This window comes from Pezoporus occidentalis, unplaced genomic scaffold (genome assembly GCF_034315485.1).
Source record: "Pezoporus occidentalis ecotype Australia unplaced genomic scaffold, CSIRO_AGI_Poc_V1 ctg70, whole genome shotgun sequence".
Taxonomy (NCBI): Eukaryota; Metazoa; Chordata; class Aves; order Psittaciformes; family Psittacidae; genus Pezoporus; species Pezoporus occidentalis.
In genome coordinates, this window is record NW_026916053.1 from 1,723,123 (window position 1) to 1,947,406 (window position 224,284).

Sequence of the window (224,284 nt, forward strand, 5' to 3'; positions counted from 1 at the left end):
GGGGAGATAAACGATGCATTTCAGGAGCGCCCCAGCCCGCAGACAGCCGCCTGAGGGGCAGCTGCTCCGCTGAGGTGGATGCAGGGTAAAGGGTTTTTAGGCGCCTGCAGGATGACACAGATGGAGGGAGCATAGAGTGGTTTGGGTCGGAAAGGACCTTAAAATAGTCCAGTCCCACAGGCAGGGACACCTTCCACTAGAGCAGCTTGCTCCAAGCCCGTGTCCAACCTGGCCTTGAACACTGCCAAGGATGGGCCAGCCACAGCTTCTCTGGGCACCCTGTGCCAGCGCCTCAGCACCCTCACAGGGAGATCCTTCCCTCACCTCTGAAGGGGCGTTTCAGTCATCGCCCGTATCCAAAGGCCCTCTGTGTCCCCAGAAGAGGCTATGCCCACCCAGGCCACAATAGCATTTAATTCTGTGCATTGAACTTTTTCCCCTTCCCTCCATCCACATCCCAAGAGCTGTTGTCGTCACTGCCCACCAGCAGAGGAGTCTTCTTTCTCCAGTACCTCTCTTCAGGCACCAAAAAACCTGCCAAAACCAACCAACCCCTCAGAACACTACAGACCCTGGAAGCATACAGGATCCCAGGCAAAAGCACGTAAACCGAGTGGTCTTCCTCAGTGATTGTCAGGAAGGCTGCTGCCGGCTTGGCTGAGCATTTAAACCGGTTCTGCAGCGCACCGTTAGGTAGGTGCTGGTGGGAAGTTGTTCTGTGAAGGAAGAGAGCAAATTTTAGATCCCAAAGGCCAGCTCCATGTATGTCTTCTCTGACAAGCCTTATGGAGAGCTACTGGCTCAAAAGCACCAGCTGTCTGCAGGTGCTGAGTATAGACATCACAGTATCACCCGTTTCCACTTTGGGAAAGGAAACCAACATATCCTCATTTATTCAGTGCAACAAATCCTGGGATGGGATCAGACAGAACATGTTTTCTGACAGCAACCTGATCTCCCCAGCATGCCTACTGTCCTCTCAGAGCACAAAGGAACATGTTTGTCATGCACTTGGTCTGTTGACCCATCACGATTCCCAAATGCCATCCCATTGAACGCATGAAGTGACAGGTCTGTTTGTGCTATTCCAAGAATGCAGATTAGAGCCCAGCATCTCTCTAAGGAGAATTATGGCTAAAACTACTGTACACCGAGTGCTGCAGTGCAACAGCCTGAAGTGAAAAAGTGTTTTCCTCCTGCAGCAGTGGAGCCCAGCTGGAGACAACTGGGAGATGACTGGACTGGGCATCCCAGAGTCAGTCAATCCCAGCACTCGGCTCATCCCCACTAGAGGTCTAATATAGCTCGAGACCTCATACTTACAAATACTGCTTTTGGGTTTATTTCACAGCAAGCAGCATAAGAATTAGAGCCCATAAGATTATCTGTACTCATCTCTCAAACACTTAATGAAACAATCCAGTAAGAGTTTTCTGTCTACTGAAAAACCTACCAGAGCTGTAGTGTGTTTCTGGCTGCCAGTGTGAGGAAGCGGTGAGAGCAGGGCTGCTCTCACAGAAGGGGAGCCAGGAGCAGCCCTACAGCACAGAACATGACTAGGGTGGTGGTGGCAACAGGTCCTGTCAACACACCAGCTCCAAGGTCAACCAGGAAAAGCCCAATGCCAGTTCAGGAGCAGGGCTGAGACAGGCTCACTTACAACATGACCCGGGCAAGAACTGAAGGTCCCTGGGGTTGGAGGTTAAATAGAGCTCCTGGCAGAGGGAGTGAATGTGAGTCCCACATGAGACTTGTCAGGGCAATTAAAGCTGATTAGTGCACTCCCAGCCTTGACATCTAGAGTCTTCATTATTGGTGATGCATCCAGAGGTCATTTGAATATCAGATGCCAGGCTGAGCTTGCAAGGCTTCCTAATAGAAAATACATTTTTTAATTCAAAAACTAATCAAAATTTGCTCTGGAGTTAGTGAGTTACATGAATTCCTCATCAGAGCCAGACTGGGGAGGCAGTAAAGCAGAAGGAACAGAATGAAATTACTACAGACAATGATGGCTCCAGGTCTGAGTTTTGAAAGGCAGGGATATCAGTGAGGAATGTATTACCATATGTTTAAAAAGAGATTTCAATAGCACCAATCAAGGCATTAGCAGCCAGGGACAAATCCAAGTGCACTAAAGCTGTTAAGACAGCTCCTGTCTAGCAGTCCTGGCAGCACATTTGATCCAAGGAGCAAGAGGCATCTGTGAATCAAAATCTGCTTCCAGGTTCCTAGGCAGAGGAGGTACCTAGAAGTGCTGAGAGCTGCTTTCCGTTCATTTAAAGCATGCAAGGAAAAATTTAAATGGGGAATAGAAATTTAATCTCAATTTTATGCTGTGGTCATCTAAACATAGAATCACAGACATCTCTTGTTTCACTACATCTTGAAAGCATAGTGATGGCAGAGGTACCAGTGCCTAATGGACAACACAGGCCTGTGGTTTGGATATCTGATCTCTACCCTATCTTTTCTGTACTTCAGTTTCTTCGCTAGTGCGCTGGGACCCTTCTGCTCTGAGCGCTTCGAGATCTGCCTATGAGGTGCTGAGGGGGACCATCACCATGACCCACTGTGCACCTTTATCTGCCAGCTTCCTCTCCCTCTGCAGGCACACCTTCTCAGCACCACTTGGCCACATCTTCTCAATCCTCCTGTTGTGCATTTTTAACCAGGCTGTCTCACACCTCCCTCTTTACCATACCTGTGGGACTGCCCATGCTTAGGTCCTTTCCTGCACCTTTCTGTTTCAGGGGGCCTTGGGCTGAGTGCTCTCAGCCTCATCCCTTAGCTTTGGTGTCATCTGCCTCTCATTTGCCTGCTACATTTTGCTCCTCAGGACAGGGACCTGCCTAACTCATGTACTGCAGGGCTCTTTGACTACTGGTTGGGCCAAAACATCCTAAACCAAAACCATCTGCCTTGAAGTGAGACAAAATGCATTGACAGCTGGAAATCAGATGGACAGTTAAAGGCGTAATGCCCTCCAGATGCCTGGAGGAAACAATTTGTTTTGGCTGCCTCTTTAAGGGAAATAAGGATTTGCAGTGAAGCTGGAAACTGTTAGTCCACAAGCGTTCCTCTTCACTGATCATCATGGATAGAAAGATCCTTGGGAGAGACCTAGAGAAGTGAGGATAAACAAGGCGGAAGATTCCTGTGATGTTGTAAATAAGCTGAGAGTGCAACTGAGAACAAATAAACTCAAAGATTTACTGCCTCCAGAATAGCATGTTTGTGGCTGCTCTAGTGGAAGTGGTTAATTGATTGTTTCCCCAGTGAAGCAGGCTCTGACTGATTGAACCATGGAAAGCTCTGATAGATTTTTCCTGCTGGCTCTTTCTCTTCCCGCTAGTCATGTAGCTTATATTTTTGCCTTCAGTCTTAGGTGCCTGGGTCAGCCTAGGAAGTTAGGTTTTATAGAGTGGAGTGAGAGGATATACTGCCCTCTCCCTCTTGTACTCCCCTACAGTTCTGTGTGTGCCTGTTTGGAAATAAACCCAAACTCCCTGGTTTGTGTGTGTTGCTCTCTCAGTCCCGCCTGCCCACTGCTTGCTCAAAAAAAGAGTCCATGTGCTAGGAGCAAAAATGCAGCAGAGAAACAAACTCTGCTAGTGAAAACACATCTCATGCATAAATCTACTCAGAGTAAATACAGCATCCCTAAGGGTAAGGAGAGTTGAGCTCCTCCTGTCTCACACCACCTCTCCTTTCCCAGGGCAAAGCTGATGCCAGAGCCAGGCAGTTCATAGCTGGTAGTACATGATGTTCTCCACCTTAAATGCAAACCTCATCATCCCTGCTCTCCAGGGCTGTAATTGATTCCCTTACCTAACTCAAGTTCTTCTTGGTCTTTCTGGGCAGACTGGAGGGCAGGAGGTGAGATGTGCTGACCATGGATACAGATAACCACTGAATAAACACCACAGAATGGCCTGGCATTGCCACCTCCAGTCTTGCAGCATTGCAGCAATGTAAGATGGTCCTGAGAGATAATGACCCAATGTGCCCAACTACACCGAGTACCAGTTTCACTGGGCTTCGTTGTATAACTTGTATAACAATATGTATTTTAATTTATTATTTCTTGTTATTTATGTTGAGGGAATATTGCAAACTGATGCTAAACACAGAGTGAAAGCCTCTCTCTTCCCCAAGTGCTCACTAAGTAGTCAAGACAAAGAGCAGAAAGCAATTTAATTCTTCTCATACAAGTTCAGGCTACAAAGCATGGGAGTTTTGCTTGGCTTGCCCAAGACCACATAAGGAAAGTCTTTGTTGGAGCTAAGAATTGAATGCAGATTTCCTGCCTTAATCTCAAGACTACTGTCTGTTTTTCACTAATGCAAGCAATGTTCTAACCTTAGCAAAATTGCGTTGTAAGCCAGACAGGCTTTTATAGCATCCTTTGCTGGCTGGGATCCAGGCAAGCCAGGAGTGCTCTGGTTTGTTCATAGCCCAACCACATACATGTCCTGCTGCAGCATAGCAAATGCTGTCCTAAAGAGCCAGACCACTACGCTGTGCACATGGTGGCATTCAAAATACACTGCACTTATTTAAACCTAAATCCCATCTAGAAGCAGATTTGTGTTCAGTCTTGCAGTTCTTCCACTCTTTTTCTCCTAATATCCTGTTGACTTAAAGTCACATCTCTCTTGCTATCAAAACCAAGCCCACAAAGGTGCTAAACCACTAGTGAGACAGAGCCAAGAGGATGAGTAATGTGATGCCGTCATTGTTAGGTCCCTTGCTAGCCTTGCTTCTCACATTTGTCTAGCCTGCCTTTTCCCAAGGGTTAAGAAAACTTGAGGCTACGCAGTACATGCTGTACGCTGTTTTTATTGCTGGTACCTACTAAATCTGGACAGGTTCAGCCCATCCAGTGGCTTCCAACCCCTGGGAGCAGGAGTGTGGGAATGGCTTGGGCACTGCCATGAGGTATAACTCAGCAGACTATCCTCTTCTTCACTGTGCCTTCCCAAATGTTGGGGCTTTGTGTTGCTTGGTGGGTTTTTTTCCAGTTCAGTCAGACAAGATGGTAAATGGATGTTAAATCAGGCTGATTCTTTTCCAGTGACTAAAATGTGGACCCAGACTGATGAAGTGCAGGGTAGTGGTAATTTGCAGGCACATGTCCCAGTATTCAGCTACAAGCAAGAAGGAAGAGGAGACACCTGCATGTAGAAAATGCTGTTAAGAGCAGGTTCTTGCTTATCCACTTCCCTGATTTATCATAAACACATCACCTCCCTAGGGGCCGTGATATTCTCCAGACTTTGAAATGTTAGACACACTGAGGAAGAGTTTGAAACAGCTGGGAAAAAGAGGATAGAAGAGCAACAGCAAGAAAAGCCAAAACTGCTGAACTTTGGAAGGCACAAGAAGAGAAGGAAAGGACTGGAGACTTCAACCAGTCCAAAGAAGTTTTGCAGCCACAGGGAACTTCAAGACAGCCAGAGAAGTGGACTTAGGGCAGGAACAAAAGTGAGACACTAAGGAGGAGCTCATCTAGCTCCTCTATAAAGCTTAATGAGAGAAAAGCCCACCTGGAAACTCAATCAATAAGCATCTGGATATTAAAGCAGCAGGTTGATTGGCCACAAGTGGTACAGTGCTGCAGCTCAGGTGGTTGTCTGTCCTGCCTGGGTGTGAAAACAAAGAGGCTGCTTTTGAAAACCTGGACCACAGTGTCTTCATTCTACACAGCATTCTGTGGAGTGGAGATTTTGTGGAAAATATCCTGAAGGTTTGAGTGAAAAGCGTTAGCAGATTGTGGCAGAATGAAAGCATGGAATTGTGCAGACAACCCACTTCCTTCAGTCCTTTCATTCATACCCGCTTATGGTGTTGGCATTGTCACAAGTGGAGGCGATGCTGGGAATGACAGGTAGAATTTAGTGCATTTGAATTTAATCAGCAATTATTGTAAAACACAATAATGCTTCAACTAGTGAGTAATTTAACTCCAATTCCAAAAATATAGACGCATCCACTCTAGCTGTAAATTTCCAGCCTCTTTCCTCCAAGCAAACTAGCATATAGAAATGTATGAATGATAACCAAGCAAAGTAATGATGGCTGGAGAATTAAGATGTCTTAGAACTATCCAGCCAAATTACATAGCAATAGTGTGGCACCTGTCCCAAGCCATACTTAGAAAGATTCAGGCTTACTTCTCTCATTGACATTAAAGGGACTATGTGTCCACCTGATTCCCCCTGCATACACACAGTGTGCGTGAAATGAGAGTAAATGTTTAAATACTGTTGTAACGTTAACATTCAGTGCCAGGACTGGCAAGTTCTGCTTACCTGTGCGACTAGATCGTTTCCTGGAAGGAATACAGAAAATAGACATCTCATCTTTCTGATACTAACTAATGAGTTTAAAAATACGAATCTAGCTTTTTAAGTAAGGATGTGTTTGTGAGCTGCCTCAACGTGCTGTAGTTCAGCAGCCCTCAGTGCAGAACACCTCCAGCCATCCCTGGGAAGCATCCCATAGCAGGGATCACCCCATGCCCTGGGCAGCCCCAATGCCCCAGGCCAGCTCTGTGGGGCTTGAGTAGCTCAGCTCCTTATCAGGAGGTCAAGAAACCCAGAAAATCATAGAATCCCAGACTGGTTTGGGTTGAAGGGACCTTAAAGCTCATCCAATTCCAACCCCTGCCACAGGTATGGACACCTTCCACTAGAGAAGGTTGCTCCAAGCCCCTGTGTCCAACCTGGCCTTGAACACTGCCAGGGATGGGCAGCCAAAGCTTCTCTGGGCACCCTGTGCCAGCACCTCACCAGCCTCATAGTAAAGAATTTCTTCCTAATATCTAATCTCAATCTTCTCTCTGTCAGGTTAAAGCCATTCCCCCTTGTCCTGTCCCTACAGGCCCTTGTCCAAAGCTCCTCTCCAGCTTTCTCCTAGCCCCTTTAGGCACTGGGAGCTGCTCTAAGGTTTCCCAGAGCCTTGTCTTCTCCAGGCAGAACAAGGGCATGTAAAATCTGTGCTGCAGCAACTAGCGTGCTGCTGGTGCTGGAGCTAACTGTGAGCTGATTTCGTTCAGGTTTTGCTGCAGTCTGTGACATAAACCCTCCCTTAGAGCAGATACTCTCAGCACCTCAGTGAATGGTAATTTAATTTAGATTTAAAGTTAGGATTTAGGTCTTTTAGTTGCCAGAATAAATACTCATGTGGATGAAATGTTCCTCACGGTAGCTTTCCTCATCTCGACATTTCTGCTCCCTCCACAGGAGTAGCACATTGGGATCATCCATGCTGCTGAAGTCCGTGGTTTTGGGACTGCCGTCCCCTTTGCACACATGCTCTCGGCCTGGGAGGCAACAGGTTTGTGAAATATCTTTTTTAAATGAGTCTGCTGAGTCTGTAATAAGAACAGGACAGAAATAATCCTGTGCACAGCTTCCTGCAGATGGGCATTAGTACTTGTAAAAGTTGTAACAAATGGATTTGCTCTGGGCTTGGATAGACATTGACAGATTTGTAGATTGAGATGCAACATAGTGGCTGCAGCAAAATTGCTTCTTGGAGGGAGAAGTCACTGCAAGCACTTGAGGATACTCCAGATGTGTTGCCATCTTGGACCTGCGCTGAGGCTGGTCTCAGCCAAAAGAGCTTTTGCGTCCTACAGTGTGGGGCAAGACCCTAGAAACCAGTGGAGAAAGGGGAAAACGTTTTTTTTTTCATCTCAAAAGCCAGCAACAGTTTGGTAAAACACATTTGTATTTTTACAGTTCTGTCCCAAAGGCTGCGTTTACCCTTTTCCTTGTTTTTTTTTGCTCTGCCTTTTCTCTCCGTCTTTCCTCCAGGCTGCAATAACCACGTTCCAAAATGAGAGGAAGATTCTCTTGCCTGCAGTTACCAGGGGGGCTAAATTTGTTATACATTATGCACATTTTTCACGATGCAGCATTTTTTGCTGAACTTGAGAGGAATAATGTTACATAAGGAGCCCCAACAGATTGTTTATAGAAGACTATACAAGACAAATAATTTGAAGCTGTGACTCAAACTGTGTAACTACAAACTGAAGGCAAGACCAGTTATGATCAACCAAGTGATAGCACAAGTTTTACCATAATACCCTAAAACACTGCATCAACTTGAAAATAAACAGACATCTCAATAACCTGCTGTGTTCTTCACAGCAAGCTCACATTTAGCTTTCCAACTCTCGTCTGTCTGCTGACGTAACCTATCTTAAAGCCAAAAATAATGCTCATTACCTTTCAAAATGCCTTTATCTATATATGCCATCAACGGACTGCCCTTTCAAGTGTTGTAACTCCTCTCTTAATTCTATAAATATAGAAAACTCTAGGAGGAAATGTAAGGGATTTTGTACTGGGAAGAATATATATCTTCTGAAACTTTAAATTAAAGGAGAACATGATAAAATTCACTACATGCATATCTTGGAAATATATTTTTACATGGATTGCTTTAGTAGTCTCAGAGCCATTATATTTCTTATCATCTGTCTATAAAGATAGATTGGCTCTGGTACTACCAGTAAAAACACAGATAATGTTTTCATGTTTTTACAGACACTATATTTAACACTAAATGCCTGGATATATCACTGCATTTCTTATCTCACCAGTCTTATTTTTATTCCCCTCTTCACATTTAATTTCAACTTTTTTTTACATTTGCAAACTCATCAAATCCTTCATCTTTGTCAGTCTTTTTGAGGGCATCGTTGTCAACATTCCCAATGCAATTCAGGCTGGATTCCACACTTTTTGCCACAGAGAACTATTCAGATTGCTTCCAATCTTTAAAATTTAGTCCCACTCATTCAAATACCCAGTGAAAGTGCTGTAAAAACAGTTTATCATATTTTTTCTTGCTGCCAAAAAGACTCACTCACTTTCCAGTTCAACTACTAAAGTGTTTGTTATTATTGCCTGAAAACGTGCCCTTTTTGTACTTCAGTTTTTACCGTTAAAGGCTTGGTGTTCCCTGTTTCACAAAGGTTCAGTGTTCAGTTTCCTTGACTCAGTAGAAAACAACCCATCTTCAGTTGGCTTTTGACAAAATGGAGTTGCAGCAGGGATTCAGGACTGCTGAAAAACTGCTTTAATAAAACAGGACTCTTGTCATATGAAAAAAAATATGGTTTGAATGTGTCTTAGAGGTCAATAAATCTGTTGCTGGCTGGCTCTAGAGATAACTACCTTGTCTTACAAGGTCCAAGACTTGCTTGTAGTTTATTTCAATAAAATTGTGAAGGATGTAGAAATATGGGAAGGAGGTGTTCACAACTGACTATGCACCAGCACATGTTGTACCAGCTTTTCTCTGGATCCCTTTGGGGGAAGGGGGGGGGGGCAGATAATCCCCATCCTGGAGGCTGAGGTTTAGGGTTTTTTTAGTTTTGTAAACACCATGTTTGCTTTTCTTCCTCCTGCCTGTCTAAAATTGATGTCAATAAAGGAGGCAGGAATTTTATTTCTCCAGAAGTGTCTGCCCAAGGTCCTAGTAGACTCCTCAGCATCAGTACTGTGGGGATCCAGTGGCTCCAGTCCATTTTCAGTTTTTTCTTGTTTTTGCTCTTCAGGACAAAATATACTCAATGCTGGAGCCCCGGATGGACACTGGAGGAGATGCTGCCCCTGGACACACTTCCCTCAGTTCCTAGCTTATTGTTCTGCAGGCATCAGCCCAGCTTCCCTGTGCCAGGAGCTCTACTCCCTATCAAGGCCAAGAGTTACAGTGGCCATACACATCCAAGTATTTGAAGGAAATGTGAAATACTGAGATATGAATAGATTAGATGTCTGGGCAGCTGAAGCCCTGGCTTAAGCTCAGAGCCCTGAATTCCCTGAAAATTCTCCTATAATGAACTTTGCCACAGAAACCAGTGCACCCAGGTTTGGGGTGTGAAGTGTGAAGTGTGAGGTGTACCCCAGCCCCATGGGGTTTGCTCCCACTGCCTGGCTGTTGGGGGAGCTGCAGGATGCTCAGTTGCAGCACTCAGCTCTGTGGTCCCCACCTTGCCGGGATGGGGCCTTGGCACGGGCAGTGCAGGAGCAGTCCTGTCCCAGGTACATGCTGTGGGTGTTACATGTACTGATGGAAGAGCCCACCTGGTTCTTCCTCACACAGGAGACAGAGGCAGGGAACACCTCTTAAGACATCTGCTCTCATCATATCACGAGTCCCCTTTGTCCCTCTTCAGTGCACAACTTTATTGTGGGGGGTTAGTCCTTGAGGAGAGGAAGAGCATCTCCTTATGGATAGCAGGGTTTCTCTGGTACTGATTGGTTTTCCCAGCTTTTAGCTAGACCTGCACCACCTCCCTACTCTTCTGTGGCCCCCCAGGCATGCACAGGGAGCCAGAGGCAAGCAGTGCTGTACCAGCACTGTACTGGGTGGGATGCCTGGCATGGCACTGTCCCTCCTTAGCTGCCCATCAGAGAAAAATACGGAAACTGCATCTGTCTCCTAAAGACTTTGATATTTAGCTTTCTTTCCACTTGATTTAGCTATTTTCTGAAACAATCTCAGCAGTGAAAAGCCTTTTCAGAGTAAAACAGGAGGTTTTCTTTCTCCTGAAAACGCTGAAACAAGATGTTTTGATGCTGCCAGATCTTTTTGTTTGTTTGTTTCATTTCAAAACAACATTCCAGTGAAATGCAGTCAATTTTGTGAAGTCCTTTGATGGGCTTGTGTATGATGGCTTAAATATTTTCCTGGCTACCTCCACTTAGGAGAAGTGGGAAGGAAGGCAGACCAGATGTCACACAGTGCATTGAAAAACTGGCACCAATCTCACAAACAGCCTGAGGAAGTGAGGGAACATGGTGTGGGTGCATGTGGGGCTCAGGAAAGGACATGCTAAAGGAAGAGGGAGTCATGGAAACCTGTCTGATGGCGGGTCCTTGGAACCACTGGTGGCCTGGTTCTGATACCAGCCTCTGTTGCTGAGTTTCCAAGTGACCTCAAGCAAAGTGACGTGTAAGAAGGAAATAATAGAGTGCCCCCTCAGATCACTGCATCTGCTGAGAATTTAGGCTTTTTAGGGTTGTGATACCCTTTTGCATTGTCATTTTGACCAGCAGCTTGAACAATACAGCCCTCGTCTAGGTTTTGGGCTCTTTGCTTTGTGCAAAGCAAGCAAGAAGATTAATTGCCTGGACCTGTGAGTTTTTGTTAAGACAGGCTGTGGCAGAAGTATTTAAATGCATCCTGCAGACACAAAAAGAAATCCAGGCTTTGCAAAGTCAAAGAGAAGCAGTTTTGCCCTCCTGGGAACTACAAAATAGGTTGGGATGCCAAAAATAACCTGCTACTAGTTATAGATGCTCCAGCTCTTTTACCGAGACATGAAAACCTGAGCTCAGTTTAATACAAGACACTTCTTTAGTGTCACTGTGACCTTCTGCAGATTTCCCACCCCAGCTCTAACTAAATTACAGCTGAATCCATTCTGTCACTTCATTGCTTTATTCTGGCTCTTGCGCTGAGCTGGGCTCATGAATCTCAGATTCAACAGCTCCGTTTCATTTACATGAAAACCTGGTTCCCAAGTGGCTGGTCCATGTTGTCAGGGAAGAGAGTGGAATTTGGGTTCCTATTCTCAGAAACACCCAGATGAAATGGGAGCTTCTCAGTGGTGCTTTTGGGACCGTGGTTGCTGCTTCTATTGGTTTAGAGGTTAAACCAGCTGGCTTAGGAGGTTTAACACTTTCACACTTGCATCGACAGCAGCAACCAACACCAAATTTCAGAGGGAAAGTATTTGGCCCTTTTAAGAGAGTTACAACCCAAGGATTTTCCTGAGGGAGATTGTCTAAACCACAAATCAAGCTGGTGAATTCCTCCTCTAGAGACCACTGGACACAGGGAAAACAGAGAAGATCATCTGAATAGGGCCATAGAAGAGGGGGATGAGCACACACAGACCTTCCTGTTAAAGCACAGAGAGCAGCCTCATGTGCACTCCATGGAAGTGGAGGAAATTAGAGGCAGAAGGTGATAGCAGGGAGGGGTTGAGATGTGGAGGTTGGTCCTTCTCCTCACCACCTTTCTTATTACAGCTATTATATATTTCTTATGCTCTTTTCTAGTCTCAGGAGAGCCAGACCCTGCTCTGTGTTTTGGAGAAGCCATGAGCTGGACAGGGACAGGATTTCAACTGGGGACAGGTGTCTTGGAGGAAAGATCAACAGTCAGATATTAAGGGCTGGGATGCTCATGCCTCCTGCTCCCTCTGGCCATTCTGCTGCAGTGCCTGAGCAGAGGTGTGAAGAAGGGCAGCCAAGGGGGTCACTGGAACAAAGAGAGATAAACAAAGGATAATCTTTCAGGCAATAATTCATCATTTAAAGCCAAAGCAGAGAAACAATTTCCCAGCTAGCACAGCATTAAACAGATGGACTAAACCACTTTGGCAGCAAGCAGGTGTACTGGGGCTCAGAAAACCCATCCAGCCACAGCCACAAGGCAGTTGTCCCACTACTCAGGTGTTTCCAAGCCTGGATGACTAAATCCCTCACTGTAGCCGTTGCTTTTATTGATTTATTTATTTTCAGGAAGGGCCAGTGATGTCTCTGGAGGATGCCTGCAGTGGTACAGCCCATGCCTGAGGAACAGATGCTCTTCTGACAAATCATTTCCATTTGCAAGACTTCACATCAAGAGAGCAAACATGATCCATTTGCGTTGCCCTCACCCCAGCCTCCTCCTCTATCCTCAGTTCTGTCCTGGCCTTACCACTGCCAGAGGTATGATATTGTTTCAGTGTCAAAGCATGAAATAACAGGTTTAGTCTCCTGCTGATTTGCCTGGTTTGCTTCTGGCAGAGCCCTTAGTTCATTCAGGTCATGTCAGAGGTGGCACAGAAGCCAGCAAGAAAAGGGGGAATTCCCAGGAGGAGGTTGGTTAATGCTGGATTCTGGCACTTAACACATTCATGAATTTTCTGAAGGCAGAGAAGGGGCTGTGTCTCCATTACTGGGGTAGAGCAACTCCATAGCCATGTGGCATGAATGCTTCTTTCCTTTCCTCCTCCATCACCCAGGAGTGACCCACGCAGAGGGCAGGTCAGTGCTGGGGCAGGCACTCATCTGCTCTGAAACCTGGCAAGGAGGAGGAGGAGAAGAGCTCGGAGCTACCCAGAGGCAGCTGATGCTGCTGTTGCTGTTGGCAAGCTGTCACTCTGACACCTCGCTGCTCAGAGCTCTGACGTCAGATGCCTCTGACAAACTTTGCTGTCAGTCAAAAGCCTTTTCACAAACAGAGGCAGTGACAGTTTGCAATGAAAACACCAGTCCTCGCCCGGCTTCTTTCCCTTCTTTGCTGTTCTTAAGCACACAGATTTAAATTTTAAATCTCTGGTTCATTAACAGCCTCCTGAGCAAATGAACCTTCCCATGGTCTCTAGTGTTGTGTCCTCTCCTCTGCCTGGCTCCTGCCTATTGCCAGAGCCCTCAAGCTAGCCCTGGCCCTAGGGAGCCTCCCTGCAGCAAACCAAGAGCCCAAAGCCTTGGCTCCACCAAAACCACATCCCTCAGGAGCCAGGAGTATGGGAAATGGTGATCAGAACAAACGCCTCATCTCCTGGGGCTGACTATGCTTAGCAGGTGGCTGAGATCCTGCAAAGGCTCAGTCATTCCACCTTCCCCTCCCATTCATTTTTTCTTTTTCTCCCTTTCCTCCTTGCTGGACGAAGCAATGCTGGCCCTTCTTTGGAGATCCTTGATCCTGTGCTCTGAGGCTCTGGGGAAAGGCAGAGATGATGCAATGAGGCAGCGCAGATGGGCGAGGCAGCCAGGCTGGTTCCCTTTTCTCCTCCATCCTGAGTTGTATTGGATCCCAGGAAGTGTAATATTTGCTTGAATATGTCAGTAAATCCCCCCTGCACTACAGGAGGTCACCTTCCCTAATCTACGATGTCCAATTGCATAACTGAGATACTGAACAAATAGCTTAAATTTAATCTTTGTTTGCTTCCATCTCAAGCATGGCAAATCAATTCCTGGGCAAGCAGAGCTTCAGTGCAGGGCTGGGAACACACACCAGTCATGTCAACCTCCAAAAGCAGAAAATATAAGATAAATAAACCCAGTGAGGTTTTACTGCCTGTTAAAGCACCTCTCTTTGTCAAACATCACGTCAGACCTGGGATTTCAGTGCCTGCAGCAGCAGATTTGCAAGGCAAGGTCTGGGGCCAAGGCAGGAGACCTTACTCTGGATGTCAGATGGGTGTCAGTGTCATGTGGCACCAGCTCTCTGAAACTCTCCCACTCCATCCACTGCCAGCAGGAGCGTGGCTCCCCCAGTAGACTAAAGACAGCAGGGAAAGGGACAGGACACAGGGCAGCAGGACTGCAGCAGGGTTTGGAAGGTGTCCTGATGGCAGTGCAAGTGATGGGAAGCAGAAAGTGATTCGATCCTCTTGTTTCCCTCCCTGCTCATTTTTCTTTGGTTCATTAATGACCTTTCATACAACAGCAGGGATATTAATAGGATGCTTCAGTTCCAAATGTCCCCATCTCCCCTCCCTGCTCTGCCTCTCTCACCACTTTCTGGCACTCTGACTTCTTTCACATTAATTAAAACAAATAACAAGCTTATACATCTCATCAGGGGAATTAACCTGAACACACCAGCCATCTATTGCCCCAGTCACTGCAGATGGAGCAGAGTAAAAACAGCTCTTTTCTCCCTGTCATAGTTTCTCCCTTTTCCTGTTACAATAGGGGTGTGTTTTAAATATCCATCCCCAGCCATTTCCACGGTGGGTAGGAAATGCTGTACTTCCAAGGAGTCCTGCCTGCTCTGCTTCCCTGTCCTGAGCTGCTCTGGCTGGTGTCAAGCACATGTCATGAGCTGTCACTCTCCTCTGCATGGCACGGATGTCCCAGGCCCTTTGAAGCCTGGTTCACTCTGCCCCACTCCCTTCAGTACAGCTCAAGGCTGCATCTACCCCAACTCTGCAGCAGGATCTCATTTACTGCCTCTTGTATCCATTGCCCAGGGCGCGGGATGGATAAATAGTACCCGGCATGCTGCAGTTTGCAGCTTGCCCTTTAAATGCAGACTTCTGCAAAGACCCTCTGCATCTGGGGCTGCAGTTCAGCCCTTTGGAAGGCAAACACACTGCAAGTCTTATTGCTGCTTCTGGCTTATTTCAGAGACCAAAAGTTAGGAGTAAATTTATGTTGCCTGATCCCTTAGTAAAGTCTTAGTGTGGGCACCCATCAGACAGTGGGGGCAGGGCCAGGTTGGAGTTATCTGAGGGCTCAGACCACTTTCAGAGATGGAAAATAATTCTGCAAATGCATCCCAAGCAGCTGGGGTTTGCCTGGGAAGGTGTGTGGCAGCAAAGTACCTCCATGGCTCCAAAACTGGCGCTGCCAGGAGGCAAGAAGAGCAGCAGCATGGGTTTCTGAGGGAAAACCAGCAGAAATTGGATGAGGAGGAGCACAAACTCCTCTCTCTAGGGCTGCAAGGAAGCCCTAAATCTGCCCCTGCAGGCAGCCAGAGAGCAGGAGACTGCTCCCCACCCCGCAGAGCATCTTCTGCTCAGGAATTGAAAGCGGTAGCCTCAAATCTCCTAATTTACCCTGAGTTTTTCTCTTTAATAGTATTCATAGTAGGAGCCATCTGGACCAGGTACTTTATTAGCTTAGAATAATTCAGCTGCTTGGTTAATCTCATCCCATTTCATAGGGTTTGCTCCAGTTTCCTCCTGGTGCAGCAAGGGACAGGGCAGTGCTGCTGCCCTCACTCTCCTGACTGACATCTGTCCATCAGCCCTGACTCTAGTGGGTCCCTAGAGTCCCTCACAAAGCCTCCCTAACCCCTGGCAGAGGCAGAGCTTGGCAGTCCCCAGTGGCCCAGCCATCCAGTGCCACGTTCCACAGCAGGGGCCTTCCCCACCCTCCTGGGAGCCCAGCAAGCGAGGCTGCTCCTTGGTCACGGCTGCTGCTTGCTGTCACAAACATTGGCCTTATTACAAAGCCATAATTGAGCCCTTATCAGCCTAAATGATTAAATTTCCCTCTATTGAGAGAAACCAATTTGCCAGCAAGTTTCCTTCTGCTCTGCCTGTAGCAATAAGTGGTCTGCAGCTGGTGCCAGTCTTTCTGAGCATGCATGGAGGGGATGTCTATAATGGACATCATGTTCCTGTCCACTCCTCTCTTTTCCCCCTTCCCTCTGCTCTGCCGGAGAAATAGCAGGAACCACGTGAATGAGATCATCTGCTCCAAAATTACTCACACTGAATTAATCACCCAGAACGGCAGCAACCGCAGTGGGAGTGAGCCAGGGTCACTGGGGAAGGTGCTGGTGCCTTGGGGATGGGAAGCAGCCCTGTGCAGGGACAGTGTTTCCTGGGCAAAGGTGCTGGAGGCAGAGGCCCTTGCTATTCCCTGTCTGCTGCTGACCCAGGGCTTGTGCAAGGCACGTAGGAGGACTTGTGTGCAAAGCCCAGAGGGCACAGTACTGTGCACAGCTCTTTTATCCCCCCAGGAGGACATGGGGAGCAGGGGGTGTCAGCAAGGTGTGTGATGTGGTCCAGTCCTGCATCCCTGCAGATGCTGTATTGTAGTGCCAGGGAAACAGCACCTGAGGACATGGGAGAGAGCACCAAGTCTCCGTCCTGATGGCCCCGGCGTGGCAATTTCCCAACAGTGTGCCACCTCCCAGCGCTCTGCACAACAGGGACTAAGTTATAGAAGACTGATAGAAAACCATGGCTGCCAGGAAACATCAAATTCCTTCCCTCTGTCACCATAAATCAGAAGTGTTTGTAATGATGAGAGAATCAGGCTTCTCTCTAATAAGAAGCCAGCCTTGAGCTAGGTGAATATTTATCTCTTGTTGCCTTCCTGCTGCCCGGAGCAGTGGGCAGGGAGGATGGTACTGGACCTAGAAGGATGCTGCACCCGAGCATGGCTGGCCCAGGAGTAGCAGCCAGCTTTTGTGAAGCTGTGTGACAGGAAGGGGATTTGGCCTGCGTCAGCCTGTAGTGGCAGGTGACCACAGCCATGGTGACAAGGAGAGCATTTTCATGGCAGTAGATTACCACTCTGCTCCTTGAATGTTTAATACATCCCGGTGCCCATGATGCTCTCAACGGGTGCAGCATCAGGTACCCACACCAGCGTGCTGCTCCAGCTTTCCCTTGTCCTCTCCCTGTGGAAAATGCAAAGGGGATAATGTCTTTGGGACATGGCACAAGCTGGTATTGCCCAGACTGACCCAATTTGGGAAACAGTGTGAGTCTTAGCAGGAATAAAGCAATTGCACTGGGATGGAAAGGGCAAAGCAGCAAACGGAGCCGAGGAGAGTGACCCAATGTAGAGCAGCTGGTGAGCCAGCAGCACAAGTGAGAAGTGACAGGGAACAGACCATTTATCCTGCTGCTGTGTCAGCTGTGACAGTTCCCCAGTGGGGTCTCTGCAGCCTGCATGGAAGCTGTGCCCACAGAGACATGTCATGGCTCGGCAGAGGGACACAGCCTCCTGCTGCCACACCAAGCACCAGACGCCACCAGAGCTCTGGAGCAGCTTTGATCCTCAGCGAGCAACTGATGAAGCAGGGAGCCTGAACAGCAGCAAATGCATTTCTTCACAGCTGAGGCTGAAGTGATCCTGGTGCCATGGATCTGACCCACAAACATCTCAGTGTGTACTTAGTATTTTACTCCCTGTCCCAGACTGCTCCTTCCTGCACCCAGCTCCTGGCCTCTGTGGTTCATTTAATCACTTGTGATTATATCCTTGTTCATCTGGCAAAGACCTGCACTCCTGCCAGATAAAATGATGGTCAATGCTCAGGTCTGGCAACAGGAGTGAGTTATTTCCCACAGAGGATCTCAAAGCATTTTGCATTTATCACCCCACTTGCAGAGGTGCAGGGACGTCAACAGGTTTGTTAAACATTATCTAGCAAGATGAGCACTCGTGCCCAAGTGACTGGCACTAAGGATGAGCTGCAGGGAGCTGCGACATGGGGACACAGGGGCCAGCACTGCCTGCATCAAGCCACAGACACTCAGTTTTACTTCCCCACGTATTTTTGCAGGCAGTGTTGTTCTAATAACATGACAATATCCGTCACACAGCCGGAGAGGGATGCTGCTCTGTTGCTGGGGCAGCCACCTCCATTCAGCTCCAAGCTTGGCTCTCAGTCCCAGAGTCAGTTATGGAATCAGCTGCATAAAGCCACCTAAATCTGAGACATCAAGAGAGAAAAGCATTTGTCCAAGCTCCTGCTCACTTCCCTATGGCAATGATGCTAACTCTAAATCAGACGTTTGCCTTGCACACCTATGGCCTTGCACACCAAGACATGCTGTTGGTGTGTTTGGATTAATTTATCAGATGGAAGATACTCACCTGCGGACCCAGCCCCAGGCGTGAGCCCCCGGCAGCCCCCAGTCCCTGCTCCCCACCTCCCCTGGCTGCTGCAAAAACACTGCATGTATCTAGCCGGGGCTGTGGAGCCCAGCAAAGCCCATTAACACCCACCCAGCATCTCACAGGAGGAGCTGGGCTTCAGTCCCTTGAGCTCTAAGGTGACACGGAGGTTGTGTCCCTGTAGTATGTTAATACTGAGATCAGTTCAAAACAGGGATGCTCAGACACGCACTTCCCAGTGTGAGTGCAGGCAGGAAGGGAGGGCTGTGTGTACGTGCTCAGGGCTTCTTTGGGGTTTTAGGAATGCCAAGGAAATTAAGTGGTTTTTGCCTCCTTTTGGTGCTTTCTGGAAGATCACATGCAGTAATGAAATGCTGGTGTGTGAACTCTAAGCAGTCAGTAGCCTAGATAATGTCCAAATGCACTTTGTGTTTTGCCTGCTTCAAAGAATCCAAACTATTTTTTGGATTTATGCCCATCATAAACCCAAGCTCCTGTCCCACAACAGATATAATAAGGTATGGCTGAAAACATAAAGATTTAATAAAAACTTGGCAGTAATTTGGCTCTTAATCCCAAACACAATCTCTCCCCTCAAATAACTGCAGTCCCTGCAAGATTAAATTCTCCCTACGTATTGTTTGTAAGTCTGATACCTTCTATCAAGCTCAGCTGGGTTTTAAGTTCTTAAATCATGGCTCTGTAATTGCACATCTTATTCAGTCTGTGATGCAAAGAGCTCCCAGGGAAGCTTCTATAAAGACTACTTCATATTTGACAGTAGTGTGACACTTGCATGTATTCTGGAGGCTACACAGGGTGGGGAACGCAAGGGGCCAATGCCTTCTAAAAGTAAGGGGAGGCTGTGGCTCATGTGGTCTTTTACCACTGAGCAGCAGGTCCCAGAAAAATCAGGACATCTGCAAACTGTTCTTGAACTGGCTGCTTCCTAAGTGATGGGGAATCTGTTCCTCAGGCAGAAAGGGCTTGGGAAAAGGTGGCAATAGTCATCCCCCCTTGTCCTGGCCCTCATTTTCTTCCAGTAATTAGCAAAATCCCAATTCACAGTGGATAACTGAATAGTGTTTTAAGTGTGGGCTATGAGGAGAAACAGGCAGTGGTGAAAAGAGGTCTGAAACTCAGGAGACCTGGTACAGCACCAGACCCTTCCAGATGACCTCGGGCAAGTCCTTTGATCCTTATATCCCCCTGGAAATACCAATAAGGAGCCTTCCCTCTCCCCTTCTCTCGTCAGCTTGGACTGCAGCCCTGCAGGGTAATGCAGGGCTGAGCTCCTGGCTGGCAGGACAATGATCCACATCCACCTGGAGCTGTGGTGTGAAGGGGACAGGGCCTGGGGGGGGTGGTGCATTCTCACACTCTTGTTTTTAACAGCCTTCCTCAGGCCAGGAATGTGCAGTGCTCCCTTCTCAGTGTTTGGATTGCCTTGTGCAGTGAGGGCAACTGGCAGGAGAGGCCAGCTGCAGTCAGGGGTCAGCCTCCCTCATCTCCTGCTACTTTATCCCAGTCCTCCCCCTCCCAGGGTCTCAAACAGGAGCCTTTTTCTTCCTCTGAGGAATGTTTCAGGATCTAGAAGCACATTGCTGAGGCTACAGGCAGAGGCACAGGGAGGGGAGATTACTGGAGGAGAAGACTTATGCATGAAGGTCAATCCCGATTCCCTGTTTGGAGCAGGAGGTCTTGTCCACATCAGCAAGAAGGTCCCTGTGATGTGGGTTCTTCTCAAAGCAGCTGCTGGGGAACAGTGGAAAACACAGCTTCAGCACAGGGAAAATGTCCCTCAGATTTACTGCACTTTACCTGGGCAAAAGCAGGATCCCGCAAAGGAACAGTCACTGCGAAGGACCCACTGTGTTGGTTTTGTCTGTGCAAAGCCCTCCAAAACCCCTGTTTCCCTGGAGTTTGATGAAGAAACGCCCTGCAAACTGTGCTGCTGCAATAGGCAGGTCCTTTCTGCATCTTGCTCACTCAGCAAAACGTCACGGCCTGGTTATATTTAAGTTTTCAGCCTGAATTTCACTGTAACCTCCCATGCGATCTGCCTGGGCAGTGCCATAATTAATAGTGCCCTTGCTCAGAGTACAAGTGGAACATGTGATGGCTCAGCTAGCTATAAATCACGACAGAGTTTCCATCTGGTCCGGCATCTATTTATACCTCACCAGCCCCAATTAACTTTGAAACTTGGGACTTGTGGTTAAGGAGAAAAATTGTTCTTGAAAAGTGTGATGGGAAATGCAGTGATATGGATGGAAGGAGGAGATGGTGGCAGCTGCTCATTTCTCCGCAATGGGAACTGCATAGCCCAGTGCTCCAGAGGACACCAAAACATAGCTCCAGAGACTTGAGATGGCTTTGAATCAATTCAACACCAGCTGTAAAATCCCGTGGGAGACAGAGAAGTTCAGGGTTCATAAGTCCTGGATCCTAACACACATTCCCTAAAGCCAGCCAGTTGCCCACCTGCCCTGGGCACTGCCAGCCATGGCTCTGGTCCCATGTCTCAGCCAAAGCCAGCAGCTCCACCAGGCCAAAAGAATTGTAAATAGGTCTGGCAGCACCAAGCAGAATGAGCTCTTTGGAAAACCATCTATGGGTGGTGGGACCAGGGTGAAGGTCTCCTCCATGAAGAGGCCTGGTCTGCAAGGCTGCTCTCAGTAGAGATTTGGGGCACTGAAGCCTGGCATGAGCCAGCCAAAAGAACACAGCAAAGTCCTGAGAAGATGGCACATCGTAATCCTGTGTTCATCCAGATTCCTTCAATACAGGCACAAAACTGAGCCAGGATGGTTTGGCCCAATTTGAGAAAGCTCCTCAGCAGAGACTCCAGCACTGCCTCCCTTAGAAAGCATGAAGGCTTTCATCCTGGTTTAGAGACCTGCAGGGCCACTTTCCTGATGCACACATGAGCTTTACCTGCAGCTAGACAGCTCTGAAGTACCTGGAGAAGTCTGAATTCAGCAGGTTTCATCCAGCTCTGAGGCAGGTCACAGATGTAAGGCTGAAACCACTTTGGGTCTGTCTCTGCAAGCACAGCTCCTGCCACTGTTTTCCCAATGCTCCTCCTGTGACAGCAGGTTCTTGTCACCAGCTGAAGGCTACAGCTCCCTACTCTGCCCTCGAAGTATATTGTGGTGCATTGATGCAATCCAGCTACATCTTCCTTACCAGGTTCTGGGGCTGGTTTGTGTGCCGTTCCAGCAGTGTTCAGGTGTGGCTGCAAAAACTTACCTCAGGACCAGAATGGGTATAGAATGACGCAGTGCAGAGGCCAGCAGAGCTCCTGTGGACTCCAGTGTGAGAGGCTATGGTTGGGTCGCACTCGTGAGGGATGGTACAAGGAGTACCTGGGCCATAGCATCCCTGCACAGATCCCAGCTCCACAGGGCAGTGGAGTGGCTGGGGAAGACAGGATATGGAAGGCATTCCGGGGACCACATCTCTCTCTCCATCCATGCTGGATCAAAACCTTAGTGAGGGGCACAGTGCAGTGATGCTGTGCTATTGCTTTCCTAAAAAGAGTCAAATTCTGCATCTGGTTCTTTGGTACCACCCTCCTCCATGCTTCTCCCTCCTTTTTTCCCTCCCACTTTTCAGCTCTTTTGCTCTTGCAGTAGTGTTACTCCCAGAGCTGTGGCTGGCTCCCAGCTCAGGTAATTGCACGCTGTCCTCTAGTATTTGAACAGGATATTTGTTCCCCTTGATTTCCTGTCCTACATGCCTGTGCAGTGCTACAGGCAGCCTGCCACCCTGCGTGAGTGTATTTCCCTGGCAAAGGCAGTCATCCCAGTGTGTCCTGCTCCAGCACTAAGTGGGCATTTTGTATACATGGGATTATGGAGCTGCCTTCCTCAGGGAGCACAATGGGCTGCAGGACTGGACAAAGTGCCCTGTGCCAGTGTGGGGCTGCAGTGCTACCTCCATCCCCAGCAGGACGCCACTGAGCCTGGATTATTAGCTGAGAAAGCTCCCATGTCCCTGTTTAAAAGTCTGTGGCTCACACCATGTCATCTCTTCTTTCCTTTCTGTTTACAGGATCAATCTCCAGCACTTACAGCACATACCTGGTAGGAAAGTAAGAGAAACGGAGTTAAGATGTCTGCCCTGCTTTAAAACTCCCCAGGAGATCATGAACAGAGCAGCCATCAAGCCCTTTGCCTGCACTCCAGGAACTCTGTCACCACTGAGTGAGAGCTGAGGATCTTCCACTTGCCTCTGGGCTTGTTTCCACCATGCTCCTGGGCGCGGGTGGATCACCATGCTGCAGCTTGCTCTACGGCAATAAGAACAAGCTCTAGGGATGAAGAAGTCCTACTTTCTAGCAAATCAGCTCTATTCTTGTGCTTTATTGGACTCCCTGGAAAGGAACCTTGCAGAAAATTGGCAGCAGTTTGCTTTTTGCCTCCAAGTTTCTAGAGCGGAGCTGTCTCATTAGCTGAAGGCTCACAGCACTGCAGGGAGAAAGATGTAGTTCTTAGAGAAAAGTGGAGCATGGTCCTGTTTCCTGAGCGTGGAGGAGAAACGCCCTGGGTGGTGGAACTCAATGCTATGCTGCAAGAAGCCACCTTTGCCTGTGCTACCTGATTGTCAAGCTCACTCTGCACTCTGGCAGGAAGGCCAGACTGGACTTGACACAGGAATCATTTTGGAGCTTGATGCCTTCTGCTTTGTGGTGTGCACACAAAGCAATGCAATGTTATCAGCCTCATGCAGCTGCATGTGAGTCGCAGTTTAGAGGGTCAGGCAGAGGGCAATGCTACACTTACAGCTCCTTCTGCCCTGCTCCTGCTGGCTGCAGCACGGCTCTGGGCTTTGCTGAAGTTGGTACCATGCTGCTGGGCTGCAGCTGATTAGTGTGAAACACTAGAGAGGAAGAACTGAATTATAAAGCCACGTTGTCCTCCCTGTAAGTATTCCAGAAGATTGGCATCCATCCTTTGCAAAGTCTCTGGGTTTTAGCTGGGTGGTAGAGAGGTGCCAAGCAGCCTGGGAATCAAGCAAGCTGCCTGGTGCAGGTTTGCTCCATGTGCAACAGTGATAACCCGGAGCAGCCTCTTTCTGCCACTGGTCTCAGCTTCCCAAGTGATGGGAACACTCCAAGAGGATGATTAGGCTGGGCCTGCTATTTTCTCACTCAGTTCCCATGAGGCTTCCTCATCCTGGTGCTTGCAGACTGCTGGCTCACAGCTTCCTTGTGCTTGGGACAGCTTGGAGATACTATTATTGCAAGGGCTGAGACCTGGGGCAGGCAGAGCAGATGGCTGTCTCCAACAGCAAGAAAACTGGGAGAGGAAAGGGAGAGGGTGGGGGAGAGTAAAATCTGTGACACCCTTAGTGCTCATCAGTAATTGTTTCTTCTTAAAACAGCAAATTCCTCTAGCTCCAGGGGAGTTGTTCTGGGCAGTAAAGAAGGCAATAGAACATATGTGTGAGACTGGCCCTGTAGAAAACAAAACACCAATTCCAAGTTTTCTTGTGCGCCCGTGGGAGGGACCAGTGTTGTGACTGGAAGGCAGACTCAGACCTGCGGCATCTCATGCAGCAGCCAAGGGTGTCTGGGCTGCAGAAGATGAGCAAGGCCCGCTGAGGAATCAGCAGTTTGATAGACCCCTTGCTGGCAGTGAGAAAGCCACAGAAGATGGAACCGTTTTGCCCCAGGGAGATGGTGGTGTGTGAGTGCTGGGTGCTGGGTGCTCAGCAGCCCTTGGTTTGACTGTGGGAGCCACTCGTGGCCCAGTGCTCGCAGGATGCTGTGCAGCTCACCTGCCACATCTCCCAGAGCACGCTCGCTCTCCCTGCGTGGGGTTAGATTTGTTACCGGCCTCCTTCTCATCGAGCTAATTTGCAGCCTTGCTTTGCAGAGCAGCTCTGCGTTCAGGCTGCGCTTGGGGACGGCTGGCGGCAGATGGTGGCGAGGCAGTGCCACGTCACCAGCTCGCTGAGACATTTGGCCAGGCTTCCTGACAGCCGCGTCCCACCACGCAGGAGCTCAGCTTTCTGGCAAAGCCAGCTCTCCCCTTCCGAGCACTCTGCTCCCCGTCACCACACAGAGCCAGCATCAAACACTTTATCTCTGCTTCCTTGCAGGCGAGAGGCTCGTTGGTCAATGGGGTTTCTGCCCAGGACCAGAGGAGCCTGCCACCACGCAACCAAACAGAGAGCGATGGGTCCCTACCAGTCTGGGGGACTGCTGCATCACAGTGTGTTCCCTCTGGTGAGGAGTATCTTATTTCCATGTTTTGGGGTAAAACCCAGAGCAAGCAGGCCGTAACTGATGGTAGATATGACAGCTAATGATGGTTATGGGAATGGTAGTCATTAAATTAAGATTTCATGAGACCCCACACTGTTATAAATGTTGCTGAGCTCATTTCCCTCACTGGGCCATGATTTATCTCACAGGCTTGATGAAATGACTAAGCTAAAAATGTTGCTGAGTTGTAAGTAAAGTAGAAGGAATAGAAGGACATGATGGATTTTTCTACCAAGGCAAGACCATTAATAGATGTTTTTTTCCTGACATTCTCATTAGGCCTTTCTCATTCATCCTCAGGACCTGCTGAGCAAAAATGACACCACCCAATCTGCACCAGAATGGAGAGCAGATGCCCCCATACAACCTTCTTGCCTCCAAACTCCCTTTAGAGACCCATTTCTATCTCACTCTGTTTAGTAGCTGATGTATTCAAGGTGAAGGAAACGAGATCAAAGTACTTCAAGAGCCTTGTATTCTCACATCCAACCTTGTCTCCTGACATATTTAATGTCTTCCAGCAGGAATGGTTTGGAGGAGGCAAGTGGCAGTACCAGTTTGCAGGACATGATCCTTTCTCCCTCTCCATCCATCAGTGCAGTGGGTTACATACACAAATGGTGTCCTGGATTAATTTGCCTTCCTTTCTGTCTGTGAGTAGGTTGCAGACTCTTCTACTTCCTTCAAATCTAATCAAGAATATGTTGTTTTTTTTACCTTGAGTCCTTACTCGAGGAATGGATGCCAAAAAATTAGCTCTGTTGCTTAGTTGTGACTGATCATGAATGACATTAAAGTGCTTCTGTTCCCTTATTGGACATGCTGGCTGGTTCCTGGTACATGTTATTGAATTACTGCTCTGACAGAGAAGAAATAGCAACTGAACAGCAAGCGAGCCTGGAAGATCCAGGGAAGAGGCAGATTTGGGTACGTCACAGGACCACAGATCTCCTGGTTTTTGGAACACAAAACTCCCTTAATAAAGTGTGGTAAAGAAATGATGAATAGAAACCAGCAGAAGAGGGCTCTCAAAGCTGGGGGAGTCTGAGCTGCAAAGGGATAACAAACGTCTTTTTAATAATAATCTATTTTTTAATTTTTTAATCTTTTTTATTTTTTAATCTTTTTAATCTTTTAAATAACCTATTATATGGGTAGGAGTGCACTTAGACCAGGGAGGGGAGCAGGGGGTTCTTGAGGCTTTTCTCTGAGCCTCCCAAAATCCCAACCATGTGTTAGGGGTACGTCCAGAGCAGTCCCTGGGTCCAGCAGACCCCAGAAAGGAAGGACCTGCTGTGCCCACTCAGTACTGACTCACGCTGCGTGTCCAGCAAAGCTGTTTTGCTTGGGTTGTATCAGATGTATCACGCAAGAGTACAGCCCATGTGCATGAAAAAAACAGAGAAAAGAAATTATGGGAGCCCTAACACAATAGTCCAGCATAGCAGAAGGCTTCATATAAGCCAAGATATTGTTGATCATCATAAAAGTTGTTCAGAGAAGAGCTAGCCAAGAATGGGAGATGCGAGGAGGTTAAACGTGGGCTGCGGGAGGCCCTGTGAGTATCAGAATGCTAGAAAGGTGTTTGTTTCTAAAACACTTCCTGGTGGAAGGATCACAAACTGCACTTGAGCCATTTCCTGTTTCTTTCCTCTTAGTGAGCTAGTCACATCCTTCTCCTGGCTTGCATGCAGAATCACAAAACCCTGCTGAATATTATGGCAAAGCAATCAAATGAAGGGAGAAACACTGTGTGTGTATGGGAACTTGCATCACTGCAGCTTGCTGAGCAACGCCACTACACCACAAATGAGGAACAGGAAAAGAAAAGCAATGTGACATTGCACCTTTCTGTGCCACACCACACACAGATCACATGACTACACCAGCTTGACAAGCACAGAAATACTTGTCTTTATTCTGCTTTTCCATATTGTTATTCTGAGGAGCTTATTAATGCTGAAATGTTGGCTTACCCATCTCACTTTGCTTTCCTGTTGGGGTAGCAGTGTTCCTGAATAAAGCAAGAGCAACTTTGGGATGTAGAAGTTCTTCAGATCCATCTGTCCAGATTCCTTATTTCCTTGCACCATCACAGCTACAAGGCCTAGAGAAGCTCCTCTCTGTTTTCCAGCCAAACCAGTTAGTTTGATAACAGATACTCTGCCTCCTGCACCACCGGCGCTCTGCCTTTCCTCTGTCTGCAGCTGGTGGGTTGCAGGTTTGAGTGCAGCTCTGGGACATCTAGTGGCTGGTAGCACTCGTAGTTCCAGGGCTCATGCAGATTTGCAAAGCTTCCTACAAGAAATCTGGCAGAGAACGGATTTGAAACAGTAAGACACACTGTCTCAGCTCCCAGGACCACAACTGCAGATGACTTCATTCTCTGATACATTTATGTTTGCAAAATATTTAGGTATGAATTTATGATGCATTTGTTGTCCCTTTGCAGCTCAGAATCCCCCAGCTTGGGGAGCCATCTTCTGCTGGTTTCAGTTCATCATTTCTTTACCACACTTTATTAAGGGGTTTTTGTGTTCCAAAGCAGCTGGCATTAACATGGATAATTAGATGATGTTTTGGCAATCTGAGGGTAAATGCATTAACACGTTCCGATGTCCTGGCCTTTGGCTGAACTCTGGATATTTGATAAATGAATCAGGCCTGAAACAAAGATGTTTTGCAGAAGCAGCCAGATCTTTAATATGAATAGGGAAGTATCAGTTGGGATTTTCAAGAAAGCCTCAGGCTGTTATGGACCCCAATCCTTATTCCTGTAGGATTCACCTTAGACAAGAACCTGAAGGAGTCAAAAAAGCAACACTCCTGGTGTATTCTGAATGTGGATAGTCTCAGATGACCTGTAGCATCCTGGCCAGAGAGCTGGTGACAATTAGTGACTTCCTGGGAATTTGAGCAAAAATCCAGCTGTATCTTCTCTTCAGCCTTCAATGCAGCCTGTGCCTTCTCATCCCGATGACACCTACTAACCGTGGGCAGAGGGAAGAGTATATCTCAGGTGAGGGGAATGCCAGGCTGCCAGGAGAAGTGCTAAAAGGTGGGTGTCAGAGATGGCTGATCTGGGGAGCTTTGCCTGGAGTCAAAGGGCAGTTTAAATCGTTTCTTAAAAAGCACAAGTGAATCTGCAAAAAGCCGGCTTGCACAGAGGACAAACCTCAGGCCATCATGAAGAAACTTCTTGGGCACAGTGTTCTTCACTTGTGCCTGGGATAAAAACATGGTCTGTGCCTGGAAATCATAGCCTGGTTTCCAAGTCCTAGTCACTAAATAAGCATCAAAGCTAAAGTGAATCTTGCTTTCGGATTCTCTTTTTGTTTTGCCAGATCAGACTCCCTTACAGTTCGGCAGGGAGATGGCATTTTGTTTTCTAAATACCCACAGACAGAACTTGAGATTTTCCTGAGGGGCTTTACAGCTTTGTGGAAAAGTAGATCATATCTAGTAACATATTGAATTTGGTTACTGAGATTTCAGGAAGATCAGTGTGATGGAATGTCCTTAGTTTGCCCTTGGGAGAAATGGTACTTTCATTGTAACAAAACAGCTCTTTCATATGGAAATAGCAGGTGGCAGGAGTAAAAACAGACTTTCATTTTCAGGAAACAGACGGAAGGATTCCAAGAAAAGTGGAATAGCAGGGCTAGGTTGGAATTGTTCACAGCTTTATTCTGCAAAAATATTCCACTTTTGCCATGATAGAAGTGAGAGCAGGTGTCACCCCATACCCCCTGTGTGCATCAGTTCAATCAGGTAATCTGGTTGACTCAGTATACAAGAGCCTGCTGTAAAGACCTGCATTGAAATGTAAATCAAGAAGAAATCTAGTTCAGTTTGTGCCTATCCCAGAGCTACACAAGGGGGAGAAAAAGCAATTAAGAGCACTAAATATACAAAACAATCCTTAGTGACAGTGTCAGCTGAATTCCCAGCTCCCAGTGTGGTGATTTATTAATCCTTTCATCAAGCATGTGCCATCCTCTGAATTCTTTTCCAGCTCTGAATGCTGGTAAGCATTTCCTTGGAAGCTGTGGATTGTTAAACCGTTAATGGTTTAGTGGTTGGTGCTTATTAAGAAAAAGACACGTTGAGCCACAAACAGGACTAAGGAAGAGATATCCAGTGATATCTACAGTGATATCCAGTAGATATCCAGAGATATCTACTTAAGAGTTCTCACCATGACTTCTTGGAGAAAAATAAGGGTTTTGAGAGTCGTTTGCATGTGGAGACAGAGGAATGGTCATCTCTTCCACACTGATTTGTCATACACTGGAGCTATAAAGAAACTCTTCAGAGCTCTAGGCAGCTTGTACAGCTCTTTAAGCTTCAGAGTTTTAGGCTTTCAGATAGCTCCTATTTAAAAGGAACAAAGCAAACACCAAAAACCCAGGTTGGACTTTGAAGTATGGCCTGAAATTGATACATATTGCTGTGAGAGAAGCTGCCTTTCCCCAGAGACATTCAGAGAAAACATCATGCCAGGCTCCCCTATGCTTTATACCAAAGAAAGAGCTTCACCACTCTGGGTATTTCAGAGAGAGGTTTCTCCCACGTTTGCCATAATGGGCCTAGACTTGTCTGAGTTGATCTCACCAAACCCCAAAGGGATCCATCCTCCTGCCTAATGGAGGTTTCTCCTTTGGCTACATCTCCCCACAAAGAAGCCCAACTGACCTGCCACTGCTGAGGAGTGAAACATTATCGAAACATTACCAGACCTAACTCAGATTAGAACATGAAGGTATATTTCTTCTGTAGCTAGTCTTTTAGCAGAAATCATCCTTAAAGGCACCTAGAAGATAGCTGGTAGTGAGAAAGCTGGAGCTCTGTGAGCCCCAGGCAGCCGAGACTTGGAACTGACGCTGGCTTGGAAGAGCTTTGCAGCAGACTGGTATGAAATACCAAGAGAGAAAAAGAATGAGAAATCAGGAAATGGAACAGTATTGGTATTTCCTAAAGATCAGAGTTTCCTATAAAATGAACACTTGCCATGCAATTTCAAAATATCAAGAAGTTTGCCTTTCTTTCAGGCTTGTAAGAAACAGCTAATAAATAAAGATCAGAGTCTGAGAAGTTACCTTGTCAAACCTCTCTTAACATGCTGTTTGAAACTGGATTTCCTTAAGGTCTTTGAGTTGGCAGCTTTGAAGGGCTTGCTATGTGTTCCTTGGCTTGAATTTGTTTTAGGCATTACCTGGCATCAGATGCACACAACAACTCCACAAGTCTGAATGGCTACAGAATTTACAGCAATATATTCTGTTCCATTTCTGCTTGGATTTTGTACTGCCACTGTTTATGAGCCAAACATAAATTACCTGAGTTTAATTCACGACCCAGAGTTCAGAGCATTTCACCAGAAATAGCATACTCTGTTTGTGACACTACTGCCAAAATTGCATTCCTGGAGCTGAATTCCTATCCCATCCAAGACATTCGCTCTACCCATATTTCCCATCATACTATTTTATACTATTTAGGTCATTTAGAATTTCATGCTCCCACACTTACTTCTTATATGCTTCTCTGGAATTTTGCTCTTAATTGTGTTCTCTAAAGTCACCTTCAGACCTTTAAATACCTTCAAATTAAAATAGCCATTTGACTTCAGTCCAAATTGCATTTACTAGGAAAGCTGTACTAAACCACTTGCATTCCTTGGACAGAAGGAAGAACTGAAAGATGCCCAAACAAAGTCTTATTTAGTCTAGCATTTAACTGACCGGGCCCATGAGGAAAACCTGCTGCTCTTTGTTTTAAATGTTGCTTTAATTAGAGCTAATAATAATGCTAATATTAATTCTATCCTATGCAAGATGTTTAGCCCTGATCCCAGTTTGGTTGTAAATTTAATTCTAACTAATGCAATTCTAGTTTTAATTTCATTACAGCTGTCTGCCTCGTCACAAGCACATTATGTACAGAGAAAACACAGACATGAAATGTAGAAATTTTTCCCTTGGGGATTTTTTTTTTATTTCCTATTAAAGAAATATTCAAGAAACCATGAGCTGTTGTAAACCACTATGCTAATTCCATTTAGGATCCATCACTTAATGTGTTATCACAGAATCAAGGAATGGTTTGGATTGGAAGGGACCTTAAAGCTCACCCAGTTCCAACCCCTGCCACAGGCAGGGACACCTTCCACTAGAGCAGGATGCTTCAAGCCCCTGTGTGCAACCTGGCCTTGAGCACTGCCAGGGATGGGGCAGCCACAGCTTCTCTGGGCACCCTGTGCCAGCGCCTCACCACCAATCTACCCTGTCAGGTTAAAGCCATTCCCCATTGTCCTGTCATTACATGCCCTTGTCAAAAACCCCTCTCCAGCTTTCTTGTCAGCCTCTTTAGCTGCTTTAAGGTCTCCCTGGAGCCTTCTCCAGGCTGAACAACCCCAACTCTCTGTGATACTGTTATTTAGTGACCTGTGAGATCCAGCTCTACAAGAACTTTCATACATAGAGCAGAAGACAGAGAAAATGAGTAACAGAGGAGTCAAGAAATGAAATATACTTAATCAGTAATGATTACACTTTTTGAGTGTTTATCCTACATCATGAAAGTGTAACACCTTCCCTTTTCATTCAGAGGAAGACTGCTGGAAATCCAGGAAGACATAAGTTGCAGGGACAGCAATCACGCAGTGCCATCAACTGTTTGCTTCTGGTATGCACATCATCTGAGATCTACTGATTTCAACAAAAATGACCGAAAAAAATACCAGAATTGAGCAACTCATCAACATTTTATTTCTGAAACAAATTTTATCCATTTAAATACAATATTTTGCTACAAATCTCATGATCACTTCTCTTGCACAAGAAGGCAGACACCTCAGGGCTGCTACCTTGCTGCTGAAATCAGTAGTTTAAGCTGCTCAACCACTTGTGCCATCTGCTGGAAGCAACGTATTTTAGCTGCTTGCACAGGGAAGACAGAGCCAGCAGCCCTCTTTGCTTGCCACAGGCCTTTGACAATGAGGTTGTTCCACTTCTTTTGACTATTTTCGATGCTAAGTATATTTAATGCTAGAGAAGCATTTCTGAAGATTGAAATTCTCTCTCTGGTGTGAAAACAGTTGCAAAAGACAGGAACAAACTGTCCCTGCATGCCTCACCCGCAGGCTAAGAGGCTTCTTTTAAAGGTGAAGTCTATTATATAGCTGGGGAAGAGCACGGTTCGCAAAGTTCTGGCAATGAACTGCTCCTCTAACAAGGGGTCTCCATCTCAGCCATGGGCCATTTCCTTTGTCAGAGCAGAATCCTGTGATTTCCCTCCTTGTGGTTTTACGCCTCAGGTGCCTGCAGCTCACCATGAGCACACCAGTAAGCATCCTGCAACCACAGCCACTCTGCCCTCCATAGAGCAAGGACAGGGTTAACACTGACTAGTACAAATACCATTTGTACTTCTTCAGCCTTCTTCACCTGAAATGTGCTTCTGGGAACACACAGAGCATGATTTCTACTGGAGAAACTGTGTTGGACTTGGCTTTATTCATGGATTGAGCCTCTTCCTGAGATAAAGGTTGCGCTTTCACCAGGTTTTGGATCTCCTGTATCAGATGCTTTGAGCTGCACTTCCTCCTCTGGAAGGTGACACTGTGAAAGATTTGCTGCTGTTGCAATGTGTTTCAGAGCTGAGTTCCAGCCTTTACCCTTCTGTGACTGGAGAAACTGCAGGTCCATTTCTTATCGCTTCCCCCAGACCTGGCACACAGGGCTAGGAGGACCCCAGGTTAAGAAGAGTTCATGGAGGAAAGAACTGCTGAGTGGCAGCATGCTCTGCGAAAGCAGAGGATGGTATTTTCCCCTCTGTCACTACACAGTGCTGAATTGCTCTACCTGAATATTGAGATGGAGGATACACGGTCCAAAACTACCAGCTAAGAAGGATTGCAAGCATTTCAGAGGTGATGATTAGAATCTGATCTGGACAGATTGGAGGAGCAGTATGAAGGGAGCTGGGTGCACCTTGCTAGAAGCAAGAGGAGTGAGCTGTGACAGCTCAGGCAGGGCAAGGACGAGCTGGAGCAGGCAGCAAAGTGAGAAGGTTGAGGGAGGTACAGCAGGTGACTGACCGAATGGGTGTTGACAGTACACTTATACAAACCACGTGTTGTACGCAGATATGAAAGGGGTGCTGAATGCGAGTAATTCTGCCACAAACCAGCACTTCCAATGCCTCAGCAAGAACAGTGGGAACGGCCCAGACAGAAACCAGGAAAATGAGGGCTATGGAGAAGAGACAAGAAAACAAGAGAGAGATGACAATAACTGATCTCCCTGAATCAGTGTCTGCAGCTTAAGATAACTCACAAGTGCCAAGTCATTTTCTTCCTGACTTTCCAAAGTAATTAACCTTTGAACCGAGACAAAGCAGGAAACGAATGAAATCCTTCCATCACCGAAAAAGAATCTGACAGCGACTCTGGTGGGACCATGATTGTATCTGAAAGTGTAAGAGAAAATTGGGCTCCAGGATACTGTAATTGAACAGAGCGCCTCTCAGCCCCAAAAATAACGCTTAGACAAGTGGTGCTGCTGTAAACTTGAGACTTGGGAGCGGGGAAGGTTGTGCGTTCAGTCCCTTCTTATCCAAAAGGATTACATGCATTATAAAATTGAACTCTTTTCCTTGGATTCCTTCTTGAAGACCAAACTAGACTTTTCCTCATCCCCCAAAAATGCTCTCTGTTGCCATTTCTCTGATAAATTCTCTCTCATTTTATTACAGACGCATAAAACTTACCTAGCTGAAAAGGATCTTGGGGTTTTTTACAGTGAAATCATGCAATATGAATTGTGGGGAGGATACACTACTAGAAGTGCGTAAAGGTGACCTTGCAATTCAAAGTATTCATGAACTTGCATGACCACATGTCACGCATTGCCTGTGCTCTGCGGAGATGTCCCTTACTGCAGTGTTCAGCCAGAGAACAGTACTGAGAAATGACAGTAACACCAAACCCTCTGCCTTCTTGTGGCTCGGGAAGCCGCTGCGCTTCCCAGCCGGGTCAGCTCTCCTTTGCCCTGGATTGAGCTGGCCTCGCCCAGGGGCGCGCCAGGGATGGCCCCACGCGTGTGACTCGAGCTGGAGCAGCACAGAGCGCTCGCAGCCTGCAGGGCGCCGAGGCGTGACCGCACGAGCACGGCTCCACCCGGCAGCTCCGCGGCCTCCCCGCGCTGAGGAGCGGAGCCCGCCCCGCTGCCTGCCAGGGGCCTCTCCCCCGGTGGGCGACGGTGGGGCCGGGCCGGCGGCAGCCGAGGGGCCGCAGGGGGCCTGAGGCCCTCCTGTCGCTATGGCAACCGAGCACCGACTGGCGCCCGCCGCCCGCCGGGCCAATGGGGAGGCGGGAGGGGCGGTGGTGCCCCTGGCGGCGGAAGGGGCGTGTCGGCGGCGCCGGAAGCGGGCCCGCTCGCCGCAGGGTGTGTGTGCGTGCGCCGAGCGGCCGCCGCGCTCCAGTCGCCTCGCCCGCCGGGATCCAGGCCGCGGTGCCGCCGCCCCCCGCCAGGTGAGGGTCCCGGGTCCGCCGCTGCCTGGGCTCCATTCCCTTCGCCCTCCCCCGCCGCCGGGGTTGGGCCTCGCCGCTGCGGCTCCGCGGGAGCGTGCGGGGGAGGCCTCCGCGGCCTGCCCCCACCTCCGTCTCCCCGCAGGCCGGACCCGTTTTCTCCCCGCTGGCCGGCCCGGCGAGGGGCTCCCGAGGCCGCAGCGGGCCGCGGGGTCTGCCCCTGGCGCGCCGCGGGAGGGTCCCCCGTGAGGGGCGTGGGGGGGCGGTGGCGGGTCCTGCCTCCCCCTTCGAGTAACGGAGTGACCCTCCCTCGGCTGCCGCTGCGGGGCCCGGGCGGGCGGTGCCACCTCCTCCTCCTCCCCCCCCTCCCCAGCTCCGGGCCCTGCCCCGCCCTGGGTGAGTCACTCGCTCCCCGAGGGCGAGGCCGGCCGCGCACACCTGTACCGAGCGCCCTGGGCAGTGCCGCTCACAGCCCTGCCCTTTCCGAAGGCTCCCGCTTTCACCGCCCTAAACCCAGGAGAAGGGATTGGGGCAGCCTCGCGGGGTCCCCAGACCGGGAGCTCCGGCCCTGCCGGAATGCTGGGCTCGGGGAGGTGCCATTTCTGTGCCGGTTGCTGTGAGCCAGCTCACGTAAGACCCAAGGCGATCACGGAAATGGCCTGAACGCTTTAGAAAAAAAAGAAATGATTTTATTATTATTTTCGAATTTGGGTCGTTTGTGTCTATTTGCGAATAGAGATGTGCTTAGGGAGGGTGCCAGAGGGAAAGCAGGTTGCTTCAAGCCAGTCCCAGCCTACAGAAGGGCTGGGCAGTAACTCGGAACTACCAACTGTAGGTTTTATTTGAGGTATGTACAACCAGGTATTAATTGGGATGATCACATATCAGTGGTGTTAGCATACAGGAGCAAAAATGCATCTGATGCAGAGATCACAATATTGATTTGTTGCTTTCAGCCAAATTCGTTATTAATAGTTAAAATACCTTTTCTAGTGGTAGGAAAGCAAAAAGCACATCATGTAGCACTGGCAAAAGTGAATTCCTAGGTAAAAATAGCAGAGATTTTGAGAAGGTGTGGAAGGTTTTGTAAGTTCAGCTGCTGTGGGAGTAGTCGTCTTCACCCATTCACTGCTGTGGGACACCTCAGTCAGAGGTTTCTAATATTTTATGGAAAGAAAAGCCCTTGTTTTATAGTAATAATGAGATATCAACTGGTTTAGAAAAGAAAATAAGAATGCAGTGCCTTTTTCACTCGTCATATTAAAGGACTTCAGAAATATACTGTGTATAATATTTTGTTTATTAACTTGGTGCCAATAAAGTGATAGACTCGTTGCACAGATGGGCCTGGTGCAGTTTTCTCCACCTCATTATGTCAGTACCGCATGTTCTGATCTCTGCTATTTTGATGTTGTCTCTTTTTTTCCCTCTAAGCAAGGCCTTTGCCAGTCTGCAGCTTTTTGCACTGCATCTGAATAAACTCTGATGAGGAGGAGTTGAGTAAATAATGATTTGAATAATGAGGTAAAAAGCTAGTACTGTAATGCGTCTGGTATTCTGATACCTCTAGGATCAGATATAAGACCAGGCGTTATCATAGCATGTCTCTTCTATGGCCATGCTTCTTGCCCCACCCTGTAATAGAAATGTTCTCAGTTTAGTATTAACAAATGTGATTTACCGGTGATATGAACACATTAGTTTGGCATGAACTTTATGCCTGGGGGAAGATTTTTGAGGATAGCTCACTATTTCCACCTGGACTCTAGCCAAAACCAGTTCTGCTAGTTGGAACAAAAAGGTATTACCCTGCGAGTATGTTGTGCTTTGGAACCACGTGCTTGTCTCCACCTGCAGCTGTCTGATGTGAAGTGCCATGGGTATGAGGAGCCTGGTCCCTCATTTAAATGACATGAAGAAGAACAAGGCACTGTGTTTAAGTTGTCTGTACAATATCCTACATGCTATTGGTACTTGTCATTGAAATTTCTTAATTGTCTGTGGAGCTTGGAAATGGTTGAAGGTCACTTTATTCAAAATTTAGATTGGCCTTTAGGAAGCAACAAGTAGCAATGGCAGGGGATGGTCAGAGCAGGTTTAGGCTTGGCTTTAGAGAGTGTTCATTTTATCTGAACATGTGCAGAAAGGTTTGAGCTGAAGGCCAGGGCAAACGGTTAATCAGGAGATGCAGAGGAGGCTGAAGTTATGTGCTGTACAAGGTCAGCAAGAATATCACAACTATGAAGTCATTTTCCTTTTTCCCTCATTATGAATGCGGTATATTTTACTGAACTTGTTGTTTAAGCTCTTGTCAGGAAGATTTCACTGTTCAGCTCTTACCAGGCACATTAATTTTGTTATCAGTTATTTAGCAATAGGCTTTGAGGGAACCAAAATAGAAAAAACACAACTAATAAAATCAAATGCCTGATAGTGCAGTCAAGCAAGAGATGTTTTTTGCGCTCTATTGATTCCATTCCTATAAAGACTATCTCCTGGGAGTGACGTCTACCTGACAGTGAATGCCATCAGCATCATCCAGATCCTTGGGCCAGCATGTGTGTACCTGAATGATGGAGAAGGATTTTCCATTTGGTTTAGAAATAGTAACTCCAGAGCTCTTCCTCTCTGTAATTCTAGAGCTTTAATTCAAAATACCACATACCTCATGTGAATGTTCAATTTCGGAGTGAATTGCCCATCCAGGAATCAAATAAGGTATGTTCACGTACTATTGGAAGATTGAACTACAAACTCTGGACCAGTCTGCTGCTTTTCCTGTTATAATTTGAATGGACTTGCAGAGTTGGTGCCTGAGAAGTGTGGTCACATCCTATCTCACCAAATGGGGTTTTACGTTCCTTTTGCAGTGTAATGTGCAGGTCTGTTAACCCACATCTCTACTTGACTCATTAGGGACCAACATGCCAAACCAGTAACCACACTGCATTCTCACCAGTGTTTATTTACAGAGTGAAAGTGTTTGGCTGATAGATTCTCATGCTTGCTATAAAGAGAAAACCAGTACACAAAATCAATGACTTAATTATCAGAAGAAAAGGTCATCAGGCGCAGCAGACTTCAGGCCAATGTAGGCTTATTGGTGTTGTCTTGTTAGTTCAATATGTTACATAAGGCAGATTTTTTTTTCAGTCTCAGTTTTCACTTGATTTCTGCAGACTTTAAACACAGTTGCTTCTGGTCTGTTCTGGATTTGTCCTAAACAGCTCATCGAGATTGGAAACAATATGAAGCAGATGGGGTAACTGCTGAGTAGTAAGATGTACTTCTCGAGCTCCTGCAGTCTTCTGAAGAGCAGTATCTGCATGTCTTACTCCTCAGCTGTTACTGATACATAAACCTCCAGTTCTATGTGTCCATCCACTCCTGAAGGATCCGTGTTCTGAATTCAAGTGCTGTTCCCAGGATGGTCACACCATCCCCTTCATACTGTGTCTTCCACTGCAAGTAACAAGGCAGTTACAAACGAATGTGTTTTACAGGTTCCTAATACAATTCAGCCTTTTGTCTACACAGGCATGAAGCTTTTCTGGGGGTGGGAAGTAAGCACTTGTAACGTTTAGTAACTGCATACATGCTCTTCAGCATTTGTAAGAGAGATTGAAAGAACTCTAGGCTGTATGGGAGGTAGAGGTAAAAAAAAGTAATAAATCACATTTTGAGTGTGGGATTTAGGATGATACAAATTTCTGGCAGCTGCTACTATCAGCTGTGACTGCTGGTGGTTGGTGCCCCTTATTGTAACTAGGGTCCAGCCACTTCCTTTTTGGAGGGCTACTCGCTTGTGGTTTGACAGATTCTTAAGAAGACAGTGTCTTAAGAATTTGATATGTATTAATGCATCTAATATGAGAATCTTCTGCTTAGAATGGGCAACTTCCAGGACTCCTCCGTGGCTGAGATCTGCACGTCTGCTCCTTTTTCCATCTTCCCTCTTTTCCCCTTGCCAACATGGCATGGCTTCCTTAGTGCTAGAATAGATCATTCCTGTCGGCCTTCTGTTCATCACCTCTGTGTGTATTGCTCCTAGCTGCAGGTAACCTTTGTTAGATGGCTTCTGTTTGTGGCCTAGGAGTATTTTTAGCTCTGGGCTTTGCTTGTTTCAGACTGTGGCACACTGATCCATTGTTGGTGTGGCTTTCATCTCCTCTGTGGGAGGGACCAGTTATAACTGATAGTTGCTTCTTTGCCTTTTCAAACATCACTCCTTTCCTTATATCTTTTTTCCTTCTGGCAAACACTTCCCTCTTTTGGAGCTCAAGCCAGCATAGCTCTGCAAAGCTCTCTCCAAGCTTCTAACAAGGTAAGCAATGGAGAATCAAATTAGGATTTTAAGTGTTCCTTTATGCAGCGCCCTGTGAACGAAATCATGGCAGGCTTATCGTCAGTTGCAGGTATTTTGGTGTGGACCATTATTTTCTTACTGCATGTAACTCCTGTTAAATCCATATTGTTGAATAATGTTTTGTGTTTCATAGCGAACTTCCTAGCAGTGCGGGTATCAACTAAACAGCTCAAGCCCCTGCATACTGAATTTTTATGTCCAAACGAAGCCAGTGAAGTTCTGAGGACCTCCATCTTCATTAATTGGCTTGAGTTACATCTAAGATATGCGTAAATTAGATTACTGAAGAAAGTTGTTTGATGAGAAACAACATTCTAATGCTTTGTGCTGGTATTTTGCCTGTATAATTGATATGTTGAACTGGTTTCTGGATCTCTTTATCCACTAGGTCTTTATGCCCTTGAAGTTCCCTTTGTGATTTCATTCATGTGTCCTTATATGAACCCATTGACTGTCCTGAACTGACTTGCATCTAAAGATAAATATGTCAGTGAGCCTGATAAAACAAACTACACCATTTCTAAACTAAACTGTAATGTTTGTAAATGGAATTCTGCATGAATGACTTGTCTGGGAATCAGACCACTATTGGCAAAGTGCAGATCAAAGATAAAACTGACCTTTCAATGGCAAAATGTAAACTTTGTTGGAGTTGCTTGCCTCTGGACTTCCACAAGCAGGCTTTTCCTACATAATAATCACATTCCATAAGAAGAAGAGAAGATAAGACAGCCGCAATAGAAATGCTTCTAGAAGCTGTGCAGACTGTGAGGAAACTAGAACTGCTCTGAAATGGTTTTGTTTAAATGCCCTGTTATTTAAAGTTGTCCCTTGTAATGTAAAAAGCATTCTTCAGGTGTACTTTGTTCATGCTGAGATTTTAGTGAGAGGGTAAAGAAATGCCACTCACAAATTGCTGCCTGCATTAAGCGCATAGTCTCGGTTTAGTGCTGAGATAAGGGAATGTTTATGAGGTTCAGCAGACTCCACAGTGAAAAGTGGGATGATTCTCTCAATGGTAAATGGTCTGATGATATCCTGAGGCTTGTTATATGTTGGTACTATGAAATCCTTCAGAGCAGTGTAAAAGATGCACATCACAAGTTCCACTTACCCCTTCATGTCCTCAGGAACTACTCTTTTGATAGCTCTGCAGAAAACAATGATAATACAACACGCCCCATGGAAAAGCCTCTTGGGGAAGAAAGAGCCAAATTAATCATGCCTTACAAGACCATGTCACACTGGTATCTACAGTCAGTCTGTCTTGTCAGGGGTTTTGATATGAAGTCTGTGTGTCACCTTTAAGTAGGTGCCAGAACCCACTAGTTTAAAGGTAGTATTTGAAATTGAACTAAACTACAGCCCAGTTTTACTTAGGAGTCTAAAGAGGTCTCTTTCTAGGAGGCTGGTTTTAGTATTGCATATCGTTACTTGAGTGCCTTACGTGGATGGATGCATTAGGCCAGATCTGCAGAGGATCAGATGCAAGCAGGAGTGAGTGTGACTTGCAAACGTACAGCAGGTAGGACATTTGATTGCTGAGTTTACTTGAGCTTTCATGTACAATAACATTGACCTTTTATCTTTGGTGATTATTTTTGCTAAAGTGGAGTATCTCCATCTGAAGGGATTGAATGTGCTCATCTCAGTATAATTGTGTAGTGAGGACTCCAGCCTTGGCAGTAGGGTACTCTGAAACTGCTCATGCGCACGATGGGAATTTGGGGCTGCAGCTCATTGTCCTGGTTCAGGTTTTAGGATAGGGAGCTGGTTTCTTTGCATGATAGTGTGGTAGGTGATACTTGGATTAAAATACAAGCTGAGCAGCATGTGCGAGACATTCTCCATCAGGAACTTGTCAGACTGGGATCTGCAAAGGAGAGAGCCAGGAAGAAGGCTACAGCAATCACTTTCAGCCTGTTGGTTCATTATAATAGGGCTGCAGATTTTTGTCTAATGAAGGTAAGTCCATGAACAGCAATTATAAACTTACTGTTCTTGTTTGCTTTTTATTGTTCCTTTAGAAGTTGTTTTTAGGCTGTTAGGTCTCAGCCTGAAAACTTCTTAGCTTGGACATTGATTGTCCTGGTTGGGATTTAGGGAGTAGGAGAGGAACATTGTTGCTCAGTACTGACAAGAATAACAGTTCTGTCCCAAAGTGAACCTACATGCCTGAAGAAACTACAGATGAATTTGGGGTGTCTGTGAGTTCATGAAGTATTGATGTCCACTTACTTTGATAAAGGCAAAGAAACTTGTTTAAATTCTGTGAACCTGGCCCTAGGTGGTTGAGTATAAGGTTGGAAGCTTGATGGCTGAGTTAACCATGTTAGCGTCGTCTTGCAGAAATAAGCAACACTGAGGCTGCCTCACTGACATGTTCTGTACTAACTTCATTTGTCATTGCTTAAGCTCTCCAGGGGCTGTGTAGTCACGTGATGCATTTTTCTTGGCTTCAGTTGCTAAACTGCCTTATCAGAAATGATAAACAAGTTGTTTCCATGTAAGCAATTAGCTTTGCAGTAGTAACCATCATGTGAGCCATGTCCTGTTTGCTTTTTGGGGAATGTCAGTGTTATTTAAAAGGTTTTGAAAACGTGAGGCTGCAGCCACCCTTGTCATGTAGAATAATCTATGGTGTGTACGTTGATGCATGTATTAAAACCCAGTTTTCTGGCAGAACAATATGAATGTACTTTCCATAGTTGCCAACAGCTACAGCTTTCCTGGGTATGGTTTATTTTATAAACACACAGAAACATCTCTTGTAGTGTGCAGGAATCTTCAGTGTGAGGAGGAGCTGTCCAGGGCTTCAGTGCTCCTGAGTTGCTGCTGTATAATAGTGGAGGGAAAACCAACCAACCAAAAAATCAAACCACAGCTGTACCTGGTGGTTTCTGGTACATGCAGTGTCTCCCAAGCTGAGTGTGGCCAGTATAGGAAAGGGGAGACATTTACATAAGGACCATATTAATGTGCTTAATGCCAATATGAATTTTGCTACATTTTGAAGAATAATGCTCACATATCTTCAGGATTGTGATTAGTCATTTACACACATAGAAATTACGCATATTTGGCAAAAGGTCGGGTAAATTCTTAAAAAGAAACCCTTTGTATTACTTTTCTAGAGTTGATAATTTCCCCCTTACTGGTGACTGTGAATTCTGCTTCACACTTCAGCATGAACTTCCACAGTGCAGACAGTCAAAGAGACTTTTTCTCTTATTTGTATTCCCCACTGATTACAGGAGAGCCATGGATAAAAGTGAGTTGGTACAGAAAGCCAAACTGGCTGAACAGGCTGAGCGTTATGATGACATGGCTGCTGCTATGAAGGCTGTCACTGAGCAAGGACATGAACTGTCCAATGAAGAAAGGAATCTACTCTCAGTTGCCTACAAGAACGTGGTTGGTGCCCGTCGTTCGTCCTGGCGTGTCATTTCCAGCATTGAACAGAAAACAGAGAGGAACGAGAAGAAACAGCAGATGGGAAGAGAATATCGTGAGAAAATTGAGGCTGAATTGCAGGATATCTGCAATGATGTTCTGGTAATAATCCAACAGCAAAAATAACAGTAGTTGGTACTGCAGCATTCTTCAGAGAGGCTTAAGGAATCTTGTGCTGTAGATACTGCAGCACCTTAGCAAGGGAATAATTTTGCATAGCCTCAAGCTTGAGTACAATTCTAGCTCCTAGGGCATCTAGTTTGTTTCTTAGGGAATTTGTTATAACAGAGCATTTGGATTTTTTCAATAGAAAAAAAGCAAGCAAGGCAGTGTTGAAGGCCCCTGGTTGCTGGCTAGGGATCACCATGAAAAGAAAATTTGAGATCTGGGGCACTGGCCTGAGTCCTGCCTACCATTTAAATTCTTAAATGCTGACGTTCTGAGGCGTGTTCAGTACTTTTTAGGTTGGAGAAGGTGTGTATTTCTTCCCCAAACTGGTTTTGCTATTTTTTCCACTTAGACAAGAGGGATTCTTTTCACTGCTGTTCAGTTTGCTAAAGATCAGTCAGGAGCAGTTGCTGTCAGTACTGTCAGTCTTACATCTCTGGATGCGCATGTGCTGACCATCCACTGTCCAGCTTTTCAGCTGGAGTTGCAAGTAAATCATTTTTTTTGTGGGTAATTTCATTGCTCTGTATAGAATTCAGGTTTGTGGCAGCAAAAGTGACCTGACCCATGGTAATGTCAAGCTGCTGCTTTTCATTAGCTTGGTTGTAGACACAGGTTCGCCTCAGTATGCTTCAAGGAAGATCCTTGCAGTCTTAAACCGCAAGATTCTGCAGGAGCAAATTGTGGGTAGCCTCAATAGAGCGAGTTTTCTGCTTTCCAGGGATTAGGTTACCAGTAATTCTTCTTTTGTTCTGAGTTTAGACAACAGTAGGCAAAGCGATTAGCACATGCATATATATCAGTCATTGTTATAACAGTTTGTGCTTACCATTGTAATGAAGGCTGTTTCAGGCATTATTTTTATGACTGGGGAAAGAAAAAAAAAGATGTTTCCTTTCTCAGGAACTCCTGGATAAGTACCTTATTGTCAATGCCACGCAGCCAGAAAGCAAGGTCTTCTATTTGAAAATGAAAGGCGATTACTACAGATACCTCTCAGAAGTGGCATCTGGAGACAATAAGCAAAGTAAGTAGAGCTGAAATCTCTCATTCTGCTGGGGGCCGTGCAGAATAAAGTATAAAAAATACTTGTGTTCTTTTCCCCATAACATGACGTATTTATTTCTTCTTGCTGCTGCTCTCTAGAATTGAAGACGCGCAGTGCAACTCACTTTTAGAGAAAGACTTCATTGCAATTAACAGACATTCATCAAACCTGTCAAATTCTGTTTGCAGCCCCTAACCTCAGTGACTGATTTTCAAGCATATTTGTCAGTGTAAAGTCCTGTTCCTGGAGAATGTGTTTTTTTTTCTCATGGAAAACGCTTTCCTATCATATCTTGTTTAAACTATGAATTTAGCTCTCAACTTCTCACTGCTTGCAAGCTTTATGAATGCAAATATGGGATACTGGGTTGCTGGGTCCAAAGCCAGTTCATCCTGAAGTGGTAAAGCAATACTGAACTGTGCCTGAATTCCTGGTGTCTCATTGTGGTCTGTCTTGCAAACTCAGTTTGAAATGCCCTTCTAGAGCTTATTGTTACCCTTTGGCCAGGAAGGAACTGTTGTCTTTCCTCTGAAATGTGAAACTGAAATACAAAGTTCATAACCCAGGTGTTAAATGTGTCCTTCAGTTTAAATAGGTAGTTTAGGTACCTCTTCCCTGTGTGATTTTGTCTGGATTTATTATTCAGAACTACTACTTCCTCAGCTAGGCTGAAAGCAAGTGTTTAATCAGAGTGTACTTTGACTTAGGTAGAGCCTCCTGTGCATTCAGATTGGTTGGAATTTATTTTGAATAAATTCTGTTTTAAGTCTCTATAAAAAACCTGAACTGTTTCTGCCTGAATAGTTCAGCCAGTGGTAGGCTTCTGAAAGCACTGAAAGAAGCATCTGTGCATATGAAATTGTATGAATTTTTGGTGGCGCAGTAGTCTAGACCAAGGCTCTAATACTTCCATCATGAAGTCCATGTTGTATTGTGCATTAATATGATTGTCATTACTTCTTGCAGCAACGGTAGCAAACTCACAGCAAGCTTACCAGGAGGCATTTGAAATTAGCAAGAAAGAGATGCAGCCAACACACCCCATTCGACTTGGTTTGGCTCTAAATTTCTCTGTCTTCTACTATGAGATCCTAAATTCTCCTGAAAAGGCCTGTAATCTGGCAAAGACGGTAAGCAGACTCCTCATATTACCTGTTTTTTTGAAGCCTAAGGAGATAATTACATGGTTACAGTAGCCCTTTTATAGGTTATTACGCTTTTTCATTACAAATTCCTTAAAAATGCTGGCATCTTTATTGTTATCCTAGTATGTTTTCAGGTAAGTTAGCTATACTAGCTAAGCTTCAAGTAAAGCTGGTTTGCTAGCACAATTGATCCAGTGAAAGGGAAGAGAAAAGTGCCTCTTCTTGAGTCTGTAATTCTCTTAGAATGTGCTTGTGTCACGTTTGAACACACTTGGATTCATTTAGCACTTCTAAAGTGAAACATTTAAATTTGAACGCTTAGCAGATACATGAAGAGTCATCTTTGTGACTACAGTTGTAGCCCTGAATGTCCTTGTATATCTGCATGCATGTGTGCCTCTCTCTCCAGAGACCAAAAAGACTGTGTGATGGGTTGTGCCAAATGAATAGCTAGTCATTCTTTTTCTTGCCCTTCTTCCTAAAACAGGATTAGAGCCTTCTAAATGGAGCTTTTTGCATCTGTGAAAATTGGTAGTAACCTTAGGTTCACCATTAGGTGAATCTTTGTGTTCTTAAAATGCACTTGGATAATACCTTGTAACAAGGAGTGATGTTTTGCTGTGCAAAACACTGCTGCTGTTCCTGCTTTTTTAGTGAATGTGCTTACACTGGGTTTGAAACAGGAATGAAGAAATAGCACTTACTCATGGCTTTCGGCACTCAGGCTTGCAGCGTGGGCTTTCACATGTAGCAGATCAATGGGAGGAATGGCTTTATTAATCTCTAGTGGAACATACCTGATTTCCTATGCTGTTTTGGAGAGAAGTCCAAAACCTTCCACCCTACCATCAAAAAACCCTTGTCTTCCCTTTTCTTGCCTACTTACTCATGTACAATATATATCAACGTAATGGTATCTTTGTCTTTTACTGCAAATTTACACCAGCAAGACCTTCATTTTTAATGAAAGTATTGCTTTGAAGTGTTGTTCTTAAAGCTGACTTCAAGCTGCATGAATCATTCTTCAGTGTGGCAGAGAGTGCACTTGCCTTTTCAGTACTTGATGTTGGCATGGTAGTGAAGTTGTTCTGGGCTTTAGGCTGGACCCTGAAGACTTCTGTTTTCCCACTGGTTGTCTAGTGATCCGGTGCTCACTTTGGTTTACGTTTCTTTTCTGTTGGTGGAAAAGAAATACACTGGGAGGTTTTGTCACAGAATTTGGGTAATTGAATAGGGATGTGGCAAATGTGTAAGCTGTGTGTAAGCAGAAGTAAATCCCAGAGCAGAGTGTGAAAGAGCTGTCTTGCATATTTGTAGGCGTTTGATGAAGCGATAGCAGAGCTGGACACGCTGAATGAAGAGTCTTACAAAGACAGCACGCTGATTATGCAGCTGCTTAGGGACAACCTCACTGTAAGTATCTTGGGGCAAACCACTCCACTGTGCACTGTTACTTAGGCTGCTGGACTTAAGTGTGACTTGACATCAGACAACTTACGTAGTTTTGTGCCATTGAAAGCGTTTTCTGAGGCATTAACTGCACGTGTTAGCTTTTTGTAACCAGACCAGTTAACTTGCTTGTTTAAACCACAAATCACTCGATAACCACTGTAACAAACTCAGAATCTTCTTGGTAGCACAGAGTGGAGTTTGTCTGTTTACAATAGCCAGCTTTATGTTGAGCTTGCAAACTTCTGCTGCCTTTTTGTTTGTTATTCTCTATTCATTTTCCAGTTCATTATTCTGTAGCTTTAACTGTCATGTTCTGTATTGCTCTTATCTGAAAAAATTGCAGACTTGCTGCTCATTGTACTGTCTTCCCTTTCCTGACAGTTGTAATTAACTGCATGCTTTAAGTATGAACATGTGTTTGTATTTTCTTACAGCTATGGACATCGGAAAACCAGGGAGATGAAGGGGATGCTGGGGAGGGAGAGAACTAATGGCTGTCACGCTTCACTATATGTTCAATGTCACCCTGTATCCTACACATATATCCCTTTGTGCGACAAGCAAAAAGAATAGTACATCGACTTTCACAACCTCAACGTAGCAAAAACTGTCTGTGGGGTAAAACCGGTTGGTTGGTGTTTTGTGTACTTCAAGCGGAGGTCGGTTATTACAATGGCATTCCGAACTTTCCTATTAGGAACATTTCCAGTTATGATTACCGTGTTTATATTTTTAACTGAACACTGTGATTATGGGTTTTGTGAATGCAATTGACCTTACAAAACTCCTATTGGTAGAAAAGTAGACATCAATTATGGAAACTCCGGCGAGCTTCAATTTGGCACCAAAATAGTCGAAGTACAATTCTGTTGTAAAGTTGTACAGAAAGTTATAGAGATTCTATTGTGACACTGGGGCATGGAAAGAAAACAATCCAGTATATGGCATTCCAGTTAGTGACACTGCTATGGGTTAGTTTAACAGGCACACTCTGTAGACATTTGTAACCAAGTCTGAGGCACCGCTTCCAGTCAAAAGCTCACTTTGTCCATCCTGTCTTTCTGGGGATGGGGTTTGTTTTGGGGAGGAGGGTAACGGGGGAGTTAGCAGCTTGATTTCCGAACTCTTTACACTGGCAGATAACTGGGATTTGACTTCTAAAAGTGCTTTCATGCTCATACAACATGCATGACTCAGCCCCTTCCCACAGCAATAACATAACGTAATTACACCTTAGATAGCCTTCAGTAGTGAGGATTCTTGGTTCACTACCATGGACTTGCAATAGGAGAAGATTCAATTTTTTGAATGGCCTTATTAGTTTGGATGATACCATGAAGTGATCTGCCACTTTTGCATTACTTTACTCTTAGGTGAATCAAAATCTCCATGGTATTCCCATTTTGAATTTATCCTGAGAATTTCTAAAGTAATCCACTGAGCCACCTTTAGTTCCCTTTATAGCAGTTTTTCTCCCACTGGACTCTGTTCATCCTCAACCCTCTCACATGTTAAAACTCCATTAAAGCAGTTTTGGACTCCCACATATGCGTCATCCTTTCTTTGATTATGGGTGATGTCAGGATGGTGGGTGAGACCTGCTCAAGGACAGGTTTCTTTCTTGGATGTCTGAGAGCTGCCAGGGCTGTTGCAGTCTTCAGCTCTTGTCTGCTATTTTTTGGTAGTACCAGGATCTGGCTCAGACATTCAGGATCTCCCATTTATCATACTGGAATGCAGACCTACACATTTGTGATGCTTGTAATATTTGAGCTCCACACCTCACCTAGTTATGTTTCAAACATGTCCCATTAAAGAAAACCTAATGAGAGTTGCGTGAATAATGCAGTGGAAAAGATACGGGATAGTCACCCATCAGTCTCGCAGTATCATCCCCCTCCCTTCACATTCCACTTAGGTATAGGCTCCATCTGTTTGTCTATCCATCCATCTGCTGAAGAGAATTTCATGCACTGATTTTAAAACTCCCCTCTACTAGCTGAACAAATTGTGCAGTTAATACTTGGCGCTTGATAAATGCAGTAGTGAATGTGGAACCGAGCCTGTCTGTATATCTGGTAGCTCTTTTCGCTTTGTTTTTACTGACCAGTATTCTGCCTAAAGTTTGCTTCTGTGACGGTTATATTGCCTAGCACACACGTGGTTGTGAGAATAGTATAGCAAAAAGAAATACCTGGTTATTGATGTACTAGATTTGTGTATGTCTTTTCAACAGTTCTAGTTTCACCTTACACAAAATAATCAGGAAAAGTGTAAAAGAGTTCAAAAGTGAATAATAAAAAATTTTATCAGTTGTTTGTGTCTCTTTTCTTTGCTCTACTGGGTCCAAAACTCCTGTGGTTGGAAAAGCACCATTTATATTAAATGCTCACTTCTTGGATTGTGCAAGTCGATTTGGGGTTTCCAAATGTTTCATTACTCAGTCCTTTGCAGAGAGACTTCCCCACACACAGTGTTAGGGCAGAATCTGACTGGCTGCTGACCGAGTACTGATCTGTCCTGTGCCATGGCTTTACACGGTCATCCTCATTATATCTGAAATCACTGCTGCTTTGTCAGTTTCTTCATGCTTTACGGACTTACCTGATCTTAAATCATTTCATAGTGTTCACTAACTCCCAGTCTGGCTTGTGCTGATGACACTGTCAGCTCTGAGAAGGAAAACCCCAGATCCTGCTAAGCTGCTCCTGTTTATGGGGCCTCCAGTTAACATCTCCCATCTTTATGTCTCTTTGTGGGGGAAATAGTCTGGGAGAGTGATCAGCAGTTGGGCACCTTTGCTGATCCTCAGCTCCATAAAGTTAAGGATCAAAAGGAAATGTTTGTATTTTGGAAGTTACTCTACCTTTTTTTGGGACAGGGCGCTCCAGCTCCGCTGGGAGCCCGGGTGTGCTCCGCATTTAACCGATGTCATGGGTGCTGCTGCGGCTCCTCATTCCTGGCACTGGTGCTCGCCTGACCTCTGGGTGAGGCAGCTCCCTGTGGGAAACCACCAGAAGGCTTTTCCGCAGGAAAAGCTGCTCCTGCTGGTGCTGCCGCTGACCCTTCCCAGAGCGCGGAGTGGGGTGGAGCTGAGCGACCACACAGGGATGGGGTGTGTGTTAACACCCGGTGTGTGCCGCCTGGAGCGGGATGGGGTGTCTGCTGAGCACCATTCCAGATACAACGGGGGCAGGTGAAGTGCCTTTTTCATGGTGTCCAGTGGCTCCCTTCAGCTGAAGTCAGCACGAGGCACTCACCCTGCTGCAATCACTTCTTCCCTTCAATGTGCAGAAGTAGAGGGTGTGTGTTCGAGGAACAAGTCCAGCTGAAACATGGTGTGAGGGGCCCAGCACAGCCCTGCAAACACTGGGGGAGCTGCTGGTGACACTGCCCTGCCTGCCCTGGGCCTTGTCACATCAGCAAGCTCTTCAATGACAAACCATCACCTCCCCTACACATGCAGCACAGCTGGGGTGTGATCTCCGTGGATGAAGGCGACCATGCAATACTCAATCATCCAGACACACGGTGACGGCAGAGGGTGGGTTACAGATCCTGTGGGCCCCCACTGGATGGCGAGGGATCTTCCTTAGAGTCATGGGATCACAGAATCGACCAGGTTGGGAAAGACCTTTAAGATCAGCAAGTCCAGCCATTGCACCAGGGCTGCCAGGACCTGCGGACATTGGGAATGCATAAAGCCCAGTGATGACGGGTTAGTACCGAGCTGCTGGTATCTTCCCGGCTCCTGCGTGGATTTCTTAACTTGAGGCGATCACCTGCCAGAGCCTGCAGGCGGTTTCCCCGGAGCGGGCGGGCTGGACACGGACACGCACACGCACCCGCTGTCAGCGTTCAGGGGCAAAACACGGCACCCGCACCCTCCCGCTTACCCCAAACGACCCGAGACGCGCGGGTGGCCCCGGCGGCCATCTGCAGACCGGGGACACCGCTGCCAGAACCGAACCGGCCCGACCCTGCCCGCGGGGCGCTGCCCGCGCAGCTCGGGGCGGGACGGGGCGGGATGGGGCGGGACGGGGCGGGCCCGCCCTCGGCGCCGCCGCGGGAAGAGGCGGGCGGTGCGGGCAGGCGCAGCCGGAGCGGTGCTGAGCGGTGACCGGAGCTGAGCCCAGGCTGCCGGAGCGCTCGGCGTGAGTGCGGGGCTCCCGGCTCGGGCGGTGCCAGCCGGGGCCGGGTCTCCGGTGGAGCGCAGCGGGGCCGGGCGGGGCCGGGCCGGGCCGGGCAGGGCAGGGCAGGGCAGGGCAGGGTCGTCGCTGCTCACTCCTCGCTCCCCTGCGGCTCCGCCCGCCGCTGCCTGTTTGTGCTCAGCCCTTTCGCTGCAGGGGCTCGGCGGCCGCGGGTCCCGCAGCGCTGCTGGGTGCGCCCCGCCCGGGCGGCTCTGCGTGCCCTCGGCGCTCTGCCTCTCCTCTCCCTCTCCTCTCCCTCTCCTCTCCCTCTCCTCTCCCTCTCCTCTCCTCTCCCTCTCCTCTCCCTCTCCTCTCCCTCTCCTCTCCCTCTCCTCTCCCTCTCCTCTCCCTCTCCTCTCCCTCTCCTCTCCCTCTCCTCTCCCTCTCCTCTCCCTCTCCTCTCCCTCTCCTCTCCCTCTCCTCTCCCTCTCCTCTCCCTCTCCTCTCCCTCTCCTCTCCCTCTCCTCTCCCTCTCCTCTCCCTCTCCTCTCCCTCTCCTCTCCCTCTCCTCTCCCTCTCCTCTCCCTCTCCTCTCCCTCTCCTCTCCCTCTCCTCTCCCTCTCCTCTCCCTCTCCTCTCCCTCTCCTCTCCTCCCTCTTCACCTCTTTCCCTTTACTCTGAGCCCGGCTGGGTCCCATCGTGGCTGCCCGAAGGGCTGGCTCAGCTCACGGAGCTGGTGCGCGGCTCTTGCTGTCCTGCCCGCGGCGGTCACTGGTTTGGACTTAGGAATTGTTTAATGCACTTCTGTTATGTGTGTGCGGTGATTTGGGGCATCCGTAGGGTACCTTAATTGGTGTCTTGGGCCTTTTGAGCTTGAAGGTAAGAGCCCCAAAAGTGCGCTTGAAGCTTTTAGGGCAGCAGCTACATTTCTATTCCGTAAGGCAGCACCCTAGGGGGCTCAAGCAGCGACTGTCATCTTCATGCACAAGCTTGTACCCAACTAAAACCAGCGAGAGACTGAGCATCGATTTTCCTGCGTTGGGGACCTCATCATCAAGCTGAGGAATTGGGAAGGGCTGGTTAAAAAGCAGTGTTTGCCTTGCTGGAGGTGCTGGGAGCATTGGTGGCAGCAGGGTGGGCTGCTCCTGGGCAGCACTGTGCATCAGAGCAAACCGGTGCTTCCTCCCTCTCCTCCTCCTGAGGGAGGAGTTAACATGGAATTCCCTGGTGGAGAAGGGCTCCTTCCCTTCCGAGGAGTTAAACTCCATTTTATTTCTCTTGGGATTTGAGTGGGGAAAGGAGCAAACGGGGGCTGTGGTGTGTGGTGTCCCTCCGACGCTGGTGTTGTGAGGGCTGTGATGTGCGCATCACCACGGCTCAGCTTTTGCACCAACAGTGAAGTGTCCCTTAAAAACGTAGGAACTGCAGCATCCTTGAGACATTCCTGGCCCTACTGATGGGAAGGGCATGGACTGCATTGCTGTGGTGGGGCCAGCCCTGGTGTGGGTCTGTGGTTGCCGCGTGCAGTCTGCACCCTGCAGCCTTGGGTCTGTGTTCCTCCACAGCAGAGCTTTGTGGTTCACCATGAACGCCAGCGGCCCTGGCTACCCCTTAGCCTCTCTCTACGTGGGAGACCTGCACCCGGATGTGACCGAAGCCATGCTCTATGAGAAGTTCTCACCTGCTGGGCCCATCATGTCCATCCGAGTCTGCCGGGACGTCGCCACGCGCCGATCACTGGGCTATGCCTACATCAACTTCCAGCAGCCTGTGGATGGTAGGAGCCCAATAACACAGTCACGATCCCAGTAACACAGTCCCAAGGAGCTGCCCGGCAGGGGGGGTTTGGGGATGTGCAAGAGATGGCAGTGGGAAAGGGAGGAGCAGTTGTCTGAATGGTTGTGTCCATCAGCTGTTGGGGCTTGGACTGATGCATCTGCTGATGTTGAGTTTTGGTTTTAACTAATCCCAGTCTGCTCTCAGCTGGTGACCAATCCCACTCCCATCTCTTCTTAGGGACTGGGAGAGGATGCAGCAACCAGGCTTTGGGGTTGTGGGCTGAGGAAGGTGCCTTGCAAGAGTTACCTCCCTCCATGAGCTGGCTCATGCTGCGAAGCAAGGCTCTTCTGGCAGGCATCACAGTGATACAGAACTGTAACCAAAAGGTGTTTCATGCTGGAGATGGGGAGGTGTTGGGTTAGTTGCCCTGGAGACCAAAATCTGTACTAAGAAAACGAGTTTGACATCTGCCAAGCTGGAGTGTGGAATGCAGTGGGTGATCGCATGGGAGTCGGACATGCTTTGGAGATTAAAATAACAGTTAAAAAGGAAGGAGTGATGTGGCTGGAGGGGAGGAGAACAGCCCCTGCCTGGCCCTGCTGCCCTGGGAGGCAGAGCCTGGCCCGTTCAGGTTAATGAGCCCTTGTCCAACAACATCCCTGCTTCCTGTGCCCATCTCAGCTGCTGTGAGATGTGAAGGGGATCTGTCTCTATTGTCCTTTTCTCTCCCCTGTGTTTGCTTCTTTGCCAGCGGAGCGAGCCCTGGACACCATGAACTTCGAAGTGATCAAAGGCCGTCCCATCCGCATCATGTGGTCCCAGCGGGACCCCGGGCTCAGGAAGTCAGGGGTTGGAAACGTCTTCATCAAGAACCTGGATGACTCCATTGATAACAAAGCCCTGTACGACACGTTCTCTGCCTTCGGAAACATCCTGTCCTGCAAGGTACGCGCACCCACGGGCGCTGCAGGGACGGGCTTGCTGCAGAGCTGCCCCAGGTTCTCAGCAGGGTGCTCTAGCCAGCTAAAGTCACTTTCTTGTCTTGCTTCCCACAAAGTCTCCTCTAAATTCCCACCTGCTTTGAAGCCAAAAGGCGCTGCTGTGTTTCCTCTGGAAACAGGAGGTTTTCCTTTGGTCCCTTCTTCTTCCCAGTGCCTGCACAGATACATTTGTGTTCTATCTGAACTGAGTGCCTCGGTGGCGCTTGGGTCTTGGTGAGCCACAAGCTCCTGGGAATGGGATGTCGGGGAGGGCAAATGCCCCTGGGAGATGAGGGTGGGTTTTGCTGTGTCTTACTTGTGTGGCCATGGAGAAAACCAGTGTCTGCCTCTTGCCTCCACCTCGCTCGGTGTCTGTAGGTGGTTTGTGATGAAAATGGATCCCGTGGCTATGGCTTTGTTCACTTTGAGACTCACGAGGCAGCAACTCGGGCCATTGAGACCATGAATGGGATGTTGCTCAATGACCGGAAGGTGTAAGTGCCGGAGAGGAGAGCGTCCCCTCCGCTCTGCGCTCGGCTCTGCTCCTCCTTTGCCTTGGTGCATGCTCAGGATCTACCACCTCCTGCTGCTCTCTGCTTTCCTGTCCTATCCCCACTGGGCACAGCAGTTCCAGGGCAGTGAGTCACTTGTGGTCAGTGCCGGTGGAAGTGTGATAGTGGTTTGGAGCCATTCCTGCTGCTGGGGAAGGAGTCCAGCCCTGGGCTGTGTTTTATCACTGAGCTGTGCAGAGCACCCACAAAGCAGGGTTGGTCCTCAATGGTTGTCTGTCAGCATCAGATAATCTGGGCAGGAAGAGGTTTTGTTGTTCATCAGCTCTCTATTAATGTTGCATCATCTTATTCTCTATATCCCTGTCTTCGCAGAGACAAGCAGCTTCCCAAAGGGCTTGGGGATACTTTGGAGTAAGAGAGTTGCCACTTGGTGGCATCCTTTGTGGGAGTTTTGGAGTGACATCCCCAGCGTGGGGCTGTGCCCTGTGTTACTGCCCTCCCTGTTTCAGTAGCTCCAAGTGGGGTTTAGACAGGGAAGCGCTGAAGTGGGATGTGCTGAAGTTGCTGGATGTACAACACATGGTGGGTTTAGGGGTGAGCAAAGCACGGCCTGAGGTGATGGGGTCTCTCTTGGCCTGTACCAAGACAGAAGTGCCTGCATCCCTCTTCCCTCCGCAGGGAACAGGGAGGGTTTCAGGCCCCTTTCCTTTCCTCCTGCAGGTTTGTTGGCAATTTCAAATCCCGCAAAGAGCGCGAGGCAGAGTTTGGGGCTAAAGCGACGGAGTTCACCAACGTCTACATCAAAAACTTTGGGGATGACATGGATGATGACAGGCTGCGGGAAATATTCTCCAAATTCGGTGAGCAGGGTTCTGGGAGAAAGCATCCTCACAGCGGATAAAGTGGAGCTGTGGCAATTGCAAAGAGAGTGGGGGAGAGGGCTTGAAATACCGAGCCCCTTCTCTCAGCATCTGACTTGCTTAAACACTGCCTCGCTGAAGGGCACAGTGGTTTAAATCACTGGGACATTACATGAGTTTTCCTGCTGTGATGGAGGAAAACTTGCATTGGGTTCTCTCCTGACAAAAAAAATACAATTTTTTTTCCTTTCTTGGGTAACAAAAGTGAGTTTTCTTGTTTATTAGGTTTTTAAATTGTCCTGAATCCACCGTGTCATCTGGCTATGGGAGCCCTGGGAATGAGAGATGCTGGGTCTGGATTTAAAGCCAAAAAGGGTTTTCAGTTTAGTCCATTACTGGAGCTTGCCTCTTGTGACAGCGCTTAGTGCTGTGCCAACCCATGGATCCTGCTGTCTCTCCTCCCACTTGGCTCCTCCGTGCTGCCATGACCGTCCAGTCTCCTCACTGCACTGGCATCTCTTGGTGCTGCACCCCTTTGGTGGGCACCCTTCAGGCGGGCGCTTTCCTTCCCTATTGCAGGAAAGACGCTAAGTGTCAAAGTCATGATGGACAGCACCGGCCGCTCGAAGGGCTTTGGATTTGTCAACTTCGAGAAGCATGAAGAAGCCCAGAAGGCAAGAGGCTCCTCACTGCCTGCCGTAGACCTGAGCTTGTTGCCTGCTGATGTCTCTCCCTAGGGAAAGGACCTTACTGGCTTCATGCTTGGCTGGGTGCTGCGCTGTCAGGGGTGGCTGGATGGGCAGGATGTGGTGGGGAGGACGGGCTGGGGCAGCCTGGGGCAGGGGGTGAAGGGCAGAGCCGTGGCTGTTGGCCTCGCCCTGTGCTCAGAGCCCTTCCCCGCGCTGGCAGGCGGTGGCTGACATGAACGGGAAGGAGATCAACGGGCGCATGGTGTACGTGGGCCGGGCGCAGAAGCGGCTGGAGCGGCAGAGCGAGCTGAAGAGGAAATTCGAGCAGATCAAGCAGGAGCGAGTGAGCAGGTACCAGGTAAGGGGACAGCGGGATGCTCCGTCCTGCAGGGCTGCACCAGCAACAGGCGCTGGGCACCCAGAAGCACCCTGTGGGCACAGCACAGGGCTCTCCAGGGCAGACCAGCGTGCTGGGTCCTTTCTGCAGTTAAACATCTGTGCAAGGGTCCAGTCACTGCCTTGTAATGTGCTGGGAAGTAGTATTGGGAAAGAGGAGAGAGATCTAAACCCAAGAGGATGTTGGTCAGTGAACAAATGGGGCTGCTCTTTTCCAGAAACTAAAATATTAGTCTGGAAACAAGGCAGCTTCCTGAGGTCTTGGAGCAGCTTCCTAGCCATGGTCTGGGTGCCTCTTCACTCGGGGTGTCTCACCTGTGAGTGGAGCACACATGTGGTTCTGACTCCTCTTGTTAGTGGGATGTCCCGTCCTCTGGCTGAGCTGCCTGTGAAACAAGCTTCCAGCTTGAAAAGCTGCCATAAACTTCACGAGCCTAAGGCGCTTTTCTGCCTGTTTGCAGGGGGTCAACCTGTATGTGAAGAACCTGGATGATGGGATAGATGACGAGAGGCTGAGGAAGGAATTCTCTCCATACGGCACCATCACCAGCGCCAAGGTGTGCGACTGGGGCTCATGGGGTGCTCTCAGCCCTTGGGAATGGATTGGGATTGTTATCCTGTTGAGTTGCAGGTCCCTGCTGATGGCTTGTATCCCAAGCCAAGTGTGAAGCCCTGCCCCTTGTACCCCACGCTGTCCTGCGAGCTTGTTGGTGCAGCGAATGCTCTGTAGCTTTGCTGAGTTTCCCCGGCCCTGGTGAGGTTCAGGGTGTGGGACCTTAAAGCCACATCATTCTGAACGCTGCACAGCTGCCCTGTGGTTTGGGACCGTGGGACACTGCTGCAAAAGGAAATGACCCACAAGCCACCTCTGTCTGAGGAGAGCAGGGTGACAGGCTGGGGTTTTGTCTATTGGAGAACCATCAAAGTGGCAGTCTTGCCACCAAGACTGGTGTCAGCCTTCTCCTGAAGGCTGTGCCCATGGGTGCAGAGGGATGCTCTGGCTTTAAGGTCAGCTACCTGCAGCCTGCCAGCTGCCAGGGACAGTGTCCCACTGAACCCAAACCGTGCTGGCTCCTGCAGCATTAAGCACTGGAGCATTGCTGACCCATGGGTCCTGTGGGGCTGGGGCACAGACCCTCTGGAAGATCAGAAGCTGCAGGTCTCTGGCTGGCCCAGACTCTGCCGCCTTCACTTCCCAAACCTGCTGCTTTTCCCAAGAAAATCTTCCCATTCCACAGGGAATCCTCCCTGTGCAGCCCCAACCATCCCACCCTGCACTTGGGGGCCGCAATGGGGTGCCTGTAGCTGGCAGGTCCCAAGTCCCCCCTCCCAGTGCGCTGTGCTTTGCGGGTGCTGCAGTGACTTGTGGACTTAGCTGTCTTGTTCTAATCTGATTTTAGGTGATGACAGAGGGTGGCCACAGCAAAGGGTTTGGCTTTGTATGTTTTTCCTCCCCAGAAGAGGCTACCAAGGCCGTGACAGAAATGAACGGGCGGATTGTCAGCACTAAGCCTCTCTACGTTGCACTCGCTCAAAGGAAAGAGGAGCGGAAAGCAATCCTCACCAACCAGTACATGCAGAGATTAGCCACCATGAGGGCCCTGCCTGGCCCTCTCTTGGGCTCTTTCCAGCCGGGGTACTTCTTACCCCCTATTCCTCCGGTGAGTACCTAATGCTGAATGGCAGCATCACACAGGGACCAGGATTTGCCCTAGGCTTGAGGAGGGAGGTGGCAGTTGGGCTGAGGAGCATCTCTTGGGTTGTGCAGACTGACATATGGGATTGGTGGGATCAGCACCAGGGCTCCCCATAAGCAGCAGGGCTTGCCAAAATGCTGGTGGGATGCAGGTGCCCCAGGCAATGGACTGCAGGTTTAGCAGCTACTGACTGCACCTCAGAGGAGGGAACCAAGGAGGAGTTTGGTGGGAGGGTGTGAGCATGGAGAACAGGTCTGCTGGTGAAATGAGGGGAGGGAGAAGGGTTACAGAGGTACCAGAGCCTGTGAGGAGGAGATAAGTGGAGCTGCTGGAGGACACAAGGCAGCAGGGCTGGAGGTTGATCTTTCAAGTGCTCTGGCACACTGCAGAGCCTGTGTTTGGCTTGCGGGCCATGCGGCAGCGGCTGGGATGCTCTGGGTTAGACGTGGCTCAGCTCTGCTCCCAAGTCACCTTGGATAATGTGTTCTTTCCCAGCCACCACCCAGAGCTACCTTCTACAGCTCCAGCCCAGTTGTCCCAGTCCGTCCTGGCACTCGCTGGAGTGCGCAGCCCTCCCGGCCTCCCCGTGAGTCAGGCTCTTGGGATGGGCTGGCCTCAGTTGGGCACCGGGGGTCTCTAAATGCAGCACAAAGTGTGAATCCACGAGGGGCTGTTGCCTGGAGAAGTACACAAGGGTTTGGTGCAGGGGTCACGGTGATGGGCCCTGGGGGATAAGGCATTAGATTGACCCCAGAGGTGAGGTGCTCCCGAGCTTCTCCCCCACTGCAGTCACACATCCGTCCATGCCTTATGCTGCCTTTGTTAATCACACTCCATCTCTACAGCAGCGTATCCTGCAGTTACTCCCATCCTGAGAGCTGCCGTGCAGCCCCGGCGCCTGCTGTCCAACATCAGCACCATGAGACAGGCATCCACCCAAGTGCCCCGTGTGCCCCCCCAGGCACAGAGAGTGGGTAAGGACCCAGCTCGGACATCACCCTTGGCAAGGGAGGTTGTTGTGAGCTTGGGTCTGCTCCCCAGCATGGATTGGTTTGTGGGAGTGCTCGTGGAGGAGCCTGGATGGTGCCCGTGGATGTGGTGGGACTGGAGCAGTGCCTGTAGTAAATAAGTGTGTAACTCTGGGGGGAGGTTGTGGTCTTTCAGGTAGTGGGGTGGGTCTCTAATATGTAGGTTGGTGTTGTTGGCTGCTGCTCACTGAGTACGTTCAGTGAAGATGATGGTGATGCAGACACGGCACCCTGAGGTGGAGGTTGGGACCTCTTGGGCAGGAGCAGAGGTTCTCGCAGGCTGCTGCCAAGGCCAAGCCTCCAGTAGAACACGTTCACCTTAGAGCTGTTTGGAGCTGTGGCCTGAGAACCAGGCCTTGCTGGTATGCCCAGTGCTTGGTTGTGCTGTCCTGGTGTCCCCTCCACTGTGCCAGCATCACATGGCTGTGCTCCTGCAGGGCTGGGGATGTGACCCAGAGCACTCCTCACCCCCAGAGTGCTGCAACCCTGTGTCTGCCTTTGTGTGAGTGAGGAAGAGGAGGATGCTCGCCAGGGCTTGCAGTGTTAGCCCCTGCTGGGCTCCTCTGTGGACGGGCTTTGAGGGGAGGTTTGAGTAGTGCAGAGTGGAAGCTGCTCAGCTGGTGGGTGGGTGAAGGTCTGATGTCCCCCAGAACATAGAACTGCCTGGTGGGGCAGCATCCCCTGCAGCCCCAGCTTTGTGTGGTTTAGCCCAAGTCATCTCTGGCATTGGGGGTCTTCTTGATGAACTGAGTGGTGGGATCAGGACTGTCCTTGGCTTGTCCCCTCCCTTTGTCCTTGTCAAAGGACCTTGGGGTATTTCTGGAGCTTAGGCAATGAGGTGTGGGTGCCTTTGCCAGTTCTCTGCCCTCTGTGCAGTCAGACCAGCCTGGGCTGGGTGGCTGTGCCCTGCCAGTCCTGGAGAAGCTGCCTTTCATCTGGAGGCTGCTTTGAGCCCAGGAGGGTGTTTTTCAGGCCCTCTGCCTGAGCGCGCTGCCCTGGTGGCTTCAGCCTCCTCGGGCGCAGGCGTGTTTAAGAGGCTCCTCCTTACTCATGTTCCTGTCCCATTGCAGCCAACATCGGGACGCAGACGGTCAGCACTCGGGTGCCCTTGTCGCCCACCCTGCCGCGGAGCACCCCGCAGTACAAGTACTCCTCAGCCGTCAGGAACATCCAGCCCATGGGGCACATGTCGCCTGTGGTGGCCCCGCAGGTAACCACAACGTGCATCAGTCCTGGTCCTGCTCTGGGTTAAAGTGGCTGCAGACCCCAGGCAGCCCCATGGCCCTGTCTATGCCAATGGGAGGGATCCTTCCCAGGGAGCTGCTGGGGTAACTGGGGCTGTGGATCCAGTAGCCACACTGCTGTGATGCCTGGCTTCAGCTTGCCTGGAAGCTGGTGTTTGGATGCAAACAGGCAATGCCAGAGCCTGCATCAGCATCTCGGAAGGGTGAAATACCCTTCCTGCAAGCGAGGTAGCTCGCGCATCCCTTCCAGCCTTTGATTGCTGCTCTTCTGTTTCTTCTCCAGGTGGGAGAACCTGCTGTGCACGTCCAGGGGCAGGAGCCCCTGACAGCATCCATGCTTGCAGCAGCCCCTCCTCAGGAGCAGAAGCAAATGATAGGTGGGTGTCACGGTTGCTGTGCTGGAGTAGGCTCAGCTGTGAGGCTGTGCGTGCGAGGCCATGTGGACTTGGATGCACCAGGGAAAGTGTAGCTGCTAGGAGAAGCTGTAGAACTGTGTGGGATTGGTCTGAGATGCTGCTTAAAGAAAAACACAAACTAGACATTAATGAATTCAGGCTCTGTTGAAGGGTGTGGAAGCAGCAAACTCGCTCCTTGTCTGTATTAGCTGCCTGGCAGTCAGCGTCTGAAGCTCTGCAGGAGAAGCAGGGCTCTGTGCTGCCAGGGAGTTTGTGATTTGAACCCCGAGCCATCCTGCATCACTGCTGCAGGGGTTAGGGTCAGCTCTGCTATATAGTTTGTGGGCTTTGGGTGCTGTTTGGCCTCCCAGTGGTGGAGCAGACTGTGCCATGGTGTTGGAGGGGTCTCGCAGCTTGTGCTTGCCCTGCTCTGCCTGGGAAGAAACTGCTCCTGCAGAGACAGGTCCCTTCACATGCACGCCGGTAGGCAGCATGGGCAGCATACACCATTCCACTGCCCTGCTCCTATGGCAGTGCCTGCTGCTGCCTGGCTTCATCCAGCTGCTTCCCTGCCTGCAAACACTGTTGCTGCGAGATGCTGAAGTTTGCTCATGAGCAGTGATTTTTTTTTTTCCATCACCATCCTTGTATCCCTTTTCAGTTAAAGGGACAGAAGTGGGAGGGCAGGAGGGCTTGCACTGGGTTTGGAAATGCCGGAGTTCTTGAACAGCACTGATGTCCTCCCTGCTGTTTGGAGCAGGTGAGCGCCTCTACCCTCTGATCCATGCCATGCATCCCACGCTAGCTGGCAAGATAACTGGGATGCTGCTGGAAATAGACAACTCTGAGCTGCTGCTGCTCCTGGAATCACCCGACTCCCTGCACTCCAAGGTAAGGAGGCATCAAACACATCACATCCCAAAGGGCTAACTCCCTGCTGCTGCAAGGTGATCATGGCCCATAAGAAGAGTGGGAAGAGAAGTAGCTGCTGGTTTGGGGGGGTTAAGTGAAAAATGAGCAGGAAGGGCCCCGGGTTGATTGATTTGCACCCAGTGCCCGACCCCGTGCCCCGCTTCAGAAAGAGGAGAAGCTCCGAGCAGCTCCTTAAAAGCACAGGGAAGTGCTGGGAAGTGAGAGGGGGGGAAAGCAGGGCAGGTGCTCCCTTGAAGGAGATGGGGATGTGATCTTTCCCGAGAATAGAACCCAGACAAGCGCTGCCTGCCTGCAGCGTCTTCAGCTTCCTCCTTAATCCTGGTGAATATTTTGCTTTGGTTTCCATCAAAACAGTTGCAATGAATTGACTGCATCTCCACTTTGCTCCGGGGAGGCAGGGCTCACTTTCATCCTTTCATTGAGGATTTTTAAAGGAGCCTGGGTTCCTTCAGTTTTGCCTATGGAGAAGTCCGATTTCTCTCTGGCCAAGTTCTGACTCCTATAGGAAAGGTGAGGTGCCCCAGCATTTCCCTAGGGAAGACACAGAAGAGGTCTTCAGGCTGATCAGTCTCCTGCAGAAGTAGCGGGCTTGGAATTTATCATCATTATTGAAGTCCTTTATGTGCCAGATCAGGACCTGGAATTCCCTGGGAAGCGCGCTCCTACACTGGAGCAACTCAACTCCCTCCCCTCTTGTGCTCTGTTGTAAGATTGAGGAGGCGGTCGCTGTTCTCCAGGCACACCAGGCCACAGAGACCTCGCACAAGGGCAGCGCTGGGTTGTTCCTGCAGTAACCCAGGTAGGTGCAGGACCTGCCGCTGGTGTCACCGGGTGGTGGTGTGCTCAGGGGCTCCGGTTTCTGCCTCTGGAACTGGGCATTGGGTTCCTTGTCCAGGAACCAAACCAGGGTAAGGCTTGAGGAGCATCCTGAGTATCTTTGTAATATCCCGTTTCTTCAGTTGCAGCCTTCATTTTCCAGACTTAATCATACTGCAGAGACATGGTTCTGTGGGGGCTTTTTCTATATTGATGAGAGCAATGTCTGTGCAACCAGGAAGGAAGATCGGAAAAGACCTGTCTGTAGCTCTAGTGGGGACCAGCACAATCTTTCCTGGGACTTCCCAGTGTTTTTTTTTTTGTAGACCCTTATCAGTCGATACCCTACAACATATTCGTGTGGACTTCATCAGGAGAGCTGCCCCTGCTGTTGAGGCTGGGACAGACACATCAACAAGCAATTCAGACTCATGCACTCCTTTGAATAGAATATTTCTTGCCTTGTGGTCACAAGGAAGCCCTGTGTTAACCCACGTGCAGCTGAATTTCATCTTGTCTGAGTGAAAACTTCCTAGCAGTTGAAAATTGCATATGTGGGTTCTTTTGTTTCTTGTAGTCTTCAAGAGAGCCCTGAGAACGTTGCCTTTGAAGAACAGCAGCAGCAACCCCACCGTGCCTTTGGAATCGTGCCTGTACAGCGACTCTGGCTTATCTTCAGTGCCCCATCCTATTTCCTGCGTGTATCGTAAACCTTGCCAATTGCTTCCTCCTGTACCTATAAAGAAATTACCCCTGTTAATTCTCTTGTTTCCCCTGAAAGCACATAGCAAACTGTAGTGTGGAACCCAGCCTGGTTCAGTTGCCCAGGAAATGACAAGTGATGGTGAATCATCATTTTAGTGAACTTATTGGGTTTGGTAGTTTTATTTGTTCTTGTAGCTGGCACTAATAAAGAATTGATGCTTTCACCCCTCAACAAATGGGTTAGTTTCCTTTGCAGAAAGCCAGTAAATACTTTTCTCTGTTTCATGCAGGTGGAGGGATGGACTGGAGTCAGGCTGCTTGTCATTAGTGTTTGAAGCTTGTGATGCTGGTGGAGCAGCAGTCCTGAGAGCTGGTGGGAGGGGACATACAGGATTAAGTAATGAATGTCCAACCACCAGGGTCTCCTTGTCCTTCCTGACTCCAGGAGGATGGCTTTAAGCAAATTTCATACAACCTTCATGGGTTTTATCCTTTCTAGATAGCTGGTTTTAACTTCCTTTTGAAAGGCATTATCTTCCTGTGGTTTTCCTTTTGTAATGGACCCTGTATGCCTGCAGGAGTACTGGCACCAAGTATGTTCTGCTGTTCACCCTACCATGTGTGTGTCTGGTACATGGGACCCAGCTTCTGAGGTACTGTGGAGTAGCTGTAAATCAAAAGCTGCTTCTCCTCTGTGTGTTCCTGACCAGTGGTTTCAAGGAGTTACTGATGGGACTGAAAACCTTCAAACCTGCATCATCCCATTGGGATGCTCCCTGCTTGCAGCTGAGATCCATTATTACTGTGTTCTGCTCCCTGGGCCTCTCCCAGAGCATGTTGCTGTCAGCATCCTGGCCTTTATGTTCTGCTCCTCCTATTTAAGAAAGGAATTTCAGTCCCTAGATGCTTCGTGGTGCTTGAGACTGGCGATGCATTGTCCTTATTTGACTGCTTCCTTGAGCTGACAGGAGCACACCTCCGTCAGCACCACCCACCTTGTGTGCTGGTGTTGCTGTCTCAATCTTCCTTCTGTGCTGTATCATACTGTCAGCTCAACCTGCTGCTGAGTCATCCCTCCTACCCCTTGTTTTCCTTCCAGTGTTTTAATAGAGTTGCTTACACACTTCTTCCTGCACAGCGTCTGCTCGGCTGGGGCTCTGCCCTGCAGCTTTTCATCATTCCTTTTTCTTGCCTTTATTTTGTCAGTTCTTCTGACCTCCATATTTATTTTCCACATAGTGGATACCTCACCCTTAACTGCATTATTTAGGTATCTCCTTCTCAGTGAGATGCTTATAAAGGACTTGAATCCACTTGCTGTACAAGACCTTCATTGGTTATTTGTCCCAGAGCGTAACTGTCTGGAAGCTTTCATGCTTTATCCCTAAAGGAAAACTAAATATTTTCATGAGTGTAATGCACATGAGGAGCTGGAGGGGAACTGTAGGGGTGCATCCTGCTGTTGACTGGCTTGTCTGCCAGTGTAATAGGGAGGTTCAGGTGTACTGAATGACGGCTTGGCTGGAGAAGGTTGCTGTGAATCTAAAGGGAATGCAGAGAATGGGACCAAGGAACACAGGGACATCAGAATAGCTTAAGAAAGGATGTGAACAAGGACCAGGGGCTTTAAAAGGCTTATCAGAAAAGGTGCAGCTGTAGCTTGGGTCCCCATGTGTACTGGAGAACTGGTTTGCAGAGTAGCTTCCTACCTGAACTCCTCAGGGAAGCCTGAGGCTTTAGAGAGCTGAGGCAGGAGCAGCGATGCAAATGTGAATCTGGAGATCTGGGGACTCCAGTCTGGAACAGCTGCTGTGGCTTTTGCAAGGGGTGGATGAAGGCTTGCCTCTGTGACAAACACTGGCTGCCCATGTAGACAGTGCTACTGCTGTGTGCCTGAGAAGTGTCTTGCATGGACAGCAGCACTGTTGCTAGAACAGAAAGGGAGATAGCAGCATAAGTGACCCTGAACTTTGAGCAAAACAAGACTCATTGCTTCATGTTTGTCTACCTGCGGGCATGTGGGGGGAAAGTCTTAGAGATAAGGTACAAAAAAGCAGTGCTGCTGCTGAGAAGGGAAGAGGTGAATGCTGCTGCTTAGAGGTGTTGTCACAAATGGCTAAACAGTGCAGGTATCTGCCACTCCAGATAACCGCAGGGCTGTTAAAAGGACAGCTGTTCACTAAGTGAAGCCAATCTTCCTGCTGTATTCTGTGACCTTCCTCTGCTTATCTGTGTAGCTCTGTCCTGTGCTTCCCCACCCTGAAATCTATCAATCACACTTACTTGCTTTGAGCTCAGCAAGCACTGGTTGCATGGGAGCTGGTGTGATCTGTGCCCCTCAGTGAGTTGTTTTAAGCCCTGGCCATTCCAGCTGATGGAGTATAGCCCTGGGACCTACAAAAAGCTACTTAACTTCTTACCTTAGCCTGATGTTTTTGTCTTTACTGGCATTAGAGGGATTGCCTGCTTCCTAAATTTACTTCAGTGGGGTACCTGCCTGAAACATTGGCTCCTGGGAGAAGTAAGGTGGGAAACAAAGGTATCTGAACCCTGACTTAAGAGCTAGCTTCTGGCTCCCGGTCTGTACTGTAAGTTTGCTCAGCTCTAGTGTTGTCCAGCATCTCGACTTAGTATTTAAAGTACCCTATCCATGCACAGTGTGCAAAGCTGAGCAATTGTTAGAAACGTTCATGGACTGTCACTGACACAGCCAAGGCACTATACAGCAGTGACTGAAGCCCTCTGACAAAAGTGGGGGGGACGGTATGAAGTGGTTAAAATGTTCCAGTTCCCCTATACCATCAGTCACATAACAAACACAGCTCTAAAGTGAAAATAAACATGGCTTTAATGTGAAACAGTTTTAATGGTTTACAGGATAGCTCCAAGTATCTCTTCACCTACCATTTCAAGTCAGTGCCATCAATACCAGATAAGCAGAAGAGCACAAAAAGTATAAACATGCATCAAAGTAGTAAGCCAGGCCTCACTGGGAAGTTACTGCATATCCCCCTCCCTGTAACACCATGTAGCAACTGCTCCAAAAGGCACAGAGGAGCTAGAGTGGTTTAAAAAAACCAACCCAAAACACAGGAAACCAACCCAAAATAACAATTGTAAAATCGCCAAGCACCCATAATCTTAAAGAAGTAGTGCACAGTGTAACAAGGCAGGCTTCACTTGCTGCTATCTCCTTAAATGTGCAGATTAATTAAAAGAAAGTTGCTACTGTAAACACTGCCCAGCCACACTAAGCAGAAGAAACTCAGCTGAGGGCCAGCAGGCACCAACTGGGAGAGAGAACAAGCTCAGCCCTATGCAAGTAACTGTGCCTGTTCTAAGAATGGTGCGTGGTGCTAGGGCGACTGCAGCAACCTCATTTAAGTAGCAGCAGCACAAATGCAGCAGAACTGTCACCTGAATAAGGACAAATAAAATCTCTGCAGCTCTTCAGAAAGAGAACAGCCACGTCACATGCATCTTAGCTAACATGGAAAAGAGTCCCTGAGGCTGATGGTTACAGGGAAGTTAACCTATATGCCTCTGAGGGAGGGGCATTAAAACTGAATGATCTTAGAACCAGATAATAAAGAGTTTGATACAGATTGTGTGTCTTAACATTCATTGTGCTGGCACAGAACTTGTTACATCTCAGCAGCAGTGGATGATGGATTTCAGTACTGATCCTGATTAAGACTGGTCCCTGTAACAACACCAGAAGGGAAAAAGCTTTCTTCTGTGGTGGAAAACAAAGCTTTCCTCGTTGCTTGGTTACTCTAGGCTCTGTTCAGTTCCTGCAGTAATCTCAGTGCAGCTGTGTTCTTTGGTTCAGTTTTCAACAGGCTCTTGATATCTGCAATACTTGATTTGAAATCCTAGAATGAGAATATTTTTGAAGTGTTAATGTATTAAAAATTCAGTCCAAGGAATTACTACCCAGCAACAGAGGCAAACGTAACACAACTAAGCCTGTGACTCCCTCTCTGTAATTGCTTAAGCACTGGCATCAGTGTAGCTGTTCTAAAACATGTTCAAACTAGGGCCGAGAAGACAATTTTGTCACTCAAGTGGATTCCAAGTCCAACATGAATACAATATGTCATCCAGTACTGCCTATAGAAACTCTCAGCAGACATGAAGAGATAAAACTCTACACATGTAGCTGCTTTCAGCATCTCCAGAAGCAGGACCTGACACTGAGAAACTCACGAGAGACAAATAGCAAATAGTGATGTGAAAGAAAATCCCCCCTCAGCCAGTACAGGTCCTAGCTATCTGACAGCAGATAGTGTCTAGCACAGAAACAAGTTCTAAAGGGCATCTCTGGTTCTGATCATGCACGAACAGCCTAGAAGTGTTCAAAACCTCCTGACTTACCTTCAGTTCTTTCAGTGCCTGAGCACGCCTGTAGAGCGCCTTAACATTTTTAGGATCTAATCTCAAAGCTTCTGTGCAGTCCTCTACTGCCTCCTTGTATTGCTTCAGAGTTAGGTAACAGAGTGCTCTGCAATACAGATACCTAGTTAGAGACCTCTGGCTAAAAGCAGCATCTGCTGCTGCAACACATGTAGCAGATCTCAGCACAAAGCTGGACTCCAAAACCGTTATGTCATCTTACTCCTTGAGCTCAAGTTTCAGTTAAAAGCATGAAAAAAGAAAAAGGAGTTTTTCAGTCTGGAAAATAAAGAGGATTTTCAGAGCAACCCGCTCTAAAACTAAGAACCTGTATTTCAATATGCAGGTTCCTGTCTACATTAGCCAGATGTGCTCTGCTTGCAGCAATTGCCTTAAAAGTACTTTATAGCAGTCTGCAATTTGTGGCTCATGGGGCATCAGACACTACTCAAAATACCGCAGTCCTGGCAGACAAGCATTAAAGGGGGAAATCCCTGAGCACCTCCAAGGGCTTTTGTAGTACCTGATCACAGAACATTATAGAAACTACAGGGAAGACTGCACTTGGGGTGAACATGTGTGGTGCTTTTGTTTTATTCATTTGTTTGGGAGTAAACATTAGCCAGCTCTGTCACAAGTACCATGATGACTTTTATAAGGGCCAGGAGCAGTGAGTTCTGGGGCAATGAGAGGGGTAGTACCTGTTGGTGTAAGTTGCACATTCCTGGTTGAGCTTCAGACTCTCACTGTACTTCTCAACTGCTTTCTTATGGTTTCCTTTCTTTACAAGTTCATTTCCTTCTTCCTTCAGAGTGCGAGCTCTCTCCGAGTTAGCAGCAGCCTTGTCTGGAAACAGCATGAAAGAATACAGAATGCTATAAAGTAGGCAAGAGCAGCACAGCCTCCCAGAAAGCAAATATCCCCATACCAGAGGTGAGACACAGAAACATCATAGAATTCAGAATCAACAGAAAAGGCTGTGGCAGAACCAGGCCCAGATTTCTCCAGGCCTCAGCCCCAGCTGCAGGCACACCAAGCCGGTGTGGCAGCACTCTTGTTCACCACCCTCCTGAGCCGCAGGGCTCTCTGCCCTGCCCAAGGGCTCACTCTCACCTGGTTCTCTTTGCGGTGCAGTTGCAGGAGGAGTGTTTGCCCCAGGGGCTCCAGCAGGAGCGCTCCACCTCGTCTGGGCAGAAATGGGGACTGTGGGGATTGGTGGGAGCTTCTGGCGCCAGTTCACACCATCCTTCTCCAGGAGGGCTTTAGTCATCCTGCAAGAGAGAGCTGGCAGTCACCCGTCTGCTGGCAGGGTAGGTCATGCAGTAGCCAGTCCCTTTTTAACCTGGCTCATGTATCAAGAACAGCATCTCTCCAGTAATCCCTTTACACGTGCATCTAAACTAAATTCCTTCTACAGCCAGGACAGTAATGAAAGGACCTTTGTATCATCAGGGCTAAAAATATCATAGGGCAAGACTGTTAGAGCTCAGGCAAGAGAGAGACTTGTGTGTCACTCCTCAGTCTGGCAAGCGATGAAGTAAAGTAGACAGGTCCAGGCAGAGAAAAGGATAACAACAGCCTGTAACCCCCGTCAGCACAGGGAGGCTTAAAGGACAGGGTGCTGGAACATGCAGATGATTATTTCCTTTAAACCAGGCACTGAGCAAAGCAGAAACAACCCCATGGAATTAATTCCTCCCCCCTCCACCAGAATCTTGTAAGGAGCTAATGGCACTAGCAGACAAGTGGAGCACGGCCAGGTCCTGTATGAAGCATCAGAGGCCTCTGTTGCTTCACCCGTGTGCTTGGGACCCACCTTGCTCCTGACGCAGTGGCAGAAGCAACGCATGGCTCACCGCGCTGCCGCGCTCCCAAGCCTTTGGGTGCTGCCTGCAGAGAGCGTTACCTGTTGACACCATCGTGTGCCGCCTGGACGGAGCAGTCCACCTGCAGCACCGTCTTGTAGTCCACGTAGGCCTGCGGGTACCTCTCCAGAGCCTCGTACGCCGCTGCCCGCCTGAGGAGTGGCTTGATCCCGAAGGGAACCAGATCGAGAGCGCTGCGGCACAGAGGAGAGAGCGGCCGGGACGGCGTCAGCCCGGGCGCTGCGGGAGCCCCGGCACGATGCGCCAGCCCAGGCCGGCGCTGCTCCGGGCCGGTCGCCCTCCCCGCCGTGCCTCCCGCCCTTTCCACCGGTGGGGAAGCGAGAGAACGAGCCCCAGCCCCGGCCCCGCCGCGGGCCCCACCGGCGCTCACCTATTGCAGTCGGCAACGCAGAGACTGCAGGCGCCGTCCTTAAGGCGGCAGGCGGCGCGGTTGGCGAGCAGCACGCTCCGCTCCTCGGCGGCGGCCTCCCCTGCGCCGGGGCACAAGCGAGAGAGGTGTTGAGCCGAGGTCCGCCCGCTGCCCGCCCCCCGCCCGGCCCGGGTTGGGCTGTGCCGTACCTGCGGCCTCCAGCAGCTCCAGCGCACGGGTGTAGAGCTCTGCGGCCGGCCCGTACTGCCCGCGGCGGAACTCCTCATTGCCGGCCCGGCGCAGGTCGCTGGGCGATGCCGCCATCGCGCTGCTGCCCGCGCCGGGCCGGGAACGCCCCTCTCTGCCCGGGCGGGCCGGGCGCTCCCCGCTGGCTTCCGGCGGCGGGCGGAAGCGGCGGTGCCATGGAGGGGTGAGGGAGTGACCGGCCGGAGGAGCGACCGCCGCCCGCAGCGCCATGGAGGCGGTGCAGCTGCGGAACCCGCGCCGGTGAGCGGCGGGGTTATCCCTGCGGGGAGCGGGGGTGCCGCGCTGCGGTCGGTCCCGGACCTGAGGGGTGTTGGTGCGGGGCCTCACGCCAGCGGGAGCGGGGCGGCCGCGCTGGGCTCCTGCCACACCGGCCCCGAGCTGCAGGGAGGCGGCCGGGGCTGTCGGCTTTGGTCGCTTCGCACCGGGGCAGCGCCGGTAGGTCCGTGCTGGGACAGCGCTGGGCTCAGGTGGTGGAAAAATGGCTTCAAGTGAGGTAGCGGAGAGGACGCTGCGTCCGGCGGCTGCGGAAGCTCCCTCCGGTTAACGTGGTTGTACCGAGGGCGCGCTGGTGTAGCGGCTGAGCCCGCGGTTGCTTACTTTTCCAGCTCTTTGGGTGAGCTTAGCGCGGGTTTGTCACCGTCCCGAGCCCAGTCACGCCAGCAAGGAGCGGACCCGGTTCTCTGAGGGGTTTCGGGGCGATCTTTGTATGAAGCCGTGAGCCCCGTATCTCGGGAGGCCAGGCGGCAGTGGAGCAGGGCTGCACGGGGTTCATCTGGAGTCAGCGGCAGTGTGAATGAGCGTCCGTCTGTCAGAATGCTATCGGTGGCTTGCAGCTGGGTCCCGGGGAGCGCTTTGGGCAGCGAACAAAGGAAGCTGCTGGCTCCCGCCTGCAGTGAGAGTCTTCTTTTGTTAAACAAACCAGCAGCGTGTCTCCTATTAAAGAATCTGGTTTTGTTCTCTAATTGCTTAGGCCGGTGTTTGACTGGAAGGTGATTCAGAATAGATCTGGATAACGGCTTAGGCGAGACGGGGTTTGTGTTGCTGTTCTATCCGTGTTGTATAAACACCCCGTGGAGAGGCAGAGGTGGCTTTGACAGCAGCGAGCGCGCAGGACCACCTGGGCAGTGCAGAGTCAATGTGCTCCTGCACTGCAGCAGAAGCGAGGCAGTTTGATGCAAGCAGAAGTTGTCCGGTTGTTGTGTTTGGTTTGTGAAAAGCCTTTTCTTGTTTGTTTTAATCGGATGTGGACCTCATCTTAATGGCACTCAAAAGGATTTGTCCTTTGCATCACTGCTTTTTGGGCTCCTTGGAAGTGGTGGCTTGTGTGGTCACTGATGCGTGCAGGTTTTTTTCCCTTTCCTCCTCTTCCCTGCCCTTTCTCCTTCCACGTTCTCACAAGGACAAGTAACATTCTGTTGGTTAATGCTTATCTTTGCAGGGGAGCTAGTGACTGCTTCAGTATTTCACCACTTCCTGAGTCTGCTTCTTTATGTTTCCTTTGCTTCAGGAAGCCATTGTATATACTCCATGCGTGAGCTGCACCTCCTGTATGGCTTTTGTACGTAAACATAATAGCCGGGGGTCAGTGAGTAGTTTCTCATTCTGTTTAAGAAACTGGGGAGAAAATATATTTAGTATGAAAATTCGCATGTCCTGTGGTGGAGTCATGATCTTTAAAGCAGTGAGAGCTTTCAGTAGTTACTTGCAGTTGCAGGCAACCACGCATGTTTCATTTTAAGTGCTGCTCGCTGTGAGACCAGTAAGTTCTGAAAACTCTGAGAATAATGAGTTTGTGTGTTTCAGAAACTTGTAAAAGCTGGTTTGGGGCATTTGGAGGTTTTTTTTGGGTGTTTTTTGTGTTGTTTTGGTTTTGTTGTTGTTGTTTCAGACTTTAGTTGTGTGAAAACCAAAGAACACTCATTTGTGGGCTCTTGCTTGACAGTAAAATACTTTGTTTTCAGCTCTTTTTTTTTTTTTTCTATGTAGTTCTTAACTGTTTCAGGAGGTTTTTTGATGAACAGCTCTTGGTGTGGTAGGGGTAGACTGAAATAAATGTGGTCAGTTCTTGTTGCTTTGTGGATGGAATCTCTCTGAAAGTTGTACTGGAGACCAGTGGGGCTGAGTGAAGGATCACATAGCATCCCTTCCCTAGGAAGTATTTCAGCTGACTCTTGTTATTAATGCATTTAAGAGGGATGGACCAAGCAGCATAAAGATCCTAAAAGATCAGTTTCCTTTTATTTTTTTTTCCTGTTAGAACTTTCCTAGTATATGTCCAGGCTCACAAATTTAAGATCTGAACTTCTGGTATTAAAAATGTACAGGTGAGATGAGTATTGCATCCTTCCTTCTAACAAATGTATCTCAAACATACTCCAAATGCATTAGGGAAGATGATGTTGCCTTTTGCATGGCCCTTACTACATATCCTTCTGTTCAAGACTTTGAACTTTAGCAGGTGCGTCCAATAGCTGCAAGCCTCTGCAGTGCTGTGCTGGGATTTGACCACCAGCATATAGATCCTGAGGGGTGTTTCCACCAAGAAGGACTGTTATTTGTGTGCCAGATCAAATCCTGTTCTCTGCAATTCCCAGTCCTCTTTTGCTATTTGATGCTAATAAGATTCACTCTCCTGGTTGGGTGAAATAAACTTAACTTCATAATCAATTTACTTCTTGCTAAGCCTTGCATATGTTTAAATGGTGCTGTTTATTCTTCTGTTTCAACAAAGCCCAAACTGCTGTACAGTTAAATATAATCATTTCTTTATTCTTTCATATGCAGGCAGCTGAAGAAGTTGGATGAAGATAGTTTAACCAAACAACCTGAAGAAGTATTTGACGTGTTAGAGAAGCTTGGCGAAGGGTACGTGTTCTATTCCATGTGCCCAGTGTATGTTTCTCTAAGAACAGATTAGTGTAATGGGTATGTGTTCAGTGGTCTCTGATTTTTCACTTTTGTCATGATGCTGTTACTGCAGAGGTATGGACTAACATAGCAACAGTGCTTGGTTAGTAACAAAATAAAGAATTTGTTTCCCAAAAGTACGATATCTTAATCCAAACAGTAGCTTACAGCTCAGCAGCAGGGAGTTAAAACACTGTCGAAAGATGCTAATTTGGAGCTGATAGGGCTCTGTGGGAGCTCAAGAGGTTTTGTAGTTCATCCCTGGTACCTCCTGTGGAAGCTGCACAAAGTGGAAATTAACTTCTGTTGCTTGGTAAGGTAGAGCAGCGTGGGAGCACTCAGTGAGTGACATGTTTGCTGCCTTAAGCAGTTCATTTGAACAAAACCCGAGTTGTAAATCTGCCTGGATGTTGGAAGAAGCTGGAAATAAGACAGATAATATCTGACAAGAGCAAGCAAACCTCTGTGACCACAGCTGTAGTTGTTACTGATGCTCAGCTGGTACTGTATGCTGGGAAAAGAGAGAATCTGATTGGTTGGATTTGTGTAGATTTCCAAATTTTCCAGAGCTACAGGCAATGTGGTGGTGGTTGGCTCTTTTCTGACCATCTCAGTGTGCTGCGACTTACTTGTATTAGGTTTAGAAGCTAGTGGACTGATTATTTACATTAAAAACTCAAAATACTCTCAGCAGAAGGCCAGTTAATTTTTCACCTGATGGCTGCACTTGCAAAAAGCATTTGCATTTTTAAAATGTTAATGGATTCAGTGTTTGTTTAATATTTTGTTTCATAGTTCCTATGGCAGCGTGTTCAAAGCTATTCATAAAGAAACGGGTCAAATTGTTGCAATTAAGCAAGTTCCTGTGGAATCTGACCTGCAAGAGATCATAAAGGAAATATCCATAATGCAGCAATGTGACAGGTAAATGTGTACTGCAAACCCCATTATCGTATGCAAAGAAAATGGCATTTAATCAAATAAAAGCCATGATGTTGCCTTAAATGTTTTTTAAAAGGCTGGACTTGTACGATCAAGTTACCTCGTATCAACTGAGTCATGTTAACTGACCATTTGGGTAGTGTTAATCCCAGCACAGGTAAGACAACAAAAATGTAGCTTGCACTAAAAGAGCATTAAGCTGAGTTGAATAACCTTGCACTTGCTGCCAGCAGAGAGCTGAGCATGTGAGCGGTTACTGCAGTTCTGCCCATGTGCTATCACTTGTTGAGCATTGATAACTTGATGGTGTGCTAGAGCAGCAGTTCCCATGTCCAGGGGGGTAATGACTTCTAAAAATGCTTCAGTGTGGACTTAGAAAACTGTTAGAAGAGGTTTTTTTGTTGGCTTGTTTAAGGGGCACGTGGACGAGAGCCACTAACGCATGACTGCTCTTGCATGTGCGTAATCAATGTGCTGTCACCTGCTTGGGTGGCAGAAGTGTCCTTCATGGCCTTTTTTTGCCTGTGGAAGTTCTAGCACAGTGCAAGCTGTCTGCTGATGTGAGCATCCCCAGAATAACTTGTTGGCAGCTCTCTGGACTGATGGTTGGCTCTTTGGGTTGTCTTTGCATGCTTCTTATGGCAAAAGATTTTGTAACAACTTAATGAAGAGCTCAGGGGTGTGGAAGACCTCCTCTCAAAGTGTGTCTAAGGCTTAGTTTAAATACACTATTTTCTTCTGGTATTGTGAATCTGGCTTTAAGAAACATTGCCTTTGGACATCAGGCATGGCAAGCCATTTAAAATAAGTTGCATTAGCACTATGGAACTGTGAGGCCAGTCACTCACTCTTACTGTGCTTCGCTCTTACTGTCTTTAAGTGAAGGTGACTGGTGGCAGACAAAAAATGTAACTTGAAAACAATTTGTTTGTGAAAAATCTTACTGTGCAACGTGGAAATCATTACTAGGAGTCTCTTTCTCAAAAGAAATTAAATATTAACATTGCAGCGCCTGCGATGAGACCTTACAGTTAAGAAGAGCAGAGGGGGCGAGTCACTGGATCCTCAATTAAGTAGGGACATTGTGCACTGTGACGTGACTTGCCACTTCCACAGTTTTTCCTTAGAAAAAATTCAGCAGATTGTAGATTAAGTGCACTTTTGTTTCCTAGTTTTGTTCCCATAAAATCAGGAGTAGCCTTTCTGTTAGTGGTCTGCTGTACCTTTCCAGAGGACAGATAGTTATTCTGACCAACGTACTTTACTAGGATTTTGGTTTTTAGGCAGCCAGAGGTCTGACTGTGAGAGGCAGTCCTAGGTTGCACTGGATTCCTAAAATACATCCTGGACTCACTTGTGAAAACAAGTAGGTGCATGTGGTAGTGTTGTGGTTTAAACCCAGTCAGGTAACTCGTTCACTCACTCCCCCCCTTTCTTGCCCTCCCCCTGCTCCCGGAGGGACGGAGAGGAGAATCGAAAAGAATGCAACTCCCACGGGTTGAGTTAAGAACAGTTTAGTAACTAAGGTATAACACAAATCACTACTGCTACCACCAATGATAATAATGATAAAGGAAATAACAAGGGAAGAGAATACATCATCTCACCACCAGCCGACCGATAACTTGCCCCCCCCCCAGCCCGACCAAGCTCTGACCGATACCTCCTCCAACCCTGCAGACTCCCCGGCCCTTCCGGCTAACTCCCAGTTACATCCTGGGCATGACGTGCTGTGGTATGGAATACCTCTTTGGTCAGTTTGGGTCAGGTGTCCTGTCTCTGCTTCCTCCTGGCTCCCCCTCCTCCCTGGCAGAGCATGAGGCTCACAAAGTCCTTGGCCAAACCAAAACATCCTTGTTATCAGCTCTGTTCCCGAGCTGGAAGTCAAAACACTGCACTGCACCAGCTACCAAGAAGGAGAAACATGACTGCTACTGCTGAACCCAGGACATTATCCACCCCTTATTCCATACCATTCACGTCATGCTCAGATCCCACATTTTCAATATACCACCACTCTTACCTCGGTGCACTCTTATCTTAGTGCATAGACCAGTCCCTATAAAGCTGCTGTGTCCATCTGGTCCATGTCAGGCTCCATCTCTTGTAACAGTCTTCCAGAGCAGGAGAGACTGTGTGCAGTGTTCACACTCGTGAATAACTTGGGCAATAGCGTCCATTGCTAAGTCCACCCCTCGATCATGAGTCCATCTCTGTGTTGCATCTCTGCTCTGATGGCCTGAAGTGCCATGGGCCCACCAGGCTCAAAATAATTCACTGTCCCCTTAAGCAGTTTCTGCAGCTTGTTGCTGGGGACTCCACACAGCTGCCTTCCATCTCCGATGCTTCCAAAGCACTGGAGGGGCCCAGTGGACTAGATACTTGCCCATACTGTCCCACACACCCTGCCACTCATGACTCTCCAGCCTTGGAGAAAACCTCTTAGTCCCCCCATATCCTCGTCTAACCCCAGACAAGACCCAAACCTGACTCTGCTTAACTTTTGAGATCAGACAAAATGGTTGTGGGTAGAACACAGCCTGTGTGTGTGCCAACATGCTGATCCCCATCACAATCAGCAGGCAGGTCCCAAGGACACCCAAAGGCCATTCAAAACCTTCAGAACTCTCACACGATGCTGCTGTACTTGTCACTGGGGCTGGTGTAGCCGCTGTGCTTGCCGGCTCTCCCACCACCAGCTTCTCTTTTCCTGAGTTCAGCTCTTCCTCCTCTGCTTTGCTGGGAAATGCTGCGTGGTCTCCTGCATCCTCCTGGGGCTCGGCGGGCGGCTGCCGGGGAATGCTCTCGGCCGTCGCGGGGCTGGGCTCCTCCGCGGGGCTCGGCTCCTCCGCGGGGCTCGGCTCCTCCGCCGCCTTCTCCCGCTGCTCGGCAGCCGCTTCGTTCCTCTCCTCGACCGCCCCGACCTCCTCCACCGGCAGCCGTCCCCTCGCGGCCTCCGGCCCCGCTCCCGCCGCCGCTTGGTCCCCAGGGCCGCTCTCCCGGGCCGCTTCGGCTGCCGCCGGCTCCCGGGGCCGCTCCCCCTCGGCTCCCCGCAGCCTCACGAAGATGGAGAGCAGGGTGAGGGCCAGGACGGTGAAGAGCAGCCGGACGGCCAGGTACAAGTCCACGGCCACGTCCGTCCCGCCCTGCTGCTGGAGCCCGCCCGTATTACAAGCCATTGCCATAAAGCACAGTGAGACAAGAACCTTAGCCCAGGCCCCATACTTGATAAACACTATCACAGCAAATACCGGCTCTACGTAAGTTACAACATTCTGAAGCTGTGAGATCAACAAGAACAACTCTGAGAGCCAATAAATCAGCATTGTGACGAGTGACTATTAATCCAGTCAAATCTGTCGTTATCTCAACCCTTCGTGCCCCACGTTGGGCGCCAAAAAGAACTGTTGTGGTTTAAACCCAGTCAGGTAACTCGTTCACTCACTCCCCCCCTTTCTTGCCCTCCCCCTGCTCCCGGAGGGACGGAGAGGAGAATCGAAAAGAATGCAACTCCCACGGGTTGAGATAAGAACAGTTTAGTAACTAAGGTATAACACAAATCACTACTGCTACCACCAATGATAATAATGATACAGGAAATAACAAGGGAAGAGAATACATCATCTCACCACCAGCCGACCGATAACTTGCCCCCCCCCAGCCCGACCAAGCTCTGACCGATACCTCCTCCAACCCTGCAGACTCCCCGGCCCTTCCGGCTAACTCCCAGTTACATCCTGGGCATGACGTGCTGTGGTATGGAATACCTCTTTGGTCAGTTTGGGTCAGGTGTCCTGTCTCTGCTTCCTCCTGGCTCCCCCTCCTCCCTGGCAGAGCATGAGGCTCACAAAGTCCTTGGCCAAACCAAAACATCCTTGTTATCAGCTCTGTTCCCGAGCTGGAAGTCAAAACACTGCACTGCACCAGCTACCAAGAAGGAGAAACATGACTGCTACTGCTGAACCCAGGACAGGTAGTGGGGAAACATTCATATTAATTAACATGATAACTATTTTCCAGTGAACTTTGGACCTTATTTAATGTTTCCACTTGGTTGCAAATGCTCTGCAGCAGCTTTACTGGGGACTGCTGTGGTCTGTTTCTCATTCCCTTGTCCTGCCTTCTTGCTTGCCACAGCACTGACCTTGCTGTAATCCAATTCAGGGAGCTAAACCAGATTGAAGCTAATCACTTCTTATTTCTACGGGATTTATTTTCAGATGGTTTAGCTCCCTGAACTGCCTTACTGGCGGGTCGGATGAGCACCACTCTGGGGAAGAAGCTTGGCAGGGCTGCAGCAGCCCTGTGCAAGTTCAGACTGGTTTGGAATACTTTTAATCAGGGTTTCAGTGGCACTTCAGCTCTGAATTTCTAAAGCATACTTAGGGACTCTGCAGTGTATTGTGCTTATTCAGTTATGCTGGTGACTGATGTCTGATGCTTTGTTTTCTTCTTCTTTTTTCACATTTCGTAGTCCTCATGTGGTGAAATATTATGGCAGCTATTTTAAGAACACGGACCTGTGGATAGTCATGGAATACTGCGGTGCTGGATCTGTGTCTGATATTATTCGATTACGAAACAAAACCGTATGTCCTTTCTTCTTTGAATATGTAAATGGGAAATAGGGGTGTCCAGCAGCTCAGGGGAGCTGAGTAGTCTGCACATAATTCTCATGTTGTTCAGTGCCTGACACAACCATTGACCAGAACTTGAGATGCAGGTCCTTTGTTCCTCTGAAAGTAAGGAAGTTGATGACATTGATAGAGTTTTGCTTATCTGGGTAATGTAATCAGTGGAGCAGATTTTGGTTTGTTGGCTTTCCTGAAAACCCAAACCAATTCCAAAGTAGAATTTGTAGTCTGTTTGACTTAACTTTGCTTTATTTTGGCTATTGCAGGATAAGAATTATTAGTTGAGAAAGGGTTACGGTATGTGAAGTGGTACATGTGTATGCTGACTGGCATCTAGTTCTACATAATGCTGTAACTCACTGACTAATTTCCCCATTAGTACAGCAACCTTTAGTGAAGGCAATTAAATGGCAATTAGTGAATCTCAGGAAGCATAGACTGAAACACAATAATGCTACATCTCAGCAGCTGATGGCTTGGCAGTAACTTTTATTTTCTTTAGCTCACAGAGGAGGAAATTGCTACAATAGTGCAATCAACACTGAAAGGACTAGAGTACCTGCATTTTATGAGGAAAATACACAGGGACATCAAAGCTGGAAATATATTGCTAAATACAGAGGGACATGCTAAACTTGCAGATTTTGGCGTGGCAGGACAACTTACAGTAAGTAAAACCAAGATGCATATGTACACTTCAGTTTATCTTTTTAACCTGCATGTGAGTGTGATGAGCTTGTGGGGACTTTGAGGGGTTGTTCTGAACTGGGTTTTAGCACTTTACATTGACATAATAAGATGCTAAACCAGCAACAGATTAGAGCAGAGCTTCCTCTGTGGAAACCTTTATACCCAAGTAATGGCTTGTGGTAGCATTTGCTGATTTCTGCAGGATATCTGTAACTTCTGTAAGCATATTTCAATTCCTCTTTGCAGCTGTCTGTATCCCAGTCTTGCTGAGCCTAATAGTGTGCATGTGAGTGGAAGATAATTAGGGTGATAATTCATTAATGAACATTTTTGGCTAATACAGTTGCCTTTGCCTGGATCTTGATCCTTCTCTTCTCCTCAGGACACCATGGCAAAGCGGAACACAGTTATAGGCACCCCATTTTGGATGGCTCCAGAAGTGATTCAAGAAATAGGGTATAATTGTGTTGCAGACATCTGGTCTCTGGGAATCACTGCAATAGAAATGGCTGAAGGCAAGCCACCATATGCAGATATTCATCCTATGAGGGTAAGGACTGTGACCTTTTAAAAGGTATGGAAAGGACATCTTGCTGTTATAGCTGGCTGAATAACATCTCAGTGTGCCACCTTGCTTTTAATTTGTTTTCTGACAGTTGTTTGCACTGTTGATTAAATGAAAAGCAGGTTTTTGAGAAAGAGAATCTACATGGGAAAGAAAATCACAATCCTCTTCCATTAAGACATAGCTGAAGCTCCCTGTGTTAAGTGTGAAGAAATATATTTTCAGCTGTATTATCCAAAGTGATTTTTTTCTTTTAATGCAAATACAAATTTTTTAAGACAAAAAAGCAGATTTGCATCGCCTGGGGCACAAAATGGCTCAGACAGAAGTGTAAGCACCTAGTGAGAAAAGTCTGATTTCTTGTTACTTGGTCCCTCTGAGCAAATTTATGTATAATATTGGCACAAACTCTTCAGAAGCAGCAAACTCGAAATGTCTGTTGTTCTTTAGTACCTGTGTCTGTTTGTGTGTGTTCATGTTGTATTGTTGGAAAGCATTAAACTTTGTTTGCAAATCTGGACTGTTCTTCTGGTTTTAGGCAATTTTCATGATTCCCACCAATCCACCTCCAACATTCCGGAAACCAGAGCTCTGGTCAGACAATTTTACAGACTTTGTAAAGCAGTGTCTTGTCAAGAGCCCAGAGCAGCGTGCCACTGCAACCCAGCTTCTGCAGGTGTGCCTTTTCTTACCAGTACATAAGCTTTAGAGAACGCTTTCTAGAGCAGGCAGTGCCCTGTGGCTGTTGAGATCTTGGTTTCATTTCTTGCTACTCTTGCTCACTACAGACTTTACTTTTTAATATGTCATTTTGAAAATCTTACACTCAACTTCAAATTTTCAGTTCTTTTCTAAGGCCCAGTCTGACTTCAACTTCCCATCTGTGTCTTCTCTGGGTTGGGTTTTTGTTTGTTTGGCTTTGGAGGGGTTGTTGCTGTTGTTTAGTTTTGGTGTTTTTTTACTTTAAAGTTTTCACCAGCACAGCCAAGAAACTGCCTCTTAAAAAAGGGGAGGCTAAATGAAAGTGATTGCTCTGAATGGTCTCAATGGTGATGATCTGTGTAATGGTTCTTGACATCTAAGCTGCTCAGGAAAGTAAGTGGAGTTGTGGAAGGGCGTGAGCCAAAGGTCTCACAGCAGTAGTAGTGCCTTTGGGGCATGGTCTTGTTTGGAGGTCTCCCTCCTCTGCCAAACAGAAGTATTGGATTTTTATTTTAGTAATGTATTAAACCTTAACTTTGATTGGAAGTAGACTATAGTAACCATGTTTTATAGTTAGATCTTGGCTTGGGTGCAGTGCTTATTTGTTTTCAAAATCTTTTTCAGCATCCTTTTGTTAAAAGTGCCAAAGGAGTGTCAATTCTGCGAGACTTGATAAATGAAGCAATGGATATCAAGCTGAAACGTCAAGAGGCACAACAGCGTGAACTGGATCAAGATGATGAAGAAAATTCAGTGAGTATTTAACAGCAACTGTGTGCAAAGTCCAAACTCTTGCTCCTTTCATAAGGCTTAGCTGCTTTGGTTTTTGTTTTGGCAATATTTTATCCACTTGCTCTCGGATTTTATGTAGTTACTGAGGTTTATACTTAACCCAATGCTTGGTCCCTTCTCAATCTTTATAGAGTGGGATAGCAAGCATGCATGGCTTGCTGTTTAGCTTGTAGTGTAGCTCCAGACCTGTGATTGAATAGGTCTGCAAAGGAGTGTATGCAGAAGACTTGATGTATTTTCCCAATTGGATTATATTATTTATTCAGTAATGAGAATTGTTCATTGTAGATTTAGGTCTTAGACTGCTGTCCTGGTATAAAGTAATAATATCACCTGTGATGCACTATGATATAAGTATGTTGTGTTGTTTTACTATTGTTGTGCTTTAGAACCTCCCTTATAGAAACTTTCTACTACACAAGAGCAACCGACAGAAACCTGAGGTGAGGGCATGACAAGTGTCCAGGGGATTGCTGTGAATTTAAATTTGAGCTCCTTGTTTCAGTGGTTGCAGCATGTAAATATGGCAAGCATGTTGAAAGCTGTTTTTTGAGCCTCTGCCTGCTTCAACCTGAATAAATGAAATGTGCTACAAAAGGCATTATATGCCAGACCTTTTCAGAGGTTAGACTTGAACAGCATGGCCCACAGTCTGGATGCTGAAGACATTGTTCATCTAGTTTTCCAGTTTAGGACTGCCTATTTATTCAGTGTGGAAGTAACTTTACTGGTCATGTTGCCATGATGTTGGCTCTAAGAGTATTGTCCCTAGTCTGTATTTCTTCATTTCTGACTGATCTGGAGTCACATTGTTGAGAGATGATGTCTTTGTAGTGGAGTTGGTCGCTGTCAGTGTGTGTGTTCTCTTGAAGCTTCTCTACTCCTTGTCGGCTAGCAGAAAAGTGTTCCTAAGCACTTCCCAAGTGCTATGGAAACTCCTGCTTTAGTCCTTTGTTAAATGATGTGTAGCTAGCAAATCTGTTACTTCCTCTCACCCACTCATCTCCACATAAAATTACTTTTCCTCCATTAGCATTTCATGTAGTTTTCTCCTCCTTTTGCTATCGGTTTTGAGGCTGGGAAGTAAATGATGTAGACACCTTTGACAGAACAGATAAAATGCATGGAACACCAGAACATGGAGGGGTGTACTTCCTTTCAGTGACATTGAGATTAAGTATTACAGCTTGATGTGCAAGACCTGTGTTTTTCCTCTAACACTAACACAGATCAGTAAGGCCATGGTCACACATAAAGAACTGTGAACTTTATCCTCACAACCGAAGTTGAGTATCTCATCTAAGGTGAGATGCCTAGAAACCCTGCTGTAAACCTAGGAAGTGACTTTCATTCTTTTAGTTGAATAGCTGAGCCACGTTTCCAAGAAACTAAATAGGTGGTGGAAATTTTGACCTTATTAGTGAAATCCTGGTCACAATCTAAACTTAGTGAAGCACACACCACCTAATGAAACTACCACCTCTGGCTGACTTCCTGGGCCGGGAAGTTGTCCGACCAGAATTTGTTTCAGGAGCTTGTGTTTTCCACAGAGTCAGTCTCTTGAGCCTTGACAGCTATAACTCAAACTTGTATAGCATTAGCACCTGTTAGCAAGTGAAAAGATAAGAAATAGTTTTCATGCAAAAAAAATCACTCACTTTAATAATTTCTTTCATTCCTTTTAAAATAATTTCAAATTCAGTTCATTTTTATTCAGTGCTTCTGAAGTTGATAGCAGGTAAAATTACCTGAATGTTAAAGACAGGCTCCTAATAATTTTTCATCAGTGTGCCACATGCACTCTAGACTTAGACCTATTGCTAATAACTAGTGACTCCTCAGTGAACTGTACCACTTGAGACAGGGGTTTTAGATCAACTGTTAAAACTGGTAACATGACTAGGAACACTAATGACTGAAGGAGTGTAGTAATCTACTCTTGCAGAGGGTCACCAGGTCAGAAATGAGATACAGCTTGTATTGAGAAACTTCTGATCATTTATCTGTTCTCTTACTTACTACACTGGCAGAAAAGCGCAGAGACTTTTCATTACCTGTTTGGAGATGACAGGGAGAGAATTAAGCGCGTAAAACAAAATGTTGCTTCTGTGTGTATTTGTAAATATCTCTGGATTAGTAAGACTTGTCTGTATTTAAGGACACGTTCTTCATGGGCCTTCACCATCACCAGTAAGAATGTATTTGACATCCTTGTACAGGAAGAAGATGAAACTGATTCAGGTACCATGGTGAGGGCAAGTGGAGATGAAACTGGTACCATAAGAGCTGTCAACACCATGACTGATGGAGCCAACACAATGATAGAACATGATGGCACCTTGGAATCCCAGCTGGGCACAATGGTCATAAACACTGAAGAGGAAGAAGAGGAGGGCACCATGAAAAGTAAGAAAACATCTTTAACTTCTAGAATATTACTGAAGACGTAATGCAGGCTATGATGTGTATTTCCAACCTGCTTTGATTTTTTTTTTTTTGTGGTTGCTTTTAGTTGTAGGGAGCTAGAACTCTTAGGTGAATGCTGTCTGGCAGTGGAGAAGAGACCCTTTCTAGGTCCAAGTTTCAAGCCGTTCTTTTTAGTCTTGCACTTGGTGTAGCTGGTGAGTTGTGCACAATTTCCACCAGCTTCTGTGGTGATCAAAACCCATCTGATTCTTGCTAATGTGGGGGGTTTTGTTGGTTCTTTGTCTTTTTCACAGAATGTAGAGGAGTGAGACTAGCACAGGGTTAATAGAATAAACTGTGTTGCTTTAGCAGGTGATCTGGCATCTGAAAACGGTAAGTATGTGTCAGAATTGATGCCTCAAATTAAGGGCTATGTTTATAAAGTGACAGATATCTCCCAGGTTTCAAGCACAGCAAGGCATGCAGTGGGAGGAGACAGCATGTCTCTAGACTGGTGCGTTTCTTTAGCGTTACCTTAATCACTAAGGACAACCGAATAAACTCTGTGTTGCTGTTCTGAGGCATTCAAGTTGAAATCTGTTCTACCCTAAAATAGAAAAACTTAAAAAAACTGCAAGCCTTGTCACAGGATGGAAGGTTTTTAAATGATGTAGCTCATGGATGTTTGCTCAGGGACTGAGGAAAGTGCTGAGTGGAGGCTCAGCAGTGGTTAAATACGACTATCATGGGCAAGGCTTGTTCTCTTGCACTCCTTCCAAAGACTTCCTTGGCTGTCTGCTTTTGACCCTTCAGCTATTGTGAGAGAGGAGAAAAATTTTCAACATGAGTTTTCTTAGGAATTTCTCTGTTCAAAGCTTTTTCTGTGTGGGGGCCTTCTGGAGCTTGTGGAAAGATGCTGGTTTTGAGGGTGAAATTTCATCAGAATCTGTTTAAAGTTTTCAAATTTTGACAACCACTGATTGAGCACATGAAAAGCCAGATGCGTCAGCCCATGCAGCAGGTTGTGGCAGCAAAGACAATGGAGTAATGCTGTTGGGCTTTGTGGAACAAGGTAGCTTTGGCAAGGAGACAAAGGGATGCTTAGAGTAGCTAAAATGTCACTTGAAGAATGGGACATGTTAACAGCCTTAAACCTAGAGCAGTTGCAGTTTCTTTACAAATAGACAACACTGTTAGTTTCTCATCACCAGTGTGTATTGTTCCATTTCATGATTCATGATAACAGGGGTTTTACTATTTGTGGTGCTCCTGCCTCGGCTGCCAAAGGTGTGTAAGTGCTTCTTCAGTTGATCTTCCTGTATTTTAAGATTGCAGCGCTTGTAACTCAAAAGCAGCTAATGCTGACTACAAACTAGTGTGCAGAGATTTAGAATCATAGAATAGTTAGGGTTGGAAAAGACCTTAAGATCATCTAGTTCCAACCCCCTGCCATGGGCAGGGACACCTCACGCTAAACCCTGCCACCCAAGGCTCTGTCCAACCTGGCCTTGAACACCACCAGGGATGGAGCATTCACAGCTTCCCTGGGCAACCCATTCCAGTGCCTCACCACCCTTACAGTAAAGAACTTCTTCCTTAGATCCAATCTAAACTTCCCCTGTTTAAGTTTTAACCTGTTAACCCTTGTTCTATCACTACAGTCTCTCCCCAGCACCCTTATAAGCCCCCTTTATATACTGGAAGGCTGCTCTGAGGTCTCCACGCAGCCTTCTCTTCTCCAGGCTGAACAGCCCCAGCTTTCTCAGCCTGTCTTCATACAGGAGGTGCTCCAGTCCTCTGATCATCCTCGTGGCCTCCTCTGGACTTGTTCCAACAGTTCCATGTCCTTTTTCTGTTGAGGACACCAGAACTGCACACAATACTCCAAGTGAGGTCTCGTCTTTGAAGAGATGCCTTTGATAATATCTTTTGCAAGGGCATAGTCTTATTTTGAGTAGAATCGGTTATGAGGGTATAGCAGTGTCTTCAATATAGTGTAGTATCTAACCTCAAGAGGGAGCTCTGGAACAAGCTCTACATCTCTGTGACTTGAAAGTCGAGTTATTACTTTAAAGCTTCCTTAGACTTCAGACTCTAAAGCACACTGTTCTTCAACTGCTGCTGCATCATGGTATTCAAAGCTGAGTATGCAGCAGAAGTGCTTGAGCAGCTCTGCCTGCTGAAGGAAGTGTTCTGAGAACCTAGGTGCAGGTGATGGTTGACACTGTACCACATTTGTGTCGATGGGTGTCACACAGTGGTATCCAGTGAAATCCAGCTGTGCTGGGCACACTCGGGCTGTGCTGTGTTTTCATAGCTGGTACCTGCATTCCAAGAAATGTGATGTTAATGAGTATTACTGTGCCAGACTAAAACTTCATTTTTAACACCTTATTTTCTTCCTTTGCCGGTACTGTAATTCTGGAATACAGGCTGCTGCACTGAGCTGTTCTGTGTGTATTTCTCAGCCGCACTGCAAGGCAGTGTCTTTGAGCAGCTTGCCCTTCATGTGAATTGCCTGTAGCTCCATTTTTCAGCTTGCCATTTCGATATTCGTGTTCTCATAACAGTCTGTTAAATTGATTTAATGGTGAAGCTCATCAGCCTGCTGCAGAGTTCTCTGGAGCAAGTTCTTTTTGTAATCTTAAATATAAATGTAATAATGCTGTTTGAGGTTGAAGAAGTTTCATTGATTTGTATTTTTAAAGACATCTCTATTTCATTTGGCAGCTTGTGTTATGACTCACAATAAAATCTGTTTTAGGTCAATAAAAAAGTTCTGATTTTTCTTGTATCGCATTAGGAGAAGAATTTAGCTTCCTTACATGTCTTGGGTTTTTTAACTGCAGGCTTCTGAGATTGTTCTCTAGCGCTTCTTCCTACTTCCAAAATACAAATCTCTGTCTTCACCAGTTTTTGGCTTGGTTTCATTTATTCTTAATGTAAAAAGTGTTTATAGGATACTGAAATACAATGCTTTTGATAGGATTGTCTTAGAAATGTTCAGCAAATAGCTTTCAATAGCCTTGAAAGTGATTCTTTTCATAAATCAATTAATGACTTTTCAGGCTCAGAGGAAAAGCATTCGTAAATCCCAGTATATTACATTGCAGGGGAAGTTTAGTTTCGTGGTCAATTGAGCTGTAATTCTGTTTGCTTAAATTCTTTCATTTGCGTGGCTTTTTTCTGGGCACTCAATATAAATACTCTGTCAGCATTAAAAATGTCACTGTGACATTCTGTTATGCGTTTTGAAAGCACTCAAGTGATTGCCTGAAACCGCAGATACTAAATTGTGCTGTGATGCATTTTACTTATAAATCGATTGCTAACAGATTACTTCTGGATTGCAGTTAAACTATTCCAAGGAGACTTTGGAAGCAGCTGAAGAGCTGTAGATGAACAATAATTTGTAATAAGACATTTCCATTGTGGTTGAAAGCTGGACTAACTTTTGAGCTGTTAATATGTCTGAAAGAATCTTTTCCCCATTTTTCTATGAGCGAATACAAAGTGCTAGTAAACAGTGCAGCATTTTTTACTCTTTTTGCTTTTTCTGCTTTATTTGCTATAGGTCTTTAGATAGTGGAAACTTGGCATGAGTTTTTCTCTTCAATTTAGAGAGTGGAACATAATTTTATAATATAGCAGATAAACATATTGCCTTCCTTGGACACTGCAATACAATCAGATCCAAGTGAAATAGGATCTAGTTTGTCTACTGCTATAATCTGTCCTCTTTTCTACTTTAAAGGGCCTCTTGCTTGTTTAAGCACCAAATAAAATGACACTGGAGAACGCAGAACTGCCAGCAGTGGTGTGCATTGGACTGTCTGGTTTTGAGATTGAAATGAATGAGGGATCTGGAGATGGTGGAAGAATTGTGGGTGTGGGGCTTTATTAATGCAGCACGTATTCAGTAGTGTCTGCTGCAGAGGTAGACCAGAAGCTCTAATACCGCTGTTGCCTCTGTCTTGGTAATGTAATGTGCAGGTAAAAATTCTTCATAGTTTGTGAATGTTTAAAATAAAGAATTCTAGGCTTTGTTCTCATAATACAGTTCTGGGTGGTTTGGGTTTTGTTATGCTTTGAGCATGCTGACACTGCTAAGTATGGTTGTGTCCTTTCAAAAAGATATTTCCCCTTCTGGGGGGAGATTGGATTTCATTAGTAAATTAAATGAGCTAAGATGCAAACTTCACAATTTCCCATTAGAAAAATGACTTGAAGTAAAGCTTGTTAGTCTTGGTGGCTTTATGAGACATCCAGTAGGCGATGCTTAAACCTGAACCTGAGAATTGTTACTGCCAAGACTTAGGGAGGTTTTTTCCCCTCAGTAATTAACCTGTGACTTTTCTAGTAAAGCAATGACTATAAAAGCTGTAACATGAACAGCAAGAGGAATATGGAAGCTTTATGTGATTGTGTTAATATTTTAATTGAATGAAGTATTACTGGTATGTAGCTGAGGTAGCTGTCGGTGGTGTAATACCAGTATTTGTCAAAAAAAGTGCAGATTCATGTTACCCAAATATCTGATGCAGGTACTGTAGAGAATAGCTCTGCATCTTGTCAGGATTTACATCACTTGGGTATCAAAAGATGTTGGCTGTGTTTTACCTCTGGTTTCCTCCGTAGACTATAGCTCTTTGTAACAGCTTCACTACTTAGAGTTATTAATGTCCACTGGTACAGTTCTGTGTTTTAAGTAAATTGGACCATTTAGGCATCATTGGGCCATTGAACACTCTTAGCATTATGTGTTTAAATAACACACTGTTTATAGAAACTCCTACACTGATTAAGTTCTTGACTGTAATAAGCATTGTACTGCTACTCTCGAGGTGTGGGGAATACAAATCTTCACAGGTAAGTCTTCCAGCTGTGCTGCTTTCTGAGTTCTATCTTAATAGTGTCCTTGCTGGCAAACTTGACATACACAAGGGCTAGCACAGGTTAAGGATATCAAGTTGCGTGGACTGCAGGCTGTGGTTCTGAGCGATAGGAGGAGTTGTATACGCTGTCACTTTGTTGTGGGGTTTGTTTTTCCTGTTTGAATAGAGATAGGAGCTCAGTGCAGGGTGTTAGCGATTGAAATAGGGGTTCTGTGCAGACTGAAGCATGAAGTGATAGCCGGGAGCTGAGTTGGATGCTTGTCCACCTTTGGTTGTCCTGAATATTTGACAAGTTGTTAACACTAAGACAGAGTTAATTATCTGTTAATATTTTTGCTGAGACATTGAAATTGAAGAGATGTATGTGTTTAACACAGCTATTTTTGCTGTTCCTAACACGTTAAATACTCCTGCATTTGTGATGAGGGCGATAGAAAGTAGAGGAGTTATTTCTTTTGTTCTCTGAGAAGCAGCGTTGTCTTGAAGATGGGAAATATTACTAACAGAGTCCTGAATAATGTATAGGGGCAGTATGCTTCAGGAGACTCAACCAAGAGACAGAGTAAATCACTTAGTAGGTATAGCCATGACCCATAGCCATGCATATATTTGCATGTACAGGCAAACTGTAACCTACCTGTCTCTTCTAAGAATAAGCTTGCTTTCTACTGGATCAAAATAAATCCTGGAGAAAGCTTTCCTCCTGAGCAGGAATGAGAAAACCACAATATAAATGTCTCAACTGCAGAAGTTTAAAACCAAATTAATTTTTACCAGCAAACTTTTCAAGCTTCGGGAAAAAGATGTTCCATGCCATGTTTTTTTCTGTTCTCTCTAGAGAAGCAAATGAGTTTCTAGGTTATGAATAGAAAGGGTGTTAGCAAATACTTACTTGGTTATATGCCCTTTGGGGAGCCTGAGCTGTTACCCATGGGGTGCTGGACCTGATGACTACATACCTGTCATGAGGTTGTTTTGCTGTTAAGATTCATTAGAACATGAGCCAGATGATGCAGGGTATGAAATGTTTGCTTCTTTCTTGATGCACCTTCACATCTTGCTGTCCATGTGTGGTTGCTGGACTAAATTAACAGTTCAAGCTAATGAGGTGAAACACATAAGGTGTCCACTGAAAATTTGTGAATGCAGGTTTCTTCCTCCATTAGAAATACATAACTGCTTTCTTTGCTGAGTTTTTGTGTAAAAGGATTCAAAAGGAGGTAACCTGGTCTTTAGCAGCTCTCATTACTGTGAGGATTTCCTCCTCTTTCAGAATGAATCCTGTTATATGCACTACAGCATTGAATGAGTGTTGGTCCTCTTCTCCTTAGATGATTTTTATAGAATCATAGAATCATTTCATGTTTTATATTCATTAAAAGAGAATAGTTCGGATACCAAGCATTGATTTTTATGGTAATTTAGGAGCTCTTTCCTGATAGCAACACCTGTCAGGTATATTCTGGTTTGATTTAGTTTGAGATAGGCCATAATTATGGGAAGACTTGTCCCCATAACGCTTCCTATCTATTGAAGCTTATGTGGTCTGCTTTTCATATGAGGAAATCTCAGCTTGTATCGCCAGTGGGTGAATTCATTAATGATGGAGCACTTTTTGCTCTGGTTGAATAAATTGGCATCTCTCTGCTCCACTGCATAGAATCACTGAGTCCTGATCATACCATACAAATTACACTGTTCAGCTCCTAAAGATAATCTGTGATCTCTTAAGAAATAGCTTGAGGCAAGTAAAATTGCAGTTCCATTTAAAATTTAATATTAATGAAGCATTGCTTGCACGTAATTATCAGGCAGTGTTTTGTGCATCCTAAATACAGGTGCATTTTCGGTCTTAAATTCAATCTAAAGCAGACAGCAGCTCACTGAGACTGCTGGGGACTGAGCCTGTGAGGAGTCAGTGAAAGATCTATGCTTATTTAGACCTCTAAAATGAAAGATGACATTGGATATGAGAACTCCTTAAAATAAAAATACTAAAAAAGGGCAAGGAGAGAAGGTGAACACTGTAGAGGATGATGGTTTGAATGCCAAGAAGCTGAGGCTTGCTCAAAAGCAAGTGCGTATACACTGGCTACCCATAAACTGCAGCCTGGAAATGCGAGGGTTTATGACTCCAGAGGAACAGCAAGCCTGTCAACAGCAAGGACAAGGCACCAACTGTTTTACAATAGACCTTGATCCCTCTGTGAGAGGGACTATATAGTCTTGTATATGGTAGCAGAAGGCTGTGCTGCTTGTCCCAGCGGCTCCTTTCTGGCATTACAGCTGAATAAAGGCAGGTAATAGCTCTGCTTCTTCAAAGTTAACATGAGTGCTCTTCACTGCATGTCTGCAGAGCTCTTTTGAGCTCCTGCCTGCAGGGGTGCAACTTCTGAGCTTTGTGCAGGGCATTTGTGATACTTTCCTAGCACAAGTCAACTTAAACTTGTGTTGCTCCTGACACCTCATTGTCATAAACCCAAGTATTATCCATTGCTGAGGCCAGTTGTCCTTCTAAAGGTTGAAGCCTTCTGAAATCTTGACAAATACCTGCTCCCAGTATCAGGTTTTAGTTTGATGTTGCTAATGTAGTTATTGATCACTTCATTGTTGATTTACATTACCATCTTTGTAGATGAGGTTGTAGCATGTTCTCATGACAGTTCCCATCCATAACTTCAGCTTTAATTTTGTGAAGGGAGGAAATCTCTCACCGTGGTTTCCAGGATAGGTATTATAAGTATTAACTGTCTAAACTGACTTGAGTAGAGAGCACACAAAAAAGTGTTCCTGAAGTTATCTTACTTTCTCTCATGACAAGTATTGCAGCTCTAGAATATTCACCCTATGGAGATAACAGCAATCTCTTTCAAGAGGAAGAATAATAAGTCAAGGATTCTTCTGCTGTCAAGTTTGAGTAGGGAATAATAATTCTAGAGAAAAGCAGAAATTCTGGTTTCATTACTCAGCAAGCTTGACAGAAGGACTTTGTAAATCCCACTTTCCTTTTGAAGGCATCCTTTGAAGCTCAAGAGCTTCTGAAAACTGTCGATTGTGAGAGCTAATTTGACAAAATCAACAAAATGAGTGCTTTGATTTCTGGGATTAGATGTTACTGAATGATCTGGTTTCATGAATGCTCTTTACTGCTGGGAGAAAAGAAAAAAGTAAATCTCCTGTTGGTTTAATTGACTGTGTTGTTCCTTCTCTGTCATTCTACTTTCTCTGCAGCATTGTATGGAAATACAAATGGGCTGAAAGCTCTCCACACCCTCTTTGTCATCTTTTGCCTGATGTAAGGCAGTATGTTGCAGTCAGCCACTACCCCTGACCTCTTCCATTCCTTCCAGTATTGAGGCTGGTGATGTTTTTGGGAAGGGAGCACATTGCTGTTTAAGTTTTTCTTTAAAACTTGCCCTTGCTGTAACTTGGCAGAGGAGAGGCTCTAGTGTGCTGAGGCCCCTGGCTGCTGCTGATGTTGCCTTGCTGGTTTCTTGCAGTGCCCTGTATCTGTCAGTTGTCTTTTGTCTCATCTGGGCTGTTTGTGCTTTGGGTAAGGTCTGTCCCATCTTTCATGGTACCTCATGTAGTTAGACTTTGCTTTCCACTGCTGAAAGGGTACACTTAAATCAGTGGTGAGCTTAGCATGGTGCTCCCTTAAAAGTCAAAATCTAAGGGGATATTTGTTCACAATTTATAGCATTCTCTACCTTTGGACCAACCAATTTCAACTGTTCTTCTGTTCTCACACATAATACTGGTGTTCTTAGACTTTTCTAAACATGACTTTCTACCAGGCAGCACTTGTGAGCTTTCCATGGAGGGCTCCTGCCAGCGTCTGTGGCTCCCTACAGCCAGCCCAAACCTGCAATTCTGCAGTCAGCTGGACCGGCTCCAGCAGAGCTGTGGTGTTCCATTTGTGTAATTAATACAGCTCCTAAACGATGACTACATATCTAAATGGTAGACCGTTAATGGCTCCAGGGACTTCTCGTGGCTCATCCTTATAAGCAACTCTTTAAGTTCCAAAATAAATGCATGATGAAGCCTTTCTTGTGACTGCAGGGTGACCTTCTCATAAAAGGCTCTTCTCTGCCACAGCTGTGATCTCACTTTCTGTCAAACCTTCATATTTTAGTCTAACCCTATAAAACCAGGAAGTTAAATGCTTTTTGGCACGGGCACGTTTAGTTCTCTGTCATCTTTCAGCAGTATCTGCTTCTGCAAATAGCAGTGATCGATTTTTGTCTTTGGCTGCCTGTTATCCAGATCTTCAAGATATAGCAGTGTGATTCTTGTGTTGAATTAATAGCAGATCATCTTTGGAAAGATGACACTGATGTTAAGCACCAACATTAATGAAAAGAAATCAAGTCGTGCTGAGCTGATAATTGATTTGCTATAATGTCTTTCTGTCTCCAGAAGTGTTTCTGTTGGTCTTGCTGCATATGCACCCCTACTGAGTTCATAGCAGCAGCTACAGCTTCGGGCATCTTAAATCTGTATTCTGGCTGTTTATAATTCTATCTCCCCCCCCCCCCCCCCCCCCCCATTTTTTTGTCAGTTGGCAATCTCTATTTTAATCAGTTCAAACAAAAATGGTTGAGGATGCAGTGTCACACATTGATGTGTATAAATGTACTAAGATTAGTGACTAAATGTACTGAAATTGGTGACTAAAGGTTTCAAGTGCCTGAAGGAAGTGCAGAGTTAAAGGTGTCTGACAGGGGGTGTGAGGGATGTTAATGACAGCTTGGCAGGGACCTCTGAAGGGCATCAGTCTGCTTCCCTGTGCCGTGGCTGGGACCAAGTGCAGTGGTTGCTCACAGCCTTGCGTAGTCATTTCATCCTTGCTGTGTTGCACAACCATTCCTGTTGTGAAAATTTTCTTCAGCTGAGTTGCCCTTGCTACTGTTCAAATCCTTCCTCTCATCCTTTGCTTGGCGAGAGTAGGGCTCTGGTGGCCTGTTGGGGTGGGAGAACGCAGTGGAGCCTCTCCTGCCCTCCATATGCTGAACAAGCCCCCTTCCCTTCCACCCTCTCACTATGGCAGAGACCCCTTTGGTGTCATGACAGCCTTTTGCTGCAGCCCTCCACCAGCTTTTTTGGTCACTGGTAGGGGTGAAAATCCAGTTGTACTCTTCAGGGTTATGAACTCGCCACCACTGCTTCATGTGCTTCCTTCATCTGTTTCATTTCTGCATGAAAACAGACATTTCATTAAATAAAGCTTGGATTTGGCTATGCCTTTCAATAATTCAAGTTGCCAGGGGAGAGGAGCCTCAATCCATCTCACTGTTAGCAGTTTGATGCCAGTGCCAGCACGAGCTGCTCAGAACATGGAAAGGGATTGCAGGTCAGCTGAAGAGCAGCACAGAGGAATTCCAGCCACTCCAGCAGCAAGTCAGCTTCATGCAGGATCCAACTTAAAGACCTACATGCAAATGCATATAGCATGGGGAATAAACAACTGGAGTTTGAGATCCTTAGGGCAGCATGGAGGGTGCGCAGTAACCCTGAACTTCAGGAGAACAGACTTTGGCCTCTTCAGGAATGTACTTGGTAGAGTACCTTGGGACAAAGCCCTGGAGGGAAGAGGCGCCCAAGAAAGCTGGTTAATATTCAAGGATTGCCTCCTCCAAGCTGAGGAGTGGTGAATTCCTACAGAGAGGAAGTCAGGCAAAAATACCTGCATGAATAAGGGGCTCCAGGACAAACTCAAGCGCAAAAAGGAAGCCTGCAGAGGGTGGAAGCAAGAACAGGTAGCCTGGGAGGAATACAACCCAAACCATTCCATGATTCTAGGTTAATTCCGTGATGCTGCAATAGGTTGGTGTTCAGTTGGTGTAACCAGTTGTTTACAAATCCTGCAGTTGCTAACACACAAGATGGGGAAATGAGCATGGTTGTTTCAGTGCCACTGAATTAAGCTCTGGCTTGAGCAAACAGTCTTTAAGAAAAAGAACTGGAGCAAAACGCTTGCTTTCAGAGTCTCCTTGCTGCAAACCTTTGTTTTCAAAACATAGAGTACAAATGATAGAGATTTTCTGTCTTTTTTCCTAGAAAGCCTCAATTACTGAGACCTAGGCTGGCTGTGTATAGGTTAGCATCGGTAGTTATGAATTCCTCTATTGCTACAAAACTTGTTGGTGTTAAACATTGCTGTGATCGGCCATAGCCACTCGCCTCTTGCTTCCAGCAGGCTGGACAGCAGCAGAATCCAAGGGGTGCATTTACTTTGCTCTAAATAAATGTTTTATCACTTAGCAGTAATTGGATTGCTATTGTGTTTCAGTAATTGTTCCCAACAGCAAATCTGTTCTCGATTTTGTAGACATGTTCCCTGAGTGACCTTCACGCAGCTTGTTTTGAAGGTGTCTGTCGTGATCTAATTCTGGATGATGAGGGGTTGGGTTTTGTTTTTTAAAAGAAAGGGAGCTGCTGTCAGGGGTAGAATAATTTGTCTTTGCTCCAGTTGTTATGGTGTGGAAGTGTAAGCACTTCAGTTCATGCTTGAGCTTTTAGCTGACCCTGGAGAGGCAGCACGATGCAGTGCTGTTTCAAAATGCATCATGACATTTCGTGCTGTGTAGAACCACGCTTCTCTCAGTATCACAACCCAAATGCCCTGCCAAGGTTTCTTATACTTCATGGAAATTTGTTCTTTAATGTGCCTATAGACAAATAACCTCCTAAAGTATCTCGTAGCTGACCAAGGAATTCATACACTTGTCTGAGGATCAGTCAGAGTCTGTCAGGGAAGCTCTGGATCACTCAATGGCAATTTTATGTGCAAGAGTAATACTCGGTGATTAAATTTTAATGGATTTTCAGAGCAGCTAATATTTTTTCAAGAGGAAAGCAGTGCTGAATGTCCTTAGCGAGCAGTCTTGTGATAGCTTGCCTTCTCTACAAACTCTTGCAGGAGAGCCTGCATTATGCAAACTCCACAAGCCCATCAAAGGACAGCTCCATCCCCTGTGTGCTTATCTGAAGCTCTAAACTTTTGGTTGATTGCCTGCCTGATAGACTGTATTTATTTCAAATGTATGGCATTCACAGTGAACTGATTTCCACAGTCCACAATTAGGCTGTTCTGATGCCATTTTCTGTTAACTCTAGTCCTGCTCCTGCTTTCTGAAAATGATGGGTTTTGTATTGCCTAGGACATCCATTTCAAGTACGAGTAACCTCCTTCAGTATCTAGAGAAGCGTGTTTTATCAGAACAACAGCATTTTACTAGGTACTGTCACAGTGCTTACTTCCATTATGGTCACAGGTTTTGTGAAGCATTTTATCATAACGAGCAGCACAGTAGCATTAAGCTGTGAGTAGATTTTAGCTGCATTTGCAGCTGTTGTGGTGTTGTGGTGCAGCCTGTTAAAGCATGTTTGCTGTGCAAGGTTGCCTCTTCATTTAGATTGAGACTCTTTACAAGATACAAGCTGCATTCAAACACACAAGCCAGGCCAGGTTTAAGTGTGAGTAGTCTGGGCAGCATCTGATGAACCAGTTGTACTACTAAAGAAATCACATTTGGAGATAACAGAGAGGCTTGGGTTGGAAGGGACCTTAACCTCATCCAGCTCCAGCCCCTGCCATGGGCAGGGACACCTTCCTCTAGAGCAGGTTGCTCCAAGCCCCATCTGATCTGGCCTTGAAAACTGCCAGGGATGGGGCAGCCACAGCTTCTCTGGGCACCCTGTGCCAGCACCTCAGCACCCTCACAGGAAAGAATGTTTTCCAAATATCTAATCTCAATCTCCCCTCTGGCAGGTTAAAGCCATTCCCCCTCATTCTGTCCCTATAGGCCCTTGTCAAAAGTCCCTCTCCAGATTTCTTATTGGCCCTTTTAGGCACTGGAAGCTGCTCTCCAAAGTTATTTTGACTTCTTTGTCTCTCTTTGTACCATTACCCATTTCTTATTATCGCAAGTTTCTTAAATGCAGTCTGGAATTGAGTGGTTAATTTATATATCTGGCTTATTGGAGTAATCCTCTAAGAAAGCGTGTTCAGAGTACTGACTGACTGCTTATAAAAAGAGAACAAGAAGCTTTGCAAACTAATTAAGCCTTTCTACCCAGAAATGCAGACTACTTCTACCCAAGGGGAGTTATGTGGTATTTGTATGGTTGACATGCTTTTGAAAGCCTTGCTTGTGTACTGTTCTATTCATAAACATAAAGATGAGTTTCTGCTTGTAAAATAACGCTTCGTTAGTTTTGGATCTTTGTATATTTTGCAGTGTATGCAACCTGGCTGGGATGAAAAAACCCAGCCTCTCTAGTTGGTAGCACTTTAACTCTAGTATTCAGTGCATGAAGCTTGTTCACGTGGTAGCATGATTTGATGGATGGATTGTAGAGGCCAAGGCCTCCAGCATTGTAATCACTTGTGTGGTGGGCTTTAAGCTTCCTTTTTCCAGTTTTCTTAGTACACAGCCAGTTTTATGATTGAAAAAATAGTACTTTAGCCAGTACTTTATCAGAACTATGTGATTTAGTGTGTGCTAAAAAAAATAAAATCCCTTTTGGATATGATATAGAACTGAAAATATATTTTTCAAAACACTTGTTTGGTTTTATTTTTACTATTTCTAGGGAGAGATGAAACGATGCAGCCAGCCAGACCCTCATTCCTGGAATATTTTGAGCAGAAGGAGAAGGAGAATCAAATCAATAGCTTTGGGAAGAATGTGTCTGGCCAGACAAAGAATTCATCTGATTGGAAAGTACCACAGGATGGAGACTACGAATTTGTAAGTCTATACTTTGAAATTCAATCAGTGTGACAATCTTTAAGAGTTTTAGTCAGAGCTGCTATAAGATTATTTCTTGTTTTGACAGACTAATGGAAACTTGAGGAGATTCTAATTGCTAATGCTTTTAGATGTGGCATTTTGAAACACTCGTTTTCTTTAGGTATTTCTTGTTAATAGGAACCAGTCATTATCTGTATACTTGCCTTGTTTAAAAGCAAACAAAGGAACAAAAATGAGGGTACAAGCCATCTTCCTTTCCTTCCCAGTTATGCATTTAAAACAAAAAAAATACAGAATTCCAGATGGCAGTTGGAAAATGCAAATCCAGAATGTGTAGTGTTTGACAAAGAGCAGTGTTAGAACCATTGAATTTCCATGTTTTTCTCCAGCTTTGGCACTGGGCTTTGTTATGTTATATAAACATCAAACTTGTCTTCGTTCTTGCAGATCTTCTGTTTCAGTCTTTCTAACTAAGATTCATGTGGTCAGAATTTTCAGGAACTTTTCAGAAGTCCAGAGAAAGATTTGCTCTTCATAAATTTGATATCATTCTTTTTTGTGAGGGTGGAAAATTTCTGCTTGGGGTTCAGAATGCCAGAAGATTCATGCTGTCCTGAACGATGCTCCCTCCGCTGTATTTTCTTTCAATAACACTTCACTGCAAGCACTTTGTGTGTTGTGCACCTTTACGATGTCTGTTGGTGTTGCCCGTGATTCAGATTGTCACGCTGCATTCAGTAGCTGGAGAGGTTCACTCCACCTTTACAAAGCAGTGTGGAAAGCAAAATCCCGCTGCTAGTCACGACTCCAGGAGATGCTTTATTTTGAGGCTGGGATAAGAGCTGGAGCCTTTCATTCTTGTTGTGCAGGTTGTATAGACTACTGCTGTTATGTACGTTTTGTTGTCTGTGCTGCTGCCTCTCAAATTTTCTTATTTAATGACTGAAAAGGATGGGTGGCTGAAGGACCTGCTGCATTCTCTCTCCTGTAGCCTGTTGTGGTTTAACCCCAGCCAGCAACTAAACACCACGCAGCCGCTCACTCACTCCTTCCTCCCTGTCCCATGTGGAATGGGGAGGAGAATTAGAAGAAGGTAAAACCCCAGTGTTGAGATAAGAACAGTTTAATAATGGAAATGAAGTAAAATAATAATAGAAATAATAATAAGAATCATAGGAAAAGGAGAGAAGGAGGAATAGAATTCAGGAAACACAAGTGATGTACAACACAGTTGTTGACTATCTGATGACCGATGTCCCTGAGAAGCGATCAGTGGCTCCTGGAAACATCCTCGCAGTTTCTATGCTAACCATGACATGCTTGGTATGGAATATCCCTTTGGCTAGCTCGGGTCAGCTCTCCTGGCTGTGCTCCCTCTCAGCTTCTTGTGCCCCTCCTCACTGGCAGAGCATGAGAAACTGGAAAGTCCTTGATTTAGAGTAAGTGCTACTTAGCAACAATTAAAACATTGTGTTACCAACACTATTCTAACACTAATCCAAAACACAGCACTGCATCAGCTACTAGGAAGAAAATTAACTCTGTCCCAGCTGAAACCACGACATAGCCCTTCGCTCCATGTATCTTTAGCCTGAAGGCTTAAAGTCTCTGCATAAACATGTTTTGCATATGTAACCTGCAAGCTGCCTGTGTATCACAGGGTCTGGGCCAAACATGATTCCAGTCAAATCAGATACTTCATTTATCTCATTCACCTTACATGCTGTAACTTCATTTAATGATAAACAATTATCTTTCCAATGTGTGGTGTTTCCCAGGAAACCTCCTGGGTTTGGACTATCTTAGAAGTCCTTTGTAGTCTGCGGAAGATGGCCCAAGGGAAAATTTGCTGTAATTATTTCGCTTTCTAATTTGGTTGATAACAAGTTTACCAATTACCCTTATTTCCACTGAGTACGTTGTGTTCCACCCTCCATACCATGAGCGGTAGGTTCAGACTGCACCCAGCGAGCAGCATAAGCAGTGGGGATGACACAGGAAAGGTCGGTGCCATTCTAGCAAATGGGACTTAGACGTATTTTTAGAACATGTGAAGCAACTGTTTAACGTGCACGTGGCCTTGTTTTCTGATTTCCATTAGTACTGAAGTATTGCCCTGTGCATGGATTACCAGTGCTCTGGAAGCAGTAAGAGCAAGCAATAAAAGCTAGCAGTAACTCAGGCTTTGGGTCACCTTCGTTTAGTAATCTGTAGAAATTTCACTTCCCAGCTGTATTTATTCCTCCAGTTCAACTGTGTATGAATATCCCAGCCTGTCTTGCATGCAAATTTAGTAACAGAGCTACTTTCTTTTCTGTAGGACAAGAAAAATGTATGAAAGCAACCTTTATAAATACACGTGGGTATTTGTTTAGCTGTTATCTGAGGGTTCGCAGTAACTTCATGTTGTGTATTCAGAATTAAAACTGGGTATTTTTCCCCTTTGGCTAAAAATGTATCAATTTGATGGCTAGTTCTGGGTAAAAGTAATGTTTTTTAATGCTGTATTAATTGAAAGCCTCAATGAAATGAGCATTGTGGAATGAGAAAAAAAAAAAACATTCATTAGGTGCATCAAGTCCATCTGTCCTGGATACAACTGCAGCTATAACTTCCTTCTGCATTGTCAGAGTGGGCAGGTTTGAGCAGACTTGGTAGAATCTGCAGATTCCAAGTGGAGATGAGAACAGTGAGATGCTGGGTGAATACAAGTTCCTCCTGGGCCATAAGAAATGATTGAAATATTATTGCTTTGTTCTACTGCAGACTAGATAAATATGCCTTCTGTATTCTGTATTCTCTTCTGTATTCCACTCCCTCCAATATGACTCGCGCCTGGAGTCTCCTGTCTTCCGAAAAAAAAGGGCAATACTAAATTACCAAAGATTTTTGATCTCTTCCCCTGTGGGAAAACCATTTGACCTTTTCTTAACTGTTTCTCTGAAGCAGGCAAATAAGACACTCTTTATATCACAGTGGCAATGTCATGTTAGATGGGGGTTAGACTGTGTCAGCCCCATCCACTGCAGAGCTGAAAACCCCAGAGATCCTGTTCTGAAAGGTAATGAACTCCGATACTCCAGACATGGTGCTCTGGCTGTCCTGATTGTGGTCAGAGGTGGCATAAACCCAGTGTATTTCCAGCAGTGTATTTCCAGCCTTGGATTTCTGAGGTAGAAATTATTACTGACTGATTAGTCAATGCCTGATGGTGTTAATGTTCATCCCTACTCATGTATAAACAGGGATCTCTAAAGATTTAAGCCCTGCTTGATTAACAAAAAATGTTTTCAGGAACATTATGATTTATTGAAGATGGGGGAAAAAAAGACTAATTATTGTCAAAAATTCTTGCATTTAGGAAGAGTATAACAAACTCTAATATGAAAATGCCGCAGGGGTAGACTGTTAATGGGCAGGCTGCAGTGTATGTGTAATTCCTAATTGCCATAATCAGATCTCAGGATTTTTGGAGCTGAATTTCATTTTGCCAGTGAGCGTTAGTCACATACTGCTGCGCAGACTTAAATTAATAATGCCAGAAGATTTGTTTAGACAATGTCCTGCATTTTTTCACTTTAATCTTTCAGTAGTACTGTAATATACAGCAAAATTAATTGTGCAGCATATCCTGCCCTTAGACACAACAAACCCTTTGCTTATTCCTATTTTAAAAGCCTTTTAAATGCTTTGAGTGGGTTCTAATATCACTTGTGGCTAAAGCAGGATCACTTCTTTTCTTCTGGCTGTGCTTGAAAGGCCTTCAGTTCTTGCCAAACCTGTTGTAGCACGTTTCTGTGGATCATCCAGAATGCTGGGTATTATATCACTAATCATTTCATTGAAAGTCTATTTTGTTAGCAAATTAGCAGGTTCCAGCCATTCATGGCTTATGGTAGCTATGACAATACTGAAACCTTTTTGGTGTTATTTCATGCATGTGGTATTGCCTGTGGCAAAAATAGCGGCAGTAGACCCCTGTCAAGCTTGAATTTTGCTATCATGATGCAGCTGCTGGGTTTTTAATACCTGTAGTGTTGAGCTTAGGTTTTGCTGTAACTCTAATTCATAATTTCTCATGTATCAGTGAATCCATGCAAATTAACTATCCTAGGGGCTTGTTTTGGATGTGGAGTCAAATAGGACCTAACTTGTAACAGACACTAGAACAAGAGTACTGCAGGACATCAAGTCTTTCTGCAGGCTTTACACAAGGAGTTGAAGCTGTTTGCTCCAAGGCTTTTTTGATTGCAGTACCTGTGTATGTGCCAACCCTTCCTGGCCCGTGCAGCACAGCCTATCAAGAGCATAATTGGTACAGACACTTCTGCATTGTCTTCAGCTGCTCTTGCTATCTGTACTTCACTGGAAGACCACCAGGTGACAGCTGAGCTTTTGAAGGGAGGAATTGCCACTCACCTGCAGGACCTCACTGGAGAGCTGCAACCATCAGCAGTCATTTTCTGCACTGGCAATCTCCATCCTCCTGCTGCAACTCTGGGGAGGAGCCTGACATTCAGAAACAAGGTTCATGTCTCTTTCCTAAGAAGTACCCTGGTTCCTTTGGAAAGACCTTGATTTGCTTGCATCTGCTAAGTCTTGGTAAATGAGACCTTTCCTTTTTCCTACAGTTATCAACAGCCGGTAGTTTGGTTCTTTCCTTCTCCCTCCTTGGCTCAGCGAAGGGGATGTGCCTTCACAGGTTGAAGCAGAACTTTGGAGCAGTACTTTTTTCCTTACAGCATACATTCTTGAGAGTCTCAAGGTTTGCAGAAGGGAGTAGACAGGGCAAATTCCTCAGCTTTCTATGGAAGGACTGTGGGAGATGGTGGTTGTCATGGCCTTTGTTCACAGTTCAGTGTGCTGCGAGGGAGCCTGTTCCAGCTCTTGTGTTTCCATGCTCCAAGCGCTATTCTCTGCACTAGCTCATCTTTTTAGCTCCCTTTGAGAAGTGTCTCGTTGGCTGCTGATGGGAATTTCTTTGGACAGGAAAGATTGGTGTGATTTCCCCCAGTTCCAAAACAGACTTTAACACTTTTCAGTGCACAGTGTCATCTGTTTCTCTACTGCTGTGGAAGAGCATCCTGCAGGCAGTAGAACTGTTGCCTCTCAGATTTTTACAGAGCAAAAGAAGGAAGATGAGCAGGAGGTGTTAATTGTCTCTAATTGGGGGGAAGAATGAAGGTGCTGATCTGCTGCCACTTTCGCCAGGGCTGCACAGTTAGAGCCCTCTTGTACAAGCAACAGTTTTTGTCTCCACCTCACCATCTGCCAGAGATGGGCAGAGGAAGGACTTTGCTGAGTTCCAGGAGCAGGAGGGAGGGCTGGGTTTGATCCCACAGCTACAGATCTCTTTCCAATAACCAGTTTTCTAGCCTCTTGCTTCCAAAGTGTGTGGGCCCCAGCTTGCTGACCTCCCTGCGGATTGTACTCCTTAAAATTGACTGGGTTTGAAATGAGGCATTTTTGTTTCCAAAGTGTCTGTAGACTGCTTATTGTGGTCTTTGGGTTTGTTTAGGAGCTCTTGCTCCAGACAGAGTTCTTCTTTACACAGAGCCCTGCCAGGGGCTCCTTGGAACAGCATACTGTAGGAATTGGATGGTTCATCAGCCAGGGGGACAGGGGAGCGATAGAACCATATTTCACAATTGCAGTTAGTTCAAATAAGAGACAAAAGCAATAGTCTGACAAACTGTTGAAGCAAAACATCTAGAAAACACGTAAATTTTAATAAAGTTCAGCTTCCTGAAGTATATTCACATCTTTTAGAGTTACTGACTTGTACATACTGCAAGAGCTGGTACTGCAACTGCAGCCTCTTTTAAGTAACTTTGAATAGCTCTACGTCCAAGTATAATGGAAATGAAAGCAAGCTTTCCTCTAACCTGAGCAGAGGTATAGTTCTTTGAAGTAGTAAAGGGAAATAGAAGTTTCTGTTTACTGAGTCAGTGTTTCGTTATCCTGCTCTCATGTGGGGTATACTGGGTTTTATTAACATTACATCTATGCTTTTACTTAGTAGTTTGAAATATTACATTGGAAACAAAGATTTTAAAATAGGTAAATAAGTAAAAACACTTCTGGTATCATTACCATCCTCCAGAGAAGGAAAGTGTGTTAGCCTAATGGTGTCTTTGGAACGTTTGGTTGAGCAAATGGCTGCTGGTTTGTAGTGAAATCCTGAATGTGAATCCTTCTTCTTAAAGTTAAACGCATTGGGTATTGGTGTGATAGCAAGAGACTGAAGTTCTTACTGAGGAGATTATAGAAAGCTTAATTCTTTCAAAGCAAGTCAAATCGCATTAGGATCTTACTGTATTTGTGAGTCTGGTGGCAGACACCAGCCTGACAGTGCCTGTAGATCAGAGTCTGCTTCTGCAGATCAGGTGTGGTCCAGGCAGAAGAATGCCAGCCCCAACAGATCCCTGCAGGCTGGAGTCCTAGCCAGCACAGCGCAGGGACTCGATGCAGTGATTGATGCTCCATAGGCTGCTCAGCCCTGCCATGAGTCTGCAGAAGCTGTGGCTGGTATCACGGTTCACAGTGTTAAGTCTCTTCCTTCACACTGCTGCTTCCCCTACGCCACTATAGAACAACTACAGTTCAATACAGGTGTCACAGCATATTTCTTCTCTCAGCTCAAGACTGTGATGAAGAATGGCTGTGTACTGGAACCATCCGTTTCCTTCACTGGAAATGATTTATGGGGATGAACTGTTAGAGGGCAGGTGATTTATTGCTAATCAATAACAGTAAACACATTCTGCTTTACAATGACCAGGGTGTCTAATTTATTGTATTCTGTCTGTGAAGGTGTCGTTTGTCTTGTGAACAGCTTATTGTCTCCAGTAGCTGCAACATTCAATGTCTTCTCTGAACATTCATTTGGATAGCATTTATTAGCAATCTAATAGTGATGCTTTATAGCTTTACTAGCTTTTGTCCTTGTAAAAGTCCAATCGATTAGAAACTTGGGAATATTTTCTGTATAGTTGCAGTCTTTGGAAATGATGGCAGACTAAATAATTGGCTCTCATTCTGCTGGAACTGGTCTTTGGGTCTTTTTTAGCAGTAGGAGGAAGGCATGCTGAGGATACATGGATAAGGCAGATGCTAGAAGAAAAGTACTTGCATTACATGAGTAAGCTGCTGTTGTGTGACTTTTTATAGTTCATCATTTTATAGTGTTTCCCGATTCTACTGTGATCCTCAGAGCTTTATCTTCTTTTTACTTCTGTCTTTTAAGCAGCTTGGTAAAGGTGTCAGATGCAGGCCTCTGCACTAAGCTCTCTGTTCCTCCTTTCTCCCATCCAAATTACACAAGTGAATAATCGGAGCTGGTTACTTAAGACTCCAGAAAGTCTCTCTGCATGGGCAGGAGCAAAAAAAAACTTTATTAGAATGTGCATATTTGCCAGTCATTTAAATGGGATTATTTGAAGATCAAATATTCTTGAGACTTCTGTTGAATTTATGAAACTGGGAATACATTCTTTATTTTCTAAGAGAGCAATTTGCTCTGACCCGTGTGTGATGAAAGAAGAATGATTGTTCCAAAACTTCATTTCAATGTGCATAGTTTTGCATAGAAGGGAAAAAAAAAAAGCTTGGTGAAAGTAAAGCTTTTTTAAATAACATTTTTTATGAGACCAAGCCAAACACTTTGAGTGAATCTTCAGGGATTTCTCTGGCCAAAAGTTTCTTCCCTTCATCTGTCATGAGCTCTCCTTTTTCCCAGCAGTGGATGGACTAAAAATTGCTTGTCAGGCACCGATTTCTTCCAGTAGTTTTACTTTGATCATAAAGAGGGCTTATTTGCCAGGGCATTCATCAGTTTGAGAGATAAAGCCAGATCTCGGGTGGCTGATAGATGGCCCTGTCTGGATCCTATGCAACTAGGGCAGATTCTTAGTTGGGAAGCAAGTAAATGTGAGGAGATACTCCTTTGTGCTGCGCTGAATCTAGAATAAAGCTTGCTTTCAATGGGAGAGCATTAAGGCCATGGGGGGGATGTCAAAACCACATTCAAATAAAAAGACTGTTTTTTTCTGACAACAGAAGGCAGTCCAGAATAGAGCCTTTTCAAACCTGAAACCGTACCCCCATGGTATCTCCTGCTAATTGAGGGAGATCTTGAAGTACTGTGTAGTACCTAGGCATAATTTCCACTGTGAAGTATGATTTATAAAGAGAGACAGGTTTTGTGATGTTTTATACATTGGTTTTAAATGTCACCTGCCTTGATTCATAACATTCATGTCCCTTAAATGGATTTCCTATTTTTTTTCCTTCAGCCATCTGCCAAGAATTTTTAAAGCCCTGCTAATTGTTTGTGTTTCTTCTAAGCATTACCCTTGCAGCATATTTAGTATGTTCTTCCCAGCAGATACTTTTAATTTGTGACATCTTTATGAAAGAAAATGGTTCCTTTTGTCACTTTGTAATCAAACATACAGTCATTTTAAAAACAAGCCCAGGAACAGCTTGCTTATCTCGCTTATTGTTTGTTAAGTGGCCTTGAATCTTTTGTAACATTTGCATGATGAAGACACTCTGAACCTTCCTGCAAACCTCATCAAATTCATAGCTGCTTCAAACCACTGATGTGATTTGCAGCAAGCTCCATGTATGTAGGTTTTACAAATGTTTCTAAATTCCCTTTACAACAACAATAAACCCCCCCTTGAAGATACCACATTTGGTTTTTAAAATCGTTAGCAATAGTTGAAATTCAAAAAGGGAGTTCAGTAGCTTCACTCTTATATCTGCTGTGGAAAAGAATAGATTTCTGCTCTCTTCGGTTTGGTAACAGGGTCATTGCTCACCACCTGCTTTCACTTTGGCACACACTGACATTGATTGCAAAGCACTTACTGCCACAACCTGCTGTCAGATTTTCATTTTTTGCTATATTTTTGTATATAGCAGGCCTTCTGTGACATAAGGCTTTTAAAGGAAACTTTCAGTGAGTGGGAAGTAAAATTGAGTTGCTTTTGTGTTGAATTGCTTAGATCATAACCCTTAATGGAGACTGAAATAATGTAATCTGGAATCAGCTTCATAATGAGAGTGCTCGGACTTGTAAATTCCACATCCTGGACTATCTTCGAGGCCCCTTTCCTACTGTTGCGTTTAATCGGCTGAGACATTGACTGAAAGTTTTGTGGATGAGCTAACTAACAGAACTTCACCCAGGGTCTTTGATCGTGGGATTTGTTCCACCACCACTGTATGTTTAAGGTCAGGCTGCAACGTGCGTTTCTGCTTTGGAAGAAAGGGAAGAGGAATTAATAATTGAAGGTGATACATTGGAAAAATCTCCGAGCGTGCTGAATTCTTTAGAAACCCTGTTTGAGCCTTGTTATGCCTTGAGATCTGTTTTCAAGGCTGGGTGTGTTCTTGGCACAATGTCTTCCTTAAAGAAAGAACACTGCTGCTGAGATAAGATCTGTTTGAAATGCTTCTAAAATCTTCCTGCAACTCATCTGTCAGCACAAATGTTTGTAAAGGGTAATGTAGCTTAAAATGACAGTCTCCTCCAGGTTTTTCTCATCTGTAGCAAAAAGTGCTGTTTTGGGGACCCTTTGCATCAGGAGCCTGATGGGGCTGCTCTGGATGGCCTCTTGGAGTCTTTAGACCATAAGGGGAAAGCCTGGGGATAAAGTCTCCATGAAGCCTCTGTGAATACTGTCCAATGGGCAGGGTCTCATCTGGACAAGTGCTTGAAATAAGGTACTGTGGAGGAGCAAAGTTCTACTTTTTCAGTAGAAAAAGTAGTGTTTTATTCAGATAAGTGATCCTGAATAAATAAATTTGTTAATACTTGCGTAAAGCCCTTAGGAGCAAGGGAGAGAGGAAGACGGGGTATACCGGATTGGAAGGAAGCTCCATTACAGACCCACGTACCCCTCCTAGCAGAACTCAGTTAAACTTCTCAGACTTACAGGGGATTTTATTTGATTTAAAGGAATCAGCATTTTCTGACAGATTGCTTTTCTTAAAGAAAGATTAAAACCCCACACTGGTCAGCTGTGTACTTTACGGTTGAATGGTGCAACTGCCAGATCTTCAAAGCCCAATGCCATGATTTATTTTAGCATGTCCAGAGGTATTTTGGTACTCTTACTTAAGAAAATTAAAAGCGTAATCACTTAAATGGGGGCAAAAAACCTTTGCTGTGTTTTTCCTTAATCGAATCTCTGGCAAGGAAGTGTTTTTTATAAGCAAGTGATGTTCCTTTTTTGCTCTTTTTTACTTTTCTTGTCCAGACAGGCTGACCTTTTAGTTTGGTTTCTAATTCAGTTGCTGAAAAAAGCCCCAGTGAGATAAGTTGTCGTTGTGATTCCAGGATTAGTCAGCCAGTTTCTAAATCCCCAAAGGATTTTTAAGATTTGGGCTCCCTGAAGTTCAGTGCTGCAGAATAAAACTGACACAACTTGTCATTTCCTTTGTTTAGATTAAGCGTGTACAGTACTTGGGATGATTCTGTGAGTGAATAATGTTATTCATACTCATAATTGATACTAAGGCTAAAAAAGGAAATCTAGTCTTGGAGCTTGGAAGATTAAAATGCATTGCTCTTTCAATTACTGCATTTTTAAAATGACCACTTACATCAATGAGTAGAGCTTCGGGTGGGTTTTATTCCTTAATATAACCTCTGTACAATGCTGAGAGTAATAACAGTATGCTGAGAGTAATAACAGAGGTGATATGGTTGTGCTGGCCATAACACCAAAACTTTCTTGAGCCTTACAGTAAGGATTACTAAAGTGCAATTCTTGGCTTAGAGCAGCTCAGGGATGCCAGCGTTATTGGTGGAAGCTATGGTCTTCCTGCAGTTGTGCAGCCTCTTCTGCTCTGTGGGTAACCGCTCTGCATAATCACTGCATAGTTATGTCTGGGTAGCCAGAGTAGCCAGGCAGATCGGGATGTTTGCTATAATCCTCTGAAACTGGTTCCAGTATTGGGGAATTTTCTGGTATCTTGCCAGCAGCAAAGCTTTCCCCTCGACCTGCTGTCAAGACATGGGGGGAAACCTCCAGACTGTGGGGAGGGTGAGAAAGCAAAGCGACACCACCTCTTAGCTGGTGAAGGAGCAGTTGTGTGTGTCTTCCATAGTGGTCATAGGAATTAGCTACTGAAAGTACCCTTGAGTTCTTGCTGAATGAGCAGGATCAGACATGATGGGTGCAAACATAGCCTGAAACAAGAGATAGTTGAGTAATAAAACTATGGCTGATCTGGCTAAAGAGCAGTGACCTCAACAGCCACTGGTGAGTGAGGTTCCATCAGTGGTACCGGTGCTGTGAGCAGCAGCGTCCCAAATGCAGGGGCAGCTTCCCATGCAACCCCATCAGGCTGTGCCTGTGTGGCAGCTTGAGAGAAGCCTTCCCAAGCTAGCAAGATGCTAAGCTGAAAAGAGGGGTCTTGGCAGTAGATCTTCCTGCAGAGGCAGGACAGAGGGAAGTTTCCAGTACACGTGATCTCCATGGTGTGTCTGGCATGAAAGAAAATGGCACACATTGCCTTCCAGTAATTCTGCAGGAATAGTACAGATACAGTGGTCTGGTATCATACAGCTTTATTTTAATCAAATAAGCAGAGCTACGTAGAAAATATCTAGGATCTTTGCTAGTCTTGTGGCAGTAAGATGTTTCAGTAGCCATAAACCTCTGCATTTCTGAAAGTAAGGCAAAGCTAACCCAAAAACATCATCTGAGAAGGCCTGGGTCTCCTCTGCTATAACTCTCTATTAAGATATTTATTTCCAATTCAGCTAGAGATCAAACACTGAATGTGTGTTAGTGTCCATCTGTCCTCCACAAAAAGTGATGTTGTGCTTGTAGTCCTTTATGTATTTCAGCTGCTTGACTTGCACTGACTTAAGAGTCAGCTCTAGAGCATGTGATGATCTAGTTGAAAGTTGAGTGTTCTTTCTTTGTGGGAAGTCGCCTGCTGTCAAGATGAGGTGGCCTGAAACAACTGTCTCCAGATGTACACTGAGCACAGCCCCTGTTGGCTTTCTCTGGGAAGTTCTAGCCACATTGCTGTTTTGACTTGGGCTGGGTGCTGCAGCCCGTGGTGTGTTTTGCTAGCACATTTCCTAAATAATTAAGATGCATTAAAAGCAGAAGCTTGTGCTGCCGAGACTTATTTTTCAAGTCCTTTGAAAGATTAATATCTGTATATTTAATCTTGCATGAAATCCCATAGTGAGCGCATTTCATCCACTGCTTTCATAACAGTGAGGAACTTCAGACATGCTGAAATGCTAGAAGGAGAATTAGAGTTTGTGTCGGCACTGGGGTTCGTTCTGGTTTACTGTAGCCCCTCTGTAGCGTGGCTGCATAACAGATTGGTAGAGTTGTAGGGACCTGACAGTCATGATGAAAAAGTGGGTGGTAAGTGCCTCTGCGTTCTTAGATTCTGGCATCCCTTGCATTTCACATCTTACAGTGAATAAATAGTTAATGCCTGCTCATGCATTACATCAAGGCCTCCTTATGCTAGAAACATTGAAGAGAACAAGGCACTTAATTTTTAGATCAGTGATTGAAAGTCTGCCAAATGGTATTGAGCCAGCATTTCAGGAAAAAATAGAATCCCAGAATCATAAAATGGCTTGGGTTGGAAAGCATCTTAAGGTTATCCAGTTCCAGCCCTTCTGCTGCGGGCAGGCACGCCTCACCCTAGACCATGTTGCCCAAGGTTCTGTCCAACATGGCCTTGAGCACTGCCGGGTATGCGGCATTTACCACTTCTTTGGGCAACCTGTTCCAGGGCCTCACCACCCTCACAGCAAAGAACTTCTTCCTTTTGTATCTAACCTGAACTTCCCCTGTTTTAAGTTTGAACCTATCACCTCTTGTCCTGTCGCTACAGTTCCTGATAAAGAGTCCCTTCTCTGTCATCCTTGTAGGCCTCCTTCAGATACTGGAAGGCTGCTAATGCTAAGGAAATGCCAAGAAAATGCTAAATGCTAAGGAAAAAAATGGCTTGCTATTGCAACATCAATTTATATCGGCATTTTCAAGACCTAAAGTCTGGTGCACTACTTAGCATGAGAAATCACCCTCTACATTTAATTTTGGCCAGAGAAATTGAATGCTTTTTTTGCTGGTTTAAAAAAAGTGCATAGTACTATTCAGTAATCTGTTCCCTCAGAGTATATTTGATAGGAGCATTTAATTGTTACTGTGTTTAACCAGTCTTTCAAGTTACAGAAGGCTAATTCCAGAATAATCTCAGTTCTTACACTTGTCAGAGCTCGCATTCATGAATCCCTGAGATTTGACACCTCTCCTTAGCTTATGGTCTTCTATGGCACCCATGCACTCCCGCATGCTGCAGGCTGAATTATGTTCCGAGGTGGTTGCTACAAATAGTTGCAGCAAGTGGCATCCAATGGGTGACTGCCTCCCAAAAATAAAACTCTGCTTGAGGAGGTGATAGAAGAAAAGTTCAGAAGTTGAGGTGGAAGCGCATCAAGCTGATCTGCAGGATCGTGGCGAGGAACTACAAGTATGCCCTTGGTTTTATTGGAAGGGAAACATCTTGATAGCATTGCTGATAGCCAAGGTCAAGTGAAGTGAGAGTTTAATCAATCTCTTCTGTCAAGAGCCTTGCATCCCAAAGGACGTCCGAACACTTAATAGACTACTTGTAGGAATTCTGCTGTGCTTATCTCTGGTACGTAGCCACTTCTGGTGTTAAACGTGATCAGTTGCCTTCTGTGAGTGGCTCAGATGTGTTTCCATACAGTTGTAGTCCCAGTTTGGTTGGTTCGATTTGGTTTTGTTTTTCCAAAGTTGCTTCTTGCTACTTTTCATCATCTCTAGCAGCAAATTCCTATTTGGCATTTAGTGTTTAGCATAGCTTAGGTAATTTGGTTTGGATAAAAACCGTTCTCAAGTCATGTTTAGATTTTGCTTGTCTAAATACACACAACTAGATGAAAAGTTGTGCTCCTTACTAATATGACTCAAGATGCCTTCAGTTTCTTTGGGGGGCTTTGATCACTGGGCATGCAGTCAAGAACTGACAGATTGCAGCATAAAACTAGGCAGAAAAGGAAGATAAAACAACAAAAGCTATGCTAAATAGACAATGAATTTGTTTTGTCTTTAGTTCCCATCTAACTCATGTCTTTTCTACTAAAAATTTATTTCCCAGTGTAGCGTGGGAAGCTGCAATTTTATTACTTCTGTATTTTAGTCTTCAAACTCCCACTGCCCCTTATGAAGTGATAATTGTTGAAGCCAGTTTTTCCAAAGGCTATTTAAAACCTGAAAGTTTGACATCAAGTTATGTTAAGCAGTAAGTGCCACCTGGAATACTTGAGTGAAAGGCAGACAGACTGCTGCAGCTGGGTGTTCCCCTTCTAAAAAGCCACAGGCTACTGGTGGTAAAGGTGGGAGGATATTCAGAGAACACTCTGTGTGAGTATGTGGAAGACAAGTGTTTGAACTCAGATATTGTGGTAAAGGGGTATGACTGGAGGGCTGAGGAAGGAGAGAACAACTTCCTAATTTTATTTGCAGGATCTGCAGTACATCAAGACTTGAAAATCTCCTCCTTCTGCAAAACTGTTCAAATCCTTCCACTGTGAGGAAAATAACCTCATCTCACCCATGTCATATATATTCCAGTTTTGTTCCAGAAGCCAGGATCCATCTGCACATTTGAAAGATGACTGTAGAGCAACTGCTTCCCCTCGCTGGAAACAGGGTTTGCGTTTGCCACAAGCTTCAGGACTTCAAGATAGTATTTAAAATCAAAGCCCAGATAGCATGAAACATTGCAAAGGTGCAAAGAAAAAAGGCTTTGTGCTAAATCTAGGGATCAGATTCAGTGTCAGCAAGTAAGAGGAAAGTTGCAGGAGGAACATGTTTTTTGCTTGCCCCAAGATAATATTTTTGATTCCTGTGCAGCTGGTAAGTTAGTGCTCTGCCGAAAGTCTTTGTTGGGCGAGAAATGTGTGAAAGCTGCTGGGAAACAGCTCCGTTTCTATTTGATGCTCATAATTCATGCAGCAAGAGGATTTTGCTGGCAGTGTTTTTTGGTAGAGAAGCAAATAAGAATGATAGCTGAAGTGACTTGGGGATTACTGGGCATTGTATTAATGCCAGTAGTTCAGATTGGTCTGGGGCAGTGGTGACCTTGTACTGCTGAAGGGCCATTGAGGGACTGGAGGAGTATGGTAGGTTCCAAACTGGTCAATCTATAGACCCTGTCGTAGGAAAACCAGGCATGGGTGCTCTTCAGTGTATGGGCTATGGGTACAAGAGAACTAAAATCATTTGCATTAGCCTCTAATTCAGAAATTTTTCACTTATTTTTGGTTTGCTTTTCCTGGGGACAGCGAAGGGCTGAGCTCATTCTTTAGGCTTTGTGTTTTGCAGTAGATCTTGTGTGAAACATAAATCTGGCATGGTCTGTTTAATAATACTGTGGCAGGTTTTTAGACTGCCTCTTGCTCAGGACAGACGTGCATTGGTATCAATTTCAGACCATGGTGCCCTTGAGTATCGAATCTGTGGCTCTCTCTAACATGTCTGCAGAGAGCCTTTATTTATTCTCCTTTTGCTGCTTCGATTTTTGCATTCAGTAGAATATCGTGTTGCAGTGACATTTTACCTGACTATAACAAATGCTTTCTCCCTATTTTTAAAACACTGATCTGAAACGATGGCAACTCAGAAGTTGCTGAGGTGAACGTGGTTCAGTGGAGTCGTTATCTGCAAGTCTGAAATGCTGGCAAAGGGATGTCATGAATAGCTTACTGCTCCTTTAGGAGGAAATTGTAGATCAAAGGATCTGTTCCTGATTTGCCCACCATTACTGCATATGCATAGAAAGGCTGTAGGTTATGTCTTTCTGATGGATGTAATTATATACGTCCATCTGAATGACATAGTAAAAATCATCAGCATATTAAGACATGATGTTGCTGTCAGTGGTGTTTGCAGCCTGACGAACAGCGAACAGCTCGTGGCGGTAAGGTTTTCAGGTGAACGCTGCACCTCAGGTGTTTGTCTTCAGTTGGGCATTTTTACTGAGTTAGGATTGTTCTCAAAACCTTGAGAAAAAATACACTCTTCATGAAATGGTTAAAAACCAGCTTTCTGCACGTACGACATTGCTTGAACAGTTTCGCATCTCTGCCTCCTCTCCCTGTCAATAACGTGTTTGATCAACCTTAGAACAAGTGTTTGATATCAGTCTTTACATTTGAAATGAGATTCCTTCCTTTAAAAGTTTGTCCTAGCTATTTGATCGCTGTGGATGAAAACAGATAGCTTTTACAAAGACATTTAAACTTCTTACACAGAAGAACTGCTGAGGAGAAGTGAGCAGAGGAATAGGTCTGAGCCTGTGGCTAAAACCAGCTCTAATTGCAGCTGTTCAGCACTGAGACTTTACCCTAGATAACTGTCTGTCAGGAGGTGCTCTGTCCTTGTCCTTCTTATTTTGCTTCTGGCATTTCTCTAAGAGAATAATGTCAGTATCCCAGGAGTCTGCCACTGCAGAGACAGATATGCTGGAGTTTAAAAACTTCATTTCTGGGAGTGACTCTGTCTGTGGCATGGGTTTACAGTGAAATGTCATGCAGTGAAGTGAAGCGGAGGCCATCGGGTATAAGCAGTTCTCTTTTTTTTTGTGCCTTTAAAGATGCATGTGCAGGTGGAAGGACAAACTGAGCACCAGCCCAGCTGGGTCCCAGGGCTCATGTTGTTTGCACAGCGAGAGCAGAGGGCTGAGCATCCTCTGCAGCTGCGTGGGCTCTGGCTCTCATTAGTCACTGGACGCTTGTCAGTCTCTCATCAGCTCATCTCTGGTGAACAGTCACGTTCTAGACCTTTACTAGTGTTGCCCTTTGGCTTTTCTTCTTCTCTCAGGGGTAGCATGGCATTCCCGGCCACACTGACATTATTCCCGATGAAAACTCTGTAATTAATTCATCCTCATAAGCACACAGCATTGCACGATGTTTTTCTGTGCGCTTAGATTTTTCATTGCATTGACTCTCCTCACTTCCTTCTCCCATTATCCCCGTTCTGTTTAACCTGTCATCAGTCTCCTTAAGCAGCTGTAAGGAGTACATCGTCTCCTTAAGATGCAGTACTTTGTTCTGCATCACCCACTGTGCAGGTAACCCACATCTCGATGTGTTCATATTGATATATATCTGTAGGCTTTTGCCCACTCCAGACTTAGCTGTACTCTAAGCATCTTCCATACTGTTTGCCATCTGTCCTGACAAACATAGTCCCAGGAGTTGTCAAAACCATTGCATCCCTTGCAACTGCTTACAGTTAGCAGAAAGACTTTGTGTGTCATTATTGATGAAGGATGCCCTGGGATGCTAAATCATGTTCCAGTACATTAATAGGGAAAGACCATCACTGCAAATCTGCTCTGCCCTCTGGTCTGCCAACTCTGGCAATTTTTTTCTGCCTGTAGGCAGCACCCACCACTTTAGGAGGGTGTTGGAGAAGGTTCAAAGGGCATCCATGGAAGGTTACAGCCCTAGGAGAATTTCTGACATCTCATAGTTGGTTTAAGCCATGAGCAAGGTCTATTAGATCTATTCCCAAACTCAGTAGTCTAGCACTGGGTACTGTGGAAGACATGGCAGCCATTTTTTTCCACTATAGCTGCTTAGTGTATGTGTTCAGTACTTGAATTAATGTTTTCTATTCTGCATTTTTATTTGACTGTTCAATTCCTTGGACTGTGAGGAAGGGAAATATTGAATAATTACCTGCTCCATAATCAATTAGTGTGAAAAGGCAACTGGTGCCATGCATCAACTTAAACTGCTGTCTAGTAAAGTTGCATTAATGTGTTTAAATAATGTATAGCTTTGTGGAGGAAGTGCTTTGTCTTTCTAATGAACAGTTGCCTGATTGGAGAGACCCAAAGACTGTGTACCCTTGCAGGAAAGGTTTTGCTCTGTGTGTGCCTGGATTATTAATGTGGATTTGTGATCCTGTAACTGCAACCAGGAAATACCTCATTTAGCAGAATATGCTGAAAAATTTCAAATGACCTTGTGAGAAATCTGCTAGCAGATGACTTTGTGGTTTGGGGACTGGGATCTCTTCCACTAAAAGGAATAAGGATCAGGATTTCCATATTTTAGTGTTTCTATACATTGTAAGGACTGATGTAAACTGCTGTTAAATAGCCAGTAATTCAGTTATTGCCTTAGAACAGGCATCAAGCATTTTGTTGTGTTTTTTGATTCAGAAATAGCTTGAAGAATAACTGCAGTAGCTGACTAATTTAAGAGCTAAACCAGGACAGCAGCATCGCTTGCATTTAGCTGAAGTAAAGATAAGTCATTCAATTACATCATTTGTTGAAAGTCTAAAAATTGACACTTCTTTGTTCCCCCAAAGCCCTCCTGTGTTTCTGGGAATCACGTGGCCTTGGATGGGAACAGGACTGCTGCCTGGGTGAACATCTGAAGCGCTTCCAGTGTCTGTACTTGTTAGCATTATCCTAAGATCTTGTCTGTTCCACAGGTTATACTGTTATGTAAAGGGTGTAGCTGTGGAGATCCTTGACTGGCCCAGGTCATGCTTGGCATCTCTAATCTCAGAATAAAACTTCCTATGCCAGTTCTCACCAAACTGGCACACACAAGAGAGCCAATTAAACAAAGGGCAGGCAGATAGGGAATTCAGTGAAGGGAAGCTTGTCCGCACGAGCCTGACATCTCCACGTGTACCATGAAATACAAATTGTACTTGCATATTGTATCAATGTGAGGCTGACCCAAACTGACCTGTTCTGTGTGTTCTGGGGTTCCTCACCATGGTTGAGGTTCAGCCAGATTGTGCATAAATGCAACTTAAGTGAATGATTTTTTTTAATTCCTGTTCACCTACAAGAAAGCTGGAGAGAGACTTTTGACAAGGGCAGGTAGTGACAGGACAAGGGGAAATGGCTTTAAACTGACAGAGAGGAGATTTAGATTAGACATCAGAAGAAGTTTTTCTCTATGAGGGTGCTGAGGCGCTGGCACAGGGTGCCCAGAGAAGCTGTGGCTGCCCCATCCCTGGCTGTGTTCAAGGCCAGGTTGGACACAGGGGCTTGGAGCAAGCTGCTCCAGTGGAAGGTGTCCCTGCCTGCGGCAGGCAGTTGGAACTGGATGATCATAAGGTCTCTTCCAACCCAAACCATTCTGTGATTCTATGATTCTGTATCCTTTTGTCACTTGCCAGAAGGAAGTTTAGTAGAAAGGGGAGGGGGAGAGGACTTTGCTTCTGTTCCACCTCAAGGAGCATTTCTGTTGTAAGCCTGCAAAATGAAGTGTTAGAAAAGCAACTAATGTGGGACACATTTCCCTGGGTTTATACACTCTGACTGTCACTAAACAGAGCATGTAATGTGCCTGTAAAATGAGCAAGGGCAGCCCAGAATCCTGAGGTTCATGCCAGTCTCATTGAGGGCAGCAGTCTGGAGCAGAACTGTTCCCCCTTCTTCTACTGGAACATGTGTTGTGACCATCAGCTCGGCAGCAGAATCTCCATAGATGTGTGGACAGTGGCTGCAGTGATGCTGATGCCTGTTCTTCTTTTGTCTCCCTGCTAGCTGAAGACTTGGAGTGTTGATGAACTTCAGAGGAGGCTCTCAGCCCTGGACCCCATGATGGAGCAGGAGATTGAAGAGATTCGCCAGAAGTACCAGTCGAAGCGGCAGCCGATCCTTGACGCCATTGAAGCCAAGAAGCGGCGGCAGCAGAACTTCTGAGCCACCAGTAGAATATTCCTCCATCCTCAATCAATCAGCCTCTTGCTTTTATGACTACTAAACAGATTGATTTCTATTGAAATACGCTAGCAAAAAATAGAGGGCAATACTTCTGCTCATTTATTTTTCCATAGCACCTTTTGTGAACTCAGGAATGCCATTAAGTGGAAAATCCTGATGGTATGTTTTAATGTTAGACATATATTTAAAACATTATTCCGAAGGAGTTTTGTTACTGTTTTTAGGGGGGGTTGTTTTTAAATGGGAGGAACAGATAGAAATAGGCTAATGGAAGTTGGCTCACTCTCTTTTCATCTGAACTTTCAGTAGTCCATTCTGGTTTTAAGTTAATATGGATTGTGGTATTTAACGGCTGCATCTTTTGTGGGGGTTTTGTTTGGTTGTTTTTCTTTGTGAATGCACAGACTCAATTTCAAGCTCTTAGCTGTAACTTTCTACTGTTAAGGTACTGATGAGTTTTAGGTCACCGGAGAGAGCGGGTGAGAACACGTTCAAGCTGTTCCAGCCTTTTGAAAGAAACTGAAATCTCATTTTAAAAGCCTGTAATAAGCCCCATGCCTTACACTGTGTGCTTTAAGCAAGTGTGGTTTCTTCAAGACCTCAGTTTTGTCCTCTTTTTGTGTACATTATGAATTGATACGAGTAGATAAAGCATGTTGTGCCTCCATCAGAAATTGCATTCTGCAATTTAAAATCCACACCAACGTAAAACCAAAAGCCAGTCGGTGATCTCATTCCCCCTCATCTGTCTGCTTGGAAATGTCCTTCAGGGAGACCCTGCTAACGGTGGAGTGTTGGGAAAAGGAAGCAGTATTGGAATGGGTGGAAGTTGTGTGCACCTCTCTCAGGAATTGGGTACTTCTGCTGTGTCTGAGAGGACTTAAAAATCTCCACAGTTTGTGAAGCATTTTGTAGGCTTCATTTCGGATTTACATCTTTAGGTGCTGGAATAAAAACTTAATTTCACAATCCTTCACATTTCTGCAGGGTTTAGCACATCAGAAAAGTTGAACTGGAAGTGAAGACTTTGTTGAATTAACAAAGATGTGCATTTATGGTGGTGGAGCGAAGGCGGAGTTGATCTGGATGAGAAGACAATTACTGATGCCCTACTGGGAGAGATTGTATCTCTTATCTTCCAGTTCCTCTGGACGATCTTGTGTTCTTTCTTTAAATTTCCCTGATGTTCCTGCCTGGTATAGCTCAATCAATGAACATGCCCCAGCGTGTACAATCGCTGTGAGGGTGGTGCAATTAACTCACACCAGAAGAGTGGAGAGTGAAATGGAAGAAGCAAAGAACATCGTTGCAGGGCAGAGACCAAGTGGTGCCTCTGCCCCGTGGGCTGTAACACAGAGGTGTGTAGGTTTAGCTGTATTTAGCGTATGATGAAATATTTGGACAGAGCAAGTATTTCTACTGATTTATTTTTATTTTCACTCTGATGGAACAGTTTCCGTGTCACTCTTCTGCAGTAGGCCTTGATACATTACCTAGATACTTAAACTAAATAGCAGTGTCTCCTGAATCAAGTGCTGCTAGAGAGGTGAAGTGTTCATTTCATGCCTCCATAGGCTCTTTGTGCCCCTTGGGGCAGACTCTTGGCTACTGTTAACAGGTATTCTCCATTGCTGTGAAAGGAACCAAGCCATTTTTACCCCCTCTGCGGATCTGGTTGCATCCGTTTGTCTCAGTTGATCCACAGTGTGAACAGAGCTGTTCTGGAGACCAGCAAACCAGTTGTCCCTAAGGGCAAGGGGAGGCAGTAAGCAGTGTATCTAGGGTGCTGAAGGAAGAGTCCATCCTGGGATAACCAGTGAGCTGATAGCCTCAAGTGTTGGGCAAGTTTTGAGTTGGCGAAGCCAGGTAATTAAAACTTCATTGTTGTTCACAGACTAAAATCCCTTAGTCTGGGCCTTCCAGTGAGGTCTGGTGAAGTGCTGTTGTGAACATCAGGGCTCACATAGTGCTCATCTGGAACCTGTGCAGTACGTTTTGCCCTGGGCATGTGTTCATTATCAGTGTCCTTTGCATCAAAGAAACTCCATCTGAGGAGGGATTTCCCTGACCAAGTGTTGGATCTTGCATTAGTCACTTGTATGGATCTGGCCCAACATCTCTGCTGTGAGAGACCTGTGGATATGTGACATGGTAAATGGTGCACTGCCTGCATGTGGATCAAGCAGATTCTACTTGGAGTAGTTTTACCTCTGCACTGTGTAGGTAACCTTCTAGTGATCGGAGGGCATTAGAAAACCCAAGTTTTAGGTGAAACACCATAGGGTGGTGTTTATTTACAGAATATGCAAGCTGAGACTGCTGTAACTGAATGTAAGCACTCTGGAAATACTCTGCTTTGCTGATGTGATTGTCTTAAAGTACAGCAAACGAACCAAAATAAGTAAAACTGGTCCAATGGCTTAACTGTCTTTGAACCTTTCTTAAATGCTTGCAGTGGCTGAGACTTGATGGTGTTTCTTGCGCTTGGAGCTCTAATGAAGAGGAATTATTTTCTCCATTGATTTTTCAATCTGTTAGAGAGAATAATTCCCTTTTTGGTCCCTTTGTAGAGTGGCTGGGAGCATAAATACCTGCTCACTTCTCAGAGCCCTCCAGGCTAAGACCAAGGCTTGTTCCATCAGGGAAAGCTGTTCCGACAAGGTTCTTAAGCAGAAAGCCTGCTGAATTGTGAAGCTCCGTTCATGTGCTCCTTGGGCCCATCTGCATTGCTGAAAGTGTTCTGGACAAACCATTGTCTTTGCTTCTAAAACCCAGAGATACTGATGATGTCAGTCATGTGAGACTTAAAAATGTGAAGTTTGTAGCTTTAACTTTTTTTGTAACAAAGAAATTAGCAACACTGGCATAAAGTGCTGACTTGAAATGCTATTTTGTAAGATCTGGCTGTTTGTATATAATAGTGTTGGGTCATTAGTTTGTATATGTATGAAACAGTAACTTTTATTGCATTCCTCTGAGTTTGATACAGGAGATTTTGTTTGATCTTTCTCAAATACCTTGCCTTATTTGTTCTAAGGTGCAAATAAACTGTCTTTACCTGAAAGCATCAGTGCTGTGACTCATATTTATGCATTAAACCACTCTGGTGTATTATTGCTTATGAGGACAAGTTTTAACATGGCATGCCTCTGGTCAGCCTGTGGTATACAAAGTTCTGTAGGAGCACACAAGCAGTAAACCCGTCAGATACGCGTTTTTATACAGGCAGCTCTTTGGCCTTAGAACATTGCTGATTCTGTACCTCAAGAGGAATCCCAGGCTGGTTTGTGTTGGAAGGGACCTTAAAGCTCACCCAGCTCCAACCCCTGCTACGGGCAGGGACACCTTCCACTAGAGCAGCTTGCTCCAGGCCCCTGTGTCCAACCTGGCCTTGAGCACTGCCAGGGATGGGGCAGCCACAGCTTCTCTGGGCACCCTGTGCCAGCGCCTCAGCACCCTCACAGGGAAGAGCTTCTGCCTAAGAGCTCATCTCAGTCTCCCCTCTGGCAGGTTAAAGCCATTCCCCTTGGCCTGTCCCTACATCCCTTGTCCAAAGCCCCTCTCCAGGTTTCCTGCAGCCCCTTTAGGCACTGGAGCTGCTCTCAGGTCTTCCCTGGGCCTTCTCCAGGCTGCCCCAGCCCAGCTCTCTCAGCCTGGCTCCGGAGCAGAGCTGCTCCAGCCCTCCAATGTGAGAGCTTTGCTCCAGTTCAGGGGCAGGCTCATGTGCTGCCGGCTCCATGGCACTTCACCAGGACACATCATGGACAGTTTGGCCAGTTTCCCCGCAGCCAGGAGCATCCTCAGCCCTTCCTGGAGCTGCAGACCCAGGAGGTTCGTTTGCCCCAGAGAGTGCCCAGCAGATAGGCACGATGAGCTCTGCCGTGGCTGTGTGCTGTCTCTGCTCTGTCACTTCACACTGCAGCAACCTCGCCGCGCCTGCAGTCGGGTTTGGGACTAGGTACGTGTGAGTTTATCAGCCTCCCTTCGCACCAGGTGAGGCTGGAGGCTCACACTCCGTACCCTCGCTGACTGGCTGCGCTTTCAGCTTTCTAGCTTAGACAAAGATGAAGCTGACAGTGAGTGGGAGCTGCCTTCCATGGAGAACTGCTGGGTTCTACGTGGTTTCCCTGAGCCGTTACTAAATCTGTCCTGGAGGGATGACTAACCGAAGCCCAGATCCAGAATTCATTCAGGAGTCAGCCTTGGTTTAGCAATCCCGGAAGAAACAAAATAGATGTGAGCTTTTAAATGTTAGAGGAAGGAGCGTGGCAACCAAAGGGAGGGAGACTGCGGGCACCTCTAGTAACCGGGAAAGCCTGCAGAGGTTGCATTCCTCAGCAGCACCACAGGCTGCTGTGGAGCCCCAGCACGAAGGAAGGGCTGCACTGCCAGCACTGCAGCCATACCAGGGGAGTGTTGCCCTGCACTCCCTTCATGCTGGAGTAGGGCACCTTCTTGCGCAACTGTTAGTCCCATACAAGTAACAAACCCAACACTGACAGGCAGCCATGAGCTGAGGCTGATGTTTAGCCAGCTTTTTCATCCCCAGGGCAGGGGGAAGTCAACTTTCCATGGAGCCTGTAGCACCAGCAGTTTTTCTCCTCCTCACATAATAATCATCAGTACTAAGGTCCGGGTATTGCTGTGCCAGTGTCCTTTATGCCCGGCTACTCTTTCCTACACCCTCCTTTTGCCCCATTTCCTCCTGTCCACAGGCCAAAAGAGTCTGAGCACGTGCTTCAGAGAAATGCTTTGAGTGCTGGCTGACAGCCCTGACCTGAGAGCGGGCAGCTTTTCATTGCATTTATCACCCTGGCAAAGCTCTGAAGAATCAAACCAGGGAATACCCATGGGCTCTTTCCACACTGGAAGTGACTTAATTGCCTTTTAAATTTAAGAGACAATTCAGGAATTACAAGTAGTGCTCATTCAATGCGGACCTGCTCAAGCACTGACTTTTGACCCCCTGAACTCTGCTGGGATAAAGATCCTGTGGGCAGGAGACATCCCAGAAACGCTGCCATTGAGGAGTCTTCCCTCCCTACGGAACCATCCCTTTAAAATCTCCCAGTTTTCCCATACCCAGCTGAGCGCACAGCCTATGCTCAGGGTCGTCACAGATTGGGAAGCTGGCAAAGGAAAAGAAGTTTTAAACCAAAGTAATGACGTTTACTTTGTCTCTTTGTGCAGAGGTGTCTAATTCTCCGCTGCACAGAAGAGCTTAATAAGGTCACTCCTCATTGACCATTCCCAGGAGGCAAAATTCCCTCTTTCATCAATCGCTTTGTGATTGTGGGGAGCAGCTTCTGTAGAAATAACCTGATGAAAGCGGGTAATTGATTTACCCACTGTGCCAAGAGAAAACGCAGCCACTCTCGGGAAAACTGATTAGGAATTAGCAAAAGAACATGAATTTCCTACTTGCCTTAGAAATAGCAAGTCAGACCAGTCCTGGCAAGCCATCGCTGCGCAGAAGTGCCTTCCTAACGCGAACGTGGGCTGTGATCACCCACTCCTCTGCTGCTGGGCACCTTCCTGCACCCAGTTCTTCCCTGCTCTGCAGAACTCGAGCTCTGCTAGATCTGCCTGCAGAGCAGTGGGAGGATTTTCCTGGTGCAGTTACTCAGAGCCATTCAAATCCTGATGTCTTCACCGAGAGCAGGAGCCTAAAAAAAGAAAACATCTTCCATGGCTTTCCCAAACCCGAGCTTGGAGCTCTCACACAGCGGTCCCTTCCAAGGGCAGCCCGGGGGCTCGTGGGATGTCCTTCAATGCCTTGCTTTGAACCCCCACGTTAGGGAAGTTTTTGCCTTGGAAAGATTAGCAGCAGGTGGGGCTTTGGGGGTTTTTTTAATGGAAAAACCCTCAAAAGGAATAAAGATTAAACTCTGTTTTCAGCCTTCCCCTCCTATCACATCTAGCAGAGGAATGTGCTTGACACAGGAAGAGCAGCAGTAAGTCTTCCCCTGCCCAGCCACCCCCCTGCAGACACACAGCCCAGAAACACCCTCCCATTTCAGAGCATCGGAGAGGCTGCGTCAGGAGCTGGTTCAACTTTCTCTGCTGCCTTCAGGATGAAGGAGGATAAAGCCAAAGGGGCACAAACTACACCCCCTGAAACAGTGGAGAACCAGCTCCCAGAGAGCAGCCACCCCCTTGCACATGCCGGTGGGATATCTGCTCTCTGCAGGGAACTGATGCTGGGCTTGCTCATCCTAGGAGAGATGCTCAGCCTCTGCTCCAAGGGCTTAAAACCCCCTGCAGGTGTCAAGGCCTTTCTTCCTTAGGCAGCCTGGTGCTGTGCAGTGCTCTCCTTAGGGCTCTTCTAAACCTTCCAAGGGGCTAAGGAACTTCTCAGAGCTACAAGCAGTGGTGGCCAGAAGCAGCCTGTGGTGATGTAGCTTTATCAGTGAGAGCCCTCACCTGCTGGTGACCGCAGTCCCTGGCGTGAGCAATTTGCTGGCTTGGACACTGGAAGCTGAGCTGAGCTTTGTCTTTGCAGCTGAGAGCCATTGGGAACACGCATACATCCTCCAGCCTCCTCCTGACAAAGGGGTGCCTGAACCGGTTAAGCAAAGGACTCTTGCTACTTGAGCTGTAAGCTGCATTTCCTTTGGAAACGGAGCCTTTTCTCCTTTTAGCCCCAGACATAACCCACGAGCCTGGGCATAAAATGAGTTTCTTTGTACAAGAGTGGCTATTAGGGGGAATAGCAACTGCTGCTCCTCGGCTCCCAGCACTGGTTTAGCTCTCACCGGCAGCTCAGCTCTCATGCCCCTGGGTGCTGCTGATCACAGTGTGTGTGCTTCTGCAGATTCTTGCTCTTCCTGCAGCCTGCTGCCTCCAACCAATTCCCTCGCATTCCAGGGATGTCCCATTCACTGGGCCTCCAAGGAGAGGGGTTATCCAGAATTCTCCATCAGGGACGGCTCCAGTGGTCCAGGCACAAAGACTATCACCCACCACTGGGACAGGGATGAGGCAGGGGCTGTATGAGTGGGAGCTCTACCGTGCACCAAGAGGGTGCTGGAGATGGCTCACAGGGATGGATTATCCCATCTGTTTCCCAGGGCTGCTTGCAGCAACCATGAGCCCAGCCCCACACCACCACGAAACAAAACCAGCGTGCAAAGCGGGTCACTTAGGTCTTTAATAAAATATACAGTATGCATCCCATGCATAGATAGAAAATTAATTTACATGCTCTTTATTATTTGCATAATGCTTTTTAATACATGTAATTCAGTCTTCACATTTTAATACAGTTTGCTACTGGAATACTTACGGAGAGAAGGGGAAACTCCTTCCTTTATTCAAGTAACAGTGCAGTGGGAGCTGGCTGGAGCAGACGATGCTGCTCACCAGTCCCAGCTTGCAGTAAGAACGAGCGCAGAGCGGACCACAGACTGTCACTACTGGAAGACTTGATGATGCCAGGAGGGTGAGCACCCCCCATCCCACACCACTGCTCCTTGGGGACCCCTCCCCGCATCCCACTGGGGTTCATGCTGGCACTGGTTTGTCTTTTCTTCCCTGTGATGAGCAGATGGCTACAGGCAGAGCCAGCACCACAACTGTGGCTGTGCCGAAAGCCAGCCAGAACAACCCATGGCAAACACCAGGATCCAGGAGCCTGGGGCCACCCTGCAGCCATCCACCTATTTTGGGGCTGATGGGGTGACTGCAGGGAGCACATTTCTCCTGCTCAGGACTGGCACTGCAATACAGGGTGTACTCCTCTGTGCACAAAGGAGCCACGAGTTTCCAAACAGAGAACGGGAGGTGAAGGGAAAACTCCATAGGGAATTAATGCTGTGCTGGGAGCAGCCCCCAGTGTGCTCAGACAGGCTGGGGATCCAGGCAGGAAGGGGGCCTGGTGCTCTGGGTGGATCTCCCTGCTGGCTGTGAGGTGCCCAGAGGCTGCAGTGGGGGAGCAGAGCAAGGTCCCCTCTGCCCTGGCCTCTTGCAGACATTGGGGTGCTCCCTCCCTGCAGAGGAAAGGCGAGAGCATCAGCACCCAGGGAGAGGTGATACCTGGAGCAGTGTGACCCCCTGCTTAGGCACTCCTGCCCCTGCCTGGCCCCAAGGCAGGGAGGGACGAGGCAGCAGAATGAAGCCAGGCTGGAGGTTGTGGCGAGGGGGACCAGGGCATGTGCTGAACCCGGCTGGCTTTGGTCACCTCGTCCACCCCATCACGAGCTGCTGCAGACCCTGGGCTCCCTGACAGCTCTTCCTGCAGTGGAAATCACCAGCATATGGCAATGGCACAGACAGCTTCTCCGTGCCCAGGAGCATCCCCCCGTCTGCTCCCTGACAGCCCTTTGCAGGGACTTTGCCTCCTCCCTGCCCCAGGAGCTGGGTGCCAGCAGCCACACAGAGCAGCCCTGTGGCTTGGGAGCCCCATGGAGCGAAGAGCTGGGGGTCTGAGCCCTCCTGGAGGTAGCCCCTTGATTCCCACGGCTTCACCTCCCCTGGCTGCTCCTGCCTTGGAGGGCACTGTCCCTTTTGTCTGTCATCCCTGGCTGTGTCCCCCCTTCCTGGACAGTGCTCCTGGTGCAGCCTCAGCCCCACATCCCTGCGGGTCCCAGTGGTGGCAGCTCAGGAGACCGGTTAAACTCCAGCTGCAGTGGAAGGAAGGTGAGGTCCAGCCAATCCCACTGCAGGGGCTGGGGACAGTGGGGCTAACCCTGAGCTGGGCACCACCTCTCCTCCCGTACAGACTCATTTCCAGCCCTTTTCCCCTTGGCTGCTGGGACAGCTGAGCTTTTCATGGCTGCTTCCAGCTGGGGTGGGACTGGGGCTGAGCTGATGCCAAACTTGTACAGGACCTGCAAGGGCAGCCAGCCTGGGCGGGGGCTGCCTCAGTCTCAAGCTCCTAAACCTCACCCTGGGAAACACAAAACCTCAGGGCAGAGGGAGATTCCCCCTTCACGCAGCCAGGGCAGAGCCTGATCAGGGTCATTTCCATCTCTTTATTTCTCACTCCCTTTCTGGCAGGGGTCTGTCCAGTGCCGCAGCCTCTGTCTGCAGCCACCGCTGGGTGAAGGCTGAGACACATCCAGGAGGACCCAGCCACTGCATCCCGGGGGCTGGAAGCAGATGGGCATCTCCTCCAAGCCCTCCTTGGTCCTCTGCAGGGCAGGGGCGATGCCAGGCGCCACGTTCTGGTGCAGCAGCTGTGTCATGCTCACCGTGAGCAAGCAGGTCCCCGGTGCGGCAGTGCGGTGGGGTCAGGGTGTGTGGTGGGAGCCAGGGGTCAGACCGCGGCGGTCGGGGCTGCCTCTGCCCACGGAGCTCTCACTCAGAGCCTCCGAGTCTCGGTCGTGGCTGGAAATGCTTTCGGCATCCTTGGGGTCCTTCTTCCCACTGTTCCTCACGGCCGCCTCCAGCGCCTTCTGCTTGCGGTAGAAGTGGGAAAACTTGTTGAAGATGATGGTGATGGGCAGCGCCACGACCAGGATACCCCCAAGGATGCAGCCTGAGGCGGCCAGCTTGCCTGCCACGGTGACGGGCACCACATCGCCATAGCCCACGGTGGTCATGCTGACCGTGCCCCACCACCAGCACGCTGGGATGGTGTCGAAGCCCACATCTTCCTCCTTCTCAGCCGTATAGGCCACACCAGAGAAGACAGAGACCCCCACGGCCAGGTAGAGCAGCAGGATGCCCACCTCCCGGTAGCTGTGCTGGAAGGCAAAGTAGATCAGCGGTCAGTGATGGTCGGGGGGGCACCACCCCTGTACCAGCCAGGACACTGGGATGCTGCAGTGCAAATATAGCCCTGCACATCCCCAGTGCCCCTGTCCACCTCTGCCATGGGATGACCCCTGGGGCTGGGCTAAGAGGGGTCGGGAGACTTGTGGGTGACCCATGTGAGTGGGGCATTGGGAAATCATCCCTGGCACCCACAGCCACCCTTCTGCCCTCCACAGCAGTGCTGGGAGGGAAAGGCAACCTTGTGCTTCCCAGCCAGGGCTCCCAGGCAGAGGCTACTGCCCCGTCCCAGCGCTGGCTCCAGCCTGATCTTGGCTAACAACGTTTGAACACATCGTCTTGTTATCTTGGTGGGTCCCCAGAAACTACCTCATGGACAGCCTCTAGGTGAAGCCAGGCCAGGCCAACCACACACCAGTGCCAAAACCACTGTCAGCCTCACAGCACGGCTGGTCCACTCACTTATCGATGGTCACAAGCACATTTCCTGAACGTTTCTGCCCGACAACCTGCCAGCTTCATTTTCATCTTCTGGGGAAAGGAAAGCAGAGCTCTGACAGGGTTTATTTTCTCCCAGTCTCCTAAGAGGCAGGGAATGCTTTATTGGAGACCACACGATGACTAAACGAAACAACATTTGAGCAAAGCAAACAGCAGAAGACGTGGGAAAAGAGCTTCCACGGTCAAGACGAGACATAAAAGAGGTGGATTCTCAGTAGGGAGCAGGAAGACTTCACTTTGACTGCTGGCAAAAGATGCTCAGCTATTGCCAGCTATACCGAGGGGAAATAATCTCCTCCTCCACCATCGCCTGTGGCTGCAGATGCACTATAGCAGCTCCAAGGGAGCTCCTCGTGAAGGACAAACAGCTCAGAGCCACCAAGTTTGTATCACTTGGCCATGAAAGCCTTGCTCCTGGCTGGAGCTTAACACACGTCTGTACATCCCAGCTGGGGAGCAGCAGAGACAAATAACCTGATGCATTTCTAAAGGATATCAGTTATGGCCCTGGGATGTGCTGGAGGGTGAAGGCGAAGGGGAAGTCAGGCACCCCAGTAGATCCTACTGCTTTAATTTACAAGCATAGGGGTGGCTCCAGGAATCCCCCAGCTGATCCTCAGGCACCTATTTGCAGCCAATTATCCTGGAAATGTGTGATTTGCCCATTGACCCAGGGGAAGGCAGCTGGGGCTCGGGTGGGAACGCACTTTTAGCCATGGTTTGGGTGGGATGCCTTGGGAGATGCCATGCTGGGCAATAAAAGGCTGCAGCAAAACAGCACCCTGGCAGTGGTCTCTTTGGGTTCCTGACTCAGTGTGAGGTTTGCTTGTCCTGGGACAGTCGGGGGCTGTGCGTGGGCTCCTTCCTCTGCTGAATGAACTTCTTTTCTCCAGTACAGCAGAAGACAAATGAGATGGAAGAGCACAGTCTGAGCCTGGCTGGAGACACCAGTGTGGGGACCAAGCACAGAGATGGCCCGTGGTAGCGACAGCAGGATGGTGCATCTGCCATCTGGGGACGTGCAGCTTTGCATCTTCCAATCTATTTGTGTGTTCAGGCCCCTGAGGGGACAGAGAACAACTCCTGTAGATCCCTGCAGATGCCTAAATTACTCAGGGCCTCACACCTATTGACTGCCAGTGGGAGATGGGCACCAAGCCCACACTGGGGAAGCTGCAATAATGGTAATGGATGTCGTGTATGGCAGGAGGGAAGAGGAGGGGGAAGCCTCTTCTCCAATTAAATAGACCCTGGATCAGGCCCCAGGCAATCTGAAGACCGTTCAGGGTTTACGATGCACAAATGGCAGAAATCCCTCTGCTAGCACTTTCGTGGTAGGGGAACAATTACTCAGCTTGCTAGAGCCATCGCTCCCACTTCCTGGCTGTTAACAGCCTTTACTCCTCTGCTGCTGCTTTACGCTCTGGCAAGAGGAAGTAAATTATGATTAACAAGATGTTGTAATTTATGTGCCCACTAAATCACAACGCCAAGCTGCTGCATCAGATTTGTGTCTTCACTCATCCCCGCTTACAGCCGGCTCCGGAGTCCCCAGGAAGCGGCACTTTGGAGCACGTCATTCGGTGAATCAGCGGCTCGGCAGAGGTCGGAGCCGGGATGCTGCTGGCTCCCTGGATCTCGTCTGCTGCTTAATATCATGCAGATGAGCCCATCAGTCCCTGCTCTGCTGCAATGTGCTGTTCACGCATAAGCGGAGCTCAGAAAGGGTTCAGGGAGCCCTTCCCAAGTGCACAATTTGGTTTGAATTTTGCAAGCAGCATTACCCGGGTCTGTCGCTGATTGCTCTTTCAAGGTGAGGTGAGTGTTCAGAAGCGCGACGCAGGTAGGACTTCAGGCATCCTCATTTTGAACAATGCTCCCTGGATGCTGTTTTCAGCAGGCTTTGAGGATGCCAGGAATTTTTTCCCTCTGCTTATTCTGATGCCCTGTGAGCTTTGCAAGGTTTGGGCTGGGCTGGTCCTGCTTTACAGCAGAAGTTGGCAGAAGAACTTTCCTGCTTGCTGCCCATCCCTAGCCACACTCCAGGGTTGCTTTTCTCCATGGCTTACACATGGGAATGGGTTCAACCCTAGCAGACAAGTCCTGTGCTGGTCCTGCTGTTGCTGCAGCAGCAAGAAATAGGGTGTCCCCCTTCATGCCTGCCCTTCAGAAGCAGCAACACCCAGGGCTGCCAGACATTAAGTGGGAGGAGAGGGTGCCTGCCACCCCAAGACACCCCCCAGAGCTGGCAGCTTATTGGGAATGAATCTATTCACATCCCCAGGCCATACTAGAAGTCTTCTCCTTGCCCAGAGACTAAAGGATTAAAAAGGAGACAAAAAGACATTTACCTTCAAGGTGGCTCCCAGTGACCTCAGGCCGGTGGAATGCCGAGCCAGCTTCAGCACCCGGAATATCCTCATGAGCCGAAAGACCTGCACAACCTTGCCCAGGTTGCCCAGCTCCGAGTCACTGCCCACGGTCAAGTCCACCAAGAGGGTGAAGTAGAAGGGCAACACCGAGACAATGTCAATCAGGTTCAGCGGGTGCTTGAAGAACTTCCTGGGGCTGGGGGAGAGCAGGAGGCGGGAAGACACTTCGAAGGTGAACCAGGAGATGCAGAAATACTCCAGCTTGTGCAGGATGGGTTCATCGAGCACATTGCCGCTCTCATCCACCTCCTGGTACTCGGGCATGCTGTGGATGCACATGGTGGCGATGGAAACCAGCACCACGCTGATGGACACGAAGCTGAAGAGTTTGCTGGGGATGGAGTAGCCGGGGTTCTCCATGGTGAGCCAGAGGCGCTTGCGCACGTTGCCGCAGCGCAGCGTGCTGTAGCGCAGCAGGTCGTGGTTGATGTCGGAGATCTCATCGGGGGACGTGTCCACGCTGCTGACCTCGCTCTCCTCGTCCCAGTTGTGGTGCCGGCTCTCCAGCTTGCGCTCGTGGTAGCGGTAGCTGCAGCAGGAGTCCAGGAAGAACTCATTGATGCCCCAGTACTCGATCTCCTGGCAGAAGGAGAAGACGCACAGCTCCTCCATGACGTGCAGCTTCCCCGTCTGGTAGAAGTGGAGCACGTAGAGGAAGAAGCCAGGGTTTCGATCAAAGTAGAACTCCCTGGCGCTCACGTCGTAGTCATCGCAGAGCTGCAGGATGGACTCCTCCGAGTCGCAGGAGAGCAGCCGGCCCAGGCGGGTGTTGGGGAACTTGGAGAGGGCGCTGGAGCTGAGCCGCCTTCTCAGGCCCCCCACGTTGATGTTGATAACGTCCTCCTCAAAACTGGGACCCCAGTAAGTTAAGGTCTTGTTGACCATGATCAGCAGAGCGGGAGCCGGTTCCACCTGCGGGTGAGACACAGCGGGGCTGGAGGGGACACAGGGCTCCCCACGAACCTGGTACTACAGGGTGGAGGGCAGAAGTACCCTGGGGAGTGAGGAGGGGTGTTTGAATGTTGAAAGGTGAGGACAAGGGAGAGGGGAGGGATGAGAAACAGCTTTGGGCAGTTAATCTTTGATGTGTATGGAAGGCAAAAGGAAAAAAAGCCACTGATTTTTCCAGGCGAAACCTTTCCTTAATTTTTACCTCTTAAAGTTTCTCCCTTCACAGATTGCTAATGGAAAGCAGCTTCCTGCACCCCCAGCACCTCATCATGGGGCTTTCCTTGTTCAAACAGGTAATTAGTCACTGAAGAGAGGATTTATCCCCCAGAGAGCCTCCCCCATGGAAAAACATCATCATCATCAAATCCCGACCGCAGTGATTCTGTCAAAGAGCTTTGTACCCCGACTCCTACATTGCTAATTAGACCTGGTCAAAAAATTCTTAGGTGGTGCAATCTTCCCAGCAGCAAAGGCAGTTTTGCTAAAATCAAAGTGTTTTCACAGAAGGTGTCACTTTTAGAGGGATTTTCAGTGAAAGAAGTGTCAAAACAATTCATCTGCCTGCTTTGTTTCCTCTTGCGTGCTCTGTCATGTAAAATATTAAGATTGTTTTAATCATGTTGAAACATAACAAAAACACGGTTCAGAATCATTGATGACTGAATTAAAAAATGGGTATATTGGTAGGGAAATAAACACCCAAGTTTTGCTTTCTGTTGTGTTTCAGGATTTTCAAAGTTTCAGGGGGCCAGGCTTTTCCCTGCAGCAGAAATCCCCTTTTTTAATGAGAAGCATCTGAAGCATCTAACAAAGAGAAGCATTCCCACACCTTCATATGCATTTACACCTCTCAACCAGAAGCTTAGAATAAAAAGGCAAATAAAAAGGTTTGCACCCATTTGAAATCAGACTTCTCCACCTACCTTATTTGTCAAAATGCCTGGGGAAACACAGAGCAGCCCCGTACCCACACGGTCCCTCTGCTCCTGGCACCAGCGTTCTGGGTGTCCTCTGGAAGGACGCTGCATTGGCTCTCTTGGTTGAGGGATTACAGTTTTTACCCACGCATCGATTAATTGGGAAGAACCCCCCTATCAGCATGACTTGCTCCTGAGCTCTGCCCTTCAGGGTCACTGCTGGTACCAACACGACTTTTGTAGTCAATGATGTTTTATGCTGCAGCAGTCACTGAGGTATTTGTGACCTCCAGACTGGCCTGTCTCCTGTCTCAAAGGCTTCCCTCCCTGGTTTTAATCAACCAGCATCTTAGGAAAATCCCTCACCTTCTCTGTCTTGTGTCACCCACTGAAGTCTTCAAACTTTTAGGTGCTGCAGGGATGGAGGCAGCAGGAGCCAAAGGAAGGGCTGCATCAGTCCTTATGGTGATGCTGACGTGCCACCAGAACCTACATGGGACAGGCTGCTCGGACAGCAGACACCAGGGTTGAACGCCACGTAAGTGATATGAGGTGGGTCCCCCTCACCCCGGTTCCCCTGCAGACCCCATTGCACCCCAGCCTGGCATTGCTCACTAGACATCTCACGGCATTTGGGGGCAGGAAAAGGGCTCTGCATGTTTTCCAGTGTCTGAGAGACACGGCATAAAAGGTTGTCAGACTGGGAGGGACCTGGGGTACCCTTCCACATCTAAATCTGGAGGTCAGAGCAGAGCTGGAGAGGGGCAGGTAACGGAGTAATGGTTAAATATAAACCCGAGAGGCACATTTTTAAGCTGAGCAGGGCTGTGGGTGCAGCAAATGCCAGATCTGTGTGAAATAGCCTGGCAAAGGCATTTGCTAACTCCGCTGCATCTCCCAGCCAGGGCTCCTTAAAGATACAGGCTTTGCACCACAAAGCCAGCACTTCCCACTACACCATGGCTGAAGGAGGCAACTGGGTTGTGGTAAGCCTCAGAGCTTAATGGACTCATTGTCTTGCCTTTCAAAGGAGAGGGGAAAAAAGAGAAGGATCAACTTTTTTTAATGGTTAAGACAAAAGCAAGGGAGAAAAAGGGGTGTAAACACTCCTTTTCAGGGACAAATTGGAATTTCTGTGACATAAGCTTTTCCAGGGAAGACATCACACAGCCCATCTGTGGGGTGGGGATGACTAATCCAGAATCCAGGTTCCTTCCAGAAGGATGCTCATGCATTCAGGCTACAAACACACACACAGGGGCTGTGCGGGTGGGTCTGTGGGATCCTGCTCATCCCACACCCATCCTCAGCCGCTCTTGCACCCTCCCTGTGGAGCAGCCGCTCTGGGAAACCAGGCCAAATGTCACTGTAATCAAAGGCAAGGTGGTCTTGGGGCTGGGCTGAGGCATGGAAGAGCCCAAGTGGCTACCAGGGGCTGCGCTGGGATGTCAGGACAAACCCAAAAGGATGCAGAACCATCCACAGTGCATGGCTGTGCTGTGGCACGGTGGCTCCAGATGGGATGTGCCAAACCCCAAGAGCCGGGAGGGAGATGCCTCGCAGCTCAAAAGAAAACCAGCAGGTGTCAGGCCTCTGTGAGCCTTTGTACCCAGGGAAATCCCTCCATCCCCCTCTGCATCCCACGCAGGAAGCAGCACGAGGAGAAGGGTCACGAACTGAGATGCTCCTTTCTGATGTTCGCTTCTGAATAGAGCAAATTTCTGCCCACATACAGCTTTCAAGTAGGAATCTAAAGCAGCAATTAATAGTTTTATAACTCTTTTGTCTACTTGTTTCATGACCAGCTTACTCAACTTTAGAACAATACCGGAGTTTGAACTAAGACCTGGCATCATCTCCGCTGTGGATCATCACAGCATGCACCCACCTTGCATTTGCAGCAGTATCTGCTGGGAAACAGAAGCTTACTTTGGGAAGGCTGGGTGGCTGTTTTACTTTAAAGCGCAATGGACAGAGAATACAAATGTGTCTGTCTGCGGTGATGGGAATTGGGAAAATTTCGCTTTTGTCAACCCCAAATTTCCATGAATGATTGGAAAAGAGAACAGAAGAGACCCAGTCTCTTTCTGGTCAATTTTGAAATACATTGTAAGCTATTTTAAAGAGACAACCATCAGAGTTACACAAGCCCAGTGAGAGCTGGGTGTTGGGTGTTCAAATGGATCTGTATCTCCTGGAGGAAGAAATCTCTGATGTATGCATTTATGACAGTGAAAATATAACAGATCAAGCATTTCTGTAAGAAATGCAAGAAGAGTTTCCCTTGACAACATAAATTTTCTTAAAGGCTTTCAAGTGGAAGTTAGGAGTATTTATTCTAACTGGCAGAGGGGAACCAGGGCAGCGGGAAGGAAGATGCTAATAGACATTCAAGTGAGGATGCAGCAAGTGCAGGGAGTATTGCACACTGGGCCTTTTCCAGCCAGGTACAATGGATTTAGATTAACGGTCCAAATAAGAAACCCTGTACTTACAGCTCAGCAAGGCTTCCCAGCCTTGTGGTTTGTCTCAAAGGAGCCATTAGAAATGCCTAGAGGAGGAGGAAACCCTTATCCTTTGTCTGTAGTGCCATCCTAAATGCTCTGTCACCCCGGTGACACCTGCATGTCCTGGGTGTGCAGGTGTTGTGGCTGCAAACCACTGCAGAAGTCCTGCATGGGATGCCCATGGGGATGGGATAGGTTTGGGGATCCCTTCCTGGGTACCTGATGGGGGGAGTGGGCTGGCTGACCTCCCAGCTGCTGCAGGATGGTATCCCTAGCAGCTATGTGATGGGTCAGGTCTGGAGAGACGCCTGCTTTCTGCTTATCCAGAAATGCCCCTGCAGAGCCCCGTCTCCATCACTGAGCAGCCCTGTACCCATCAGCCTGAAGATGCTCAGGACCAAGCCCTTGTTTTGGAGGTGAGCAGCTCTCCAAGCGGGCAGTAAGGAGCATGGAAGGGGAATTCCCATTGCTGGCTGCTCCCTGAAACAGAGCATAAGCTGCTGCTGTACACTGAGAAGCTAACACTGAGGGCTCTACACTGAGGGCTGGGGATGCAGCTGTCAGAGAGACTCCCTACTCGTTTCAGGGTGCAAGAGGGAGTCATTACCAACAGCTCGGTTTTCTCCTGCGAGCAGGCAGCCCAGGACCTGCTGCGGATGATGCCTTGTCCTGAGCCAGCCTCTGATTCCAGGTCTCTCTTAGCGGGTGCACAGCTCCCCGGGGGGACCCCCGCACCTAGCCCCGTTCCTCGGAGAGGACGAGGGGTGGCCCCTGTGATGAGGAGGCTTCAGGGAGAAGGACTCTCTTACCCCCGCCTGCAGAGGAGTGTACCTGCACAGAGGAGTATCCCTATGCCCCGCGTCCCAGCAGCATCCCGGCATGTGGGTGCAGCACGGCGGCTCTCTGCTCATTCCGGGATACCGGTGCTTCGCTTCCCCGCTCATCCCGGTGTGTCGCTTCCCCCATCCCTGCTCGCTCCGGCATGCCGCTGATTTCTCTGCTCTCTCACCCCGGGATGCCGGTGCACCGGGTGCCTGCCGAGCCCCAGGGTGCTGATCCCTGCAGTGCCCGGGGATGCTGGTACCCCGCGTTAGCGGGATGCCGGTGCCTCGCTCCGCGCTGGTCCCTGGGTTGCGGATCTCAAGGTCCCTGCCGCGCCCCGGGAAGCCGATATCCGAGTCCCCGCGATGCCGGTGGCTGCAGCACCCCGGGATGCCGGTTCCCCAGTCCCCCCCCTCCCTGGTGCCTGTGCCCGGGTCCCCGCGGTACCGGAGCCCGGCCCCGCGCCGCCGCTCACCTGCCTCGGCGCCGCTCCCGCCGCAGCGTGCGCGCCCGGCGCGGAGCCGAGGAGCCCTGCGGGGCCGGCGGCGGCGGTTGAAGCTCCGCGGGGCAGAAGGGGGGGTCCCCGTGCTCCCGCCCGCCCCGCCGCCCCTCCCGGGGGTGCCACCCTCCGGCCCGCCCGCCCGGAGCCGCGGGGAGGGGAAGCCGCTCCCATTCCCGGTCCCTCGGCAGCAAGGTGGGGCCGGAGCAGCGCGGTCCCCCCGGGGTAGCCCCCGAGCTCTGTGCAGGGATGCCCCGAGGGGAACCCGGGGCCAGGAGTGGGTACAGCCGCCACGATCGATGGCCTTACCTGGTGGAAGTGCCCTCCGCAGCCCGTGGGACGGCGGATGGGAGCCGCAGCGGGCTACAGGACTCACCAGCACCTTGCAAAGCTGCTCAAGGGGCAAGTGGGGCCCCGGGGGGCTGAGCAGTGTGATGGGCAGCGAGCAGAACCCGACCTGGCTGTCAGGCTGAGCAGGGCCCCAGTAGTAGTGGTGACACCTCGCATGTGGACAATGCACCTCTGCCCTTGCAGTCACCCTCCATGCAATCCAGCTCCATCTTTCTCCTTGGGATTGGGGGTACGTAGGGCACCGGGGGCAGCCACCCGGGGAAGAGCCCCCCTGGCTTGTTGAGCTCGCCGTTGGCTCTTGAAAGGCTCGTCAGGAGGTGGGTGAAGGCAGCAAGTCCTGGGCATGGCACACGCTGGGTTTCAGGTCACAGAGCTGCTGTCACCACCTGGAGCCATCCCCACACAGCCTGGCGACCGGTGCAAGCACACCAGCTCCCCCAGAAGTCAGCTGCGGGAGCAGGACGTGGAAGAGAGGATATGAGACCTTCCCGAGGTGATGGCTGGGGCTGCATGTCCTCACAGCGATGGCTCATGGCAACCGTGTCAGGCAGACAGCTCACGCGGAGTGAGACTTCACGCCACTCTCCTCATTGGATCCATCGGCTTGCTAATTCCAGCCCGAGGGGCTGGATGGAGCCTGTGGGCTCTCACCCTTCTCCAGGCTTGCCCGAGGCCAGCTGGGAGCACTTTTTAGTGGCCAGCATCTTTCCCCTGCCCGCACACCCGCCTCCTTCTGCCGCGTTCCCTGTGCCAGGCAGCTCTCTCCGCTGCGGGGCCATCAGCGTGTTTCCATGTGTGTGATGTGTCAGACTGTGTGTGCCGTGTGCTTGTTTACATGGGAAGGAGGCAGCGGAGGGAGGGGGAAGGGATGACTTTGAGGGAGGCCTCAGAAAAGAAAGAAAAAAAAACCAAACCGAGGAGGAAAAATAAAACAACCCTGGGGGAAATTCCTCTGTTCTGTGATATGAAGCAAAAAGCGTTTATTTTTATGGCAATTAGGGATGGCTGAGCATCCCTGGAAGCTGCAAGATAAACATGCCCGCCTTTGTCTGCTCGGGGCACTTGCCAGCCCAGCTCTCAGTGGGTGCTGAGGCCCAGGAGGGTGCAGCCCATGGGGAGGGCGGAGGACTGGCTCCCACATGGGGTTTTCTCTGCCTGCCACTGACATAAGGGGATCAGGGTGAATTTCCTTTTCCTTTCTAAAAACATTTCTCATCCATCCACTTTTTAGAGAAGGAGCAGTGCCCCGCACTGCAAGGGCCCCCACTCTGTCCAACACTTTGTCTCTGCACCAGAACCTCCTTTCTGCGCAGCCATAGGGCAGACCTGAGCCCTGTCCCCCCAAAACCAGCTCTCCCAGCACTGGGAGGTTTGCCAAGTGTCCCCTAGGCTGTGAGAAGGCACTGAAGCGTGAGCGGGAAGCGAGGCAGGACTCTGCCTGTAATGCCCCCAGGATGGAGGGGTCACCCCAGGAGGGGAGACACCTCTATGGCCCCTTCTGCAGCTCAAAGCCTCGGCTGCAGGAGAGCTAAATTCACCTTCCAGGCTACTGAGGCCCTGCATAGGCTTGTGCGGGCATCGCAGCATCCTTCAGGGGGGGACTTGACTGCAGCATCAGTGGCACCTGAGGTGAATTTCCCCTTTGCTGCTCAAACTCAGAAGCGAAAGGCCTGACTCTTCCATCAGCCAACCAGAGCTTGCTGGCCTGACACTGACACTGGCGAACTGTGGCAGGAAGAGGAGACTCCCATTTTAAGGCTCCTTCCCAGCAAACTGAGGTGCAAGGGCCCTTACACAGCGGGGTTTGCAGCCGTGCTGGCAGGGTGCAGCTCCTCACGGCACGGGCCAGCCCTGTGCATCCACCACCACTCCTCAACTAACTGGCAGTGATGTGAAGACAGGAACAGGCAGAAAATCAGGTCAACTGGAAGCACTTTGCCATCTCTTCCTTTCATGTCTGCCCCCATCTTCCTCTCCTGGGGAAGGCAGGTCTCCTGCCGCCGAAGCCTGGGGGGGATTTTGTCCATGACCGTACAGCAACAACACATGGATGGGAGGAGGAAACCTCTCACCATGGTCTCTTCTGCAGTCTGGAAGCAAATTGCAGAGGCAGGGTGAGTCTGAAGCCAGCAGCCATTTCAGTGCTGCAGTGAGTCATCCCAAAAGGCGCTCAGCTTGTGGCAGCTCCCTTCCTTTCTTCTTTCTGCCTTATTTTATTTAATAGGTGATGTAGCAATAAATTAAATAAATAGGGGAATGTACGTACAAATATAGCATGCCTGCAAGTTCCTTTAATTGAAAGAAAAATCTTCAAGCACTTTTCAGCCCCTTGGACATCCATTGTGAAAGGCCAGAGCTGCTGGGTATGTGCCACATAGGAGATGGGATGGAGAGAGATGAGTGCTGGCACACCTGCGAGTGCAGGGGGATCTGTGGAGCCAGATACCGACAGGGGCTGTTTAATGCCAGGGACATGGACACAAAGCATTTCACAAATAGTCCTTTCCAGAGAGAAAGAGCTAAATTAGGGCAGATGCAAAAGCCTGCTCTTGAGATTCGCACTGGCAAAGACTTAATACATGGGTTTTCCTTAATACTTTATTTTTCCCTGGTGGTTTCTGTGCTCGCTGATGTGTTTGTGCCCCCCAGGCCGCCCATGAGCTCTGGGAGGGGGTTGCTCTGGCTGGATGGGTTTGGGCTTCTCCTTCCCATGCTGTCAGCTGTCCCCGTGCAGCCTTGCCTCTCCCCAGAGCCAGCCAGCAGGATGATGGGGAGGGAAAGCTGAGCCATGGTGGCAGCATCCTCTGAGCAGGAGGAGGGGAGTAAGGACCATCAGCTCTGGGGCTGCCATCCCTACAATCACCATCTTCCTCCCCATCTTCATCCTCCATCTTCTTCCCCATCTTCATCCTCCCACACTCCATCATCCCATGGGGCAGATTGCTGATGCTGCAGCTGCATCAGCACCAAGTCCTGCTCCTTGGCCTGAAGTGTCCTGCCCATGCAGAGGTGGTGTCTGCAGGAGGAAGAGGAGGAGGAGAATGAAGGAAGCCAGCAAGCCCCTGAGCATCCTTCAGAGCCTGAAGACCCTCTGACATCAGGGCCCCTCTCACTGCCTCCAGCACTGCTCTAGCCTCCTGTAGGGGCCCAAAATACAGCACCCTTACAGCAATGGGTGAGCTTCTTCCCCTCACGTGAGTGTAATTCTGTCTATACTCACACTCCTGCCAGCACAGATGAAGCTGGAGGCAGAGCTGCAACAGGAGCCTGGTGCTCTCCAAGAACCTAAAGCCACTGGGGCACTTTTACTTGCAAAACAACAATAGTGACAATTCATCAGCAATTTATAGGTTTGGCTTGACATTTCTAGCTGTGTCACCACAGCTGGGCGGAGACTGAAGGGACCCAAACCCAGGGGACACTCTTTGTCCCCAGCTGTGGTGGAGAGGCAGAGCCCCAGGGCAGGTTTGCTGCTCTCACCAATGCCATCCCCTCATCTGTGCTTGCTATGGGATGGAAGTATCTTCAGGATCCACTGTCTCAGGGAAACAGCATCTTTATCCTGACCCTATTACTGCATGGCCCAAGGAAGGCTGTGAAGCTGTGGCAGGTAGCAGGGGTGTCTGATGGCTCCTTGGCCTCTTGTTAGATACTCCTCCACTGCTGCACAGAGAATCCCTGCTGTCTTCATGTCAGAGCACAGATTTGGGAATGCCAGCTATAGATTTTTCCCTGCCGTACAGCTGGCCTGGCATCTTGTCACTGTAGCTTTGAGGGTTTTTAACCAGGATTATTTGAGCAAGCAGCAGAGGAGCAGCCAGGGATGCAGAAAGAGACCTAAGGATGAGAGCTCGCTGGCTGGTTGGGAGAGACATGGGCCCTCATTCCTGCAACATACACATGGGATCCCAATCTTCATCACCTCCTTCCACCAACATTGCCATGTTGAGGGCACACATCACTCTCCCTTTGATTTACAGAGTTCAGGGCTTGCGTTTTTAGGTAGATTTGGGTACCCAGACAGGACATATCTACCTTCTTTCCAAAGTCTTGGAGCAGTGGAAGAAGCGTTTGTGTCCCAAGGAAATGCCCACTGGTGGCCAGCCTGTGCTGGAGCGCAGTGTGACACCCAGGCAGACACCCCGTTTTCCTGCAGCGTGGAAGCCTCCTGGTGATAAATTAGACCAACATTCTATTTTGAGTGGCCATAGCGCACGGAGCCAGGGATTCAGTACGTGAGACCCAAGAGCTGGCCCAGCCCCGTGCTGGAGACCAGGATTAATATGAAAAGCAGTCGTGCATCTCTGACTGTGCTCGGAGCAGCAGCAGGCTGCCCTGGGCTCATTAATGTGATGGAGTCACAGGAGCTCCTGAAGCAGAAAGGTATTTGGGCAATGGCCCACTGCGTGCTTTTGGTCTCTGCTCGGTCAGGCTCCAGTCGTGTTGGGACCCGGGTGTTTCTCTGATTAGTACCGTAGCCCTAATTTGTGCCTCGAAGGTCCAAACCTCTCCTTTTGCCTGCCTGTGCAAGAACACGACAGGGCGGTCTGTGATGCTGTGCTGCTTTTGCCCATCTCCCCCTGATTAATGTGAAACCCAGCTCCATGAATCATTCATGAAGCTTTATTTAGTATAATGATTTCTGACATCCAGTGCCTGGGAATAGCATTTTGGGACAGACCGCTTGCGACTGGCGAATGAGCTGACGTTTATCCCATCTGAACTGGGAACACACAGAAGGGGAGGGAGAGGGGCGAAGCAGCCGTGCCTCCTTCCGAGGGAATCACAGGTTGCTCTCTAATTAGCCAAACGTGTAAAAGCTAAATATTGACATAGCTTTGCACTTCCCTGTGTCTTGCAATCACATTGCATGTTATTAACCTACATAGTTGTTGGGGAAAGGAGCATCTGTGTGCGCCTTGGCACAGGCAGGGCTGAAGAGACAGGAATTTCCCTGTGTGATGCTGTTGGTGCTAACGAGGAGCCCATGTGGGGCCCAAAGGAGCTGGGAAATGACTTCCCCTCCTCAGCTGGAGCTGGGGAGTGGCTTGAGCTCATCTGGGCTGCCCTATAACATGAATAGCCCACCCTCTTCTTCCACAACACCTTGCTACGAGGAGGCAGTGGTTTCAGTGGGGAGGGTCTCTGCAGGTAAGTGGCCCCATTTGGAAGGGGATGTGTGGGTACCCTGATGGCTGTGCTGGTGGATTTGGGGGTGATGGTGAGTTTATGACCCTGACCTTGCCCAGAGCATGTGTGTGGGCCATGAGTTGGGAACTGTGTGTTAGTTTGGTGTGTGAGCAGGGACTATTGCAAGGCAGGTGCTTACAGAAGATGCTTTGGTTGCTTCTGGTTCTTTCCTCACTGTAAGCTGCTTTGTGTGAGTCTTCAAGTGCTTTGTCAGCCTTTGCTAGAGCTGTTCTTTGCTTAACATCCCAGCTGCTTGTCTGAATGAAGGCATCAGCCTGAAGAGAGGCTGCGGGTCTGGCCCTGGAGCTGAGCCTGCAAAGAGGGCATGGGAGAGGAGCCCGGCAGCCCTGCCTGTGCTGCTGCCCAGCCTCCTGCTGAGCTCTCACATATGCCTTCATACAGAGTGCCTTAGTGCAGATGGGAGATACTTCTGTCTTCTCTGCTCTCTTTCTGCATGGGCACAAGAGACTGCTGCCATGCAGGGATCTCCCTCAGCCCCAGGGTGCTGCCGGGCCTCATTTTAATGCCTTCCTTCCCTTTTGGGTCCCTGGCTCAGGAAACTCCTGCCAGTATCCAACAGGCTTCCTGGGTGTGCAGGCTTGTGCGGCTGCAGCGGAGAGCAGCCTGGTGAGGATTCCTGCTGGGATGAATAGGGATGGAGCCAAGCAGTTCGGCACAGCTCTGCTGGCTCTTGGCTGTCATGGGGCATGCAGAGCTGCTTCTGTGTCAGATCGACGGGCTTCATCACAAGCAGCTTGTGAGGCTTGGCAGCACTTCAGGCAGGAGAGACATTGCAGTGGGCTGCTCTGGCATCCTCGCACCATGGCACCATCCCCTGCCAGACCCTGCTGCTCTGGGGGCTCCCCACCAGGCAGAGGCCTGCTGCAGTGCACAGCTGGGCTGATGTGCTTGAGCCAGGCAGAGCAGACTGATTCCATCCTGGCTGCCTCAAAGCTTCCCAGGTGCAAATGCAGCCTCCTTCCACCATGCAAGCCAAGGCTGAAGCTCTGCCCTCCCAGCACTGTGGGTCTAGTGCTGTGTGTTCTCACTGTGTTTGGGGAAGGCACCTAAAAGGGTTATTGGTGCAACCTGGCCAGGCAAACTAAGGCATGTTTAGGGCAAAGTTCCTGAGGACAAAAAGGGCATCCCTGTGTCTTCAGAAAGAAATAGCTGGAGGGCATCAGCTGGTGTGAGGCAGCTCTGGCTCTGACCACCCCTCGCTGCTGCTGGAGAGGAACTTGGTCCAGGCAAGGAGCTGAGTTTTCTATAAATCACCCCGCAGAAGGAGGCACAGAGTGAATTTACACATCTGTTGACCTTCAGCAGTGCGAGGACTGCTTGTATGTATTTCTTCTATGGTGGGGACCGGCATGGTATTGGCTCCTTTACCCACTGGAAATCCTGCTGCTGCTCTGCAGAGGCCATGAGGGCTGCATGTAGCACCTGAGTATGGGCAGAGCTGCTGCCGAGTGAATCTGCTCCTCCTGGGGTATTTTCTCCTCTGGATTTTGATGTGATTGCTGCATCCTGCTGGGATTGCAGCTTCCTGCTCCTGGGCCAGGCGAGCTGAATAACCCTCCCTTTGCAAAGGGTTTTCAAAGCTGTAGTAGTTCTTACTAGGCTAGTTCGAATCATCTCTTGGAAAGGTCTTGCATCGCTCCCGAGCACCAAACTGCTCTGTATTCAGACCCTGAGCACCAGGTCTCCTGAGCCATAAAATATGCAGGGGAAAGACTCCAGGAAAATATTGAAAAGGTGCTTGGGTGTGCTGTGGGTGGGACCTCGCTTCTCCATCCTCTGCCCTGTCTCCACCTCAGAGTGGACCAAAGTACATTTCTATGGGGAGCAAGGCTGCCTCTGATGATGGCTCCCTGGGGAGCCACTCCGGATGTCAGGGAGTACTGAATGTTTCCTTCGGTCCAGCAGTCCCCAAACCCCCAGCGTTGAGAGAAGGTGAAGCCAGACCTGCCGCATGCCAAAGAAGCGGCAGGGCTCCCTGCCCTTCAGTGGGGCTGTGACATGCTGTGATGGATGTTTGGGTTGTCTCTGCTTTTCCTGCTGTGTTTCTGGCACATACCTAGGGTGCAGAGGGGAATCCCCTTCCTCCCCAGAGACCTGGATCCAAAGGAGTTTCAGTCAAAGCACGCTGCCAGGAGCTTGCCGCATCCAGTGACCATGCATGTCGTGGTGCATTGCCCAGCTCCTCCCAGCTGGGTGCTGCCTGCACGGGGAGGTGTGGGTTTGTGATGGGAGCTCCCCAGTGCGGCTCTGGTGGTGAGCTGGGTGTTGCTGGAAGTGCTGTGCACACAGGTAGGGGTCTGTGCCTGCGGGGAGGATTTCTTGATGCAGGTGGATGTTCACAGTTGGTTCATTGCCTCGGGGTTTCTAACTTGCTGCTTTCTGTTTGGGAGCGCTGCAGGACTGAAGCAGACCAGACGTCCCCATAGCATCCTCTAGCCCCAAAGCCATCTCCTGCCTGCCTGGGCCTGCAGCTGGGTTGACGGCAGTGACATGGGCAAAGCTGGCTCTGTCAGAGGGCAGGAAGAGGGACTTTTCCAGGCCATCACATAGAGATGTGGAGACACCAGGCAGCAGTTTTGGGAGGATGAACCCCTCCTGTGTTGCTGCCTTGCTCTTGTCTCAGTGGAGGAGCTGCTCCACCATCCAGCTGTGTGTGACCATAAGCACTAACCAGCTGTGAGATACCCCATGCCTGCAGCTCTGTGCTTAATCAAACCAATTAGCAATTTAATCTTGTTAACAAACCAAGATAATTGCAGCATTATCAAATTAGGCAGCTGTATGGAAATGCCTGCTTAATAGCTGATAATAGCTGATCCTGATGGAGGAGGGAGGGTTGTGGTCTGTGACTAATGACTGGCAGGAGGTGTAATGAGGCTTCTCTGGGCTGCCTGGGTAGGGGATGGTTTGGGGAGTGCTGGGGATCTGCCCCATCACCCCATGGCTTGTGCGGCCACAGGGCTTCCTGCTCGCTGGGGTGGGTTGGTGTAAGGGTGCTGGAGTTTCCCCCTGGTAGGACACGGCGCTGGTCAAAAGCAAGGTCTGATTTTACATGGAATGTGGCTGTTGAGCTCCAGCCCTTGTCCTACTGGATCACCTGGTGTTTTCAGCCTCTCCTGGCACGCAGTTATGCCTTCCCTCCGTTGGCTGCTAAGCACAGAAGTGGCCTTTCACCATAAGAGGACTTCCTCCTTCTTGGTCACTGAATAATTTGAGTCTTTGCCTCCCTCTAGTTCTTCCATGGTGATCCCCATGGAAGGACTTGCTCCATCAGATGCTCTTCCCAGCCTTGGCCAGGAAGCATCCAGTCTCTGCTTTGGGCCATATGAGATGTTGATCCCACAGCCAGAGGCTTTATCCTGATGTATTTGTGGGTGGTTTTATTATCTGGCCAGTTTGTGTTGCTCTCCAGAAGCCTTGCTCATGCCTAGCAGTGGGGCTCATTAGCTCAGCCCTTGCAGCAGCAAATGGGAGCTGGGCAGCTTATGAGGTCTGCTTAGGACTTGAAGGTGATGGAAGCAAAGCGCCTCCTCCCTGCTACCACCCAAATGCTCCTTTCCCCCTGTTACCCAGGATTTGCTCATCTTCCTCTCTGTTCTCTCTATTCTATGCAGACAAACCAGGCTCCTCTCTCAGTCTGGGCTGGGGCTGCTTGCTCAGAATATGATGGTGGGATGTGTGAGCTATGGGGCTGGGGAGGGGCTGTTTGGGCATCGGCACAGGCTGGGGGATGCTCTGCGCCTGCAGCACATGTGGCAATGCCTGGCTCTGCTCTTGCACTGGGCAGGTCCCTCGGGCTGCACACACTCTCTCCTGCTGATGTTTCCTGGCATTTCCTGCTCTTTCTGGCCCCAGTGCTCGGCTGTACAAGAGCCCCTTTAGAGCTGTGGGTTTGTGCCCTGCCTGCAGGCTTTCACAGGCAATTTTTAGCTGAGTTTTTCACCACCAGCTCAGGTTCAGTGAGGGGCTCAGCACCAGCTGGGGTTTGGGTCTATGTAACCCCCTCCTCTGCCCTCCAGGTGTGCCCCAAGTGCTTGCAGGGATCTGCCTCCTGCATCCCCCCCAGCCAGGCAATCAGCCCTGTGGGGAGTGGTTGGGGGGGATGGACATGCTGCTCTCCAGAGCACCCCCACCCTGCCAGGAGCATCCTCTAAAGTGTCCCATCGTATTTTGCACCAGCCCCTTCCCATTGCCCTTTCCTCCTGGGATCTGTATGCCTCTGGATGGATTTCTCACCCCTCAAACCAGCCCCTCCCCACACTCTAGGTGTGCAGCTGATCTGTTTTCATCCTCTTCCCTAGGCAGAAATTCCAGGGTGAAAGCAGCAGTGGGAGAATGGGCCCGGACAGAGGCAGGAGGAGGTCGGGAAGGGAGTCACCCGTCACAAGCATCCCTTGGACAAGCTCTTTTATTTGTTCAAGCAGCAGTGGGGAGGTGGTAGCACTGCAGCACAGTCAGCGGTGATCCTAGAGCCGAGGTGGTCTCTGAGCATGGCTGGTGGCTGTTCTCATCCTTCCATTAGCCAGCACTGGGCAGGACAAGCCTTAGCAGAGGTATGTGCAGCTAGCTGGTGCCAGATGTGGCTCGGGCACGCTGAGAAGGCGCCTTGGTCTGTCCTGGGAGCAGGAGCTTACACTGGGGAAAGGGAAAGGAAAGAACAAGCTGGGTCTGGTGCTCAGAGTAACCCCAGCCCAAGAGTGTGGCCATCAATCACCCCACCACTGACGGTGGAGGGCTCCGGCAGCCGGACACGGCTCCATGCCCAGAGCCACCATTGCTGTATCCCCGCTCTGCTCCCTGGGGAGATGGGTGCAGGAGGGGAAGCTCCTGAGGCCCTACCGGAGATCAAAGGGGGGTAGGATGGGCGCGAGAGGCATCTCCTGCCACAGAAGGATGGGCAGCACTTCTTGTACCGCGGGCACTGCCGGTTGGTGAGGCACTTGTTGGGTGGGTTTTGCATCATGCAGTGGTAGCGGACGGGAGGGCAGGACCAGGCGCTGCCTGCAAGAGGAGAGAGGTGTTGGCCACGGGCTGCCTCAGAAAGATGCCCCCCATCTCCTCTCCCATCCCACAGGATCCCTGCTAACACAGCTCCCTCCCTACTCCTGTGCATCTCCTCTCTGTGCCTTATCCGGGGCATCTCCTACCTGCTGGCAGCTCCGTCCAGAGGATGAGCATCCCTACCAGGAGAAGAGCAGCCACCGACTTCATGCTGCTGTGTCCCTGAGAGGTGTAAGTGTGGAGAGATGGGGGACATGGGCATTTAAAGCCTTGGGGAGGATGGGGGCAGGGAATGGGGCTGGGCATGTGCTGATGTTTGTAGCTTTTTCCTCTGCTGTTGCATGGTGTTTTCCGGACATCTTTTGCACAAGATACACTTGGGGTTGTCCAGTTGCTCAAAAAGCAGTTATTCCATTGCACAACTGTGCCCTGCAGCTACACCTGGGGCTGAGGGACAAGCCAAGGAGCGATTGTCCAGGGCTTTGCCTCTCAAGCAGGCTGGAGGCAGTGGGGCTGCTTTCTCCTGGCCAGGAATGCTTCCCCAGGAGAAACCGTTGTGACCATGCTGCGTTCCAACCCGGAGGTCCTTTATATGGGTTTCTCTCTGTACCTTGCTTCCATGTGGACCTGTAAACCAGACCTTACAGCATGATCCAGATCAGCATGGGGCTGCCTGTGCCTTCCCAGGGATGATCCTTTGAGGTTTTTATGGAGGAAACCTGCCCCAAACACTCCTGGTTCCTGCCCTAATGGTGGTGAGAGTTATTGTGGGGAAAGCAGCTTTGGCTTAGCCAGGAGTGAGTTCTTCCCAAGCTCTGTGGGGGTTACCTGAACCTCATACCCTTCCCTGGGAGGCTGCTGCCATGTAGGAAGCAGGTTAGTGCTGAAAGGAAGTGGTTGGCCTCACCAGGGTGGGATAATTTGCTCCATACGGCCCTGTCATCAGCCAAAAATCCCTGCGCGGCGCAAGGACAGCAGAACTGAGCCCAGCTTTAGCTGGCTGTAGAGATTAGGGGCTATAGTCCTTGCTCAGATGGCAAAGACCCCACCAGCATTCAGGCCTCCATCTGTTCCTCCCTCCCAAGGAGATTGGACCTCCCCTCCAGGCAAAGCTGTTTTCTTTAGGTGCTCTTGGGCAATGGGAAATTACTCCATTTCCCACCAATGGCCCCCATTGCCTTGTGCAATACCAAGTTCCTGGAACCTTTGCTTGGGATTTCTGAGGCTAGCAGGAACGGAAAAGGCACAGGGAACATCCTGGGAGGGAAAGGCACCTGCAGCCAAATCCCCCCCCCAGTGCTTCTGCAAAGGGCAGGCTGGGGTAGCCCCTGATTTTGCAACCAAGCAGGGCAAGGAGCAGGGAAAGCCTCTGCTCCGTGCAGCCCCTGAGCCGTTGCCCTGGAGCCCTGCTCTGCATCCAGGGCATTGTGAGCCTTAATTTACTGGATCTCTGTTAATTATTGTCCGTTTTCCCTAATGACCTTGTGGCTGTATTTAGCTCTTTGTGAAGGCATTTAATAAATAACTGGGAGGATATTTAGCCAACCCAAATAGAGTTTGAGCTGAGCACCAACCATTTAGCATTTTTAATGAGAAATATAAGCATTGGATGATTTCTAAGTGATTCTCTGGCATGCAGCTGGTTGCTGGGATCTGGCTGAAGGACTTTTGATAGTGCTTTATCCATAGGAAGTTCATAGTGTGGAAAGGCAGAACCATGCTTCTATTGCAAACTCCCACAGAATAAGCCAGACCATGGCATTTCTGTGCACAGGACCGCCTGCTGTCCATGTGTTATACTCTGCCACATGTGCAGAACCCATTGTTCCAGCGTCCTCCAGAGCTGTCCCCATCCCACACTGCTCATCTCCTCCATGGAATGCACTTCCAGAGCCTTCTCCTGAGGCAGCAAGGCCTGAGCTGTGCAGTGCCAGGGGTGCTGCTGGCTGAAGCTCCCAGCCAGGCAAGGGCTCTTCAGTCCCTATTTCCATGGGATGGTACGGAGGGACCAGCAGTCACCCAGCTCAGGGCTTGGCCATACCAAGCCCCAGCCTTAGCAGGGTGCACAAAGCACATGAGGAATAGCTTGTTCCCTCTAAAACAGCCCTTGTCCCCTGCCAGGTGATGGAAGGTGTTCAGCCCGAGATCCATCTGTCTCTCCATCCATCCATTCATCCCCAGCTCATGGCTGAGGATGCTCCGCTTGTCCCCAAGCCACGTCCACCACCTCAGGGTGCTCGGGAGAAGGGGGTGCCCCCAGCTCAGTGGACCCTCATTAACGCTGGTGTTTGGTGCCATCTAGTGAAAAGCCATTAATGAGGCTCTGCTCCCAAATGCGATCCCACAGATCCCACCTCAGTGGATGCCTGGCTTCTGCTGCTCCTTCTCCCCTCTCACTTTTCCCGTCCAAGCTGCCAGCCGTCATCCAGCCTCTCCATCTCGCTGCCAGCCGAGCACCACTTGGTCTACAACTTCCCCTAGTATTTGCCAAAATCACACTGGGCCAGCTGAGGCTTACTCATGCCCTTAGGGAGTGCCATTATCTGCTTTAATCAAGCCTGCTTTTAAGCCCCAAATTCAGCTAATTGCTTCCTTTCCCCTGCAGTTACTGTATGTTTTAGGGAGCTGCATACACCAGGGAAGTCCCACATTTGGGACTGCAGATTTGGGATCCCTGCAGATTGGTTCCTGCACTCTGTAGCAATAGGATATGGCTCGGATGTGGCTTGTGACCATCAGCACTTTCCCACCCCCCCCGTCTTGTCTGCTGGGTTGCAGGGTGAGAGGGATGGGGGTTATGGGGTGCATGAGAGGATGTGGGGCTGATGGGTATGATATGGGCTGACAGGAGCGCTACGTGGTTGTTAATCATCACTGCTTCATTTGGCAGCCCAGTAAACAGATATAAGGCGGCTACAAATGCCCCAGTCCATTCCAGGTAGGACAAGAGCCCTCCTCGCAAGCCATCAAATCCCATGCTGAGCTGGGGAAACCACTGCTTTCAATTGCATGTGGGAAAAGCTACTCTTCACCTCAGAGAACAAGTGCCTGAGCTCTTCCCAGCTCCCTTCCCCAGAGCAGTCCCACCAAGCTCCACAGCCCAACCCAGGTCCTGCCTTCATCTTCCTGCTCCTCAGCTCCAAATCCCAGTCTCAAGCACACAGAAGGTAACCATGTACCAGCTCCTCGAAGCCCGAGGCCAGGGCTCTGTCCTCTGCATCGTTTCTGCTGATGCAGAGATGCCTCTGTGGCCCTGCAGCCCAGCCGAAAGGAGAGGAACAGGTCATACAAATCTTGAGGGTGTTTATTGTCAGGATAGAAATTTCTTTATATAAAAGAAGTGTTTAGGAATTTCTTTATCTAAGTGTTTAAAATCAGCACTACCCCGCTCTCAATGAAATCTATATACACACACGGATAGTTATGGAAAGAATTCTTACCATTTTGCTATGTGACTAAAAAAACCAAACAAGATGATGACCAATTCCCAAACAATTCTGCCAAAAGAGGGCCAAGGGGATCTGCTCGATTCCTGCCACCTGCTTCCCCATGGGTGCACAGCCGGGTGCCATGTGGGAGCTGGCTGGTCTGCATCCATCCCTGTGCACTGCCTGCAGCTATCCTGGCCCCAACACTTGGCGGCTCCCAGGGTACCATCACTGGAGGGGTTTTCTCTTGCAAAGCGGGGTGCTGGGGACTGTGCAGGGGCTGGTTCATCCCCCTCGCTCTGGGAAAAGGCCGGGTATCAATGTAGAATCATAGAATCAGCTGGGTTGGTCCCCAGCACTGCCAAGGCCACCACTAACCCATGGCACTGAGGGCCTCATCTACACGGTGTGTGAGCACTTGCAGGGACGGTGACTCCAGCCCTGCCCTGGGCAGCCTGTTCCAATGCCTGAGCACCCTCCCAGTGAAGAAATAGTTCCTAATATCCAATCTAAACCCTCTTCCAAAGCCCAGCCTGCCCACGCAATCACCCCACCTCATCCCAGAGCTACCAGCTCAGAGGACTGAGGCACTGACTCTGGCTGAACCCCTTAGCTTCACTGCAGGGGCTCTTGCTCAAGTTCTTTTTTTGGTTTGGGTTTTTTTCTTTTAGGATTTTGGGGATTTTAAATACTCTCCACACACCCCCGGGGGTTTTGTGATACAAGAACAAACACTGATGCTTTACAATAACCTAGCAATAACAATGCCACGTAGCTACTGTTCATCCCCGTGCCCCGTACGAGCGCTGCAGCCCTCCGTAAGGATCACTTCTTCTTGGCAATCTGCTTTTCCAAGTCTTCAAGTCTGGCTGTCATCTGAGCGAGTGAACGTGCTAAGGAAACAGTGTGAGCCAGACGGTCCCCTTGAGGGACCCTAAGATTTTCCCTGTTCCCATTTATCCATCCCTCCCCACGTGCAGTCTGTCCCTGGGCTGCCCTGCATCCTGGCAAGCCCAGGCATCACCCCAAAGGATATTTTTCTCAGTCAGGCTCTGCAGGATGGCCACGGTGTTCGTCTGGAACTGCACCAGCGCTTCGCACTCGCAGGGGCTGCGGATCTCGGTCTCCCCTTTGCCTTCCTCTGTGACCACAGGGGTTTGGGTGCAGTCAGAGCCGCGGCCTCGTGGTGCCCAGCTCTCCCCTGCTCCCGCACAGCTCCAGTCCCTTGTTCCTACAGCCACTCCCTAGGGCAGGACCTGAGCCTTGGGGCTCCTCTCCCCCATTTCCCCCTTTTCCCAGCCTCACTCCTTTTTGCCAGACTGCATCCCTGCCAGCAGGAAGCTCACTGCCAGGCATCACCGCGAGAGCCAGGAGCAGCCTGGGGTACACAGCACAGGGTGACAGACACAGAAAGCACCCCACTGGCTCTGTGGGGAGAGGAGGGCTCCCCCGACTTGGAGCTGTGCCCCCCAGGGCACCCACCTGGGCAGATGTTCAGCTTGAAGTTCTCCACGAGGTGGGTCATGGTGGTGAAGTCTGCTGAGTAGGAGAAGTGCTGTTCCACGGGCTCGGAGGCGATTGCTCTCAGCTCCTCTTCCACAGCCTTACCAACACCCACGGCAAACATAACAATCCCTGCACGGCAAGGACGGATCCTGAGCACTGCGCTGGCCACCCCACATCCAGCAGCCCAAAGGCAGCAAAGCCAAGGATGCAGGGTTTACACTGGGCTTCTCAAATACACATCAGGAATTCAGGCAGGAAACCGCTGCAGTGCAGGCTGCCGCATGAAGGATGCTGATCAGAGCAGCCTGAACCATGGCAGAGGCACTTCTGCTCCTGCAGACCCGGCTGATGTAGCACCCCAAGGCTGGATGCTGCAGCCTCCCCCAGAGCCTGACTCCCCGAGGAACCATCCTGCGGTGCTCAAAGCACTGCGGTTTGGGGTTCTCCGGCACCTCATACCTGACTCCTTTGCTCTCCTGGCCCATTCAGAGATGTCATCCTGGGAGCGCCCATCTGTGAAGACGAGCCCGATTCTGGGGATGTTGTGGGAGAGAGGCCTGGCACCTTCCAGCTCGGAGAAGCTGTGCTCCACCATGTGCTTGAGGGCAAGGCCCGTCATGGTGCCTTTCTCCATGTACTCCACCTCCATCACCGCCTTCTTGATCTCGTCCGCGCTGTGGTACTTGTTGAGGGGGAACTCGGTGCGGACGCGGCTGGAGTACTGCACCAGCCCCACGCGCGTGCCGTGCGGGGACACCTCCAGCAGGTCCACGATGTGGTTCACAAACTGCTTCACCAGCTCAAAGTTCTGGGGCCGGACACTCTTGGAACCATCAATCACCATCACCAGGTCGACGTGTCCAGACCCACACTCTGGGGGCACAGGGGTAAGGTGAGAAGGGACAAGCCCGGCCATGGGCACCAGCAGAGTAAAGGTGCCCAGAGCTAGGACTGGGCTTCAGGACCCTGTGTGGAGCCCCTGGAACTGCAGCCCACATGAGGCTGGGAATCAGGGCAAAGCATACCCAGGGGTCTCAGCCCCAAAACCTCCACTGCCACCCCAGCATCCCCTAAAAGTCTTTCCTAGGTCTCCCTTTTCCTCAAAGCTCCTGTTGTATCTTCTGGGCCCTGCCTCTGAGGACACAAGCCCATATCCATCCCTGCAGCAGGCAGGGCGCTCCCCAAGCCCAGCCAGCTCTCCATCCTTTTCCAACCCAGCTCAAGCTCCCACTTAGATCCCCAGCTCAGTTTCAGGTAAGCCCTCTCCAGGAGCACAGAGCCCAGATGAGGAGGATGCCAAGAGCCTCATCCCAGTACTCACTGCTGCACGCCTTGCCATCGGCCTGGAGCTGCTGGCCCTCAGGGCACACGCAGCGGTAGGAGCCCTCCGTGCTCACACACTTGAACTCGCAGCCATGATCCACCCCATTGCAGAGGTCAGTGGCTGAAAGACAAGCCAAGGGCACAGGGTTATCCCCATTCAGGTCCAGGAACAGCCCTTTCCCTGGGGACTGGGCAGGACAGAAGGGTATCTGCCATACAGCGCAGGCTGTGCCGTACCTCTGCAGGACCTGCTGTCGGGCTGCAGCGTGAACCCGCTGCGGCAGCGGCAGTAGTGCCCGTTGGGGATGCTCACACACTCGTGCTGGCAGCTGTGGTTTCCGAAGCTGCAGTAATCGATCACTGGTGGGAGAAGGAGAGGGGTGGGCAGAAAGGGAAAGACAAGAGAAGGAGAGGGAGAGCAAGAAGCAAATGAAGGAGGGACAGGAAGGGGGGGGGGGGTTGCACATACTGGTGCAGCTCTTCTTGTTCTGGTGGAGGTAGTAACCCGCACGGCAGTGGCACGTGTACGACCCACGAACGCTGACGCACTGGTGTTGACAGCCGTGTCTCCCGTCTGCACACGCATCAATGACTGCAGGGAGCAGGACACCGTCACCCTCCTGCCCCAGCCTCCCTGGGGCAGCTAAGCAGGGCCTGCTCCAGGGCCTCACAGCAGCTCCCAGCACCATGAGACAAGAAGGAAAAGTCCCAGGGTGATGACCAGACCCGCTAATACAGCTTTGCCTTCACCATACAGGGCTAAACCACTGTGCACTTTGGTGGCTGGGATGTGCATCCTCCGGTAACCCTGCCCAGAGCCCCCTCAGGTTGTGCCCACATGAGCCCCAGATGGCCACCCCAGAGAGGTGACCAGGATTTAGCAATACTGAGTGTCCGCGGTCATTACACACCCAGGAGGCAGAAGGCTCTGTGCACAGAGCACCCAGGCTGCTGCTGCCCTCCCTGGGTCTTGTGCTGCATTTCAGCTTCCCTCCATGAGGTCTGTAACTACAAGCCCCCTACGAGAGTTAGGACAAAAGAAGGGTTTTTACAGGAACAGGTCTTTCCGTCCACGTTGAGCCTGTAGCCTGGGTTGCATTCACAGTAGAAGGAGCCAGGGGTGCTGATGCAGCTGTGCTGGCAGCCGTGCTCCTGTCCCATGCACATGTCCACCCCTGCAAGACAGAACAGGCATCAGAGCAGCCAATGGGCTGATTAACGGGGACCCCAGCTCTGCCACGTGCCCTGTCCCTGCAGGCAAATCCACTGGGATGACCCACACAGCCCCAGTCCTCCCAGCCCCAGTGTTCACCCACTGAATTCCAGTGCACAGACACGGACACTGTGCGGGGCAGGTTTCAGAACCGCCTTGGCTTTTTGATCTACCTGAGTGCTAAATCAATGCTCAGTATTAACTGATACTGATGACAGCTTGAGCTGAGTAAGCAAAAGCTTGAGCTCAGCTGGAACATACTGAAGGAGCCAGGTCTGTGTGCCCATGCAGCCAGGAAGGCAGTATTTGGTGAGCCCTGGAGCCCCCGCTCCAGCACACGACTCACCACAGCACTAACGCAGCCCTGCACACACAGTGCTCCTTGCTAGAAAACACTGCCTGGAAAAGGCTGGCAGTTGTCTTCTGCCCTTCAACAGATGCTGAAGCACACGAGCAAGGTCTTGCTGGCTTGCTGCAGTGACAGGTCTCTGACCCCAGCACGGCAGGTCCCAGCCTGCAAGCTCCTGACCAGCACCAGCATGGCCATGGTGAGAATCAGCCTCCTGGTTTATTAAACACCAATGTGCATGCAGCAGACGCCGTGCATGTGTCTGTGTAGGAGGAGACCCTGTTAGAGCCACGTCAAAACGTACACAAGGCTCTGGGATGTGTCATCCATCCCCGCCATACCCAGGGAAACCAGCTCCACATTTCCTGCTCTTTAGTATTCCCATCACCATTCCCGTGATGTGCTGGCTTGGGGCAGAGCTACCACGCATGGGCGAAGAAAATCACTTGCAATGTTTTCAAAGCCTTCTTTATGTCACCCCAGGAAAGGTGAGCAAGAGGAAAGGCCACCTTGCTTTGGCATCCTTTGGGGTCCTGGCACCATGCTTCCCTGTCCATACTGCTCCCAACAAGGGCAGCCACCCCAAACACCGCTCTGAAGGTCACCTTTTAGCCCAGGTGAGGAGCAGGCACCAGCACCATCCTTGCCCACCCCTGCAGCCACGGCTCTCACCCACCGCAGAGCTTGTCCTGGAACTGCTTCCCAAACTGCTGGATGAGCTCGAAGGACTCCACCAGGAAGACGTGCTCCTCCAGCGGCGGCGAGGCCATGGCGCGCAGCGAGTTCATGTCTGCCCGCTGGATGCCCACGGCGTAGATCTCAATGCCAGCGTTCCGGGCCTGGGTGGCCACCTCGGTGACACGGTCCTGGGGCCGTCCATCCGTCACGATGATGGCGATGCGGGGGATCTTCTTGTGCAGAGGGCGCGCGCCCTCCTGCGTGGTGAAGGCCACGTTCATGGCGTACTGGATGGCCAGCCCCGTCATGGTGCCCTGGGCCAGCGGGACGATGCTGTTGATGGCCTTCTCCATGTCCGCCCGTGTGAAGAAGGTCTTGAGGGAGAAGATGTTCTGCACCTGGCTGGAGTACTGGATCACCCCCACCCGTGTGGCGTTGGGGCCCACGTCCAGGCTGCTGATGATGTCCATCATGAACCGCCGCATGGTCTCGAACTCGAAGGGGCGCACGCTGCGGGAGCTGTCGATCACAAACACGATGTCCAGAGGACCTGTCCTGCACTTCAGGGCTGGAAGGGGGAAAAGAGACAGTTCAGCCTCACAGCTGCCTGTGCAGAGCAGGGCTGGCAGCAGAGACATCCCTTTGGGGTGGCTTGAGGGGTGCTCAGTGGAAGGTGGAGAGGGCACATCTGTGCAGCCCCTACTGCCAAATAACCTCGTGGAGGGTGCTGGCAGAGCAGAAGCAGGGATGACAGGCAGGAAGATAGGCCCTGGCTGTGGGGAAATGGCAGCATCCCCTCCTCCCCAGTACCACCCCTTTAGCCAGACCCAGCTCCTGCTCCCTGGATTTCCACAGCCAGCAGCCCCAGAAGCTGCAGAAACACCTCTTTGTCAGCATCTGCCCTGGCAAGGAATAAGCACAGGTTTAGGCAGCAGCATCTTCATCCCTGCAGCAAATCAGAGCATTAAACTGTAAACCAGACCAGTGCCTTGTGCTGTTCTCTGCAACCTGCAGTCCCTGCCTCAGACCTCTGCACCGCATGGGCTCCTACTCGCTCAAGTGGCAAGCAGGAACACACTGCTTTGGGCAATTCCGTTCCTCCCCACAGCTCCAGCCGTCCCTGGCTTTTACCGCATTTTGCCGGTTTCTGCCTAAAACCAGGGCTTGCTTTGGTGATTTGTCTTTTATTTTTTAATGGCAGCAAAGGAGACACTGAGAAGCACAGCTAAGGGCATGCACATGGCAGGGATCGAGCCAAAGAGCCTCTCTTGGACATACGGGTGCTACTTCCAGTGCAAACTTGGAGAGTATTTAGCAAGTGAAATGCCAATGAACATATTTTGCTTGGCTTGTCTGTACCTAAGCCTGGGAGAATTTGGCCCTAATGGTAAGCAAACACTTGAGTCCCCTTGGGCTGCCCAGGCCCAGGCTGTCATCTCAACTGCTCCGAAGGCCTCCAAGACATACCTGCTCCTTTCTCCATTTGGTGCCTTCACTGTTTCTAAACTGGAATTGACTTGGAATGGACTGGAATTGACTGGGTCTGGTGCTGGGGCCAGGCTCAAGCTCCTACTCCCCTGGACACCGCTGGGGATTTCGGGTCCCATGCCTGGGCAGATCCTCCATCCTGCTGGGGATGCCTCCAAAGAAGAGGCATCGAGTCCCCCTCACCTCAAGCAGCGCTTCTCTCTCCTCCAGGCACTCCCCACCAGCCAGGGCTCACCTGCAGGTTTTGGTCTGGCTTCCAGCATCGTCAGGAGGAGCAGGAGGAGCGGGATGATGGGCAGAAGCTTCATCATGGCTCTGTGCAACCGCACGCTGCAGGGACTCACTGGGGGAGAAGGCAATGTGCAATGAGTGCTGAGGGTGGGCCAAGCCACAGGGTGACATTCACCTGCGGTGGCTGTCCCCAGGCAGTGCCAAAACCCCTCTGCAACAGCAGTTTTGACAGATCCATCCCCAGACGCCTCCGGACCCACGTGGGACTTTTCCCATTTAAGGACTGGCAGCCTCAGCACAGCTAAATTTCATTACAGCAGCGGCAGTCTGCCACAGGGTCTGATTTTCTGCTCTGGGTGGAGCTGGCCAAGCCTTATTTTCACTCTCAAACCAGGCGGATGGGATGTTCAGCCAAATACTTTTTCACTGGCGGAGCTGCTGCTCTCCGCAGCCAGCCGGAGAGTGGGAAAGCTGCACCCGGGGATGCAGAGCACCCTCTGAAGCTCCCTTTGCCCAGTAAGAGAAGCCCCCAGAGGAAACACCAGCACAGACAAAACCTCCTCAGCAGCGGCTCAGAGTCACTGGCAGGGATCATTTTTCCAAGCAGCTCCATAAATCTGTTCTCTGCCTTCTTCCAAACCACCTCTGGAGAGCAGAAGCCTCTGCAGGGACAGGGTGCAACGGTGCCTGTGCACATGGGCTTGCACCCATTCCCCCCACCCAGGCAGGGTGCTGGGTGAAGCATTGCCACTCTCCTTCACATCACCTCAGGGGACCCCACCGCTGTCACCAATGTTTTTTGCAGCTCTCCGCATCCTGCTGGCTGTTCTGAGGGATGCTCTGCAGCCCAACACTGTTTGAGGTGGGATGGTTGAAGGAAAAGATGTTTAAATCAGTTACCCAAACCCCAGTTTGTCACTTGTCTCCCTCCCTGCCCACTTCTGTGGTGCCTTTCCCTGCCTTTGCCCAGCTCCTGCAGGGACACGGGTTTAGTTGGTTTATTTTTATCACTTTCATCCAGCCCTGGTTGGAAACCCAAAGAGCTAGGGGGTGGAAATGCCACAGGTACTGCAGCTTCCCCTGGGATACAGCAGCACCATGACTGGGCACAGGTACTAGAAGGGTGCTTTTAGAAAAGAAAAAGCACACGGAAATTCATTCTATCGGTGGTTATCAGCTGTGTTTACTTAGCCCCAGGAGGTCCCAGTTGTAATTCATCACCAGGGTTGCCATTTAATTGCTCACTGGTTACGTGCAGCCCTGAACCTCATGTATTTGATAGCAAGGACATGGATAATAGGTTTCACAGCTGCATCTTAAAATTGTCTCCAGACTCAGCGTTCACACCTGAAAAATGACACTGAGGAATTAGAAGGACAGAAAAGGGCTACAGGAGGAAAGTGGGATCCGGAAGCCTCAAAGGGAGAGACTCAGCCTTTTCCCAGGGAGTGTGAGCACCCAGCTCGGGACGTGGTGGCTCCTGCAGGACTACCAATGGAGAGACCACTGGGATCACTCTGGTAGGATCACTCCAGTGGGATCACTCCGGGTTCTGGAGATGAGGGGAGGCTGCAGCCCAACATACATTTTCTAGGAAGCCACAGGGCTTTGTGGGCAGGAGTGCCTGGGTGTCTGTGCACCCTCACAAGAGCACCATGTGCAAGCAGAGGAGCAAACAGCCCCTCCTATCCCAGCTTTGTTTCCCCATTTAGCAGATTCTTTTCCTAGAAATTTTGGGGGGACAGAAAGCAATCCCTAACCACTAAATATTCTGGGGAAAGTTATACCACCTATAACACTTCTACAGCACTCTGCTCTCCAAGCCTCCCTGCAGTGGCAGGCTGGTATTCAGCCTGCATCACATAGCATCCAGATAGCTTCAAAGCCAGCCAGAGACAGGAATGAGGTTTTGGGCCAGAAACCAAGGAGAAAACCAGTTCAAGACTGATCTATTTTTAACAGCATCTCAGCTTTGGATGAAGTCTTGGCACTCCTCATGGCTGGAGGGGCTGATGCTGCCGGGACAGGGCAGGGCAGCTCAGCCATGCATTCAGCACCAGTCCTGGCAGCAGAGAGCCAGGCTGGAACAGCACCCTGGTCCCCAGTTGAATATAACGCCCAGCCCTGCCCCAGCAGCAAAGCTGATGGGGATGGGGAAGCAAAAGCAATGGGACAGATGCCCCCAAGCATCTCTCCCACCATTCTGCACCAGACATTGTCCCTGCTACACACTGTCCTCACTCCCCCTGCACTTGCATCCCCATGGAGGGGCTCCCCCACTTCCCCCCTGAACCTCCTGCTACCACACAGGAGTGGGAGGGAGATGGGTGGGAAGTGACCGGCTGGCAGGCAGGTGCTGCAAGCAAGGCAAACACAGCACCGGCTGCAGCACCAGAGACCTTGAGATAACACTGAGCTATAAAGGAGAAAAGGTCCAGGCGGGGCGAGTGCTGCCCTAGCAGGGCTGGCTCAGCCGAACCCAAGCTGAGAGGGACACGTGGATCATCCCCTGACCTTTCTGAGCAACGCGAGGGGAAAACCAGCCATTGCTTGTCCCTGCTGAAGGAGATGCTCAGTTCGTGCTGCAGAGAGGGTGACTGAGGGAAGAGCCACACGAAGGGTCAGCAATGACGCCAGCCTGCTCTTGACTCTCCTCCTGATCTCGGATAAGGAGGACATGGAGACGAACCCCCAGATGCAAACAGGTAAGCTAGCAATGCCTTCCCCAGGACCCTTCCCAGGGCACCTCCACCAGCAGTGCTGTCCCCAGGGTGCCTGCATCCCTCCCGGTTCCATCACTTGTCCGTCTGCTCTCCCTGCCAAGTGCTGAGTCTCAGGAAAAACAGCCGCTTCGGGTTTCAGCGTGGCCTCCTTGGCAGCTCCCTCCTGGCTACAGGTTAACAGAAACGCTCCCAATATTCCCCTTCTGGTTCATCCACACAGGTTGGACCAGGTGCATCCTCCCCTAGGCAAGCCCAAAGGACAGGGCATGGCAGGGAGCATCTCCCTACCCTCCTTACAGGGTTACAGGGGTGGGAGTTTTATAGACTGAATACTAGAGGGGATGAAGCAGATTGTGAAAGAAGGAGTGAAAGGCTCAGGAGGTGGCAGTGCATTCAGAGCCCAGGGAAAGCCCCAGCCATAGTGTCATTAGGAGTAAAGCAGGTTGTGGGCCACGGCTATGAGTCATGAGCCAAGTCTCAGGTAAAAGATTTCATGTATTTGGGCACATCAGCCTTTAGCTGTGACTTCCGTTTATGGCAAAGCCCACACAACCCCAGCCACAGGTCCTGCCTGGGCTTGGCAGGCCTGTGGCACATTGTGGGAGCAGCAGCAGCAGCTCTGTCCTGGCTCCAGATCCTGTGAGAAGCAGGACAAGGGATCACCATGCATTGCAAGGAGTGGGGAACACTCAGGAGCCTCTGACCAAGCACACTGTTACCCAACACGCCAAAGCCGGAGGGCTGTCCATGCAGCATGCCTGTGCATGGGAGGAGGCATGCACAGCGAGCCTGGGCATGCATGGCAGGGGTGCATGGCACTGATGCCACCTCTGCTACCAGCTAATAACACGTATTCCTGTGCTGGAAACCTTGGCTGATGGCAGAGCAGCCCTAGACGTGATGTTCCTGAGGCTCACCCACCTCACTTGTCTCTCCGTGTACCCTGTTTTGCTCTGCAGGGCTTTTCTATGTGCAGACCCAACCAGACATTTTTGGCAGGGTATAATTCACTCGCGCATCAGTGTTAACTGATAAAAGTGCTCAAAAAAAGCCACAGATTGGCTCAGGAGCCTGGACACAGACTTCTTGTGTTTAGGACACCAGAGTCCTGCCAGGACAACAGCAGAAAGACAGCAAGAGCTGGCCTCAGGCTGGAGAATAGGGAGACAAATTTTAATGTCCTCAGCAGGACAAATCATGGTTCAAGTCCATGCCCAAGAGAGAGGCTGCCCCAAAAGTGCATGGAGAACCAAGGGAGGAAGACAGAAACATGTCTTGCCCCAGGCACAGGGGACAATGAAGCAACCTACTTGGAGAGATGCAAACAACTTACATCAACCTGGAGGCATCTCCTGATACCTGATTTTGCTGTGGAAACCCCTAAGGGCTGCTGCCACATTGTCCATATATTTGCATGACCCTCAAGCTGTGTGAACAAATGAGGCCCGAAACAGCCCCGGAGCTGGATCCACCCTCTCCTGGAGGGTTACCCAAAGGTTGGTTTCTTTCAGCACAATCCACAGTCTCAAGGTGCTCCCTGCCTGCAGGTTTATGGCTCTCAGCAGTGCCTCTGCTGCTTATGAGATGGATTCAGTGCCATTTTACATGCAGCATTGACCTTGCACTCCATCACAGCTCCACCATCTCAGTGCTCATCCTCCACAGCAGCTGGGTGATGAGCTGCAAATCCCATGAGAGCAAAACAGCAGTGCAGTTTTCAGAGCAAGGAAGAGGTAGGGAGCACAAGCACTCCAAAACCAGGGAAATGGCCTCAATTTCCAGCCCAAAAGGTTTTTCTCCCCCAGTTTAAGGACTGACGTGTCCTTGGTTCTCCCCAAACACATGTGTGGGAGAACAAGAGCAGACTCTTTCCAGGACATTGCAGTACTCTCTGGTTACAACGCTACAGCAGCTTTGCTGGGCCAAGTGCCACCTGGAAGGACACGTTTGAAAACCAAGGTTGTATTTCTCAAACAGCTCATCGTGGCTCCAAACCCAACAGGAGTGAATCGGCAGGAGTGCTGTAACGGGAAAACCTTGCTGGATGCACAAGGGACTACTCTTGCTCTCTCTTTGCCCCCCTCCAAAAGCCAATTCCCTGTTTTATGGGCCCCACTCCTGCACTCACTAGGATTAGCATGTTCACAGGGAGGGCAGGAGGAAGACAGGTTTCTTGTCCAGGTCTATTTGTAGGCTAAGTGACAGACATCTTTGTCTCACAGCTCATGGACCTAACATCATACAAGTTCTGAGTGGCTTACACTATGAGATGCCACCTGAAGTCCCCCTGGGAAAGAAATGCTGGGTGTGCCAACGGACAGAGCTCTAGGTATTGTTCACAACAGCACATGGGGTCCTTCTCTGCCATCAGTCTGTCTGTAAAAGACCTCTCAATGCTCTGCATGTCAGCTAGGAGGAAAGCCTCTTGCCCAGCCACCCTCTGCACTGAAACACACTGTACCTGGGCTGCTGTGGCCGCAGCTGGCAAGAATAAATGCCATATTCATTTGCAAATTAAACATGGCCTTTTGAAGCACATGTATAGTCAGACAGTTCCCCTTGTTCAACTCATGTCAAGAGATGCCTTCTGTTTCAGAACTGCCAGTGGCATTTCCCTATTCCTCTCTGTCCTACTGCAAACCTTTGGCTGCGCATGTCCTGAGCTGCATGATGTGGAAACCCACCCTGCTCCTAACTGGTATCTTAAGTAAAACTGGAGGGATATTGGACACTGAGATGTTGATGAAGAGTGGTCAGCAGGGGAAAGACCCACCTTTACTGACTCTCTTCAATAAGCAAATGTTTTTCCACAAACAGGCCCCTGGAGGACAGCTGAACAGGGCCAAGAGACTTCAAACTTTGGAGGGAATGAGGTCTGGGCCATCCAACAGCTGAGGCAGCATTCCATTGCCCAAGTTCTTGTTCTGGGAGGAAGGTGTTAGAGAGCTTTTTTTTCCCCCTAGAAATATGCATATTCAACCACAAAGGAAAGAGAAACAGCCCAGAGCAGCTCCCGGGCTGGTGCAGTTTGTCAGCAAAGCTGGTACCTCTAAGCAGTAAGATTGATACTTAACCAGCAGGATGTCCATTTCCCAAATCCACTGGGACCACTATCCCCAGCTGACCTCCGGCAAGCTTACATGGCACAGACAACCACAGAATGCCTGCTATTTCAGCCTCACAACCATAGATTCATTGCCTGACCTCCTTCTCTAAATCTTTATATCGTATTTCTCTGGAGACGTGACTCAATGTGTTGGCATAAGAAAACACGCCAGGAGAATATTCTTGTGCCTCTCCCTTTTATCCTACCCATCCTGCTATGTGTTCAATTGAAATAGCAGAAAGTGAGAAGCATCTGGTGGCTGCAGAAAAGCACGCGGAGACTTTTCTGCCCTCCTCAAGACAGAAAAGCAAGCTGGTTGAATTCTTTGGCTAGATACTTTTCACAGGAAGAACCACAGAAGCAGCATGGGAAACTGCTCCCACCTAACTTCACTGCTGCCACATCCCCCTGACAGCGGGACGGCCAGAGAACCGCTGTCACAGGGCTGGAACGCTGTCACCCCATGGGGATGCATCACAGAACTTCCACCAGCATCGCAATGGGCTGCGGTCTCACTTCCACCCGTGCTGAAGAGCTGGTGCATCCGTGTGTCAGCATGCTCCAACACTGCATGGAACCCTCTTGCAAGACTTCCAAGGGGACTTAAAGCAGCATTTGTGGCCATGGCTGAGGACCTCTGCTGTTAACAGACATACTCCTACCGATTCCTGCTATAGACCATGGACTCCTACGGGTCCGCAGACTACAACTCAAAGGCTCCTGAACTTGTATGCTGGCAATCAACCAGTGAAGCAGCATGACACAGCCCAGACACAGGAAGGCTGAAGTCTGGAGAGGAGCTGAGTTACTGACACCTCTCTGCAAGAGGCCACAGCTGATCCTAATAGATTTCCTTGATAGGCATCAGAGGGACCACATTAACAATGGATTTATGTGTGTAACTAAGGGCTTGCAAGGTAAGAGATCCCATGTTTGCAGACAAAGATGCAGGCAAAGGCAGAAAGCTCCTAGGGAAGATGGATCCAGCCTCCAGTAATGAACACCAGGAAGGACAAGCTGCCTGAGAACCAGAAAAGCTTCCAGACACGGGATCAAGCACTGCAGCCTGGGGGCATCCCACATGGAAACACTGCCATAGCTGTGCATCAGCCTCTGGAGTCTCCTGAGCACATGCCAACACCCTCCACTGCTTTAACAGGGCTGGTTTCCAGAACAGGAAAGGGAACTAAAGGCTCCTAAGTGCTAACAAGTTTACTCGATATCTAAATGTAGATCTGTGCTGCATGTATCTGAGGGGTGACCCCTGTTAGTCTGCAGGAGGTAACAGAAAGCATAAAGTCCAGGTCTCTGCACCAGGCTGCTCAATGGAGCCCTTATGGCAGCTGTGTGAGCTCCCTCCCAACGGAGCCCAAGTGATCAATTTGCTTCTGTTTGGGCCCAAAGTGGAGCAAACACGGTTACTGAGAGGTAATGACAAGTGGCAGGAGCCACTCCGGCTCCTGGCATGGCTGGAGGAGACGCGTGGGACATCTGGCACAGGAGGGACTGACTGGTCTGGGGCAGTAGCTGGGTTTTATGAGTTTCTTTATAAGCACCACCCAATGTTTTGGGGGGTTTCTCCCCTGTGTTTTTTCTAGGTCCCGTTTCTTCACTCACAGCTTGTCTGCAATTCCCGTGTGCGTGTAGATACAAACACTACTTGTAACACTACTTATTTCCCCCTCCGCGTTTCAGCGCTATTCATGGAGCATTTGTAAATGGCATTTTATGAGCACGGCAGGCACAGGGCTCCACAGTGAACAAAGGGGCTCCTATTGGAAACTTTAAAGATGTTTAAACAAAGGCTTCTCTTGAAAACCTTTAACCCCTAATGCCAACCTCAAGGGAAATGCTATGTTATGAGCAACGGGAGCACAAACATCTTCTGTGACCGCAGAGAGCCTACAGCAAGCTGCCTTGTTGGCTACGTCTTCTGTTTACTACTGTGGCCAGCAAGGGTAGCTCCCGGGCTCAGCTTGTACCAATCAAGTAGGATTTCTTTAATTCTTCAAGAAATAATGAAATTACAACTTCCCCCAAAAAATCAACAACAGCTTTTTTCCCAGTGGGATGCAGCAATTCCCTGCCTGCTTCAATGGAAAGTGCTGCTTTACTACAAACACCAAGAACTCTTGCACGCTTTCCGGATGGGAATCTGTATTTCAGATGAGGCCCAATTTATCCATATCCTGGTGGCAAATGCCAGGGCTGAGATCTGAGAGCAGATTTCCCCCCGCACACACTTTTTGCTGATATCAAATGCCGATCTAATGAATCCTTGCAGAGATCACAAGAATCTGCTTGTGAAAAGCAGTTTATACTTGTTACTGAGGACCTGCACGCTCACTGCCTGTGATTAATTGCTCCTGTGCTTGGAGCCATTTACTATCAAATCTTTACTATCAAGAGATGCTACTGAGGGTCCCACAGGGACCTCATCATGTATGTGCTCAGCTCCACTTATCTCGGACGGCTGTGTGTGACCACAAATACGATGAGTGCAGAATAATCTGATTTTTCAAACAAGTTTTCCCATGTAATTGCTCGGAACAAAAGTGCCCAAAGCTAATTTTTCCCTGGGAGATGGTTGGAATTACAAGGCAAAGGTGGGTGATTGCTTGTGCAAACATATTTATGAGTATGCACAGCCCCAATTTTCCAGTCGTGCAGAAACAGCGCACAGCAAACCGAGGGCACTCTTTCAAGCTTATCTTCCTGCAGGATCTCATCTCCTATGGCTCAGTTCGCCTTGCCCAGGTGTACCAGACCTTATTATTCTCTGCTAAAAGAGATCCTCGGTTGTATAAGCAGGAACCTGCCCGCCAGATAGGCAAAAGGTGAGCAGAGCAGAGAGACAGCAGAGAAGAGTTTACATCCTCTGCACCGGCCCCCTGCTCAGAGCAGGATATGCTCAGAGAGGGGCATGATCAGAGCCGGGTACCAGGATCTCCTGCTGCCCCCCGAGACGCTCATTTGGGGCTCAGTGGCACAGGGCCACACCGACAGGAGCTCGGGGTCTCCAGCCCCGGCTTTGGGGCAGAAAGCTACGTCAAAGGCTCTGCTTCCCCAGTCCCACCTCAGCTTTGCTCGCTGCTCTTCACGCCCAGGACCCCCAGCCCCGCTCCACGGACAAGTCCCCTCAGGGGGACCAACCCCCGCGGCGGTGCTCGGCGCTGCGCACCGGGACGGGGCCACCCTCACCCTCCTCTTCCCCTCTCCTTCCCTCCCCGCAGGGCCGGCGGCACCCGCGGAGCCCCTCACTCACCCGTGCCGGCCGCGGAGCCGCTCCCCGCCGCGCTGCTGGGTCAGGTACGGCGGGCGCGGGGCGGTGCGGGGCGCGGAGCTGCGCGGTTCCGAGCGCGGCGGCAGCAGCGGTGGGAGGCGGCGGGGCCCCGAGCGGCATTTAACGGGGCGGGGGGAGCGGGGGGGGGGGGGAACGGCGGGGCGGGCCCCGGGGCTGCGCTGGGGGGGGGGGGGGGGGGTTGGTGTCTGTTCCGCCGCCTGCCCCGGCGGGGGGGGTCCCGCGGAGAAGCGGAGCTGCGCGCAGGTGGAAGCGGAGACCGGCGGAGCTGAGCACGGACGGGTTAATGCCAGCCCGTACGGCGGGAGCTTAGCGGCCAGCGAGAGCCCCGGCTACTGCCTGTGTCTTTTCCTCCTCCTCCTCCTTCATTTTCTTTTTCTCTTTATATTTCCTTTAATTCTTTTTTTATTTTATTTTCTGTTTTCTTCCCCCTTAATGTTCTTTTTTTTTTTGTTTCCTTTATTTTATTTTTTTCTTTGTTTTTCTTTCCTTTATTTTCCTTTGTTTTCCTTTATTTTTTCTTTATTCTCTTTATTCTTTTTTCTTTTTTTTTTCTTTCCTCTTCCCCTCCTGTGGGAATGCACCCAGGAGTCTCACAAACTTACCAGCTCCTGCAAAAACGAGAGTCCAAGCTTAATATCCATTTGACCTCCAATGCCCTGGGACTTTAGGAGCCTCTGCAGGTAGTGGCTGCAGTGTGGGGATGTGGGTTTTGAATCAGAGCTGTAGAGCTTCGGGTTGAGATCCCAGCAAGCAGGTCAAGTGACGGGCTCTGTAGTGATGGAGACCAGCAGGAGAAACTTCTTAGACAGCCAGGAATAGACCTTCCCAGCCCTGCACATCTTCCCAGCACTTAGATCAGTCTAGTGGTGGTAGGAACCACCTTTTAGTGCTTTACACAACTGAGTTTTCCCTACCTCTTTGCACTAACACCAATGGCTACATGAGGAAGAGAGAAAGGAGACTCCAGTATATTTGAACCCACATTATCAGCGTTTTCTAGCAGACGAGGCAATACTGTGCTATCCAAATTGGGTGTTTGGTGCTGGGACAGGAGCAGGGCAGTGGGAACATGCCCAGGATGACCACCCCAGCTGGCCCCCTCTCCCCTGCAGAGCTCAGCACCTCAGCGATTTTGTGCTTCCTGGTCTCAGCTGGTGTTTGCTGTTGGTGTGGTCGATAAACCCCCAAGCCCAGAAAAGACTGAATTTCACTTGTGTGTGCAGTGAGGGAAATACAGCATTTATAAATACCCATGCATATACAAGGGCTTGTGGGTTGGGTTGGTCTGGATTAAAGGAGGTATTGAAAAATGAGGGAAGCCAGAAACTGCAGGCTTCTCATTTCTGTGATTTCTAATGGCTTTTCCTTTTGCATAAACATTGCATTGACTCCGTACCCAAGAGCACTGCAGGCATTTTCTCTCCTGCTCTGTACAAAATATAACCTAGACCTCTAAAATGGATATTTTTTATTAGGATGTTTGGTTTCCCCAAGCTGAGGAAAGAACAGTTGCCCTCTGTGGCAGCAGGCACCCAGCAAGCATCAGGCAGCCGTGTCCTGGGGGCAGCCAACAGCAGCTCCTGTGTGCGGGAAAAGCAGCAAATCAATCTCTGCACTTGAATTCAGTGTTTGCTGTGCCTGAGGACACTGTTACCATGAGTTAAAGTTCTTGTATAAGGAGCTGATGTGAAGACCCGGTTTCTAAACAATACCTGTCGGGAGTGTAGTTTGGTCTCCTGAGCTGGTACTTTCACTCCCAGGGGACTGAAACAAGCGGATGCCTTCATCTGCAGGCTGAGCTGGTGAACGTTTGTGAACTGGGGAGCAGCAGAGGGTGGTTTGCTTCTCCTGGTGCCCATGAAGTGTTTTTCTGCTCCCGTGGTGGCCCAAGGGTGCACACAGAGGGTGTTTTAGGACTTCCCGGCCTGGGGCTAGCAAAGACCCATGGGTGTCCTGGGGTCTCTCCCATCTGCAACACCGGGGCAGAGCTGCCCCAGAGATGCACCTCAAAAGCGCGCTCACGCCTTCTCCTGGGACACATCCTGACCTAAAGCAAGGGAGAAGTGGCGCTGAGTGATGCCAGGCTGAGCAGGGAGGGGGAAAGACTTAAAAACTCAGTGTAGGGGAAAGGTGGTGGCTCCCCCTTTGCTCCCCCCTGTTTCCACATAATGCCTAACTGTGTACGAGAGCAACCGAGTCCCAGCTGAGACCTTGGGCTCTGAAAAGGAGGCTTTTAGAATGAGCTCAAGGAGCCCAGCCCATGCAGTGCTGCTAACATGACACTGAACTAACACTGCACTACAATCAAAGCATTTTAATAATTTAATATAATAAATTATATTAAGGAAGGAGTGAATAATTCCCTGTAACCCTGAGGAGGCTGGAGGTGCCAGAAGGAGCCAAGTGGGTATATTGAGCTGCTTTAGCAATAGCCCTTTGACTCTCTGAAGGTAAATTTAAACCAGATGAAGGATGCTGGGTGGTCGCCTCTATGGGCAGAATGGCAAGTACTGTTCAGAAGTGCGTCACTGAAACAGTTTAGCCCCCAGATTTGGGAGGCAATGGCTGCAGAGAACAGACAAAGAAAAGAAAACCAAGTTCCTAGGTAGTCATTTCTCCAGCTAGGCACCCAGTCTGAAGAGCTATGATCTGTTTACCTGCCTTTGGCATGCACGTTCCCACTTTAAGCAGTAAATAGCATGTGGATAATTATTCCAGAAGGCTCTTTAATAAGCTCTGGGCAGAAACCCATGTGCCTCTGGTATTACGTGCGGATGCAGGGAGCAGCGATAGCTGCACAAGCCTGGCCCTGCCCCGAGCCGGTGCCGCGGGAGGCTCTGCAGAGCAGGCGTTGCTGCTGGCCATGCTGTCAGCACACGTCTTAATCCACAGGTTTTGGCAGTTTGCTCCTGAACACTCCCTGCCTCTGCGTGGCCTTGGTACTGGGCTGTTCCTTACTCTGCTGATGGGTTACTAGGAGCTCCCGGCAGCGCCGCAGGGATCGGAGCTTTCCAGGCAGACCCCAAGCCACACAGATGGGCAATGGTGGTGGACACTGACAGGGGTGCAGCCTGTCCCCGCAACTGAGACGTGAGCAAGGGCCCGAAGTGCTGCTCCTCATTTTGCACTATGTAATGACGAGTCTCACCAGGAAACAGTCCCCACACCCAGCCTGGTTCTCCGCTGCTCTGCGCCCGTTGTCCCTGACAAACTGCGGGCAAAATGCGATTGAACACAGCCAGCGAGGTTTAGTACCCATTTTTCACTGTGCTGCACTGATGTAAAAGAATATCCAGTGTCTGGCCAACGGACAGCCTGTTCCTCGATTCACTTCCACGTTTATCCTGATCATAATCAGTAGTTACGTTAAAAAAAAAAGTGAATACTTTTGCAGAGAGACTCCCAAATGGTGCTTTTAGATGAAGGAGAAAGCAGCAAAGGCTGATCAAAGCTGAAATCACATCACTGCTTGGCAGCGATGAGTGAGACAGCTGCCGATTGCCATTATGGAAAAAGATCAAATAACTTTCTGATGGGATTCCTTGGCTGTGCAAAGATACAAACCCTTCAGTAAGCAGAAAAGGGGGAATGAAGCTTTTCAGCAAGACTGAGTAACCCACCCTGAATAGTGTTGGTAAAGTTCAGCTTCAGCATGCTGGAGCGGGAGTGTCCCAGCCCTGTGATGGAGGAGTGGAGGGAACAGATCCAGCCTCTGATAAGAGGTAGTAAAGGCAATCTGAAGGTCTGTGTGGGATCTGTTAAGGGTGATCTGAGTGCTTATCTGGAAAAGTTGCTCCTTCTGCCTTGCCATGAGTGCCAACTGGGGTGAGCTGTGGCTGAGCCCAGAGCCATAGCACTGGGCTCCAAGAGGAGCTCGGTTGCAGCACATGCTCTGCAGTCAGGAACAGGCTTTCCATGGCCATAAAACATTCATTTCCCAGACACAGAGCAGCAGCTAATGCTGTGGGTGACACTGGCACCAGCTGTAAATCTGATTTTGGCAGAGCTCTATTGATTTATGCCTGCTGGTGATCCAGCTAACACGTCTGGGCTAAAGAATTGAGAACAAGGAGGGCAGGAAATTGTATCACCCATCTAATAACCGAACCCAGCAGTGATGGGAAAATCTGTGAGGTGCAAAGTGCCAGGTCCCAGGGGGACTACCCAGAGGAGATACTGGGTAAATATTTGCTTGTACGTGAGATGTGTTTGTCTCCCACGTACAAACAGGAGAGCATCAGCTCCATCTGCAGTGTGGGAAAGTTGGAAGTGATGTATGTTTAGCATGAATTGTAACATGGGTCCTAGGAGCTGCCCAGGGCACAGCCTTTATAAAATGCACGTGTTGCACTGGAAAGAACAGAATTGGCATATGAACTGTTCTCAAAGGCTTTTTGCAGTGACTGCTGCTGCTTCTCTCTCTGAGAGCTTGCTCTGGCCTCTGAGCCCAACAATGTCTCACCACCACCTTCCTTGGGGTGCCTGGCAGGACCAGATCTGTCTCTCTTCACACATCTGATTGTTTAAGCCCTCAATTGTTCTCCATTTCTAGTCCATTTAAGAGGAAAAGAGACTGGTTTCAATGGGGATGCTCCATTGCTTACATCTTGCAAGATTATCCCTGGGTTGGCCAAGGCTGATGCCCCACATCCTCACCACTTCTTCTCTGAGCAATTCTCCAGTGCTGCCCACAGAGAAACACAGAGCTGTTGTCCTAATACCAGCAGGCACAGACACCCCTTTGCAGCAAGTCAAGGGAGCTCAGCGCATGAGAGATGTGAACTCAGGCTTAAGTCCAGACCTTTTCAAAACCAGCCACACTGGGTCCCCTTTCTTGAGTGTGCCCAGCTACCACATCCCAAACACTGGTAGATGTGAGAAGGAGGGGCTTGCAGCACTTCTTCCTTTGCTTCTGGTTTCCTGTTATCCAACCAAAGGTGCTCAAGGGGTTGAGGGGCTCATGATCACTCCCTTCTCATGCCCCAGGTCTTGCAGACATGTCCCCTGTGGCAGACCAGTGGGACCCATGGGCTTGGCCAACCTCACCTCTCTCTAGCCAGTTAACGCCCAACCTACTAAGTTAACAGAGTTAAATACCTGGTGCATGGGAACTCCTTCTAGTTAATAGAGCAGAAACAATTGGCAAAACCACCTACTTTGTCAGCCTTGGAGAAAAACACAGCTATTTTCACCCAACAGCCCTTGCTGAAGCCAACAAGCAGCTCCTCCTTGCGTGACAGCTCCCCAGCTGCGCTCACGGCTCAGCAGCATCATTGCCCAACTCACCCAAAAGCCACACAGCAACAAGCACATCAGGTGGAAAACCAAATTAATGATCGATTTGAGCACTGCCACCACTGTGAGGGACTGGAAGCCTTAGAAATGTGTGTTTCTGTGCTATTAACATAGCGTGTTGGATGAAAAACTGATGAAGTGTTACGGTTTAAGGACAAGCAGTTACTCAGTTATCCAAACTTGTTAGTTTTCAATGCCAGTCCTGATCTTAGAGCAGCTGAGCTCCAGCGTTTTCCAATGAGAAAACTTTTCCACCTTCTGGCTGTACGCAGAGGGAGCTCCAAGCACAGGGCTGGTAGGGCAAGGCGAGGAGCCCTGCTCTGGTGTTACAGTGCTGGGGCACCACTGTCTTGTAGATCCAACCCCTACCAAACCAGTCTGCTTCAAGACGGCGTGCGGAGGTACCTGCAGCTGCCAGCGGACCAGACAGTGCTGATACTGCATGCCAAAGTGGCACAGAAGTCATACGGCAATGAGAAAAGGTGGGACATTATTCCAGCTTCTATAGCCACTTCCAAACCAGCTGCCTAAAGCTCGATGTCAGCCTAGCTAGATTCCTCTGATCTAGGCAAATGATTTGACACGTCCCCTCCCCATCCGCTCACAACCTCTTTGCATTCAGAACCATTATTCAGTCTTACCGAATGACACAAGAAGGATTTTAATCCCCAGCTGCATTCATGCCAGTGAGACATTCCTTGCGGTCAGGTTCCTCCCATGAAGCACTGGAGATGAGAAATCTGAAGTAAAAGAAGGGAAGATGCCATTTAAGTCTTACCAAGAAAGAAATTACGAAGATGAAGGGGAGGGAAGGTTCATGTTTTAAGTGCTCTGGAAAACTTGCCTTAAAATCCAGAGGGCCGCAGCAGGGGCTGGGGCGTTCCCATCAGTGCCCACGGCCTCCGAAAAGCTGCTATTTTTGTAAATCCTGCCCACGCTGCAAAAACACCTTGAGGTTCTGGCTTGAATCTCCCAAATCTCTGCTCCTGGGCAGTGACGTCACACTGTGGCACTGCAATATAATTAATTCTCCATTAATCCTTGGGATATAAATAAACCTCCGTTATTATTGAGTGTGAAGTAGTTCTGAGGCACCAAGCTCTACCTCTAAGGCATAACCCACCCAAGCCCCAGAAGACAGCTCTAGGCTGAGCTGGCTGTGCCCACAAAGTCTTCATCCCTTCCAGTGCCCTGATGATCCATAGGTAAATGTTTTAGTTCAGGACTGGGTCTTGCAGCTGGGAGGGAAGCCCCTGTGTTGCTTCTCCTCTGGGACAGCCGCTTTCTCCTGCTCCTGGAGAGCAAGGGGTGAGCATGAAAATCAATTCCAGGTCTAGAGAAGGAGAGGAAACCAGCACAGAGCTGCCAGCTTAAAGTTTAAAGGTGCTGGTGCTGTTTTCCTTCACGGTGGGAATCAGGGGCCCATGCTGTGGGTGACTTATTTAAACAAACCCGTACCAAGGACTTTAGGGCTCTGAAACATTCAGCCCCCTGCCCTGGTGTTTTCTGTGCTAGTGCTTTATCCAGGATCAATAGGGGATGAATCTGCACCATTCACACAAGTGTAAAGACAGTGGAAACCCAAATAAAACACAGGAAAATAGTTTCCAAAACACTAGCTATAGATTTATTTGCGTTGGGCTCTGAATCTAGCTGTGAATGCAAACTCTGTTCCCAACTGGCCAAAACTCCTGCCTGGCAGAGGCAGGGGGCCTGATCCCTCCTTGGCTCAGGGCATGGGGTCCAGGGTGCCCTCTCCTCCCCCCTGGGGGCTGTCCCATGGCCTGCAGCCAGTGCAGGGCAGAGGGGCTGAGATGACTGCTTCAGCAGAGCCTGGTTCTCCCCACCCAGCCCTTTGCTGTAGCATCACGTACCTCCCAGGGCACAGGCTTGTTCCTGATGCTGGCGTCAGCTCTCACAGCCATCCCACTGACCCCAAGGAGCTTTTCTGGGTAAGAAAATGCTCTCTTGTCTCCCTAGGTTTTTCTGCCCCCCACCTTGTGTTTACCTGAGCGGGCCAGGATGGAAGTTAAAACAGGAGCAGATGAAAGGTAAGTGCTGGGCAGCAGCCCTGGACCTCTCCTCCCTCAAGGCTGAGCCCTCTGTGGTCCAGACCCAGGAAAGATTGGACCCTGGACCTGGGCCACCCAGCACACCAGGAGGAACCAAGCCCATGCCTGTGCAGGTTCTGGAGAGTGCTTCTCCTGATCTCTTCCAGCCAGGGACCCGGGAGATGCAGGTTTTCGGGTGTGTGGGTACATGGGGCTGGACAGCATGGGCAGCAGCCTGATGGAGACACAGAAGCTCAGCTTTGAGGAGCAGCCGGATGCAAAGGTAAGACCCTCTGCTCCCTGGGGCTGTAGGGACACCACTCATGCAGGGGTTGGGCTGTCCCCAGCATCACCCCACACCCTGGGATGTCACATCGTCCTCTTCCTTGAGATGTCACAGTCCTTCCTTCCTAGCCATCGCTCCCAGCTCCTGCTCTGCTACCCTGTTGCATGCAGCAACCCAAGCAGCCGGGCAGGCTCCCACACCTTCAAAGAGTCCTGTCTTTGAGCTCCATCTTGTCAGCTCAACAGCCCTGTGGCAGGCGAGCTGCCAAAGGCTGCACAGCTCCCTCAGCACTGGGACTTTCTCCCAGTGAGCAGCACTGCTGCTTATCACAAAATGGAAACCCAGGGTTTCATTTGCAGATAAACAGCCAAAAAAACCCTCCACTGACAGATCCCAAAGTTCAAGAGCTTCAGCAGAGCTCTGGCATCTTTTGATAGAGTAAAACATAGAAGGAAAAGCATTATCTGGGGTCCCTGAAGAGCACGGGGTCTGAGTCGGGCCAGAAACCTTACAAAAAGAGCCTTTGTCTGCAGTGCTTGCTTTGCTGCTAAAGCACAGTGTATCAGCCAGGACAGGGGGGGAAACCATAAACCCAGGGTTATTTCTCATGTTATGTGGGATAAATCACACGTGAACATTCATTCCCATGAGGAATTCTCTGCCCCCAGTGTAAATAAAGCCTCTGCCGATCCGCAGCTCTTCATTCCACCTGTAATAACATCTCCGGTCATTTCCCCATTTAAATGAAGCCAGGGCTCTTTGAAAGGGCACTATTATGCCCTTGTGGGGCAGTGAGGAGGGTGAGGAAGGCTGGTGGGGCTGGGCTGGAGCTGCCAGCAGCCTCTCTCTGCCCTTGGCAGGGATTTGGCTGTGCGAAGGCGCTTTACATCTCGGATGCGGACAAGCGCAAGCATTTCCGCCTGGTCCTGAAGCTCTTCTTCAGCAACGGGCAGGAGATTGGCACCTTCCACAGCAAACTGATCAAGGTCATCTCCAAGCCTTCACAGAAGAAGCAGTCACTGAAGAACACAGACCGTGCGTATGGGGATGGCTGTGCAGGGAGGAAGGTGTGAGCGCAGGGCGGGATGCTGTCCAAGCGCTCACAGCCTGGCTCTGGAGTGGTCCAGGTTGAATCCAAAGCCCATGGAAACTCCCCAAAGAGGATGTATCTGGGTTATTGATGTATCTGGGTTATTGATGTCTCCTTTCCAAACACTTCACCCACCACCATGTGTAATGCACTGGTGCCAGCATGCTCCCCACACCTTTGAAAAGCCAGCAGGGCTGGCACTCGCATACAGAGAAGGGCAGCCGGGGAGGATGCTGGCTCCAGCCAGGCTGGGGGCACCAGTAACGCGGACTTGTCCTCCCCATGGCTGAAGCACAGACCTGGCAAGTACTAACCCAGCCTCCTCTCCCCGCAGTCTGCATCTCCCCAGGCTCCAAAGTCTCCCTCTTCAACCGCCTGCGCTCCCAGACCGTCAGCACCCGCTACCTCTCTGTTGAGGGGGGAGCCTTCATCGCCAGTGCCAGGCAATGGGCAGCCTTCACCCTCCACCTGGGTAAGGAGCCTCATGGGGCTGCTGACACCAGCAATGCTCAGGGCTGCCTCACTCCCACCCTGGCTCTTCCATGCTGCAAACTCAATTCCTGGGAGCAAAAGGGGTGGGAATTAGCCTAGGGATGTGGGAACCTGGCTCAGGTCTCACCTCTGCCCAACGTTCCTGATGGGTCTCTGAGCTGGTAGCTGTTTCCCACTGGCTTTGAGGGTAGGCATCATGCCCTGAGGGCATATGGGCTGTGACAGGGTCAGCATGAGCTGTGTTGGTCTGGGGGTTCATCAATCCCAGCAAGTAACTTGGCTGGGAGAGGCCAGAGCCCAGCAGCCTCCCTGCCTCCAGCGGTGTCCCTGTGAAGTACCGCATCCCAGTTGCACTCTTCTGTGCTGGGCTCCCAGAGAGCAGCAGCCTCTCCAAGCAGTGAGCACCTGCAGAGGGGAGAAAGCAGTAAGAAAGCACCAGCATAGCACACAGCAAGGCAGCCCAGGTTAACCTGCTCCCCTGTTCAGGGCAGTGACTGCCTCTCTCCTTCCCCGCAGCCAATGAGCACTGCACCCGGAGCGAGTTCCCCCTGCGGGAAGGGTACATCCGCTACGGCTCCGTGGTCCAGCTGGTCTGCACTGCCACTGGCATCACCCTGCCACCCCTGGTAAGCCTTCATCCCTGAGGGTGTCAGGCACAAGGGCCTGGCTGCTCTGAGCATCGGGTACCATCCCAAAGATGCTGCTGCTGCTCCCCACAGATCATCCGGAAGGTGATGAAGCAGTATGCCATGCTGGATGTGGACGAGCCCATCTCCCAGCTCCACAAATGTGCCTTCCAGTTCCAGGGCAGCGACCGCATGTACCTGTGTCTCTCCACAGAGAAAGTGATCCAGTTCCAGGTATGGCAGCAGGAGGACCCCTGCAGTGTTCCCTGTCCTCTCTCCAAGCTGCTCTTGTGTTGCTGCCGGCTGGGGAACATGTCACCAGGAGGGGTCTTCCCTTCCAAAGGGGGTTTGCATCCAAATTAAGGTCAGAATCGTTGCATAGCCATTTGCCTCTGGGTTGCCTGCTTCGGTGGGACATTGTCACCAAGGTCTTTGCAAAGGCATCATGATCCCCATTTCCTAGTGAGGGAAGCAGTTGCTTGCTGGAACCGAGACACCAGAGGCAGAACCCCAGCCCTGGTCCCCACTGCAGTGTGGTGCTGTGAACTCTCCATAGGCATCTCCCTGCCCAAAGGAAGCCAACCGGGAGCTGCTGAATGATGGCTCCTGCTGGACCATCATCGGCACTGAGACAGTAGAGTACACCTTCAGTGAGAGCCTGGCCTGCATCCGTGAGCCCGTCAGCCCTGTGCCGCTCATCACTGCCCTGCAGGTAGGTACAGCACCAGCCACGGGTCACCCCACCTCTCCATCACCTGCTTCCTGAGCCTTTGCAGTCGACGTCTCCCAGTTTTGGATGCTGTGGGAATGACAAGGTCTGGACTGCTGCAGCGGGGACATGATGTGCAGCAGGGACGGGATGCACAGGCAGAGCATCCTGCAGGAGAAGCAGATTGGATCATTCCACCATGTAACACACTGCTGTGCACTCTGCCCGTCACAGCTCACGGGTGGTGGGGACGTGGCCATGCTGGAGGTGCAGGGGGAGTATTTCCACGCACACCTCAAGGTCTGGTTTGGAGATGTAGAAGCAGAGACGATGTACAGGTAACATGGCCGGGGAGCAGGGCAGGGAATGGCAGCCGGGTTTGGGCTGCGCTGGGCAGCTCTGGGAGGGACGTGGCTGCTGACCTTGGGGACAGGGGCACTTGCACTGCTTGTTCTGCGAGAACAAGCACAGGAATTGCAAGGAGAGGCAGGGATGAGTCTGGCTGGTGCCTGCTCTCTGCCCTGGCTGCAGTCAGGATAGTGATGGTGGGGATGACAGGGACCTCAGAGGGCTGCAAGTGACCAAGTGACTTTGGCAGAGCAGCACAAAACACTGGGGAGGAAAGGGGAAACTTGCTGGAGCTTCACAATGTGCTCAGGCTGGAGGAGACTTGTGGACACTCACGGCCAGCTGCTCCTGCGGGGGACTCTCCTTATTTAACACACATTTTCCTCTCCTGCACTGTCCCAGGAGCCCCAAGTCTCTCATGTGCGTTGTCCCTGATGTCTCTGCCTTCGGCAGTGACTGGAGGTGGCTGCGATACCCCATCACGGTCCCACTCCTGCTGATCAGGGACGATGGCCTCATCTACTCCAGCTCCTTCACCTTCACCTACACCCCAGAGCAGAGCTTCATCCCAGGGCAGCAGGTCCTCTCGGATGTCCCGCAGGACTCAGACAGATTACTTGACAGCATCCATCAGGAGTTCACTAGGACCAACTTCCACCTCTTCATGCAGAGCTAGCAAGCTGGGCAGGCAGAGGCTTGGCCTGGGAAGGGGAAGCAGCCTTGAGCCATGCTGGGGTTCTCCATCCAGGGCTCGGGGTGGCCCCACCAAGGGGTCCACCCCATGCATCAAACACCCACCATGTTCCTGTGACTTGTTGACTTGTTTCTTCTTCATGGCAGCATCTCTACCCTGCGGAGATCTCGCATGAGAGCATCAATAAATCAGGCTTGAAGGACTCTTTACAGATTCAATTGCCTCTTTACTAACCTTCATGATTTACCTCCTGTGCTGGCACAGAGCATCACAGCTCCCTTGATGTCCTCAGTCCATATATTCAAAGGCCAGGATGGAGAGGGATGCTGCATGAATGCGACCTTATGTCTTATTGACCTATACCAGGAATCGCTGCATTGCTTCTGTGCTTTTCAGTAATGGGGAGCTGATTTCCAGCAGCCAAACACCCGGCAACAGATGTTTTGGTTTTTTATTGGAGGCCCAAATGGGGTTATTTCAAAAGGAAAAGGGGAAAAAAAAAAGAGAGAGAGAAAAAGCCCTTCAGTGTGAAACCCAGCCCCTTCCTACTGCTGTGGCTCTGCTGAGCTCTGTTGTTTTACACACTTATTCACACAGAGAAACTGCAGTGCTGGCACCAGCAGGAAAGTGCTGATCTGAAGATGCCATAAAAAGAAGCCAGGTTTCTTGAAGCCAGACCTGAGCTTTACACAGAGCGGGTCTTAAAGTTTTATTTAGACTTTAGATCTCCGAGGCATCAAAAGACCCGTGGTGTACATGGAAACCTGCTGGTTTGGCAGCCTTGAGCTGCGTTTTGAAACAACCCAATTGACAGACCCACAGAGGTTTCTAACCCACACTGAACTCAGCAGCTGGGAGCAGGGGAAGCGTGCAGTGCCCCAGGACCCACACACGGGCATCCCTGGCTCATTGCCTGGCTCGCCTGCATGGTTTGGGTGCTGGAGCTGCCCAGACTGAGAGCCATGGCTCCAGATGTTGAATTCAGGGCTGCAGGGGATCAATGGCCTCGCACCATCCAGCATGGAGATGCACAGGGGTGCCTAGTGTCTCCATCTGCAGCTCATGCATGGCCCTGGCTCCCATGGGTCTCCAGTGTCCTAACCCAGGGCTTCCCAGTGGGCAGCACCTCCCTAAACTCCACCAGGAGATGGGTTTCCTTCTTCTGCAAAACAGGAATCTCACAGAAGGTGAAAGGCTCTTGGCAGACACATCTGTGTGCATCTGGAGCTGCAGCTGCTGGAGGAGCGACTCAGGGGGAATATTACACCACATGGCAACAGCCAAAGGCTGGTGGAGGAAAGGGCTGGAGGACAGAGGAAGGGGAACAATGTGAAGGGTGTTCAAAGGGGAGCAAGTGCCTCGAGCAGGAGGCAAGTCCCAGTGCACTCAGGTGGTGGTAGCAGTGGTATGAGGCCTCACTGCCCCTGTTCCTGTGTGGCAGCTGCTTGGGCCACCCCATCAGCCCATGTCTACCATCCCCTGCCCTCACCTCCCCAGCAAATCCACCCCAGCCATAATGTAACTGAGGGTGAGATGCAAGAAACCCTGCAGCTGACCTGAATCAATCCCTCATATTTCTCCCAAAAGCATTTTCTCCTCCATCTCCCTGGGGAAGAACTGGAGGGCTGTGAAAAGATGGGGTCAAATATTTCCAGCTTCTTTCTTCCTGCATTCCAAACAGGAGTGTCTGGAACCCACGGCCTCCTCGACCCTCTCCTTTTCCTTGGAAGCTGGAGCATAATTCACGTTTTATGAATGGAAAGCACCCCTGGCTATATTTAGCAGCAGCTTGGTCCCAAAGGGCAGGAGGAGCACTGCTTGTTGACTTCAAGGGCTTGGAACAAGCCTGCCTTATGTTTACAGCACAGCGCTTTGCTGGAGAGGCCAAGGAAGCACCGAGTGGCTCATTCTTGAAGCTTGATGGATTAAGCAAACAGCCACAGTAATTCAAGCCACATGGGGAAAAGAGAGGTGGTGGCGGGCGGGCTGGGAGGGCTCGGGAGGCTCCTGCCTTCCCCCGCCTGGCCACGGGCTGCGTTTAATCTGCTTTTCACTGCAGGACCTGCAAATGGCACCAAGGAGCTTTGCACCTCCTGGAGGAGGCACTGCCATGGGGAACACGTGCGGAGGGTCCCAGCGGAGCTGTTTGTTTGCAGAATCACTGATTAACACAAACGTCTCGCCCAGGCTCCAGCCATCCAATTGTGCGCTCCTGCTCCGGAGTCGGCAGCGCCTGCCTGCAGCCGCCTGCAATAGCTCAGCACATGTCAGGGGTGCACGCTCGGGCCATGCTGCTGGCTCCAGTGAGCTGGGCTGTCCCACAGAGCCCATCTGGCAGCTCTGCTGTGCTCCTGAATTGTACGTGGAGCTTCCCCCACCCGCAGGGCAGCCAAAAACATGGGGATAAAATGAACACACCCCCCCCCCCAAAAAAAAAAAAACCACCTTCACTCCAAGAAGTAGGGATTTAGGAAAGGTATCAAGTGCTTTAGGGATGCCCAGGATAACTTAACGCTGTGTGGCATTGCATGAGCATCTGCAGGTGATGGCAAAGCTTGAAGGCAATGAAGATCCTCTGCTCCCGCCCAGAGCTCCACCACTAGGAGCTATTTCAGCTCCCGAGGTGATCGTCCCTACAAAAACACAAAGAAGAAAATAGATCCTGGCTTTCCTTCCATAAAACAAAACCCCGGAGGAACACGAGGGCTGGTTCTGGGGTGCCTCCGTTTCTGCCTGGGCTGTGCAGCACCTCCCAGCCCTTTGGAAGAAGAGCTGCTGCCATCTAGTGAGCCCACCTCCAGCAGCCTGCCTGCTGAGCACCGCCACACTCATCGCACTGCTTGCCCCGGAGCTGTGCTGGGCGCTGGGGATCATCGGGGCATCTCCGGCCATCCCCAGGGAACATCATCTGCCACGCGGAGGGTGGGCTGGTTTTTGGCTGGGGGTGTAAGGATCGGGGCAGTAAGGCGTTTGCCTTGGCAAGGGCAGCCCAGGGCAGATCCCTGGCACCTCCCTGCATAGCATCCTCACCCCCTCCCCAACACAAGCATGGTCAGGCAGTGGCAGTGCTGCCAGATCCCTGCTGTCCCCCAGGCAGAGCCTCCGGGTGGTCCCAACGGGCCCACAGCCCCCACTGCTTGCTATAAATGCCTGCCTCACCAGCCCTTGAGAACAGAGAATATGGGGATGCTGCTCTGCTCACCAGCAGAGGTGGGGCTTTAGCCCATTGCATACACACTCTGCACAGGGATGCTCAGCGTGGTCTTCACCTGTGTCGTGGTTTAAACCCAGTCAGGTAACTTGTTCACTCACTTCCCCCTGTTCTTGCCCTCCCCCTACTCCCGGAGGGACAGAGAGGAGAATCAAACAGAATGCACCTCCCACGGGTTGAGATAAGAACAGTTTAGTAACTAAGGTATAACACAAATCACTGCTGCTACCACCAATAATAACAATGATAAAGGAAATAACAAGGGAAGAGAATACATCACCTCACCACCAACCGACTGATAACTCGCCCCCCCCAGCCCGACCAAGCACCGACCGATACCTCCCCCAACCCTGCAGTCTCCCAGCCCTTCCGGCTAACTCCCAGTTATATCCTGGGCATGACGTGCTGTGGTATGGAATACCTCTTTGGTCAGTTTGGGTCAGGTGTCCTGTCTCTGCTTCCTCCTGGCTTCCCCTCCTCCCTGGCAGAGCATGAGGCTCACAAAGTCCTTGGCCAAACCAAAACATCCTTGTTATCAGCTCTGTTCCTGAGCCGAAACACTGCACTGCACAGGCTACCAAGAAGGAGAAAAATGACTGCTACTGCTGAACCCAGGCCAACCTGCCAGACCCACATAGGGCTGATGTAAAGTCCCCAGCTCACTGCTTGTGAGGGGCTGCCCATCCCACCCTGCACCAAGGGGCTGCCTGTGTGAATGGGAGTGAAGGGAGCAGCCGACCCCCAAACCAGCACCCAGCATGGGAGCTCAGAGTCCCACATGCACCGGATGAGGCACCGCAGGGGCAGAAGAAAAGGCACTTCATGAAACCTGCTCCAGCACATGGTTAAATTAACAACAAGGGCAGGATCAGTGCTGAGAGCCAGGGCGAGGTTTGCTCTTTGCTTTCTGCCCTGGGGAGCACAACCAGGAGTACGGCTGCAGGAGAGGAGTCCCCCACCCTCTCTGTGACACCCCGGGTTTGTCCCCATGCCCCTGCCCAGTGCCACCAGCCCCACAGGGCTGCCTTTGTGGCTGTGCGTGGTCACCGATCCCTCGCACCCTGCCAAGAGCCGACACGTGTGTGTGTGCGCAGCCCCCCCCGGGGCAGGTTTGAAGGGCTCTTTGTTCCCCCGTGTAATTATACCCGAGCGGGGGAATAGAAACGTGCTGAAAACCCCTCGCTGGACCTTTCTGACAGGGGCCGGGGCATCCGGTCACACAGTGGCCCCATTGTTCCCTCCCGCATGCCTGGAGCAGGCAGCCCACACCTCCTGCACACACACACACCCTTCCCTGAAATAACCATCCCCTGGGTAAAAACCGTGTCTTTTCCTCTCCTAACATCAATACTGGGCAAAACACCCCAAGGCTCCCCCTGCCCAGGGCTGGCAGGGCGATGCTGCAGCAGTTAAGGGCAGTGCCCCTGGGTGAGCCGATGCTGTTAAGCACTGGGAGCACCCCCAGCACCTCAGGGCCTCGCATCAGTTCAGCAGGGGACATCCACACTCGTGTCCTTCCCTGTCCATGTCAAACCCCACAGAGATCTGCGGTCATATCCCAAGTCCTTGCCCTGCCTTATGCAAAAATGGTCCTGCCCCATGGAGGCAGAGCAGCAATGGGCTTACAGCTGCAGCAAACTGGTTTCTAACAACGAACTGGTCGGTGGTGGTTAACCAGGACAGCAGCCCAGGATTGCCAGCCTGCCCCTCATGCTGGTCCCAGCAGATCACCTTCAGAGTTAGGCAGCCCCAAGCTCTGGTTCTGCTTTCAGACTGTGCTTCGTCCTGAAGCAAAGAGACATCCATGAAGTAGCCCTGGCCATCATCCTTCTGGTAGCACCAGGAAGGGCTCAGCAGAAAGGAAAGGGGTTTTGGGGCACCTTTGCCAAGCATGGACTTGCAAAACAAACCTTCAAGGAGCACAACACTCACCTTAGCGGCCATATCCTGCACAAGCATGGTCTGGGAGAAGGACCATGGCTGATGCTCAGTGCCCTGCACATTTGCCTTTCTTGGCCACATATGCCAGCACCTGGGATGAGAGGCCATCAGTCTGAGGTGAGCATCCCGTCCCTGCAGCTGAGTGGAGATGCACTCACAGGGCGGTCCCAGTCAGCTTCCCTCCCGTGGGAATCCTGCAGCAGGGAGGCTGAGCCAAGCCAGCATCCCTGCCCTGCACATCCCCAGGAGCTGGGGCTCCACAGAGCCACCACCGCCCAAGGCTGGGGTGCCGCTGGGAGCCAGGCTGGCTCCACCACACCCTCCGCGATGCTGGGCACAGCCCTCGCAGGTCCGGGCTTGCCCGTGGCTCTGGGGACAGGTAGCTGTGAATGCAGCAGCTCATGGCAGTTCACTGCCCCTGGGCTGGCACAAGCAGGGAGTCCCACGAGCACCCACTGCCCCTGCGGCCCGGTGGGAGAGCGGGAAGGGCCCATCCCCGTGGCACTGGGGCAGGATGGGGGTGCTGCTGAGCTGGGGGGCTCTCTGCAGCACAGGGCACAGCATGGTCTGATTCCCAGGCACAGAACAGAGTGGATTTGACTTTGAGGGGTGAGGCGGGTGCCAGCCCCGAGCTCCTGGAACACGTTGCCCACATAGGGAAAGCCAGTCCAGCACCTCCCCAGCCCTTGCTCAGCCTGAGCACCCCCACATGCTCATTCTGGGGGGTCTTCTTTGCCCCAGACCCATGCCATGTCCAGCACTCACCTCCTCCCCACAGCAAAGCCTTTTTCAATGTCTTTTATATGGAAATGGTTTCCCTGTGGGTCCCAAGTGCCTTTCAGAGCCCAGGACACCCCTTTATGGGCAGCTTTGCCCACGAGCTTCGGCTTCAATGGCTGTGACAGAGCCGATGTCTCGGCAATGCTTTCGCTCCCCATAAGGAGCGCGGAGCTGGGCTGGGGAGCACTGTGGAAAGTGCTTGCTTCCACCTGAGGGCTCAGGAGCTGGTGGCACCTCCAAGTGTGAAGCTGTTCCAGTCCCTCCTCTCCAGTCCTGCCAAGAGCTCAGGGCCTTCCGCTGCACTGAGGGTCTTGTAATGAACTGGAAAAGAAAAAGGGTGGAGGGAAGTAAGGGAGGAAAGAAAGAGAAACTAAACAGGACATGGAAAACGAAAAAGGAAACGAGGAAAAAAAAAAAGAAAACGGGGGGAAGGGGAGGGATGGGACGGAGGAAAGCGGAAAAAGAGGAGGGAAAAATCAAACGGGGGAGATAAAGGAGGGGGAAAAGGACGAAAAGCAAGCAGGAACCGCCCCGTACCGGGCAGGGTTCGCCGGGAGATGGCAGCAGACCCCAGGCGAGCGGGAGCGAACGGCGCCTCCCAAGCGGAGCAATGCAGGTCCTCGGGGCTGCGGTTTTAAACCCAGAGCAGCGCTGGGAGGAAAACCAAGGTCCCTTATTCCCAAAGAGCAGGAGTTCACAGGGCTGTAGTGCTGAGCGGGCAGAAAGGCAGATGGAGGGAATGGGGACCAACCCATCCCGGGAGCCACGGCTCCACGAGGACAGGCAGGCAGCCAAGGCTCCCGCTGCAGGGATCTGCGGAGTACCCGTCCGCATTGCTTTGGAGACAAACAAGGCGCTTTTACGCCGAGGGCGGTTTTGGGAAGATCACGGGATTCCTGCAGCCCGGGAGAGAACATAAAACATATTAAAAGGAAATAAAACACAAACACAGGCCGTTGCAAGCAGCGCTTCCAGGAACTTGGCAGAGCCACACGAGATCACGAAGGCTGTGGGTGAACGTCACCGGTTTAGTGACAAACAGCAGCACCCACGGAGCAAAGGTCAGCCCCGGGACTTGCATCACCCAGCGCTAGCAGCAGATCCACAAGTGTTTGCTATTCCCTCCCCTCTGAGGGAGCCTGAGTGCGAGGCCCGATTTGTCTCCTCCATCCCCGCTAATCCCAACCGCCCGGAGTGGGAGCTCCCACCAGGGAGAAGGGAATTGGTTTTCTCGAGGACGATAATCCAGTTAAATACAGCACTTCTCAGGAGACTCGGTGCTTTTCCCAGCAAGCACAGCCCAGGAACTGCCACGTGCCCAGGGACTCTTGTCCTGTCCCTTGAGAGCACCAAGCTTCAGAGTAGAGGGCTTGGAGAAGCAGCTTCCTCCAAGAAAGATCTTGCTTAAGAGCTGCTTTAGTCCAAAATACCCTGAAGAAGGCACCTATGGACTTGTTCCCACAACAGCTGATTTCAGGGAAGCTGAAACAACTCCACTGGCCACTTGAAGGTCCACACGACTGAAAGAGGGTTGGCTTGAAACTTGGTGGTTCAAGAACCTGCACACATTGCTCTTGTATCTTTGAGGGTGCAGGCACATGCTGTCACTGGGGGACATGCACAAGCCTGTCCCTAGTTCCCCGTTTCTTCCCACTGCAAGAGGACAGATCTCTAAAGGTGCCGTGACAAAACTGATCCCCAAAAAGAGGGTGGGCTCACCTCCATGCCATGCTGCCTCTCCTCGCCTGAAGGAGCTTCAGCAGCTCCAGAAGCCCGGTGACACTGGTCCTCCAGGAGTCACTTAGGGGTCAAACACTGAAGGCAGCACATGAGCTACAGACAAAGCTTCTTTGAGCTTCAGGCCACCACCAAGCCACATCCCAGCCTCCCCCCTTTGGGAAACCAAGTTACACAAACACGAGCTCCCTGTTTTTCTCACTCCCAAAAAGCTATTTCTGATCAAAAATGGTCCAAAAAGCCAGGTTTAGAAAGTAACAGTTTATTTGAGAAAATAAAATCAGTAACAGTGGAAAAACCCCCAAGAGCAATTACACAAGAGAACCTAAACACCCCGAGAAGCAGATGCTGCTCCTGCCTTTCCGGTACCACTGTCCATTGGCAGTGAAGTCCTCCCTTCTCCTTCCCAGTCCACAGTGACCTCTGTGCAGTTTTTACAGCTTCCCAGCGCCTGCAGATTCCCTGAACACACTTGTACTGGGACCAAGCGAGCCAGTCAAGCCTTGGGAAAAGTCCTTTCACACGGTGTCTCAATACAGGGCTCCCCCTGCATTCCCACTTGGCCTGCTCAGCTCTGGGAAGCAGCTGCCACCAGCTGAAGCTGAACTTTTGTTCTATTGCCTCTGTGAATTTGGCCTAAAGCCGACAACAAACCCTCAGTGAGGAGGCTTCAGGAGTCGATGAAATTGCTGAACAGCCTTCCCAACCAATCTGGTTTTGTGCTGCCTAATGCTCAGTATGGGGGCCCACACTCTGGGCTTCTCCTGAGCCACATCAGATTCAGAGAGCTGCAGGAGCAAATGACATGCACAAAGTTCTGTAACACCTTCTTGAAACAAAGGCATTGGACACACACATTACCCGTCACTTTAGGAGTGCTGGGGCAATCAGTCTAACTCTCAGTAGAGGTAGGAGCTATGTACATGATATATTAAGAGAGACCCACCATGGGCGGTTCAGAGCTAGCCCTCTATGAAAGCTCAATGCTCCCAACTGAGACAGACTCCCAGCTACAAAAGCCAGCCCCCTGCAAGAGGCAGGTACTTGGCACAGCACCACAGGGACTCTGCAGTGCAGCCAGCCACCAGAACAAAGTTATTTCCACCATACTGTGAGCTTCCAAAGAGTAACCCCAGGTGGGGATCTCTGCTCCAAAGAGGACCAAACCTGGCACACCTCCAACCGCCTGCTTCCAGGCACAGGCCAGGGACACGCGACAGAGCCCCAGGGTTCCAGCTGCTCCCAGCTGCATACCAAACACCAGGCAAGACACTGGATAAACAGCAGCACAAACGAGACCAAGCCTCTTGCATACAGTAAGGCTGCTGAAGAACAAACTCCAGCCTTTTCACTCTTAACTGCATTATTCCTCAGTAAAATATATAATATATAGCTCTATAGGACCGATTATAATATATTACAGGCTAGAAATACTCTCTCATCTTTTCCCCTACTTCAATCATATTATGAATCCAATTTTGCATACAAATTAATCCTAGAAGTTATTGCTTTGCGTTTATAATTAAAATTCACAGAATAAAGCTTAAATAGTTTTCACAGAGACTCATTATATTAGTGTTTTACATAAAAAGGATAAAAGTTACCAACCAAGAGCAGCCATTTCAGAAACTATAAATAATTCTATTAAAAAAAAAATCAATTCCTAAAAAAGTTATGGGAAAGCCATAAATATCTTTACCCTCTACAGTAGCTGCTATAGAAATAGAAGAAACCTGTAACACACTGTAGCTAGCTCTGCTTCAGTTGAGAATATGAATCATATAAAACAACAACTCTAGAGAAATGCCCGGCCAAAGGAAACACAAAGGGAATGAAAAAATAAATCTGAGGAAATTAAAAAAGTAGATTTTTTTATTATTATTATTTCAAAACTATTTCTACAAACTTTATATAAAAATTAGGCTATTTTCTTTAAAATTTTATGAAAAAAAAAAAACAAAACAAAAAGAACACCTCCTACAAGCAATCCTTACAAAAAAAAAAAAAAAAAAGAGACTGAAGGCAAGGAAAGGGTGCCCCCATAGCCAAACAAAGCCGGCTGTCCTGATTTCATGGACTAATGACCCTTGCCTGGGGCTGACAGGAAGAGACAGAAGTCTCCGAGGGAAGACATTCCCATAGGCCCTTTATGGCATTCAGGGATTAAGCCCCTATGGGCCTTTTACTCCCCTGATAAGGCAACATTATCTGTAGTGTAAGAGATTCATAAACAGTTCTCCACAAACATGCTCCACATCACCAGCCTGCTGCAAGACTTCTATTAGCAAGGTTTATAAAAAGAGCCATCTTCTATAGAAGCAGCCAATCTGAGCTCAGCACATTGGGTGCAAACACATGGTGTTTGCTTCCATACAGTCTGCTTTGTGTTTATATACCCTCTATGAAACCAAGCAGAAAATTTGGCATCTTGATTCTCTTTACACTAGCTTTAGAAACAAGAAAAAAATACACTGAGGTTTATTTTTTTTCAGACTCTTTGTATTTCATTGGGCCCTTGGTAGCTGAGTGGGATGGGAAGGGTCACGTAGGAAGTTTGTTTTCTCTCAAAGTCACTTTGAAATTCAATCCAAAAAAGAGCATTTGTTCAGCCCATCTCATCTGAGGGCACAGTGTTTCCATACAGTCTGTTTGTCCCTTGATGGGCACAAGGTGCTGCTGAGTTTTAAGCATAGAACTCATTTGTTGGGGCTTTCTTGTAGATGGGTTTCTTCCCAAGGTCATAACTACCTTCATCCTTTTTCTTCATGCGATAGACTAAGATGAGGATCAGGAAGACAGCAAACAGGAGGCCCACTGCCCCTCCTGCAATGAGAGCTGGGGAGGAAAAGAGAGCATGGAATAAGTCTTGGACAACTATAAACCATCAGCTACATCTCAAAGCCTGTTTCAAGAGAACCAGCCCCCAGAACTGCCTCCAGAGCCTGCATGTCCATGTGCCTGTCACCACATGTGCTGGCATTTTCTGCAACAGGACACGTTATTGGCAGAGGCCAGAAACTGCTTTCAATCTAACCACAGAATAATGTTCCACATTAACCAGTTTGTGTTGATGTTCCTGTTCAGTGCAAGAAAGAGGTTTTGACAAAAAGACATCTCCACGTGTGGAGGCAAAACAAAAACACCCACCACAACCCACAAACAGCCTCAACACCAGGAGAATGGTACAGCTCTGACTGAAATGCTTTATTAACTACCTGTGTGAGCACACTCTGGGGACTCTGCATTTCAGTTTAACAGCACTACTACCACCACCTCCCTCCAAAAAATAACTCACACCCACCCCAACAACTAGGAACCACAAACCCTCAAAAAACCCAACAAGATCTTCTCTCTCCTCACACCAAGGGTGGCCACAAGAATTCAGTAAGTTTATCCTTTGCTGTGGCACCTACTCATTGAACAAATCAGCTTTGTTAGGTGGCTTTGCAATCCACTCTTCCAGGCACTCCTGACTGGGAGGATGGCTGCAGATTGGCAAGATGTGCCAAGGTTTGTACTCGGACCACCAGGCCAAGTGCTTGATGAAGTGTGCCTTCAGACAGATCTGTCCCACATGCTGAGGGGAAGCCAGCCATTTAGTTTTGCTCTAGACAGAAATACTTAAGATTTTTAACAGTTGACTAGGCGTTTAAATCCCTTAGAGAAGTTGTTTGGTTCCTGGCAATGATCAGAACAGGCAGGACTTGGGCTGAGGTTAGACAGAAAATGCCTGCATTTGATACAAAATGATGTAATTGATTTATGGCTAGATACACCTCCTGTTGGGATAGTACCTGGATGCAGAGCAGCTGCCACGTTCTTGTGTAGCACTGTTGCCTTAACAGTCACCTGGCAGCTCAAAACCAAGCTGTTTATCCCAGCAAGGCAAGCAATAGGCTTTTCTGTTCAAGGACTAGAATGCAGAAATGACCCTGCCACAGGCAGTCATGAAAGTAACATATTTTGCTCCCCTCACCAACAAGGAACTGCTCCCCAGGCAGCCATTATGATTTACAGTATTAATGATTTATCAGGGACAAGGTGGAACATTACCTGTAAGGACTTCTGTTCTTTCAAAGATGCTGCTGTTGGCTGTACTCGCTGCAGAGATCTTGTTGGGCAGGTTCTCTTCAACAGGTACAGCTTTGCCTGGAATGATTTCATTGTCCACCATTGTGTTTTTCCCCTTCCCTTCTATCTTCCCCTCAGTATCTCCAGGGATATAGTTGTCAGATATCTACAGAATATAGACAAACCACACCCATCAGTAAGCAGCACCCAGCCTGCCTGCAACTCAAAGCGGGAGGGTGTACAGGGAGAAGAAAGTTTGCTTAGTGCATTATGAGAACACTGTTCCTGCTCAAGCAGGTGGAGTCATCTTGATGCCATGTTCTGCAGGGGAAAGGGTATTCCACAAAAGCTTCATGGACAGACAAGGGTAGCTCCACATCGCTTAAAACATGCAGAGGCAATACCTACCACAGGAGCGTCCATGGTGGTCAGATATATGGCATCTTCAGAGTCCAAGTAGTCTGCAAAGGGGAACAAAGGAAAAAGGAAGTGAAAAGGACATGAAATTTTCCTCTCATGACATTCCATTTCTCCAGAATTCAGACACTTCCTGCAAACCAGCAACTGCAGACAGAACTAGGACTGTAATTCCCTCTTATCTACTAGTACTTTTACCATTTAATTGCTTTGATTGCACAAGACCATGAGATGTAATCTTAAAACCAGGAGATGCAATCTTAAAACCAACACCTCTCTCATGGGAGGGGTCTTCAGCTGGACAGATCGCCCCCCCTGCAGATTACCAGGAGCTGCCCTGCTAAGCAAGTCTGCTATAGCTTGCTAAGCTGCAGCTAATGGAGGACAATGCTCTCACCACCCACCCCTAAAGGAGTTTGCCAACCCTTGAGTTACCAGATCTGCCTGAACATGTCAGACACCGATTTCAGCACTTGTTCTTTCCCTTTTAGAGAACAAATGTTCACATAAAGGGGACATGAAGCTATAGAAACTGGTTTGGGCAGGGAGCTTTGCATGTCACAGAGAGTTCACTTTAACAACAGTTAGTCCTTCACCTTGTTTGGCCTCAGCCAGGGTACTAACTTTCAGTCTTTTAGCACTGCATCAACAATAGATTTTTTACATTTCTCAGAAGTTCTCTGGAGTTTGACAGGAAAGAGATCCAGCTCATGAGCTGCCTTTTCACTTGCACCAAGACAAGCTTGGATGGACTCCATCTGTTCTCCCCAAGTGATTCAACATTATGGTACACCACTTTCACTGTTCTCATCTGTGAGTGACTACGGTTCACGGTGTTCTCATCCCCACCTGACACTGCCCTTCCCTCTGGAGCTCTGGCTGTGCCTTTAGCACATCACTCATGGGCTGCTCCTGGAAGAAATTTCACAGCACCTACTGAGGGAGGACCCATTCTCCCACCCCACTTACCTCCAGACCCAGATGTCTCATCTATATCTAACTCATCAGAAGTTAAGTGAGGCCTGAATTCACCAATGTCTTCATCATCTGGCAAGTCTCCGGAGGCAGGATACTCAAGCCATCGGGCATCTATGGTCTCTGTTTCTCTCACCTGTAAGTGAGGGCAGAGAAGTATTAACTACCAGACAACTCCTCAGAAGCATTTCACAAAAGGCCAGGAGTTCCGGAGCCTGTGCTAAGCACATCGCTTCCATCAGAAGAACTCTAAATGCTGAACCACCTCCCCACCAAAAGCATTATCTGCATCAGCCTGAAAATAGCTGAATTCCCCTGGAATTTCTCAGCAGTGAGAGCCAGCAGGGGAGGGGAATTTCCTACAAGTTCAGAGGGCAAAAATAACACAGCAGGATCTTGGTCAGGAGTTCGTAGCAAAAGCATTTGGAAAAGGAATACCTTCAGCTTGCGGTAAGGGGGGGATTTGGAAGGACTTGCTATTCCCAGATAAAAAGCTTGGCACCTACAGGTCAGGTTTTTGTACAGGATTGAAGGCTCACACCAAGGCAGTTCCTTGCTCCTTGTGTTGAGAACAAACCTACTTTATCACCCAAGGGTTAAAAACTGGTCTTTCAGTTCAGCTGAACTGCAGTGCAATATAATGGGATGGTTCAAGAGCACTTGCTGTCAATAAGGACTTGCCTGAAGGAAGAGCTTCCTCTGCCTCACCTCTTAAAACACACGTAAACAAGCAAGTCTGTAAAATGAAGTCCATGATCCTATGGGCAGATGACTGCACGTTAGCAGGAGAGCCTCCCAGAGAATCAGCCATTTGGCCACAACAGCAATTTGCACACCAGAACTCATGTGCACTTGGAGCTTCAAGGAGCCACAAGCCCTCACCAAGCTTATGCTATTTCCCCAGCACTATTTCTCCTCACCCCACAGCCCTGGGGCCAGCCCCAGTGAGGGGACCACAGGTATGAATGAGATCTCAGGTTGCTCAACACCAGCCCACAGATTCCAGTAGCTCCAGATGCTTCCACAGCCATGAAGTCATCCCCATGCTGGGGGACTTGACCCCTTCCCCTAGGGCAAAAAGCATAACTGGTGGGATGGGTCCCATAGCTATGGGCTAAACTGTCTGTGTTTTTTTCATGCTGCTCCCACAGAAAGATTGAGAAGTCCTTCAGAGGGACTGTCTTCCCAAGAGAGCATTGTTAAAGCATCCCTTTACTCCACACTCCTGCACATCCAATGGCTCTTCTTAATGAACAGGCTTACCATGAGCCTCACAGGGTGAAGATCAGAGACTCATGGGGACAGTTAGAGGTGGGTGGCACCAGCCAAGCCCCAGCAAAGCAGCAGTGGGCCCTGGAGTGGCTGGGATCTGCCTTCCTGCCCTCCTGGCCAGGGGTGGCCCACCCCACAGCCCAGCAGTGACACTGAGTGATGAATTACATCTGCTATTGATCTCCCAGGCAAAGGCCAACAACAGGCACAAGCCATGTGTAGGCTTCCCCTGCCCACAGACCCAGCCCTGACCTCCTTGCCCAGTAGCTCACTGGTTTTGCCACAAAGAAGGCCTTGTGGTCAGGACAAGATGTTTCTCTTTTTGCATAAGGAGCAGTGGCTACTAGATGTGCTTCTCATCAGCTTATTGAGGCATCTTTGGTTTCCCCAGCAACTCTGCTGGAGGAGAACTGAATGAACAGCCTAGAGGCTGTCTCATCCAAGATCCCTGCCTGACACTGGGTGGTGGGAAGGGAGCTGGGGAAGGCCAGCTGGGAAGACATCCCCTCCCAGCCTGGAACCGGGCATTCCTAACGTTATGGATCACTCGCTCTAAGGCAAATTCATTTCAAGATACGTGAAACCCAGCCAAAACCAGACCTGAAATGAAAATTGCTGCCAGCATCCAGTAGCTATTCCCAGGATAGCTTCTGGCCATTCCATCAAAGGGCAGGAAGAGCCCAATTCCCTTTTAGGGTACCAGGGCTGGGGAGCACATTTGCTGCAAGACCTGAGCCTGGGCAGATCCATGTTGGGAAGAGCACCATGCTGAGCTGCACCCCTGTGCCAGCTCATGCTGTGCTTCATTATGAGTCACCAGACAGTGCCCAAGCAAGGGCTGCTCAAGAAAAGCCAGGTCTAAGCCACGGTGTGGCTGGAGAGCTGCTGCCTTATCAGCTCAGGCCAGCCGTGAGCAGAGAGGTGGCAGCCAGGCATGGGGATTAGTGTATGCTGCAGAACACACCGGGTTTGGCTATCAGAAAACCCTATTAAAATAAGGGGAGACAGTGTTTACAAGCCAGAGGACATGACAAGGAAATGACTGACTCACAAGTGTAAATAAGATTATAAGGGAGCGTTCCCTGAGCTCACTCTTCATCATCCTCTTGTGCAAGGACAAGGAAGTTCCTGGAAGCCATAAGAGCTTCTCAAGCCATATGGGCAACTTTTCCTGTGGGCAGCAAGCCCCATTTTACAGATTAATCTGCCAGGGAAGTTAGAGGGCTGCTGGGCACCTCCAGGTTTCAGGACATGCTTTCCTAGGGAGAAGGCTCCCACTGGGAGCTGGGGCTTAGGGAGCCTGTGAAGAGTTAACAGTGGAGCACTGTGCTCACAGGGCAGGTCTGGGGCAGGCACATTCCTTGCATACACACCTGCAAGAGGGCACACAGGCACTTTCACAAGGGCTTTGGGCTTCCCAAGCCGCCACATGAAGTGGTCCCCAGAGTATGGCTTTAAAAGTGCAGCCCTGTCCAAGAGGATTCAGTCCTCTCTACAGCCCTGCTATGAGGTGAAGCAGCACCACCGAAGGTGCCCATGCTTCCTCCTGGCTGGCAGGCAGCAGCCAAGAGGAAAAAGCCCGAAGACTGCCGCAGGATGACAGTCAACCCTTGCCAAGTCATCTCTGGCCACACTCTGCTTAACACCTCTTGTAACTGCCAGCTGGAGAAGGGCACCGGCTGCTCCGAGTCTGCTTCCCATCTCCTGTCATCCCAGCGCTGGAGCGGGGCCAGGGACTTGCTGGGAGAGCCGGACTGGGCACTGCACGGCTCCACCTCACCCTGGCAGCAGAAGTTGAGCCCTATGATCAATATGCTCCCATCCAGGAGGGGTCTGTACAAAACCAACCTTCCCCTGCAGGAGTCTAGATCCAGGACTTCCCCCCCCCATGTTAAGCAGCTTTATCCCCGGTAAGCACCAACGGGAGATTAACCAACATGCTGGGGAGCTTTTCCTGCCTGCCAGCGGCAAAATGAATCCGTTTATTCCCTGCCAGCCACCCAGCAGGTCAGGCACATGAACCATGAGCGTCATTCCTGGAAAAGCTGGACACAGAGGTCCCATGTTTGAGCCCGGACAAGGCTGCACTGCTGGATGAGGCCATACACTGTTTGCTCAGCTCAGGCACAGGAACTGCACCCCTGGCACCCCAGGCCCTGCTGCGCTCCATCCATAGCCCACCCCATTTGGTGCTCCTGGGGTCTCCGCTTACAGCCCCAGCAACAGCCTCTTCTTAAAGCAAGCACAAGCTTTTATGGAGGCAGCAAAGCAAAGTTTCTGTTCAATGTGTGCATTTCCCCAGCCGCTGGCTAGTTCTGGGAAATGCCAAACCCAGGCAACTCGCCTGCCCCAGCCCACACGTCCTCACCACAGCCTTTGCAAACCCTTTCAAAACAACCCAAATGATGCTCTGGGGCAGAGACAAAGTCCTCCAGACAGGGAACTGGCTTTTACAGCTGGCCCTTGTCTCTGATAAAACACACCAGGGCTCATTAAGCTTGTCTGAAGGGTCACAGGCAGCACACTGCAAAGGGTGTCAGACCCACAGAGGCTCGGGCATCCAGAGCAAGGAGATCTTTATTAAGTTTATAACTTCAGTGTTATAAACTTCAGAGCCCCAGCGCTTGCTCCTGCATCTGTCTCCCTCCCCAGCACTGTGTACACAAGTCCTGGAGTAAACAGGAGCAAGGTGAAAGTCAATCTTTCCTAGACAAAAGCACACGGAGCTGGGCCAGCCTGGGAGGTGGCAGAAGAGGGGGCAGAGGCACAGATCTGTTAACTCGTTGTAGCCTGCAGGAACACGTAAATCTAGGCTGCTCCTGGGGCTTTTCTCAGGTGCTGTATAGTAGGGAACAGTGGCACAGATCACCCCAGTGAGCAGCATTACACCAAATACCGCTCCCAGGCCTCTGCTCTCACAGACAGAGGTCACCTCGCACCGCCACAATGCACACCTACAAATTAGACAAGAGAGGGCTCCTGTATGACAGGGGCAGCTGCCCACATGGCCCAGCCTGGTTATTAAGGGCTCATTCTCACAAAGCCACAACCCTGGCCCTCGTGCTGCCCGGCGTCACGAACCAAAGAGCACCGAATCCAGTGGGACCTTTTCAGTGCAAGGATGTGAGAACTGTGTAAACCACGACGTCCAAGAGAGGGGATTTCCATATGGTTCACTTCCCCCCAGCTCCTGCAGGAGCAGACAAACCAGGAAGCTGGGAGTGAGCTCAACCCCTTGAAGCACTTCCCAAAAGCAAGGAAGCAGAATAGGAATACAGTGCTGGAAACAGGCCAGCACAGATCAGTGCTGACCTCCAAAGGAGGGAGGTGTGCAGCGAGGTAAAGGCAGACAGCTCTGACCCCTCCTACAATCCTAGAATAGTTACGGGTGGAAAGGACCTTAAGATCATCCAGTTCCAACCCCTCTGCCATGGGTAGGGACACCTCACACTCGACCATGTCACCCAAGGCTCTGTCCAGCCTGGCCTTGAACACCGCCAGGGATGGAGCATTTACCACTTCTTTGAGTACCCTGCGCCAGCACCTCACCACCCTCACAGTAAAGAACTTCTTCCTTATATCTAACCTGAACTTTCTTGTTTAAGCTTGAAGCCATTGCCCCTTATCCTGTCACTAGAGTCCCTGATGAAGAGTCCCTCTCCAGCATCCTTGTAGGCCCCCTTCAGATCTTGGTAAGCATTAAATATTATTAGAAGCGACATGAGCTTCCAGCACAGGCAGCTCCTGCCAGCCTAGTAAGGGAAGGGTCTGTATTTTCACCCCAAAACACTCTTTATTCCCTTCCTCCATGCTCCAGTTCAGTATAGGGAAATAATAATAATAATAATAATACAATAATAACGCCAAAGATATTTTTGCCTTGAGAGCAAAGCAAATATCACTATTGCACTCTCGGTCGCACCTAAGTCCTTCAGCACAGCACCTGCAGTTAAAGAATAAATATATTAGTAATTCCCCTTGTGCCAACTCCTGGTGGCCATGCTCAGAGGGTCCCATTTTTCCTCTCATTCCTGGTCAGTCTGTCCCACATAACTTGCAGCACACGCAGCCCACACTGTGCCAAGGGACAGAAGTTAAACAGGTCCCATCCAGGCACATGTTTGTATTTAGTCGCATGACAGGCTCACCCTGAGGCTTCCAGACATGGTTAAATACTACTGTGCCTTTGCTCAGCACTTTTCAAGCAGTCCTAGAGCAGGACCACAGGCGCAGCAGCTTTGGACAAAGCCAGCCTTGCTCATCTCCTCTCCAACAGTCAAGTGCACTCCCATCACAGTGAGCCATGAAGGTAAATCCAAAACACCTCAGAGGACTAAGTGGGACATCGGGGACAGAAGTCCAGATCAGCTTGCAAGCAGCTCATGGCTGACAGGAGGGGATAGCACTGCATCACCAGTACCCCAAAACAGTTGCTGCATGCTATCTCTTTGTGCCTCTTACCAAAGAGAGGAAAAAATACATCTTTTAATTGTGCTCAGTAACACAGGCAAAGAACAGGGTCTTTCTTAACTAGAGAGAGCAATGTGCAGGCTGATGAACTGTTCAGCTGCTAAAAGCATCACTAGTTCAAGCTGACTTCAGAGCAGCTTGACAGTTCCTGTCCAACCAGGTATCCATCTCCCTGCAGCCACATCACCATCCTGTGTGCTCCAGCTCTGCAGCCCATGTGCGCAAGAACACGCACCCAGCACTGGCACAGCCATAGCCTGGGTCATTCCCCCACTTGCCCTCACTAGCCGGGTGATTCCTTAAGCTGTGTGGCCACAAGCAGCTCTCCAGGCAGCAGTGGAGCCATAATCCCTGCAACAATCACACCGTAATCCCAGGCTCCGGAGAGGACCTGCTTTCCCAGTGCCTCCCCTGCAGCAGGGATGGATCACCCTGGGCTCTGCTTCTCAAAATAGGTTTCCCTGCACTTACAAAGTCAAACCTCTGTTACCTTTTAACTCACATTTTGCTTACACACAAACTGCTGTCTTCAGACCACACCATACATGCGTGTGCCTTTCAGGCCATGCCATAGAAGCAAGCAGGAGGAGGCCACAGAGATTACAAAGGAACGAATTCTTGTTTAACTACTCTTGCCTGATTATCAGCCAAGAGCAAAGCCATAAAGACTGAGTTCTTTGCCAGACAGGCACATGCTGGGATCTGTTCACTGCAAAGGTGGCAAAATAGCTGTCCTAAACACTCAATACCCAGTGCCAGAGACCTACAGAGCCAGAGAAGGGGCCATGGCTTCTCCCCTCCAGCTAGAGGGGATAAAACTCAGCAGGCAGTTGCAGATGGCTGTTTGTCAATCACTTACCCTGAAGCAAATAAAGATAAGGCTCAAAGGGAAACTGCAGGAGAGGAAAGCAGGAGCTCTCATGTGACTCGGAAGAAAAATAACTGTGGCAGAGACATTTTGTGCCCTGAAATGTTCTCCTGGTCACAGGCAGTGACACACACCTACTTCATAAAGAGATTATGGGGTTTTATGGTATTTACAAGCCTAATCATAGGTATTTCATATACTTCACTGCCCAGGCTCAGTTCAGAAGCTGGAGGAATCTATTCAAGGTTAAAGAAGGAATTCAGTCTTTCCAGCTCACGACTCACTGAGTTGCCCTACTCTATACCAGGAAGCTCCACTGCATCCTCATCCGTGGAAGGTAAAAAGGATACAAAGGCCCCAGCAAAGCAGCTTTTCCATAAAGGGTGCTTTCTCATGCTGATACCTCAGGCTTGGGGTATTTCATAATATCATATTTCCCCCTCATGCTGGAGAGAGGCTTGCCCTCGCTGCCCTTTCCTAGAAAACAGCTATGCCCCAATACTTCCCTGTGCACGTACCCAAGCAGAATTTCCACTTGGCAAGAAGCACGTGACATGCATTTTCAGGATCCTTATGCTCCCTCGTGCCAGTGTTAGCAAAATTCAGCCAGGCAGACACCCAACTTCAAAGGGTGCCTTTCCCAGCTGGCTCCCAATGCTGCTAATCTCAGCTTGTTTGTTCAGTCAAGATTCCCAAAGCTGCTCCATACAAATGCTTCCCCTCCCACAATCCATTTTAATCTAATCACAAATAGTAGCCCAAAGACTTAAGCTCAGCCCAGGCGGTTGAGCTCTGCCAGCAGTTACGCTGTTTAGTTGTGCTCTGTTGGCAAAGCTGCCAGCAGAAAGTTGTAGCAAAGGAAGTTATCAGCATGAAAGCACTTGAGACAGTGGAGCTGAACCACTCTGCTATCGGGCTATACCCGTGTGAGCATTTATTCAAACAAACATCTCAACAGCAGGGATTTTCCTAGTTAGCTGCAGCAGCAGAGCCTGGGTTCTCAGTGCATGGGTTGTGTTGTTTCGTTTTGAACAGAGACATTCTCAACTTGTGCAGAAATTGCCTTGGCTCGCGCCCAGAAAGCGGCAGACACAGTTTGTGCTGTTGGGGATAATGCAGCTGTACTGTAGGAAACCTGTCAGTCCCCAGAGCATTTTCTTCTCTGGGATAGCTCTGGACTCCCAGCCAGGCTTCCTTCCCAATCCGAGCAGAGGGTGAGCAGCTGCCGGCAGTTTTCCAGCCCTCTGTGACCACATCTCTGCACCCACAGTGTCACAACCAGGAGCAGAGGGACCCAGCTATTGTTTTCGTCACTCCTTCCTTGGCTCTGGAAAGCCTGCGCTGGGCTGGCCTAGCAAGTTGTTTAGTAACCAACGCGCAGGACCAGCTCCTCATACTCAGCCTCAGGAAATTTGGAATTAGCGCCAAGAACAGCCCGCACATAAACAGTCTCCTGAAAGATCCTGGCTCCAGAGCCTGCTCCCACTGCACACCGTGGATTTGCAATAAATATTTATCTCACTGGGGAACAGTCTTCCAAGCAACAGCTCCTGACATCACTAAGACTTCACTTCCATTTGGGGCAGAGGAACAGTTTCTCTGCTTTTAAAGGGGGCCGCTAGCCCACAAAAGCAGCTTCTGCCACCCTCACAGCACCGCACTGACCAGGACCTGTCCCTCCACCTATGGGTCCCACTCCTCTCCAGGCCAGCACAGGGGCACCCCATCACACCACGTACCCTCCATCCAGCCATGTTCCCCCTTACCCACAGAGATGTATAACTACTGTGCCGTGCAGGCTGATTCCAGTGCGAGTCAATGGCACTTCCAGAGTCATTAATGCACGTTAACACTTCTTTTTATTGCTGTAGTTTGACTGTAACGGCAGCTGAAGGGCAGAAGGCAGAGTGAGCCTCACAGCAAGGTAAACGGGGCAAAGCCACATCACTCTGTATTCAAGTTTTAGAGCAGACAGCAGCACGGGTTTAGCTGAACTGTGGTGGAGAGACCTTTTCCCCTTCAGCAGCTAAGACAGAGCAACATCAGAAGAAAGAAATCCTTCCCATGGCAGAGTCTGCTTTCCCTGACAGAAGACAATTTGTTTAGGCAAGAGGCAGCCTTGTTTTTGCTTGACGTGACACCAGCTGCTTGGATAACTGTGCTATGGGTCTCCAAGTCTCCTTCCTGCCCCAAGGAGTGTCTCTCTGAGATTTTAATTAACTGCTTTGATTTTCAAGTTATCCCAATAATTTGTCTAACAACAGCCCTTTGGCATTTTACAGGCACAGTCTCAGCCTCAAAGGATTTAAGGATAAAATTGTCAAGAGTGTGTATTTCCAGCACAAATAGGACTTTCACAAGCAGTGTATTTTTGAAGTCAGCCAGCCCTCAGAAACAGAGAGGGACACAGCTACATCTTGTGTGCTTTCCCCTCCTACGCTGACATTTTCTCTGGATTCAGGATTAAGTATTTAACCCGCTCTTCTGAGACTTTCCCCTCCTTCAACTTGCTTTGAAGGCTTTCAGTCATTTCAGATAACACTGCTGCTTCCCTCTCTCCCCCGTGCAGCTCTCATTTCGAACTGCCTGAAAACACAGCAGCTACAGAACTGCCAGAGCGAGCTGGTGACTGCTCAAGACATGGCCATTTTCCGATCTGCCTTTGCCAACACCGACTCAGCTACTGGCAGTAGTTATACGGCAGAGCCTGATGGCTTTTTTACCCACCATAAGCACAACCCCAGGCAGATTAGAAAGGCAGCAGTGAAGGCAGTGGGTGCCAAGGGAGCACAGTCTCTCTGCCATGAGAAACGATCCACCTCTGTGCTGCAGCTCCGCGGAAGCCTGAGTCACTGCATTCGGTAAGGGGCCAGGGCCGTTACTCAGAGGTGACAGCAGAGTCTCCAGAGCTGTGGGGCCAGGCAAGTGCCAGAAACCCTGACTCAGAGCATGACCACTGCGAGTCAAAGCCGAGGGCAATGCAGCAGAGCTGGGCAGAGGCGGCAGCGTTACTGGACAACCACACACTTAAAAACAAAGCAAAACACCAAACTAGAAGCCTGAGCCAATGTAGAGGCGCAGCAGTAACAACTCACTAATGTATGATCTTTTACAGCCCCTCCAAGCAGTAGCCTATTAAAAGTTAAACTCTTCAGCCACGCTGCCCTGTCTATTCAAGAGCCACCAAACCCGGTCTCATCACAAGAGTCTTATTCTAGTGCAGTCCATTTGAATCCTTAATCTAAAGCATTTGCATTCCACCGAGGCTCAAACAAACAGCCACACATGCTCTGCAACACCAGCCCCGAGGTCAGGCATGCGCGGGGTTTGGGTTTGTAGTGTTTCAACTGCATTAGCTGCTAGTTTAAGGCTGCAAAAGCAGCACAACCCTGCTGTTGTTACAGGGCATAAAGGAACAAGCTGTATGGAGAGGAGTGGGAGAATGCAGCTACAAGCATCCGAGAGCAGGCTAAAGAGGATAAATGTTAACTCAAGAGCAAGGAAGTGTTTTGAAGGACAGACACGCTGGCTTGCCTAGCCAAAGTGATAGCTGGGGGGTTCTGGAGGATCAGCTTGCCAGGATAACTCAATCGAGTAATCTTATGAGTCATTTATATTGCTGACCACAGAACCACAGTTATCACACTTGCCTTATTGCTAGTTATTATCACCGAATTGAAAAAAAAAGACAGTTTTAAAGACAACCCATCAATCCAGCCACTTGAATAACACCACAACACATAAAATGCAACAACTCGGTGTTAACTTGCAGGCAAGTGGATTCAAGCAGCCAGCACACTTTCAGCAGAGCATTTACCAGCATCAGGGGTCAGAGGAAAACAAAATGTAGCTGCAGGAGTTGTGCTGAAACCTGCATGCAGAGCAGCCAGGGTCCCTCCTCTCCATCACTCTGAAAGCCAAGGTAGCAGCCTGTGGTGAAGTGGGGCAGGATTTTATCGAGAAGGCAGTAAGTGATCACAGGAAAACCACAAGGTCACATTAAACTCCACTTCAGGCATTTGGGAGCAGCAAATGGCCTCTCCACCCCAAACGTTCAGACAGCTACAGGCAATAGTAAAGCCATTAACAGAGGCTTGGAGGGGAGAGGGGAGGGGAAGACGCACCGGAAAAAAAACATTTTCACTGTTGTTGGACTGGATACAGGATTCTGCAGGACCACGAAGTGCCAAGGCCTTGGGAGTCAACAGCAGGAGGGGCAGGAAAAGGAGCAATCTCGTTGGCTAACAGCCTGAACTTCCTAGAGTGAATGAGCCTCTGCTATCCCGAGCCCGAAAAGTCCCAGTGCAGCCCGGATGCGCTTCTTGCATAACCTGCTCGGAAAACTGAGCCACAAGAGAAATGCTCTCCAGCCTAGGAGCTGGCAGGCATTTTGGGATGAGGACTGGGCAGCAGCACAGCCTCCCTGCCTGTGCCCCAGGGGTGATGGCTCCCACCATGTGGGTGCCTCCATGGCTCACAGGAGTGAGACAAGACCATGTGCCCCTGAACTCCCACCCCAAGAGCTGTGCACTTGTTCACTGCACCCCTAAACTTCCACCCCAGGTGGTGTACACTTCTTGTTGAGAGAGACTTTTTCTTTCTACACATTACAGGCATTTCATCCAGCCAAACTGCTCTAGGTTTGGCTACCAGAAGTCATGGGTTCCTTCCCTTCATGACTAAGGGACATCACCTTAAGACACTGTAATTTTGCCACTCTGTGTTTTAAGGAGGCTGAGCAAAGCAAGGGCTTGCTCTAAATCTTCAGCTGCCTTGCGAGTTTGCCAAGTTAGAAGGTAAAATAAAGTAAAACGTGCACAGAGGGATGTCTTGATTTGATTGGGAGGGACAGATGAGAAACTGGGCAAAGAGCAGAAAGAACAGGCCTCCGGGATCAATGGCAGCAGGACAAGCCAAACCGGTTTTAACATTAATAATGCTGCACTACTTTCCAAACACAGCTATCATCAACAAGACACCAGCTTTGCCAATCAGGCAGCCTCCAAGCATGATTGCTTTAAACCAGCAAACAGAGCCCACAAACAATACTGAAGGCTCCCCCCCTCCCTGAGCGATCCTCTGCCAGCAGCTCCTGGGTTGGATTTGTGCTGTCTATAGGGACACAGACACAATGTGGTGCTGCACAGAGACTTCTCCTGCGTACTTCAAGGCAGAAAAGTAGAACAGCTACAACAAGGTTGCAGCCTGTGAGCACTGCACAGCTCAGGGCTCTCAGTCCTCTTGCAGCTTAGAGGCAGAAGCAGCCCCAGCCCACAGGCTCCTCGGTCGGGGGGAATATCCTTTGCTTCCCTTCTGTGCTTCCAGGGTACTTTTAGATGCTAAAAGCACAGGAAGGCTCAACAACTCTGCCCAAGCAAGGACCCCGAGTCCTCCAGCAGCTCTGCTGATCCCTTCCTTGGCTGCACTGGCAGCTTTCTCCCCATCTCCAGGCCCCTAAAGCATCTTCTGTAGGACCCCCATCCTCACACAGTGCAAGCACAGGGGAGCACCTTGCCCACACAGCCTTGTGCTTTCTAAAGCACCCAGTCGGAGAGGGCTGGGGACCAGCGGGAGATGTCAGGCTTCAGTTCCTCCCCCTGCCCCACAGGAACAAGACATGTTCTCACCCTGAGCTGTTGTGACACAACCCACCCACAGCCCGAGCACCCACGTCACCCCGGCACTTCAGCACTATTCCCCACCCTCTTACACATTCAGGATTGCTTCACGCGGAGAAATCCCATGGACACAGAAAGCTGTGCGAGGGGAAAGGAGCCAAAGCATTTCTGTTTGTACAGGCTTAGGGGAATAGCACCAAATCCCTCGCAAAAGCCAGGCTCTTGCATAAGCACCAGAAACACAATCCTGGTCTTGTTAAGGAACAGCTACCTGTCTGCACCCTGCGCCACAGAAACACCAGAGCCGCATGCTGTGCAGCCCTGCACGTTTTGGCAGGGCTATTAAATAAAGAACTTAATATGGGAGGAGCACCAGCAGAACTCTCCCAAACAGTGTGTCATCCTCACCTCCTCCCCAGCTGCCGCAACCCAAACCATTTGTTTGGATAAGGCTTTATAGGGGACCAGTGTTACTTCTCAAGCACACACTCCACCTTAGGTAGCTTAAAAGATGCAAACACTCGTCTAAACTCTATATAAGGGTTTACAGAATACATCTGTTCAAAACTTGTTGTCTTTGCAGAAACCCGATGCTTGCAGACCACTCGGCTCCCCAGGGAGACCAAGCTGCATTTCATACCAAACATGGTCAATGCAACTTCCAGATGCTGTCTGCCCCAAAGGTTTGCCCTACTAGTTTGGGCCAGTTCTCAAGCGAGCGATTCACATGCTTAAGAGCAGGGATAAAGACACCAGATTAAAGTGGATTTGGGCTGGCTGGTCATCACAGAGAGTAGCTGACAATTACTACAGATGCTCTCTGTGGGAGTTTCCCATTCCACAACCAGCCCCACAGCCCTCTTAGAGGGCAGTTGAGCAGCTGAACCTTATCTGTCCTATTCAGTCCAGAACAGAGCAATGGGGATGATTAAATCTAGTTTGGAGAACTGATTTCCTGCAGTTACCTTAATCTCAGCAGCTCTTTCCTCTTTTAGCAGGGGAATCTGCCCTGTTTGCACTACCAAGAAAATGGATACATGGACCCAAACAAACAGCAGGGAAGGCAGAATCCCAAAATCTCTGCTTCACCCAAAGATCCCACGTGTCTGCAGCTTCAGGCATCCAAACTCTTTCAGCTCATTATATATTTAAGAGACTCTTAAACCCTCCATGGTAATGCATCATTTTTTAAATCTCATATGGAAGCGAGGAAGGCTTAATGCAGACAGAAAAACAACAGGGACTGGCAGAGCCGAACTCAGGTAAGGCTGGAAAGCCTGCCCAAGCACTGTAAGGCACTTATCTAACCCATCGCACATTCACAATAAAAAAGGGATTAAGGGACTTAAGTTCCTGACCAGCGGTTGGAGATCAAAGCTGTAATGGAGAGTGGATCATTCCTATCACATACCCTTGTACCCTGCACTGCTCTTACTGGCCAGCCCTGATTGCAGAAGGACAGGACGAGGCTCACCAGCGCATAGGGGTCAGAAGGGACAGGACGAGGCTCACTAGCGCACAGGGGACAGAAGGGACAGGCGATGGAGCTAGAGCCAGGGCTTTATCCGGGGCAGGACCGGGCCGGGACACCGCTGCTTCGGCACCAAACGGAGAAAGCAGCGTGCGAGCCAGGAAAAAGGCAGGGAACCGGAGGAAAGAATGGGAACTGCCCCCCTGCGCCGGAGAAGGGCGAACGCGTGGGGACAGCTCCCGGACCGGCAGCGGTGCTGCTGCCGAGCGGGACCCCCCGCCCCGGAGCACCCATCCTGCCGGGGCGCGCAGGCAGGACAGGCCTGACCCTCTCCCCTTCCCGTCCCGGCCCGGCCGGACTCACCGACTCGGCGGCAGCGGCGCGCAGGAGGAGGCCGAGCAGCAGAGCGCGGAGCAGCGGCGAGGCGCGGGGCAGCGGCATGGCGAAAAGGAGCACGACCACAGCAGCACGGCCACGGGCAGAGCGGGCTCTGGCCGCCCCCCGCCGCCGCCGCCCCACTTATAGGGATGGCGCAGCCCCGCTGGGCGGAGCGCCCGCCCTGTCCCGCCCCGCCGGGAATGCCCGCGGCCCCCGCCCCGTTCTGCTGCCCAGCGCGCTGCGAGCCGGCCCGGCGAGAGGGAGCGACACTGCTGAGGGGGGGAAAGACGGGGCGGAAGGGAGGGAAAAGAGGCAAAAGGGAAAGAGTGGGACAGCGACTTTTTATAAGGACATGGCTGCCCCATCCCTGGCAGTGTTCAAGGCCAGGCTGGACACAGGGGCTTGGAGCAAGCTGCTCCAGTGGAAGGTGTCACTTTCAAGGTGCTTCCAACCCAAACCATTCCGTGACTATGAAAGGGAAGGGGTGAAAAAGAGGGAGGAGGGGAAAGAAAGGGGAAAAGGGAGGAGGGAGAGGAAAGAAAAAGGGGGGACAGAGGGAAAGTGAAGGGGAAGAGGAAAGCAAGGGGGGAAGAAAGGGGGTGGCTGGCACACAGCATCTACTTTCGCAGCACTGCACAAGTGATAGTCTCACAGTCACACCAAACCAAGAACCACTTGGGCTGTGGTGTCACCACTGGTTATCAGGGGTGTTACATCACTCGGGTCTTGCCAGAGGTGGAAAATGAAACCGTTCCATCTGTTTTCTCTGAAAGTAGCAAGCACAAAAACCCCACAGAGACAAAGAAGGGAAAAACCCATCCCCACAGTGCAACTATTTTAGTTTTCTTCTCTCATTAATAACTATTCCTGACCATTGGAATTTGCTTGAAACATCCACTGCAGCCCCTTCACAACCAGAGGAACACTCCAGCTACCACACTGGTACTCACCGTGTCAGGCCCTCTCGTTCATGCTGCAGTCACACCAGTTTGCACTTGTGCTCTTGTTTGTAGGGAAGACTTCCTTAACAGGGAAGCAATATACAGGCTACAAAGACAGCGAGCATTGATCCCAACTGCCAGGTAGGGATGGATGCAAACTCTGCCCCGGTACTACAAAGCTCTCCCAAGAAAACTTCCAGCCCTCCCCTTGTTCCACTTTAGCATGCCAGCCCTCAATCAATCCAAAAAGATCCCTAAGGTGAAGCAGCCTTCCCAACTGCCTGTTCCTTTGGGAATGAAGAGGTACTAGGGTGTGAGTTGCGGTAAGAGGTCTCCTTGATGTTTGTTAGGATCATGCCTGCACACATGAGCAGGAGAATCTCTGAGCTGACTGTGGAGCTGGCTGGCATAATACAAAGTGACAAGGAGAGCTGCTCAGAGCTTTAAAATAAGGTCTGCAGACAACATGCATCCAGGTGAGGGTAGGAGCCAGCCTGGAGGAGGCTGTGGTGGAGCCTCCTCTAGCACATGACCCTCTATGCTAAGGACAGTGATGTACCACTAACCCTCCGGTTCACCTCAGCGTCCAGGGCCACCAAAGACACAAGGGAGGGATATGTGCTGTTATCAACCTTCCTTATAACCCTCACTTCATTACATAGAGGAACTGATGCAAATCACTCCTGGTGCAGCCAGAAAGCCCAGCCCAGCAAGTCTCCAGCTCTGGAGAGCCAGCAGAGGTGGGCAGCAGAAGATGGAGAGGAACAAGAGTGACGGAGAGGAACAAGAGTGATGGAGAGGCTGTGTTGAATGTGTAAAGACTGGTCCATACCATGGCACCATCTGCCAGATGAGAGACAGCAGTACAAGGTGGCCAGAATTACTCCACTCCTCCCTAACCCCCTAAATGGCACCGGTTATTTGTGTGCATGTGGCCGTGACTCCTCAACACCTCCTTCCAGGTAAAGCAACCACCACAAAGATGCTTTGAAAACCATCACTCTAGTGCAGCTACAAACATTGCTAACTTGCTTCTTCACTTCCTCTCCAAACAAGCACATTACACTGTGCTCCTCCGGGTTGTCTCACCTCCTGACACACACCAAGAAGTCCCCCTGCATGGCACAGGACAGCATTTTCTCACCAAGGGACTTTCTGCTTTGGTAGAACAGAAAGGAGCCAGTCTGCCTACCTGGCCCAGGGACATGCAGACTGTCCACCAAAGTCACACTGCACACATAGTCCTTCAAGCAAATGGATGGAAACCTTGGGCTTCCGGAAACAAAAAGTTAAACTCAACCCTCAGGTACTTTCCAACTTTGAGAACAAATTTATGCGACTTTACCAATGACATTTTGAAAGAGCATTGATTAGATCCACCTCCCTCACACACACACACACACAAGCTTTCTGCCACTGTATCTTGGAAGAATTCATATGAAAGGAAATGCAGCCACAAAAGTCATAATATGGCTCTGTAAACACATAACAAAAAATAGCCTCATTTTGCTGCATTTTGCCCTTCAAATGTCCCCTCTCAAAATGCTGACATTCTCCTCTCTCTGGAATCATGGGTGCATGTCACACACCGAGAGCAACAGGACAGACAGAGTGAGTGCAGAGAAAAAGTGCACAAGTGGAATGGGTTTTCCTGTAACCTCACTTCAAGTGAGAGAAGCAGAATTACAATAAAGCACATGTAAAGCCACAGGCTTGTTCTGGGTGATGAATTCTCACATTCAAGGTGTGTCAGTTCCTTTCTCCATTTTAAAGTTACTGTTGGCAGAGATCTAACACAGCCCGGTTACCATTGTTCCCAACCCAGTGTTCAACAGTTACTCAATTGTTGCTTTGAAAATAAAAATAAGGACCTGTCAGTTCCCAATACATGACCCAAACATGCTGGAAGTAGAATGGAGTCCAAATACAATGCATTGGGAGGGTGATGAGAATCACATTTTTATATGACACACCAAGAAATGTCTTGAGAAGGCCACATGCAGAGCTCTTTAGACAATTCTAAATCGTAAATGCTACTGCACTAAGCCAGGGAAAGAAAGTCTTCAGCCAACCTTAGCACAGATCCTACAGGCAAAAATGAGCTTAGAGCAGGATTCTCAAGCAGAAAGAAACCTTAAGTAGAGTTTTAATACCTCTTAACTCCATTCAGTACACTGAGCTCTTTGGGAAAACACACCTGCACACTGCACCGGTGGAGGAAGAGGAACGGCTGAAAACTCTGAGCTTGCATTTTGAGCTACTTAAGGCCAAGTTATTCTGAAAATCATAGAATCATCGAATGGTTAGGGTTGGAAGGACTTCACGATCATCTAGCCTTACTGTCCATTAGCACAAATCCTACCTGTCTGGCAAAAGGGAAATGAACCCCAGGAAAGGTCAGTTCAGGCAGCACTGCCCTTTGGACACCAGCTGGTAAACTGTGGATCATCCACATAAACAGCTTCCTGTTTTTCTCCTTCCCGAGGAGGAAAAACAATACCATCCTGTACAGCTATTTCTTATGGAAAGAATCCCTGGCTAAATAGGGCATTATTTTTCCACACTCCTTTTAAAGAAGTGACCACGGTAGTTGCATGTGACCTGGGTACATTCCCAGGGATCTGCTATGTCCTGGACATATCGCCACTTCTCCTTCCACCTGCTGCTCCTCACGACACGCAGATGTCACTCACACAACAGTCAACTAGCTAGAAAGGGACATTCTAACCAGAAACCAGGCCAGCAGCATGATCTCTGTGTTTTGACATCCTTTTCCCCTTCAACACGTCTTTCCTTCACAGCCATCTCACACTTTCATTTGAAATAAAGAGGAAGAGAAGTAAAATTGAAACTGCTGCTATTTCCCCAATGCTTGCTTTCCAGGTCCACTTCAAACACCTGCCACAGAGCAGGGCTGTGGCCGAGGATCCCTGTGAGGAGAACACCCCCTCTTCCAGGAGAAGGACATGATCCCCTCAGTGAGATGAGCCTGGAGAGGAGGGACAGACGAATCCACACCACATGCCCTCATGGAGTCAGCCAGGAAATGAACTCGGGAACCGCGCTGCAGCTGAGTCGCAGCACAAACATCTTTATGCCACAGCGCTTCACTGCGTCCGTCTTGGCACACTGCGGGAGGGAGCCTGGACTCCCAGGCTGAGCGGGGCTGCCCTCAATTGGCAGCAAGCAAGCAGGGAGGAGTCTCGAAGTTGGAAGGAATTTGAGTCAGTGCCTCCCAGAACACCAGCTCCTATCCTGTGGCCCCAGGGACTATTGGATAAATCAGAAATATCGTTGCTGATGGCTTTGGAAAGACACCCAGTAATTAAAGCAACAGCCCCTACCTCCCACGAGCTTGAGAGTTTTAGTATCTGTGCCTAACCAGCCAACAGTTCTTGGTGGCAAAGGGGAAGCCAGTCCTATAAAGCTTGAAAAGGAAACACGGAGTGAACAGTACTTTCTTAGTTGTGGCTTGCACATCTTGGAGAGGCAAGCACAGCACATTTCAAGAAAAGATACCAATTTCTACTAAGAATTAACAGAGGAAGTGCTGAGTCTCACAGTTCATGCTCAGCAATGCGCTGGCAGCAGACAGCCCGCACAGGGCTGGGATTTTCCAGTGTTCAGTTCTGCGCTAAGGCTGAAAGCTTCTGCAAAGACAAATTCTCTGAAGGGCCAAGTAAGAACTCAGCAGCAGGGCCCCACATCCATCACACGCAGCCTCTAACTTGCACAATCCTTTCTAGGAGGAGCAGGTCTGGAAACAGAGAGGAAAATATGTCAAACCTGCCTTGGCACGTGACATCCACAGAACGAGGAAGGAAAAACATGCAGCAGAGTGGCACAGGGAACTTCCCATAGTGGAACATGGAAAAACGTCATGAATGTCAGAGATCATAATCTGAGTTCCCATAGCTAGAAGTATTCCACACCCAAAAGTGATGTGAGTCTACAACCTCCTGTAAAAGCTGGGTTGCCCTTTTGCCCTCCTCCTCTCTTTTCCAAGTAACAAGAGCTCTGTGGCAACTCCCACAGCCATCGGAGCAGCCCAGGGGTACTGCCTCTCCTTTTACCAGCTCCGTTGTCCCATGAAGCCCTGGGGATTGTAGCATTCAGGTAGCCACAATTCTCACATCAGAAGCCAAGCGAGCAGGACAGCTTACTGAAGCCACTAGAACAAACTCCAGCAGCCAAGAGCAGATCACAGAGCAGTAGAGCAGGGCACGAGGGACTCTGGCACTTGCCCATTTCATGAGGCATAAAAAGAAGAAACCACCACATACCAGAAAAAACTTCCCAAAAGAAGCCAAGCCCTACCCATGACCAGCAGAATAACAGAAAGATGCCACCAGTGTGTACCAGAACTTGTAATAACATCTCGGTGTCCTACAGCCCAAAGTTAAAACAAGTACCTCTCAGCAGCAACTACCAACAGTTTCAGCACCTATGGGAATTGGCATGAAGATGAAAGCAAAATATCCCAGGACAATCATTGCTTCTATGTTCAGTATCTGTGTCTTTCTAGCAAGGGCTGCTCAGACAAATTACTGAATAACAGAATCATCATAGACACAGACCGGTCTGGGTTGGAAGGGACCTTAAAGCTCGTCTAGTTCCAACCCTTGCCACGGGCAGGGACACCTTCCACTAGAGCAGCTTGCTCCAAGCCCCTGTGTCCAACCTGGCCTTGAACACTGCCAGGGATGGGGCAGCCACAGCTTCCCTGGGCACCCTTTGCCAGCGCCTCAGCACCCTCACAGGGAAGAACTTCTGCCTAAGAGCTCATCTCAGTCTCCCCTCTGGCAGGTTAAAGCCATTCCCCTTGGCCTGTCCCTACAGGCCCTTGTCCCAAGCCCCTCTCCAGGTTTCCTGCAGCCCCTTCAGGCACTGGAGCTGCTCTCAGGTCTCCCCTTCAGGAGCCTTCTCTTCCCCAGGCTGCCCCAGCCCAGCTCTCTCAGCCTGGCTCCAGAGCAGAGCTGCTCCAGCCCTCGCAGCATCTCCGTGGCCTCCTCTGGCCTCACTCCAGCAGCTCCACTCTTGTGCTGTTGCCGCAGAGCCGGATCAGGACCGCAGGGGGGTCAGCCCTGTGTCAGCCCTGTGCAGAGATGGGCAAAGCCCGGAGCCTGCCAGCACGAGCTCGGGGGCTGGCTCCTGTGCCACGAACCAAAGCCGTGCCGTGCCCTCCGCCGCAGCCCGCTCTGCGCCCGCAGCGATACCTCTGCCACTGCCCAAGGCCCAGGCGCTGAGGCGAGGCCTGCCGGGCTCCTCCGGGCCGCGTTAACCAGCGGGCTCGGCTCCCCGGCTCTTACCTGCCGTGCAGCAAGGGCTGGAGCAGCGGCTCCCCGGCTCGGTGCCCTCCCCGCTGCCCGCCGTGCCGCGGCCCGGGCTCGGGGTCAGGGCCGGGGATAAGGGGTCAGCTCCCGAAGAGGCCCTCCACTGCGCCAGGGGGCGCTGCTGCGCGGGGGTGGCCGCCACTTCCGGGCGCGCCGGGGCGGGCGGGCGATGGCGGCGCAGTTCCGCAGCTACGTGTGGGACCCGGCGCTGATCGTGGCGCAGATGGTGCTGCTGCAGGCGGGGTACTACAGCTCGCTCGGGCTCTGGCTCGCCCTCCTCGGCACCCTGGGCAACACCGGGCCCTCCCTGCACCAAATCTTCAGCGACGAGGTGAGGGCGCGGGGAGGGGGCCTGGCTCGGGGGGGGCAGGCGGTGTTCCCCGGCGTTAGGGGCAGCCCCCCCAGATAGAGACAGAGCGGCTGCAGGTGTAGGTGCCCCCAGGATGGAGGCAGGGCCCTTCGGTGAGTAGAGGTGCCCCCGCTGTAAAGCCAGCACGTTGCTGTGTGGCGGTACCCGCAGCAGGCAGACACCCTGTACAGGTACCCCCAGTATAAAGCCAGCATCCCCCCACAGGTGATCCCAGTATGGAGATGCAAGCCCCCCTCCACACTCTTGTGTAGATGGTACAGGAACAGACCCGTCCCTTTCCTATAGGCACCCCCGGACAGAGCTCTTGCAAAGACTGCTGTAACTGCTCGGGCTCCTCTCATAGATCCCAATCAGTGCAGGGCCATGCCGGTGCGGTGGGGCCGCAGGAAGAGATTGCTTGCTGTGGGCTGCGATTTGTGCAGTGGTTTCCTACTAATAGTCCCATGTAGATTTTAGGATTCTCAACCCCGCCGGGGAGGCTCTCCATGATGGCTTTCGTCCTCAATGCGCTCACCTGGTAAGTCAGCAACTAGCTGGAGCTCCTGTGTCTTGTTCTTTCTTAACATTAAACTTTAAGAGAATTCAGCATCTCCTGAAAGCCCCGTGCCTGACTGAGTGTGTCTCTTGAGGGCAGTTGGGAGCTACTGACTCCTGACTTTCGGGATCCTGAATAAGTTATTACACTTCACTGCTGGGAATAAGATTTTTTTCTGTGAGAGATTTTACTGGAAATTAGAATTAATGGATGTCAGCAAATACTTATCCATAAACAAGAATGTATTTTTTCTCCTGCCACTGGGCAGAGATTCAGGATTTAAAAGTTCCTGCCTCATTCTCTACATTAAAAGCTCATTTCCCTGCCATCATGTAATTACAGAGCTGTAAGCCTGTAAGTCTTGCTGCAGCAGCCTGGAAAAAGGTCAGGAGCAACCCATCCTTAAAATATTTAAGAAGCTTCAAACCAGCTAAATAACCTGCACTGACAACTGCTAATAGCTCTTGCTATATCCCCTCATCCAGAGGCATGGCACAGTTTTATTAATCTCCGTGTTTATTTTGCAGTGCTTTGGGCTTGCTGTACTTCATCCGCCGAGGAAAGCAGTGCCTGGATTTCACAGTCACAGTTCACTTCTTCCACCTTCTGGGCTGCTGGATTTATAACTCGCACTTTCCCTCCACGCTGACATGGTGGCTGGTGCACATCGTGTGCACCGCGCTGATGGCTGCCATCGGGGAGTACCTCTGCATGAGGATAGAACTCAGAGAAATCCCTCTCAATTCTGCCCCCAAATCCAATGTATAGACTCGCTCTGGCAACAACATGCTGCATTATGTTATTGTTTCCAGCACAAGTGCATCTAATGCCCAAGAATCATCACTGAAGAAGCACAGCAGGTCTGTTTAGACTTGGGTGGGGTTTTTGGGGGGGACCTTGGTGACTGCATGAGTGTGAGCATCTCCTCTGGCCTCAATCAACAGCAGGGGAGGAACAGATGTTTATTTTGCTAACACAAAGCATTTAATATGACTGTATGGCGAGTGTGCTCTTAAACTCTTTGCTCATGAGACTGTTCAAAGTCAGGTAGCAAAACTTGATGTGTGAGGAGCATGTGGAACTAAACGTGGGAATGCCCTGTATGGGTAATGCAATGGTCAGCTCTTCTTGGAGGAGCTGCACAGTGAGCAGCAAGGCTGGGAGCTGTCGCTTCCAGGAAAAGTAGTCAAAGTGAATGAATGGGGAGAAAGAAAATAGCTGTACTTACCCAAATCACCAGCTGAGACCCTAAATAACCTATAATGCTGGATGGATGTTTGCTGTTTCCATGTTTAATACATAGAGATATGTCAGACAGCAGTTTGCTGAAGAAATCTTTTGTAATAATAAAAATATTATGTTGCTGTGAGCATGTTACTGTTCTCCTGGGAAGCTGAGCACTTCAAGGGCACCTTGAGTGTCTGTGTCATGGCAACAGAAGGATACAGCCAGAGAACACGTGGCTGTAAGATGCCCACTCTAGGACACAAAAATTCCTACAACAGCTGTTTCATACCTCTGCTCCAAAATGAAGACGTCAGCGAGTGCTGTGCTGGAGGTCAGCAGCATAACCCTCACTTCAGGAGGAATATTGGCCAGTTCAGGGTCTCCGCATGTTCAGCCCATGGCCATGCTGCTCTTCCTGGCAGGCTGCAGAAGTCTAGCAACAGATCTGGTCTGGCAGAGGTGATGTTTAGTTAAATGTAAGGCTGCTGCTTGTTCCTCACAATAACAGGATGTGCCTATATTTAGAGACACTGCAAAAAAGCATTACCTGTGGGCAGGCAGGGACACCCTCTTACTGCCAAGGGGCCAGAGCTGGATGGTTCCTCGAGATCCTGCAGACCTGTATCCTGCCTGGTTTCCACTGAGGGGTGGCCAGTTTGTGCAATCCCCAATGAGGGCAAATCCACTTCTGAAGACAGATTTTTCTTCTGTGCAGCATCTTGCTGCAATAACTTTCCTTTGTATGTTAATAAGTGTTAATTTGAGGGAGTTATTTGCTAATTCACCTTGTTGAAAAGTGGTGGGATGATTTGAGATGCACAAGTTGATAAGCTCTTTGAAGCTGCTCTTTTGGCTTTTGTTACTGGGGGAGCTGTATTTCAATTCCGGCTCTCTTACTCAGATCCTGTAAATTAAGGCAGGATAACATCCTGATGTTTTAAATACTTGGCAGCTGTGCTGCAGAGGAGGATTGCCAGTTACATTTATTTAGACAGAACTTTTTTTACACTCTGGGATTACACCAGGACCTTTTCCTGCCCAAAAGCCCCTTCAAGCACAGTTTGAATCTTTCAGAGGGAAGACTTGATGCAAGTTTCTTTCTGGGCAGGAGCCAGCGCTTGCTGGAGGGACACCCAGAGGTCTCTTCCGAGGGCTTCCCCTGCAGCTCTGCTGTGCAGTCAGCAACACAGTTCATCCCTCCTCAAAATCCTGTTTCTCGTACGCAAGGATACTTGCCTGGCTTCCAGTCGTCTTCAGCCTGGATATAAACTGGACTTCCAGTAGGTGCCAGTATCTCCTTCGGAAAAGAGCAGTGAGCAGGGTGCGACTGGCATCGGGGAGAGCAAAGGGCACACTCCGCTTCAGGGCAGACAAACACTGTCTTGGTGTCAGTGGTATTTTAAGGCTGTTTCAGGGTCATTTTGTCCTCTTCTGTTTTTTGTTGCTATTCTTGAGAAATAGTCCTGCACAGAGAGAGTTTGCAGATTTAATTCAAGGCTCAACACCACAGCACAGTGGAACTCCTGTGTTCTTTAGGCAAGTGGAAGCTGATTAATTACAGTGACTATGAGTGCAAAAGGGAAAGCCACATTCATCCCATTTGTTCAAGGAGAATGGGCAGCTGATCCCAGAGCTGCTGTGAGATCAGATTGGCTCTCCTTTAAGAACAGACACGAAAACTGCAGACCGAGGAACACCCCCTTACTCCCTGAATACATGAGGTATGCTCTGAGTGCTTCAGCAGCCTCCATTGCAAGGCAGGAAGCCTGGGGTCAGCTTTGTAATCTGGAGAAACTCAGGGCAAGGCCCCAGGAAGAATCCTTGACAATTGCTGGGCTGTGGGACATCCAACAAGCTGCAGTGGGTCAGCAGTGCTATAAGATCCGAAACGCTTTCTGAAAGTCTGCTGACTGCCTATGAGGGCTGAGTCTGTATAGTACTGCTTTTTCGAGGAAAGCTACTGTAATTGTAGGAGAAGTTGTGCTAAAACTGAAATACTGATTGAGGAGGGAGGCTCTGAAATTCATCACTCTCATAGTGAGACACCCAATTTTCACTCACGTGCTTTCAGCCACATTTAGAAGCACCTTTGGCTTAAAAAACCCAACCCTCTGCTCTATACCAGAACAGTGGCAGATGGTCTTTGTTTCTTAATAAATCTTTGGGTTCTGTGTGCAATAGATGAGGGATTTGCTTCCAGGGAAGATATGCCCCAACACCTGCTCTTCTTAGAGACAGCGACAGTGTCAGCTATTTGCATCCATGGCTCTGCAGAAAGACTTCTTGGATATCTCTGCTGAGACTTCTGTATTCCCCTTCCCCAAAGCTGTTTAGAAGTAGGAATTTTTAACAGAGAAAAAGTTGCCAAATCCAAGGAGAAGCCAAGAGTTGTGGGATTTTGGGTGGCTGTGCTGATTTCTTTTCCTAAGGGCATTAAACACCTATTCTGAACAAAGAGCAGGTACAGCATTTGGATCCAAAGGACTCCAGACTTGGTTATACCCAGTACCCACCTGCTTCAGCTTTCCCCAGCGCAAGCCACAGGCAGGAGAAGAGAGAATGGGAAGTGGGGAACAGGATCAAAGAGCACACACTGCTGTTGGAATGAAATAAGAACAAAACCCAAAGTGTTTCTTTCACTCCAGGTTTTGCAGTGCTCTGCTTTACCCTTTCTCCACTGCTTCTTGTAAGACTTTGGGCCTGAGATGCCGAGTACATCACTAACAGCTCTGCTGTCTCGAGAGAGCCCAGATGCCTCATGTTGAAGTGCTGTTTGAACACCAGCTGCTCCTCGACTGACTTCTTGGAATTTGCCTCAATTTATTCACTCCCTCCTGCTGCTGCAGGAGCAGAGTTAAGTGATAGGGAAGGTAAAAGGAAGAACACGTGAATGCCAAGTGAGAGCAGTATAACCCACCACTATTGGCAGGAAGATCCTTTGCTGTAGGAGCTTGCCCGCATGCCTACAATACATCCAGTGGGATCTCTGGAACTAGCAGGGCCTCAGATTGCCTGCTCACACTGTAAAGCACGTTTTCAGGTTTTGGGACACCATTTCAGAATGTCCTTATCATTTATGGGTGATGGCATGTACTGCTGTGCCCACTCCCATGGTGGGCAGTGCTCAAACCATCAGCACAAGGTCCTTGTTCAATGTTTCTCAGGAGCATGCGGAGCCATGAGCATGCCCAGCTCCACACAGGGCGGCTGCTTGGCCCCTAGCAAAGACAAAGCAAGTGCCCTGGGAAGGGGGCAAATGCTCTGTGGAAACAGCCAAATTGATATGTGAAATGCAGCCTGAAATACTCTGCAAGGCATAGCTCCTATGGGCTGTGCAGCCAGGCAGGGCACAGAGCTTCAGCAGCATCCTCAAACACCGAACTGCCTTGTACTGCCCAATAACGTGGTGCTTTCCTAACATACCCAGGAACCACTCGCGAGCCCCTCTCTGTTGCAAATACTTTTGTGCTTGTACTGAAGCTGCAAAGCTAGCAATGCCCTGAGCTGCAAAGGAGACCAGGGAAGACTGCTACCAAACAAGAGCCAGGACAAATACCTTCTCCCACGCTGTAGGCTCTACAACAAACTTTAATACTCTGGAATTACACTGGCACCCACAGAGCTGCTTACAGGTACCTTGGGGAAAGCTTTAAAGCAAAAGAGTTGCTAGAAGTCCTCTATCCTGCTAGCTTGACATTCCTTCACGCCACTCCCCCCCCCCCCCCCCAAATATTTTTGCCCTCTATTTCCTTAGAAAAGGGATTTACACATAACACAGGAGTTACTCAGGAATCCAGATGCATGCAAGAGAAGACATCATGCACCTGTGATTAGATACATGGGAATGCAGGGGTTTCACCACATCCTCAAATTAAAAGGGATAGTACATGGAGGCAAGGTCTCCTTTCTGCCTTTAACTGCATGTACACCATCCCCTGTCCCTCACAAGTCAGCGGTGAAGATTCCCATCTTGGTTTCAGTGCCCGAATCAAAAACCTGGAGAGTTGATCTGGTGGAAAGAGTCAGCAAAGCAAACAGGTTTCCTTCCAGCAGCCACGGAAGAATGCAAAAGCATCCAGAGTTCAGAACCAATTTATCCTTTTTCTCCACATCCTCTGCCCCATATCTGCAAGTTCCCAAATTCTGCAGTCTGCCAGATCTGTCCCTGCCTTGAGGCAGAAGGGGAAAGGCCTTACTCCAAATTACAGAGGAACAGCAAAACCCAGGAGACGCTGCCAAGCAATTCCATGTCTCACAGGTGCAGGATGCAGCCACGTGTTCACTGAGCACCGCACAGTGTATTCCTCAAAGGTTTGGAAAGGTGGTCAGGAAGATGCCACAACACACACTGCCACCACCTCTGTTGTGATACTCACAGAGCTCCAGTTCATAAGTTCAGCCAAGTAACGATGAGGGGGATACCGAGGATGGAAACGTTTGGAACACGGGTCCAGACAAGGCTCTGGGCAGTGCTGGGGCTGCAGAGGTCAAACAAACTGCCTTGAAATTTGATTTTCCGAGACTCCGTTCTCAGCATCTCCCAGATGGCTGCTGCTTCCTTCTGGCACTCCCAGAGCGCCGTCAGGGCACACGCATGAAATTCATCCCAGTACCTGCAGCCAGGGAACACGGCATCATCAGCCCCTTTGGATTAGAACAGCAGCAAGATGCTGAGCAGGTCCCTGCTTCCCCCTGTGCTTTGTGCAAGCATCCCAGACTACCCATCCCCTCCACTGTCTCCCAGAGCATCTTGGCTAAAACCCCAAACCTCAGAACACACAAATCATTTCATGCCTTTTCCTCATACTCTGCAAGTCACAGGCCATCCCCTCCTCTGGAAGTGCTTCTCCTGCAAAATAAAGACTTCCCCAAGGCACAGATAAGGCCCCAATGTGACGCTTGCCACTAACCTTACCCCCATAACTTCTTTGAAAAAAAAGGAGTTTCTTTTACCTGAAAAGAGCTTTGCAAAAGCATGTTTTTACTGCAGCTGCTTTGGAGCAACAGGGCAAGGCAGGGACCAGCCATGAGCAGCATCCCCAAGTCCCAGCAGGCTCCCAGGCCTCTTCCTGCCCTTGCTCTCCCTCCACTTCTCTTTTCCTGTCCCCCCTTTTGCTGGGGCTGGGCATCACCTTTGAGCCACAATATTCCTGCAGCTGGGGACTGCATACAGGACAGGAGCAATTGCTCTGCCACCTTCCCTGTGCCACCAGGACACCAGGCACACATGCCACCCCTCGGAAAGGAGATACAGCCGAGCAGGGATTCTGCACATGGGAAAGGAACATCTCGGTTTTGTCCCACGTGCCCTGTGCTGGACATGCCAGGCAGACCCCAGCCCTCAGCTTAGTTCTCCTCCCGGGGCTTGCGTCAGAACACCAGCTGTGAAGGAGTTCATTAAACGGAGCCACTGGGGCAGAATAAATATCCCAGATTGTAAGAAAAGCTGGTCCCAACCCAGGTAACCTCTGCACTCACACCCGACCCGCAGCCGCAGCAGAAGGCGGCTCTGCCAAGTGAGAGTTAAACCTCTCAGGCAAAGGATGGCTGGGGGCAGAAGGGGGATGACAGTTCCTGCCTGGTTCTGCTGTCAGCCAGGATGGCAATTCCCAGAGTTTCACCCTTCACAGCCTCCATCTGCTCAGCCAGGCAGGCTGCAGGCACCCTACGCTGGCTCCCAGCTCTGCATCCATCCCTCTCCCACAGTCCCTCAGCAGGAACCATGGCAGGAAAGCAGACAGCAGTGGAGAAAGCTGAGGTTAAAAGCTAATAATTCAGAAACATTTCCTGGCAGGAAGCTGGGACCTCATCAACCTTTTCCTCCAGCCACAACCCTGGCTAGCCAGGCACCAGGACCAGTGGGAGAAGCTGGCACATCCGAGGGGTGCAGAGCCCCAACCCTGTCAGCGGGGAAGATCCCAGGACCTGCTCTGAGGTTGTTAGTGCCCCAGAGCCTGCAAAAACCCCTCAACTCACACATTTTATGTGAGCTTCAGCAGAGGAATCGCCCTCCAGCAGTCAGCCATGGCACACGCTGCACGCTCTGTTGTTTCCTAACACCAGGAAGCCACATTTCCAGGCAAGTGTACTGCAGCCCAAACCAGAGCAGTTCCAATTTCAACCCTGCCTTCAGTCATTCCCCATGGAAGCTGTTAATCCTGAACTAGGACTGTCCCATGGCGATGGGGGAATAGAGCAGGTCACAACCAACCTTTGATGTGCCAGGCACATTTGCTGGCACAGGAATGCATGAACAAAATACATTTAAAAATAATGGCGAGTAGTTAGCTTTCCATTCGCCTTGAGCAAAAGGGTTTGTTCAAAGAGAGAAAAACTTGGAAACAAAGAAAACCAAAGGGAATGGTTTCCACACTGGCAATAACCAAAGTCAGGCAGGAGGGTTGGGGACCCTCCACTTACCTCGGCAGCATCATCCCATCTGCCTCCACTGACTGCCCCATCCCAGATGCTCCTGCCCTGCCACAGCCCCATCCACACCAGCCAGCTCTACCCAGCCCAAGGAGCACATCCAGAGGCTCCATCCCGTGGCTGAGGGCAATGCCTTCCCCTGCAGCCCAGGGCAGCTTTAGGCAGCTTGGAAAGCCTGACCCAGAGGGCACTGCACCCTCTGCCTCTCCCTGGCAGGATTCCACCCCCCAAGGCATGTGGGTTTTCCTTTAACTGCTGTCTGCATTTCCTTCCATCTCCTTTTCATTGCTCACAACTCACTGCTGGGGACACAGAGCTGCCCCGTTTATCTCCACAAGCATTTTATATCCACCTTTCCCTTGCTCCCCACTCCCGGCCCCACTGCTTCTGCTTTTCAAGCAGACCTTTCCCGAACCTGCCCCACACCACTCCTCCTTACCCAACTCCGCTACTACCGCTGTGCTGATGAATGTCCTCCCAGTGCTCTGACCTTGGGACACATGCTACAAACTCACCAAAACCAGAGGAGAGGCAAATTCCAGCCAGAAAGATGAAGGCTCTTGGCAGGGAGGTAAAAGGCTTGGTTCAGGCAGGAGGATCCGACTGGAGGCTGGGTGCAGGCTGCTCCCCGCTGGAGCCCGGGACACCGCAGCCATGGGTGAGTTGCTGGATGAAACCAGTCCCAAGGGAGACTTCCCAGGGGAGCAGAAGGGGTTGGATCCCAGCAGCCTTGCTCCTCCCGGCTGTGGGTGTGCAGGGAGGGGGTCGCAGGATGAACCCTGCAGTTTGGAGCTATTGCCCAGCTGGAGCTGAGCAGCAGATGGGTGGATGGAGCCCACCAGCTCTGTCTGATACTAGAGCAAGCTGGGGAGCGTTCAGGAGACTTCAGACAGCAGCCCCTAGCACAGAGGCAATGCCCAGAAGCCACACTGGCCGTGTGCCATAGACAACCCCGGAGGTGGGACACGCAGGAGGTCCCGGCATGAGGCTGTACTCACCCACAGACTCGGTGCAGCCCCTGCAGCTCGATGCCATCTGCCTCCTCATACGTAGCCATATTCTTCCCCAGCTTGAGGACGCAGTCCGAAAAGCCTTGGTAAATGTTGGTGCAGGCAGTGCCCGATGCCAGCAGCCCAGCAAGGTGCCCTGCAGCCAGCGAGGGGTCGGTGTGAGCACCCCAACCTTTGGGGACAGGGCTCGCCTCCTTCCCGCGGTGACACGGGCAGCCCCGGACCAGCGCCACTGCCACCCGGGCACTGTAACACCCACCACCCCCCTCCACGTGGGACACACACAACCCGTGCACCGACCCTCACCCATCCCCAGCGCTGCCTGCAAGCGCAGAGAGCCTGAAGGAGCCGCTCTGCCAGGGCAGGGAGCCCACGTGAGGACACTTGGGGTGCCCCAGCACCAGCACCCCGGGCAGAGAGCAGCTCAGCACCGGCAGCCAGGACCCACCTGGGAGAGACAAACGGCACCGGCCCCAAAAGAAGAAAAGGAGGGAGGGAGAAGGGAAAGAAAGGGAGCCCGCATCACACTCCGGATGCCACCTGGGAAGCGTCCCCGAACCCCAGCCGGGGCACTACCCCCCCCCGGACAACCTTACCCATGGCGAGGAGCAGCACGGCCGTGCCCCACCGCTGCCCCATCCCTCCGCGGCGCCAGCCCTGCTCCAGCCGCTGCCGGTATCCCCATGGCTGGCAGCGCTGCCCGCCCGCCTGCGCGGAGAGGGCGCCCGGCCCCAAGGACCGCTAATGAGCGGCTCAGGCTAATTAATTAAGGAGGGGGCTGGGCCGCGGCTAACGAGCACCTGGGGGCAGCCCCGTACCCACACGCACCCGCCGCCCGCCACCGCCGCTGCATCCTGCACCCCTGGATCTCACAGCATCACATCCCCTCGGGACTCACTGCCAGTGCCCGCGGCTCCCCATGCCCTGTACCACGCATCCAGGGCCCCATGGGCCCCATAGCACCCCTTCGACCGCAGGGCAAAGGTTCACAGAACCCCAGACTGGTTTGGGTTGGAAGGGACCTTAAAGCTCATCCAACTCCAACCCCTCCCACGGGCAGGGACACCTTCCACTGGAGCAGCTTGCTCCAAGCCCCTGTGTCCAACCTGCCCTTGAACACTGCCAGGGATGGGGCAGCCACAGCTTCTCTGGGCACCCTGTGCCAGCACCTCAGCACCCTCACAGGGAAGAGCTTCTGCCTAAGAGCTCATCTCAGTCTCCCCTCTGTCGGCCTAAGGCCATTCCTCCTTGTCCTGTCCCTACATGCCCTTGTAAAAAGTCCCTCTCCAGCTTTCTTGTAGCCCCCTTTGATCTCTTTAATGGCACAGAGCAAAGCAATGGAGTACATGAAGGAAAGAGCTGAGTGTGCATCAGTTCAAAGACATACATACCAGCACCTACAGCTACAAAATATTTTCCCCTGATCCAGGCACCAGCCATTCCCAAGGCTGCCATGGCCTCTAGAATGTAAGCTAGGATTTTGATCCTGGCTCTTGCCCCATGAGTCCCTTCTCCATCAGGAAGGGGAGTGGAAGGTTTCACAGCAGCTTTGATGGCATCGCTGCAGGGGTTGGCCGTAACAGAGCTCTCTTTTAGCTGGTGACAGCTTTGCTGTTCGGGACACTACTCCCCACCAGGCCACAAACTGCTGCATTGTGGGGTTATCACCTATCACCCATCTCTGCACAGACATGAGATAAACAAACATCTCAATTTGGAGTGTTAATTGGCTATGTGCGCACCAGTTCATGACGACTGATTTTGGGATAACACTGGGATGGTTGTGCAAGCACCCTACACCCCAGGACCCCAGAGCAAGTGGAATCCACACTGCCATAGCCACACGTGCTCAACGAAAATGCAAAGAGAAGGTGGGTCAGAGACCAACAAAAATCTATAAATGGAAAAAGAGAACAACACAACAGACAACCAGTTTTCTTGGAAGTTTCCTTCCCACTCTGGAAAGTCCGCATTTTGATAAGTCCTGAAAGAAAACAAATCCCTGCATGACAGCACTGGCAGATGACCGTGGCTCCAGCTGCAGCCGCCAACACCTGGTATCCCAAAGCAGCTCCAGCCCCAGACCCTCTTCCCAGTGTGCAGGATGGGGACCGAGGGACTCAGTGGGAGAAAGGGACGGAAGGGGGGAAAAGGCTTGGTTTGGGCAGCAGCAGCAGAATCCAAGAGGATGCCGGGCGCAGGCTGCTCCCCGCAGTGACACGAGCCTGGGCACGCTGTGATTCCGGGATTCCATGACTGATGCCCTGTACGTGGCCGTGTTTCCCCCGGCTTGAGGAGCAGCCCGAGAAGCTTTGGTCAGCGCTGGCACAGGCTGTGCCTGATGGCAGCACCAGAGCAGGTGCCCTGCAGCCACCAAGTAGTCGGTGTGAGCACCCTCACCTCTGGTGCCTGCCCCGTGCCCATCCCTGCCCACAGCTGCAGAGAGCCTGAAAGAGCCGCTCTGCCAGGGCAGGGAGCCCACGTGAGGACACTTGGGGTGCCCCAGCACCCAGCGCCAGCCCCCATGGCCCCTCCAGCCCTGGGAGCTAGAGCAACTGGAAACCACTTGTCTGCCAAAGCCACGTGTGATCGCAGTGAATACAAAGAGAGACTGGGTCAGGAGAACGTCAAGAAATGTATTTACAAAACAACAAAAAATAAACAAAATAAACGACAAAGAACAACCGTTCTTCTCAAAAATACAACTGTTCTACCTAAAACTACGCCTATTCTACCTAAAAGAATAATGCTTATTCCTAAAACTACACCTATTCTACCTAAAAGAACAACGCTTATTCCTAAAACTATGCCTATTCTACCTAAAAGAATAATGCTTATTCCTAAAACTACACCTATTTTACCTAAAAGAACAAGGCTTATTCCTAAAACTATGCCTATTCTACCTAAAAGAATAATGCTTATTCCTAAAACTACGCCTATTTTACCTAAAAGAACAACACTTATTCCTAAAACTACACCTATTCTACCTAAAAGAAGAATGCTTATTCCTAAAACTACACCTATTCTACCTAAAAGAAGAATGCTTATTCCTAAAACTACACCTATTCTACCTAAAAGAAGAATGCTTATTCCTAAAACTACGCCTATTCTACCTAAAAGAACGCTTATTCCTAAAACTACGCCTATTCTACCTAAAAGAATAATGCTTGTTCCTAAAACTACACCTATTCTACCTAAAAGAACAACGCTTATTCCTAAAACTACACCTATTCTACCTAAAAGAATACTTATTCCTAAAACTACACCTATTCTACCTAAAAGAACGCTTATTCCTAAAACTACGCCTATTCTGCCTAAAAGAAGAACGCTTATTCCTAAAACTACGCCTATTCTACCTAAAAGAACAAGGCTTATTCCTAAAACTACACCTATTCTACCTAAAAGAACAATGCTTATTCCTAAAACTACGCCTGTTCTACCTAAAAGAACAATGCTTATTCCTAAAACTACGCCTGTTCTACCTAAAAGAAGAATGCTTATTCCTAAAACTACACCTATTCTACCTAAAAGAAGAACGCTTATTCCTAAAACTACACCTATTCTACCTAAAAGAACGCTTATTCCTAAAACTACACCTATTCTACCTAAAAGAAGAATGCTTATTCCTAAAACTACACCTATTCTACCTAAAAGAACGCTTATTCCTAAAACTACACCTATTCTGCCTAAAAGAAGAACGCTTATTCCTAAAACTACGCCTATTCTACCTAAAAGAACGCTTATTCCTAAAACTACGCCTATTCTACCTAAAAGAAGAATGCTTATTCCTAAAACTACGCCTATTCTACCTAAACCTACAAGTCCTATCTGAAAACCGAACAATCTTCTTAAAAGAGCAACAATCTTCAACAAAAACTCTTCTACGGAAAACATCCAACAGCGTGAAAACTTCCCTGTCGACCAGCCCTGGAAACAGGCAGCACAAGGTCATTTCAGTGAGGCTACTGATGGTCATTGTGTTTGCCACACGCTGGGGAGAGCGGGACTCTGCCGCGGGGCTCAGCCCTGTGTGGGGCTGGGAGCCGGGCTCTACGCGATCACACTGGGCTCGCACGTCCCAGAGGCAGCGCAGGGCAGCGCGGTGGTGGCGCTTGTGCCGCCAGGATGAGGCCACCGGGCACCACGTCCCTGCAGCGGGGCCGTCGCACACAGCCCCAGCCCCAGCGCGGCAGCAGTCGACCCACCCTGACTGCCAGCAGTGGATGGGGGGCACATGCTGCCTTACCACTCATCAGCTGGTATCCATTGCCTCCTCCACATCCACCTCCATCGGCTCATCCACCTCCCCATCCACCTCCATTGGTTGTTCCTCCTCTACCTTCATGTCTACTTCCACGGGCTGCTCGCCCAGCCTCACTTGGCTCTGTATTTTCTGCCTCGGATACAGTGCCCGAGGGGCAGGGAACAGGGCAGTAGGAACGGGAAGGAACGAAAAGGGCTGGGAGTAGGGCAGGAGGGCAGAGCAGGAACAGGGCAGAAGGGATGGCGCGCACAGGTGGGAGCGGGGCAAAAGTGTGGGCTCAGGGGTGAAGGTGTGTGCTGTTGCCTGGGCACGCGCGGTTGCCACTGTAACGCGGGCTGTGACATCACCCCAGAGTTCCAGAACTGCTGTGAGCATTGGATGGGGACGAGCCCTGAAGGGGCTGCAGCTTCCTGGGGGACACTGGGCAATCGTTACGTGACCTCCTGAGACCACAGAGACACACTTTAGAGGATCCTAGAATAGTTCGGGTTGGAAAGGACCTTAAGATCATCAAGTTCCAACCCCCCTGCCATGGGCAGGGAAACCTCCCACTAAACCCTGCCACCCAAGGCTCTGTCCAACCTGGCCTTGAACACCGCCAGGGTTGAAGCATTCACAGCTTCCCTGGGCAACCCATTCCAGTGCCTCACCACCCTCACAGTAAAGAAATTCCGCCTTATATGCAATCTAAACTTCCCCTGTTTAACTTTGAACCCGTTACCCCTTGTCCTAGCACTATAGTCCCTAGTGAAGAGTCCCTCTCCAGCAGCCCTAGAGCCCCCCTTCAGATACTGGAAGGCTGCTCTGAGGTCTCCATGCAGCCTTCACTTCTCCAGGCTGAACAGCCCCAACTTCCTCAGCCCAGCTTCATACAGGAGGTGCTCCAGCCCCCTGAGCATCCTCGTGGCCTCCTCTGGACTTGTTCCAACAGTTCCATGTCCTTTTTATGTTGAGGACACCAGAACTGCACACAATGCTCCAAGTGAGGTCTCATGAGAGCAGAGTAGAGGGGCAGGATCACCTCCTTCGACGTGCAGGTCATGCTCCTTTTGATGCAGCCCAGGGTACGGTTGGCTTTCTGGGCTGCGAGTGCACACTGAAGCCGGCTCATGTTCATTTTCTCATCTACCAACACCCCCAAGTCCTTCT

General features: G+C 49.4%; 11 protein-coding genes across 20 annotated transcripts; 5 read left to right on the top strand and 6 right to left on the bottom strand.

The window, feature by feature from the left end:
* Positions 1-34,016: 34,016 nt before the first annotated feature.
* YWHAB (tyrosine 3-monooxygenase/tryptophan 5-monooxygenase activation protein beta) lies at positions 34,017-48,145 on the top strand. 2 transcript variants are annotated; one of them, XM_062642300.1, is made up of 6 exons: positions 34,017-34,201; positions 41,819-42,119; positions 43,089-43,212; positions 44,200-44,363; positions 45,696-45,791; positions 46,265-48,145. In XM_062642300.1, the coding sequence occupies exons 1-6, from the start codon at positions 34,032-34,034 to the stop codon at positions 46,319-46,321; spliced, it is 912 nt and encodes a 303-aa protein (XP_062498284.1). In that variant the 5' UTR covers positions 34,017-34,031; the 3' UTR covers positions 46,322-48,145. The 2 variants fall into 2 exon arrangements, with proteins under 2 accessions (XP_062498284.1, XP_062498285.1); XM_062642301.1 differs by having other exon boundaries at positions 34,077-34,207; positions 41,824-42,119.
* A 1,782-nt stretch (positions 48,146-49,927) lies between these two features.
* Positions 49,928-62,230, top strand: PABPC1L (poly(A) binding protein cytoplasmic 1 like). Of its 3 annotated transcripts, XM_062642102.1 has the most exons (16): positions 49,928-49,984; positions 51,526-51,737; positions 52,491-52,684; positions 53,098-53,213; positions 53,952-54,091; positions 54,671-54,765; positions 55,001-55,138; positions 55,638-55,733; positions 56,577-56,837; positions 57,369-57,459; positions 57,719-57,847; positions 58,972-59,111; positions 59,429-59,522; positions 60,301-60,431; positions 61,184-61,272; positions 61,867-62,230. In XM_062642102.1, exons 2-15 carry the CDS (start codon positions 51,545-51,547, stop codon positions 61,265-61,267), a joined length of 1,902 nt encoding a protein of 633 aa, XP_062498086.1. In that variant the 5' UTR covers positions 49,928-49,984; positions 51,526-51,544; the 3' UTR covers positions 61,268-61,272; positions 61,867-62,230. The 3 variants fall into 3 exon arrangements, 2 of the variants coding, with proteins under 2 accessions (XP_062498086.1, XP_062498087.1); XM_062642103.1 differs by lacking the exon at positions 61,867-62,230 and having other exon boundaries at positions 61,108-61,221; XR_009969145.1 differs by lacking the exons at positions 57,369-57,459; positions 59,429-59,522; positions 60,301-60,431; positions 61,184-61,272; positions 61,867-62,230.
* A 2,589-nt stretch (positions 62,231-64,819) lies between these two features.
* TOMM34 (translocase of outer mitochondrial membrane 34) lies at positions 64,820-69,116 on the bottom strand. Its single transcript, XM_062642240.1, has 7 exons — positions 68,834-69,116; positions 68,646-68,745; positions 68,296-68,448; positions 67,503-67,660; positions 67,091-67,235; positions 66,372-66,498; positions 64,820-65,869 (listed from the first exon to the last, which is right to left on the bottom strand). Exons 1-7 carry the CDS (start codon positions 69,099-69,101, stop codon positions 65,771-65,773), a joined length of 1,050 nt encoding a protein of 349 aa, XP_062498224.1. The 5' UTR covers positions 69,102-69,116; the 3' UTR covers positions 64,820-65,770.
* On the top strand, positions 69,001-119,035 carry STK4 (serine/threonine kinase 4). Its single transcript, XM_062642238.1, has 11 exons — positions 69,001-69,131; positions 71,676-71,756; positions 72,594-72,722; positions 77,215-77,329; positions 77,877-78,041; positions 78,447-78,614; positions 79,168-79,305; positions 79,956-80,084; positions 82,343-82,529; positions 96,026-96,183; positions 115,792-119,035. The coding sequence occupies exons 1-11, from the start codon at positions 69,100-69,102 to the stop codon at positions 115,948-115,950; spliced, it is 1,461 nt and encodes a 486-aa protein (XP_062498222.1). The 5' UTR covers positions 69,001-69,099; the 3' UTR covers positions 115,951-119,035.
* A 4,068-nt stretch (positions 119,036-123,103) lies between these two features.
* KCNS1 (potassium voltage-gated channel modifier subfamily S member 1) lies at positions 123,104-135,599 on the bottom strand. 5 transcript variants are annotated; one of them, XM_062642037.1, is made up of 4 exons: positions 134,624-135,599; positions 132,982-133,037; positions 128,538-129,530; positions 123,104-125,657 (listed from the first exon to the last, which is right to left on the bottom strand). In XM_062642037.1, exons 3-4 carry the CDS (start codon positions 129,501-129,503, stop codon positions 125,202-125,204), a joined length of 1,422 nt encoding a protein of 473 aa, XP_062498021.1. In that variant the 5' UTR covers positions 129,504-129,530; positions 132,982-133,037; positions 134,624-135,599; the 3' UTR covers positions 123,104-125,201. The 5 variants fall into 5 exon arrangements, with proteins under 5 accessions (XP_062498021.1, XP_062498022.1, XP_062498019.1 ...); XM_062642038.1 differs by lacking the exon at positions 134,624-135,599 and adding an exon at positions 134,291-134,372; XM_062642035.1 differs by lacking the exon at positions 132,982-133,037.
* An 8,669-nt stretch (positions 135,600-144,268) lies between these two features.
* PI3 (peptidase inhibitor 3) lies at positions 144,269-145,182 on the bottom strand. The gene is made up of 3 exons (XM_062642252.1): positions 145,024-145,182; positions 144,716-144,877; positions 144,269-144,511 (listed from the first exon to the last, which is right to left on the bottom strand). Exons 1-3 carry the CDS (start codon positions 145,085-145,087, stop codon positions 144,507-144,509), a joined length of 231 nt encoding a protein of 76 aa, XP_062498236.1. The 5' UTR covers positions 145,088-145,182; the 3' UTR covers positions 144,269-144,506.
* Positions 145,183-148,660: 3,478 nt separating this feature from the next.
* Positions 148,661-164,289, bottom strand: MATN4 (matrilin 4). 3 transcript variants are annotated; one of them, XM_062642278.1, is made up of 11 exons: positions 164,188-164,289; positions 155,098-155,192; positions 153,373-153,942; positions 152,187-152,309; positions 151,604-151,726; positions 151,372-151,494; positions 151,133-151,255; positions 150,271-150,684; positions 149,788-149,940; positions 149,342-149,446; positions 148,661-149,189 (listed from the first exon to the last, which is right to left on the bottom strand). In XM_062642278.1, the coding sequence occupies exons 2-11, from the start codon at positions 155,171-155,173 to the stop codon at positions 149,131-149,133; spliced, it is 1,869 nt and encodes a 622-aa protein (XP_062498262.1). In that variant the 5' UTR covers positions 155,174-155,192; positions 164,188-164,289; the 3' UTR covers positions 148,661-149,130. The 3 variants fall into 3 exon arrangements, with proteins under 3 accessions (XP_062498262.1, XP_062498260.1, XP_062498261.1); XM_062642276.1 differs by having other exon boundaries at positions 148,661-149,446; XM_062642277.1 differs by having other exon boundaries at positions 148,661-149,446; positions 155,098-155,205.
* On the top strand, positions 157,462-176,023 carry RBPJL (recombination signal binding protein for immunoglobulin kappa J region like). Its single transcript, XM_062642280.1, has 12 exons — positions 157,462-157,798; positions 164,156-164,231; positions 169,878-170,003; positions 171,502-171,572; positions 171,740-171,855; positions 172,719-172,893; positions 173,283-173,420; positions 173,957-174,066; positions 174,160-174,300; positions 174,623-174,778; positions 175,010-175,113; positions 175,526-176,023. Exons 1-12 carry the CDS (start codon positions 157,771-157,773, stop codon positions 175,797-175,799), a joined length of 1,515 nt encoding a protein of 504 aa, XP_062498264.1. The 5' UTR covers positions 157,462-157,770; the 3' UTR covers positions 175,800-176,023.
* A 7,709-nt stretch (positions 176,024-183,732) lies between these two features.
* SDC4 (syndecan 4) lies at positions 183,733-203,089 on the bottom strand. Its single transcript, XM_062642237.1, has 5 exons — positions 203,012-203,089; positions 188,944-189,085; positions 187,966-188,018; positions 187,540-187,723; positions 183,733-186,321 (listed from the first exon to the last, which is right to left on the bottom strand). Exons 1-5 carry the CDS (start codon positions 203,087-203,089, stop codon positions 186,170-186,172), a joined length of 609 nt encoding a protein of 202 aa, XP_062498221.1. The 3' UTR covers positions 183,733-186,169.
* Positions 203,090-209,424: 6,335 nt separating this feature from the next.
* Positions 209,425-211,574, top strand: SYS1 (SYS1 golgi trafficking protein). Its single transcript, XM_062642235.1, has 3 exons — positions 209,425-209,631; positions 210,120-210,187; positions 210,733-211,574. The coding sequence occupies exons 1-3, from the start codon at positions 209,470-209,472 to the stop codon at positions 210,971-210,973; spliced, it is 471 nt and encodes a 156-aa protein (XP_062498219.1). The 5' UTR covers positions 209,425-209,469; the 3' UTR covers positions 210,974-211,574.
* A 3,428-nt stretch (positions 211,575-215,002) lies between these two features.
* LOC134175859 (neuritin-like) lies at positions 215,003-219,598 on the bottom strand. The gene is made up of 3 exons (XM_062642236.1): positions 219,468-219,598; positions 218,860-219,007; positions 215,003-216,045 (listed from the first exon to the last, which is right to left on the bottom strand). The coding sequence occupies exons 1-3, from the start codon at positions 219,508-219,510 to the stop codon at positions 215,820-215,822; spliced, it is 417 nt and encodes a 138-aa protein (XP_062498220.1). The 5' UTR covers positions 219,511-219,598; the 3' UTR covers positions 215,003-215,819.
* Positions 219,599-224,284: the final 4,686 nt, after the last annotated feature.

Coding starts and splice junctions, on each gene's coding strand:
- KCNS1 (XM_062642035.1), bottom strand. CDS start 129,503: ATGGTCAACAAGACCTTAACTTACTGGGGTCCCAGTTTTGAGGAGGAC. Junction 125,658..128,537: donor CACTGGGAGCCACCTTGAAG/GTAAATGTCTTT, acceptor TTTGCCTTCCAG/CACAGCTACCGGGAGGTGGG.
- RBPJL (XM_062642280.1), top strand. CDS start 157,771: ATGGAGACGAACCCCCAGATGCAAACAG. Junction 170,004..171,501: donor TCATACGGCAATGAGAAAAG/GTGGGACATTAT, acceptor TTGTCTCCCTAG/GTTTTTCTGCCCCCCACCTT. Junction 174,067..174,159: donor GCATCACCCTGCCACCCCTG/GTAAGCCTTCAT, acceptor TGCTCCCCACAG/ATCATCCGGAAGGTGATGAA.
- LOC134175859 (XM_062642236.1), bottom strand. CDS start 219,510: ATGGGGCAGCGGTGGGGCACGGCCGTGCTGCTCCTCGCCATGG. Junction 219,008..219,467: donor CGTGCTGCTCCTCGCCATGG/GTAAGGTTGTCC, acceptor CGCTGGCTGCAG/GGCACCTTGCTGGGCTGCTG. Junction 216,046..218,859: donor GGGCTGCACCGAGTCTGTGG/GTGAGTACAGCC, acceptor CCCTGGCTGCAG/GTACTGGGATGAATTTCATG.
- TOMM34 (XM_062642240.1), bottom strand. CDS start 69,101: ATGGCGCTGCGGGCGGCGGTCGCTCCTCCGGCCGGTCACTCCCTCACC. Junction 68,746..68,833: donor GGAGCTGCTGGAGGCCGCAG/GTACGGCACAGC, acceptor GCCCCGGCGCAG/GGGAGGCCGCCGCCGAGGAG. Junction 67,661..68,295: donor GCACACGATGGTGTCAACAG/GTAACGCTCTCT, acceptor TCTCTCTTGCAG/GATGACTAAAGCCCTCCTGG.
- YWHAB (XM_062642300.1), top strand. CDS start 34,032: ATGGGGAGGCGGGAGGGGCGGTGGTGCCCCTGGCGGCGGAAGGGGCGT. Junction 42,120..43,088: donor ATATCTGCAATGATGTTCTG/GTAATAATCCAA, acceptor TTCCTTTCTCAG/GAACTCCTGGATAAGTACCT. Junction 45,792..46,264: donor TGCTTAGGGACAACCTCACT/GTAAGTATCTTG, acceptor ATTTTCTTACAG/CTATGGACATCGGAAAACCA.
- SDC4 (XM_062642237.1), bottom strand. CDS start 203,089: ATGCCGCTGCCCCGCGCCTCGCCGCTGCTCCGCGCTCTGCTGCTCGGC. Junction 187,724..187,965: donor CCACCATGGACGCTCCTGTG/GTAGGTATTGCC, acceptor TATATTCTGTAG/ATATCTGACAACTATATCCC. Junction 186,322..187,539: donor AAGAACAGAAGTCCTTACAG/GTAATGTTCCAC, acceptor TTTCCTCCCCAG/CTCTCATTGCAGGAGGGGCA.
- PABPC1L (XM_062642102.1), top strand. CDS start 51,545: ATGAACGCCAGCGGCCCTGGCTACCCCTTAGCCTCTCTCTACGTGGGA. Junction 54,092..54,670: donor GGAAATATTCTCCAAATTCG/GTGAGCAGGGTT, acceptor TCCCTATTGCAG/GAAAGACGCTAAGTGTCAAA. Junction 55,139..55,637: donor AGCGAGTGAGCAGGTACCAG/GTAAGGGGACAG, acceptor GCCTGTTTGCAG/GGGGTCAACCTGTATGTGAA.
- STK4 (XM_062642238.1), top strand. CDS start 69,100: ATGGAGGCGGTGCAGCTGCGGAACCCGCGCCG. Junction 80,085..82,342: donor AAGATGATGAAGAAAATTCA/GTGAGTATTTAA, acceptor ATCCTTGTACAG/GAAGAAGATGAAACTGATTC. Junction 96,184..115,791: donor AGGATGGAGACTACGAATTT/GTAAGTCTATAC, acceptor TCTCCCTGCTAG/CTGAAGACTTGGAGTGTTGA.
- SYS1 (XM_062642235.1), top strand. CDS start 209,470: ATGGCGGCGCAGTTCCGCAGCTACGTGTGGGACCCGGCGCTGATCGTG. Junction 209,632..210,119: donor ACCAAATCTTCAGCGACGAG/GTGAGGGCGCGG, acceptor AGTCCCATGTAG/ATTTTAGGATTCTCAACCCC. Junction 210,188..210,732: donor GTCCTCAATGCGCTCACCTG/GTAAGTCAGCAA, acceptor TTTATTTTGCAG/TGCTTTGGGCTTGCTGTACT.
- PI3 (XM_062642252.1), bottom strand. CDS start 145,087: ATGAAGTCGGTGGCTGCTCTTCTCCTGGTAGGGATGCTCATCCTCTGG. Junction 144,878..145,023: donor CTGGACGGAGCTGCCAGCAG/GTAGGAGATGCC, acceptor CTCCTCTTGCAG/GCAGCGCCTGGTCCTGCCCT.
- MATN4 (XM_062642276.1), bottom strand. CDS start 155,173: ATGATGAAGCTTCTGCCCATCATCCCGCTCCTCCTGCTCCTCCTGACG. Junction 153,943..155,097: donor AGCCAGACCAAAACCTGCAG/GTGAGCCCTGGC, acceptor TCCCCCTTCCAG/CCCTGAAGTGCAGGACAGGT. Junction 150,685..151,132: donor CGATGGCAAGGCGTGCAGCA/GTGAGTACTGGG, acceptor CTGTGCCCCCAG/AGTGTGGGTCTGGACACGTC.